Below are 288,358 nucleotides of genomic sequence, written 5' to 3'. Positions count from 1 at the left end.
TTGTATCAACTCCTAGGCTAGGTGCTTGGGGTACAAGGTCAGGTAAGCCACTAATCCTCCCTGCCCTTGACAACCTCCATCTAAGATGAACTCAGCGATATAAGGGGGAATGAAAACAATGAGCGTGGCAAGAGCTAGGGCGGAAGTGAAGGATGTCGGGAAGCCCCTCAGACAGGGGACATCTGAGCTGAAACCCATGGGTAGAGTGGGGGTTTATAAGAGGAACCAGGGGGCCCAGTTAAGGAAGCAACATGCACCAAGATCAAGAGCAGGAGAAATCAGGGTCTTGCAGAAAGTTTACTGAGAGAATTTCTGAGTGGATTAAGGAAACTGGCAGGAAGTGGGGATGGAGCTATTTGGCAAGAGTTAATTTAAATGGCTTCCCGGTCACGAGAAAAAACCCAGGCTTCATCCTGAAGGTTCCATAGAGTATGACAGTTCTTAAAAGAAGGACCCATAATCCCAGCACTTGGGAGGTGAGGTGGACGGAGGCATCTCAGCTAGCAGCTTTGAAATTGTTTCTCCTTCCTTCCTTTCTTATTTGACACAGGGTCTTTCTACATAGTGGGTTCCAGCTGGGACTACATAGAACAGTGGTTCTCAACCTTCCTAATGCTTTGGCCCTTTAATATAGTTCCTCACGTTATAGCAACCCCCAACCTTAATATTATTTTCACTGCTACTTCATAACTGTAATTTTGCTGCTGTTACAAATCCCAGTGTACACATCTGTGTTTTCTGACAGTCTTAGGAAAGCCCCATGAAAGGGTCATTCAAGCCCCCGAAGTGGTCCTGACCCACAGCATAGCCCTAGCTGTCTTAGAATTCACTTTGTAGACCAGGCTGGCCTTGAACTCACAGAGGTTGCCTGCTTCTGCCTCCCAAGCACTTGGGATTCAAAGCGTGTGCCAGCATGCCCAGTTGCTGACTTTTTTCTACAACCAAGACTGCAGTTAGCATACCCTACCTCTGGAGCCTGGAGACTGATCAGAAAATGCCCACAATAAACTAAGATCCCTACTGAGAAGAGCACCAAGGCTGAGTATCATTTGTTTCAGAACTGAAAATGGAGCATGAAAACACTAATTTGATTTACAAAGAACTCAAGAAATTGGTCATCGAAAGAACAAATAACCCAATAAACATAGGGTATAGACCTAAACACAGAACTCTCAATAGATGAACCAAAATGACTGAAAGACACTAAGGAATCAGAGAAATGCAACTCTGAGATTCCATCTTACATCTGTAAGAATGGCCAAGATAAAAACACTGATGACAACTTATGCAGGAGAGGTTGTGTGGTAAAGGGGTGGTAAAGGGAACATTCCTGCATTGCTGGTGGAAGTGCAGGCTGGTACAGCTCCTTTGGATATGGCGATTTCTCAGAAAAACAACCTTCCTCAAGACCCAGCAATACCACTTTTTGGTATATATCCAAAGGATGCTCAACCATACCACAAGGACATGTGTTCAACTATGTTCATATAAACATTATTTGTCATAGCCAGAACCTGGAAACAACCTAACTGCCCCTCAACTGAAGAATGGATAAGGAAAATGTGGTACATTTACACAATGGAGCACTACACAGCAGAAAAAAATAATGACATCTTGAAATTTGCAGGCAAATGGATGGGTCTAGAAAACATCATAATGAGTGAGGTAACCTAGACCCAGAAAGACAAATATCGTATGTACTCACTCAGAAGTGGCTTTTAGACGTAAAGCAAAGAAAAAGCAGCCCACAAATCACAATCCCAGACAACAATGAGGACCCTAAGGGAGACATACATGGATCTAATCTACATGGGAAGTAGAAAAAGACAAGATCTCCTGAGTAAATTGGGAGCATGGGGACCATGGGAGAGGGTTGAAGGGGAGGGGAGGGGAGAGGGAAGGAGGGGAGTGAAAAAAAAATTATAGCACAATAAAAACAATTTTTAAAAAGAGAACTATTGGGGGCTGGAGAGATGGCTCAGAGGTTAAGAGCACTGCATGCTCTTCCAGAGGTCCTGAGTTCAATTCCCAGCAACCACATGGTGGCTCACAGCCATCTGTAATGAGATCTGGTGCCCTCTTCTGGTTTGTGTGCAGGCACGCATGCTAAATAAATAAATATTTAAAAAAAATAAAAATAAAAAGAGAACTATTTAGAAATAAAGTAATAAAATTTGCTACTAAAAAAAGAAAGCACTAATTTAAAAGCTGTAACTGGAAAAAGAGGAAAAGAAATCACATTTTGAGAAAAAGATCTTTGATTCAGACAACTTCCAGGGGTTAATTATTTCCAACCCTACACTGCCTGCCCTTGGGGAAACATTGCCCTAAATATAAAGAGTCTGGAAGAATAACGATTTCTGTTTGGTCACATAAGTTGTTTTTATGGTTAAAATGAAAAGAAATGTAAAATAACTCGGGAGGCAGAGGCAGGTGGATCTCTGTGAGTTCAAAGCCAGTCTGATCTACAAAGCGAGTTCCAGGTCAGCTAGAGAATGAAGGGAAACCCTGGCTCAACAATCCCCCACTCCCAAGGAAACCGTTTAGATGTTCATCTAGATAGAGTCAAGAAATTGCAGGGCACGGCGGTGGCACGTGCCTTTAATCCCAGAAGTTGAGAGGCAGAGGCAGGCGGATCTCTGAGTTCCAGGATCTACAGAACAAGTTCCAGGACAATCAGGGCTACACAGAGGAACTCTGTCTCAAACAAACAGCAACAAAAAAATCAACAAAGCACCTTATCTATCGCTTAAAATCCTCGATGTTTAAACAATGAGGTCAGAAAGAAGTCAAAGCCAGAGGTTAAGCTGAAGTTAGGTCAATGCAATCCAAGTAGGAAATAACACAGACTGTGAAGTAATAGCAAAATGAAGACACACTGTGGCCAGAGCTCGGTGGGGGTGGGTGGCAAGGAATTCCCCTTCTTGAGACCCAAGTATTGCTGGGGTATGTGTCATGACTTTCATTCCATTTCTGCTGCTCCACCCTGCTCAACTAGCCCCCTAGAGATGCCTTTCTTCACAAGTTTCTCCAATCAAAGAGGGGATGGGCATCACCAAGGGGCAGAACCGGTTTTCAGCTCTGAAAACCCCATTCCTTTCTCTCCTGTGGAGAAAAACCTACCACATTAAGAAAAATCCCACCTCAAGGATAATACAGAAACTCTACCCTCATTGTGTGATGCGACTCACCAGGGATAGAGATGCAGTCACTCTGGGAATGGTGCCGGCTCACAAACTCACCGGCGTTGCCCCATTTCGATGGTCCACGGCACCCACGCCCCTGACCCTTTCTTTCTAAATTCTAAGCTCTCTTTCCAGGATAGCCCCCATGGGAATTTCTTATTTGGCAGCAGAAAGGAACTAACCATCGCATTTATTACACCTCATCTGATGAGCCAAGGAGATGACTTCAGAGTCCACCCATCGTATACGGTAATAAACTGGGTTTCAGAAAGATTAAGAAAGCTGGCCAGAGTCCCAGGGTCACCAAGAAGTCCACATAACCTCAGTTGGAAGCCCGTCTTCTCGGATTTTGTGTAAAAATATTTTATATGTATTGTGTTTTGCCTACATGCGTATCTGTGCTCAGAGGCCAGAAGAGGGACTTGAGTTACAAATGGTTGTGAACCAGCCACATGGATGCTGGGAATCAAACCCAGGTGCTCTGGGAGAGGAGCAAGGACTCCTAGTGGCTGCGCTCTCTCCAGCCCCTTCCTATTTATTTTATAAATAGCTTCCCAAGGTTCTGTCCTTTGCTGTCACCTGTTGACACTGTCATGCTCATCACCTGCCGACATCGGCGCTACCCAAATGAACCTAAGCTGCTTCCACTTGGTTTTTAAGTAGGATCTTAAGTAACACAGGCTGGGATCCCTGTTTCAGCCAAATGGGCATGGGCCATGCCCAGCCCAGTTCATCACCAAGTCTAACTCCATTCCTTCCCATGCTCCAGTGTCTGCATGTTTGAATCAACTAGACTCTCTTGACATGTTGTCTGTTGCTCTGGCTGTCTGACGTCACGCACGAGAAGGACTAACAGAAGTCACAGGATTGTGGAGCTGGGAAACAGGTCACATCACAATGGGAGGCATGCAGTCTTCAGGGGAGACTTCTGATACACAGACCCTCAGTCCTGTAATATCCCCAAATTGTTTAAGTTATGTAATTATAGCTTCATGCTATTAGCATGGAGGTCTTGATGACGAATATCTAAATAGCATAACCACATGAAAACATCCCCCAGACACCCAGACTCTGCCAGCCTCTCCCAGAACTGGGAAAAGGCCCCGTGAAGGCTTAGCACGTACTGATTCTTAGGTTGCTGCTCTACATTTAACTACTAAAAACCCATCTAGGGGACACAAATCAAGCCTGTAGAACAAGAACGTAAGGGTTCATGTTGTTTGGCATCAGCACAGATGGTGTGCCTGTATGTGTGTGTATCTGTTTATGTGTGGGTTCGTGTGCATATAGACCAAAGTTGAGGTGGTGCCTTCTTGACCCCTCTCCCCCACGATATGTCCTGAGGGGTCAGGTCTATCCCTGAACCTGGAGGTCAATTAGGCTTATCTAGCTAGCCAGCTTGCTGTGGGGAACACAATACACCCAGTGCTCAACATCAATCTTGGAGGATCCCCCCACCCAGATAACACCTCGTGTGTTAGTGGGGACAGGCAGAGAGGCTCACCTGGATAGTGTGTGAGATGCAGCTCACTCAGTACCTCAGGTGGCAAGACCAGCCCAGTCCTTTCCTGGGACTGATTGCCCTCTCTTAGCTGTGGAGGTGCCAGGACTGAACCGGCAGAGTTCAGGCCCACTCAGCCAGGGGAAGAGCTCCCAGTGGGGATTCTCCAAGTGCAGCCCCAGCAGAAGTCAGCCCCACCCACGATGATTAATGCAAGTGTGTGGACAGGGCACGTGTACTGTGTTCTCCGGCTCAGTGTAGCCCAAACGAAAGGAAGATTTGAGAATGAATGAGAACATGTCTGAGACAGATGCGTGAGATCGCTCATCAAGAGCAGAACGGAGCCGGGCGGTGGTGGCGCACGCCTTTAATCTAAGTACTCGGGAGGCAGAGGCAGGCGGATCTCTGTGAGTTCGAGGCCAGCCTGGTCTACAAGAGCTAGTTCCAGGACAGGAACCAAAAGCTACCGAGAAACCCTGTCTCGAAAAATCAAAAAAAAAAAAAATAAAAAATAAAAAAATAAAAAAAAAATAAAAAATAAAAAGAGCAGAACAGAAACGGAAAGGGAGTGAATCAAGCCACACTGCTGCTTATGTTGATTGTATTCAAATTTTTATTTTCTGAACAAAAAAAACTTAAGACAATGATTTTAAATAATAAAACATGATATATTCTAGACACTTAATTGTTTTTTTAAAAAGACAGTTTATTATAAATTTGGACTCCTACAGTTCTGCTGTGATACTTCAACATTTACAGTATTTCTTACTATTTTATCTTCACTCCAAACTTGCTAAACAAAGAGTTTCTCTCTGCGTACTGACGCCCCACTTAAGGAAATACTCCATGACCACAGAAAACATACATACAGAACATTTTTTTAAATATTTACAGAACACAAGAAGTTTGTCCAGCCATTTGGATTTTGTTTCTTTGCCCATACTGAGATCAACAAAAAAGCTAAGTAGTCAGCAAGATTTCACTTCAGCAGTGCAAAGGTGGCGTCTACCAAACTCCACTATTCTGACCGACAAACGGCAAACATGCTCAGCGAAACTCAACTCACGAAAGAGCGATAAAAAAATAATAAACACACAGTGGGTCATAACCAGACTTGTTTTCACCGCGCGACTTTCCTTGGGGGAATATACCCATTTCACAGAAGGAAAAAAAGAGAGGAATATGCATCCAAGCCTTTGTTCATAAAGAAAATGCCCTTCAAACAAATTCATCATAAGGCAAGAGAGAGAGGAGTGAGGCCAGGAGGAAGAGGGAAGGGAGGATAAGAGTTTGGCCCAGGAAGATGGAGGTGTGGTGTGAATTTATAGTACATACACACTTACAGATATATTGCAATTTAGACCGTGTGTATAGTCATTAGGCTCAGTAGGATGAAGTGTCTCTATAAAAAGGAAGTTATTGCTAACAGGCTACACGCTATGCGCGGACACGGAAGCCACTGTAACATAGGCCGTGAAGTTGCCACAATGCTGGTGTCAGCAGCAGCAGGCATCAGATGGACAACTTGCCACCAGATTCTGAGGGAGAATCAAAACACCACCTAAAAAAGACAGGGGAAAAGGCCGATGCACTGTCCCTTACATTTTTGCTTATTTTAAACAAAAGTCCAGTTCACCACAAGTTAAGCACAGGCTGACAAGCAAGTTTAGCTGAGTGACGGAGAGAGGAGAGTCAAGTCTGGCATGCATTTACAACTAGGATGACCTAGTCTATGGTCATACAAACTGAATACAAAAATTCAATTTAAATAAGACTAGACTATTATAGTAAAAAAAGGAAAAAAAAACACCAACCCCCCCCCCCCCCAAAAAAAAAAACAAACAACATACACACACACAGTAGACTCGGTTAGATACTACTGATTTTAAGAGAGAACCTCATCAAGTCCTCTTAATTCTCTACTGTAATTTATTTACTGATAGCTAGAATATCATCTACTGACTTAAAAAAGATATTAAATACCTGTATCATGAAATTACATTCTTATTAACAATACAGACATACTGGGTAAGAAAATAGCTCCTGTGAACCGTGTCTGAAATGCATTTCCTTACAACTATCAAAACATCCACTCACACTAAAACAAGAGCACCCCCCACCCCCCTACCCTGACAAAAGCTAAGGAAAGACGGGGCAGGCTGGGCGAGGAGCAGGGAAGGAAAGATTCAGCTCTCCTAATTACAGCACAGTGATTAACATGGTTCAAGACAGAGCCAACAACAGTTGGTCCGAAAGATGCCTTCAATTCATGGTTATGATTAAAAACCAATCTCAGCCACTTTTGGTTCATTGCAGTGAGACAAAAAAAAAAAAAATTCTCACAGATTCATATAAATACTAGACTCCAGCTCTTTTATTATTATTATTATTATTACTTTTTAAACTTTTCCATTCGTTTTCGCAAGGCCTAGCTACCGTGTTACAACTTCTAACGTCTATTTGCTCTGCAACAACTACAAGAGGTAGGCATAAAGCATGAAACAGCTTCTCAGTCGGCGCCTCCCTGTGAGACGTCCTTCACTCCACACGGGGAGGCTGTGACCTGTCCCCTTCTCTCAGAGCTGCTACTGTCCTGCCTGTACAGATCATGGAGTGAGTGCACTCAGCAAGAAACTTTCCCTATTGGAGGATACTGTCATCGTGTCTGCTGCAGAGCAGTCTTGTGTGTGTGTTTATATAGATATATATATGTAGATATATATATTCATGTTTAAAAAAAATAAACACAACGACAAAAAAAAAACAACAAACAAAAAAACAAACCCAGTTTCCTAGAACCAATTGTCTTGATTCTCTACTTTCACAAAATATCCTATTAGCCAAGACTACAGACCGGTTTTGTCGTTTTTCCTTTTCACAGATGCGAGTGCCATGCAAATAAATTAAAGAGCAGAGACCACAACATACATGTAATACAACTACTGAAGGTAGATCCTTAAAAGCATTTCTATAAACATAATTTATAATACTTCTGTTCCATCCTCTGTGCACAGTCACGAAGCTCTCGCTACACATCGAGGATTTCCTCTGCTGTTCCTCCACAACGCAACCTGTAGCGACCAGTTCTCCAGCTTATAGTAGGGTCCCATAATGCCGACAAGAAAATGTATATTGTCATGGACTCACGGATGAACCAAGCCACAGCATAATCAAGTTTTGAAAAACACAGTGTGCCACCCTAAGAATTAAAAATAAAAGTCGGTTTATTTACTGTCAAACTAAACACATTGAAAGACTAGAATTCGAGGCCAGTGAGGCGGCTCAGCAAAGAAAAACACTTGCTGCCAAAGCCCGATAGCCTGAATTCAATCCCCAAAACCTACCTGGTAGAAGGGAGGAAAAGCCGCACATGGGAGCAAGGATCACGCGCGTGTGTGCACTCACACAGACACACCCACACACAGAGACACACCCACACACACACACTCGTGTGCGCGCGCACACACACGTGCACTGAGAAAGAAGAATGAGAACCTAGTACCCCTCTCTTGGCATCACTGAACTTGAAGGAGTCTCCTTGGGTGACATAATTGCCTTGCAATATAGTCTAAAAAATGTTTATTATTAGTAAAAGCAGCATTAAAATAACTGCAGTCTTGGCTTGAATATTTGCTTAACATCATTTTTCTGAACTAACTGTAAGTTTCAAATTTTGCTTAATTTAATTTTTTTTTTGGTTTTTCGAGACAGGGTTTCTCTGTAGCTTTGAAGCCTGTCCTAGAACTAGCTCTTGTCGACCAGGCTGGCCTTGAACTCAGAGATCCAACTGCCTCTGCCTCCCAAGTGCTGGAATTAAAGGCATGCGCCACTACTGCCTGGCCCAAATTTTGCTTAATTTTATATCTACATTTTATTCTTTAGTGTTAAGCTAAAAAACGACTCAAACTTTCTCCAACCTTTTCTAAATTAAAATAGTTTTAGTTCCTCAGCAAATTACTGCAAGCCCTTTCTTGGTATATCTACATACCTGGACACCCCTGAGCTGAATGTAGTCAAATATAAACCATGCCAGGCAATGACACATGAAGAAGACCATGATATCCCATCTGAACACATGGTGGGCTGCCCACCCGATAATTAAACTGGCAACAAAGCATTCTGAAATTGGCTCACAAATTATCGTAGCAGGAAGCATGTTAATTCTCAATTTGGTCCACCTGAAAGAAAGAAACAAACAAAAACAGGATTTTCTTTAAGATATCAGCCTGGTTACAAAAGTTTACAAAAGTAACCAACTGACCCCCAAAACTGCAACCCCACTGCCCAGACCCCCCCAAACCACTCCCGCACAGATGATCAACTTCTAACCTTGTCACAGAAAGACAAAACACACAGAGACACACACTATTTCATTTTTACAATTGGGTCTCTCCCATAGCCCAGGTTGGCCTCAAATTCCCTAGTTAGTTAGGGATGACCTTCAGCTCCTGATCCTCTGCGCCTGTTACCCAAGTGTTGGGATTACAGGAACACTACCACTCCCAGTGTATGCCATGCTGGGGATGAAACCCAGGGCTTTCTGCATGCTAGGAAAGCAGTCTGTAAACTTAGCTACACCCCCCTGCCTTCCCTTTCCAGACTCTCTCTCTGCTGGAGAGACAGTCATGGGTGCTGGGAAACAAACTCACATTTTTGGTTGTGAGCTTGGCCTTTAACGGCTGAGCCATCTCTCCAGCCCTCAGATTTGCTTTTACGAGTCTCTTTTCTATTGGCCATTTATTCATTTACATGATCTATTCTCTGACAAATGCAGAGCTTAGTTTCAACATCTTTTGGTTTTTAAAAGAACATCTCAGTATTATTAAGAAAATATATTTAGGCATTCAGTTTCTCTTAATACAAACTCATAGAGATTCACCCGCCTCTGACTCCCAAGTGCTGGGATTAAAGGTGTGCACCACAATGCCTGGCCCTGGATGGGATTTTAAAGCATGTCATATACACCGCGTAGCATATCACACACACACATTCCTTTTAACAAAGTATAAAATGTTAGTTTACTGGTTTACCTGATCATTCTGGACTGAAATTGAGAAATGGAGTACGAACCAGAGTTTTGCATGGCAACTTGAGTAGACATTGCAAACCTCCAACCTCTGAAAATGAAGACAATGATAATATGATCTATGCTGATGGACACATTCAAGCCTGACTGGTTCTGCATTCATTAGTCACTGTCAGAGGAAGCAGCTGCTGGTATTCAGGACAAGCTCGGTCCCTAAAGACGAACAACCTGCCGCTAGGGCTGCTTCTGCACAACTGCAATACCCCACAATGGTATCACATTTTGGCCAGAAGGAACTACATTTCCTAGGTTTATAGTTCAAGAAACTTAAACGTGGCCGTTTTCAAAGTACTTGGTGAGAAGAGTTTGCACTCACGTTTTGTCTTCGATTACCCCCCTGTGTGTGTGCTCATTCAACAAGAAAAGTAACCAAGTGGCATTGTGTCTCAGCTGGAGACACTAGGTGATCGTGAACTTCATGAGGAAGAGCTTCAAGGAATATATTCATCAAAACAAGCAAACAAACTTTTTTTTTTTAAAACTAAGAGATCATACAAAGCATTGATCTCCTTTAAACCAAACACATTCTCTGTGACAGAGAAATGCTAAGTTGTGAGGAGGCTTATTGATGAAGCATGAAACAGTACGCTAAGAAATTTCAAAGTTTGGGTTGGTCTCTCTCTCTCTCTCTCTCTCTCTCTCTCTCTCTCTCTCTCTCTGTAGTCCAGGCTGGCCTTGAACTCACAGCAATTCACCTGCCTCTGCCTTCCGCGTTGGGCCACCACTGCCAAGCAGAAAGTTCATTTTCAAGTGATACCAAGAACTTTAACTTCTCTAAAACGCATAGGAATTCCTACCTGCATTCTCTCAAAAGCCTATGTTAGCCATTTCACAGGAAGCAGCTGGGGGAAATGCTCATTATTCTTACCTAAGAATACAGAATACAAACGCTCTACCAGAATGACTGGCTTTTGTATTCATTGAAAAATAATAAAATAGCTGGAATCCAGGGTTGGAACAGAAAGAACAGAAAGAATAAGCCAATACAATAAGCTAGCTACTAAAAGGAACTCAGTTATCTCACCGGTCAGCTATTGCTTTGGCCATGAAGTAATCCTCAGCGATGTACTGAGCAAAGGCGATCAGCCCTCCTGCCTGATCCAGCACGTCCTTCCTCATTAGACAAGACATTCCCGTCACACATTTGAAGCCAGTTACATTGGCAGAGATATAGGATCTTGGGTGTGAAGTTCCAAAATATACCTGCCCAAGAAAACACAGACATAATCGATGTATGGGTGCTTATAAACTTTTCCTAATGCTTTCTGCCAATATGACTGCATATCCTAAAATGCTCCCACCAGATCCCTGGATAAAAACGCACGACTGCACGACTGTTGTCCAGGCAGTTAGCCATTTATTCGGCTGACCGCTCACGTTGTCATCATTACCAAGGAACAGTTACCTCTAAAGTACACTTGGGTAAATATTATCTTTTCTAAATTTGATAGGTTAAAAATCCAAATAAAATGGAATTTGTATATAAAAATAAAAGTAAATATCAATCTATGTATAAAATATCAACAAATAATATCTCCTGATCTTATAATATTTAATGGCGCGTGTGTGTGTGAGAGCAAGCATATTATACATATACACAGATGATGTATAGGTGTATCAATGTTCATGATAATTCTATTTCTTCTTAAAGCTATTTTTAATTCTGTATATTCATGTAAGTCTGCAGGGGGTTATGTGCACCTGAATGCAGGTTCTGTGGAAGTTGGAGGATCACAACCCTCAGGGGATGGGAGTTCTAGGACACTGTGAGCTGCCTACCTTGGGTGCTAAGATCCCAATTCTGGTCATCTGCTAGAACAGTGCTTACTCTGAACTACTGAGCCATCTCTCCAGCCCCTAATCTCCGACTGCTCTTTCTCTATAACACTTGGAAGCCCTGAGATACACAAGTTGACATACCAACAGTGGAACTAACTGCCACCACCCTACTTGTGGGACATAAATCCCTATTTATTATTTATATATGCTGCCTTTTCTCATCGGCTCCAAGTGCAGAGCAGAAGGCTTTCTTTTTATTTTTTTCAAGACAGGGCTTCTCTGTATAGCCCTGGCTGTCCTGTCCTGGAACTTGCTCTCAAGTTGGCCTCACACTCAGAGCTCTGCCTGCCTCTGCCTCCCGAGCGCTGGGATGTGAACCCACCACCACCACAGTGGGCTTTCTTAATGGCGGTTTTTGAGTGCAGAACAACAGGATTTTACAAGGCAGCTAAGACTATGATTCCTGCTAGCTACGCCCAATTCAGACGCCCAAGGCCTTGAAGCAATGGTACTTCTGTGACTTCTAAGACCAAAAGTGTCCATCTTAACCCATACTTAGGCAGTTAACTGAGGTCAAATCAAGAGGGGAGACTAGAGGTTGGGTTTAAGATTTCTTTATCACCTAGGAAGAATCTTCCGGTTGGATCTCCATTCATTATAAGCATAGCAGACTCAGTGCGTTTCACTGACATAAACATCTATGTGGACATTTCTAAAGTAAAAGGACCAATAGTATTTTATTTTAAGACAGCTACCTGAAGTTCATTTTATCAGTCAAAAATCAAGATTTTAAGACAACAATTTCTGGCAGAAGGAGAAATATTTCCCAAGTCAGTTTTAAGAGAGAGACCATGGGACTTGGGAAATGGCTCATTTGGCAAAGTAAGGGCCACGTCAACATGATGACCTCAGTTACAGACCCAGCATACACATAAAAACAGCTAGATGTGGTATGCACCTATAATCCCAGTCTTGTGGGAACTGCTGCTGAGGGGGTCCCTGGGGCTTGTCGGCCACTCTGTTCAGTCAAACTGGGAAGCTCCAGGTTCAGTGAGAGACCATGTCTCAAAAAATCAGGTAGGAAGTATCTGAGGATGAAACCTGATATTGACCTTGAACACCCCCCCCCACACACACATACACACCTGAACATGCATGCAAATGCATAAGAGAGTCAGAAAGAGAGTTAGAGAGATCTAACTACCAAAGATCAAATCAAAGCTCTCATAAAGTGCCTTTCCCTTTTCAGACTTGTGGGGATTAGAAAAATCAAGCGAACGTTAAGATGTGCTGAAGAGGAAGTGGATAAACATCAAAACCGAAACCGGGAGTCTTCTCCCCGTGACACAAAGACAAGTCTTGCATTCTGTTTAATAGTGTAGGAAGAAGCAGATCCGGCAGATTAGGAGTCAGCCAATAAAAATGTCCTTTGTGAAGCTTTAACATGGGAAAAGCTCATGATGTGGAAAATAATACATAAACTGCGTCTAGAGTACACTCTCAACCACCGTTTTTAAAGGGCACACAAGAAAAACAAAACGAAAAACCACCACCAGTGCCCCAAATGACCAAATGAAACTAAACCTTAACTGCTGTAATTAGTGTGTGGAGGGTGTTTCTGTGTCTCCACAATTTATCATTCCCTACATGATGAAAGAAGAAAGGAGAAGGAGGAGGAGGAGGAGGAAAACATGCTTTTCAAGACATTTATTTTAAAAGGAAATCGAAGGGTTTTTCTTTTTTTAAAAAAACACAGACTTGCAAGAACAATGTTTTCTTTAGGGGGAAAACAGGACAGCCCGTCCTGTCAGGGTGAGGACAGCTCAGCAGCAGGTTCCCAGGGACCTGAGAACTTGCCCCACCTGACAGAGACCAATGAGCTGGCGTCACAACTTATACACTGTACTTACCTGCTCTAATGTGGCTGCAAAGCCCTGTCTGTCCGCTACGTACGGCAGCCCATGAACCAAGCCCACTTTCTCTGTCATCTGATTGACCATGTCAGTTAATGTGTCTGGAATGACTGAAATTTAGGGGGGAAAGGGTGGGGAGAGGGACGGGAACAAAATAAAACACAACTCTTTAGTAAAATGTCCATTAATGCAATATATTTTGAATTGCTAGTAAACTACAATAAAAATATGTTCATCTGACCATTTGAATTTAATAGATAGCAATCATTTATTCTGAGAACATAAAACTTCAAAAAGCTACACATTTTTAGCCTGAGCCGTTGAGATAATATGTGCCAGCGGCAGTCTTTGTTTTCTTTGAAAGAACATTACTAAGCTTAATCAGTGGAGTTTATGGAAATCAATAGTCTAGAACCACCATCCAAAACTCAAAATGAGGATGGTTCAGAGACAGAATGTAGTTCAGCTGGCAGTGACCTCAGAGGCCTGAGAACTTCCTCCCTAATGAGGTGCCAGCCTCTATGTCAGAACCTCCACACTGGAATAAAGACATTGTCCTATAGGCAAGAGCAGGCCAAAGGACCTCTGGTCTTCCACAGACTCTTCAACCACAGGAGTGAGCCTACCTTCTCAGTGGGAGTAATAAGCACCTGATTGAGTTGGGAAGGCATGACAAGTGTGAATTAAAATTAATATAACCTAAATTAACAAACATGAATATTGAACATGAATTTGGGCCATGAATCCCGATTTCTAACATTCCTCATTAATTTGTAAGGTTACTGAATGTTAATTTTTAAATTTATATCTTAAGACAATGAAAAATTTGAACTGATGTCTAACCTTCAAATGGCAAACACCTCAAATCCTACATACCTGTTTTTATTTCCTTCTATTTGTTAAGAACTAAACCTATGGTATAAAACAAACAAGTTGTGTCTGTGTCTTAAGGTACCCATATGGCAATAGAGTTTCGTGATGCAGGCCTGTAGTCCTGGCTGCTCAGGAGGCTGCAGCCAGACAAAGACCCCGACTTAGGGGTAGGCTGGGCTGTGGCTACAGTCTGGTGGGACAGAGCGCTTGCTGGTCATGAATGACATCTTGTGTTCAATCCACTGCACCTCAAGAAACAAAAATCCCTCCCTATTTTAGGTAATGGTTCTCAACCAGGACGATTCCTTACAAGTGACATTTGGAGAGTTGAGAAGGGGGAAGGGAGCTAGTGGCAGCCAGCGGGTGAAGGTCAGACATGTTGGCAACATTTCCTCCAGGACAGCCAGGATGACAAACTCTTTAGGCCACTAGATCACTATGAGGACAAGGAACTCAACCTAACAAAAATACCATAGAGTTTAATACAAATGTTCACACCTATAAGTCCTGCTCGGTATGTAAAAGGCTTTTTGCAACAGGTATGGCGGCTCATACCTGTAACTCCAGCAGTCTAAAGGGATAGGCAAAATAGCCACAGGTTCAAGGTCAGCCCGGTCTGTGTAGTGAATCCCAAGGCTGCATAATGAGACTCTGTCTCAACAGGTCTCAAAAATAACCATTTAAAAAAACCACACCAAACCAAACAAACAAAAAAAACCTTCTTGCTAAAGTTTAAATAAGTTTTCAAAAAGACACAAATGCCTTTAAATAAATTTATATATTTTTGGGAATATGAGCTCATTGATCTGACTCTTTGGGTAAAATAGTGTATTACAGAATAAAACAGAGTATTAGAGTGTCCACCAAAGAATAAATGTTACACCAGAGGAAGGCTGTAGACGGGATGACGGATCATCACGACTTTCTCAATGGGTGAAATTTTCGAAATGCAAATATTTTACTAATGTAGCATCTAGGTTAGGTTAATAAAAGTTAAAATCTGAGTGACTAAAACTTACATAATACCATAAATAATGACGTAAATTATTACGCAAACCAAAAATTGATAAATAATATATTTTCAAAATGTTTTTAGTATTTTACGATCAAGTAAACAGTTTTATAAAATAAGAAAATCTTACCTCTTATTCCACTATCACAAATCCATATGAGATCATATTTTGCAACTTCATATCCTGGCATCAAATTATTAATTTTAGGATTAATGCCAACCTTTTTGCCACCTAAAAATGCAAAGGTACAATAGCAACAGATTTATATAATGCTGAAAAGATACATGATGGAGAAAGAAAAAGTACTACCGTATTTCATAATTTAAACATTTTTAATTTTTAAATATTCCCAATTACTCATAATAAATCTGTAAAAATTACTTATTCACAAAAGGAGAACTGACTTTCTCTTTGACAATCCAGTCTGTTTTCTAAGTATTTTTTTTTTTTTTTTTTTTTTAGTTTTTTGAGACAGGGTTTCTCTGTGGCTTTGGAGCCTGTCCTGGAACTAGCTCTTGTAGACCAGGCTGGTCTCGAACTCACAGAGATCCGCCTGCCTCTGCCTCCCAAGTGCCCAAGTGCTGGGATTAAAGGCGTGCGCCACCACCGCCCAGCCCCAGTCTGTTTTCTATTTGCAAATTCTTCCACTGCCACCATGAGCTGACAACACTGCGGACAACATAATGATGCTGTAACAGCATGGGGGAGACTCCTCATCACACATCAGTGGTAAGAATACATGCTCACTAATTTGATCAAGCCATTCCACAGTATATACATATTTTGAAACTTCATGCTATACATTATTATAAACACATGCATTTTATCTAGTGGTAGGAAATAACTGAAAACAAAACAAACAAAAAACCCACAGGACTCATTTGAAGTTATAGTAGTTATGACGATGTAGAGAAATTGACCATCATTAGTACACCCCTAACCATTATATAAAGAAAAAGCTATCACTGAAAACACCTTAGAAACAAAAAGAATATGGGCAATACAGGAGGGACACCTAAAACTAAGGATCACGAGAAGTTGTATGGAAGAAATCGAAATGGGATCAGCAAATAACGGGAGAGAAAAAGCTCCAACTGGACATTTTTCTCTAGCAAATGAACCCTCCAGTGCTGGGAATAGGCTACAATTGATCAAGTTGTTGGCCAAAGGGGTCCCTTAAAATACTCCAGGGACCCCAGGCTATCACCGAGGCCATTGGTTGCTTCCCACTGCTGAAGACAACACCTACATAACTCACTAAACATGGAGAAATCGAGCTGGTGACCACTAGAGCCTTCACCCCTACTGGCTAGTGCTCATGGGACTGGAAGGCGCTCCACACACCTGCCTGTAGGACACGCTGGTACAACAGAGGCACACAAGTGTGAGCGTAACTGATTATATATGGATCTGATTATAACTAAGGTCCACTCCTGCCCGACACTGCTGGAATGGCCAGGAGCCCGAGACTAGATAGATACTGGACTGAGGGACAAGCCAAAATAGAAAAAAGGAAAAAAAGATTTCAGCAAAAAACAAAACAAAACAACAAATACTCACACCTGATTACTGAGCACGATATTATTTGTATGTCATTTGGTAACCAAGACTTTTTTCCCCATAACTCCCCTTGAATTAACAGAATTATCTTTCCCCTCCCCCAAGGAAACACACTTACAGCAAGCATGCTATCTACCTTACTGAGCGCCTAATCTAGAGTCTACTGCAGAGAAGATTCCTGACATTTAAAACTACCAAAGCAAAACATCTAGCATGAACCCTGGTACTTACCTATAAATAATCTAGCATCAACATTTGGGTATTTTCCAAGGAGTTTCTTACATACATCGATGGCTGGATCGTCATGATCTTGTACACAAAGGAGTACTTCATACTAGTCAAAAGAAGGAACTAACATTGATTAACCTCGTACAAAAAGCCCTCACTATGAACGTTTCTAGATTGATCAAAAACCGTGAAAAAAGAAACAACTGTGTACATCGAGTTTACAAGTTTAGGGAGGAATCCTAAGGGTGCAGATGCTCAGGGTGAGTGTCGCTTGGGTGGAGACGGTTTCTCCAGGCCAAGGAGCTGTCTGTCAGCAACAGGAAGAGCCTGGCAGTCCCGAGGTTGATGGTTGTCATTCCCTGACAGGCCCCACCCCAATGACAACCTGCATATCAAGCTTGTTCATGACCTGCACCACTGAACGTACACGCGGTGCTTGTAAGACGGCCGGGAGTGTAAACACCTACACTGAGAGGAAGCGAAGCCCAGAGCCCTCCCCATTCTCCAGAATCTGTGTCCTAGAATGCAGTTTCACTTCCTGAAGGTGCTACAAATTACAAATAAAGCCCCATAAAGGACAAAATGTCATTACATTTTTTTTTTAATTTATTTGGCTGTTTACATTTTTTTTTTTTTTAGATCAAATAGAATTTGACTGAACATTTACTCCCCGGAAAGGCGTACTTCACGGACCTCATAAGCATGAAAACGCCCAGAATTTCATTTTGCTCAGCGCTGTTTAGTTGGAGTGGCAACTGTGAAGGCTCGAATGGCCCAGCCACAGCTGTCCTGTCACAGAGAGCCACTCGAGCCACGGGAAAGCCCGTCCTGTTTACTTCTTTATAAGGATATAAATGCAGGGAGCGGAAACAAAATACTCATAATGCCTTCAGCATACACTTCACCTCACCAGAAACTGGCAGGAAAGCTTTGGCCAGGAAAGTGGGAGAAGATGGGGGAAGACAAGGAATGCATCCCTCATGATTTCCACTTCTTTCTACAAATTCTATCCAATAATATGTGCTTCATGATGATTGATCAAAGTGCTCCTCAAGAAGGGTTAACCCAACCATTAGTCATCTGGCCTCAAAAGGCCGGGTGAAAGTCTGAGAGCAAAGGCGGCCATTCCTACCACACCCCTGAAACTTCCCAGAGGGCCGAGTCTACAAGCTTCCTGCGCTCTGAACACACTCGGTGGAGAAAGACTGTGTCCTTAATAATGAAGATTAAAAGGCTACGTGACTTTTTAAAGGGCAAAACCCAACAGCTAGCTTTCTTCCTAACGAGCTGCTCAGACAGGCTCACCCGGAAGAATCCCTTGCTGTGCTCTCCCATCTGTGCAGCTCCACAGGTATGAATAAGCTGAGCGAAGAGAGTGCTTCAAGCAGCGACTCTACCAGGTGCTAAGTAATGGGAAAAGGCTTTCACCCTCAGTCCTAAATATGCTTTAATACGTGAATTGATTATGTTGTATATCAAGCAAAATAATATATTTTCCCTCCACCTGCTTCATATAGCCTACACTAGCCTCAAACTCCCTATGTACCAGGGACTATGGTTTATGCCCGTATCCACACCTAGTTTATGCAGCACTGCTGATGGAGCTTAGAGATTCAGACGATGGAGCCCAGAGCCAGGCAAGTGCTCTACTGAGGTACAGCCTACCCCTCAAGTGCATACATACATATATATGTGTGTGTGTACATACATACACACACATACACACAGACACACACATCTTGAGCAATTATTTTTAAGAATGCTATACTCGAGGGTTTACAGAAAATTTTATGTTTGGGTTACAAATATAGACTATACCCCTCCTGCACATGAACTCCGAGTCCCTAGAACAGCTGCTGGCACAGAACAGGAGACAAGTGCACTTGTGAACTCATTTGGGAAACTGAGGGAAACAGCTCAGACAAGAGAGGTTTTTAAAGAAACCACCTCTAAATTCAACACTTTGAAAGGCAATATCAAATATGCTATCTGTGCTCAAGAACTAGATGGCTTGTGCTACACTTAACCACACTGTTAATGTTTCCAAAGGAAAATACTGACAGAACACGCCTCCCTCAGATGCAGGCATCTTACCGATTCCTCTGACTTTCTACTTCAGAAAGTAAACTACATGAGACTAGAAACTGCCTCTGGTGTGTGCTGTTCCTCATTTCATACTGAAGATTACCACAGCTTCACCTTCCACCAAGTTAAATGACAAGGAGACTACAGAACATGAAAAGGGCCACATGGATAGCTCTGAGATGGGACAGTGGCAGAAAAGCCACAAGGTGAGGTTACATTCCACATCCAAAGCACGTGGATTCTAAGACAGATGCTAAGGTTTGCTTATAATCCACAAAATACATTTTTTTTCCATTCACAAGAATAAACTTCCCTTTGCATTCACTTAAAGAATATAGGCTTGAAAACCTTCCAACTTCCTTATTGCAAGCAAACCTTACTTTAATTTTACATACACTCAACATCAGTACTTCTGCCTTATATGCAGTGTTAAAATTCCCAACGTTTCCAATGAGGAAACTAAAAAAACCAAAAACTAAACCCACAGTCTAGACCATCTCTCATGGGGACAGCAAGCACCACACTTACTTTGGGATAATCCAGTTCGAAAAATGTCTCCAAGTTGTTGATTAGGTTAGGATCCACCCCCTTCAGCGGTTTCAGAAGAGAGACACCAGGGAGCTTGCTATACGGTTGTTTGTCTGTTGCCTTCTTGTTGAGGTGTAACCGGCTAAAAAGAACAAAAACAACACGAGTTATTCCTAGAGAATGTGTTGGTGTGAAATCAAAAGAAAGCACCCACAACACTGAGATCATTAAACAGGATTTTCCTCTCCTTTCTTTTTCTTTTGAAGCAGCATTAGGGTTAAATATTTTAATAAAGGCTTTAATAAAAGCACAAAGGCCAAGAGAAAGCGAGGCAGGCAGAACAAAGGAAGACACCTCCAGAAGGATTGATTGGTCTGGGCACCTCAAGGAGAGGTGATTTTGCTTCTAGGTTTTTGTCTATGTGCGTGTGTTTTAAAGACAGGGTCTCATATAGCCAAGGATACTCTTGAACCTCCCAGTTTATGGGCTCAAACCCAGGGCTTCATACAAGCTGGCCAAACCCTCTACAACTGTGCCACAGCCCAGGACCAAGAGGGGAATTTTCAAACTGACATCTTTCTGAGGAGACCTGAAAATGAAGAGAAGATGAACAAAATAAGCTTCCAGGGTAGGAAAATTAGCAGGAAGCAGAATGGATGATCCAATGAAGACCAGTACACAGATGCACCCTGCGTGTTTGCTACTCAGGGCTATGCCCCAGTGCTTAGCAACTGTGGGGTCCCAGAGAGGCATTCAGTGGATGCATACTGACTTGGAAGATAGCTTAGCGGGTGAGATGTCTGCTGTGCAAGCTCGAGGCCCTGAATTCAGATCCCCTCTAGACAACATGACTGCCCTACCTCTCAGACTGCCAGAAGTAACCAGAGAGCTACCGAAGTAGGGAAGGCTGTGGATGTGCCAGAAGGCTACGGAAGTGTGGTAAGCATACTCTGAGCATGTACTATAGAGCAGCAGCAGGCAGGCCGCACAGAAGCGAGAGAGCAAGGCGAACGAAACGAATGCCTAATGGCAAAAAGCTCAGGCTGGCAGGGCAGAAAAGAAAGTAGAAGGAAGGAAAAAGAAGAAAACAAAAAACAACTCAGGGGGGCTGGAGAGATGGCTCAGAGGTTAGGAGCACTGCCTGCTCTTCCAAAGGTCCTGAGTTCAATTCCCAGCAACCACATGGTGGCTCACAACCATCTGTAATGATATCTGGTGCCCTTTTCTGGCCTGCAGGCATACACACAGACAGAATATTGTATACATAATAAATAAATAAATAAATAAATAAATAAATAAATAAAACAACTCAGATAAAAAAACTTGTCTGAGAGACACCAGAAGATACACCAGAAGAGACACCAGAAGATACACCAGCACCACCAGTTCACAGAGAAGATACACCAGAAGATACACCAGCACCACCAGTTCACAGAGAAGATACACCAGAAGATACACCAGCACCACCAGTTCACAGAGAAGCTGGCTCTGTTCACATCACTGGGCCATGCCAAAGACAATACAGCTCCTCATGAGGGGCGCCCAGCCAAGTGGAGAAGAGGACATGCCCAGGTCTCCCTCTGCACTTCTCGGCCAGTCACCAGGCAGTTGGCAGTAATTAGATGTGGGAGCACTCATGGGTCCAGCTACAAGGTGTCCTGGGACCCGGATGTCTCCACGCTTTCATATCTCTGCAATCAATGGCATCTTAGAATTGTTCCAGCCAAACGGCAGTCCTGCCAGGAGCATGAAGACCAACTGAGACCTAGCAGACCACAGCCCCATTAAAACCATCACATCTTCAACTCAAAGAACTGTGCTACCGATACCACAAATGCACGGACGATGTGGGGTGCACCAGAGCCGTGCCCAGTGCACAACAGGCAGCTTGGGCTCACAGAGGAAGGCAGAGGGCACTGCAGCAAATGCCTACAGTTTTACAAACGATCACGGAAACATCTTTGAAGAAGAAACTAGGTTGCTGACAATAGGAAAATGAAAATCAACACGTTTCAGGAGTAGGAGTAGTGTCAGCCTCTGAGCCGCGACACCAAATGCTAGGAACCGTTGGAGCACCATCCAAGTGTGGACTGTTCACAGCAGCTGCTTTACTGCTTTGCCAGGAGAAGGAACTGAGAGAAGGTTTTCAGAAAACTTAAAATGTAGCTATCTGACACTACCATACACCTGGGCAGTAATCAGCTATTTCTTTTTCTTAATAGTTGGCAAGATGTCAAGCTAGAGCACACTGAAAACACGGGTCTTCAGGGTTCACCTGCAGCGTTAAAGGAAGCAAAACCAGGATCTAACACCAATGGCCACACACACACAAACACATCTTCCTATTTCTAACAAAACGGCAGACCAGACAGGTGTCTGCAAAAGCCCATCCTGGTGAAAGGGCGTCTGGATGGTGGTGTGAAAACAAAGTTCACCTTGCACACTTTAGCCACCTGAACCTGCAACGTGGTATCACAAACCTGCATCCCGAAAAATACTGAGGGTCTCATAAAAGTTTCCCTGTCACTCCCACCCATCCCATCCAGTCACACATGTCCACAGCTTGCCAGTCACTGACGGAGGCGAGCTGTGGAGCACAGCCTGGCCTGGAACTCCTGATCCTCCTGTTTCAGCCTCTAAACAGTAACCTCTGAACACCAGGCCTCAGTCACCTGTCTGGTCCTTCAAGAGATTGTGACGATGGAACCGACAGAGCCCGTGCAGAGAATGCAGGTGTGCAAACAGTAAGGGAAATTCCTCAGTTATTGCAGACTGGAGCCCAAGAACACCTTGGGGCTAACTACTGTACCTTGTAATCTGGAAATGTGACAAGCGTGCTTTGAGGAAGATAAAAAAAATCTGTCTGGACACTTTGTGTCAACGTCTGGAATCCTGGAAAGAAAAGGCAGTAAGAGAAAGCTGGAAACACTGCTTCTCTTAGAGCCAGTCACGGAGGAACGAGACACTGTCAAGAACCAAGTGCAAGGCATGCATCTATGCCAGTGGGTCTCAGTCTGTGGGGCGCGACCAATCTTCCACAGGGGTCACCTAAGACTACATTATAATTCATAACAGTAGCAAAACTACAGTTATGATCTAGCAGTGAAAATAATTTTACGGTTGGCGTCACCACAACATGAGGAACTAAAGGGTCACAGCGTTAGAAAGGTTGAGGACCACTGTCCTATGCCATGAGCAGCTCAAAAGTCAGATAAGAAAGAAAATTGCACACAGCAGTAGAAGACAGAACTGGACACTGGATTGGATGAAACTACCCAGAACACATTATAGAGAATAAAGGCAAACCAAAAACATAGCCAAAAATGATGAAAAACATAATTGATGGCGATAATAGGACAAAAGGCCTAAGACTAGCAATTTATTATTGGTCCATTTTCACTTATCAAAATAATTTATTTTGCCGGGCAGTGGTGGCGCACGCCTTTAATCCCAGCACTCGGGAGGCAGAGGCAGGCGGATCTCTGTGAGTTCGAGACCAGCCTGGTCTACAAGAGCTAGTTCCAGGACAGGCTCCAAAACCACAGAGAAACCCTGTCTCGAAAAAACCCAAAAAAAAAAAAAAACAAAAACAAAAAAAAAAAAACAAAATAATTTATTTTTTATTTTTTTATTTATTTTTTGTCTTTTAAGACAGGGTTTCTCTGTGTATCCCTGGCTGTCCTGGAACTTGCTCTGTCTATCCATCTGCCTCTGCCTCCCCCAGTGCTGGGATTAAGGGCATGCACCACCACCACCAGGCTAAAAGGACATTTTATTATGACATTTTTCTCACTACTTCCAATTACTTTCTTTTGTACCCCTTCTGTTCATATCTGTCCCTAGAGTCACCAACTCTGTTTTCATGCCTTCTTATTAGTGTTAGGTCTCAGAAAATCGTATATTTAGAAATGAGCTCATACTGAACTACAGAAGGATTTCTGGTGGTTAGCTAAAAGCCTGCATCCCTCACATGCTATGAAATGGGTTCCTGGTATAGCACAGTTAATAAAAACCCAGAGACTGATACTGGGGGTTCAACCTGAAGGTCAGAAAAGCTAAACAACCAGCCACTGACTCTTACCTCTACCTTAGCCAGAAATGGTGATCCTGCCTCCAGGAATCCTCAAAGTGAGACTGACCGAGAGCTGTCTCTGCCTGTTTCATATTCCTCTCTAGGGCTGGGATTAAAGGTGTGCACCACTGCTATCTGGTTTCTATGGCAAACCAGTGAGGGTACTGAGATTAAAGGTGTGTGTCACCCCTGCCTGGTCTACTAGGCTGATCAGTGCAGCTGTTTTGCTCTCTGAACTTCAGGCAAAGTTTATTTATTAAAATACAAATGAAATATCACTATATCCCGTGCCCCAAAGGGGTCATTCCCCTTGCCTCTGGCAGAAGAGGAATGCACCAGAGGTTACACATCAAAGCCCATGCTGGCCTCCAGGTTCCCTCAGTCTCTACCTGCCCCCCCCCCCATACCCATTTGTTGTCCATACAATGACAAAGTTTTCCCTTGCCTATCAGCTATCTTCACTATTCTCTCTGGCTTTTCTTGAAGATAGCTCTAGCCATGTCCAATCTGCTTTCTTTCTCTCTGCTCTGGACTCTTCCCGATGTCTCTGGATGCTCTTTATGTTCTGTCTTACAGTAAAAACTTTCCCCCTAATAATGGCGTGGTCACATGGGCAGTTTCTTTACCATGCCCCTTCATAAACACCCATTATTATTACTAATCTTGAGGCTTGTATGAGCAAAAACATGGTATTTGCTTGAGTCTGGCTAATTTCTCTTAACACAATGATCTCCAGTTCCACCCACTTCCTTGCAAATGACATCATTTTGTTGTTCTGTATGGCTGAATAAAATGTCTATCAGCTTTTCGTTATCTGTTGACAGGTAACTAGTCAGACCCTGTAGCTTGGCTATTGCAAATATGCCTCAATAAATATGAGTCTGTGGGTGTATCTACTACGTGCTGAAAGCCTTCTGCTATCCACCCAGAAGTTTAATGAATCAAACGGTAGTTATCTTTAGCTTGAGGAAGCCCCATACCAATAAAATCTAGTGATTCATACCTACAGATCCACTGAGTGCTAAGAAGGTGTCTCAAAACTCTGATGTCAATGTGCTGACCAATCAATCCATAGACGCATGCAGCCCTCTACTAAGCCCATTGGATCTGGCAGGTGGTAGCTAAGTGAGCAACAGCAACAGGGAGGGGTCTTATAAACCGAAGTGGTCTTGGAAGTTTGAGAGAGTAAGTCCTACCTCCTTCCCCTTTTTTATTAAGACGCCCACTGTAAGACTATTGACAGGCCTCTCCTTCCTCTTGAGCATTCCATACTGAGAAAGCAGAGCTGCTGTATAGACTCATTGTGGCTTCTAGGTTGATGGACGGAGAGAATGGGTAAGGACCACTTCTGAGATTTCTCGCAAATTAAAACCATACGACACTGTGCTGCTCCTCTTTACCTAACCGGCCCTTAGTATTTCCTTCCACATGTCAAGAGATCCATGTGGAGCTCACTCTCCCTAGAACACGCAGTCTCACTTTGGAGAACACTGTGTTGACTCTATGTAATACAGATGACAAAGCTCTATGGTTCAGCTTACTTGAAATATTTATCAAAACCATAAAAGAATGCCCATTTAATCAAAACCACGCATATTTAGCAGTCTGCGTAGCACACAGTGCTACTCCACACCTACATAGCATTCCTTTATTGGCCCTCAGACTCAATGCCCGTGTATGCTAGATGGTGCCCTATGTGTCTGAGATGACCCACTGCTACTGTCAATAACTTACGGTTTAAAAGGGGTTGTGCACATGCTACACAATGCAGATAGGTCAACAAAACTGTTCTGGAGCTAGGACAGCAACTGTGCCTGCCACATGCAGGAATAACTCCTCAGACTGTGACGAGTGTGTTATAAACCAAATCTGCAGTAACATTTTTCGAAATGATATAAACAGACCATTTGCTTGGTAGGCAAGCAGCGGGGATTTAGACCTACGGTGTCTGCACAATGCACGGGTCTTCTCGTAGGTGTCTACCCTAAACCTAGAACATGAGGCTTGCTTTCTGCTGGGATTCTAGACTGTACTTTCTCCTTCCGGGTTTCATACTGGGAATTTAGTTCTGCTAAACCACCATGGCATATGGCTTATGTCTTTGACTGTTCTGTCACAATGGGTACTTTTTAAAACTGGTACATAATGTAAGGCCATGTATAATATGCAATGCAAGGAATCTGCTAAGGTGAAACTTCCTACAACCTGTACCCAGGTCATAAAACAACAGCATTAGCAGACCCCACCCCCTATGTCCAACTGTCAAGTTACCTTTTATATCTGGCGTCCTTTGTTCACCATTATGTTAGCGTGAGATTCGCCCACATTGATAGTTTGGCTTTAGCTTATTCACCCTGGTTACAGAATTCTTCCTACTAACTTGCCTCACAGTTATCTATTTACCAGCTGCTGACACCTGGTTGTTTATGGTGCAGGGCTGTTACAAACAGCATGAAGTCTCATCCCATTTTAACAAAGAATCAAAAACCCAAGTCTCTCCACTGGACTTCAACTTTTGGACAAAATAAAGCAACAAAAAGCGGATTTGTTCTTCCACCCCAAAACAACCTGACAAAACAACTTCTAGGAAAGGCCAGCTACAGACACTGAGCACTAGGTTAAGGAGGATTCACAGACACAGGGACAGAGGAGGCAGGGCCAAGCTACTCCTTTGAGATCACCTCCTAGCCACATGCAGGACAGGGAGCCCCCAAGGACATTTTTGCAGACTCCTCTACATGCAGGAGACAGAGTTGAGACCAGAAAAATAGCCAGAACCCATGAGAGTGAAATTCAAAATGTCTGCATCTTGTAAAAACAGCCAGGCATGCTGTGGGAAAACACACCGAGCAGCAAAATCAAGAATCAAGAAGCCGAAACCAACCTGGAAATGCTACTGGGACTAGAGCTTTCCTTCTGCCTCACTTCCCTCTCTCGCCTTCAGGCTGCACACGCTTCCTTATCACAGCAGTTCTAAGTGCCCAGAACACAATGAGGTGTTTCTCACCTTGTTCAGATTAGAGCTATAACAGAGTACCAGCAAAGCAAGCCCCCACCTCTGTGGAGAAGGGAGAGGGAGAGGATCTTGCTAGAGTTGCCTGAGTGTGGCCCACTCCACTGCCCCACCCCTCCGCTAAAACAGAACCTGGGTTTTAGCACATCCAAGTTTGGCCAGTGCTGTCTCTTCCCCACTGTAAAATGCTTCCACTTCACAGGCAATGTTGAAGAGACAGCAAGGGGTAACCATGAAAGACCAAAACGAAACAGCACTAAGTGAAAAGAACCAAGTACAGGTCAGGGAGATGGAAGGCAGGGGAAGATATTACAATCGTCCAGAACAAAAAAGAAAACGCAAGCTGTACAGTTTGGAATGCTAGAAAAAGTGAGAGCGGGGAAGGAAGGGCCAAAGGGAACTGCAGGTGAAGAATCCACGGGGCTTGTCTGATGGTGGAGCGAGCACCTGGATGGCTCCAGGGATGAGCTCAAGGAACTAGTCATGACAGTCATAAAGCCTGAGCACGGAGCATAAACGGACAGGCAGGCACGTACAAACACATGAATAAAAAGAAACACAAAGGTCTCTGTAAAGAAAGAACGGCAATGGGTGCTGCCAGGAGGGCGGGCCAATAAAATGTGCACCGTGCTAGGGCTGTGCCTGTGACTTCTGAGCACTCTTAGCAGCAATGAAGCATCTGATGGAGCCCAGAAGCAGATTTAAAATGTTAAGTCCTTAGAGCTAATAAAATGGCTCAGCAAGTAAGGGGAAATTATTGCCAAGACTCACATCCCGAGTTCAGGGCCAGAAAGGTTTCAGACCCCTGAAAGCTGCCCTCTGACCGCCTCACGCTCACCGTGGCCTTCCCAATAAACACACATGGCAATGAATACATACATAATTAAAAAAATAAAAAGGAAAAGTAAATAAACCAGAGGTAAGGCATGATAATAGTGAAAATGTTGTGTTTCCCTAAAACAGCAGAATTGAGAGAAAGGGTCCAAGAGTGACCGGATGGAACAGGGGACTTCCCTGGAGGGAGTCTGTAAGAATATCTGCAGATACAGACAAGGCTAAAGGATCCACAGCACAGTCAAGGATCAGAGCAATCTGCCAAGAACGTAGTAGGATGGTGAAGACATGGTGCAACAGACACACTAAATACAGACACCAAGTGCTTCTGGACGGCGATCTGAGACCATGAATGTGTAGCAGTACTAATCCACATGGTCAGCCACGGCCTGCTGCAGGACCCTGAAAGCTGAGAAGCTAAAGCCACTGGATGGATCCAGGACAACTGGGCAAACTGATACATGACGCTGAGCAGGGTGAGGCAAGGCAAAGGGCGAGGGCAAACTGCGGCTTCTGGGCTATGTGGAGAAGTGAAGGAAGCCGAGAGGGGACAGTGCAGGACACACCTGTGGATGAACAGCCACCAGGGGCTGCACATCACAATCGCCCAGGAGCTAAAACCTCTAACCCTGAGACCAATTTAATCTAAAACTCCAGGGGTGAGACCCTTGCAGCTGAGGCTTGTTAAGTCCCCTTCCCCCTCCTAGTACAAAGCAGAAAACCACAGACCTAAGTGACAGGGTTCCTGAAAGGAGGGGGTAGCTTCTAGAAAGAGGAGCAAGATGGACAAAGGCAGTTCTATGAGACTGGGAGGAGAGTGTCACCAATTGTCGGGAACATCCCCTAGCCATTATGGGGCTCCCTCTCGTTCACTTCCGGGTTATTTTTAGGTTGCTTCTGGCGGTGTACAGCAGAGTGATTTAGAAGCCAGAGCTGGTGGCAGGCTGCCTGAGTTTCTATCTCAGAGCAGGAGCTGTGTGCCCTTGGGCAAGTTGTTTCTTTATGTGTGCATATTAGCATCTACCTTGCCGGGTAGGTCCAGAAATACAGGCCAAAAAGTAAACATCCAATGACAGCTTAATACTAAACACAGCCCAAAACAAACAGGAAAAAAAAAAGCTTAAAAAAGTACCAATGCTGTAATTCAAGGGTGTTTTTTGCTGTGTGTGACTTCTCCAAATTACCAAAGTTCAGATAAGAGATTTAGGGATGTTAAACAGTGGAAGAGAGGAACAGAGGTGAACTAGATGGTGTGTAAGTATGCGCATGTGTGGAGAGAGGGGGGGGCACCATGATCACGTGATGAAAACAGAGTAAGGAAAAATACGGTCTAGAACACACCTAAGACTTAGTTTAATCTTAATCCTACCCAAGAGTCAAAGAGGCATGTGCCTGAAATTCCAACACTCTGGAGGCTATGGTAGTGGGATCTCAAGTTAAAGGACATCAAGAGCCTAAACAAACAAAAGGAAAGCCAATATATAGGCTGATGTAATGTTTAAAGTGAAAAAATTATATCAAATATTTAGGAAATATCTAAAGCTTTAGGGGGGCAAAGCTCAGGGGTAGGTAGAGCATTTGCCCAGCACGTGTGAGGTCCTGGGTTCAATTCTCAGCACTGCAATGAACAAATGCTTTATGGACATCCAAAAGTTTAAAACAAAGATGAGACTAAGAGACATTACACATAGCAAGTTACTACGAGTTAAGAAGGACTGCTGGTGCCCTTTGGTTTGCATGGTGTAAGCCTGAGTTCTCCTTCCAAAGACAGATGGGTTCTCCAGCAGGCAGAGGCTCTGCAGAGCCCCGACTGTGTTGCCACCCTTTAAACCTGCCTCAGCATGTTGGTCCCCAACTACAAGAAGCCCCTTCACTTGACACTGGAAGGTTAGGAAGGAGCCAAGCTGGGACCCAGGCAGGATACACTATTCAAGGTAACTGTTGATTAGCATGCAATTCCAAGCTGATCAGACTTCGTGAAGGATCTAGGCAGTCTCCAGAGCAGAGGCTACCCCAGACTTCCATGCCGCTCGAGGTGAGAGTCCTCTCTGCGACCTAGTTTAATACCTGGAACACTAGATCTCACTTAGTGGCAGCATGAGCTGTAATTGGGATTTTTAACAATATTCTTAATTGTTTTTATTTTGTTTTATTGAGACAGGGTTTCTCTGTGTAGCCCTGGCTGTCCTGGAACTAGCTCTGTAGACCAGGCTGGCATCAAACTCACAGAGACAGAGACCCATCTCCTCTACCTCCAAGAGTGGTGGGATTGAAGGCGTGTGCCACCACGCTTTGACTTAATGAGCCCCGACTGTCTGAGGCTTCATGTCTGCTTCCTCCTAATATCAAGCTCTACAAAGCTGCTATGGTTTCCATGGTTTAACCCCTTGTTTCAGCCTTCCCATCTTTCAGGCTAATCCACCAACAGCTCAGGCTTGACTGTCCCCCCCCCCCCCCCCACTCCAGGCAGCTGGCAGCAATCTTAAATAGGGGTGAGGCTCCAGGACTTTGCCTAGGGCTTCCAAGAGAATACAGTATGCAAGGGCAAAGGTCACCTTGCTTCATAGCCCCAGGCTGTGCTCTTATTTTGTTTGTTCCATTTTACAAGTTCTGCTGTGTGATTCCATAAAGCAACTGCTCCACACCAGGAATTTCTCCCCTGTGCTCCACACCATGACTGCTAAAATTGTACATCAAACCAGGCTGAGTGTGCGATCAGCATGCCTGTCATAGCCATCCCCAGTGACTAGTGGCCTCTATCATCGCCACGTACACTTGGGCTCTGGAAGGCTGTTTATGATCAGTATGGGTTGGGTTGTGACTCATGTTATTGCCGCAGAGAACTTATCATTTAAAGATGGGCATCTAAATGGGCTTCAGCAGCTCAAGTCCACCTTCTTCGTGCAACTGTGACTTTGCTGACATAGGCTCCCATGAGAAAGAAATAACCAGGCGTTATCTAACCATACAGGACAGCATAAACTGTCCCCGCTGGACAATGGACTCACATATGGTGGAATATAAAGGAGTCATAGCACCACAGGAAGCCAGCAGATCTCAACAGACTCACAAACAAAAACAACCCACCTCACTAACTCTCTGGTGAGGCTACAATTAACTCTGGTCCATGGAAAACAGTATGTGTTTTGCTGAGAGCAACCAAGAAAGATGGCTCACAGAAGAAGGAGCCACCAGATAATGCTCAAAAACATACGGCTCTCTTGAGCATGCAATGAGCGGTCCCTATTCCTACACAATTCCCATTCAAAGCAGCCCCTAACCTTTAAACTACTCTGTGTTTGGAAGAAAACGTTGTGGATGGAGAGAGAATGGGACATTTGTGAGCCAACCCTGGCTACTTCTGGGCTCTACATTCCCCAAAGGACAGAAGTGAATGTAAAGATTATTTTTAGCAAGACAACTGGTCCCTCAGGAAAACCTTTTGAGGGAAAATTGAACACAGACTGATGTAAACAGATTGACAGGAATCTGTTCTATTTCACCTGCTGCTACTGGCTTAGACATAGTGAGAACATGATTTTACGTGGTCCGCTTTCATTAAAATCTATGTCCACTAAAAGCATCAAAAATTCTGACCATTGCCGGGCGATGGTGGCGCACGCCTTTAATCCCAGCACTCGGGAGGCAGAGGCAGGTGGATCTCTGTGAGTTCAAGACCAGCCTGGTGTACAGAGCTAGTTTCTAGACAGGCTCCAAAGCCACAGAGAAACCCTGTCTCAAAAAAGCAAAAAAAAAAAAAAAAAAAAAAATTCTGACCATTTGCATCAAAGCACAATTACCAACAGAGACTGAAATAATGAATATATTAACACACACATACACAGTACTGCTACTAGAAAAACTCAAAGATCATTCATTCAACAAGTAGTAATTTAATGTTTAGAGGATCTTGTGGATACAGTGGTAAATAAGTCAACTTCTGTACCCTCAATAACTTACAATGCATACATGAAATGGGAAAATCACTTTCTATTTCTACTTAAATGGGTAATTCCCCCAAACCACAGAAAGACAAAGGAAGTCCCACTCCAAGCCCCTTACAAAACCAAAGTCTAAAGAAAGAAGTAGTTATGCAAAAATTAAAGAAAAACAAGATGTTTTTAAAAGGGAGGAGAAAAGAGGAAGGGGTGATAATCTTGAAGACAGTACAGTGCATTGTCTTACAAAGCCAAAAATCAGAGGCTGTTGAAGAAAGGGGCGGGGCTATGTCCCCAATGAATTGTGGGACGTGTAAGAAGCCTACCTGAAGGCAGTGGGGAGTCCTGGCAAGAGCTAAAGCTTGGGACCCTAGATTGCAGAATGACAACAAGGTGACAATACAAAACGCTGAAGCAGAAAAGGAGCAAAACTCTAGAGACACTGATGAGCATCAACGTTTCCAACAATGCAGGGGAGCTGTGGGGATGGATGAGTCAATGTGTGGGGAAACAACCAATCAAGAGAACCATCAGTGAGTAGTAAAACTGAATTACAATTTTTATTTCGCTATTTAGAACCATCACAGGAGCCAGGCGGTGGTGGTACACGCCCTTAATCCCAGCACTTGGGAGGCGGAAGCAGACAGATCTTTTTGAGTTGGAGGCCAGCCTGGTCTACAGAGCAAGTTCCAGGAGAGTCAGGGCTACACAGAGAAACCTTATCTCGAAAAGAGCAAAAATACTTCTGAGTTTGGAGAGATGGCTCAGCAGCCATCTTACTGTTCTTGTAGAGGACCTGGGTTCAGCTCCCAGCACCTACACAGAGGCTCATGTTACAAGACTGTAACTCCTGTTCCTTCTTTCTGGCCTCTGTGGGTACCAGTGATAGACACTCACACCCATAAAATTAAATAGGTAAGTCTTTTTTTAAAGGGCAGCATTTCCAAGCTGGGCTGGCACTTACAATTAACAAAAACAGTAAGGTCTAATGTCAATCAGTAGAGCGCTATACACAGAGGGGAAAGGTATTCATTACAGGAGAAGGGACAATGGGGAAGAGAGAGCAAGAATGGAGGAGAGATACATCAACCATCCAAAAGGATGGCTCCGCTTCCGAAGAAAACAACTGCGTTCAGACTTTTGCATGCTTTCATCTCAGTTCCCAATTTGGAAACCAAACTCACTCTGACAAAGGAAAAACAAAATAACCCATAAAGAGCACTTAGCCTGCACTGACTGCTTGAGACTATAATCACCTGCTATTTTTAGAAGATCAAAATCTTGGGAATAAGACCCTTCCCATAAAAGTATCTGCCACCTAAAATAATACTATGAAACGACTGTGCCTCCGTTTGGTATTAAAGCTGAGGGGAACGAAGAGGGTGGCAGAGATATCCGTGAGTAGAAACAGATTCTTAACATGGGAATGGGAAACACCTGTTTGTATTTGATAGCCAACTTGTCTTTATTAAGCAGGGGGCAGAGGGGGGAATGAGGGTATGAGAATTGTGAGACTTGTGAAATCAGAACAAATAACTTCACCAAGGAGCTAGTCAATGTGTGAACCAGACGTCAGCAACACTGTTTAAAATGCAGGCCAGGACTTTTATCTAATTGTAAGATACAATAGAACAGATTCAGTGTGCCACTGATACACTGTAGCTAATAGTTTTCCTTACACTTTCAGTGCAATATCAGTGTTCTGCAAGCACCTGTAACATTTGGGAGCCCACCCCCATGCTGACCTGACACCTGACACAAGGGCTGTGCCAGTGTTTAGAAACCTGGGGTCTGCAAGTACAGGTTTTTGGGGTGGGGAGAGGCGCACCAACATATGCAAATTCACTTTTGTCAGATTTAAAAGGGCAGGAAGGATAAAGCTGAACATTCATTCAGAAAACACGTCCTTCATCATAACTGGAGTGTGAATTCCTCTCACGAGTCCATATGTGTTCATCAAGGCATTTGTGTTCCAGAACACCTACACTCAAATTTACCTTTGGATGGAATCCAAATGAAGATATGCTTACTCCACCAACCTTGATTCATTAAATATTAGTACATTCACTAAACAAAAACAAAAAACAAAAAAAAAAGAAAGAAAACACGTCCTTTCATTAAAATAAAGATGGTTCTCCCCCTCCCCACCAAAAAAGCCAGGTGGTTGGTGACTCATACCTCTAGTCCCAGCACTTGGGGGAGTCAGAAGAAGGCCAACCTGGTCTATAAGAGGGAGTTCCCGGATAGCCAGAGCAACGTAGGAAAACCTAAATCAACAAATAAATAACTAGGTCCCCATTCTGCACACAGTTTTAACCAAAATATTATTTACATAGTTTTTAACTTTGTTAAATGCTGAGATTCAACTGTGATTTTTACTTACACAGTAAGGAAAGGGCAAGGAAAAACAAAAAAGACTTTGTCCTCTTCTGGAAAACAATTCCTATCAAGCTGGGAAGTATCTTTCTTATATATTTATTTATTTATTATAAAAACATACATACAAAAAAGTGAACAATGATAGTCAGACCAGATCACAAAAAGATACTTGGTAAAAACCAGCCAAGCAAACAACAACAACAACAGAAAGAGAATGGGTGAATTTATGTACAAATTCTTCTGCTGGTTATTTGCTTTAGTTTCTGTGAGACAGGGTCTCACAGTCTACCTCAGGCTAGGCTTCACTGCACAGTCCGCCTGCTGAGAGGACAGGTGTGTGCCGAGGCCACTACTCTGCCTATTTGTTTTATATTCACTTATCCATTTCAAAAGAGCATTTACAAGGCCTGTAGTTAGCAAATGAAACCTGTTATAAGTTAATTATGTTTCCTTTGTTTGATCTGCACATCTCTGTTTAGGAATTCGGTTTGTTTTATTTTTGTTTCGCGACAGGGTCTCTCCTGGAACCCACCATCAACACAAGAGTGACTTTGAATTTAGACATCTACTTCCATGTATGCCACCACACCCAAGCCCAGAACATGTTCTTATCAGTAAAAAAAAAAAAAAAATAGTAATAAGGAGCTGGTAGGAGATATGGCTCAGCAGGTAAAGGTGCTTGTCACCAGGCCTGATAACCTGATCCCAGCCCCCACATGGCAGAAAGAACCAAACTAACTCTTGCAGGCTGTCATCGCATCTCCAAACCCATGTCTCTCTCTCTCTCTCTCTCTCTCTCTCTCTCTCTCTCTCTCTCTCTCACACACACACACACACACACACACACACACACACACTCTTTTTAAAAATCTAAAGGTAATGTCCTGGAGTATTTTTTTAAAAAAAATTATAAAGCCTTTTTACTTCAAGGAAGCTAAATGTTTATTTATACCATGCTCAAAACTGTAAAATTATAGCTGGGCGTGGTTGGCACAGGCCTTTGATCCCCGGCACTCTGGCAGAGGCAGGTGGATCTCTGTGAGTTCAAGGTCAGCCTGGTTTACAATAAGTACTGAAACACCCAGTGAGACCCTATCCCAAAAACAAACAAAAAAGTCAGAGTCAGATTATTTTGAGAAAAATCTGTTTATAACACATTAGTCACAAAAATAAACAAATAAATAAATTCAAAAATTTTGAAGGCAAGGAGCAAACACACTCTGGCTGGCTATTTGAAGTAGCGGATACATCGATCATGCTAATGTTCAGGAAGTGCGATGCTTACTGTGTGCACAGACTGGAGGGGGCAGGATTCCAGAAGGTTCAGTAAAAGGGTTTGCTTTAAGTTGAGCTATAAATTTAATATTTAAACTAATAAATTAAAGACTCTGAAACAAGATCTTAAAATTCATCACTAAATAAGAAATGTATTTATAAAAGTCAAGAAAGTCTGCAAAAGAATGAAAGGGCTGGCTATCTCGCTAGCTAATAAAACTGCATTAATTAAAGCAGAATAGATCGTGTACAAAAAAAACAATGGGACCATGATCCAGCACTAGAACCAAAGTGCAAAGAATTTAGTCTATGAAAAAGACTGTTATTTTTCTAAACAAAGGAATAATCAGACCACTTGGTAAATGACCTGGGAACAAGTTGGGTATATATTTAAGTGAAACTAAAATTAGAGTTCCAGGTCTCATTGTATAACAAAAAAAATGATGAAAGTGTAAAAGGTGAAAAAAATCAAAAGAAAATTCACAGCATTAGAAGAAAGCAGACTGAGATATATGACTAACATATATCATTGGGAATGCAGATGATGAAAGGAAAAATAAAACAGAAGACCTGTCCACTTAACACCCCAGTCTCAAGTTGAGACAATAAAATAGACTGGGGGAAAATTACAGCATGTGACAGACGGATGAACACAGGAGTTATCGTCAATTAAACAGATGAACTTGGCAACAGACTGCAGTACAGGCAAAAGAGTATGGCCATATAACTTATGACTAGCATAACTTATGAAACTAGCGTATAAATATCTGAAAAGCTACTCAATGGAACCAGTAACTAAATGGATGAAAATCAAAACAAAAGAAACAGTGAGGAATAAGGGATGCAGAGCTGGACGATAACCCCCCATCCAACAGGGCCAGGACTGCGAGTCACTATCACATCGTTTATAAGGCAACATCGTACCAAAGATGAAAAGATGTACCACTTTTAGTCCAACACTTCCTCCCTCTGAAATGTGAACTAAAGAGATGAATGGATAAGAATACATCCCAGGGACTGGTAACGTATCTCAGGAATAAAGCACCTACTTGCCCAACATGCAGGAAAAAGTTAAGAAATACAAATAAAATCACTAAAATGTTGCTTAGTAAACCGGAATCAACCGAATTGCCTACCAATAACAACAAATAAATATTAATAGCTCAGAATCCAAAATGCCTGAAACGATGGAAAGAGCTCACACAGTTGTTGATACAGAAGAAACAATAGGAAGTCACTTTTCAGGCCGCCCCCCATGGGCAGTAGTCTGGTGTGTCTAGATCTTTATGCTTGCTTCTAGCACCTACAACAGTGGCCTGTACTGCTGGTCAAAAATCATTTATCAAGTAGGTGAGATTTTAAAGCAGGCTATAGAACGAGAGTTGTGACGTGGTCTCCTCTTTCCTCCTCTGCCTATTAAATATAATTGGGGAGGTAGGCACAGAAGGTTAACAGCGTAATATTTTGGTATATGTATAACTATCTTCTTTAATTCTTCTTGTACTAAATTCCTTAAATAATAACTATTTTTTTAAAAGAGCCCATGTAGTTATAATGAATACAACTTAAAAATTCTAAAGTCAGCAATGCCATACTGACTGGAGTATGTTTTCTTTCACTTTCAAAGAAAAAAAAAGCCTACTAGTTTATCTTGTACAAGTGTCCTCTTTCTCAGTATCAAGAAACAGCATACCGAACGGAGAAAAGCACATCTTTTCTATAGTGGGAAAAAGCAACTAAAAGTAATTCCCTAACATCCTATTCTATCCTATTCTATTTGGTGGTAAAAATCTACCCTCCCCCCCCACACAACGGACTAAAATGCCAAATGAGTTCATCTCTACACATGTATTTCGTTTACTTACACAGACTTCATTTTAAAGACATTTTACTGAAGGATTAAAACTAGCCCCCTATATCATGTCTCTCTCCAGCCCTTTACCCTGTTCTGTTTTATTCCTAAGCTTTATAGGGAATAACCTTATTTGGATTTTTATCATGTTTCATTCTTCTAGAATGTAAGCTTCCCGAGGGCAGGAGTTTTGTCCTGCTCTCATCTGTGGCCCCGGCCCAATGCTAGGTGGTATCTAGTAGGCCTCGGGAAGTATCTGCCAAATCAAATTTTCTGTGTGGAGGGAGAAAGGATACAACTCCAAACAAGCCAATAAATGAAGAATTGGAAAAAATGAAAATGAAAAAGGAAAGAAAGGAAGAAAAATCATACTGAAACGCCACCCTGAGAGGACTGAAAACTGTACACAGGCTCGGAGACTGACGTTTTACAAAGCAGGCAGGTGCTCCACACCTATGTAAGCACACAGCTCTTCCAGGAAGGAGAAAACCCACAGGGAAGTCTCCCGGTGGTGCCAAACAGCTCCCGGAAGAATGTTAAGGACCATCACCATAACAGAGACGTGGCCCGCACGGAAGGAGGGGTAAGCCCACAATACACCATACATCCTGGCCCAGATGGAAAAAAAAAAATCATACGAATTCTCCATACAATCAGACCGAGCAGGGAACCATCCACCAGACACAGAAGCAGGCGCCTTCCCCAGGGCTGGCTCTGCAGTTGCCTGCAACCCAGGAGCCCGGTCGCGACACCAGCGCTATTGCCTCTCCAGGACCCCGCGCCGCACCGCCCCAAGGAGATCAAGGGGGGGACCGTTTGAGGATCAGCTTTCTCTACCCCCGGAGCCCGCGAGCCTCCACGACGCACACGCCTGCCAGCACAGCTGGTCCCCGAGGCCCCGACCCTCCGACTCACGTGTAGATGATGGACATGAAATGCATCAGCCACAGCACCACGAAGAGCACGAAGCCGAACAAGGCCATTCCCTCCTGGGCCAGGTCCAGCAGCGCCATCCCCCGGCCCGCTGGCCCGGCCCGGCCCGCTCCGGCCGCCGCGGACAGCGCTGCCGCGGGAGGAGGACGCGGGGCCGCCGGGTGGGGGGCGCGGGCCGCGAGTGGAAGGTGGGAGAGGAAGGGCCGGCGGGGCGGCGGGCGTGCGGACGGAAGGGGCGGGCAGGGCCTGCGCGCCCCCGGCCGCTCGGCGCGCGCTCGGCACCGCGCGCTCCTCAGCGTGCGCGCGCTAGGGGGGCTGCGGGCGCAGCGCTAATCGCTCTGCGCGCTCCAGGCGGCCGTTGCCGCGCGCTCGGGCTCCCGTGGTCCTGACCCTTCCGACTGCCGCCGCCGCCGCCGACCCGCTCGCTCGCTGCGACTCTGCGTTCTGCTCCGTACCCGCCGCCGGCGTCCGAGTCCCGGCACGGTGCGGTCCGCCCCGCCCCGCCCTCCGGAGTCCGCTGCCCGCCCCCCTGGGGCGGTGCCCTCGCGCCTAGGTGCCCGCCCGCCCGCGCGCCCACGGGCGGAGCTGCCCCCGCGTGCTCGCCGCCCTGCAGCCGCCAACCGCTGCCGCCGCCCGCGCCCGCGGGTTCAATCTCTGTGCGCCCCCTGCACCGTCTCTTAGCAGCGCGCGCCGCCTCTACACTTTCTCTTGGCTAAATCCGGAGGAGCCAAGAGTCTGTGTTATTTAAGGAATCCCCAGATTCAGAATTGGAATCACTGGATGCTGGATGCTGGAATCGCCCAAGATTGTTCGTCCACTAGGGCAGCTGAGTGTAACTTGGCTAAGATGTAGCCAAGAGAGTTATGGAAATGTAGCTAGTTCAAGCAGGGCTGGACTGTTAGTGTTGCCAGTACACCGCAGATGCTCACAAACCATCTCATTCATAAAACTTGTGTTATTTGCTGGAATGATAGATTTTGGACATGCTGGGTTAAATTACGTTACTTTTTTTTTTTTTTGCAAGGCTGTTAAAAATGTTGCTAGTGCTTAAACGTTTAATTACACGCGGGCACGTTACTGAAATGGAAGAAATAAAGGCTGGGCACTGTGTGGGAAGCGTGTACATAGCTCAATTACTTCTGGGACTGAGGCAGGAGGATTACCTGCACTTGAGCACACAAATTTCAGGCTAGACTGGGCAAATTCAGAGAACCCCTGCGGTGGAAAAACAAAACGGTATTCTAAAACCCAGTCCTGGGAGAGGCTGGTCGTAAATGTTTCCATTTGTTTCTTCAGCCTGGATACAGGATACATTTATATTGCTTACTATTGTTCTGTGTTTAAACTGTTTATTATTCCAGTTACTTAAAAAAAAAATAATCCACGGCCTTCTTCGAAGTATTTTGTAATTGATTCAGTTTAAAGATGTTTGTTTTTGCTATTGACTGTGGTTAATAATAATTGGGTAGCCTCAATCTATGATTTACATGATAAACTACAATTACAAGAATTTAAGGTTTGCAATGTCGTTTGCTCTACTGGTGTAAAATCAGTGAGAAAGAATCACGCTTAAAAACTAATTTCGCATTGTCAAGAGTTACTTGTTGGTAATTACAGCAGGATGGAATCCGTTCATGAAAACAGTAGCATGGGTTTTAAATGCCACAGTTGGTATTTAATCCATCAATCCTAAGACCCACTTTAAAGAATTATTAAAGCAGTTTCAAAATTCCAAAATGGAAATGCATCTCATATTCAATGGCATCTTACAAATAAAATAATAGGCCAGGTTTGTTTTCCTTAAAATGTGCTTGTTATGGGGTCTGGAGACATAGCTCAGTGGTTAAGAGCACTGGCTGCTCTTCTGGAGGACCTGGGTTCAACCCAGCACCCACATGGCAGCTCACAACTGTCGGTAGCTCCAGTTCCAGGGGATCTGACACCCTCACATAGACGTATATGCAAGCAAAACATCAATGCACATAAAATAAAAAAATCATTAAAAAAGTAAAATGTGCATGTTATTCATATACAAAACAATACTGGGTGTTAGCAGTACTCCCTTGGATGTGGCCAATGACATGAGTTGCTCAATTCGTGCATTTTGTTGCATTTTTTTTTCATTTTTCCAAATCTTTCCTGAACCCTTACAGCAAAGGATTCCATAGGGTACAATGGGCAACACAGAAAAGCCCAAAAAAATTCTTGTAATTGTGTAGTAAAGTCCAATAAAGATGAACTATGTTGCACTTCACCTTGGTTAAATTTAGTCTGCTCAAATCTGGCAGTGGAACAACAGCCCTTAGGGGCTGGAAAGACAGCTCAGCTGTTAAGAGCACTTGCTACTCTTTCAAAGGACTCGGGTAGGAGATGCATGCTGTGCCCATGGAGGACAGAAGAGGGCGTCTGGTCCCCCATCTGACCCCCAGAACTGAAGTTACAGATGTTTGTGAACAGCCAAGTAGGTGCCACTCAGGTCCTTTGGAAGAGCAGCCAGTGCTGTCAACATACTGAATGATTTCAACATTGATACTCTGAGAAAGGCAAAGTAAAAACAAAAAACACCTACCAATGTTTGCCAAGTGTTCTGTGTGATCCTGTGATGAAATATGACATATACTAACAACAGGCCAGAAAGTACGGCAAGAGTGGATGCTAGCATTAAGTGTGGACTTTGGGTGATAAGGATGTGTTGTTTCATCAGTTGTAATAAATGTATCACTCTAGTGTGAGATTTGGACACTAGAGAAGTCCTGGAGAGAGGGGGGCAGTAGGGTGTGTGGGAATGCCAGATTTTCTGCTCAGTTTGGCTGTGAGCTTAAAGCTACTCCAAAGTCATCTAAAAATAGTGACCGTATATATGTTATATAATATATTATATAAACCTATGTATTGAATATATTCAAATAGCTAAATGTGTTGTTTTGTTTACTAAATGTATCTTTTTGTTTGGGTTTTTTTTTGTTTTTGTTTTTTGTTAGTTTGTTTGGTTTTGGTTTTTCAAAACAGGTTTCTCTATATAGCATTGATATTTTGAGATAGGGTTTCTCTGTAGCTTTGGTGCCTGTCCTGGAACTAGCTCTGTAGACCAGGCTGGCCTCAAACTCACAGAGATCTGCCTCTGCCTCCTGAGTGCTGGGATTAAAGGCATGTGCCACTACCGCCAGGCTCAAATATGTTTTATTAATTATGTAAATGTATGTAACAGGAAATGCTGTAAGTCTGAACTAGTAAGATCAATGAGTGCTAATAACTTTACACCTTGTAAGCAATCATTAAAATATTTGTGGAGTACATGACTAAACTAACCAGCACTGGCAGAAGTCACTGGTAAATTTGCTCAGATTTCTTCTTTCTTCAATTTTAAAAAAGTTGTGTTTTAAAGAAAAAAATATACTGGCCACCATAGTTCTTCCTTCCCCTTACAAAGTTAATTCACGAAACTGAGTAAAGATATTTAGGCCCAGAAGTCTAGCCCTACGGCAGGTCACCTGCTTGGCAGTCTCAGGGCCTGAGTTTAATCCCAGCACCAAAACAGAGGATTGCCTGTTCACAGCTGGAAGGCCTCATAGAAAATCCATTCTCTGCATTAACAGCACTATTTTCATTTCAATATTGGCCAAATTTCTATCTTTGTCCACATTATTTTTTTAAATATTTCAAATAAACATCTTAAAAACCAGAGTTCAGAGCTGGGATGGTGGTACACACCGATCACCCTTGCATGTGAGAGGCAGAGGCAGAAAGATGGCGAGTTAGAGGGGGTGACCAAGTGACCCAGAGAGACCAGGTCTCCACAAACCAACCCACAGTAATATTGATCACAGCAATACAGTTCCCGAATGTTACTGTGTTAAGACATATATTGTAAGTTTATATTGTAAGTTTTTGTCCCTGTAAAAGCTTTTCAAATTTAAGTGCAGAAAAGTTATTTCCCAGGAATTGAGTAAACTTGAAGTTTCAAAGGTACACTTAATTCCTGATGCTAATTGACAAGAGAAATAATATTTCTCCTTTGTTCTAATTGGAATTAGGAAAACATGGTGTTTAGGTATAGCTGAGGTGATGAGAATTCTTTGTTTCCCATAAAATGTTTACTTTGTAGAGGCCTTTAGATCCTGGGGTACCTGTATTACTCTGAACAACCTTCAAGTGCTACAAAGGTTGCAAGCAAATTGATTGCTCAGGCCTTGGGTCTTGTTGATAAACTGTAGGTGTGGTATGTACCTTTATGTGGGTGTGATCCAGGGGAGTGCCCACAGGTCACTAGAGTTCAAATTCTCTTCGGCTGCTTTGCTCTTGTCTGAAAGCCCAGCTAAAATCTGCTTTATTATACACTTACTTTATTTTAATTTTTTTGTATTTGATTTTACAATGTATTTTGCTAAACCACAGTTTGCTTAGTCAAAACATCAATATGTGTTTATTATTTAACCATATTTCTCCTATTTCCAACAAGAAGAAACAGATGTTGCTGGTATTTTCCTAAATTGATTTGAGCAGAAAACACTTTCTAAAAAGGTGTGTGGGTGTGTGCGTGTGTATACACAAGAATGTACTTGCTTGTGTCAGTGCTTGTGGGGAGCCAGATGTCAACATCAGGTGTTTTCCTCAGTCACTTCTCCATCTTATCATTTATTTATTTATTTATTTATTTATTCATTCATTCATTCATTTCTTGAGACAGGGTCTCTCATTGAACCTGAAGGTTACAGTTTCAGATAGACTGACTTGTCACTGAGCTCCCAGGATCCTCCCGTGTTCAAACCCTTGGCGACTTCCACCCAGCACTAGGTTTATAGACACCCACTGCTGCTGCCAGATTGTCACATAAATTTTGAGGACCTGAACTCAGGTCCTCAAAGCGCTTCATCCACTGAACCATCATCTCCCAAGCTCCTGGCCTTAACCTTCTAAGTACTAGGATTACTACTCAGACGCTGCCACGCCCGGCTGGAAGAAAGCACGCCTGAAAGAGCACCCTCTTGATTCTTCTGCCTGCCCCTTGCTCTCCAAAGTGAGTGTTTTGGACTTCCTATTAATGGAAGTAACCAATATGCTAGAAGGAAAGACCAAGATGCTTAAATTGCCAATGTATTTTGGCATCTCTCACAGTCTATTTTGCTACATTTCAGAGGTTAAGACTAATATGTACATGATATTGCTCACTACATTAAATGATAACAGACAAAAATTGACTTTGCATATGGGTACTTTGAGGACTGAACATCTATTATGTGGTGTTTAACTCAGTAATGCCCTTGCTTAGTCATGTAATCAACACTGGCTTTAGGTCCAAACTCCATCTCCCTTACTTATCAGATCTATAAGGCAGTTACTTCACTTAATCTTTTTGGCCTCCAATTATATATCCCATGACTGCTATAAAAATTAAGTTAGTATTTTAAGATATCATCTGACACATAGCTTCCTCTTCTTATTTATTCATCTGTCCTGTCCCTTTAAGAGACAAGCCATGCCCACTCCCTCCCCTGTCGGCTGAGGCAAGCTGATCTTTAGCTTCCAGCCTGAGTCTCTTCCTTTCCCGTCTCCCTCTCAAAGAGGCAGCTTCTCTCTCTCTCTCTCTCTCTCTCTCTCTCTCTCTCCCTCCCTCCCTCCCTCTGATATTCTCCCCTTCTCCCTTTCCCCTCCATAACCCACTAAATAAATATCCAACCTCACTCAGCATGGCATGCCTGTCTATCTCTTGCCTGCAGTGTGGCTCCTTGCCTGGGACCAGTCACTTTTGGAGACCAAGTGGTGTGCCTCATGGCCTGCTGCAGCCACTAGGGGGAACTGTGCCAGTCACTGCCTAGGACTGGCTGCTCTCAGGACCACTGCCCACTGCTACTTGCTCAGTGACCTGCAGTGTTTCTGCCAGGGATACGCAGCATTTTTATTAATCCATTACAATTATTTAAAAAAATTACTAACAATATTATTAAAATGTAATTTTTTTTAAACCCAGGTCTCATGATGTGAAACTCACTATGTAGACCAGCTGTCCCCAAACTCACAGAGATCTACCTGCCTTTGCCTCCTGAGTGCTCCAATTGAAGGCCCAGGCCACCATGCTCAGCCAAATTTAACTTTCATGAAGGAACAAAGACTGTTGCGATAAGCTCAATTTGAGTCAAGGACTCTATCAATTAAGCACAGGCACCTTGAAAAGTCAGACGGGGTTTGACTTTCAGTTCTAACATTTATTTGCCTTGTGGCCTGAAAAAAATCAATTACCTCAGTGCTCCTGTCTGTAAAATAGGCTGTAGTGTATTACCAAACACACACATCATATTTGTGTGCAACAATTCCAGTTATATTAGATTCTATAAAGGTTTTTTTCCTTCATAAGGATGACTGACCCAATCAGTCTCATTTCATCTAGATTACTAGCTTTTGCTTTTGTTTTTTAACTGTTTTCTAATATAAAAAATATAAATGAAAAAATTAACTATAAAGCCAAGTGCAGTGACTCACGCCTTTAAGCCCAGCACTCGGGAGACAGAGGCAGGGGGATCTCTGCTAATTAGAGGTCATCCTGGCTACACTTCCACATCCAGAGAACCTGAGGGTCTGTGTGTGTGTGCGCGTGCATGGAGGTGGGTATAGGCTTGCATGCATATTTGCATGTTGAGGGACATTATATATGTACCTGTGTAAAATGCATGTGGAGTGGAGGCCTGTGGCTTATACCAGGATCTCCTTTGATTGCTCTTCTGTCTTAGTCATTGAAGCAATGTCTCACTCAAACCCAGAGCTCCCTGATATGGCTAGTCTTGCTTGCCAGCTTACATTGGGGATCCTGCCCCACTTCCCCGACCACCCCAAACCTGTCAGGCTGGAATCCTCAATTGACTACCCTGCCCACCCATTCATGTGGGTCCTGGGAATTTCAACGCCTGTCCTCATACTTATGCAGCAAGAGCCATAACTAGTAAGCAGTCTCCTTGGTCCTGGGGTTGTTGGCTTTTTAATGGCCATTTCATTATCATTTATCATGATACCTCTGTTTAGAAGTCCTGCTTCAGGGTCGCAACATCCGTGCTTCTCAACCTGTGGGTCGCACCACGTGTCAGATATTTTCCTTCTGATTCATAACAGTAGCAAATTTACAGTTACGAAGCAGCAACCAGAATAATTTTATGGTTGGGTCACCACGTAAGGAACTGTACTAAAGGGTCACAGCATGAGGAAGGTGGAGAACTACTGTCCTATACAGTTCTGGCTGTTCAGGAACTTACTCTGTCCACCAGGCTGCCTCAAGCACACAGAGGGGAATCCTACAGCAGTTTACAGCTACAAATTCCTCTCTCAAAATTTGCTTTTTTTAAGCCTACAGTCAGCTTTTTTCCCCCCCTCAAATAGTCTCCTCTGGCCATTGCAGCCCTTTTGGTACTTTCTGGAGTTCGGAAACAGTCCTTGTTAGCCGGTTTCGCAAGAGTTTGCATTGTCCTGGGGGAGAGGGTTTTCCAGCTGCTCTCATGGCTGTGCTAAGGCCCTCTCCTCTCATAGTTGTATCTGGACCAGAAAACTCAGAAGTCCTGTCAAACTAGGCACTTTCAATAGGGACAAGCCGTGGACAGAACAGTTTAAAATAGTCAAAATTGTTTATTGGTAAGAAATGATATTTTCTCTTTTCTGTCTTTAGAAAGCAACATCAATCAAGTTTAAAATGCATACTGTTTTCCTTTTTATTATTTATTAGAGAGAGAGAGAGAGAGAGAGAGAGAGAGAGAGAGAGACTGTGTGTCTGTGTGTGCTTAGGGCACAGATGTGGGTGTTCCAAAGAGGGCAGAAGAATCTTGCACTATGGGCAGTTGTGAGCATCTGACATGGTGCTGGGGACTGAACGTGGGTTCTCTACAAGAGCAAGCCCTCTTCACTACTGAGCCATCTCTCCAGCTCCCTATATTGTCTCTCTTATTCTTCTCAGCCCTTAGCTCTCTGCTTGCTGGCAAATCAGAAGGATTTAAAATGATCATCCTTTCTTCTTTTTTTTACCCAAGACCCCCATACTAAGGGGGAAAGGACAGCTCTCCATGACCTGGGTGCTTCTCCTCTGACACACACACCCTTCATCTCTGTACGTGTTTTCAGCATAAATAATAAACTTGCAGAGCAGTTTTCTATTTCAACTGCCTATCTCTAATTTTTTATTATGTTTTTATTTTATGTGTGTGGGTTTTTTGTTTGCTTGCCTGCATGTATGTCTGTGTAGCATGTGCATGCAGAATCCGGATCCCCTAGAACTGGAGTTGCAGGCAGTTGCGAGCTGCCATGTGGGTACTGAAAATTTAATCAGCGTCCTCTGGAAGAGATGCCAGCACTCTTAACCATTGAGCCATCATCTCTCCAGCCCCTCAACCGATGGTGGTCCACATGGAGACAAACCCTAGAGTGGAGCACTGTACCCCCGACTCAGAGCGACATTAGTCTCTGTTCATTCCACAGTAAGTTATTATCTTACAAGTGAGATAGCTCAAATGCATCAAAGTAGCCCTGTGACCACTTGATGGTGGAGTGTCAGAGGAGAGTAACAAAGCATTCTCAGAGGTAGCCATTCGCAGGTGTGGCCTGGATGCTGTGACAACAGACTATTAATGAGGCAAGGGGGAGTTAAATAACTTACCCAAGGCCACATTGCTGATAAACAGACCAGAGCGCTTGAAATTTGAATGTATGAAGTGAGCACTGTGACTTTTCTGCTTGGCCCCTGGGATCACGTGGGGTTCACTTTGACACCTGGTCCTCACGGCTTCTGTTCTGGGTCAGGTTCTCAGACTTTAATGTGTGCACACATCAGCCAGGCATCTTGGCAATTTGGTGAAACTGGGGTCAAGCCCAAGAGTCTGAATTCTTAAGAAGCACACAGGCTGTGCTCACAGCCTGCTATAGGTCCTGTTTGGAGTAGCCAGCGCTGATGAGCTGTGCCATCCACATGAGGGTTCACAGACATTATTCCTAGTGGTCTATCCTCAGATCCTAGGATAACGTTACAGTGTGTGTGTGTGTGTGTGTGTGTGTGTGTGTGTGTGTGTGTGTGCGCGCGCGCGCGCGCGTACAAACATGTTTGCTTGCTTGCTTTCTTCTTCCAAGCTCTTGGCTGTGTGAGCTCATTCCAGTTCATATTTCTGTCCATCCTCCAGTCTCCATCCCCCATAGTTATTGGGGAGATATTTCTCAATCCTGCCTTTTCCCCTCTCCTCCTTCCTTTTCTTTGTGGTTTGGTGACTGAACTCTGAGCCTTTGGCATGCCAAATATATGTTCCTCTGGCCTTCTGCCCTAGCCCCTAAAATCTATTACTTTGTTAACGAGATATTTTACTGGCTACTTGGCATGCATATTCACTGGAGATCAGGCTGTGTCCTAACAACACTGATGAGGGAAGGGAATTCTTCATAATGTTTATATACTCTTGTGCTGCCATAGCGTTCCCAATCTTTTATAACTTTCGTGGGTGTATCTGGATCATGGCTTTGACTTATTCTATTAACTATTTATTTATTTGTTGGATTTTTTTGAGAAAGGGTATTATAGAATATTATTTTAAGGTGTGTTGCTAGCCGGGCGGTGGTGGTACACGCCTTTAATCCCAGCACTCGGGAGGCAGAGGCAGGCGGATCTCTGTGAGTTCGAGACCAGCCTGGTCTACAAGAGCTAGTTCCAGGACAGGCCTCAAAACCACAGAGAAACCCTGTCTCGAAAAACCAAAAAAAGGGCGGTGGTGGTGCACGCCTTTAATCTCAGCACTCGGGAGGCAGAGGCAGGCGGATCTTTGTGAGTTCGAGACCAGCCTGGTCTACAGAGCTAGTTCCAGGATAGGCTCCAAAAACCACAGAGAAACCCTGTCTCGAAAAACCAAAAAAAAAAAAAAAAAAAAAAAAAAGGTGTGTTGCTTTTGTTTATGATGCATTTGTTTAATTCTGTTAAGTTATTTTTCCTTTTTCTTCTTCTTTTCTTTGTTTTTTGAGACAGGCTTTCTCAGTAACCATGGAGCTAGTCCTGGAACTCACTCTATAGACCAGGCTAGCCTCAAACTCACAGAGATACACCTGCCTCTGCCTCCCAAGTGCTGGGAAGCTGTGATTCTTTACCTGCCTAAAACACCTGAATATCTAATAAAGATATTAGAACAGCCATAATGAGGCAGGAGCAAGGATAGGTGGAGCTGGCAGGCAGAGGGGATAAATGGAAGGAGAAGGAACAAGAGAACAAGAAGAGGAGGATGCTAAGCCAGCTACAGAGTAAGAGGAAAAGTAAGATATACAGAAGTAAGAAAAGGAAAAAGCCCAGAGGCAAAAGGTAGACGGGATAATTTAAGTTAAGGACAGTTGGCTGAAATAAGTCAAGCTTAGGCTGGGCATTTATAACTAAGAATAAGCCTCCATGTATGATTTATTTAGGAGCTGGGTGGCGAGTCCCCAAAAAGCAAAGAGTAAAAAAAGTAAAAAGCAACAAGCTTCATTTTGGCGTCCAACTTGGGGCTAGAGTAAAAGAAAGTACAACAACGACAGGGTTTCTCTATGTAGCCCTGGCTGTCCTGGCACTCACTCTGTAGACTAGGCTGGCCTTGAACTCAGACATCCATCTGCCTCTGCCTCTGGAGTGTTGGGATTAAAGGTGTGCGCCACCACTGCCTGGCTACTTCATCACTTATCATACTAACTAGCATTTACTCAGTACATGCATTTCTCAGTGAAATTAGCTTCTTGCCAGAAGAATATAAAAAACACAAACATGTTCTGAAGCCAGCATTCCATGGTACTCTGCCCTATCCTTCAGGTCTTCCATCTGTTCTCCCCTTTCCCAAAGCTGTTTCCCGAGTCTGCGGTGGGACACGGGCTGACACAGATGTCTCATTTAGGACTCTCAGTCATTTATTTTCAGCACTCTGACCAATTAAAAGTCTCTGTGTTAACTCCTGACCATTCAAAGGCAAAAAGAAGTTTCTTTAAGCAAGGTTGAGAAAAGCTCAAGTCTATGAATATAAGCATAAATATTTAGAAGGCAGTTTGACTATATGACCATTTACAAAAAATTGTTACTCCTAGGGCTTATGACCTCTTACTTAAGCCATGGGCTTTGTCCAGGTTTATTGTACCAGGCATGAATTCCCTTGTATGGACAGGCCTTAAATGCAATCATAAAATGATTAGTTATCCCATAATATCATGTCACTTGACTTAGTTAGGGTTACTATTGCTGTGATAAAATACTGTGACCAAAGCAACATGAAGAGAAAAGGATTTATTCAGCTTACACTTCAACATGGCAGTTCATTATCAAAAGAAGTCAGGACAGGAAGTTACACAGGGCAAGAACCTGCAGGCAGGAGTTGATGCAGAGGCCATGGAGGGGTGCTGCTTACTGGCTTGCTCCTCATGGATTGTTCAGCCTGCTTTCTTATAGAACCTAGGACCGCCAATCCAGGATGTCACTATCCTCAATGGGCTGGGTCTTCTCTCACCAATCACTAGTTAAAAAAATACCCTACAAACTTGCCTAGATCCAGATCTTAAGAGGCATTTCCTTATTTGAGGCTCCCTCCTCTCTGATGACTCAGGTTTCTGTCAAGTTGACATAAAACCAGCCAGTACAACATTATTATGCCATCGAGCACATCCTGCCTGACAGATTGATATTGTAGCACACAGGCTCCATGCTGGATAAAATCATTGATATCTCTTCTCCCCCGGAAGATTGCATTGCACCTTCCAGCATTATGAAAGAGAGTCAACTGGGAGGTTGCGTATCCTGCAACCAAAGTGCACGGTTTCTTCAGCAATACAGTCTCTCCACCTAGTTCTTCAGACGACAAAGAGCAATGGCAGTAGATCTTTAGGACCTTCCTGACCATGGCTTTGCACTTAAGAACTCACGAACATCTGCTATTGCCTCCATCAATCAATGATATTTGAGCTGAGATGAACGAAGCGGAAGAATTGGTCGTGCAAATGTGTAAGGAAGGAGAGCTTGGTGTACAAGATCGAGCCAGTTAAAATTCCAGCATCAGTGAGAGACAGGTTCCCAAGACCCCAATCCAAGTTGGGAAGACACTGACTGCTGATGGCAGCTGAGAGACAGGTAGTTATTTTTCTTTGGGGTTGCAGTCACTGTAGGTTGCCCATGCTCTAGCGGATAGACCCACACCCATGCACACAAGCATGGCACTAATTGGTTGCAGTGGGTCATTACAAACAACAAGAAAAAAAAACATTAGGTTGGGAAGGAGGCACACTGGGTGCTCCAGATAGAGATGGAGGAAAGAAATGGAAGAGGATATGATAATACATTGTATGCACAGACGAATTCTCAAAGAACAAATAAAAATATTTCTAAGTTGTATATTCAAGAAAGAGATAGAAAATAAACTAATATTCTAAAGATGGAACAGAAAGAAAGCCTTTACATTATGTTTGGCAACTCATAGTTCTTCTGAGTGGTAAAATTATTAAAGCACTAAGAGAAAATGAGGGAAAGGCAGATTGAAAGATTGCATGCTTTTTTCTGGCTGTGGGATTGAATCACTTCATGATTAATGCTAGCAGAAGCGCTATTCTATCCCGAACAAAGCTACTCTGGAGCCGTTATTGAACATCTTCTGGAACTCTATGTGGATGTACCCCAGAAGCTAAGCACACTCATTCATTCATTCCACAAATACTTATCCAACACCTATTATGTCATAAGTACGGCTTCAAATGATGGGAACACAGCAGTAAGCTAAGTTCCAGCTGTCACAGAACTTAGTGGGACAAGCATGCGACACCACCAACAAAATGAACCATTAGGGTACATCTGAGAGGAGACAGAGAATCAATCAATGTGTGTCCTGATCTGACTGGTGGGGTTCCCTAAAGACAACATTTGAGCAAGATGCTGAATGAATGAGCAATTCAGCCATGACATTGTGTAAAGAAGGAACATGTTCTGAGAAGCTACATGTCTAAAGTACCCACAGAAGAGCCCTTGGCGGCTCTGAAGGTCATAGTTGTGATTTTGGATTTTACTTAGAGATATGAAGCACTGGAGTGTGGATACATGCGATGCCATGATTTGACTTACATTTTTAAGAGATCTTGGAGGAGCTGGGGATATGGCTCTGGGGTCAACAGCACTGGCTACTCCTCGAGGGGACCTGGGTTCAATTCCCAGAATCCATGTTGGGCAGCTCACAACAGGCTATACCTCCAGCTCCAGATGCCTTTGGCACCTGAGTATATACACAGATTTATACACAGACATATACTAAACATGTCATTAAAAATTAATTAAGAGTAAATTAATTGGGTGGTGGCAGTGCACGCCTTTAACTCCAGTACTGGGAGGCAGAGGCAAGCAGAGCTCTGTGAGTTTGAGGCTAATCTGGTCTACAGAGGGCGTTCCAGGACAGCCACGATCACACAGAGAAATCTTGCCTTGAAAAACAAAACCAAACAAACAAAAATTCCCCTTCTTTACCAAATATGTCCAAAACCTCTGTATAAATAAGCGGTGACCTTTTTTGGAATTCACTTACATCAGTTAATGTAACAATTAATTGAACGACTTGAATATGATAATAACCAGAGCTGGCAGACGCAGGCTTAGCATAAACAAGGCTGACTTGGAAACTCACCAGGGGAAAGCTGAACTGAGGAAGTTGAAGACATCCACTGCCCTTCCGAAAGAAAGTAAAGCTTGCTGGTTAATCTTCTGTCAGCTAAGTAGGGCTTTGCTCAGGAAAGCATCTATTTTGAGTAAAGGAGCATGTTCATCTGTACATAGATCTGTGAGAGTAGGGAAATTTTCTGGTTGGACAGCCAGGAAATTGCTAGCTATGGTTTGCCTGCAAGAAGGCTGACCAGAACATGACTTTGAAGGGATAATTGCTTCTCATTCTGTATTCTCTCACTATGTTCAAACGTTTCCCAGTGCCTATATGTGTACACACACACACACACACACACACACACACACATTCATACCCCCCATATCCACACATTTATACCCTCCCATGCACACATCCACACATTCGTGCACCTCCCCCGCCCCCCGAAACACATAAATAGTTTTAGAAAGCTGGTGTTGGTGGGATTTATCTGTAATCTAAACACTTGTGAAGAAGAAGCTGGTGTTTGAGGCAAGTCTTATCTACATAGGAAGTTTGAGGGCAACCTCGACAACACGAGTTCTTTTTCAAACAAACAGAAATAATGTCCCCCTAATTATCTAATCTAATCTAGTATCTATCCCACGAAGAAGCTATGCTATGATGGAAAATGAAAACCTTCAAAAGAACATTATTCCCACTATAACACAACAAAATGAACCAAGCCAGGCAACCTACAATATATCATGTTTTCTTGAGCCTTTTATATTCCCATGAGGCAATGGTTATGGTTTGTCACAAAATGCTCGTGTGTTAAAGGTTTGGTTTCCAATACAATTTTCACAGGTATTTGGGGAGGAGATTGGAGATGAGGGCTCCAAACTAACTGAAGGCTTAGTTTACTGATGAACTCATGATTGAATGGGCTACTAGGAGATTTTGAAATCTGTGGGAGTGGGGCCTGGCTGGAGGAGGTGTGTACTCGGGATGTGATTTTGAAGGGTATTTCTTGTCTCTGTCTCTCCTTTTCTTTGTTTCTCTGCTTCCTGGCTGCCATGAAATGAGCAGCTCTGTTCTCTTTTCTCCTCCCCAAGATATTCTACGTCTCTCAGACCGGAAGTGATTGAGCCACCTGACCATGGACGGAAACCTCTTCCAGCACAAGCTCCTTCCAATTGCGCTCTGGAATTTTGTCACAGGGATGAAAACCGAACAGCAAAGTAATTGCAACTCTCAGAGAAGATTAAGCTGCTCCCAACAGATGTGCGGCACACAAACTCTTCTACAACCTTTGGCAGACTGTGGGAAAAGGGGTTACTGCGATAAAAACAGTGTTCAGATTTCAAGGTGAAAGGCTCCCTGTAGGCTCGTGTGTATGAACACTTGATCCCCAGATTGTGAAGGGCAGTAGAAATAGAAATGAGGTTACTAAGCCAACTGTACTTGACGTGAGCTGTAAGCTGCAATATCCATCTCAGCTATGATGGACTGTATGTATCCCCTTCCCATAAGCCAAAATGAGTCCTTCTTCTCCAAGTTATCTCTACAAGGTAATCTGTCACAGGGGTGAGGTGAGTAACTGGTGCAAACACATAAGCGATTGGCTGGACCCAGCTGATCTCAGGACAACATGACCTAATATGTCATTTTGGAATGGCTAACAGCCACTGCCCTGAGGGGATCTTGTTCTTACTATATAGCTCCAGTTTATGGTCTCTTCCTATTGCTCAAAAGAATCATGAGGGCAGAGCAGGTTAACTCACTGGAGACTTTTGGGGTATCCTAGACAGGAAGAAAATGATTAGCCGCTATTAGGAGACACACATAGCACTGTTGTTTCCAGAGATCCTTCCCTCAAAGGAAACAAATGCCTTAAGCCACTGGGGAGGAGTAGTAAGTCTTTTACTTGATAAATACGAGGTACAATATGATGTCTGATATATATATATCGATTATAGCAACACCTACACAACCCCATATACCCATGAAAAAAATTTTCCTCTTTTAGCAAACTTTAAAAAGAATATAATTACCAGAGACATGGTTCTACTGCAACAGGCCACTAAGATTATTCCCCCTAACTGAAATGCTGTAGTCAGAGTTTCCCCCCAGCTCTGATAACCCCCAAGACCAAGAATACCACGCCACGGGAAGAAGAGTAGAGGCAGAATCTGTTTGTTTCCAAGTAGCACAAGGATGTCCTTCTAAGCACAAGGATGTCCTCTAAGACAAAGGCAAAGGGAGAGAGAGGAGAGAAGACTAACTCCTGAGGAAGGAACAGGACGACTCTGTCACCTGGATCCCTGCAATGAAATGAAACAGGGTTTGCTGCTGTGAAGCTGCGCAAGAAGCTCTCCCACACCTGGGACCAACCAAAGACACCAGGCAGAACTGGCACAGGAGGCTCAAGGCAGAAGGAGGGAGGAAATGGGGAGAGGAGTAACTGAGTAAACAGGAGTACAAGGCCTGGCCAAACCTAAGGCTGGGTTTGGAGAACAGAACCTCCCTGGTCCTGGGACCTAGCACCAAGCATCAAGCACCAGCCCATTGTTTAGGGAAGAGCACACAGAGAGATCTTTTCTGTGGCATAAAGAATAGTTATTGGCGTACAAGAACTATTAAAAGTTAAGCGCCAGGCTGGAGAGATGGCTGCTCTCACAGAGGATCTGGGTTTAATTCCCACAACCACATGGTGGCTGACAACTGCCCATCATTCCAGTTCCATGGGATCTGACATCTTCTTCTGGACTCTGTGGGCACCAGACACAGACATACGTGCAGGCAAAACATACATAAAGAACAAATCAACCTTTTTAAAAAAATAAAGGCAGACCAATGATCTTTCTCAAACAACCAAAAGCCAAAAAATTTATTATTAGAAGTGCTACCTGTGAAGAAACGCTGAAAGAATTTCACCAGGTGGAAGATGACATGGGATTGAAATTTAGATTGACACAAAGAATGAATATGAGAAACAAAGAAAATTATGTTAAATACAAAAGATATTTTTCTTATTTTTTAATTTTTTTCTGTGTATGAATGTTTTGTTTTCAGTGCCTGCAGTGTGGGTGCTGGGCACCTGTCTCTGGCTTTCTATTGCCACACGAAACACTATAACCAAAGCAGTTTGGGAGAAAGGCTTTGTTTTGTTTGTACTTCTGTATTACTGCTCATCACTGAAGGAAGCCAGGACAGGAATCCAAACACAGCAGGAACCTGGAGGCAGGCACTGGTGCAGAGGCCATGGAGGGGCATGTCTTACTGGCTTGCTACCCATGGATTGCTCAGCCTGCTTTCTTATAGAACCCAAGACCACCTGCCCAGAGATGGCACCACCCACCATAGGCTGGGCCTTCTCTCGTCAATAATTAATTAAGAAAATGCCTTACAGGTTTGCCTACAGCCCTATCTCCTGGAGGCATTTTCTCAATTGAGGCTCTCTCCTCTCAGATGACTTTAGCTTGTATCAAGTTGATAGAAAACTGTTCAGGACACAACTGAACCTTGGTTGTCTGGAAAAGCAGCCAATACTCTTAACTGCCGAGCCATCTCTCCAGCCATTTTTCTTATTTCTGTTAGGTCTCAAAGAAATTCAGGACTATTTAGATATAAAAGTGAATGCCAACAGCCAGGTTTCCCCAGCATCTCTCAGATTCATCCTGGCTGGCGTACTCTGCTCCCTACCCTAAACACCTCCAGCCGCTGAGCCTCACTTACCTTCCCCAGCTCCTCAAAGTCGTCTAGAATCCAGCATTTGGCTACGAGTCCTCTTGATTCTTCTCCTCTCTTGGTTCCCAGGTGCTCTCTCTGCCCCCCTCTCTTCTGTTCCTCACTCTCCCCACAACCCTCTCTCTCCTACTCAGGGCTCAACTCATTCTGCTGGCCTTGTTCGGTCTGGACCCTTCCATGCCTCTGGCTGTTTTCTCCCTCTTCTCTACCATAACCCTTCTCCCCAGCCTTGCCTTGGAGCCTCATGCCCTCATTTTTCCATTCACTAACCATAACTGTTCACTTTCATCAGGGAAGCTTGTAAGAGTCAAGTCAATAAAGAGTGCAAGCAGGAGGCAAGAGATGTGGGGGAGAGCACAGGGAATTGCTTTGCTTCCGTTCAGACGAGGGTGACTGTCTTTCCTCCGACTCTTCATATAAGCTTATGAATTTCTGTTATTGTGTAGGAATTAGTGCAAATCAGATTTCTCTTTTAAACACCCAAATTTTGTTCTGTTTCCTTTATATTTGTAACAATGTGAGTCTGAACCACAGGGTTTTAAATATTCAAAAAAGAAAGCCTGAAAGGAGCTATTCTAAGTTTTATATAGACTCAGAGGTGACACTAATGTCGAAACTACTGGGCTGCCAGACTTAACCTGAATATCAGTTCCCAAAATATAACCTTTTAAAGAAGAGAGAGGGGCCAGGCAAGATGACTCCGGAGCTACGGGCAATCCTCCAACAATTTTAAGAAAGGTAATCTTTTCCCTTTCTGGCTTTTCTCAAAGACAGGGTCTCATGTAGCTCAGACTAGTTTCAAGCCCCCTGGGTTTCCAAGGATAATCTTGAACTTCTGATCCCTCCCGTTTTCACCTCTGGAGTGCGAGAATTACAGCATGTATCCCCACACACGTCCGAGGGTCACACAAGCGTAAGGGTATCTGTGGACACAAGTCATCCTGGAGGGAGAGTTACAGGTGGTGATAAAGCGCCTGCCCTAGGTGCTGGGAACCAAACGTGGGTCCTGGGGAAGAGCAGCAAACGCTCTTCACTGCTGAGACCTCTCCAGCTCCCTATTCACTGTGCCCATTAGAATGTACAGACGAGTCTCCTAGTTTAAAAAAAAAAATCATACAATTTCCGAAGCGTTAGTTTAGCAAAGTGTCCCCTTCTCTTGAGGGCTGGTCTAAGGGTGGGAGTGTGATTTTGAAGAGGAGATTCTCAGCACCTGATGAGAGTTTTAGGTGGCTGAGCCTGCAGTGTAAAAAGTTCAGGAAGGCGAAAGACATGGTGATTCTATTCTTGAGGCCACACCGAAGCAGCAAGTTAAGCTCCCACTCACCCTAACCCACCCCTGTGAGAATTTATTCCAGACTCTCAGGAAATAGGGAAAAAGCCCTTTAACAGCATAAATTCAATTCTGGCTAAGAGAAACCAGCCACAGACAGGATGTAGCTTATATGTCTAGTATTTAACATTCTACATATCCTGTCATCTTTAAATTTCTTTTAGGTCCCAGGCCCACATTACACTTTGGGCAATTAAAAAGAGACGGGCGACTGCAATTCGGGCCGTTTTGGATAAGTGGGAGATTTACCTAGCAAAGATAATGTCACAAGTATTTGTGAAGTTGACCAGTGTTCCTTTCTAGTAACAGTCATCCTGCCCACTTGGAAGAAGTATGCTTTTCCTCCTAAGCCATGACTTAACGAGTGCATGTTACCCAGTGCTGACCCTTTGAGATGCCTGTTAGAGCATATTCTTTGATATGGGAATAGGGCCTAATCGTGAGCAATCAAACACAGTCTCAACAGGCTAAAACTTCATTTAGGTTAGTTACGAATTCCCCCCACAGTTTCTAACAATTATGGTTAGTCGCTGCTTATCTTCCAGTTATTATTAGAGATAGGGCTCCTTCACCTAGATCCTACTTTGTGCAACCTAGTATTTCCTAAGCAAGATTATGGGTAAATCCTGTATAACATCAGTGATACTCTGTATCAGTACCCTGGAGAATGCCCAAGAATTAATGAAAAGTAACTTTCTTTCACAGAATGCCTCTATATAATAGACTGAAGCTCCCCCCCCGTGTGTATGTGCGTGTATATGCATACATACATATATAATGTAAATATATATTATATATAGGGAACAAGAGGGAGAAAGCTGGCTAGAGGGAGATAGAGAAGGCTTATATCCATAGCAGAGTAAAATTTGTTTTTAAACTATTTGGGTTATTTCTCCTTCTTTTGCTTAGACCACTCTCCCATTGTCCAAGAGAAGACACACACACACACACACACACACACACACACACACACACGACTGATTAGCAGTAAAGGGAGGTGGTGTACATTGACCTCAGAGGTTCCCTAAAATAATGCCTGCTTGTAGCTGGGTCAGAGGAAACCCAGGGAAATAAAACCCCTAACCAGGTTAAAAGAACCCAGGAGCTGCAGAGAGATATAGGTAAGTCAAGAGTGCAGAGTGGACCCTAGATAGCAGTTGAGGCTAGAGGATGCAGCCCAGTGTAGGGCACTTGGAGGCCACAGGCTGAGTCTTGCCCAAGCATCTAAAGAAGGGAGACTCAGGGGGAGAGGAACTGGCATATGGTCAGCCTAACTTTCATCCCATTCTCTCCAGTGTATGCTGAGGAAATCAATTGATAAGTCCAAAGGGCTCAAGGCTGTGGCATGTGGAAGTGCTAGGTTTACTTCACTATTTCCAAAAAGGTTTTGAGTTAGCAGAGAGAGGCTTAAAAAAGCGTGATGATCTCACCAAGGCCATGCCCCTTTCCCCAGGCAACTGCCCAGTGCCAGCCAATATGGGATACAAAGGTCAGCTCTCGCGACCCAACTTAGGCAATTCTTCTGAGTCCCAATTTCAGATGGGCCACAACAGCAGCTGAGGTTTGTTTGATTTTCTTGTTGTTGTTGTTGTTTTTTCTTTTCTTCTTCTTTTTTTAAAGACTACATGACAACTGAACATCTCTCCAGTCCTTTTCCTTTCCTTCACCTTCACAGATACAAGAAACCCCCCTCCAAAGTCGCTCATTACTCTTCAGTCCGCCAGCTTCCTTTCAGAAGCTGGTCTGGAGCAGTCTTCAGCCTGCTTTAAGAATGAAAGACTTAGAGGGCCATACAAAGAGTCTAGGCTTCCAGTAAAGGATGGTGTGGAGTTGGTATCAGTGGGACACGATAAGATTAGGAGGGGTAGTAGATGACCTGGCTACAGAGGAAATGCTAAGACACAAAACGGCTTTATGACAAGACAGCCAGCCCAGCTTCTGAGGAGCAGCAAGAGAGGTGAATGCCATGGATTTGAGAATGTGAGCCAACAAAATCTAAAAATATTTAGGATGCTTAGTCAAAAGCACAAATTGATCATATGTGGGAGTGACAGAAGAGTCAGAGATGACATCTGGGTTTCTGTATTGAGCAACTAGTGATGTCATCATTGTCCCCAATTGAAGTTCCAGTTCCTAAAAGAGAAAGAGGGACACTTCCTACTTGTGAGGACATCCAAGCTTAATCATTTCTAGACATGTCTGTGACAGCTTCCCCTGCTCACGCCTGAGAGGATGGACATAGCCAGCCCCTCCCCAGTTCAACCACCTCTCAGCACCACCAGAGACAAGTGTAAGCACTAAGCCCCATGTCTAAGCCTCCAATATACCCATACAACTGTTAACCACAAAAGAAAAATGAACTAAGCATATGAAGAAATCAAGAAAGATCATTACAGTACAGAGGTTAAAAGGCATGCATGTTGGAGCAAGTTGGTCTATATTCAAATTATGCTTCTTATGCTAGTTTGAGAAATAAGATCCTCATTATAATAAAAAAAAAATCAAGAGACTGGTGAGCACAAAGCAGTTTTTAATAAGTCATTCTGCAGAGAGGGTTACCAACGCAGAGAAAAGGCAAAAAGAGCTGGTGTGCTGACAGCCTAAGACAGGGATTTTAAAATTCCCACCCAGAAGAAAACCCTGTCCTGCACCAGCTGGATCTTTAGTGATTCCCAATCTAGCAAAGTCCTCTTTCCAAATGCCCCATCGTATTAGAACCAAAATAGGTCATGTGTAATCAATGATTTGGTACTTGAGACGGCCTCCTCTTCTGATGATGGCCTCTGTCACATAGCTGGTGACTGGTGATAGTCTCAGGGTTTTTAAGACGAGCAGGCACCAACCACCAGCTATGCCTGAGGTGTCCCCTCTAACTCTGATGAACTTTACGCGTACTTCATATTGAAAACAGAACATAGTATCTCTTTTACTGGTGAGATGGGTTGGTGGGTAAAAGGCTCTCTGTGCAAGTATGAGGGCCTTGGTTGAAAACCCCAGAACCCACAAAGAGCCAGGAGCAGTAGCGAACATCTGTACTCCCAGGACTCCTATGGAGAGGTGCGAGGTGCAGACAAGGAAACCCCTGAAGCTCATGGGCCAGCTAGCCTGATTCCATAACAACAAACCACAAATCCATCTATCTTAATTCCAGTACTGTAGAGGCAGAGGTTGGAGGATCTCTGTGAGTTTGAGGTCAGTCTGGTCTACATAGTGAGTTCCAGCTAGGACAACATAGAGCAATGGTTATCAACCTTCCTAATGCTGTGACCTTTTAATACAGTTCCTCATATTGTGGTGATCCCAATCATAAAAATGTATTTTGGTTGCTACTTCATAACTGTAATTTCGTTACTGCTATGACTCATACTGTAAATATCTGGTATTTATCTGATAGTCTTAGATGACCCCTGTGAAAGGATCATTCAGCCCCAAAAGAGATTGCAACCCATAGGTTGAGAACCACTCAAGACATAGAGACCCCCCCATCTCAAAAAAGGACCACATCTAGCACATGGTAATCACCTCATATATTTATATATTAATATATAGTACATTTCGTATTGCTTCTGCAAATTCTATGAAGATAGGAATTGTTCCTTTTATTTTCCTTTGATATTAGGAGTAGTGTTTAACAAAGATCATATAATAAATACTGACAAAGGAAAATCCTTGAGAAAAGAATACTAGCTGTTTCTATCTCCCTAGTTCCAGAACTTAAATTGTATCTGGGCATCTCACCACCTGCTTTGTTTGGTCACTGAAACATGAACTAAAAGGTTTCTAGAACTTTCACAAAGGCCTTGTCTGGAAGCACCCTCTCCTTTTCTCTGCTTTCTGGCCTGGATCTGAAGCTGTCATCTTGAACCACAAGAACACTGCAGGTGAGTACACGGGCACTGAGATGGAAGATAGACATACAGTAGATGGAAGCCTTTTGTTCCTAGAGGGCTGCCAGGCCGTTCTGGGAATTTCTCCCTCTGGACTTGAGATGAGCGAGAGAAATCCATTTCTCTAATCAGAATCATTGTTCTTTTAAATCTTCTGGTTAAATGCTGTCCAAGTCATCCAACCCATACATTTCAAATTTATGCCTTGAAACTACAGCTATAAAGCTCTGAGACTTAGAAAACAATCTTTAATAGTATTTCAGTAAAAGATGAGTGATCACAAATGGAATGGACAGGAATAAAGAGAGCTTCCCTAACAAGTAGGGGTTACTCTTTTCAGACCGCATATACAAGGGGCATACTGAAACAAAAGCATTCTGAGGGCAGAGGATGTAGCTCAATGGTAAAACACTTGCTATGACACCAAAACAGGAAAAATATGTTTTGTAGGCGAGGGGTTCTGTTTGCAGCTAAGAGTGAGTTCCTGTTTTCCTATGTTTGAACCATCTGAACCAGATGTATTTGATCACATGCAGTGGGAGACATGTGGGCAGGAAATGCATCGGGATGTATGTGTGTCCTCTTGGATGCAGGCAGGAGGCATGTAGGCAGGAAATAAGTCAGGATGTATGCTTGCTCCTGACTGGACATGGCACTGGGTATTGGGGAATGTGACTTGTGGGGTTTATGTTTTTCAGGCCCTGACAAACGTTATTCATGCTCATTTTCTGAGAACCCAGAGATGGACCTGGCTGGAGTCTAACCTGCCTGGCCAATATTTAATCAAAACTTGCTTCAAATTGGTCTTTAAATTGTGGTAATGGCCTTATTCTCAACCCATGGGATAGCACTGCCCAGCATGTACAAGGCCCTGGGTTCAGCCCTCACTACTGAAAAAAAAAGTAGGAGGGGGGGTTGAAACCTACTATATCCAAAATACCACTGTATTTGAGAAGTGAGTCTAGAGAGACCAGTTTTACCCCTCAGGACGCGAAGATGGATCATATATCTCATCCATAACAAGAAAATAGAGAAACTATGCAAATTGGGCCACTACAATTGCTAAGCTTTTCCCACATATGGGAATTCTTTAAATATCACCTTTGGATACAGTATTGAGAAATTTTTACAAAAGAAAACATAACCAAAGAGAAAAATGCTGCTGTTATTATCTGACTGGCTTGCTCTCAGGAAGCATCCCAGTGCGTAGTAGAGATGAGATTAAACCTCTGTTTGCTCTGGAGTCCTCCTCCCCGTGTAGCCCTAACCCACACAAACACCTGAGTCCATTCTCAAAGGCCTCCTGAGCTGTGTCTCACCACACGGCTGTGCAGGTCTTACTCCTGTCATCGTGGCTTGCCCTCACCTGTTTGTTTCCTGGCACTTGAGAAATAGCTTGACTTAAATCAACTTCCCCTACAGTTCTTGTCAAGCTACAGGATCCCCATCCCTTTCACGAGGTGACAGCGAGCCCTTAAATCTTCTCTCAACTGCTCTGACTGGCCTGAGCCTGCTTTTCCACTGCCAGTAAAACATAGATGACTCAAATTAAGATTATAAACCTCTCATCGGATAGGCGGAGAGAGTGGCCGGCCTGTCTTGGCTACACCCGGTTTTTCTTCTCCCCAGAGTTTTTCTAGCTTGGCTAGATGACTTCAAGCTGTTCCACTCCCTGTGTGCTCTGTCTCAATGAATGCCACCAACATCCAGCAGCCTATTGTCTAAGCCAGGGCTCTCTGTCTCACCCCAAACACCTCTTCCCATCATCTACCGCATACAGGAAGTTCCCACCTCCTCTTTCCAACCTTTTCTACGATTATCTGCCTATCTCTATCACCTGATCCAGGCCCCATCATCATCCGGGATGACTGCCCACTTTCCTTCTCGCCTAGAGAGGACCTGCTTGGTCCTCGGGCATTGGCAGACAGTGTGTCTATTACAGTATTGCCCCTTTCATGTCTGTTGAGGTATAACTTGCATACAGAAAGGTACCCAAATGACTTGGTATGTTTTCAAACATGTACCCAGAACATTTCCAGCACTTCAGAAATCTCCCTCATGCCCCCATTGGAGTCATACCAATCCACAAGGTAACTACTACTTTCCTGACTTCTGTTAACATCAATTAGATTCACCTGTTTTAAAAATTAATATACATAGCTATAGAAGATTCATAATCTCTTCATTCCTCTTTTAAAAATAATCTGTTTATTGCTATTATCTTTTTTATTTTATGTTCATTGGTGTTTTACCTGCACGTATGTTTGTGTGAGGGTGTCAGAAGTCCTGTATACAGACAGGTGTGAGCTGCCATGTGGGTGCTGGGAATCAAACCAGGGTTCCCTAGAAGAGCAGCCAATGCTTTTAACTGCTGAGCCGTCTCTCCAGCCCTCTGTCCACTCCGCTCTTATCTCCAGTTCAGTGTGAGGATCTAGGCAAGTTCTCGGCCACTGAGCTGCATCTCCAGCTCCAACAGAGTCTCCTTTGCATGTGACCCTTTCTTTTGTGTTTGGTTGTTTGTGGAGACAGGGTCATACTGTCTCTGTAGCTCTGACCAGCCTGCACCTCACTCTGTAGACCAGGCTAGCCTTGAACTCAGAGATCTACCCGCCTCAAACTCCAGAGTGCTGGGATTAAAGGCAACTTCTTCAGGTAAATTCCTCTTTGACCAATGTTGTCAAGTTAGTTCCCACAAGCTGGTCACCAGTCTATATACACTTTTAGGGATCAGCTTCTCAGCTTCTTGTTTTCTGAGACAGTCTCATAGAACCCAGGCTGGCCTCAAACTCTGTACCCGAGGGACTGGACTTCTAATCGTTACCTTCCACGGGCTGGAATTACTGCATAGACCACCGTGCCAGGCCCACGAAGCACCAGTTTTTACTCTCAAACAGTTTGGAGGTTTTTCCTTCCCAAGTTTCCTCATGTAAAAATTTAATTGTTGCCAGGCGGTGGTGGCCCATGGCTTTAATCCCACCACTCCAGAGGCCAAGGCAGGTGGATCTCTGAGTTTGAGGCTAGCCTGGTTTACAGAGTAAGTTCGGGACAACCAGGGCCACACCGAGAAACCTTGTCTTGAAAAAACAAAACAAAACAAAAAACTAAAAAAAAAAGAAAAGAATTTAAGTGCTAATTAACAGTGTTTTTCATCTCCTCCTTACAAAGCCCTCCTCCATCTGAAACAAACGAAGAAGCCTTGCCTTCCACACTTACGGACAGCTCTTGTGAATGGGGAAGGAAGAGCCTGGAGGAAGCTGTTGAGAGGTCCTGGGAGGAAGCTGCTGTGTAGGCTTGGGAAATTAAACACAACACAGAGACAGGAAGTGCAAGTGTGATGGTCCTCCTGGCTATGCAAGGCCCCTTCCTTCCCCCTCGCATCTTGTAGCCCCAGCAATATGTGCTCTTGAGATGTAGAACTTGGTGCCTTCGGGAAAATTCTGATCCTTCTTTTTATTATAAATTTGATATTTGTCATATATATATGTCATATGTATGTCTTTCAAGACAGGGTTTCTTTCTGTAGTCCTGGCTAACCTGGAATTCAGTCTATAGATCAGGCTGGCCTTGAACTCACAGAGATCCACCTGCCACCTGCCTCTGCCTCTGCCTCCCAGGAGTGCTGGGATTAAAGGCATGTGCCACCATCATCTGGCTCAAACTCATCTTTTTTTAAAGTCCACAATTCTGTGGCTTTCAATTTATTCATAAAGTTGTACAATCATTGCCACAAGGTCAATTTATTGAAGGTCAGACTTGGTGGCACACGCTTTTAATCCCAGCACTCAGGAGACAGAGATAGGCAGATTTCTCTGAGTCCAAGGCCAGCCTGGTTTACAAAGAAGTTCTAGGCCAGTCGGAGCTCTGTAGTGAAACTTTGTCTCAAAACAAACAAACAAGCAAACAAAAAAAAAAGGTTAGAGCATGTTTATTCCTCCAGGATATTTATTTTCATTTGAAAAGCTGCATTAAATATTATTCATCTTCATTACTAAAATTGTGGCTATGTTTTAAAAACCGCTATGCCTGAGAAAGCACCCCACTCATTTTAGCCAAGACTAGGCCTCGCTGGGCTCCCAGAGAAGGTGAGGGTGCTTCCTGCCTTCAGTGGCTGAACTGGACAGACAGTAGTCAGCACAGCAGGTGGAAGATGAAACCTATCTGCAGATGAAAGGAGACCTCGTGTCTACTCCGTGCTTTGTCCGAACAGCACATTGTGTGTGTGTGTGTGTGTGTGTGTGTGTGTGTGTATCATTTACTTTTCATACAGTCGAAGTTACACATTTTGGAAATGCACGAAGAAGTGAGAGTCAGAACTTAATCAATTTGCTTGTTTCTTAAATTGTGTGTTCATTTCCATTGTTTGATGTTTTGGGCGGTAAAAAAAAAATAACCTTGGGATCAAAGAGAGCAGAAAGGAAATAATAGATAAATTTAAAAGGCTTGGAAAATTATTTCTAAATTCTAAGTGAAGGTCGTGCAAGGATGGAGGGCAGCTCTCGGGAGCAGGATGGCCCGTTCAAGGTCGCCCTTGACTGCATAGTGAGGACAGTTTGAGTTATGTGAGGTTCATGAGATGCCCTCCCCATTTTTTTTTAAGAGAGGGCAAATTGGAGAGGCAAAGATGATGTGCTGGCTAGTCTTATGTCAACTTGACACACAAACTAAAGTTATCTAAGAGGGAATAGAGAAAATGTCTCCATAAGATCTGACTGTAGGCATTTTCTTAATTAGTGATTGGTGGGGGAGCCTATTGTGGGAGATGGTGCTATAAGAAAGCAGACTGAGCAAGTCAGGGGAAGTAAGCCAGTAAGCAGCTTCCCCTCCCCTTCACGGCCTCTGCATCAGCTCTCGGCTCCAAGTTCCTATCCTGTTTGAGTTCCTGTCCTGATTGTTTCAGTGATGAACAGTGCTATGGAATTCTAAGTTGAATAAATCCTTTGCTCCCCAACTTGTTTTTTGGTTATGGTATTTCACCACGGCAATAGAAACCCTAACTAAGACAAGTTGGTACCAGCATGGTGATATATTGCTATGACAGACCGACCATGTTTTGAGGATGATGGATTTTGGAACTTTGGGGGAGAAAAGCCATTGAGAATTGACAGCTCTGTGGGCTGTTCTGTGGGAGCTTGGAAGATAAGGATGTGGAGGGCGGGGCAGAGGATGGGGGCCTGGCTTGGGACGTTTCAGAAGTAAGTTTAAAGACTCTCTCAGGGCCATTTGCTATTTTTAATTGAGATTCTGTTGTTCTGGTCAGGTGGGGCTGAAGAGTCAGCTGTGATAACAGGAGGCTGGCATCACTGAAGGGAAACCTTGATGTCACTGGGACAATTGCTGCTGGTTAGCTAGAGCTAAGAGATTAGTGGTGATTGAGGAGAGATCAGGATCACTGAGGCGTTATCTTCTGGGAAGTGCCTCCTCAGAGTCAGAACACACAAACTGTTCCAGAAGAGGCAAAGGTTGTACTTTGTGCTGGCAGCCAAACTTGGTAGTGTAAGAGTCACCCAGGCGATAGTGGTTTTAAAAGCATGAAGGGGTTGTGGAGAGCAGCTGAAGCTTGGCACCATAAGGTAGCCTATGGGAAAGTGCACCCCAACTGCAGCAGAAGACCCCAGCATTTGGAGATGCCAGTACCACCATGATGGAATGACCACCAGGACCAACAGCAGCAGTGGCGTGCAGGCAGCTAGAGCCTAGAAGACAAGCCGTGTGTGCTGTGAGGGCAGAGCCGGAGCTGTGAATGCCAGATAACTAGACATTGAGTTATTTCATTTATACATCGAAGTTCGGTTTTGCTTGGTTCAGATTGTGACTATGCCCTGGTTCTTTCCTCTTGAAGAAGGTATTTAATTTTGATTTTTAAAGAGCCCACGGTTGGAAAGAGATTTTAGGTTTTTAGAGAGACTGAATTCTTTTGTTTTTGTTTTTGGAGACTTGGTTTGGTTTCTCTATGTAGCCCTGGCTGTCCTGGAAGTCACTCTGTAGTCCAGGCTGGCCTCAGATTCACTACTACCCAGCGAGAGATTGGATATTTTAAAGAGACTGAAAAATTTAATGTGTTTGAATTAGTAGACTGTGGAACTTTTACAGTTATTTCTGTTTTAAATGAGATCTTGGGAATGAATAAGAAAGGCGCAGCTTACTAGTAACGTGTCTGTGTGTCAGGTTGGCAAGGATTCAGTTGGGCTGGCTAGTCTTCTGTCAACCTGACACACAGACTAGAGTTATCTGAAAGAAGGGAATCACAACTGAGAAAACACGAGAAATCCCATTTTCTATTTTCCCATTTCTTCTTGGGCCTTGGCTTCATGATGTGGGATGACCAAAGCCTCTTCCTAGGATGCGTGTGCTGCATGAAAGATTTTTTTCTGAGCCACTTGATACTCTTGTCCATTATGAACGGGTGTGCCCAAATCAGGACTGAGCATCCCTTGGTTTTTATTGAAACAGTTTCCACCCCTACTCCCTATTAAAGCTTCTACACTGCCACTGTCCTTTCCCTCGTCTATTGTATGAATGACTTGCCTCTCCTCTACATCATGCTGGGCTAGAGCACTATCTTTATCTAATTAGCCATACAGAGAATGCTTACTCAACTCTGATGCTATATTCACGGTTGGACAAACTAAACTGAAAAAAAGAAAAACTGTGTTGAGTAGCTCAGAAAACCTTAAATTGGCAAACAAACAACAACAACAACAACAACAAACCCTTACTGGTCATGATGTCATTTTATCCTAACTAGGATACTCACCCATTGTGGGTCTTGGCTTTGCATTGCCTGATAAGCAGGGTTCGGATTAGAGCAGTGTTTCTCAGAGAAGGAGTGGTATGGAAACACATGCCTTGAATCCCAGCACTCAGGAGGCAGAGGTGGAAGAAGGTGAATCTCTGTGAATTCTAGGCCAACCTGGTCTCCACAGAAGCCTCCAGACCAGCTAGGACTACATAGTAAGACCCTGTTTCAAAATCTAAAACAATACATGGTAAATAAAACTCCCAAACAAAACAACAGCAAAATACCAAAAATGTCCTTGTAAGCTTGGCCATCCTCCCATGCCTTCTCCTAGTCAAGATCAGAATATTATTGTAATTATCCCTTCTGCTGTATTCTCAGTGAGTCACTGACTAGAACCTCTCAGGGTCTCCCAGTCCCAGCCTCTACAAGAGAATGAAATAATGCTACACATTGTCATGGAGGATGTTTGTCACATGGCTCAGAACTAGATGCCAAGATGATGACAAAGCCTTTAGTGGTAACGTCATGACTTACCCTTTCACCTGGCTTTCAGCACAAGGAAATCCACATCCAGGACAAACTGAGGGCCACTGTGTTAGAGCCTGACTGGCCATTTGTCTTTCCGGCATGACTGAGCAGTACAATGGGAGCTAAAAGTCATTTTATTGACCATCACCAGGGCACATACCTTTAAGGACCTTAAAAACAGTGCACACAGGATACGAAGGTCAGAAGGGATATCTGTAGGCGGTGACTTCCCTGTCCTTCTTGTAGGGTCTTATTGTCACCCTTACTGTGGGGCCCACACAACACACACAATTGCCAAACAAACCCACTTGTCATAAACATGTGCATGTTGGTCTACTGTCACCAAAACACCAGGACTGTATCTAGCACATGTATACTCCATGCTAACACAGTACTCTGCCTCCCACACTTTTTGTATCTCATCTTTCCCAGATATGATCACATAACTAGGCATAGGTGATGGTTCACAGAGCCTTTCTATAAATAGGCAAGTATGTCTCAATGCTGTCTGCCAATGATTTACTTCTCTCTCTTTCTGTCTGTCCCTCTCTCTCCCCCCCCTCTCTTTCTCTCTCTCCACATATATATGCATATATTATATATATATCCATATACATACTACAACCAATTATCATGTCCCTGTCATGTTCATTTATATATTTGTCCCCATACTTTATTCATACCTCACACTTAGCTACTGCCAACAGTTTATTAACAAAAAAATCCACAAGCATACTCATACTTAATCCATTTACACCAACTTACTTCTATATTAGACACCCTATTTGTGTCCCCACTTATAAACTCAGACCATATACATCATTGTGTTCACAACCACTGTTGACTTTCTACCCAGCTGTGTACATCCATACATGCACATGCTCTTACCCATGTACCACACACACACACACACACACACACACACACACACACACACAGTCTCAGCCTCCATAACTTACATATGACATATTGGATCACCATACGTTCCCATCCCAGGCCTATGAATACCGTACTTGCTGCCTGTAAGGCATCTTGCCTATTGCCCCCACTTCCTGATCCTTTGGTTTCTGCCCACCACATACAGTGCTCTAATGTACATAAAAACTCTACACATCTCTTCCTGTCGTGTAAAACAACACTAAAAGAATAGCATGTGTATGAGAAGCCCAGGATTACTTGGGGAGGGATGCTCAGCACACCCACAATTCTGTCTTTCTGTGTTAAAGAACTAGCCTGAGCTGTCCACTGTAATGACATATAACATTTCCCCCCACAGTCACCACACATCTTAAATTGTTACACCATGTTCCTTCTGAAAAGGTCAAGGAAAGCTTGGCCACACACAGACAGAGAAACATATTAACTGAAGATAAACTGGAAAATTGAGACCTTTTACTTTACACAAACAAGAACCATTCCCTTGATTTTCAGCTCTATTGGGCCTGAATTGAGGAGAGTTGGCACATTGTCAATATATACACATATCAGTTTCAGACTTTGGAAGACTGGGTCTCAGTGACATGCGATGCTGAAGCAGAAGGAAGTCACAATCACACATTTCCTTGATTCCTAGGTTTAGGATCAATCTCACAGGGACATCTCACTGTTCCCAGTCTATTCAGTCAAAATGGTTTTCCAAACAAAAGCCACACAGGGGCTAGAGGAATGACTTAGTAAGGCACTGGTTTTGATCGTCAGAAGCCACATGAAATGCCAGACTTACTAGCATGCGCCATAGTTACAGTACTGGGAAGGCAGAGACAGGAGGATTCCTGGGACTCACTCGCCAGCCAGCTATCCTAACTGGCTAGCCAATGAGAGCCCCTGTTTCAGAGGAGTTGGCTGGCATTCTGAAGGTGACACCTGAACGTATCCTCTAGCTCCATCCACTTCATACACATGTGCCCCATCCCCTACACATGAGCATTCACACTCATGTGCATAAAAAATGGTTTTCTTAGAGTATTGATGCTAATGGGCCAAGGCCTTTTACCCCTTTCCTGTGGAACCAAGTAGAACTCTCTGATCCATCAATCCTGACAGTCTATAGGGTATTTATTCTTTGATTACCTCATCCAACAATTCAACTATTTATTGAACTATTTACCGGATGCCATCCACTGCAGGAGTTACTTTGGATATAATGGGGGAGAGAAAGACACCATCGCTATTGCAAAATCTAGTAGCCACCATGCCATGGTTATCAAAGCAAAATGACTTGAACCTAGGATTAGAATTATGACAAAGAAGCCAGACGCACACCTTTAATCCCTGCACTCGGGAGGCAGAGGCAGGCAGATCTCTGTGAGTTCGAGGCCCAGCCTGATCTACAGAGCTAGTTCCAGGACAGCCAGGACTATTACACAGAGAAAACCTGTCTTGAAAAACAAACAACAACAACAAAATTATGAAAGAGAAATTGAGTAAATGGGAAGGACTGATGATATGAATTGGAGAAGAAGATCGATAAACTCAGGGTCTGCCCGTCGTTCTGCTATCTTGTCAGAAGGGAAACTAGAGAGGTGGTACTAACAGCCAGAGTACAGGATTTGACATTGGGTGAGGCCACGAGGTTTGGTCTCAGAGAAAACTGAAAAGATGCTAGTGCGGTTATAAGGTAGGCATCTCCTGGGTCTTTGGGGTCTCTGTAATGCTGGGTAAACAAGATAAAACACATTCATTCAAAATTCATCCTGAATTCTAACCAGGCAAATAATTTTTATGTAAATATGCAAAACAAATATTTGTAATACATGCTTAAAACATTATCTAAATTGTTCATTCACAGTTTTCCCATAACATAATATTTTTATTGATTCTTTCGGGAATTTCACATCATATACCCTATCACATTGCTCCCCAATCCTCTGCTGTCCCTCCTACCCTTGTGACCTCCTCCCCAGAAAAAAAGGTTCAATCCGTGCTATCTATATACTCGCTGGAGTGTGATCCACCTCTCAATGGCCTGCCCCCAGAATAGGGCTGAGTCCTTCCCCTCCCGCACCACTACTGGAAGCCATCTATTGTGGAGACGGACGCTTCAGCACCCTGTCACAGTTTTTAAGAGTTCTCTTCGATATCTTCCTGTTTAAAAGTGGTTACTATTTTGGGGGGTGGGGGTAGGAGTTATCCCAGAAGTCTTCCATGTCCCTCTTTCTCAACAGTGCATCTGCAGTCACTAATATCACTGCCGAAGTTGCTTATTTGCTCTTTAAGGTCCGAGGGAGCTTCCACATGGTTTCTGGTGTCAGCACAGACCATAAACAGGACTCCTGGTTGCAGCAGGGTCCCAGGATCCAGACAAGGCCCTCCAATACAGATGGGATCAGGAACATCAACATGGCTTCAGGCCACAGCATAGACCACGGACATCCACCCAGCCTTTGGTGGCAACACTGGCCACAGACACCAACACAGACCCAGCCACAATAAGACCATGGGCCTATCACAGACTGGGACATCACCATGGCCTTAGGTGGCAGTGCAGTACCCAGTTGGTCAGCACAGACCACGGACATCAACATGGATTCAGGCCATGAACAGCCTCATGTCATTAGGCAATAACACGGTCGTCAAACCAGACCCCATTGAACCAGACCCCAGGCACATCAGGACCACTGACCCACACATGGTGCTAAGTGGCCTCACAGGACACAATGGTCCTTCAAGGAGGTCCAGTCTAGAAAGTGGACCATTTCTCATCTCTGGTCTCTATCATTGCCCAAAGCTAGGAGGATCCTGCCACTAGGCAGCTTGTTTGGGGCCTGAGTCTGTATCTGTTTAAGCAACCAGGCGGCTGCACACCAGCCTGTTGACCCTACTGGGCAATGACATGATCCACCATCGACGTTAGCCCTCTCTCACGCCTGTCACCAGGTCTTCCTTTCCACAGCAGACACCACTCCACTCCGCCATCACTCCCATCTCTCCATCACCTGATCCCTCTGGGGCCCAACAGGCTGGGGTGGGGCACTTCTCTGTTTATCCAAACTGTGTGTGTGTGTGTGTGTGTGTGTGTGTGTGTGTGTGTGTATCCTATTTGCCTAAATGTAGCAAGCTTTCAGGGTGACAGTATTAGGTGAGGAAGGCGGCAGTGTCCATCTTGTGTAATGTCCTTTTCAATCGTACAGAAAATAGATTTAAAGTAAGTGGAGTCACAGTGAAGAAACTGAGTAGAGAGAAATTGAAAGAGGCCAGAGATGGGAAATAAATGACCATGGCCCATTCCTTGCATGAATCTCATGCTACAGAACCTATGGCCAAACCAAAATCCATCTCAGATACTGTGTACATCCATTTTGGGGTGTGTGTGTGTGTGTATTGCAAGTAAAGACCAGAAGGCAACCTCGTATGTCATTTTTCAAGAGCTATCCATCTTATTTTCTCAGACAAAAGGTTTCTCCCTGGCCTGTCGCTCACCAAACAGGCTAAGTTGGCTGGCCAGTGAGTCCCAGGGATTCTGCCTGTCTCTGCCTCTCCAGCACTGGGATTATAGCACGTATCACTGTGGCTGTGGATACTGGGGATCGAACTCAGGTACTCCTGCTCGTACTGTTGTAAGCACTTTTACCCACTGATCAATCTTCTACCCCTTGTGTATATACTGTAATTTACTATTTAGAGAGGCTAAAAATGATGTGCAGGGCGGGGGAGATGGCTCAGTGAGGAAAGGTGCTTGCTCTAAATGTGTGAGGTCCTGAGTTTGAAACCCCAGAACCCATGTAAAATGTACACTGCAAGCATCTTCAGCAGCTGCTTCTTGCTTTGAAGCTTAATGTTAAGCTAATTATTAAAAAGCCACCACTCTGGTCCATATAGACACTGAGTTTCCTCTGGTTCTCGTCAAGTCAGACACATGTCTCTGGACAGGAGTGCTGGTTTCACAGCATCCCACCCAGCTGAAACCATCGAGAAAGCTGCTTCCATCATGTTATGTATCTTTACTGGCTTTGAGTCACCTGGAGATTTGGTAATTCTGCTACCTGTGTCTTCACACACACTCCCACTAAAAAATGTCAACCAGGGCAGGGCCAGTGACAGACCGGAATCTCCACAAGAGACTTCCAGCCTGATGACACAGTGATCCCATCATTCCAGGTACGGCTCTGGCAAGTACAGGAGTATGTGAGAAGTCAGAAAAGAAAGTCGTCTCGTTTCGTGTGAACAGAAAACCTGGAGAATTGTGTGAAGTTGGTTTTAGGGCATATGTTATAAACCCAAATATGACTAACAGAAGCATTCAAATGCTCCAGGAGTCACCGGGAGTCATGAGACATAATAAGTTAAGAAGAATAGGGGCGGGCACACACACACACACACACACACACACACACACACACAGACAGACATACACACAAAGATGGGCAGAGGAAGGAAGATGAAAAGGAAGTTCAGAGATCAAAAGAGATGAAGGAGGACTGATTTTGGCAAATGTTCTGAAAGTCATGTGACCTTGTTTTAAGATTTATCACTACCTGTCCTTGAACGCAAAATGAGGCTAACAGCCAGGCCTTAAAGAGCCCTTCTTCTGACAAAAATAAATGGGCTGAGGGGCCACATCAGATAAAAACCAAGTTTCCCAGAGGTTGGGCTGAGCTAAAGCAGCACTCTGAGGCTTGGAGTCTACTTGGCACAACTGACCATGCTTCCTACCTTATGAGGAGGGGAAATACGGAAATAACTTCATATTTGGATGAAACGCTACAAGAAAATCAGCTGAGAATAGTTGAGATGTGATTCTCTTGATTGTTCTACCAATAACAATTGCCCTCATCTAATCACAAAGGTATTGAAAGGAGCATGGATAAACAATTCCCTTGGCGTTTTTTTTTCTCTTCCCTGAATTTGGTACTAATGTGTTTTTGACTAAATGGTATAGATTCAGATTTTTGTCTTCTCAGTTTTTGAAAAATTCTAAGAGGATCTTTAGAATCAAGGGATAATTTCATTTTACTCAAATGTTTTCAGATTAAGTGACGCCGCTCTCTGTGCCTGTTCTCATACCGTGTCTTCCCACTGTGGAGTTCACTAACAGCTTTAGCAGACGCTCTCCACTGTGCAGTGTCCTGTGGACTGTTCCTACTGCTCCAATGCTCATTTGCCCTCCCCTGCTTCGCTAATTACTCAGGGTTGAAAGAATGAGTCAAGGATCCCCCTGTAGAGCTATATTGCCCGAGCACCCAGTTAGAGCTAAAGAAAGAACAAGAGGGGTGTACCTGGTTCCTAGTTCCAGAATGCCTAAATGTTTCTGTAGTAGGCAGAGCCCAAGGATGAAGTTAGTTCTTGTTACTTACTCTTTACAGGGCCTGGTACACTGTGGGCACTTAGAAAGGGTTTGTGTGGATGGGAGGAAAAGGGAAGAGAGAAGAAAGGGAAGGCGATGGGGATAGGTGAAGAGCTAGCCTATCTTTCTATTGATAGGTTTCCATCTACATAAGCTCTTTATGGCCTATGATTCAAGGAGAAGATAAATAACTAGCAAAATGTTTAAGTGCAGGGGAGTACAAGTGTCCTTATTAGTTCAAAAAACCATCCAAAGTTCTGATAAATGTTTAAGTATATTTTGCAATAATATTCACAACCATAGTATATTTGTATTCTCTCTCTCTCTCTCTCTCTCTCTCTCTCTCTCTCTCGTTTTTAAAGACAGGGTTTCACTGTCCTAGAACTCCTTTGTATGCCAGACTGGCTTCAAACTTACAGAGATCCTCCTGCCTCCGCGTCCTGGTAAAAGTGGCATGCATTCTGTGAGAAGGTGCCTCTCAGAGAGGGGAAGGAAGCATTGTTAAACAAGTGACTTTGACTGTGGAGAAATGGTAAAGTCATTCCCTAACAAGAGTTTAGAGAGCCTTTTAAAATACAACTATGGCTACACTTTAAAATGTCAACTCAATGTCGCAAAAACATGAACACTCCGGATAAGAAACCAATTGACACTGTCAAGCATAAGACCAGAGGTTTTTTCCTGAATTCTCAGTTCAGAGTCATAATACATTTGGTGTTAGTGTTACAGAAATGGCTATAAAGTAAATGCCTTTGACATATCAGAAGGCAACTGGATACTCAAGACTGATAAGGTCTGGATACTCAAGACTGATATGCTGCTAAAACAGTATATATCCTAGGACCTCCTTCTTGGCATTTCCACACATGTAGCCCTAGAAACCATGCATTTAAAAAAAAGGTCAAGTACTACTCTAAGAATCATTTCCCCCTATTTATTTATTTATTTGTTTGTTTATTTATTTATTTATTGTCAATGGTGCTCCTGAAGAAATTCTCCAAGATCATACTTCCCAGGTATGGGAAAGGCCTGGTGAGCAGGAAGTTACCCTGCACAGAAGCTCCTGAGATATAATAGACAGAGAGAAATCAATGAGAAAATAAACTAGCTAACATCACTGGACCCATGAGGAAGGATGTAGGCAAGGATAAAACTCAGACAATGGAGGCTTTAGACAAGTCTTTGACCAGGGGAAAGGAGTTGAATGTATTAGTATAATTTTATATATCACTCTAGACGCAAGGTAGAGACTTAGGATCTTTAATACGTTTTTCCTTTCCCTAGAAGTTAGCAATTGAAGCCATTTGTAATAGGAATTATGATAAGGCACTGAAGGGTGAAGTTGGAAGAGGATAGAAACGTTTTGATAGCTACCATCAAAGCTATCAAAGCATCAGGAGAGACACTCGCCAGTGAGATGCTTTACGAAATCCCAGAAATGTGTCCAAATGGGTTAGATAAAAAGCTAAGGAGATAAAGGGATGAACAATGTTTTGCCAATACTGTAATTGGTGTAAAGAGCTAGGAGCTCAGATCAGATCAGGGGGAAACAAGCAAAGTGGAAGAAAATGAGAAAAAGAAAAACCAAAAAACAAAACCCAAAGGTTGAAAAACATTAAGATAACAATCAGGTCTAGAAGGAGAAATGAGTGAGAGACATAGAAGGCTGAAGGTAGAGAATAGGAGACCAGCTTCTGGAGGTGGAGGCCATAGGGTTGAGAAGGTCTAGGAGCCATTGCCTGGACATTGTCATAGCTCCTGGCAAGGCAATGGGGTTAGAGGTGAATCAGGGATTGGAAGGACGCTGAGGAGTGGCCAGTAAGAGGGTAGTCAATCATGAAAGGTAGCAACAGCCTGGAGTATGAGCTAGTGGCCTGCAATTCAGTGGTTTGCAGAAGGAATTGGGACATTGGAAGAATGAATGCCTTTTTAATACATCTGTAGGGGATGGGCGATGGAAGGATTACTAGGAAAAGGGCTCAGGAAAGACTTGTGCCAGCTATGCAGGAAGAAAGGGCCCTAGGTATCATGGCCTGGGCAGCTCAGGAGAAAGGTCAAGGGAAAGGAGGAAGTTGCCCTTAGGTGTAGGAGGGTGTGGACCACTTAGGTCAGGGAATTTTTCCTACTCTATTGGTCCTTTCTTTAACCCTTTATTCTTTCTCTTTTTCTAATTGTAAAAATTAATAACTTCAAGTGCAAAAACTGAATGGCATCCTTGATATTCACATTGTCCAAGTCCTTGTAGTGTTGGGCCCTCCAGACATCCTCCTAAGTTCTGAAAATGTTACATAATACCCTGGCTTCAGACTTTGTGACAACCTCGACTGGTCCAGCAAGTCAGAAAAGAACAGGACTGGGCAGTGACTATATGCTTTGAGGCCACAAAGCTTCAGGAATCCTAACTCACCCTTGTTCTTGCCTCCCCCGTTTCTTTTTCTTTGAGCATGACAGGGTAACCAAAAATCCAAAGAAACCCTTGCCAACAGAGTCTCTGCTGTCCTCTCTGAGGAGTCAGGCATTAGGTGCCAAGAGTGTGTTCTTGAGGCTTCTCAAACCCACTGTAAGCATTACAGAGGAACATCTCCATTTCCATCTAGTGTTTCCTAGAGCAGTTATTTCAAACTTCTCTTTTGTGCTCTCACCTACCTGTTTTCTGTCAGAATGCTTTCTTAATATCACACAAAGAAAATAGATCATTTTAAAGGTAATAAGTCAGCTGGGCATGGTGGCACATGTGTTGAATCCCAGCACTCAGGAGGCAAAGGCAGGCAGGTCTTTTCTCTGTGAGTTCCAGACTGGCCTGGTCTACAAAAGGGTTTTAGGACAGCCAGAGCTGTTACACAGAGAAACCCTGTCTCAAAAAACCGAAAAGGAAAGAAAGAAAAAAAACCAAAGAAGTATTAAGTCACCGCCACTCATCTTCAGCACACGATCAATGTACTCAGGAAGAGAGGCCTGGGCCTTGTGACATGATGAGGCAGATTAGTAAGCAGAATGCTACCCCTCAACCCCAACTAGTTTTATCTTCCACCTGCTGTCTATAGTTTCCTTCCACTTATAATGGATGACAAGGATTTTAGGATCAATAGCTAGACATATCGCAGAGACGAGCGATTCTTGCTCTAGGTACTGGCTCCTCTCTATCTATCCTGTTCTACTGTAGTTAACTATATATAGTTATTCTTGCTCTAGGTACTAGCTCCTCTCTATCTATCCTGTTCTACTGTAGTTAACTATATATAGTTACTTAATCTTCACAACAAGCTCACCAAGTTGGTGCCATTCTTCTCAAAATAAGAAGACTGAGACATTCACTTCCTTCCTATCACAAGGCTAGTGAGCAGCGGAGCCAGCCTGGGTGTGCAGGTCTCACTCTTATGGTGTATTATACCCACACTGTTGCTTTATTCAGATATGGAATTTATATTACAGTGAACGAGAGCTTGCCACAGATGGAACAATGTAGTTGGGACTTGGAGAGCTGGTTGGCTTGTCAGAGAGCACTGGGGCTGAAACTGAAGGGGACTTCCTAATGCCCTTTAGGTGGGCCCTGGATATAGACCTCTTACCTGTATACTCATGTAGGGTTATCATATCCAGGATAGCTGAAGGCCTCACCACTGGAGGAAGAAAGACATTTTTTTTCCATTCTAATGAGACATCGTTTTAGATGAAATTCATAATGAAAGATGTCAGATGTTTCAAGCCAGCCAGCTACATTCATACTTCTGTCATGCCTGAGTTTGTCATCAGCCAGTTCATCCATCCCCGTGTGCAACATGAGCAGGCAAGGGAGGGGGCAGGAGGAAAGAAAGGGAATCAACACGATGAGCCAGCTCTGCCACTATGTGTCTTTCAAACAGAATCTCAATTAATCCCGAGCTCTATGACATACGCGCTACCCTAAGTGCTGTGAGCGCCTCTTTACTGATTGGGAAACCGAGAACAGCCTAATCACTATGAAGGCGGTGGAACCAGGACTTCAGCACTCCTGTTTTGTTTTTTTACTGCTGTGTCCTGCATATTCATGTATAAGTGGGAGGGATGACAGCTTCCATAAAGGACCAAAGCACAAAAGGAGAGGCTATCACAAAATACAATAATGTCTGCTATGCCAAGGCCAACAGTATTGTTGATAAACTTAGCAATAACTAAACAGAGTGGCTCTTAGCGCTCCACCCTGGTTAGCTCAGCCACGATCTTTCCAACTGCAGCTTCCTCCTAGATGCAGACTACATGCATGCTTCCCACCTCTGAAACCAAGTGGGTATAATCCTGCCCAGTCAGGATTATAGACAGCCTCAGTCCTCTGTTTGTGCAGCTCAAGGGAATGCAGCCCAGAGAGATGTGAGGACTTATTTAGAGCAGGGCATGTCGATACCAAACCAAGCCTAGCACCTGGGCCTGTTGTTCCCCAGGTTTTTCAGATGACAAGTGCTGGAGGCCAGCATCTCTGTGCCTCACCTCCTCAAGTGCTTCGTGGCTGGCTCCAGCCGTACCTTTCTTGAGATTCTCTAAACATTTTGCACATGGCAGATGAGGATGAAGAACATATATTTACATGTGTGAGATATTTGGAGGATAAAAATCAAATGTGAGAATGACTTTGAGAAAAAAAACCACAGATGTCTCATTATGAAGTCCGAATCCTCATTAGAAATGTTGTAGGGCCAGGTGTGGTGGCGCATGCCTTTAATCCCAGCACTCGGGAGTCAGAGGCAGGAGTATCTCTGTGAGTTCAAGGCCAGCCTGATTATATAGTGAGTTCCAGGACAGCCAGGGTTACCCAGAGAAACCCTATCTCAAATACAAGCAAAAAGTGTTGCAGGATCTTCAAATGTGATAGAAAACAGCAGCCAAACCCCGCCATCCTGATATAATTTGTCCCCAAGGGGAAGGCCTAACATTGGTGGCCATGCCTACCCTCTGCCTTTCTCTAACTCTTCACAGTGTGTTCTACTATGCTTTGTAAACTCCCTGATTTGCTCCGCAAGTACCATTATCAGAAAACAAGGTTATGCTTCCTGGAATAGAAAGCACCTTTGGAGAGATGAGAAAATGGTTTCTGTCCCCTGGCCCTAGCGTCCTGGCAGCGTATGTTCTAGGTTTTCACCGCGGCTCATCCCTTCATGTGGCCCACTTTGTACAATTGTACTACTAAGCGGTTACTCTTAGTAATTTTCTATCGAAGAGAACAGGTAAGCTATCTGCCATGCTGTAATTCCCCATAGAAATCCATCAACCAAACAAATCAGGTGCAGGAGATGTAGTTATTCAAGCATATGCAATTCTGATAGGCATTACTCAGTTTTAATTAGTATTTGTTCCACTTGCTCCTGTGGCAGAGTCTGACAAAAACTCACCTGATTGCCTGGTGCTGGAACCTTCCCTGAGTCTAAAACTGGCACAGGATTCATGACCTTATGTTGGGGCAGTGTCTGGCCACAGAGCCTCTAAAGGGTATCTGAGAGAGAAGATAATTGGAAGAAGAGAGAGAAGGACGGGAAGGTGGAGCAGGGATAGAGAGTCCTTTGTGACAAAGGTCATGTCTATGTCATGAAGTAGGGTGACACAGAATTAATTAGCTAAACGGTGTCTCAGTGCCATTGATTCTCATGTGTCAGTCCTCCACTGCAGGTCTGCAGTCACCAGGAAATGCTTCAGCGGATGTGTTTGGCATCTGAGAGATAAGATCACATCATTTAATAATAGGTTTTCAGCACATGATGCTTTGCTTGGCTGTTGAGCATTTATAACTTCCAGAGATGCAGGCTCCTCCCAAATACACGGGTCATTCAACCACAACACCTGAGACCAAGTGGGAGAACTGGATTGGACCACTAACTCCGAAAATAGGGTCTCTGCCTAACCCCCTTGGGGAGACTGAAAGAGGCTGGCACATAAAAGTCACATGAAGGATGGTACCTAGCCTTCATGGAAGTTGGCATCGTTCACCCGCCATTCTGTGGAAATCAGGGTGTGGGCTCCACAAGGCTTCAGTGCTGCTATTGGTGGGATGGCAGGATGGGCTGTTGCTCACGTCATCATCACCTTCACCATTGTAAACACCACCACCATCTGCAAATATGTACTGATATCCTTCCCTGCATATTTTTCAATGAGAACTTTAAGTTAGGCTCTGAAAATCTTACCAGTCTTTAAAATCCTTATCTGCAGCAGGGTGGTGGTGGCACATGCCTTTAATCTCAGCACTAGGCACAGGTAGGTGGTTTGAGGCCAGTCAAGTCTACAGAGTGAATTCTAGGACAGCCAGGGCTACACAGAGAAACCCTGTCTCAAAACACCAAAAACCAAACAAACAAAAAAATCCGTTTCTGCAATGACATCCACTTGCAAATGAAAAATTCATTTTCTCCAATAGAGTTTCACTGGATGTAATTGGTTTTTCTGTCCCTCCTGCCAGCTCCCAAATAGCCACACAAAGACTTATTAATTATAAAAGCTCAGCCAATAGCTTAGGCTTGTTATTAACTACCTCTTACAACTTAAATTAAGCCATTCTCACCAATCTACTACTTTATTACCTTTACTCTGTTCTGCGTAGCAACTCCCCCTCTCCTCTTTCCCAGCACCCTGTGTGCCTGAAAATCTGTCTATGCATTGGCTGTTCAGCTTTTTATTCAGCCAACCAGAGGAACATGTCTTCACAGTGTACAAAAAGATTATTCCACAATAACTGGGTATAGTGACCACACTTAAGGGCAAGTCCCAAGCCCCACAGGAGATGACCAACACAAAATTAACTCAATGATGTTTTTGCAGACTTTTTGTCTCACATTGCTTTGGGCATTTTTTTTGGTCTTACTGGGCTTTTGCTTATATGTTATGGTTTCTGATTTTGTATTTTTATGGGTATTGGTTTTTTGTGTTTGTTTCTTGTGGTCCCCCCCCCGATTCTGTTTTGTTTGTTTTCTAAATATAGAGGGAAATGGCATGGAGTTGGTTGGATGGGGAGGAGGGGAGGACCTGGGAAGAGTTGGAGGAGGAGGTGTGTGATCAGAATATACTATATGAAAGCTATTTTTTTTCTTCAATTGAAAAAAATCCTTAAAGAACCTTAAGCACTAGTGGCCCATCAATTTCTGACTCAGGGTCTAAAGCAGGTAGTTCTCCATGGACTTTGTGAATTAAAACAAAAACAAATCTGTGTCTCAAATTTGCAAGTACCAAAGAACACATAGAGAAAAGTGAATCCCCTGTGGGATTAAAGGTGCACATCACCATGTCTGGTTCATATGGTTTCTTTTTCTGATTTTTGTGTTTGTTGTTGTTGTTGTTGTTGTTTTTGAGACAGGGTTTCTCTGTGTAGCCCTGGCTGCCCTGGAACTCACTACGTAGACCAGGTTGGTCTTGAACTCACTGAGATCTGCCTGCCTCTGCCTCCTGAGTGCTGAAATTAAAGGCATGTGCTACCATCATCTGGTTCCCTCATATAGATTCTTATATACATGTGTTCTTTTTTTTTAACTTGATAATAGTTTGGAATAGTTCTCTGAGTCTATGAATTTTTTAATAGGTCTGACTGTACCCTTTGCTCCTTATTGGCGAACCGCCTTGCTGTATCGAGGACGCTCTGTGTACGTTATTTTTCATCAATATTGACATCTTCATTGTTGCTTTTGGACATGCACTATGTATTTGTCCCAGCCTAGATTTAATGAACAGTTCCTAGATTCTTCATTTTCTTGAACCATGGTCAAATGATTGAGGCCATAATGGAACTCAGGTTCAGAATATTTGCGTTATCTTCTATACCAGACAGAACTAGTCTGCTTCACTTGGGGCAGGATTGCTGTGATACCTTTAGGATGGGATAATAGGTAATAAAGATGGGTTTCTACTTTCATCTTCCTTGTTTGTAAATAAGGCCACAGCTGCCTGCCTGCCCAGCATTTGTAAGATAGAGAGAAAGAAGCCAGGCAAAATTGTACAATGAGAGGCAAGTTTCTAGGTTGATCTCAGTAGTTTTATCTTCTTCATGTATATAATGTGATCTTTAAAGCCTTAACTCTGACTCCTACATGAAATAATGTGGGGATCACAGTTACCTGGTGTCTGTATAAGAGGCTAGCCCCTAGACCAGTTAACCAACAAAGCTTCCAATGGGAAAGGCTAGGAGGATGGCATTTTACATACTTGAAGCTATAGAACGGAATGATAAAATTTTCACTTTTATGAGTTTGTTTAGACAGAACCAGATGAATTGCTCATAAGACTAGTAACCTCCAAAATATACTTAATGGGGCTGGGCATGGTGGGTCACGTTCTTAATCCCAGCATTTGGGAGGCTGAGGCAGGTGGATTTCTGTGACTTCGAGGCCAGCTTCAAATTACTCCAAAGGGACCAATAAGGACCATACACTGTGACACAGTCGTCCTTTGATTATCTAAATGTAGTTATTTGTAGTCTCAAATTCAAATTCAAATTGAAAAAATGAGAATGATTTCATTTGAGAGCGTAGGTACTTATGGAATGATTCCAAGCAAAGCAGAAATTGTATGGATCACAGACTGCTGAGAAGGAAGAGAAACTATATGATGGACAAAAATCGATAAACAATAGAAATATGCATGAAACAATGAATGCTCTCTAGATATGCATTTTGAACCTCTGGTAACAATATAATTGTCTGATTGTTCCAGTCATATTCTAGGTGCCTAAGGCCACAGTGTAAAGGCGGCCAAAGTTCATATTTCTGGATAGATGCTGAAATCATGCATAAGTCTTATTTCTATAATGATTTTTAACTTCACTTAGAGAAATGTTTTCATTAGTGTTTCTCATGTATTTTCACACCTCTATTCCCTTTTGATCTTGATCTCTTTCAGTGAAAAGCATTAATGGTCAATCTTTGAGCTGTATATTGGTTCTTCAGGTCTGGTTCCTTGGCACTAGAAAAGTCATTCCCAAAAATTCATTCATGTCCTACAGAAAAAAGGAAATGACTACTGATGGAGAATGTTACATTTAAGTAAGTAAAAGGTCAGAGGGCAGGAGAGATGGTTCAGTGGTTAAGAGAGCTGGCTGCTTTTCTAGAGGACCCAGTTTGGTTCCCAGTACCCACATGGTGGCGCACACCTACCTGTAACTCTACTTCCAGTGATCCCACTTCCTCTTCTGGATTATATTCACATGGTGTGCAGACATACAAGCTGGCAAACACTCATACATAAAGTAAAAATAAATATTTAAACAAGGAGGTCAGAGATTATCTGGGTATTTTTCATTGAAGGGTACCCTATAAACAAGGAGGTCAGAGATCAGGCTGTGGACAATATCTGGATATTTTTCATTGGTGCCCTATAAAGATGACTGCTCTTGGGCACTTTGCAGTCATTATTTTGGAAGGAGAAATGGTGATTTAAACAAAACGGCAGAAAGTGGGGGTTATAGTAAAAGTGCATTCAACATGTACCCATGCTTAGGGAAAACACAAAGTACAAGATTCTCTCCATCCTGGGGGGAGCCAGAATTCAGAGACGTTGGCTTCCATTAGATGTTGCTTAATGTTATATCATGGCTCCTGATTTGTTCAAACCAATCAGAGCTTTTAAAGTTATAGAGGTGAGACAAGAATTGGCAACACTCAAGGTTGTATTGCTTGGTTAATCCATTTTAGTGTAATTACATCACTTTCAACACAAGGGAGCCTTAACTTAAGGGGAAAAGTCCACCCTAGAACTGGGAATAGCTCATCCTGAGAAGTGGAAAAACCATACTTGGGGTTTGTCCAGTCCTAGTGGAGTTAAGAACAATATGGCTGCTGGGCTTAGTAACACACCTCCAGCACTTGGGGGGCAGAGGCAGGTGGATCTCTGTGGGTTTGAAGATGGCTTGGTTCACATGGTGAGTTCCAGGACAGTCAGTATTATAGAAAGACCCTGTCTTAAAATAACCAACCAAGCAACCATTCAAACAAACAAGAAAACCCCAACAACAACAACAACAAAAACAACATAAGGTTGTTTTCATTTCTCAGGATACTAGTAACCTTATTAGAAATTATCAAAGCTGTCTCCCTAGAGAGTTATCACAAAGATCAGGAAAGCCCCCACAGTATCTCAAGTAAGTATATTGGAAGTTTACCTTAAAAGATGCAATTGAGTGGGGTTGTTTATTAAATCCCTGACTACTGTTGTTACTGATGACACACTTTGGAGTCCTTTTAAAGTGCACAGTATTTTGCTGTTGTTGTTGTTATGATTACAAGTACTTTTTAAGAATTTTGTTTAATAGATAATTACTTTTTAAGAAGGTTCATAGGTTAAGTAACCTAGTTTTTATAGGCTGTAACTTTTATTCCAGTGTTTGAGCAAGCAGTTGGATTAGTTGTTCAGCCAGAATAGGTAACTCATACGGCCTTTTTCAGACAAGGTCAGGGAAAAAATGTTTAAACAGTGCTCAAAAGCTGGGATGGAATAGATTATTAAGTTCACCTATTAGATGTGTGAAAGTTATCTCAAGTCAGGCATAATAGTAATAAAGGCATTTATTTATCTAGCTGTTGAATGCAGTATTCAATGATGCGCTAGTTAAAATATATAAGACATAGAATATGGATTTGTTTATAAAATTTGGGGTAATTTTTGAGGTCCATTTTATAAGTAGACTCTGTGATCCATACTCTGCCCAAAACATCTCCAACAAACAGATTAATTTCTACTAATCTAAAAAGCCAGGCTGATGGATTTTAGTTAAGAGATCAAATTGCTTAGCAGAGTGTGATGGTACACACCTGCAATCCTAGCACTTAGGAGACAGAGGCAGGAGAGAAAAGGAGAGAGGAGAAGGGGAGGAAGAGGAGGAGATTGTTGGGGAAATTTAAGTTCTTTAACATTTTAACAGTAGTGTAGAATTTAGTCTTTGTCCAAAGAACATGGGTAAGTTTTAACATTATCCTCATTAGATTTGTTTCGAAGGTCTTAACACAGACAGGGTGCCATAATTAGGTTCTTGAGGGAGCAGAATTTTAGTATTATAAGAAAGAAGCCTAGGAAAGGAGAACAAAGTGGGAAGGGGCCGTTCAATGAGCAAGAAATAGGAAGTGACGAGGAAAAGATCTCTAAGATGTCACAAGATTTTACAATATGGAAATGCCATGGGATAACTAACTGCTAGTTTTCCATAATAGTGGAATTTTTACAGTTAGTGGCCTAATAAAACCAATTTAAAGTATGATTATCAGTTGAGTTGTTTAATTTTGTGAGCTTTTTCTCTAACTGCCCTGCAAATAAGACAGTTTTAAAGTATCAGGGGCTATTCAAATGGGCCAATATCATTTCAAATTATTAGTAATTTCAGTTCAACATGATAGAAATTTACAAGAGGACTCAAAGGTTTTATCTATAAGAAAATACAGACTTGTAGATGATGACTGCCTGCCAATCACATTGTAGAGAAAGAAATCTCCAAAGTTGTATGTGTTCAAAATGAAACTTGACTTTCCAAAACTTAAGTACTCATTGAAGTGAGGGAGTCTTCTCTGCAGCCAATAACAAAAGGATGCTTGACCAAAGGTTCAGAACCTGGATCAAATAGATAAGAGATTTAGAAACTGAAACTATCTCTGGCCCAGAATGTGGGGGAGATGAGGAGAGGTGGGGATAAGGGCACAAAAAAGTGTTCCTGTGGGATCAACAACAGGACAAAAAGTAGACATGACTTTGGATCCCACAGAGAGCACTTGCTAACATCCATTACCCCAGACTCAGAAAATGAAAAGGTAGGAAAAATGAACAGAGTTTGGAGAAGATATAATTGGATCAGTATACTGAAGACAGTAGGAAAAAATGAGCATATATATGAACTTTTGTTAAGAAAGAACAAGGCTATAAGTCTGTTAAGAGATTAAAAATACATAAGCAGAATCAAAATATCAATAAGCCAAGAGTCTGATAATCTCTTGACATATATCTTGAGTCTCTGAGTATAACTGTCCTGTGTTCTGATTGTATTACATGCCTTAAATCCAAAGGTTCATATTTCTAGGTAACAGCTGGAATTGTAAGTCTGGCTTCCAAAACAGCTCCCTGGCTCCAATTAAGAAGCTCTTTCAATGTTGCATTCATCGTAAATTGGTGTGGGAAGTCTTTCTGTATATGTGTTGTTTTTATTGATTAATGAATAAAGAAGCTTCTTGGGTCTATGACAGGGCAGAATAGAGCTAGGCAGGAAAACTAAACTGAATGCTGGGAGAAAGAAGGCAGAGTCAATGAGAAGCCATGGAGTCACTGCAGGAAACAGACACAGAAGAAAGATACCAGACAGAACCTTACCAGTAGGCCACAACCACATGGCAATACATAGATTAATAGAAATGGGTTAATTTAAGTTATAAGACCTAGCTAGCAATATGCTTAACCTATTGGCCAAACAGTACTGTAATTAATAGAGTTTCTCTGTGATTATTTTGGGTCAGGGCGGCTGGGAAATGAACGAGCAGCCTTCGCCAACAATGATTTTCATTTTATTTTCACAGTAGATCACTGTTTAATAAGAAATTTCTCAATAGGGGTATGTGTGTGTGTGTATAAATGTGTGCATGAGAATGTGTGTAATTTAAAAATACAATTTGCTTTTGTTAATCATATAATATCAAGGAAAAAGAGTAACAAAAACCCACTTCTGAACCTTACAATCACAGAAAAGAATCTTAAAATTACTAAAGATTGTCAAAATTTATTGAGCAATGTATTGTGACTTACTATTGGTTCTAGTCGTTAGCTCTGGCTTTCACTGGGTGCTTTTTCCTTCTCTAGCAAGATCAGGCTCCCAAGGGCCACACTCACTCTCAAATCAGTTTCCTGGTTGTTCACTAATTCGCTTTCCAGGACTTTTCATCATAATCCACATGTACTCCATTTCTGACGGGTTGATCTACACATTTGCATATCTGAAGTTTTTGGCAAAAGAAGCGCTTTAATCAGTCCTATTTCATAAGAAACAAAGACTTCTGATAGTGCAGCACAAGTGTTTAGATCCCCCTCCATGAATGCCTTTCTTAGAAAAAGTGAAATCTTAATTTCCAGGGCCCATAAATGAAAGGCAAATTAGCTCATGTTGGTTTTTTCATAGTACTTCTCCCTCTTCCCCCTCCCCTCCTCTCTTTCTTCCTCTTTTGTTTTTTTTTTCCCCAAGACAGTTTCTCTGTGTAGTCCCAGTTGCCCTAGAAATTGCTTGAAGACCAGTCTGACCTCAGACTCAGAAATCCAACTTCTTCTGCCTCCCAAGTGTTGGGATTAAAGGCATTTGCCCCTATGCTTGTAGGTTTATTTTGTTGTGTGTGCATTCATGTGAAATGTGACACAGCATGCTTGTGAAGTCAAGAACGATGTGCTGACATCAGTTTTCTCCTTACACCAAATAGTAACATCAGTTGTTACATCAGTGACAAGTGCCCCTATTAAGAGCCATCTCAATGGCCCAGGGATACACAACCATCATCATCTTCTCCTCTTTCTCTCTCCCTTCTCCTCTTTCTTGAGATGGGCTCTTTACTATAGAGCCTTGATTATCTTGAACTTCGCTATTTAGAGTAGAATGGCCTCAAACTCAGAGATCCACCAGTTTCTGCCTCCCTAGTACTGGGATTAAAGGGGTGCACTACCACCTGGTTCTCACAATAATCATCTTCATCCTCTTCTTCTCCTCCTCTTCCTTTTTTCAAGACAGGGTATTTCTGTGTAGCTTTGGCTGCCCTGCAACTTGCTCTGTAGGTCAGACTGACCTCTAACTCACAGAGATCTGCCTGCCTCTGCCTCGTGAATGCTGGGATTAAAGGCGTGTGACACCACCGCCAGGTCCTCACAATCTTCTTAAAGTGGCATCTTTGGGAATGTCTCATATCATTTAATGTCAGAATGACTGCACAGTGACCCTAAAACCATCTCTATCAAGTACCTGGTAATGTCCAACACAGAGGAAAAGTACAATTGTGTGCCCATAGCCTTCTAGTATCTGTGTACACCTAGTCCAATTTGTTTCTACAAAAGCTTTATAGGTATTTTACAATTGAAGGACTTTAAGAAATTAAGTTGCTTCTTCCTTGTTACTACAAAGTCATAAAGTGATGGAAGCAGTACTGACTCAGACCTTTAAGAGCTGGCATAGTAGCATCAATAAATCCACAGTGATTTTCATAATGTTGGTTATCCTTTAAATCATCACTACTCCCGTGTACTTTTCCCCAACAGTGACTCCTGTATAGCCTAAGCAAATTTGGCAATACTATTTAAGAATAACGAGGAGCCGGGTGTTGGTGGCACAAGCCTTTAATCCCAGCACTTGGAAGGCAGAGGCAGGAGGATCTCTGTGAGTTCAAGGCCACCCTGATTTACAAGAATTAGTTCCAGGACAGACTCCAAAGCCACAGAGAAACCCTGTCTCAGAAAAACAAAACAAAATAAACAAACAAAAAAGGATGACTTGGTTTATACCACTTCCACAGAAGCTGAGAAACAGGTCTTTGTCCAAATGGTAAGTAAAGACACACTCTATCTCACTGTCAAAATCACTTTTCAAACTTGCAAATCAAAACAACTTTGAGATACCATTTTACACCAGCCAGAATAGCTAAAATCAAAAACACCAATGATAGCCTATGCTGGAGAGGCTGTGGAGTAAGGGGAACACTCATCCATTGTTGGTGGGAATGCAAACTTGTGCAACCACTTTGGAAATCAGTGCGGCGGTTTCTCAGGAAACTGGGAGTCAACCTACCTCAGAATCCAGCAATTCCACTCTAGGGAATATACCCAAGAGATGCCCAATCATACTACAAAAGCATTTGTTCAACTATGTTCATAGCAGCACTATTTGTAATAGCCAGAACCTGGAAACAACCTAGGTGCCCCTCAATAGAAGAATGGATAAAGAAGGTGTGGCACATATAAACTTTAGAGTTCTACTCAGCAGTAGAAAACAATGACATCTTGAATTTTGCATGCAAATGAATGGAAATAGAAAACACTTTACTGAGTGAGGTAACCTAGACCCAAAAAGATGAATACAGTATGTACTCACTCATAAGTGGATTCTAGCCATAAACAAAGGTCATTGAGCCTATAATTTGTGATCCTAGAGAAGCTAAATAAGAAGGTGAACCCAAAGAAAAACATATATTTATCTTCCTGGATATTGGAAGTAGACAAGATCGCTGGCCAAAAGTTGGGAGCACAGGGGTGGGATGGGGGAAAGGAAGATGGGAAGAGAGAAGGGAGAAGGGGAGGATTGGGGAGAGCTTGGGGGAATGGGATGGTTGAGATGGAGGAAGGGTGGATATGGGAGCAGGGAAGAAGATATCTTAATTAAGGGAGCCACTTTAGGGTTGGCAAGAGACTTGGCTCTAGAGGGGTTCCCAGGTGTCCAAGAAGATGCCCCAGCTAGGTCCTTGGGTAGCAGAGAGGGTGCCTGAACTGGCCTTGTCCCATAGTCACACTGATGAATATATTGAATATCACCATGGAACCTTCATCCGGCAATGGATGGAGATAGAGACAGAGACCCACATTGGAGCACTGGACTGAGCTCCCAAGGTCCAAATGAGGAGCAGAAGGAGGGAGAACATGAGCAAAGAAGTCAGGACTGCAAGGGGTGCGTCCACGCATGGAGATGGTGGGACTGATCTAATGGGAGCTCACCAAGGCCAGCTGACTGGGACTGAACGAGCATGTGATCAGACCAGACTCTCTAAATGTGGCTGACAATGAGGGCTGACTGAGAAGCCAATGATAATGGCACTGGGTTTTGATTCTACTTCGTGTACTGGCTTTTGGGGAGCCTAGTCTGTTTGGATGCACACCTTCCTAGAGCTGGATAGAGAGGGGAAGGCTTTGGACTGCCCACAGGGCAAGGCACCCTGACTTCTCTTAGGACTGGAGAGGAAGGGGGAGGGGAAGGGGGTAGGGAAATGGGAGGAGAAGAGGAGGTGGAAAATTTTAATTAATAAATTAGAATAAAAAAGAATTAATAAAAAGAAAATGTAAAGTGAAAAAAAAACATTTAAAATCACATCTTTCTCTCACCACTTGCCCCCTTCCTGACCTTTCTGTGTTGACATTTTTTTGAGATCTATGAAGGGCACTGGGTCATCAGTTATGAGTGCCTCTTTCTTTAACCTTGGGAAGACATGACTATGCCTTGTGACATGCATAGTGCCTGCATCTCGGGCATTCAGAACAGATACACTAATTATTATATAAGGCAAACTTGTTCTTTTATTTGCTGGGGGCAGATGTGAGAAACCATGTGACTGCAACATAGAGAGAACCAGAACAGCCTTGTTGGTTTTCAAGCCTCTCTTCGTGAAACCCCACTCAATTTCCAATGAACAATATCAGAAAGATAACCTTTTAAATGGATTATTTTATTTTTGTTTTTTTGAGACAGGGTTTCTCTGTGAAACAGTCCTGGCTGTCCTGGAACTCGCTCTGTAAACCAGACCAGCTTTGAACTCACAGAGATCTGCCTGCCTCTGCCTCCTGAGTGCTGGGATTAAAGGCATGCGCCACCACTGCCAGCTTATACAATCCATTCTTAACCTGTGGGCCACATCAAAAAAGCAAACAAACAAACAAAATGAAAAATTTTTAAGGGTGGCAGATAAATGTAGCCTATAAATCACAGCTGACTGGCATCTTGATTAGATTGTTGTTAAAAGATCCAGTCTGGGACATTTATGTTAGTTACTAAGAGACCCCTTGCACTCAACAAAACTAACCCATTTGGAAAATATCCAAAGACTTTCTCACTAATGTCAGATACTTGATCCATGATGACCTGAAGAGAGTGACCAGCAGAGCTCCTGAATCCCAAGACATGTAATGTAACTTGCCTTCTCATGGCCTGGTGGCTCTGAGATAGTGGTTCAGAGCTGCCAGCATGCCCCAGACACTCCACAGCATCATTTTCTAGGATACTTTTGTTGGTTAGAGCAATAGTACATTTGCCTACACCCATAAGGAATAGACAGCTGAGCTGGGCGGTGGTGGCACACGCCTTTAATCCCAGCACTTGGGAGGCAGAGGCAGGCAGATGTCTGTGAGTTTGAGGCCAGCTGGTCTACAAGAGCTAGTTCTAAGACAGGCTCCAAAGCAACAGAAAAACCTTGTCTCAAAAAAAAAAATAAAAAACAAAAACAAAAAAAGGAATAGACAGCTTGCCAGAGTGGTGGTGGTGTGCACCTATAATCCCAGGACTCAGGAGACAGAGGCAAATGGGTGGTGAGTTCAAAGTCTGCCTGGGTGAGAGATACTGAAAACCTGTCCCCAAACCAGTAATAAGAGCAACAGCAAACAGGGATGAGATGAGGAGCAGACACTACCCGTGTGAGGAACAACAAAGCATCTGTGGGCAGGTTTTTAAACTGCTGTGCAGTATGCAGCTTTTGGAAAATCAATCCTTGCCTACTTTTTTAGATTTGGTGACCTTTGAAGCACCCCAGGCTTATTGGCGTTAGTCCATCGCTTTTACGACAGCTTTCCACATTGCTGTGACATGATACCTGACTGAAGCACTCACAGGAGGATTTAGTCTGACTCAGTCTCAGAGGGGACAGTCCATCATGGTAGGGACTGGAGTAGAAAGAGTTTGCAGTGTGGCTCATTCACATCTTGGCAGATCAGGAAAAAGAGTGCTCAGGTCATAATCAGAAGGAGATATGGCCTTTAATGGATTCCTCCAGTGACCCACTTCTGCTAGCTAAACCACAGTCCCGAAGGTTCCACAGCTTCCCCAAACAGCACAAATATCTGGGGACTAAATATTCAAGTACACAAGCCTGTGGGAAACATTTGACATTCAAATCACAACAACACTACTTGTTTTTTTTTTTTAATATCACTTAAACCCTTTGTAGGAGGTTTTTGCCTTGGCATGTGTCTACAGAATACACACCAGCTAGATTATGCTCTCAGCCATCTCCAAAGACAAGAATTGCACACAATGGAACTAGGACTAGAGATTGTTGGGTTCTTGGTTCACATACGCTGTGAGGATACCTAAAGATACTATCGCCAAGATAAGAAGACAACATTAATTAATTCTGTATTCCTGAATGACTCATCTGCTGCTAACTCAACTTACACGGAACTATTAGTTTTTAGGTTTGGTATATTATATTCCCACTATTGCTTGTCTCATGTTCTTGTTTCCCCTTTTGGTCTCTTTGATCTACTTGGCTGTTTAGGGTCAGATTGCTTGATTTGGACAGATTACTGAATTTTCCCAATTTCCTCTTGTTAATGATTTCTACTTTGATATGATTGGGGGGAGAAAAAAAGGCACAGGATTTCAATTTTCTTAAATTTGATAAGACTTGTTCTGTGACTTATCTATTCTGAGGCATGTTCCTTGATATTTGAGATGATTCTGTATTGTGCTGGCTAGTGTTTTGTCAATTTGGTACAATCTAAAGTCACATAAGAAGAAGGGACTTCAATTGAGAAAAATGACTCCATAAAATTGGCCTGTAAGCAAAGCTGCTGAGCCTTTTCCTGATTCAGGATTGATGTTAGCAATCCCAGCTCACTGCGGATGGTGCCACCCCGGGCACGTGGTCCTGAATAGTATAAGAGAGCAGTCTGAGCAAGCCATGGTAAGCAAGCCAGTAAACTCTTCCTCCCTGGCCTGTGTTTCAGTTTCTATCACCAGGTTCCTGCCCTAACGTCCTTTGACTGTATAGATTGTCATGTGAACTGAAAGCTGAAATAAACACTTGGTTTTGGTCATTGTGCTTTATCACAAAAGAAACCTCAGTGAAGACATCCTGCTGCTGACACAATGTTTAGTATACATTTGCTTTGCACATTAGAAGGTTGTCATTAAAGACTTCTGTTTCTTTGTTGATTTTCCTGTCTGAATTCATTGTTAAAAGTAAGGTACTGAGCCCCCTACTATGATTGCATCATAATACAGTTGTCTATTTCTCCCTTAAGTTCTGTGAATATTTAAGTGTTTTAGGTGCTGGGTGCATATATATCTATTATTGTTATATTTTCTGGATGATTGTTTCCCTTTAGCACTCCATACTGACTCTTTCACCTGTCAGATTTTGAGTGGTGGGTTTATTTTTCTGCTAGAATAAACACCAATTCTTGTTTGGTTGTCATTTGCCACTCTTATCCTTGATGATCTGCTAAATTTTGTGGTTGTGTGATTTAATTTCCATCTCTTTTGTGCAGTTTCTTGATACTTTTGTGATTATCGTAGGCTTACGTATAACATTTTAACAGCCTATTTTAGGCAAATAATACTAAAACTTCAGGCATATAAAGCTTTTACATTTGCTTCTCCATTCTTAGAGTTGTTGCTGCCCTTCCTGAAAGCTGCTCATCTTTCTTGTAGCCCACACGGTTTCAGGCTTACTTTACCCATCGTGGTGTAAGGTAATAAAAGGCGGCACGTGATCTTCTGTTTGTTATTGTTATTAACTGCAGTCCTGTTCCTAGACACCAATGGAGGCTCAGAAATCAAGTCAAGCTAACAGACTATTAAATATAATGTGTTCTGGCTTTCTATCTTTATAAATATATCGTTGTCAGGTGAAATTGTGGATTTTATCTAGTTAACAAATGATAACAAGATGACTGAATTTAATTAGTGTACATGTCTATTCTGATGATGGACATGTGACATTTTTATGAACACTAACATAAAGACTCATATAGGAGGAAATTATGTAATATTTACTCATCTTGTTTTCTATGAGAAAAATTGATCATTGCTAATATCCTATGTTATGCTGTGATCTATAGCAGGGGATGGTAACTTATGACCTATGGTTCAAATCTGTTTTTTTCCTGCTGCATCTTTTTTTTTATTTTATTGATTACTAAATCAGTTTTATAAGGGGAATTTTACTGGGACACAGCCACTGCCTTTTATTTATGTATTGTCTATGGCTACTTTTGTGGTACAATGGCATATTTGAATAGGTACATAAGATCATTTTTCTTATAAAGAAAATATGTTTACTGACATGTAGCAAAGTTTGTCAATCTTCTATCCAAACTACTTTTTAAAAGTAGTGTCCCACTTCCAGACGGGCAGTGTGAGTAGGGTCATGCACCTTTCTCCAGTGATACCCATAACTGCGGAATATTATTTTTAAATAAGCTGTTTTTAAATGTGTGGAAACTGTGATAAGAATTATAGAAAGTGAAAAAATTTGTGCAAAAATCTATGAAATTTTTTTAAAAAAAACAAGAACTAGGAAAGGGGAGCAAGAGTCTGTGGTACAATAACCATGGCCTGCTTCCTCCTAGCTCTTTCCCCAAACTCTTCAACAGATCCCCCACACAAACGGGGCTGCTTCTCCTCATATCTCATCATCAGAGTCTTGTCATGAGAATACAGCAGCCAGCTGTTGGCAGTCCACACCGCAGCTTTGAATTACAGATGGTTAAACCTGGCAGATGGTGCCACTAAAGACTAGTCACATGTGACAAGCCAAGAACACGGGGACCCTAGTCAATCTTGCCCTACTTTCTTCCTAGGGCAGAAGTTCCATTCGGGAAGATGAAAGACGAGAAGGTCAGAACTGCCGCCTCCCAGTGTCCTGGTCCATAAAGAAGAGGGACTCTCCATAGTCCAGTAGCTCAGATATTTTGCCCAAGAAGAGAACAAAGAATGAAACACTAAGCTCTCATCAGAGAAACTCATTTTGAAACAGAATATGGGAAGTTCAAGCTTAAGAATGCTCTTGGTGGGGGAGGCCATAAAAGGATTAAAAAGAATGTGCGGCTGATTCTGCTGTTATAATGGTGGCATATAAATCACTTTTAATTTTAGAATAAAGTTTAAAGGCAAAAATACTAAAACTAACTATAGCAAACATAAAACAGAATTTCTTAATGGATCCACAACACAAAAAGATGGAAAGATTAATATCAAAAATTTGCTATGAGCAGATTTACTTTCTATAAGAAATATTAATGGGACCTCTAGAGGATGAAGAGAAATAACCAACATGGTGAGAACTATACCTTCAGGGATGAGGGAAGAGTAAGAGGCATGGTAGAGACTCTCAGGGCAAAGCAGAAGTATCAGGAGTTCATAGTTAGCTTGGGCTACCTCGTGAGTTTGAGACCAGCATGACCAACATGAGACCCTGTCTCAAATAAATAAGTAAGTAAATAAATAAATAAAACCCAAAACAATCACAAAGAAAATGGTGGAGACGAGTGACTCTATACATCGTTTTTTCCTTTATTTCTTAAAATTTCTAGTGTTTCAAGTAAAATTATAACACTGCTTGATAATATTCCCAAGGAAAGTAAAATATATAATTACCATTTATAATTAATGAGATGGTAAAGTTTATAAAGTTATATTCTGCATTTTGCTTGGATTCATAAAGTTCTAAATAGGCTGTGAAAAGTTATTTATATATATCACACCCACTAAAAACTAAAAAATATTATGAAAAGAAATAGCCCAAGCTAATTAAAACGTTAAAAAAAATAGCCGTGCAGTGTGGCTCACACCTTTAACCCTTGCACTCAGTAGGCAGAGGCAGGCAGATCTCTGTGAATTTGGGACCAGCCTGGTCTTCAGAGTGAGTTCCAAGACGGCCAAGGCTGCCCAGTGAAACCCTATCTAAAAAACAACAAAAAAAACCCACAAAAAAAACAACACAACAGCAACAGAAGCATTAAAAATAGTCTCATAGAAGGCAGGACATAATAAGAAAGGAGCAAAAAAGCACAAATGAAAAATACAATAAAGTAATAGCCTTAAACTTAATCTTACCAATAATTATAATAAATGTTAATACCCCAATCATTCTAATTAAAAGACAAGATTGACAAAATGGATATTTAAATCTATATTTAATTAAATATTTAAATAAATAAATTAAATTCATTTAAAAAAAGCAGAATGGGAAGCTGGGGAGATGGTTGGTGTAAGAGTGTGGAAGCCTATGTTGTAAGAAAGCTGTGACCTTACTGTAAACTATGGATAGGGCAGTGTGCAGAATGTTGTTCCCATAAGGTGGCCTTCTACAAAGAATCGCATAAACTATGATGACTGAGTGCACTTGAAGGCAAGGACATAAAGAGAATGCTCTGTGGGAAAGGCAAAGGCCTGGGAGGATTATTCTAGGCTCTTCTCACATGCCCAAAGATTAGAAGATATAACACAAGTGTATTCATTGCTGTACTTATATTTGTTTAAGTTAATGGTAAGCATCACCTTATGTTTTGCTTGCTTTAATGATAAAAATAAAAAGTCCTTTGTTTGCACTACTCTTGAGCTCCAATGCCTAGAGTCCCTGGTTGTCCTGCATGCAGGTCTTTGCAATAGTCTTCGATCTTTGGAGTTTAGCCTTGCTGGTCGTGGGGCAGGTCAACATAGGAGTGTTTGCTTTGCAAGTGTGAGGAACTGAGTTTGAATCCCTGGCACTAAAAGGCTATGCACGCCTGTAACCCTACCACTGAGGGGCAGAGACAGGTGCATCCCAGGAACCGGCTGGCCAACCAGACGACCTGAAATGATGAGACTCTGTCTCAAGGCAGTAAGGCCAAGAATGATGAAGGGAGACAAAGACCGCCTTCCTCTGGCATGTGTGCACATGCACAAGAACAGGCATCTTCGCACTCGCACACAGCAAGGCCCTACTGTATCCCCACATACGAGAGACACTTTAAGAACACAGACGGGATGAAAGTAAACGAACACGGAAGCAAATAGTGGGTATCAGAAGACTAACGGCTAACACCAGAAAGATCAATTGTAGGACTGGAAGTATTATTAGAGTATTTATAGAGTAAAAAATTTAAAACTATTAAGTGAAAATATTACTCAGTTGATCTACAGATTCAATACAACTCCAGTTAAGGTTCTATTGGCTTCAAAATGGTACAATTACTGTGATTGTTTATGGGCTACACCAAGTCATTTCAATACTAGTATTCTGAGCATAATGGCTAAGTTGGGGTAACTAGACTATCTCAGCCACTTACCATTTTTGTGTGTGTTGTGAATATTCAAAATGCTTTCTTCTAGCTATTTTAAGATCTACAATAAATTAACTACAGCCATGCTACTGTGCTATCTATTATAATTTATTCCTTCTAACTCACTTCTGTATCCGACAGCTTTCCTCCCCATCGTCACCCTGACCTCTGGTAGTTACTATTCTACTGTTTACTTTTGTGAGATCAATTTTTTAAACTTCATATATAAGTGAAACATGTAATATTTGTCTTTCTGAACCTGGCTCATTTCACTTACCATAAGTTCTGCAACTCTATTGATGTGGGTCTTTTAGTGTAAATCTCACATGCTGATTTTAATATTTATATGGAATACAAAGGGCTTAACATAATTGATTTTGAGAAAAGAAAACCAAAGCTGTAATAATTACTCTGATAAAGTGTGAGCACACGTGTGTGTGCGCGTGTATATGTGTGCGTGTGTATGTGTGTGTGTGTGCGTGCGTGCGTGCGTGCGTGCGTGTGTGTACTAATGATCCTCCTTCTTCAGCCTCTGGAAGGCTGAGCAGAGTGGAATGTGGGGAATCTAGAGGCATTTGCCATCATGCTAACAATAAAATATTTTTTACATTTGTTTTTAAGGCTAACTATTAGTTAGCAGCCAGGACATTTTTTAAACAGAAGAGTAACATATTATATTATATTATATTATATTATATTATATTATATTATATTATCACATGAGATATTAAAACTTTCACAGTCCCAACAATTGTTTTATTTCAGAATTAAACCATCAGTAAACAAGTAAAAAAAAACTAGACACACACACAAATTTAGCATATGTAAGTATATGATAATGGCATAACTTAAAAATTAAAAGGGCACGGTGGTGGCGCACGCCTTTAATCCCAGCACTTGGGAGGCAGAGGCAGGCGGATCTCTGTGAGTTCGAAACCAGCCTGGTCTACAAGAGCTAGTTCCAGGACAGGCTCCAAAACCACAGAGAAACCCTGTCTCGAAAAACCAAAAAAAAAAAAAATTAAAAGGGCAAATAAATAGCTGAATAACATTAAATTATCCGACTATCAGAAGGTTAAATTAATAGTTAGATAACTTAATGTGTAAAACTATTAAATTAAGCTGGGCAGTGGTAGTGCACACCTTTAATCCCAGCACTCGGGAGGTAGAGGTAGATGGATCTCTGTGAATTTGAAGCCAGACCCTGTCTGAAAAAACAACAAAAAATTAATTATAAATATTTTTCACATCTTACACAATGTGCTGCACACAAGCTAGAACTCCTAAATGTAAAGGACGATGTAGTAAAACAAGAAAATATACTAGCCGGGCAGTGGTGGCGCACGCCTTTAATCCCAGCACTCGGGGGGCAGCGGCAGGCAGATCTCTGTGAGTTCGAGACCAGCCTGGTCTACAAGAGCTAGTTCTAGGACAGGCTCCAAAGCCACAGAGAAACCCTGTCTCGAAAAACCAAAAGAAAAAAAAAGAAAATATACTGATGTTGAAACAATCTTTTGTACTGCAGTGACCTTTCTAAACATGGCTTTTAAAGGAGAAAAAGCAAAGAAGAAAATGATAAATTTTACTACATGAAACTGATAGGAAATGAAAAATTAACCCCCAATTTTCTAACTACCTACTGATTTTAAATAACAGCAAAGCATTTGTTAAAGGTATATTCTCAAGTGTATAATGAAGACTTCAGCACATTGCAGCCTAAGATATTTTATCAGAATGGGAGGGATTGTTTTCCTTTTGCTTAAATGAATGATGAATGCTACACACGGAAGTGAGTCACTCTTCTTTTTATGACCACGACTCTCTCATGATTTTCTATCTGCAATAATATATTCTTAACACACATTTACTCATTGGCTCAACATGTGCTCATAGCTACTAAGAGGAAGGTGTGTGCTAGGACATACGGTGTAGGAGGGGCCAAACCCTGAAGTCACAGGTAGTGTCAAGCTTGAGTCATCCTGGAGCACCCGTACAATTGGGCAGGTCACTTAACTTCTATGAACCTCAGTTTCCTTATTTGTTAGTAAAAGATATCAATATCTTGGAGAATTGTTGTGAATATTGGAAGCAACCTAATTTATTGAGCATCTGCTTTAAGTTTTTTTTTTTTTTTTCGAGACAGGGTTTCTCCGTAGCTTTTGGTTCCTGTCCTGGAACTAGCTCTTGTAGACCAGGCTGGCCTCGAACTCACAGAGATCCGCCTGCCTCTGCCTCCCGAGTGCTGGGATTAAAGGTGTGCGCCACCACCGCCCGGCTTTTAAGTTCTTTTTTAAGGAATTATTTTATGTATGTGTTTTACCTGCATGAATGTCATATACTACATACATGTGTGGCTGAAGATGCCATCCGATGTCCTAGGACTCAAGTTACAGATGGTTGTTAGCTACCATATGGGTACTGGAAATTGAACTCGGATCCTCTGGAAGAACAACCAGTGTTCAGTGTTCCTAACTGTTGAGTCCTCTCTAGCATACACACACACACATCCACACACACCATATATGAAAGAGTATTTGCAAAGAGCTACATATATAGACATTAGAATGGGGTAACAGATATGCTGCTCTCAAACAGGAAGGAGTAAAGAAAGCAACCAAGCATACCTATGCTTGAAAATGAGGGAACCTGTAAGTGGGGGCTAGGGTCAGAGGAGACCAAGTAAAGCTGAGAGAGCTGAGTTGGGCCTTAGAAGATTGGTGGGTATTTGGACCTATAGAGTTGGGTGAGTAGGCTCATGTAGACAGAGATTATAATATAAGGCACCGATGGAAGAAAAACAAGCAAAGACGGTATATAATAAAGAATGGTTACTTTGGCAAGAGTGTGATCTGGATGAAGGCCAGACGTAGCTGAAAAAAGTTTAGAGACTGACTATCATCTCAAGGAATGACGTGTTATATAAAATGTATAGTTGTTGGCATGTGACAGACTTGAATTCTGGCTCCTCAGTCCCTGGATGCATAATTTTGAATCCATCACTTAACCCCTTTAACTTCATATTTTCTTCTCGCTAACTAACTTACATCATTTGCTGTTGTGGGTTGTTTTTTGCTCTTTCAGCTTTTTTGGGGAGGGTCACCATCCAGCTCCCAAATAAATCACACATGGAGGTTTATTCTTAGTTATAAATGCTCGGCCTTAGCTTGACTTCTTTCTTGCCAGCTTTTCTTAATTTGTATTATCACAATTACCTTTTGCCTCTGGGGTTTTTCCTTTTCTTACTTTTATATATCTTACTTTCCTTCTTACTCTGTGGCCGGCTATGTGGCTGGGTGGCTGGTCCCTGACATCCTCCTCTCCTTGTTCTCTTTTTTAAATCAATTAATTAATTATTTTTTAAAAAACTATCTTTTCTCATTCTGCACTCCCTCCCCTCCTCCTGCTCCATTTACCTTCCCCCTCACCTCCCATCTGTTCCTCAGAGAGGTGAGGCTTCCCATGGAAAGTCACCAAAATCTGGCTTATCACTCTGAGGCAGGACCAAGGCCCTCCCCACTATATCTAGGCTGAGCAAGGTATCCATGCAAAGAGAATGGGTTCCAAAAGGCCAGTACAAGCACAGTCCACCCAGCCATACACTGTCACCCACATTCATAGGGCCTAGTTTGGTCTTATGCTGGTTCCCCCACTGTCTCCTGTGCCTCCTCTTCTCGTTTCTCCTTCTATTTATCCTCTCTGCCTACCAGCACTGCCTATCCTTGCTCCTGCCCTTCTATTTACAGTTCAGCTCTTTATTAGACCATCAGGTGTTTTAGGCAAGGAATCATAGCTTCACAGAGTTAAATAAATACAGAATAAACAAGCAGCACACCTTAAAATAATATTTCCCAATGATATGCCAAGCTTAGAGCTTGTAAATTGATGGCATGTAACTATCAATAGTTATTATGTATAGGCACTGGCTCACTACTGGATGCTTTGGATAGCGGTGGTGGACATAACCCAAATTCTCTAGCACATGCAGACAAAAGACTGGAAGAACTGATCTAGGAAACAGGTGGGGACATCATAGGAGGTACTGGAAATTTTTAAAAGAACAAAAATAAAATAAGTTTTAGAGAGTATTTTAGGACAGAATATAATGAAGTACTTTTAGACACAAAAAAGTCATTACTATATGTGGGACAGAATAAAAATGTACATGGAAAGAAAAGCCTGTCAAACCATTGTGCAGATGAGAGGGGATAACAAAACCAAGGGGAATGAACTCTTTGCCTAATATTTTATCTTTGTCCTATGGTACAGAATGTGTTTTTGTTTGTGGTATACAGAATTTAAATATGAAAGGGGGATTAACTTAGAACAGGGAAAGAGGTACTCAGCCACAGAAAGATAAAGTCCAATGAGTCTACATAAATATTTTGAGAAAAGTGAAGAAATACATTTCCATTTTTCCCTTAAGTAGAATGTGAAGGCCATGCAGAGACGGAGGTAGGTGTCATGTATCTATGAGTAGCAGGGTTGGGGAGACATTCAGATCCAGATTTGAGTGTTGGCACTACGGATATCACAGGACAGACAATGCTTTGTGGAGCAGTGAGGAGAGAATGGAGCTGCTCATTTCAGCAGCATTTCTGTCATTTACATATTAGATGCCAGTCAGAGCCCCAAATTTAACAACAAAGTATTGTCTCCAAATGTTTTTTTGGGGGTGGGGGAGGTTTGAGATAAGGTTTCTCTGTGGCTTTGGAGCCTGTCCTAGAACTTGCTCTGTAGACCAGGCTGGCCTCGAACTCACAGAGATCCGCCTGCCTCTGCCTCCTGAGTGCTGGGATTAAAGGTGTGCACCACCACCACCCGGCTCCAAATGTTTTCTTAGGGAACAAAATTACTTCCAATTGAGAAACACTGATGTCAATTATTTGGTGTGTAAGGGGAACATATGCAGTGTCTTATTTGAGAGTATTTCTGGCCCACAACAATACTGGCATATATTAACATGATTTTTTCCTCTATACTAGATGAACTGATGAACTCTGATACTGACAGGGAAGGCCTTGCTAAAGCACATATACTGGTAGTGGAACAAATACAAATGGTCCTGACTGTATGGATTTACTGTTTTCCTGCACTTCCTGTTAGGACCAGTTGCCTAACTTCCTATTAAGTTTGTACATGAGGAATATACTGTGGATGTCGAACAATTATTTGTTAATTTATATTCTTAAGTACAAGGCTGGTCCTAAATTAAAAATATAATGGGATAAAAGCCAAGCTTGGTGACTTAACACTTGAAATCCCAGCATTCACAAGGCCGAGGCAGGAAGTTTGCCGTGAACTTGGAACCAAATCAGCCACACTATGATTTCTAGGCTAGCCTAGGCTCCAACATGAGCCATTACCACAAAAACAAACAATTATGTAAAGGGATAAAAATTGCTTTATAAGATCTTTTCATTCTTAGAGAAAGAACTATACTCTGCTTTTCACAAAATTATTTCTCATGCATATGGAATTATTAATGCAATGTCATCTTTCCAAGTTTGGCATAGTGTTTTATCACCTCCATTTTAAAACATAACAAAGCAGTCAAGGACACCTCAAACAAAATTAAGACTTCGGGGAGGAGAGAAAAAGTAATATGATAGGTTTCCCATATTTTACAGATATATATAGGCTACTCTGGATATTGGAGGCGTTTGCTATAATTTATTCTAGCTTAAACTTCCAAGTTAGGAGCTAAAGAGATGGCCTAGCACTTGCTACTCTTGAAGAGGATTAGGATTCAGTTCCTATCACATACATGGCAACTCACCACTGTAACTCCAGTTCCAGGGAATTGGACAGCTGGCCTCCTCTGCATGCACATGGTGCAGACATACCTGCAGGCAAAACAGCCATTCACATAAAATAAAAATAAATAATGTTTTCAGGATTCCAAGTTTAACTAGAGATAACTCTTGCTATTTTAAGAATATTTTCAATTTATTATTTTTGATACATATGAGTGTTTTTCTTACATCTAAGTATATATGTCACATATATGCTTGTTAATTGTGGAGGTCAGAGACCTCCATACTTGTTGCCTGTTGGATTCCCTGAAAGTGGAGTTACAGAGGACTGTAGTCACCATGTGGCTGCTGAGAACAGAACTTGGGTCCTCTGCAAGAATAACCACTGAACCATCTCTCCAGCCCCTTGATTATCTTTGAGACAGGCTCTTCTCTGCACACTCTGGGCTAACCTTGTACTTGCCGTCTTTCTGCCTCAGAAAATGGGATTACAGCTATGTCTCATCACATTCAGTTAAATTTAGAAATCTAACTGCTGGTGATGCATGACTTTAAACCCAGCACTAGGGAGGCAGGCAATATAGTTCATTTCAATATACCAAGTTCCAGGAGAGCCAGAGCTACAGAGACTTGTCTCAAAATAGATGGATAAGTAGATAGATAGATAGATAGACAGATAGATAGATGATAGACAGACAGATAGATAGATGTATAAGTCTAGCAATTTGTTTTATTTATAGCTGATTCACTTTTTATTGGGTATACAGTGGTACTGTTATAATTTTGTATTCTAAATGGCTAGAATCCTGAGAGGTATGGTTAATCTTATGCAATATTCGTCATTTAATCAATTATTCATTTGAGGCTTTACAGCTTATCTGTTGAGACAATACGTCACTATTTCCTTGCTATACTTCCATACTCTTGTGACACTAATTTCCTTAGGGAATGATAGGTCTTTATGTAAAGCTGCTAGTTCCCTAGACACTTGACAACTCTTGCCAATTAGCATAGTTCCTTGCTTAAAATAACATACAAGGGCCAAGAAGATGGCTCCATGAGTAAAGGCACTTGCTGCCAAGCCCGAGGACCTTCGTTCAATACCTGGGACACAGAGAGTGTAAGGAAAGAACGGCTCCCCTCAAGTTGTCTGCTGGCCTCCACACAAGTGCCCCCACACCCATACACCAAATGAATAAATAAATGTAATAAAAATAATCGATGAATGAAGACTTGTGTACTGTATCTATGGAAGTTTGGGGAAATCCTTAATTTTGTTAGGCAACAAAGTATGAGGCATTTTAGGGGAATGTTAATCAAGGAAGGAAATGTTAAATCACAGCCTTCCCATTGGTCCCAAGGAAATAGTGATCTGATTATTTTTATTGATTGCAGCCAATATTCTCTGGAGTTACACATTCAAGTCCAATATATGAGTAAAGATTCTATCCCCGTCATGGATTCTTCAGTGTATATAAAAGGTCCACATTATGTGGGATGGCTCATAATCCATAAACTGAGGAGTTGAACATGTGAGAGAAGGTATTCATGTATGCAGAGGTGAATGCTGCTTTCTTGCATTTGATGAAAAGGTAAGTACCCCCATGTAGAATGTTGTTTCTCTTCCGCACCTGCAGTTTCCTTTCTACTGATGTTGCTACAGTCCCAGCTCTCTTTCAGCAGTAATTATCTACGCTATGTTGTGCTGAAGTGTTTCTTCTCGGTCTACGGATGCAAAACAGTTCCTTCAGGATGATCAAAAGATAGTACGAGAGGCCACACCTATAAATTAGTTCTCACAAGACAATAAGTTATGTAACACATTTGTGAAACACTCTTTTCATTCCATATATCCAGATTTTCTGCATGATCTGGTTTGAGCTGATGGGCAATTCTGTCTCCAGATGACTAATTGCTACATTCATGCCATGCTCACTTAGCAAGCATGTGGTCATGCCTGTGGAGCGTTTTGTACATATTAAGATCCCTGCAAGAACACTGAGAACCTGCACTTAACAGAAATGCATACATGGTTTATTTGCTATTTCAAAAGGGTTTCCAGAAGAAATAAATTTTCATTTCAGGATCGCACTGGGTGATTATAAAGATAATTAAGGCATGGCCCATGAACCATGATCTAAGGAAGATTGTGGGCTGTGGGTGAGGCAGACACGAGCAAAACAATTATTATTGTGAAAAGAAAAGCACTGCTCAATAGACTGGAGAGGAGGAAAATATGAGAAATGTTCAGAGAATGGCCAGTGCTTTAAAGTTACATAGTAAACAGGGAGTTTCTAGGCTCAGGATTTCGGACTATATGCTGTAGGTGACTGAGATCTGAGAGCTCGAGTGTAGTGGTGGAATCCTGCATTAGTTATATTAAAATAGTATCCTGGCAGCGATGCTTAGACTTATCTGCAGGGTTGTTAAAAAGGCCACTTCAGTCAAGGATTTTTTTTTTAAATATTTATTTATTTATTTATTATGTATACAATGTTCTGTCTGTGTGTACGTCTGCAGGCCAGAAGAGGGCACCAGACCTCATTACAGATGGTTGTGAGCCACCATGTGGTTGCTGGGAATTGAACTCAGGACCTTTGGAAGAGCAGGCAATGCTCTTAACCACTGAGCCATCTCTCCAGCCCCCCAGTCAAGGATTTTTAACTGCTTTCTTTCTCGGCATCGTCAGTGCCTGATGCCAAATATGTTTTTAATAAACGTTAAACATTTCCGTCATGGCCACAGTACCAGAGTGAACAGATCAGTGAACCTGGTATCATCACAATTGATTTTCTCCCTTCCCCCTTTCAGGATGACTCTTCAGCTTAGTTTATTTATTTCAAGTATGTATTTCAACTTGTTTTATGGAATAATAATGGTATAAAAATGATGAACCAGCATTTACAGAGAACTATAATTGTCCGGGTTAGAGAGACAGTGCCATAGTTAAGATGTTCTTCCGGAAGACACGATTCAATTTCCAGCACCTACATCAGGCCTCTAACATCGAGAGGCACCTGCAGCACATAATGTGCATATGAACACACTTACAAAGTGAAAGAAAATTAATTGCTATAGCATTGCAAAATTTTAAAAATCATAAATTTTAAAAATGATTGAGTTATACCATTTACAGTAGAAGGAAAAGGTGATTTAGGTAAGGTAAATTTTCCTGGAGATAGATTAAGAAAATCATACACAGTAATTTATGAAATATAGAGAGAAAGTTATCTGTTGGACACACAACAGATTGAAAGCAAACATTCCTTTTTTTAATGAGTGGCTTAAGATGATGCTAGAGCCAGACTACTTGGGTTTAAAACTCGGTATCACACTTTCTAGCTAGTCTTGAGTAATATACTTAAGCATTCAATACCCCAGTTTTCTTATTTATGAACTGGGGCATATCATATCTTATCTAGTACTGAAGTGTGGCCAAGTGATTAGAATAGAATTTACAATATAACACGTCCTAAATAAAGCTCAGCATTTAAAAGCTTTTTATCATTAGTGTGGCAGAGATCTACTATATAATTTCCCAACACCTGGTCTCTCTTTCTTATAGTAATAGAATCACTAAGTTGTAACTATGCATGTAACTATCTGGCATAAACACTATAGATTCTAGTTTTTTTATTACAGACACATGTGGCCATGGGTCTAGGAGTTAACCAGTGCGATGTAGGCATTAGTACCATGTGGTAGCTGACGAAAACTTTCCTCAAAAGACAACTGGATGTTTACCAACTTCTCAAAGTTTTGTAAGCATGAAATTATTAAAGTTAGTGCAGGTACAGAGCAACAAGAACTGTCACTTCTGAAAACCTGCTGACATTTATGAACAAATTCAGAAAAAATTCCTAAATACATAGTCTAGAGAAAAGTACAAGTATACTAGGGTACAGGTACAAGGATATCAATGGGAATGTAATCTGTAACAGTCCTGGCTTACAATAAATGTGAAGGCTGAGGCGGGAGAGTCATGAGCTGAGGCAAGCCTGGGCTACATAGTAGAACTTTATCCTAAAGGTGAGGGTAGTGGCAGAAGAAAGAGGAAGAGAGGGGGGAGGGATAAGGGAGAGGATAGGAAAAGGGGAGGTTGGTCTGTCAATTTTGGCTTTTGTCTTAAATGTTGCTGCCCATGGTCAGTGGCACAGTGTAACTTAAACCTGTGGTGAAGCAGCAGCAATATCACAGCAGGAAGTCTGTGGTTAAAGTTTACATGTCATTGCTGGAAAAGGGAGAGATTGACAAGAGTCCCAACATTGCTACTAAGGTTATGACTATAATTTTCATCCATTAGGCCCCATTTCTAAAAGATTATACCTATCACCTTCCAGTGTTGCGAAGTGCTAGGGACCAATACATGGGCTTCTGAAGGACGTTCTGGATCCCAACTACAGTATCCATCGGTAGTGGATGGGTAAAGAAAATGAGGTATATTTGTAGAACATTATTCAGCAGTGAAAGTAAATCAACATGGGTACATTCAACAATACCCACTGCATAGGAGAATGAAGAACCAAAATAACACAAAGCAAGGTTTAAAAACAGGCAAGCTATCATTTAGACTCGGGCAGAACATTCTGAAGAAAAAGCAAGGCAATGATTAGTACCAAGTCAGGATTACAGTAATTTCTAGGTAGAGAGAGGCATCTTCTAGGGAAGAGCTGTGATTAAAAGGGAAACACGGGGCTTGTGAACGTCTTACCGTGTTCTGTGCTGTGACTGGTGCAGAGGTTTCATGGATGTTTCTTAACATAGTTTTTAAACTACATATTGTCTTATGTACTTTTGTATATGAATATCGTATTTCACAACCTAAACTGCAGACACACAAAGAAACAGGGATCCTTTAGCCTCTACTTCATTCTTTCCTCTATCGTGCTAACTCCTAAATACTGGCTGGGACCACGAGGATAGAGACCACAAAAGATCTATCAGAGTAATGAGACAGAACAATGTCACCAAGAGCTGGGGTGGGCAGAACTGTCCTATCAATCCAGAACTCCTATCTCTGGACTTTTAATATTATTTTAAATGCCCTGTTATTTATACCACAAGATCTTATTTTAACCAATATATTTATCTAGATATAACCTTAGTAGGGATGTTGGCTCTCCAGTCCAGTCCTTCCTCTCCTAGTTTCAGTGAAATGGAAAACTTTGCTGTAGCCACACACTCCTGCTGTGGTAGTCTGACTCACTACAGGCCCCAGATTTTTAAAAAAGACAACCTACCCAACAGAAAAATCACATAATATATACATACATACATACATAGGCAATGTGTATAAGAAGAACGCCAAAGGACTCATAAACACCTAAACAGTGGTCAATTATCAAATAGATATAAAGTACGTGGTATGTTATACTGTCAAATTTTTCTCAAGAGCAATATATTCAGTACTGCTGCGTACTCAGGAAAAGGATCCCCCTTGGCGTTGCTCATATAAAGTGCTATATACTTTGGGAAGATAAACAAGAAGTATCTATCACAGTTGAAACATTCTCATGACTTGAGACAGCAAATAAAAAAATTCCATAGAAATTACTCAAGAGCAGATATCTAAAAATTTCACTGTGACATTATTTGTTCAGGTGAAATCCTGGAAGCAATCATTAGTTTCGGGATATCTGAATAAATGATGACACAAAGCTATCGTGAGACATCTCATTATTTAACTGTTTTTGTTTTAAAGATGAGTTAGATGATCTGGAAGGCTCTTCATGAATTATTTAGTGACAAACGTCAACTGTCCATTTTCTTCTATTTCTGGTCAACCAACTTTGTATGTGCCCACCGGCTTAGATCTGTAAATGACGTGCAAAGAATCAACAGACAGAACCTAGATTTTCTTGAAGTTAATTTGTGTCTATGGGGAGCGGCATGCCTGCTCCAGCCAGTGTGTAGAGGTCAGAGGACAGACAGCTTGCGGGAGTCTGGTCTCTCCTTCCACACTGTGGGTTTCAGGGATTGAACTTGGGTCATCAACCTTGGTGGCAAGCACCTTAACTTGCTAAACCATTTCACTGGACCTGTAAACCGGATTTTAATAAATATTACCTTAACCTGGGAGTCAGGACAGAAATGACGGTGACTTCTTCTGCACATACATACATGTCTTTGAATGATTTTACTGGTTCTAGTAGAGTCTGTATACTTTTATAATTGCATAATTTTTGGGGGCTGGAGAGATGGCTCAGTGGTTAAGAGCATTGCCTGCTCTTCCAAAGGTCCTGAGTTCAATTCCCGGCAACCACATGGTGGCTCACAACCATCTGGAATGAGGTCTGGTGCCCTCTTCTGGCCTACAGACATACACACAGACAGAATATTGTATACATAATAAATAAAAAAAATTGCATAATTTTGGTTTTAATGAAATGTGTAGAAGAATGCAAAATAATGTATCCCCCTGGTAGGTGAACACCTATAAAACTGTTGCTAAATGATAACCCACACTATTGAAACATGCTGCACAAACCTGTACAAAATAGAATGATGTAAGTGACTTAAGGAAATGGCTTATCTCACTGATATTTCACAATAAGCGTTTCAAATATTAACTAGAAAGAGATGAATTAGTAAAATAACTAAATATACATTACTTCGTGCAATCTCCTGGGAAGAAGCTCAGTGCCAAGCTGTGCCACGAAAAAGAAAGCAGAAGTTAAGAAACACAAAGGAATGGGCTGTTCGTTGTCAGGGGAGGCCTAGTCATTCTACATTAGAACGTGCGAGGGAGTGGCCATTCATCAAGATACAAAATCCACACATTCCCATTCAAAGCGTATTTTCCGCCCCACCTCAGATGTACTTTCTCCAGTTCTGCACAACCACCTGGCCTCACACCTATGGTAGCCTCCTCCTGTTTGCCTTCTGTCTTTCCCTGCAGCCATCTGATTGCTAAATGCTCTTAAAAGTTACCTGCGAAAAAGCTACTGGCCATGCGTTGCTTCTGGAGACTTTAGCTAATAACATGGTAGCCCGGCTAAGAATAAATCCAGACTCCGCTCTTCCAGAGTTCCGGCCGCCAAGGCCTCTGTCACACCTCACCCAGGATACCACGGTGGGAACAGGCTTCGGCTCTGGGAACGACGTGCAGCACGCCCTAGGCTCTCACATCCGGGCAACTGTTGAACAGAGCCAGAGGGCGGAGTCTGGCCTGACCAATGGGAGTGTGGCCCATGGGCGGGGACATCGTCTCCGGTGAACTCCAGAGCAGGAGATGTTACCTCGTGTGAGAGAAGGAAGAGCCTGCTCCAGCTGAGGGTAAGGAACATTTCCACGAGGCTTGAAGTATGGCAGCTCAAAGTTCTCCAGAAAGCCGACTTCTGCGCTGTGGTTAATGTAGCCGAGCAGGGACGAAGTCTCGAACCCAGCTTCTGCCCCGACTCATTCGGGGTCACAGGGATTCCTGGGCCTGACAGGCCGGTGGGTTTCCACTCAGCTAGTTGCATAGGCTATGAGAAAGTAAACAAAATGAGCCTCTTTTACAAATTTTACAGCCCCCCCCCCCAGGGTGGAGGGAGGTTCTTACGAGGTTTATGTATGGAAAGGAATGGAAAGGAGTAGGAAGGGGAGAAAATTCAAGAATGCCTTCATGTACTGGGAGAAGATGTGTCTCAAAGATTCACACTCTTCTTACCTTGGATGCAATATTGGTAAAACTACCCCAGCTTTGCGTTCAAAATCCTGACCTAATTATTGTGTTTATGACCATTTTGAACCGTTCTGAGAGGAGGTGAAATCTTTAGAAGTAGATTTAAAAATAAACCTGGGAAATTACTACAATTTACAAGTGAATCTTTAAAAAAAAAAAATTACTCTGGCCAGTGTGATGACACACAGCTTTAATCCCCGCTCTCAGGCAGATTCCTTGTGAAATTGAGGCCCACTGAAGGGTGACCTTGTCTCAAAAATCAACAAAGCAAACCAGAAAAAAATAATCTTGACTGTGATTATGCTTGTGTATGTGTTTGATTGGCCTTTAAATATCAAGCCAACTTATATTTTCTTCCCATCCAATCAACAAACTAAGGTGGGTTCAGAGAGCTGTTATTCAGCGCAGTAGACTTGGCATATGCAATTCTGGTAGTGAAGGTCATGTGCCATATCGTAAGTAGTGTGAGTGTCAATGATTGATATCAATACAAAAACCACTTTCTCCCAAATAGTTGATGAGAATGATGAATCTAAAGCCGGGAGAGATGCTAGCTGTTAAAAGTAAGGACAGAAAATTGAAAATAAATGCAAACCACAAATTGAGTAGACAAACTAAGAGTTGTGGGGTTTTTTTTTCTTTTTTCTTTTAAGTCTTTCAGTTCACTTATATAATGATACACAGTCGTGATTTTCTGAGAAAACATAACTTTAAGACATGAAAATTTGAGACTAGAGCCATGATTCAGTGGCTAAGAGCACTGGCTGCTCTTTCGGAGGAATTGGGTTTGATTCACAGTCCTTAAATGGCAGCTCTCAGCATCGGTAGCCCCTGTCCCAGGACATGCAAGGGCACCAGGCACACACATTGTGGTATACAGACACACATACAGACAAAACACTAGTACACATAAATCAAATTTTAAAAAAGAAATGAAAATTCTAGAATCAATGTTTGCTTCAAAGACTATAATGTGTGGAAAGGCACAGAGTTGTAATGATTATAAATATTCTCAGAGATAATCAGCAGTTTAAATAATGTCATGTTGGCATTAAGAGTGGGTGTAGCACCTAGCTGGAACCATACTTACTGATATTTAAGATTCTGTCAATGTTAAAACTATTCTGGATTGTGCATCTGTTCAGATTAATTGAAAGACTGTAATATCTAAAAACTTCCCTGTTACTAATTAAAATAATTGTGTTGTGGGTTATGTTAGAAGTTTGTTTTTAAGTTTTTCAGCAAGTTGAATAGTTAAGGATGTTCTTTTTGGGGCAGTGAGAGGATCTGAGTTTGATGCCTAGGACCTTCATGGTAGAGGAGAGAATAGAATCCCACAAGTTGTCCCTTGATTTCCACACAGACAGTGACACAATTGTGCATGCACACACACACACAATAAATAAAAATGTACCAAAAAGTTTACAAGAAGAATAGTCACCTGATGATAACTGAAAACAGGGATATATTATAGCCCTCTCCTATAGATGGAATCTTCAGGGGTTTTCTTCTTGTTGTTTTTTTGTTTTGTTGTTGTTTTTTTGAGACAGGGTTTCTCTCTGTAGCCCTGGCTGTCCTGGAACTCACTCTATAGACCAGGCTTAAAACTCAGAGGTCTGTCTGCCTCTGCCTCCCAAGTGCTGGGATTAAATAGGCGTGTGCCACCACCACCCAGGCTATATCTTCAGCTCTTCAGACTTCAGAACATCACGTTACATAAGACAACAGGTAAATCACAAAAAAATGAAATAATAATAATTAAACCAGGTGTCTTAGTTAGATTTGTATTGCTGTGAAGAGACACTGTGGCCACAGCAGCTCTTATAAAGGAAACATTTAATTGTGGTGGCACACTTACAGTTCAGAGGTTCAGTCCATCGTGGCAGGGAGCATGGTGGCATGCAGGCAAGCATGGTGCTGGAGGAATAGCCAAGCATCCTACATCTTTCAGGCAGCAGGAAGTTGACTGACTATCACACTGAGTGAAGCTTGAGGAAAAGACCTCAAGGCCCATCCCCATAATGACACACATCCAGCAGAAGGTGGGACCTGGATTAAAGTGTGCCCTCCAGCCTCGAGGTCTGGATTAAAGGTGTGTGTCATTCAGCCTCCAACAAGACCACACCTCCTAATAGTGCAATTCCCTATGAGTTTATGGGGGCCCAAAACACTCAAGCTACCACACTAGGCCAAGAGCTTTTGTATTATAATATGTACTTAATTCAATAAAACGTTATTGATAAACTATTATGTAAAACATCTGGTTGACATCTGGATTTCTTGAGACTATTTTGTTGCTTTTTGCAAGGATAGGGCTTGAGCCCAGAGCCTCGAGCATGCTGGTCAAGTCCTTGACCACGGAGCTATCTCAGCATCCCACATACTTTATTCAGAGAAGGTGTCACTATGTAGCCCAAACTGGCTTTAACTCAAAATCCATCTTCTTCCTCCTTGGTGCTTAGATTAGAGGCATGCATCACAACATCCCACTCCTTCCAGATATTTTAGATGGCAAAAATATTAGCTATTTGATATACCAAGTAACTTCTGAGGCATAATTCCTTGAATTCTCAATGTAGGAACCATCTTGGCCTAATTAATTGTTCTAATTGCTTATTGTCTTATTCAGTAGATTTGTTGAATTTCCAATAGTCTGTGGCCCTGAGAGCTTTATCATGCCATAGTTGCTTTATTCCGGATGAACTAGCAATTAGAGAATTCTAGCTTCAGGCCTTTTATTTTCTAAGTAAGAGAACAGATATAATTTCCCAAGTCTTACTCTATTTCTTTTTTAAATAGGGTTTAAGAAAACTTTTAGTGCCTCCCACTATGTTACTACTTTTTAAAGATTTATTTATTTTCTCTTTATGCATATAGGTGTTTTGCCCAAGTGCCTGTCTGTGCACCAGCACCTTTGGAGGTCAAAAGAGGGCTTCAGGTCCTTTGGAATTGGAGTAACAGACAGTATTGACAGGTGGGTGCTGGTGCTCAAACCTGGGTCCTTGGCAAGAGCAGTCAGTGCCCTTAACTGTTGAGTCATCTTTCCAGCCCTCTACTTCTTCATGACAGAGTTTTGACCTTGGTTATTTAATTTCAAAATCATTTGCAAAGCATAATAACCCTAGATAAAATATCGTGTCAGTCTTTGCCACTGACTCCAGCTTCCTTTCAACTAAATTATCATATTAAACATATTTGAACCAGCTTGTATAAATTAAATTACAAGAGAAAATATAGAAAAATGTATAATAACATATTATTTTCATATTAGATTTTCAACCACAAAAATAAATGTTACTTTATACTTTACTTTTATAATTTAGGGCCTTTTGAAAAATAAGTGAACCAAAGATTTGTGGTTAAGAGAGATTTCCTTTATTCTCAGCTTTGCTATTTTTCCAACATTTATTTTATTTTATTTTTTTTATTTCTAGATAGTGAACTCTGTGTGTCTTTGAAGGGAAGAGCTATGTTTTCGGCATTCAAATATTATGCAATCGACTATTTACACGAGGTATGATGTTACTGCCTTCTATCCATTTACTAAGAAATATTCTTGAAAACATATTATGTGTATCTAGTATATGATAATTTTCGGTAATCCACAGGTTAATCTTTAGTTGCTTTCAGGGTCATTAAAATTACTTTAGGTTTTATAGCAATTAAATACTCATTGTGTGTATGTTTGTGCGTGTGTATACATATTCTTGCTGTAGTGTGTATTTGTGTGTGTCTGTCTGTGTGTATACATATTCTTGCCGTAGTGTGTATGTGTGTGTGTCTGTCTGTGTATATACATATTCTTGCCGTAGTGTGTATGTGTGTGCGTGTGTGTGTGTGTCTGTGTGTATACATATTCTTGCCGTAGTGTGTATGAACAGGTTGAGAGAACAACTTGCAAGAGTTGATTCTGTCTTTTTGTTGTGTGGGTCCTGGGGATCAAACTCAGCTCATCAGCATTGGTGATAAGTGCCTTCAATCTCTGAGCCATCTCACCCGCCCTAGTTCAACATTTTTATGTTGTTTTGTTTGTGTTTTTTAAGTCAGGGTCTCTTTTTGAAGTCCTCGCTGCCCTGGAACTCACTTTGTAGACCAGGCTAAACTCAAACTCACAGAGATCCACCCACCTCTGCCTCCCTAGTACTGGAATTAAAGGTGTACACCATCACACCAGGCCTTAGTTTCAACTTTTAATGTATCTTTAAAAGTCCACTTTTGTAAGGGACTTTTGAATTAAATAATTGAATAGCAAAGTAAGTATGAAACTACCTGAAGAAAATAACGAGACTTTTACAAGTTTTGAGGATGTTTACTAACATTCTGAAGTGGTCTTCCTTTAAGAGACATGGGAAATGGTGGCACATGCCTATAATCCCATTACTTGGAAAATTAAACAGCAAGATAAGTTTCAAACCACCCCGGGGCTGTACAGTGGTACCCCATCTCAAAAAAAGAAAAGAATACACACATAAAAAGAAAGAACGGGTACAAAAGTAATCCAAGTCATTGTTGTTGTGACAATAACAGTGTGTCTTGATGAAAAAGATACTTTGCCCATCTAGTGGATTATGTCATTTGATCAGTGTAAGTACCCACACATCAAATACAGGTTTTACAGCTTCACCAGTAGCAAAATAATGTCAAGGGAAGCTGAGTGTCTTGAAAAGATGTCAGAGAGGAATTTCAAGTCCAGGTATATTGTTAATAAATATATTGCAGGAGATCACGTAATAGTTTATTGTTCTTATGACCTTAAATGACAAGTTAAAATTTCATTTCCGTTATTACATTAACCTTCCCCATTGACCAGTACAAAAATATTGCAGTAAACTAAAACTCAGTTACACTTTATGAGATTAAAAAAAATATAGATATAGTCATCTTTAGGTTTTATTTATTCTCTCATAACTGAGAGACACAAATATGCAGTTATAACATATGCTTGGATTACTTGCAAAAATGCAGATACTTAAGAGTCGTCAAAGATATTTTCTTAACTCATGGTTACTTATTAATGCTGGTGTATTGCACTCCATGGTGGAGGCTGAGAAATGTCAGCTCTTGCAGAAGGTGTGAGACATTATAAAGCTGATTAAGGTGTATTAAGAGCCACTCAAATAACAATATGAAGATCTGGCAAAATAAAATTGCTTAGCAGACAATAGAAAAAAATGATCTGAATATCCAAGGAGTCAGAGATGTCTTACTAATTCATGTTTTCACAAATTAGCTCCTTTCTGACCAAAGAAGAAAAGTAATGCCTTCTGTGTTATCATATAGTTTATGAAAAACTTACCTCAGAAGTAATCGTAAACACAATTTATTAGATGTAAATTGTTTCTTATTACTTCCTTTTTAAATGAAGTACTAATCAAGGTTTTTTCCTGTTTCCGTGTATCTTTGATCCTCATTTTATGTAGATCAGTTTAAATGATCTTTTATTCCACTTATTCTGAGATAGTGAAAATCTATCTATTGCTAAGTGATGTAATACTTTTTTTTGGTCTAGCACACATATATTTTAGTGTATCATAGAAAAATATTTGTAAGACAACTTGCTTATATTATCCTCAATTACATGGTTCTTTAATTGGACATTTTATGACAAATGTATCAGTTTTAAAGAAATTATATCAGCTTATAACAATAATATTCTGATTATTAGTAAATAGTGTATGTTAAAATGATTTTACATTTTCATGCAGAACACAGTTAAAGAAAGGATTTGCAGAGATGCTTTATTGCTTCCGATCCCTCCGTGTTTAAATCAAGATAAAAACGTTATTGATGATGAATATAGAAGTCCATGGACAAGAGGTATGTTTTTATATCATACCAGTTACTTCAGTGTAGTAAACTAAGAAAATTAGGCCGTATGACTGAAGAAGGAAAAGGAGGAGATCGATGTGAACAAATTTTATGTGGTCTAAGACTCTGTAGAACAATAGCCTGAACGTTTGTGTGCCCTCGAGACCACACGACTCAATTTAAGCCCCATTGTGATTGTATCAGAGGAGAGGTCATGAAGCTTGAGATTAGTGCTCCTGTATAAAATATCCCAAAGGATCCACTTTTCCTTTTTGTCTTGAGGACATAGCAAGACGAAGTAGAAGAGACTCTCCTTCAGATACCTAATCTGCTGACGTCTTGTTCCTGCACTTCCTACCCTACCATGCTGAGTAAATGGTCTCAGCTTGTGTCACCTAGTCTCTAGGATGTGTGCTGTAGCAGCTCAGACTGGCTAAAAAATTGCAAATATGAGAAACCCTTGGACAGTTTTAAGAAAAGGAATAAGAGAAACCAAATTATATTTCAGAAAGACAATTCTGGTTTTCTAAAAAAATGGGAAGGGTTGGGGGCTGGGAGTCAAAAGTAGAGACTTGGGGCCTAGCAAGACTGCTCAGTGGGTAAGGATTCTTGCTGCCAAACCTCACAGCCTGAATTTGAACCTTGGAATCCATGTGATGGGATGTGAGAACTGATTCTGACCTCCACACACACATTGTATCCTTGGAGTATAGTAAGAGGAGAATGGATTTGGGCAACACTTAAGAAATGCTTGTATGATGTAAAACCTTTGTTTTTTTCCGTTGGAAATAAGTCTATTGAGTACCATGAAAAGAGCAATAGGATTTCCAGTAATAAAAGTGCTGCCTCTTTGAAGTAAAATTTAACAATGAAGCAGTCCTCAATTTAAGATGGTGGTGGCCACCAGCACTGGAGGGACCACAGAGCCACAGAGGCAGAGGAAGATGAGTCTGTAGAGCGTGCAATGTCTCCAGGACAACTAAAGCAGATCAGGTCTCATGGGAAGATGCTTTCAAAAAGTGGTCTCATGAAATTGGGAAAAAAAAAATGGTAGAGTGGGGCCACGCGTGGTGGAGAGAAGCTAAACTAGAGGCAGCAGCAGGGGAGGGTGGGGGAGCTCGTCTTGCTCAGTGGGGTCAGTCCTAGGCCCACAGCAGGGAGCCACCACCACTTCAGCTCTTGCGATTTGCCCTGGAGGGGAGCAGGAAGGACAGAGAGGTGTGCCAAGGTCTGGGGCTGGAGTGGGGGTGCTTCCAGCAGTGCTGCTCAACTTCAAGGTCACCCTGCCTCTGGGTAACCGCAGGAAGTCAGAGACAGGTCTCAGTGATGGCTGTGTTTACCCCAAACCTTGAACCAGACCAATGACCCCTTGCCGTAAGTATTTGCATGTAAAACTGTTTGGGCAAAAAAATTTTACTGTGTGACACACAACAGCTTGCAATGCCACTTTGATGGATGAATGTGCTACGGAGAGGCGGGAAAGGGTAGAATGAGTGGCGTGCACAAAGAGAGGCAGAACTAGAGATGCAGCAGTGACAGGTACGGGAAGTGGGGCCCACAGGGTGGCGTGCAGCGGCTTGGAGCTCATGCAGGCTCTGCCCCCAATGTGCTGCCGGGAATTGAACTCGGGACCTTTGGAAGAGCAGGCAATGCTCTTAACCACTCCAGCCCCCTAGTGTCCCTGTTTTTTGCTACTGTGGTCTGTGTTGCTGCCAGAGGCCATGTGAACATCTATGGCCTGTGCTCCCCCCAGAGGCCATGTGGATGTCTGTGGCCTGTGCTCCCCCAGAGGCCATGTGGATGTCTGTGGCCTGTGCTCCCCCAGAGGCCATGTGGATGTCTGTGGCCTGTGCTCCCCCCAGAGGCCATGTGGATGTCTGTGGCCTGTGCTCCCCCAGAGGCCATGTGGATGTCTGTGGCCTGTGCTCCCCCACAGAGGCCATGTTGGTGTCTGTGGCCTGTGTTCCCACCTAAGGCCACTGTTTTTCTCTGAGGCATGGATGAAGATGTAACATCTTCAAAGTAACAATGCTGGGAAGAAGACACTCGGACTGGGATATTACTCATGGTAGAATATACAGGTGCATAGTTGCATATTCTGGGGCAAGAATATGATGTCCTCTTCTTAAGGAATCAAGGATCTAATCTAAGAAGTAATCTATAGATGCATAAAATTTCAATATAGAGCTATGATTAAATACCAAAGCTATACTTGCCATATCATGGACCTTCAAGGAGAGAACATCAGAATGAACTGGAATGATTAATGAAGGCCTCATAAGGCAAAGCATGAACTGTTGAACAGGGTGATCTGGGCATAGTGGTGTCTAAGCAAAGAGAAGCTATGAAAAGGAGGGAGTTATTAGTATACTCAGACGATACTTTTGGGAGGAAGCAGATTATAATGATGAGAATCAGATACCACTTTGGAAAAGTAAGTGTATGTTTGAACAAGTAAAGGTAACTCCATAATGAAAATGATGGATGTTTGGCTTTCTTATGTTAAGAGTAAAAGGATGTTTTAGAAACTAATGTTGCCTGTTCATTTTGGCCTCAGCTGCTTCATATCCGGAGGTGACAGATGATTCAGTCTTGGAACAGTGGACAACAAGGTTCTGTGTGGAGGATTTTCCTGAGAAGTATGTGTCCCTAATCCCTTTATCTGTAGAAGATAAACAGTAAGTTCTCCAGACACCGGGAAAAGCCCATTGACCTTCTCACACATTTTTACTTTAGTCTGAAAAAATGCCCTCATTGCAAACACAAAGAAGAGGCTAGTTGGAAATTATTTATAGCCTCTTTGTGTCCTTCCCTCATTTACCATACGTTATTAGTCTCTTCATTGATGTTTCAAAAGATACACAGAAATGAAGTGGTATTATACTTTTAGTCAATATGTCAATCTTTTGAGCAAAACTCTTTATTTTATTATTAAACTTCCTTTATTAAAAATGCAGACTTAAGACTATTTTCTAGTATATTTATCAATATTGCTTATTGGTTTAGTCATCCTTCATATATTTGCATATTCATGTGCATATACAGGATACAAAACAAAAAAGGTGTAGTTATTCCTTCAAGAAACAAAACGGAGCAGAGACTTAGAAGTGAATCATCACAAGCCCTGTGCAGAGCACGCGGCAGAAGTAGGACATGGGGCAATCACAAAGGGAAGCTGCCTGTACAGTGTCAGCACAGAAACTATACTTCTCAGTTCTAATCCAGATCATTAATGGTTTAGTTCATGCGGAATGTGCATCAGACTTTTGTTATTACTCATATTTTCAAATTTTATAATGTAAATATTTAATTGCAATTAAAAGAAGAACAAAAACCCCACCACATTTAATTGTATCTAGACTCTTGATTAAGTGAGCCCAAATATTCTATTTGTATCACCTACGACTTTACTAGTCAAGTTAAGAATATGATGAATATGATAAAGGCCATGTTTACCCCTTGAGTAGCCCCTGAGCAACGAGGAAGCTAAAAGATGCATGTATCCAGTTCCCTGCACTGTGAATTCGAAGATGGAAGACTCAAGTGCTAGCAGCTTGGCTTCATTTTACCCTCACTCACTGCCGTCATTGGTGTGATGACAAGGGACTCATGTTCCCTGCATATGTGAATCTCCTGAGAATCTCAGCAAAATGTAACTTCGGATTCAGCCAGTATGAGTTGGGCCTGAGAGTCTCCATTTTAAAATCCTGTTCCTAGATGTCCTACTGCTGGTCTAAGGCTCTCTGAGATCTTTGTTCAGTTAACATGGTAGGCCTGTGTGTGTATAAGTAGGAGAGATCAGCTTCTCAAAAAGACAGGAGCTGAGCTTGGGCTTGGCATTGAGGCGATGCCTCCTTGACACAAAATATTTGGGTCAGAGAATAAAACATGCCTGAAAGTGTAATGGGATGGAACAGTCACCTACCTAGCGAGAGCTGCAGCTATAGGAAAAGGGCTGTCTAAGAAGAGACATAACTGTAGTTTTGATTTACATTTTCCTGGTGGCTAATTATCTTAAACATATTTTTATGTAGTTCGCCATGAGTCTACCTTTTAGAAATGTCTAGTTGAGGTTTTAGCTTATTTTTAAAAAACTGGGCCTTGATTGCAGAACAGAATATAGTAGTTTGGATAATGATGTTGAGAAGCAGACATTGAATATAAAGTACAAGGGCAGTTTGGCAGTGTGTGGTTTGTACCCATATTTCATTTATTTTTATTCTAACTAATAGTCTGCTGTATGGATAGATCACATTTCACTTACCCCATTCATTAGAAAGGACATGAAGGTTGTTTTTGCTTTTTGCAATTATGAGTAATTCTACTGTTAACATTCGTATACTTGTTTTTGCGTAAACAGTTATCTAGGATTGGAATTACTGGGTCACACAGTAACTCATGTTTAACTGAGGAACTGCCAGGTGCGATCCAATAGGCTGTACTATTTATACTCCTACAAAGTACTTTATCATCTGTCCTTTGTATTATAGCTGTTCTAGCGAGTTAGAGGACAACACAAAAATAACTATAGGGTTGGGATCACAGGAAGTCATCGCCTCTCCAGCTTAAAGAAACAAAACCTTTGGCGGATGTGTCCTGCCACTTCCAAACTGGTCCAGCAGGGAAGGGTTCCAAGCTATTACTCTTCTGCCTTTTACTTCCCACTAGAAACCAGAGGGGCAAAAGCCTGCTTGCTTTTGAGTGTTTGGTGTATATTCTTCCTTCAGGTGTGTGGTTTACAAATACGCTTTGTCCTCTGGCTTGTCTTTTCACTTTCCTGATGCTATCCTTTGGAGCACACTTTCAAACTTTGATATTGTTCAACTTGGGTGGTTTTTGTTGTCATGAGTGCACTTAATATTATAGGTAAGAAAAGTTTATATACTGTAATGTCATAAGAATTTACTCCTTTATTTTCTTCTATGAAGTTGTCCTACTCTTAGTCCCTCTTACTGACTTTCCAGTGCAGAGACACAGAAACAACAAAAATGGACACAGCATGTTACGTGTGTGTGTGTCTAACAAATATATTCAAAGAGAAGGAAGTGGACTGTTATATAGAGAAATCTTGTCTTGGAAAAAAAAAGAAAAGGGAAAGAAAGAAAGGGGGGCTATTAACCTAAGAGTTGGGAACATGAGAGGAACTGGTGGAAGGAAAAGGAGGGAAATTGATACACTTCTATTTCAATTAAAAATATTTTTAAAAAGACATAAACCTAACTATAACCCACAAATGGTGTCCCAACAAACAGAATACAATCCTGAGTACTTGCCATGTCTTACAAAGTCTTTAATGGTTTCTTCTCTGCCTGTCTGCCGCCTCTATTCCAGTTACTCAGACCTTCCTCTTTTTCCTAGAATCCACCAAGCTTGTTTCCTGCTTTAGGCTTTTATGGCTCACTTCCCATCATTTTGCAGGTAGCTCCCAAAATAGCTCCTCAGTGGGCCTTAGACTAGCTGCATTCTCTAAGTGCACCAGCATCATGGCTATTACTCGATGCCTGCATGGCTTGTGATATTAAGTATACTTCACTTTTCACTGCTGATGTTTACTTAGCTGTTCATCTGTCCTTGAGATGAACTTGTGAGAACAAGACTCTGTTTCCTAGTGCAGTGCGAGTTCCAAGAGTAGAGTCCGCACATTGTAGAGACTCATCGGCAGGAATTTTTAAGGAATTAATGCATCACAATGGGTAAAGTGATACCCCCCCCCATCAATGATAATGAAAGAAAGCAGAAACGGTGCTGATGGGACATCTCAAAAACTCCACTATTCAAGGGTTAGGCAAAGGAGGAGGTTCCAGCGGAAAGAAAACGATAATGCTGGAAAAGGAGAAGCAAGGAGGACCAGGAAAAATTGATCTTCATGCCATTTGTGTCAAGAGAGTTGTCTGGGTATTTTACCAAGCACCAATTGTGTCAATGATACTTTTTTCTTTAAACATACTAGCTAAAGGCCTAGCTTCAGAAGTCTATGAAGATCCACATATAAGCAATTACTCTCAATGATTAATACATACAGATCTGGGAGTGTTAAACTAGTTCTTCTTGTATCTTGTATTTTCTTCAAGAATAAGGGAGAAATTTTACAGAGGTTTTTCTATGATTTTCCCTTTTATTGAAAATGAATTTTTTTCACATAATATATTCTGATTATAGTTTTCCTTCCCTCTACCCTTCCGCATTCCACTCACTCTCCCCTCCCATCCATATCCACCTGCTTCTGTCTCTCAGTAGAAAACAAGCAGGCTTCTGAGGATGATAGTAAGATAAGGCAAACATAAATGAACATGTTGGAATTGAACAAAAGAAACAGAAGGATACAAGTTTGAGAGAAAGCACAAGAAACAGAGACTCACTTCTTCACACACTTAAGAATCCCATTAAAACACTAAAGGGGGTACTGGACTGGGACCTCTGGAAGAACAGTCAGTGCTCTTAACCTCTGAGCCATCTCTCCAGCCCCAAATAAATAAATGTATATGTGTGTGTGTGTGTGTGTGTGCTTGTGTGTGTTATATTATATATATGGGTAAATATATATGTAATATAAAAGGAAAGATTATATATATATATATATATATATAATGAAAATAAGATTAAAAAATCCTTTTTTAAAGGAGAAGTTCTGATATGATCCTCCAAAGAAACTAAATTTTCCTTTGGAAGTGGTTATCAACTGGAGATTACTTCTGGGTTAGGGATGAGGGCACGGTGTCTACTTCTCTCAGCTCTAGGACCCCATCTGTTCCAGAATGATACAGACCGTGTGAATGCTGCCTCAGTCTCTGCACCCATGCATGTTGATTTAGGAACTTGTTTTCTTGGTGTCTACCATCCTCTCTGGCTCCTCTAATACTCTTTCTGCCTTCTCTTCCACCGAGTTCCCTAAGCTTCGAGGGGAGGGATTTGATGCAGACATCCTGTTTAGTTTCAATATCCCTCTCTGCCTAATGTCTATCTGTGGGACTCTGTATTTGTTCCTATCTGCTGCAGGAGAAGGCTTCTCTAGTGATGGCTGAGCAAAGCACTGATCTATGAGCATAACAGAATGCCATTAGGAGGTACTTTATTGCTATGTTTTTGGTTTTGTTTTTAGAAATAGTATTTGGTTTTGTCTTGGGTCCCTGGGCTCTCTAGGTTCAGGCTCTTGATCCTCCAAGCAGTATCAGCTATGGGTTCCATCTTGTGAAGTGGGACCTGAGTCAAATCAGATATTGGTTGGTTACCCCATCAAGCGTGTACCACCATTGCCCTGGCACATGTTGCAGGCAGGGCACCATTGTAGATCAAAGAGTTGTGGCTGGGTTGGTATTTACATTTCTCCTTTGGTAGTGTGCAGACTGCCTTCCTGTACTAAAGACTTTGAGGTTGTATGTAGGAGCCAGCCCAACTTTCCATCTTCAATGGGTTGTGTAGGTGTTGTCTTCAAAAATGGGGCCTTGCTATCTGTTTGTGGAGAGCAACCTATAGTCTTAAAAACAGCCTGGGTTGTTTGGGGATTCACATGGGACCCCTTTGGCTAACAACTCAATTATAAGTAACCCCAATCCTGGAACTGGAAGCTTCATTTGGTGACAAGGGACAGCCATCTGGGGCTCTGTCTCCTCCATTAGTTGGCGATTTCATTTATATCGCATATATATATATATATATATATATATATATATATATATATATGAAAGCTTCTACTATATTGTTTCCAAACTACCCCTCAAATGGCCCTTAATTTTAGCTGTCTCTCCTTGTATTCCCTCCCTCATCCCTCTCTTTCCCTTTCCCACTCAATCCTCCCTTTGCAGCCCCCACCCCACCCAACCACAACTGTCTATTCTTTTCCGTTTCCTGAGGAGATCTATCTATCTCCCCAGTCCTTCACTCTAAAGCTAACCTCTGTGGTTCTACAGGCTGTAGCTTAGTTGTCATTGACTTAATATCTAATATTCATATATATGCGGTCTGGGTTACCTCACACAGAATGACTTTTTCTGCCCGTTTATCTGTGAATTTCATCTTCTATAAACAGCTGAGTAATAGTACTCCATTGTGTAAATGGGCTGCATTTTGTGTACCCATTCATCTGCCGAGGGACATCTAGGTGGTTTCCAGTTTCTGGCTGTTATGAATAGAGCAGCAATGAACATGATTGAGCAAGTGTTTCTGTGGGAGGATGAAGTGTCCTTTCGGTATATGCCCAAGAGTGACATAGCTGGGTCTTGAGGTAGATCAATTCAATTTTCCTGAAGAAACTGCTACACTGATTTCCAAAGTGACTGTACAAATTTGCACTCTTACCAGCAATGGATGAACGTTCCCCTTGCTCCACATCCTCACCAGCATGAGCTGTCACTTGTTTTATTGACCTTAGCCATTCTGATAGGTATAAGATGAAATCTCCAAATAGTTTCGATTTACATTGCAAGTATGTCCTTGTGGTTCTTTAAATCTCCTTGGTGTCTGTTGTTATGTCCCCCTTTTCATTTCTAATTTTGTTAATTTGGATATTCTCTCTTTGCCTTTTAATTAATTTGGATAAGGGTTTGTCAATATTAATGAATTTCTCAAAGCACCAACTCTTTGTTTCATTGATTCTTTGTATTTTTTTCTCTTGTTTGTTTCTATTTTCTTATTTTAAACCCAGAGTTTGACTATTTCTTGCTGTCTACTCCTTTGGGTGTGATTTCTTTTTGGTCTAGAGCTTCCAGACATGCTGTTAAGTTACTAGTATGAAATCTCTCCATTTTTTTATAATTAGGGGCTTAGTTCTTGCCTCTTAAACCTGCCTTCATTGTGTCCTTTAAGTTTTGGTATGTTGTGTATTTATTTTCATTCAATTCTAGAAAGCCTTTAATTTCATAATTTCTGTCTTGACCCATTGTTCATTCAGTTGTAAGTTGTTCATTTTCCATGACTTTGTAAGCATTCTCTTTCTGTTGTTGATATCCAGTATGTGCAGTCAATTTTGGAGAGAGTTCCATGAGGTGCTGAGAAGGTATATTCTTTTGTGTTTGGGTGAAATGTTCTGTAAATATTGGCTAGGTCCATTTGGTTTATGACATTGCCTGCTCCAACATTTCTCTGTTTAGTGTCTATCTGGATGACCTGTCTATTGGTGAGACAGGGGTATTGAAGTCTCCCACTATCAGTGTGTGAGGGTCAATATGTGATTTCAGTTATAGTAGTGTTTCTTTCATGAACTTTGGGGCCCTTGGGTTTGGAGCTTAGATGTTAAAAACTTTAATGTCCTATAATGAATATGTAGTGTCCTTCCCTATCTCTTCTGATTAGCTTTGATTTGAAGTCTGTTTTGTCAGATACTAACACAGCTACACCAGCTTGCTTTTTAGGTCCATTTGCTTACAATATCCTTTTCCATTCTTTTTTCCTGGGGTGATGTCTACTTTTTATATTAAGGTTTGTTTCTTGGTGCAGTAGAATGATGGATTCTGATTTTTGCATCCGTACTGCTAGTCTTTTTATTGAAGAATTAGGGCCTATGATGTTGAGAGCTATCGATGAGCAGTGTCTGTTGATTCCTCTGACTTTGCTCCTGTGGTGTGTGGACTTTCCAGCCAACCTCTGCAGATCTTGTCTGCAGAACCTGAGATCTGAGGACCCGAGAGAATGGGGCAGACTGCAGTCTCATGCTGCAGACAGCCTGACTTCATTTGCAGTCTGCTTTATACGCGGATAAAGCAAAGGAAGCAATGTTCTGAGGAAGGTTGTTTGAGTTCACAAAAACACGTAAATAAACGCCAGTAAGCATGTACTAAACATTGACAGAGCAGCCCTTTCATGGAATTTTCTCAGAACAGACCAATTTAAACACAATTGCCTGGCACAGACTATAGATTATATCTGGAAAGCATGAACACAAGGCAGAAGGCCGTATCCAGATTGAGGGCACATTGACCAGATTGGTTTCTATAGCTGTGCTCTGACATCCAAAAAGAAAAAGCATATCTTATGAATTAAATGTAAATGTTTGTCACAGAAGGCACGAACTCATATCCAAGACCAATCCAGGGAACAAAATGCACCTGAGGTAAAAGGCCCCCTGCCTTTTCCCTGGAGCCTCTCACAGTTCCCCAAGGCATTGTTCACCATGGCTCATCCTTGTGACCATGTTCAGACAGTGGAGTGTGTATGTGTGTGTTTTCTGTCTTGATTTTCTTGTCTGGGATTATTTATTTCTTACGTTGTTTTTTTTTTTTTTTGGTGTGGTTAACCTGTTTCGGTTGGAGTTTTTTCTTTGTAGCTCCTTCTGCATGGCTGGATTTGTAGATGATTCCTTAAGAACTCACTCATTTCCTCTTTAAGGAGCTCTGTCATAGTCATAAAGGCTGTTTTGTGATCCCTCTTGTGCTCAGCTACATTGCCATACTCGGGCCTGCTGTGGCAGTTGTTGGGCTCTCATGGAAACATACTGTCCTGGCTGTTATTGATTGTGTTTTTTATTCTGGTGCCTAGACATCTGGATTTGGGAAGATATTAATTCTTGGTGTTGATATCTGGTCTTGTCTATGTTGGGTAGATGTTTTGTTTTGTTCCTGGGTTTCTGATGCCCTCTCTTGTTCTTAGGAGAGTATGGTGGCTATGTGTTGCCTGATAGGAAATTCTTCTGGGTTCCTGATAGGTGAGGTCACTGGGGGTTCCAGGTAAAATGTGTTTCTAGGTATTGGGAGCTGACATTTAGGAATGTGGATGGGCTAGGAGGGAGGAAGGCAGAGTGTTCCACCAGAACCTGCTTAGCCCCTGAGAATAAGAGCAAAGAGTGAGGAGAGGCTACAGCAGGAAGTCAGCAGATGAGCTAAAGATGAAATTGGGATGGGGTGAGATTAGGGGACTGGACCTGTTGGAGCTGGGGGAGGGGTGAGGATATGTAGTTAACCTACTTGCTTCTTTGGCCTGAGCGACCCAAGGGCTCCAGGGAGTATCTGCTGGAGTTGGAGGTGGAAGGGGCAGGTGCTCTGCTACAGAGCCAGGGATAAGACTGGGGAGGGGGATTTGGACTTGAAGGAACTGAGAGAGGGGTAAAGATCTGCAGTTAGCCTACAGGTTTCCTGGGCTGGAGTGGCCTGAGGGTTCCCAGGGAATGGCTGCTTGGGCTTGGGGGCTGGGATAAAACAATGAGGTGGGGGTTAGGAGGGGAAGATCTGAGTGATATTGAATATAAAATAAAATGGAAGTCTGGTAATGAGTGGCAGAAGTTGCAAATAAATAAATAAAAATGAATCTATGTAACTTCTCCCAAACTTCTTCTGTTTTTCGGAAGTGCATTTTGGGGAAATGATTGGCTAAACATACAAAAATGGTCTTTGTATTATTGCTCCTAATAACAGTGACAAGAACCTTCAACTTCCAGGAAGGGAGAGCTGATGAAGTAACTGACAGTTACTATTAAGTGTGGTAGCTTTCATCACTTTAACAGAGCACTTGGAACAATTAACTTAGAGAGGATTTATTTTGGTTTGCAGTTTTAGAGTTTCTGAGCATGCTCCATTGGTCTGGGCCTGTGGTGAGCCAGTACAGTGGCAGGAGACCATGGCAGAGCAAGAGTGGACCAGAAGCGGGAGAGAAAAAGGAAGGGTCAGAGTCCCACTGTCTTGTTTAAGGACATCCCTCTAGGGCTCCACACTTCCCAGCTGGTTCTGTCTCTATAAGCTCTCCTGCCTCCCAGTAATGACACTCAGCACGCCAGGCCTTTAACACATGGACCTTCGAGAAGTTATACAAGATCCAAAATATAGCAATGATAAATGGATTTCTGCTCTTCACTCAAATAGAAGGACAGCTGGGTAGGAATAAACAGGTTATAGATTACTATATATGTAAATACTGTGTAATTAGAAATTTGTATAATTTTGCATTCCTTTCAAGTGGAGCTACAGATAATTTTTCTTAGTATCCATTGGAATTTGGCAAATTTTACATGGTGAACATGTACTACTTACTAATAAAAATGCCTTCAGATATATACATATACAATCAATAATTTTATGTCACAGAAAGACAGTTACAGGAATGATAATTAACGGTACGTTTGAGGAAATTGTTCCCAGTTCCAATCCAAACTCTCCAACTGGAATAGAGGATGTCAGCTCATCCCTCAGTAAGGACCACAGAGAAGACTTTACATCTATCAAGTGCTCCCCACACTACCCGGGAGTGAAAGCCGAGCACCAAGGTAGGAAGTGGTAAGACGTTTCCTATTAATGTACGTAGATCATTTCTATGTGCCGTTGTTCAGTTGTATTTTAAATCTACCTGCATGGTTCCAGGTCTGAGTTTTGCCATGCTAACAGTATTTTCTCTTTCATACTAATATACTTTTCGCAAATTGATTTCTTGTAGTTTAAGTTTGCTGAAACTCAAAATGTACAGATTTGAACATGGTGTGTTCCAGCATGTTCTGGAATGTCATTGGCTTTGAGTCCAGATCTCGTGATATGGAAGTGCAGTGGGACATTAAGTTTTGGATTCTGAAGTTATGCCTGTTTGTTATTTCTCAAAACATCTAATATATGTGAAAGCCAAGTTCAAGTCATAGATGGAGTTGTGGTCAGACTAGGCCAAGAAATGCACCAGGTTTTAAAAGGTTGTTGTCAGTACCAACTAAAATTATGTTTTATCCAAACTATTTTCCAATCTACACTCTAGCAAGTCGAGTTCTTCACAGCTTGCCAAGAACTGGCTTTCTTGTATTATAATGGCCTATTCTGTGTTTAGTGACAAAACTTGAAGGTCTTTTATATAATCACTCCTGCTATTTAAGAAATGCTATACCTAGGAGTGGTGGCACACACTACAGAGTAAGCTCCAGGGCAGCCAGGGCTACATAGAGACACCCTGTTTTGAAAAGTGTGTGGTGGGGGGGCGTATTTTGAGCATGAAAAAAATAGCTCAGATGTTTTGCTGTTGTTTTGATGTGATGCAGTTTGGGGAAAGCTGTTATTGAGGCTTAGGGGTGAATTATGGTTTATTTTCCCAATAATTTCTCTTGATTTATTAAAATAGTTCTTGTAAAATTTTGTGGAGATGAAAATATATTTATATTAAATTATATATGTAGAGAGATGATTTATAAAAACTATCAGGCTAAACACAAAGAGCTGTTATTATTCTTGTGGCAAACTATAAGCTATTGTTGGATAAAATCAATTAGCTAAGGGGAAATAATGTTTAACTTGTTTTCCTTTGGTGTCCTTGTCATAACATTACTTTATTATCTTCATAATCTAATATATTTTCTCTGTAGTTACATATGTTGCTCATGTCAAACACGTGCATAGATACCCATCATTTCACTGAGGTTAATCTTGGCGGTGGAAGTGTTTCCCATGATTTTGTTCCTAGCTTTAGCACCACTAGTATAATTTGAGAATACAAACCTTATTCATACCACCCTTATCATCATTGGATATGTTACTGCTGTTACCATGGTAATGCACATAAACCAGTGTGATGGGAAAATGTATATTTATTTAGATTTAAAAGTTATTAGTATGTATTGGCTATTTTTCTTTTGTGAAATGATTTCTCCTTTTTTTCTTGCATGTGTTTTTATATGTAAAGATACCAGTGTTTCCTAATGCATTTAACTTTAATATGATCAGTTCTGCTGGTGTTTTGTTTTATAGATTTTTGTATTGCATTTGTCTTGGAACAATTTTACTTTATTCTTATCTATTATATAACTTTTCTTTTGTTTAAGGTGTTTGCTTTGAGGCAGTGTCTTGCTATATAGTCCTGGCTGGTCTAGAACTCACTGTGTAGACCAGACTGCTTTAAACTCACAAAAATATACCTGCCTCTGCCTCCTGAGTACTGGGATTTTAGGTGTGTACCACAGCACCCACTAATTTTTAAATGTTTTATATAACTTTATTTCAAATATTTTTATGGCCGGGCAGTGGTGGCGCACGCCTTTAATCCCAGCACTCGGGAGGCAGAGGCAGGCAGATCTCTGTGAGTTCAAGGCCAGCCTGGTCTACAGAGCTAGTTCCAGGACAGGCTCCAAAACCACAGAGAAATCCTGTCTCGAAAAACCAAAAAAAAAAACAAAAACAAAAACAAAAACAAAACAAAACAAAAAAAAATCAAATATTTTTATGTTTAAAATAGGGATATTTTAAAAATATTTTGGCATTTGTCTCAATATTATTTAGCTAAGAGTCTTTCCCACCACCAGAAATTCTGCTTATATTAAGTGTTAAGTTCTTACCCATTTCCAGCTTTATTCTGGGTTTCGTATTGTTCTGTCTGGTGTGTTGGTATCACATAGTTTGAGTTCTTATAGACAGACCTGTGATGTGTGTTAGCAGTCTCTCTCTTGTTTTTTTCCAACTTCATGTGTTTATTTGTCTGGATTTACTTTGGAGTCACTTTCCCCAAATGTTCCCAGTCACGCCTCTGGAAATTTAATATCACGTCATTTAGGATATTTTCATTAGCTTTCCTAACTGGGGGTGGGTTGGGAGTGGGGGATTGTTTGTCTTGCCTTTTATTCAATTTTTTAAAAAAAATTCTCGGGCTGGAGAGATGGCTCAGAGGTTAAGAGCATTGCCTGCTCTTCCAAAGGTCCTGAGTTCAATTCCCAGCAACCACATGGTGGCTCACAATCATCTGTAATGAGATCTGGTGCCCTCTTCTGGCCTGCAGACATACACACAGACAGAATATTGTAAACATAATAAATAAATAAAATATTTATAAAAAAATTCTCAACGGTTACCCATTAGGAAATCATTATTTTAGTAATTTCTACACAAACATGGAATTCTTACTGTTTTAATCTAGCTAACTTGACTTTTCTATACAGACAGATGTTATTTTTTTCAAAAAATCGTCCTGTCTTCCTTCTTGTCACTGAGCCTCTTTTCCTGCTTCTTTCATAATTGACCAGATTTGTATTTCCTGCACGTCATTTTCTACAGCATAGTAAAACAGTGTGGAGCACACATAGTTGCTATGAAGTAAGAACTCTGGGAATAACAGTACAGCCTTAGTTGTATAAGGAAGCTACCATGCCTTGGTGAAATCAGCCTTTGTCTGGCTGTGGTGAGATGCTGACATCTAGTGGCTACATCAAAAATGGTAGTTGAATCTCGGGGACTGAAAGGGTCAAGGAAGGATGAATGCTTGGAAAACAAGACTCATCAGTGACATGAGATGGCCCCATGCAGTAAAATATCAGGATGTGGCTTTATCTGGTGTGACAGCCCCAGAGCTTGTGATCGGAGAATTAAAGAGGATATGGGCATATAAATAATGCTGTTTTCACCCTCAACATGACTTTATCAGTACTTTGCAGAATGGGTGAATTATATGAACAATCAGCCCCTATTTTTCTCAGATAAGCCCTGCTTTGATGTGGACTTGGTTGAGGATCTTTCAGCAGTATCACATTATGAGATTGGCAGGAACTTAAAGTATTTGGGTGGTCTCTTAGGAGGCTAGTTTATCACAAGTTCTTCGATTCTTACATTCAGCATGGGCAAGGGATGCTCCCTGACTGCTTCTCTTCTGTCACGTATCAACTAGGTACATACATATCACTTAGGTAGTTGGTCATGAGACATCACTACCTGAAAACTACATGCTATTCCTCTCCTGAGACCTGCTGCCACCACTTAACGGAAAGACTACTGCCCAGAACGAAAGATAATCCATTCTTCACACTCAAGGCATCTTTCATGCATTTTCCTTTCCCTTTCTGCTGAGAAACTTATTGAAGAAGGGGGCCAGTTTACTGTTCCCTTGCATAGCTCAGAAACGCTCACACAACCAACCAAGATTCTAAAGTAGCACAAGCATAGCAGGTTGGGATAGAAAAGGAGTTTCAGCTCATCAGTTAACTATTATCAGTGGTGTTTTAAATATGAAAAGTATGTCATCATTTCCAAGTAGATGCTTCAGGATATAGTTTTCATTCCTTTATAATGATGGACTCAGTGCTTTCAAGTGTAGGCTTTCTAGACCATATTCATTCATTGTATGTCCTCACAGATGAGATGATCCCGAAAACAGAAAACCAGACTCAGCCAGAGGCCAATACTTTTATTTCTTTACACTTTTGGTACTAGTTTCAAGTAGAAAATATTTTCCTCTATTAATTAAGCCAGTCTTTGTTGATAAAGTATATACCATTATACTACTACTCTTTCAGAACATTTGTCTCCATCTTCATGTACTAAATACGATATTTTATTGAGCTATTCCTTTTGTCTGGGTATTATATTCTGTGTTTTATATTCATAGTATAGAGGAGAACTAATTATTTCAATGTGTTTGAAAAACCCATTAATATTTAATTCTAGCTCTCTGGTATAACTATTAGATTTTTAATTCCTTATTTCTTTTCAGGATTACTTATTGATGAGGAATTGATTTTTATAAATAAGGCAGTGGACGATTATCTACCAACTGTGGATACTATCTTGAGCAGACTGAAGCTCTATCGGGTTAAGGATCCGCTTTTAGATTTCAAAGAACAGCTCCGTGGAAAGGATCAGTTCATGTATGTAACTGCCTGATAATGCTTTTATACATGAGGTCATTCTTTGAACAGCCATAGGTTTAGAGGCTGTTGGCAAGGGTTCCATCACTTCATCTCAGCTCACATGTTAAACTTAGTGTGTTTTGATTGGCAATATTTGTTAAATGATTTTAGTAAGCTTTAACTAATCTTGTTTTATTTTTTATTTAAGGGAGTGTTTCTCTGTTCAAGAACAGTTGGAACCTTCTGTAAGAGATTTCCATATGGCTGAGGAGACCTTTTGTAAGAAGAAACTAGTATGTTTCAATAGAATTGTAACATCTGTTTTCTGTAATGTATTTGTAGAAGGAAGGGAATACACCTTTATAAATTTTAGGAATTTATTTTGCGTGTTTACAACCTTATACTAAAATTTTTTGATATTAGGTTGAATATGTGTCAATTATGGAGCCAAATTAACTTCCAAATAATGATTCTCAGCCTTAGCTTGAGGTTGAAGTTGGATCTACCCAGTTATATTCTGATTTAATTGGTCTGGTGGGAAGTGCAGGTACAGAGAATTTTCAAACCTCTGTTAGTAATTTTAGTCACTATACTTGGCATAGAAATTTAAGTAGTTAAATTTAAAAGTTATAAACTTAACTATATGGGCATTCTAATTTAAACACACATATCTTGTTTTGTGGAAAACAGAATAATTTTAAACATTGGGCCTTTTCTTAATCCATTCAGAGGATACACATACACACACAGTGCATAAGGGCACTTCAAGGGCTTCATTACAGATAAAATGTGACAGGTTGGTGAGGACATTAGTTTGTTCATTGCCTTACTGACTCCAGCCCCCTCACTTGTTGATTCTAGTGGTTCAGTCTCGCTTGCTGGAGAATATTGTCTTTGGGGTGCAGTAGAAATGAACTCCATTCTATCAGCTATTCAGCTTATGCCATTTTCTATTATTTTCTGTAGTAATTCTTTTTAATTTAGAATATCAAAATATTTTATTAACCAAAAATATAACACACACATAATTAGAGATACTGTGTATTGATAAGGTGTTGGGATTATAGAAAATATTACTCAAAGAAAGAATTGCATGTAAGATGTATTTATTTTTGACTGCTAAACATCTGTGTAACATCTAAAATAGAATACTACTTAAGTTTAAATTTTGTGTGACTCTGTTTAAACAAACACACCCATTTAATATATTTATGTGGAACTATCCCTTAAGTTTTTTTAATGTTATATTATTTCAGCCATCAGTTTTTCCTTATGAGTTTGAATTCTTAATATCTACAATCCCCACACAAGAAATTCCCACTCTATTACTATCAGAACTGAAGGAATCATTAAACTCAATACCTGAAATAATGGATCATGAAGATGAAAATGAAAAACCTTTCAAAAGAGGTGAGAATTTATTTAGAAAAGTGTTTCATGTAAAAAACTACTTGTTATTGAGTTTTTATTTATTAAAATACTTTATAGAGATGTTCTGTAAGTTACATGTTGAAGTATCAGGATCATTACTGTTAGACTCTTTACATATTGATCACATTATTGCTATTTTTCTGGTGTTGGAGTTTGGATCAGGGCCTTCATATGCTAGACAAGAATTCTGCCATTGAGTTACATTCCCAACCCTGAGCACCCAACTTAGATTTGTTTATTCTAGACATTCAGTGAAAATACAGCCATGCAATGTGTGGTCTTCCTGTGTCTGGCCTCTTTCACGAACCATAATTTTTCAAACTTATATTATAGAATGTATCAGTACTTCATTGGTTTTTATAGCCAAATAATATCCCATTGTAGTGATGTTTTCTCACAATTTATTTACCTACACATCTTTTGATAGACATTTGAATTGTTTATATTCTTTAGCTATTATAAATAAACTTACTATGAATACTTATGTACATGTTTTTTCTGTATACATATATTGTCTTAGTTAGGGTTTCTATTGCTATGAAGAGACACCATGATCATGGCAACTCTTACAAAGGGAAAACATTTAATTGAGATGACTTATATTTTCAGAGGGTCAGTCCATTATTCATGGTGCAACATGATGGCACCTGAGAGTCCTACATCTTGACTTACAGGCAATAGGAAGTAGTCTATCTCATTGAAAGTAGCTTGAGCGTAGGAGACCTTAAAGCCCACCTCCACAATGACACACTTCTTCCAATAAGGCTACACCTTCCACTAGTGCCACTACTTTTTAATTTTTTTCAAACCACCACATTCTATTCCTGGCCCCCAAAGACTTGTATCCATATCATAATGCAACAATATATTCAGTCCAACTTCAGAAGTCCCCATAGTCTATAACATCCTTAAACTTAATGATGTCTAAAGTTCAACTGTTTAAAGCCTCTTCTGAGAGTCTTAACTCTAATCTGTAAAATAAAATTAAAAGGCAGATCACATACATCCAACCAAAAATGGCACAAGGTATACATTACCATTCTAAAATGTAGGGAAGGGAGCATAGTGAGAAAATACTGAACCAAAGCAAGACCAAAAACCAGCTGGGCAAACTCCAGACTCTGCATCTCTATGTCTGATGTCAGAGCAGTCTTCAGATCTCCAACTCCTTTCAGCTTTGTTGACTGAACACACTTCTTTCTTTTGGGCTGGTTCCACTCCCTGTTAGCAACTCTCCTTGGCAGGTGTCCCAAGGCTCTGGCATCTCCATCATCTTGGTGTTTCCAAGACAATCCAGGCTTCACCTTCACAACTTCATGCAGTGGCCTCTCTAGTTCTTCATTCAGGGACACTCCTGACATATTCCTGACCTCAACAGCTTTCCTTAGTCACAGAGGCAGCAGCCTGATGTAGTGGGGCCATTTGATGAAGTGGGTGAGCTTTTGGGCACTCCAGGTCCTGTCCAAAACAGGGCCACTACATTTTCAGCTTCGTCACGACGGTGGGGACCAGGACCCCCTATATCTTTGACTTTCTTTCCGTACTGCACTCTGTTTTGGCTGGAGGAGAGGAAAGAAAATTGTCTCCAGTTTCATATTAAGGTGTTTGGTCCATTTTGAATTGACTTTTATGATAGGTGAGAGAGAGGCCTGGCTTCATTCTTTTGCTTGCGGATATCCAGTTTCCCTAGCACCATTGTTAAAGAGGCTGGGTTTTCGTGGTTGTTGTTTTTAATGTGTTTTAATGTTTTTGTCAAATAATGAGGTGGCTGTAGTTGTGTAGGTTTACTTCTAACCACGCCCATCCCCCTAAGTACCCGTCTCTTCCACCAGCTGCGCTTCCTTTCTTCTTCTTTTTTTTCCAGAAGAGGAGTGTATCTGGGGAAAAGGGAAGGTCTGGGATGGGACTGGGAGGAGTGGAGGAACATTATAAAGAAAACCCTATGGTTTAGGAGGAAGCAATGCCATGCTAATGCAGTTATAATTTCTATTCTGGCAGAATACAAGCTTTTTAGAAGCCAGGATAGAGAAGAAAATTCCTGTGCATGGTGTTACATATGGCTGAGGCAGGAGGATTATGAGGTTTAGCCCAGCCTGGGCTAAGTAATTAAACCCTGCCTCAAAGTTAAAGGGATGGTGGTAGGGGAAAAGAGAAAAAATGTGTTATGGTCAAACTATATCCTATCCCTAGATTCTTATTAGCAGTATAAGTTAAGATGAACATGGCAACATCATATGGCTGTGTATTCATGAGGCATTGCAAAAGAGACCTGAGAGCATCTTCAGAACTCATATTATAAAATAAAGAGAAGAATTGTTGATTGCCATTTTTCAAAATGAGCATTAATAAAATTGAAAGACACAGTAAAGTAAGCAGGTAAGCTGTAAAGTGGAGAACCGAAGGGGTAAAGTCCTATCATCTTATATTGTCAAACTTTGATGTTAAGGCTTGATTTAAATAATTTGTTTTGGGTTAAATTTGCAAATTTCAAAATACATGATAAAGTAGTAAAAAGTGATATTTGAAATGTAAAACAAAATAAAGTTAGCTGTATTTTCCTTCTGTGATTTTTTTTTTAAATTCTGCTATGTCCTGCTAATGAGAGTGTTGTTTATTTCACACTAACTTGTCAGCTTGGCTCAAAAACTGCAGACCTTTTCACCCCTAGAGCAGTGATAAGTTGAAGTCTTTAAGTATTCTTTGGGCCTTAACTGATCTTCCTGGACACCACTTGAAGCCTGCAATTCAGGAGTCAGCTTAAGATTTAGGCAGAGAATATTTATGTCGAGTTGGGGACTTCTCTGTTGCTCTTTCCTTTCCTGACTTCACTTCCTAGCTTCTTTGTTAACCCGGAACTCTAGTGCAGATAGATCTGTCTTCAAATCTTTCAAGACAATGAGACTACATATTTTTATCCAAGTTCTGGTTGTCCCAGTCAGCACCCAGTAAAAAGCTGTAACTTGGAAAAGTACCTCGGGGCCAGTTTACCACCAGTTCTGCTAGGGCCTTCTGACAGTCATTTTTTTTTTATATTTTCTAATTCTAAGATCATAAAATATGCAGGCGGGAAAAGCCTAAATGTACATACCAGTATAAGATGACTAATAATTTCATTTAAAAAAACAGGAAAATCTGTGTTGCACTCAAGGAATTAATGTGTATAGTGTTTACAAGAGTTGTGTGCTACAAAGAAAGAAAGGATGACGTTAAAAATGAGGAACAGGGCTGGTAGAGGGCTACGTCAGTAAGGTGCTTGACACACAGACACGAAGACCTGAGTTTGCTCCTCAGCACCCACTCAAAGACAAACATGATCATGCATGCCTGTGACTCCAGCACCGGGAAGACTGAAACAGGAGGAGCCCTGGGACTTGCTGGCCAGTCTAGCAAATCAAACCAGCGAGCTCCGGGTTCAGTGAGAGACTGTGTCTGAAAAAAAATGTGGAAAGTGACTGAGGAAGATACCCAATGTCAACCTCTAGCTTCCGCATGCATGTAGTGCAGGTGCGCATGCATGTGCATACACACACACACAAACATGTAACATAATAACAATAATAAAGTACTAGGCACAGTATGCCAGTCAGCTGGGACTAACTAGTCAGTAACACAGACCAGTCCGGTAGGTGTGGTTCAGTGGCAGAGTGCCCAGCATACCCAAGGCTTGGTTTTAACCTCCAGAACCACAAGTAGAATTCAGGCTAAATAGAGCTTAGAAAGTCGCCATTTATGGGTGAAGATTAGGTTTTTCGAAGTGTTTGTTTTCTTTGATGTTCATGATATACAGGATTACCTGTCCTATTTTAGCTTCCAATCATTGTGCTGATTTTTGCATTTTTATATTCCTTTGGTGATTTTAATTGATATATGAGGAGTGAGAGGGAGCGTGCATTGAAGAATAGGAATTTATTTATTATGTCAGCATTTCCTTCAGAGTATCCAGTTCTCTCTAAAAGAAAAAAAAATCTACAGTAAAGTGATAAGGATAAGAAAGATGCCAGAGAATAGCATTACAATGGTAGGTGCTTTTGTTGATAAGTTTCTTCTATTTCAGATCTTTCTACCAAGCATGAGTCTGATGCTGAGGATATGGAATACAGCTCCACAGAGATCTTACCCACTGAAAGCCCATCTGAGCTGGAGGGCAGCGAAGCTGGTAGAGATTTTGCTTAAGTCATTGAGTTACCAAGAGTTTGCTATGTGATGGAGAAGAACACTAAACTCACTCTTGTAGTCTGCTGTGGATCGGTTTTCCTGTTCAGGAGCTTGGTCATTATGCTCCTTCCTGTTTTCTTTCCCTTTTCCTGCTCCTTCTTATTTGTCCTTTCAGGATCTTGTCACCAGCAGAAGGGGGTCACATACAGAGCAGAGTCACAAATATTGGGGAAGATGAACAGAGGAAATACGACTAAAATTAAAGTGCAAATCTCGGGGCTTGGGAGGTGGCTTAGTCAGTGAAGGGTTTGCCACACGCCACTGGTTCAGTGAGAGACCCCATACCAAAACAGTATGGCAGAGAGTGACTGACACACCCAGCACTGACTTCCGGTCTCCACACAGTGCATTCATGTGTACTCCCACACACACATAACTGTAAATTACATCCGACTAAATATTACTTTATTGTTTTAGTATTTTATGTATGTACCTGAGCGTATATATGTGTGCCGTGCGCATGCAGGCGCCATCTGAGGCCAAAAGAGGGCATCAGATGCCCTGAAACTGTAGTCACAGGTGATTGTAAGTCACCCAGTGTGGCTGCTGAGCCTCAAACCTGGGCTCTAGGAAGGGTGGCAAATGCTGTTAACTACTGAGCCACTACTTCAGCCCCAAAACTTTATATTTTGCTTCAGTATTAGAAATCTTGTTGATTTTTGTTATACTTAAAAACAAACCCTTTAAATTACATACTATCTAGTGGGGTGATGCGTGGTGCGTGTAGTGGTCAGCAGGCAGTTTGTGGGAGTCAGTTCTCTCCTTCCACCATTGCATTCCTGGGCTTGAACTTGGTCCTCAGGCTTGGTGGCAAGCACCTGTACCAACTAAGTCATCTTGCTCACCTGTGACACGTAAAAGGTGGACTTTTTAATCCCTTAGAGCAGTCACATCATTCTCTGCTCTGTCACTATTTTATCAAACTTGGAAACTCTGCATCATGTTTTGTTCCAGATAAAGCCAAATTGTGTTCTTTTGAAGCTATTTTGATGAGACTGTTAGTTACATTTACACTTGGAGCACATGAGTATCTGTTTGGGTGTTTATTGCTTTATACTATACTACTTTTCAATAAAGGCAGGTCGATTTTTCAGGCCAGTTCTATTAATTTATAACTCTGACATGGACACCTAGAGTCCTGACTCATTAAGGTGAAGAATTACTCCTATATTTCTGTAACATCACCAAAATTTACTGTGGAAATAAAATAATACTATCGCCTATGTGCTGACAACATAAGCTGTCAGAATGAAAACTCTTCTCATACACAAGCTCCTAGGATTTAACTTACGCGGCAAACTCAGTAAAGCTCAGCTGTCATTGTGGCTTTCTAAAGTCACCATAGTCATAATTGAGATACCAGGTGATAAATCTGCAGTTCTTTATATAGACAATAAGTTTAGGGCTGTTATTTTGTATCTCTAGGAATCTAAGTTTCTTGTATTGCGTGTGTGCGTGTGTGTGTGTGTGTGTGTGTGCGCGCGCGTGTGTGTGTGTGTAAGCCAGAGGTCAGCCTCGGGCGTCAGTCCTCAGGAACCATCCACTTTGTCTTTTGAGATAGGATCTGTCACTGGGACTTTAGGGATAGGCTGAGATTTCCAGTGCATGCTGTCATGCCCAGCTGTTGGCTGGCATGGGTGCTGGGATTGAACTAAGGCTCTGACGCTTTACCAGCTTAGCTATCTCGCTAGCCCTACCCCCAGATTTCTCTTGCTGACATACTTTGTTGTCGCAGCAAAAACTGTATGAGCAGCACAAACTGAATTTGATGGTTAAAAACAGTAATAGGATACAAAGCTGGATGGGAGGTATAGCTCTAGGAGGGTCTGAGGAAGAGAGGTGAGTATAGTAATATATTCTAGTAGAATATACACTATGCTCAGTTCCCAAAGAAATAATACAGGTATTTCTTTGCAACAAATTGATCAAACCAAATAATTATTTACAAGGGTTCTAAATTTTATTTTATACAGTATTATATAACTTTAATTTTCATATATTTCAGGAGAATTGGAAATGCCACTAACCAATTTAAGCTTACCAAGGCAACATTCTCCAGTGAGTTCACTATGTGCAGGATTTCAGACATTTCCATTTTCTGCTGTGTGCAAAATGTAAGTAAAGATTTTATCCAAAGCCCAAGCCGCAGTTCAAGACAAGCAATTGCTTTTTTATTTTATTTTGTTTCTTGTTTCTCCAGACAGGGTTTCTCTGTGTAGTCCTGGCTGTCTTGGAACTCAATCTGTAGACCAGACTGGTCTCAGCTTACAGAGATCTGCCTGTCTCTGCCTCCCAAGTGCTGGAATTAAAGGTGTGACCACCACTGCCCAGCTCAAGATAAGCAGTTTTTAATGAAATCTCTCTATTTAAAGCCACTTCCAAGATGCTGTTATGAAAAGATATGACACTGTATGTGTATTATAAACAGCGGGGGGAACGATATGAATATATATGCACACATCTGTTTTTTCCCAGAGAATATTGTTAGATGATGACCTAAGAAACACACGAGACTGACTTTGCCTAGAAGGAAACTGGGTAATATGACAATATGATAGGATATTTTCACAATATAATCTTTTATAATATTTTTTAGAATTTTGAATGTTAATGTATTAATATTAAAAGTAAATAACCTGAAAGTTTAAATTCTTCCATGGGAATAGAACGACTAGGAAATTGCCTCTGAACACTTGCCAGTGACACACACTGCCATGAAAGGTATTTCATAACAAATACCACATGTCTTATTCCCTCATAGTCCTGGAGGCTACTATTTTCTGGGTTGGTTTTGGTCATGTGGTAATGTCTTCATTTACCTAGTTACCTCTTTATTAAAAGGCCTCATCTCCAAACACAGTCATAGTCTGATATTTTGAGGATTAAGGTTTCACCGTATGACTTTGGAGAATCACAGTGAACTGTAGAATAAGTGGTTTGAAGCTCTGTATTATAGTTAAATTGCCTGACCCATCACTTGCTCTTAATAGCTCTTTGCCTCGGTCTCTTTCTCTATAGACTTGTTACAGTCTTCTAAAAGATGATACATCTGATCTGTGGCAGGAGTACGTAAGGTTATAGAATGGTGTCTGTCCACTGATTTCCCAGAGGAGTACCAGGGAATCCTATCCCATTTCCATCAGCATCTGTCCTTTGCCCTGCTTACCTCTGCTGTTATGATGTCAGTATTGAGAATACCAGATACATAGAACCCCGGGTTGATCGATAAACCTGTTCAGCACCCCATTGTAATTGCACATCATGGTCTGTGGTCTTAAAGAATTGATACTACAAAGCTAAATTATCATATTCTACTTGGACCCCAAATTGTATATCTCAGTATCCCAGCAAACATGACTCGGATAGAGTCTGAGGTAGCTTTGGATGCTGTCTTTTGTTTTGTGGCATACATAAATTTAGTGTTCTCCAGGGTAAGTTAGTTTATATTCTGGAATAAAATGTGGCATACATAAATTTAGTGTTCTCCAGGGTAAGTTAGTTTATATTCTGGAATAAAACCACTCAACTTCTTATTCAGGTCACAAAACTGGGAATATAAACAGGACAGTCATCTTCATTCCCATTGTAAACTGGAGCTTAACGCATCATAAATCCAGCACCTCCAGGAGAATTACAGGAACACCTGCAGGTTCCTTGTGAATGATTCCTAGGATGGCTGGAAGCAGTTGCAGCAAAGGTCCTAGCACTCATCACGAGTTCTGTAGGCTTCTTTACTGGTCTGTATGGTGCCTGACTGAGACATGGAGGAGCCAGCCTTGAGTGCCCTACGTATGTCTTCACGTTCTGCCTAGGGATTATTTGCACTTGTGGTGCAACTGTGCTGTATAGACCTCTGCCATGAGCTCGGCTTGTCTGTAGCCTGAGTGAGCTCTGGAACAGCATGGCGTCATCGTGCAATCACATATATAAACAAATATAAAAGTATTTGTTTAATACTTTAGTCCCTCTGCCAAGGTGAAAGGTGTTCATTTGCAGGACACAGTTAATCTTTATTAAGTTCTTTGTCTTATTTATTCTGTATATTCCAATCTGTCTGAGGCAGGTTGGCAGTCAGAAACCAGTATATATTAGTATAATCTTAAATTTCAGTTAGCGTTCTAATATTATATAATAGCTATAATAAATCTCTCATTACACATTTTCTATGTATTGTCAGAACTCGAATACCTAGTGAGATGTATGAGACAAGTCTTGCCTGATGAATTATGATCTGGCAAAGTTAGAACAAAATGGCTTTTAAAACAGTTAATGATTCTAGAATTATTTGAAACAATTGATAGTTACTCATCACAGCAAGAGAAAAGCCGCTTCCTCCTGGCTTAAACCTTTAAATTTCCATTTAAAAGGCATAAATCCAGTTATAGGGATTATTCTTATAATCCCAGTGTTTAGGGGCCTGAGCAGTAAGGTCATGATTTCAGACCAGTCTAGACTATGTGCTGATTACCTGTATTTTAAAAAGTACCTCAATTATAAAGCTTAAAAAAAAGTTAAAAAAATTTTAAAGCTGGCTGCCACTATTAACCTTTATTTTTTATTATTTATTTATTATGTATACAGTGTTCTGTCTGCATTTCTGCCTGCAATCCAGAAGAGGGCACCAGACTTCATTATAGATTGTTGTGAGCCACCATGTGGTTGCTGGGAATTGAACTCAGGACCTCTGGAATAACAGTCAATGTTGTTAGCCCTCTGAGCCATCTTCCCAGCTCAATTTCTGAGTGGGCATTGACTGTGGATAGAGTTGAAATTACTTTTTTTTTCTTTTGGCTTTTTTTTTTTTTTTGGTTTTATGGTTTTTTATTTGTTTGTTTGTCTTTGAGACAGGGTTTCTCTGTAGCTTTAGAGCCAGTCCTAGAGCTAGCTCTGTAGACCAGGCTGGTCTCAAACTCACAGAGATCTCCCTGCCTCTGCCTCCCGAGTGCTGGGATTAAAGGCGTGCACCACCACTACCCAACTAAAATAATTTTAAGTGAAATACTGAGTAATACTGTTGTACTTTTGGCTTAGTTGTAGTACCAACTACATGTAAGACCCACGTTAGATTTTAGAGAGATAAAAAGTAAAGTCGGGTTGAAAGAAGGTTGCATTTCCTTACTAACTGACATGGGAAACACATCTTCAAAATGCTTTATTAAAGGCAAAAATACTTGCTTTTCGTGGGCATGGCTGTCTGAAGCATTTCTTCCTATTTCCACTTCAGGATAAGTACCTATAATCTGAAGTGTATTATCAAAAAAAAAGCCTTGGTAAATTTCAAGAATTGTCCCAATTCTCATTTTGTATCAAATAACACATATATTTTTGGCTTGTGTGGGTGAATTGTGTGGTTTAGATCTAAAAATATTACTTTCAGTTATCCCATATTGTCAATTCAGTATCTAGAAATACTAGCCATTGCCATCCTCATTTATGTTCCATATGAACTGAGAAACAGAACCTAATCAATTCTCCATTTTACTGGAGATGGGAGGTTTGGGAATGAGGGCTTGTAGCTCAGTAGTCCTCCCCTACCAGGGCCCAGGCTTTATAGCTACTAATGAGCTGTAGTTGACATTAACTCTCATACACATTTCCTCCTTTCCCCTCTGCACTCCAAAAGTATCACACAGGTTTTACACATCTCCCCCAAAACCTACCAAAATTTAGGAGCTTGATCTAAATTTAGGGCCTTGTCACTTCTGGGGAAAGTACCGTCAATAGGATTTTTGTGTAGTTCTGATTCTTAGCAACAGAGAGCCTAGAATTTCTATATATAATGGACTCAAGAATAGAAATTTACATAAAAATAATATTAACCAGGTGGTAGTCGTGCACATCTTTAGTCCTGGCACTCAAGAGGCAGAGGCAAGCAGATCTCTGTGAGTTTGAGGCCAAACTGGTCTACAGAGTGAGTACCAGGACAGCCAGGCTACAAAGAGAAAACATGCCTCAAAAATCCAAATATATATACATACATGTTTGTTATAATTGCTCTGTGAATATTAAACACAGTCATCTTACAATCAACACTGAAGGAGATAAAAGTGATCGTAATGGTTACTCTTCCTGCTAAACTAGATGTAGAATCACCTCGGAGACAGATGAAGCTCACGCATGGGTGTGACTGAGAACATGGCCGGAGGGCAGTAACTGAGTGGGAGGAAGGCCCACCATGAGTATAGATGGTGCCACCAAGGGCTTGGGCTCCTGACAAAGCAAGAGGGGGAAAGAAGAGAGCAAAAAAGTACCAGAAAGTGCCTCTGCTTTCTGGTCACGAAGTGAGCAGCTGTCTTCTGCTCAGTGCTCCTGCCGCCATGATGTTTACCCAAGCTCATGGGACTAAGCTTAGGCTGAAGCCTCTGAGGCCATGAGCCAGGTTATACTGTTCACCCTTACTCTATTTCTATTCAGCATTTGGTTACAGTGATAGAGAAAATACCTAGTGTCAACTTCACACCTAGACATACCACTTTAAACCACACGTTCCATTCCTTGTCCCCCAAAGGCTCTTGTCCAAATGCATTCAGTCTGGCCTTTGAGTCCCAGAGTCTTAAAAGTTTTACATTGTCCAAAAGGCCAAATTAAGAATCTCAAGGAAATCTCTTACTTGAACTTCTGTAAAACCAAAAAGAAACTGACATATTGCCACTATGTACAGCGGGGCAGAGTGAGTACAGCAGGACCAAGAGAATATTCCCACTCTGAAATGGAGGGAGAAGAGGATAGGAAGGAAAGATGAAACCCAGAAGGAAACACAAAGTCCTGCAATTTTATGCCCAGCCTCTGAGCACGGAGCGTTCTGATGTGTGCTCCAAGGGGCTTGGACAGCCTGACCTGCGTAACATTGCCGTTTGCAGCTCACACGACCCTATCTTTATTAACTAGGATTTCTATTACTGAGATGAGACATCATGACCAAAAGCATCCCGGGAGGCTTACACTTCACTTTACCATCCGTCATAGAAAGCAGTTGGGACAGGAACCCAAACAGAGCACGGCAGGAACATGGGAGCAGGAGCAGAGGTCATGAGGGTGCTGCCCACTGGCTTGCTCATGGCTTGCTCAGACTGCTTTCTTATAGAACCCTGGACAACCAGTCCAGAGATGGCACCACCCACTGTGAGTAGGCTTCTCCCCCATCAATCACAAATTAAGAAAATGCCCATCTTCACACTGATCTTATGAGGTATTTTCTTAACTGAGGTTACTCCTCTCTGATGACTTGAGCTTGTGTCAGGTTGTCAGAAGATTAGCCAGGACACTCCCTCTTGGGCCTACTCCACTCATTGCCTCCAGTATCCTCAGCAGATGCTCCACATGCCCTGAGGTCTTCACTACAGCTTCAGCTTCACTAACAGCTTCATAGAGCTACTTGGAGGCTGACTGCAAGAAATCCAACCCTGTTTTTTATATTACCTGGCTTCCAGGTCTTCTTTTTAGAATGTGCCTGAAGCGTACATGACCCCATAGCGTTTCTATTCTGTATGCCTGAAAATCCAGCGTCATATAGCTGATGCCAGGGTCTGCTGCCAGTAAAGCAGTAGTCAGGCCTCCTCAGACTATGGCTATAGTAGTGCCTGAGTAACTAGGCACTTAACACTAAGGGAGCCATTTCCCTGATGGCCCTATTGGAGCAAGGTGCTTCATCACTCTCTTCTCAAATGAGTTTTACACCTTAGAGTCTGTGATGTCTGGCATTCGTCTAATACCTGAGATGCTGAGAGGATCGTGCTTATAGCTCCTATGCAGTGCCTAGCTTCTCTGTAGTGGCACTGATCTCTCTAACAGCCCCAACTTCATTATCTAGAAATTTATACCAACCCTTTTCTAGCCATATTGCATGTTTTTTGCATCTTCTCGCTCTACGTTTTTATCCCAACTAGTAGTTATCAGTAATCAATTTCTGCATTATTTATGTTTGTCCTCGCTATGTCCAAATATCTGTCAGAAACGGTTTAAATGAGGAAGGACTTACCTTGGTTCATGGTTTCAGAGGGTTTAATCCATAGTTGCTTGGCCCCATGTTCTTGGGCAACACATCGTTATAGAGGTAGGGGCATATGACAGGCAATAACTGTTCACCTCGTGGCTGACTGAGAAACAGAAACAGGAAATGTATTGCTCATTTGCTTTCTCCTTCCCTCCTTTTATCCTGCCATGGATTCCCAGCCATGGACGGTACCACCCAGCCAGCCCTCAGCTCACGGAATGCCTTCACAGATACACCCTTGAGGTGCCTCACCCCTCAGTCTCTGAGGTGGCTCTGAATCCAGTCACATTACCGATGAACACCAAGCATCACAACAATTTTTAGGCAAACAGGGCTAATTAAGGAATTTACTAATACCAAATCTTTCAGGGAAAGAAAGTATTAGAAATTTGGTTTAAACAGCTGTACTTTAGTTTTATACATTTACAAAATAGAGTTCCTTTTTACTTGCGTTTACATGTAAAAAACTTAGAAAAATACTCCTTTTAAAATTGTTATATAAACCGGGTGGTGGTGGCGTATGCCTTTAATCCCAGCACTCGGGAGGCAGAGGCAGGCGGATCTCTGTAAGTTCAAGGCCAGCCTGGTCTACAAGAGCTAGTTCCGGGACAGGCACCAAAGCTACAGAGAAACCCTGTCTCGAAAAACCAAAAATAAATAAATAAATAAAATAAAATTGTTATATAAAACAGCTAATACTATTGATGAGTTAAACTTTGACTCTTCTTTTACAGTGATTTGCTTAGTGCTGGAGAATCGGCTAATAAATACTGTATGCTGTGGCCCTTGGGAAGCTGCAGGAACTCTTGGGTCTCATTCATGCTTACAGGTACAGAGTGCTTGCTACTGAATGGCAGCTACAATGCATAGGCAGAGGCATGCAGATAGCATAAGTGTGACATAGTTTTCCTTGACTTCCGTAACATGAAAGCCAGTTATCTTTTAGACGCTCGTTAGAAAAACAAGGCCTCAATCTGGCTGGCTTTCTCATGGTCCTTATTTATGAAATAAAAGAAACCAGATAATCTAACACATATTTATGTGTATGTGTAAAGAATTTGTATTTTTGAGTCTGCAAATTGGTTGCAAAAGAAATTCTACATAGCTAATGTTAAAAGTAATGTTAAAGTTTTCCATTTTTCAAGCATTCCAAGAAGGATGGTTTAAAACCTTTAACAAAAGTTTGTAATGTAATAAAATAATTTTGAGTTGAATAATCCCCTCCAAGGCTATCTCTTTATACAATGAGAATAGCAATGATGGTGGTGTCTGTTTTCTAAAACCGCGGTTTTATATAAAGACGAATGCAGATGCTCACAGCAGCCTTAGTAAAAGTAGAAACCTGGAAACGGGGTCATGTGATCCATGCACGGGTAGTAATACCCAAGGCTCTGGGTTTAATCCTCAGAACTGAAAAATTCTCCACCAGGAAACATTTCATGTGTCCATTGAATAAAGGAGTGGATTGGCAAATTGTGGCATACATATAAAATGAAACATTACCAACTAATCCAAAGAAATGACCAGTGAGTACCAGGGACCAGCAATGACAGGAGAGAGGAGGATGTGGGTACTTGAAGGCAGGTAGGAGGATCCTGTGCTGTTGAACTGTTAAGTGTATTGAGTGTGATGAGAGATGCACAAATCCACATAGGTGGTAAAACTGCATAGAACTGGTTGCACAGATACACACACGCATGCGTGCACACACATACACACACACACACGGGCGGGGTGTAATAGAAAAAACTAAGACAATATGAACAAAATTGATGAACAAAAAAAATGCTAAAGTGCCATTCTCCTAGTTGTGCAATTGTATGCAAGTGTAGTGTGTAATTGTGGGAAATAGGAGAGGCCAGCCTGGTCTACGCAGTAAGTTTAAGGAGGAAGAAGAAGAAGAAACGGTATGATTTCTATTGTTAATCTAACTTGGACTTGTACAAATATTATCATTTTGAAAACAAAGTACAGATATAGCCTCAAATTTCACCGTTTCCCAATGTGTGAAAATGTATTTCATTGGGAATGTCCAATATGAATCTTTTTATTGTTTTTCATTTATTTTTCCCTGTGTTTGTTTTCAAGTTCCAAGATTTGAAGAGCCCAGCAGTCAATATTCTCTTGCAGATATGAGGAATATCTTTTCTATCAAAGGAGACAGCCTTGTGATTAACCCTGCAAAAACAAAGGGTTGGAGACAAGCAAGACGAAATCCAATAATGGCCGAAACTTTGGAGCATCTGAAGGCATATTTGTGTCACAGTGGTCTGTCTTCTAAGGAGGCTAAGCTGGAGATCTTTCTGCCTACAAAAGTGCTTCAGCTGGAGCGTAAGCACAGAATAGCACATACACTTGTGACCATTTCATAATGAGATGATGGTTACAATAGGCTTCAGTTCTGCCAGCTGATGAGTTTTGGCCTTCCTGGGCCCTTATGTCTGCTCAGAAAAATGTGGCAGTTTAACTAGCTAATCCTAAAATCCTATTCTGCCTAAATGCTTCTGTCTAGTCATTTCTCTCTTTCTTTCTTTCTTTTTTTTTTTTTTTTGACAAAGTTCTTCTGTGTAACCCTGACTATCCTGGAATTCACTCTGTAGACCAGACTGGCCTTGAACTCAGAGATTGGCCTGCCTCTGCCTCCAGAGTGCTGGGACTAAAGGTGTGTACCAACACTCCTGGCTTTGTGCCTAGATTCTTCAACTCAACATAGCACTGTGAGATTTGCCCATGCTATGTGTAGCACTAATTCATTTATTTTATTGATAAACAAGTAATCCCTAAAGGTCAAATTATGTTAATAGGAAACTCTAACTAAAAGTTATTTATTTAAGCATAGAAATCATTTTGGTGTCTTTCATCTTCTCGTTTCCAGCCTGGCTAGAACATCAGAGTTGCCCCTTGCCCATCATGCCTGTGAGTGAGAAGTCTGCTAGTGTCCGCAGATTACATCCTCAAAAGAGACCGTCTCCTGAGAATGAAGTGCTGCATCAGATGCAGTCTGAGGAATGCGTCTCTGCTAAAAAAACAAAAAAGGAAGAAAATCCCAAGAGTGACCAAGAGCTAGCTGCTAGAACAGTGCAGAAGACAGACAACAGCCACGTTGGACTTGCTGACTCTGGGCCCTCTGTTGAGTCAGCTTCCTCTTCACAGATCAAGGCATCTTACTATAAAAAGCAGCACGACTTGGACCTTTTGAGCGAGTTCATTACTCTGAGAAGTAAATACAAGCCTTTCACTTCAGATGCTGAAGTCACAGACCATGACCAAAACAGTGGTGGGTAACTCAGTACAATTTTGGCATAGACACGTAGCCTCTATGACTAGGCACTGTCTGTTATACAATGCAAGAAAATAAAAACTCTTCTAGAGAAATTGTGTAGTTTTTCATAGACAAGGGAAATGCCATTGACACTCCTTATAAATAGAGATTGATACGTAAATATAGACTTAGATATGGCTATAAATATGCTTTCAAAGATTAAAAGGCATGTTTTAATTTGCCACAAAGCTATGAATTAAAACTTGCTTTGTATAACTTGGGTATATAAGCTTAGTATCCCTAACTTGGTCATGCTCTCATGCTTTTTTTCTATTAACTTAAAACCCTTTGTCAGTATTTTTAAAGATAGCTTTATTAATTTTTCGAGAATTTCAAACGTTTTCTTTTTAACATTACCATTTCTTCCATCCCCATCTCCAGCCATATCCACCCTCCGTTTCATCCCCATCCAACTTTCTGTCCTCATTTTGAAAAGGTTTCTTTATTTCATTTTCTTTTATGTATGTGGGTGTTTTGCTTGCAAATATGCATTGCACTGCATGTGTGTGTGGTGCCCATGGGAGCTATAAGAGGATGTTGGAGCTCCTGGAACTGGAGTTAGAAACAGTTTTGAGCTGCCATTTGCATGCTGGCAACTGAACCTAGGTTAGCTCTGCAAGAGCAGTAAGTGCTCTTAATCTCTGAGCCACCTCTCCAGACCCATCGAGTCCCATTAGTGCTACCTGTATACGGTCAAGTAGTGGCCATCCACTGGAGAGTGTTAGACCTGCCACGGGCTGCGCTCTTCCAGCAGCTCTCAGCTCTTCAGCTAGGGGGTTAGCTACGTATTTTAACACATTTTAATATGTACTTACACATTTTCTCTTTTAATTGCTCATTAATCTTTCTGATATCAGAGTTTCTATTTGAGTTTATTGTCATTTATGTCCTGCTTCTAACCACATCAAAAGTGCATAATATATCATTTCACTTCTAGTTTAAAAAAAATGGAACTCTAGAATAATTTTTCTTATTCCAGACAGGGTCTCACTATGTAGCTCTGGATATTCCGAAACTCACTATGTAGTCCAGACTGACCTCAAACACACGAAGATCCTCCAACCTCTCCCTCCCAAGTGCTTTGATTAAAGGTGTACATCGCTACACCTTGTGCTTTGTAGAATAATTTTGATAGACTTTACCTTGATGAAATTGATTTAAAAAAAGTGTTTATGTTGCTTAGAGCATGATTGGGTCTTGCAGTCCTATGTTCCATCTATAGGGACAAGGTTTGGTTCTCGGTGTCATGGCAGTTATGTGTAGTTTTCCAAAAGTGTGACAGCCAAGGATAAATGTGCTGAAGCTCATTCCTGGGTGTACAGTAAGGGAATGAACTTCCCCAAGAAGGAAGTATTCTCAGCTTCTCTTATGTCATGACTCTTTCTCTTGATGAGTTTCTCCTGCCCAGCTTAGGTGAGGACTGGGTGGGTAGTTGCCTCATTCAGGTATTTACCTATCAAGCCCACTTGTCTCTCAAATAAAGCCCTATTCTCCAACTTAGCTTTTATTAGCAATAAAGGTAATATAATATTCTTGCTTTATTTTACGGTTGATCAGGGACAAGAAATGTTATTACTTATTAGCTTTCTCAAAAGTTTCAATAATTAATATGGCTTGACTGTATCTATTTAGATCACTTAAAATTAACTGGCAGTATTACTTCAAGATGACATAATCTAGTTTGAATATTCTCCAAATTACACTTGGGGTTCTTTGTTTTTATTTAAGGCAGGATCTTTCTGTGATGTCTGGCCTCAAATTTGTAATCCTCCTGCCTTAGCCCTCCAAGTGCAGGAATTATAGGCATAGTCACCATATCCAATTTAATTATCATACTTTTAACCTCACATATTCAAGTACTTCAGGTTGGTAATGCAGTTTTAAAAATATCCTATAATTATATTATCTGTGGGTGACATTAATATTTAGTTAAAATAGCTGTATGTACAGATATGAATCCTCTAAAATACCTAAAAAAAGAAAAAGCCTAGCATTTACTAAACACTGTATCAGGTACTGAGCTGCATATTAAAGGAGGGGTGGTTTTTTTGCCTGGAAGTAAGGTAGGCAGCTCTGGAAGACTTGGTGTGGACGATGGCAGAGCTGAAAGGTCAGTGGTAGAAAACTGGTGTGCATGAGAGAGGAGAGAGACGTTAGGCTTGAAACAAAGGAGACGGCTAAAGTAGAGAGACAACTCTGGAAAGACAGAGTGAGCTGGAGTGCTGCCGTCCTGTCTGTCAGGAACTGGACGGTGTTTGGCCCCTGTACCGAAGGTAGGCATTCTAGCCTGTATTTACATATGAGGACACCCAGGCTGCTGTCAGGACTGGGTTTGAGCTCCGTCCAGATGCCAAAGCTTTCCCACTTCCGTCATCCACCTCACTACTGAGCACGGTGGCAGGGTCACTATCTGGGCAATTTGTTTAACTTAGACTCCATGAAGAAATTTAGCAACTATGATACTGAACATTGTGTAAAAGTAAGGCAGCATAATTTATCCTGAACAATTTAATGTTTTTGCTAGAATTTCAAGATAAAGAAAAGTGTTCTTTAACTCTTCAAGAAGAAAGTCCCGTTGTTTCTAATAACAGAACTGCAGAGGAAAGAAGTCAGGAGAGAGCAGATGATGTCATTGAGATTCAAGCATCAGGTATGCAGCCTGCTTTCAAGATTGTTCTAGTTCGCTTGTTTTGGAAGTTTCCAAACCTAGATTTGTAGAATATACCTTATTCTCCATGTAATTGTCTTTGTTTGTTTCAGAAACTTTATTCTGTTTCTACTTCCAAGTTACTTCCAGACATGGATGCCTGTCCACTGCCTGTCTTTCTCCCATCATCGTACTCCAGCCCACTAACTACTGTTTCTTCCTTCACTGAAACCGGACCACTTCCTGCATCCATGTAAGAAGACCAAACTGCAGGAGTCCTCACTCTGTTCTTCCATGTTCGGGAAATGAGTTATTAATGATCTGTTTTCTCACCCATTGTCAGGGATGTAGGTGGTTATCAAAAACAGCACTGCGTCCTTTCCACAGACACTAATTTCGGCGCTGTTATTTTTCAGACACCCAGTGCCAAGCATACTGCCTCCTAGAAGCAGCAGCGACTCCTGTCTTAAAGAAGCTTGTTTGCCTCTGCACTTACCCTGCTGCTAATTGGAAATTTGCCACTGTCATTTTTGACCAAACAAGATTCTTCTTAAAGGAACAAGAAAAACTAGTAAATGATGCTGTTCACCAAGGTGAGCGCAAATCAGATTCAGACCACCTGGATGAATTTATACACAACTGTAGCTGCAGACTTCAGACCTGAACGAGACCGTGACTGTAATTTAGCATGGAGTACAAGATTCTCAGTGGATCTCCTAGTTGATGTGTATTACTTAATAGATCTCCATTGCAAAAAGAGAAGTTAACACCGTAAACATTCACATTGGAACTAGTACGTGGACCTGCTCAGACCATGCCCAAAGAAAATTGCAAAAGCAAAATCCAAAGGATAAAATTATTTCCAGTGATTTTAACTGCATCCCATAATGAAACACAAGATTTATATATGAAATATATAAATATACATTTTTTATAATGAAAATTGTTTGCCAGTAGGGGATGAGCTGGGTGGTTATCTGTCTGGGCTCAGTGCTATCTTGAGCATCACTTATCCTCACTAAATCTGTGCCCTCATCTGAAATGAGGCTCACAGTAGTCCTGATAGGATTATTAGAGAGTCAATGAACTAACCTGCTTATGCACAGCCTAACAACAGTAAGCACTTGCTAATAGATAATAGCTGTTATTATTAAGCAGATTGATACATATTCTAAAACTCTAATGTGTTAACTATGCTTTTGCTTATATAGGTGAAAATGCTGACAGAGAAATAACATTCAGGCATGCTGCTCTCTTACATCTCCTGGTGACAATGAGAGATGTCCTTTTAACATGCAGCTTGGATACAGCATTAGGTTGGTAGAGAATTTTTTATTTTTACTTTCTTCTTGTTGGATAATCTATCTGAAATAATTTACTTTTCCGAAAAAGATATACTTCTTGAAAAATTATGTCACCTTCTCACCTATCACACTGATCAACATTTTGTCATAATTATTAATGGGATATATATACATATATGGTGTATATTATAAACATTTCAGTGCTAAGGATCAAACTCAGGGCCCCTTAATACTTTAATACTAAATAAGTCTACCACTAGCAAGACTCTCAACCCAAACTATTACAATGCTGCTTGGACTGCTTCTTATTGGCTAGCTCTTACATCTTAAATCAACCCATTCCTATTATTTTATATTTTACCATGAGGCTTGTGGTTTACCAGTATTGGCATGAAGGCATCTTTCTCCTCTGGTGGCTACATGGTGTCTCATTGACTTGACCTACACTCTCCTCCTCTATCTGCTTGGAATTCCCGCCTTGCCCTATTCTGCACTGCAATAAGCCCAAAGTAGTTTCTTTATTAACCAATGGTATTCACAGCATACAGAGGGGAATCCCATGTCAGAAAAGAAAAAGAAAACAGTATTACCCAGCATGTGTATGTATCAAAATATAGTATTCCATAAGCATATACAGTTTTAATAGAATTTATGTATGGAGTATAAATTTAAATTAAAACACCAACAAATTTTATTAAAATAAGAATAGGACTAAATGAAAAATATTATCTGTCACTGTTTTGTTTTCATTTTGCTTATTTTGTTTTCGTTTTCTTTGTTTGGGTGTTTTGCATTGCTTGTGGAGACCAGAAGAGATGTCAGATCCTCTAAACTAAGCTAAAGTTACAGACAGTTGTCTGTCATGCAGGTGCTGAGAACTGAGCCTCCATTGTCTGGAAAAACAGCCTTTGCTCTTAACTTTTCTCCAGATCCATTAACTGCTTGCTTAAGTATATTGCTTAGCCAGGCATGGTGGTGCACACCTTTAATCCCAGCACTCAGTAGGCAGAGGCAGGAGGATCCTTGTGCATTCTAGGACAGCCTGGTCTCCATAGTGAGTTACCGGACAACTTGTTTTACGTGATGAGTTCCAGGACGGCCATGGCTACATAGAGAGTTCCTGTCTTTAAAAAAACAAAAAACAAAAATATTTATTTTCTTTTAGTGCTTTTTTGTCATGGAGTTATACTCAAAACATTAAAGAACTTAATATTCCCCCCCCCCAATTTTTCTTTAACAGGATATTTGTCAAATGCAAAGGATATCTACAAAAGCATGTTAGACTCCTGCTTGGATAACATTTGGAGACAGCTGAAAATTTTACAGTTTATTAAGGAGAAAAGGCCTAAAACCAACTATAAGATCAAAGAATTGCAATGTCAGATACTAAGCAGGTTGCAAAGTCAACAACAGATTAAGGTAGGGTATTGAGCTAAAGCAGATAAAGTAATTAGTATAAATAAGGGTGATGTAACATGATTTTATGCATTTAATTTTCAAGTTATAAATAGGCTATGTCTGGCCCTTGACAGTTCCCTCCTTAAGTAAGATAACGGTAGTCTCAGATGCGGAGAAAGGGGGATTCATGTCATTATTCATTGCCTTCCAATTTAAAATGCTTTAATTTCTGATATAAAGTGTTGTCATGGATTAGTTCTCAAGGGATTGGTTCTCCCTGCCTGATATTTGTATAAGATCATGGAAATCCACAACATAGCATAACAATAATCTATTTTGGGGTAGTGATCTAGAATTTCATCTGACATGATATTATAAAAACTTGACATGATATTGTAAAAACACTGATATAAAGTGTTGTCATGGATTGGTTCTCAAGGGATTGGTTCTCCCTGCCTGATATTTGTATAAGATCATGGAAATCCACAACATTACAATAATCTATTTTGGGGTAGTGATCTAGAATTTCATCTGACATGATATTATAAAAAATACCTTATGCCCGGGCAGTGGTGGCACACACCTTTAATCCCAGCATTTGGGAGGCAGAGGCAGGTGGATCTCTGAGTTTGAGGCCAGTCTGGTCTACAAGAGCTAGTTCAAGGACAGACTCCAAAGCTACACAGAAACCCTGTCTTGACAAACCTAAAAAAACAAACAAACAAAAAAACTTATGTATTTATTTTCTTACCCCCCTAAATCATTTATATGAGAACTGAATTAATGAAGGTTTAAGGCAAAATACCTCTCTAAACTTAATCTAGCAAAAAAGCATCCCAAGTGGTCAGAGTGAGTCTGAATACAAATTCATTTGGTTCCCTTTCCGCTCCGTAGTTGCTCCTTTACCCTTGACTTTACAGACTCTTGAATGACTTTCCTAAGTCCTTCAGTCAAATCAATACATGAGAAATTTACATTTGAATCTGAGGCACGCTCCCTTCCAGAAGGGAAACCAGAAGAGAAACCGCCTGCTGAGGAGGAGAGTGCAGCAACTCCTCCCTTTCTCCAATAATTTCAGACTTGTGGGGGTTGAAATTAACAGTAAAACAGCAGGCTGAGACAATTGTACATCAATATTATAGACAGGAATGCGAAGGCACTGCCCCAAACACTTCCCTCATTGATGTCTGATGCTACCAGAATTTAGAATAAGAGTGTTTTCTTTGTAAACTGTGTGTTCCCTTTTTGTTTGTAAGACGGGGTTTTCTGTGCCTCAGAGGCTGGCTGGCCTTGACCTCCAGGCCCTCCTGCCTAGGCCTCCTTAGTGCTGGGTTCACAGGCTACTGCACTGCAGGTGGTAACTCTGCTCTCAACGTCAAGACTTTTATCTGACCAGTTAAATTTGCTAGTTTATCACTGTAGCAAAACAGCAGTGAATACCTCAGAGTAGAGCACTTGCTAGCATGGGTGAGGCCCGAGGTTTGACCTCCAGTACTCCCCCCCCCCCAAAAAGGAGAAGAATAATTCAGCAGTACAGTGGAATTCTTGTTTTTGTCTAGGTACTTATTATAATAAGAATGGACTCAAATGGAGAAAAGCATTTGCTTATTAAGACCCTTAAGAAAATAGAAGGTAGGCACATTTCACTTATGCTTCATTTAGTAAGTGTTTTAAGTTATACAGATGTATTTATCTAACTGTTATTGACAGTGAAAATCATAAATTTATGTTCTCAAAGTCTAGGATTCAGTGGAGTTTCACCAATAGTTCAATCTCCAGTTGCCCAAACTTTCATCAGTTCTTGAACTAACAGTTCTTAAATCAGTGTAGTAAGTCGGCAATATATCTATAGTGTACTTATAATTTTATTAAGAATTGACCTGTTTTGTAGATTACTTCCTAGTTGCTACATTGATACTCAGTTTCATAAACAAAGAAAAAGTTCATAAAGATTATGTAGCATACTAGCTGTTATAGGTCATAGTTAAGGAGGTGGTAACTACCCATTTTTCTCATTCCAGTGTGGACTTCATCTCTGATACCCGCTCTGTCAGTCCTTCCTACTCTGAGCTTTGGAGCCCACTGCTTACATGCAGATTCTGTCACACTATAGCTGAAACATGGCTTTCTCCCTCAAGCCATTGCCTCCTCTGTAGCCCTCTGTTGAAATAGGAGCAGCGGGGCTGCGTCCCCGGCACCCGGCCGCCCACATGGCTAGCTTATGCCCCGAAATAATTACATGGAAACTGTATTCTTTTAAACACTGCCTGGCCCATTAGTTCCAGCCTCTTATTGGCTAGCTCTTACATATAGATCTAACCCATTTCTAATATCCCTGTAACACCACGAGGTGTCTTACCAGGGAAGATCTTAACCTGCATCTGTGTCCGGTAGGAGAATCATGGCGACTCCTTGACTCAGCTTCTTTCTCCCAGCATTCTGTTCTTTTTACTCCGCCTACCTAATTTTATGTCCTATTAAAGGGCCAAGGCAGTCTCTTTATTTAACCAATGAAATTAACACAAGCCAGAAGACTCTCCCCCATCAGCCCTCTCTTAGGGAAGCTGATTGTTTTCCTTTAACACTTTTTTATTTGTGTGTATGAATGTGAACTCCTACCTACATGGTGGAAGTAGAGAACTAACACATTCACGTTACTTTCCCTGACCTACACACACAAACACACACGCTATAAATAAATCAGGACAGGGCTACACAGTATTAGCACGTGATGTGGAGGTGAGCAGCTTCAGGCTGACCCAGCTGCCTTTGACACTTGCTGTCTTATTTCAGTGTTGTCTGCTGACACAAAAATCTTATTACACAACTGGAAATGTTTGAATCTTTCAGAGACAACTATCCTGAGCCAGGAGCTAGCTGAATATATTTCACAATGAAATAGATTCCCTTGCTGATTTTGTTATGTATTTACATTTTTGGCTAGAGAAAGAATAATATGATTTGGGCCAAAATAAGATTAAATACACAACTAATGAGTGTTTAATTAATATGGCTGTTTTAAAATTAAATGTTTGACTGTTTCTGTTGGCATAAAAAACTAAATGATCTTTATATATACACATCAGAAATATTGCTTATGTTACAAGCTTTCTAATAAACTAGACAGAAATGTAATCTGCAAAATTGTATTTCAAGTAATGTTCATGCCTATAGAATTTCAGTTCATTTTTATGGGAGTGAAAGTTGTGACACTGGACAAAGTATTTAAGCAAAACTAAAAAAAAAAAATTTTTTTTTGAAAGATAACTCCCTTTTTTCCTAACAGGTTTAACAGTGACTGTTTTACATTCAAATGAGAGAAAAAAATTTCTGAAAACTATCGGTGTTATCAAAGGGTAAGATTATGTGTTTCAATCTATGACATAGTTCCACAGGAAAGGGAGAGCTAGTTTGGGCTGTGCTGTAGCCCTCGGCCCAGGAGTGGCCTTGGGAATATGATCCTCCCAGAGTTCTGGTTAAGAAAAGCTGAGTCCATGGCTTTACTTTCCTCACGGAAAAGGCCATAGAACACTAACTCACAGCATAACCATGTCTGTTTAATAAAATTAGCATCCAAGAATTTAGTTCAGTCTTATTTTAATATTGCAAAATTATCATCATCATTGTTGTTGGACTAGAAATAGGCGTTGGTGGCACACACCTTTAATCCCAGCACTCAGGAAGCAGAGGCAGGCGGATCTCTGAGTTGGAGGCCACCTGGTCTACAGAGTGTGTTCCAGGACAGCCAGGGCTACCCAGAGAAATCCTGTCTCAAAAATATAAATAAAAAAGGAAGAAAGAAAAAAGAAATATTCTTTAAAACAACCTTGTTTTCTTCAGTTTCTCCATTTTCTTTCTTCCTGGGGAAGACTTGCTTATAATAGACCAAGCATTGGGTTCTTGAGTGCCTTTATTTTGTCTCGTTTTACATAGAAATTATTTCTAATATTGGAATACAAATAATGAAAGAAATATAAATACAATAGAAGCCCATAAGCACTAGGTACGAACACTTTAACCTTCTGGACTGATCTGGATGGAAAGGAGCAGCAGAGGGTTGGTTATGGTAGGCACTGGAGCACATAGGACGGGAGAAGACCACACTGGCACTGCTGTGCCCGTTGTTTATTGTGTTCATTAAACACTTAGGAAGCCCATGGAGAAGAGACAGCTCCATCCTACTAAATAGAGTCTTAGAATAAAGACTTGACATTGGTGAGGTGAGGCAAGTTTTCATGTTGATATCCATTATTGATGATACTCAGGTAATAAGATCAGAGTTACATTTGGGATATGACCATACAAAATTTACATTCTGGTATTTTTCTAAGTGTGATTATCTGAGAGAAAAATAAAATGAAAGCCAGGCATGGCGTGGTGGTGCACTCCTTTAGTCCCTACACAGGAGGCAGAGGAGGTTGGATCTCTGTGAATTCGAGGCCAGCCTGGTTCCAGACAGTCATGGCTACATAGAGAGACTCAAAAAGCATAAACAGAGCTGGAGGGATGGCTTCGCCATTAGACTAGGCACACACACACACACACACACACACACACACAGAGAGAGAGAGAGAGAGAGAGAGAGAGAGAGAGAGAGAGAGAGAGAGAAGCAAACCATAAACATCTGTACCCGTCTGTCCAGCTCCAGCTAAAGAATAACACGTGTGATTCCATTGTCCTCACCTGCTTTTGTCTTCAGCACGAGTTCCTGTGTGGTGGTGCATAACCACCATATCAGAGCAGATTTCCCCTGGAGCAGCTTCTCCCTTGTGCTGGAGTACAATCACGTGGGCCACTCTTGCTGGGCCAAGCACTGCCAGCAGTTGAATATACCGTTCCTGGCCTTTAAAGTCGTCCTTCCAGACACAGCGCTGAAGAGTAAGGAGACAAGCCGGGATCCTGGTCTCTGTTAGAGTAGAGTTGCTCTGTTTGAAGAAATAATTTGCTATTTATAAAATAAGTTTTGTACTTACATAGTTTATAATATACAGCTTATATAGTTTGTAAACTATATAATACAGTTTATATAGTTTCCTTAACATACACCTGCATTACTTCTGTTTAATAAAAGGAGGAAGCTGAGGTAGAAGAAAATGTAAACATTTACAATTCTCTTATTTAGGAGTCACCTTGCTGGATAGATTTGGAGGGTTTCTCTTGGACATTCAGGTGCCATACGTATTTTTTGCATCTGAAGGTCTGCTTAATATCCCAGAAATACTCCGGCTGCTGGAATCTGGGTAAGCCATGCTTTTTAGTTGTTGGTCTCAGCAACCTCAGCATGTGTACATGTGTTCTGATTAGTTAATAGTACATGCTATACCTTATCTTCCTGATCCAGACTAAAATATTACAAGATCATCTTTCCAAAGAGCATGTCAATTTATATTTCTAATTCCTAAACTATAACTATTGAAGAATATTTTTACGATACTTACTAATTTTATGTACAAAATGACATTTAATTTTTCCTTAATTTGCATTTTATTTAAATTTCTTTTGTTACCAGCACATACATTCATCTTGTAAGTTCTTTTTCTGTGAATTACATATTCAAACATTTGAGTCATTTGCAATATTCAAAAAAAGAACTTTTTCTAAAAATAAAAAAGGAACATGGAAAACAGGACTATGAAGTTCTAAATGAATGGTTGGGTTTTCAGGTTAGTAGTTTTAAGGTTATGCCTTCATTGAATGTTTTAAATTAAAAAATACTGTGTACACAGGAATGTTGAAGTGCACATCAATGTAGAAAAATTGAATTATTGCTTCAGATAAAATCCAAATCAACATTCTATGCTTTTGTTTTTGGATTGAAAGGCTATAGGGCACTCATAAAAACTGTTAGCTCATGAAAGTAGTTAAAGTGTAGGCAGAGACTTGGGTTGTAGCTCAGTCACGTGTACTTAGTATGTGTTGTGAGGTCACTGAGTATTCGTGAGGCCCAGAAACAGCTTGACCCCGAAGAGTGAGTCAGTATAAAAAAAGGAGAAAATTCTGATAAATGGGGAATCTTACAGTCTTTGGACATGATAGTTTAATTTATGAGTTCCTGCTAAAGAACTAGGATAGATGGGTGAAAACATGTGTATGGCAGTATATGTACTGATATCCAGCACGATTACTGAGACAACATATACTTTTTAAAAGATTGTCATTTAAAAAAAAAAAGGGAGGGAGAGATAAAAAAGAAATTAGCATGGACTGGACAGAGGGCTTATCCATTAGCAGTAGCTGCAGAGGACCAGTTTGGTTCCTGGCGCCCAGGTTGGGCAGCTCCTAACCACCTGTAACTCTAGCGATGCGCCAGGGGATCTGGTGCCCTGTTCTTGTCACCATGCACATGTACCACCCACACATGCACAAAAACTAAAACTAAGTCTTTAAATAAATAAATAAAAATTTGAAAAGAGAGTAACACAATTCAAGGTGAAGCCAATAGAGAACGCACCAGAGGCCTTCCAAGCTGAGCCGGTACAGATTAGAGGAGAAGTGTCTGGTTTCTCTTATAAGTAAATCACAATTTTATTCCCCAAATTTAAAAAGCTGATTTATGAGAAAAACAGTAATCCCCATAACTGACTATTCCAAAGGACAGCACAGTCAGTCCTCTGAGGTGTGTTCTCAGCCATGCATTATCTCCACTGAAGACTGTTGTCTCCCGCAGCTATAATATCACACTAGTGGAGAGAAGCTGCTGCGAGTCTCTGAAACTCTTCGGAAGCGCAGAGCGCTACGTGGTGATCACAGTTGACGAGCACACTGCTGTAGTCGTGCAGGTAAAACTATGTCACACAGGGTAGAAACTCCAGTGGGAAGTAAATCTGGGGGATTAGCATGAAGAGTAGGGAACAAATATGGACAAAATACATTCAAATGTATGAAATTATCACTTATTAATAAAATATTAAAATAGAAAGTCAAGCATGTTAAAATAATACATCTATGTTATTTTTTCCATATGGAGCTTATCTGTAATCTGTGATGTCTTCTAAATTTTGCAAATGGGCATAGTGATAAATTACCACCACGGAAAATGACTACCAGTCTTCCTGATGTCATATAAATTTTAACAAAATTAAGGAAGATAAAGACAAACATAATGATATCTGCAATCTTGGCATGTAGGATATTGAGACGGGATTGCAAGTTTGAGACCAACCTGAGTTATGTACAGCAAAACCCTAACTAAAAACAAACAAAATGAGTAAAGAATCTGGGGCTGGAGAGATGGCACAGGGGTTAATGGCACTGGCTGCTCTTCCAAAGGTTCTGAGTTCAATTCCCAGCCACCACATGGTGGCTCACAGCCACCTATACCAAGATCTGGTGCCCTCTTCTATTGTGCTGGCAGAACACTGTATACATAATAAATAAATCTTTAATAAAAGCATTTTTAGCAGTGTATATTTGTGTATATTAAAGTTATTTGTTGAAAAAATAGTATAGGAAGTTTCAAAAGTAATAAATTCCAAAGGCTGGGGATAACAGTGCTGGCTAGCATGCACACTGCCCTGAGTGTGAGCACCAGCTGTGCAAACAGAACAAGATAACGAAAACCAGGAACCTCTTTCATTTAAGAAAGTACAGTATAATCTTACATGGCTGTGTAGTTCATTCTTTATTTCTTCTTTATTTTGTGTGTGACTGGGTGAGTTCATGTGCACCACGTGTATTCAGGTGCTCAAGGATCCAGAGGGCATTGGATCCCCTGGAATTGGAATTATAGGTGATTGTAAACTCTGATGGGGTGCTGGGAATTGAATGAGTCTGGACTCTGTGTTAGACCTAGTGTCTTAACTGCTGAGCCATCTTTCTAGCCCCAAAAGAGTATAATATTAATTAATGGTTAGAAATGTACAATTTCCTGTAAGGCAAATAGGGATTACTTCAAATTGTTGTTTCTCAAAGAGAGAGAGTCCCCAAAACTACATGGAATTTAGACCTGTCTCCTCAACTGCAATGCTGCCACCCAACTGGGTACTCAAACCCCGGCTGCCGACACATTAACTTTATGACAGAGAGTCACAAATTTGTTAAAATACAATTTAGAACTTAAGATGTATACATTCTTGGAAGAGTCTTCTACGTTTGCTTGATTGATGTACCAGTTGTAAAGAAATGGAGATTGGAAATCAGGTTTGAATATCAATTATTGATAAATGTGGAAAGGTCTGATTTAATGAGAAAAATTATACTAAGAATGATATAATGGAAAAGCCAAGTCCTGGAGCTTTAAAGAGACAGTGTTTCTTGAATATTTTTTTAAAATATTTATTTATTTATTTATTATGTATACAATATTCTGTGTGTCTGCCTGCAGGCCAGAAGAGGGCATCAAATCTCATTTCAGATGGTTGTGAGCTACCATGTGGTTGCTGGGAATTGAACTCAGGACCTTTGGAAGAGCAGGCAATGCTCTTAACCGCTGAGCCATCTCTCCAGCCCCTGTTTCTTGAATATTTAAAGTTCTTAATTATTGGTTGACCTGGAAAAACTCTTAATCCACAGTTATAGAATTTCTGTTAGAAGAAGGACATGTCTTGAATGACAGATTTTATCAAATATCTTATTAAACCTTAATAATTAAATGAAAAGAAGATCCAGACTGTCGAGGGACCCGGGAAGTCTACCAAGCCCACCCTTTTAGGCTTGCTGTGCGGGGCTCCTGTGCTCGAGCTCTGGCCGCAGTGCTCGCAGGGCAAGTGCATTTACCAGCTGCACCATCAGCAGGTTATTCCATGGGCTTTTAAATGGACTTTCTGTTGTCCTGGGGTAGCCAGATCCCAGTTCACAAAGCACCTTTTCAGCACAGGAACATTGAATTGGTCATTTTATTCCCATTTGGACTGTGGAAGACTCATAAGAGTTCCTGGTTGATGCTGTCACTAGTTACCATTTTTATGTCTACTGCTTTAATTTTTACACTAAACTACACCCATGTGTCTTAAGTTTCCATTTCTATACCTCAGACTGTTGCAAGTTTTAAACAGTAGTCAACCTAATGTGTCTTTTCATTTTCTTTATTTTTATAGGACCTAGAAGAATTATATTATGAGAAGGCATCAGACAATATCATTATGAGATTAATGGTGTTGTCATTCCAGTATAGCTGTTGTTGGATAATACTGTATCCCAAGGAAACATTAAATTCAGAGTAGGTAAACACTTCTTCCTCCAAAGTCATGGTCATAGTCTTCCTCAGTCCTCCTTGCACACAGATGTTCATGCCAAGTCCACTTGGTCATCTAGTGTGCTTTAGGGGGGGGTCTGCGGATGGAGAGCCGAGAACTCTGCAGATGGCACATACTGTCCTGGACATTCTGTTCAGATCATCCCCTCAAACCCTGTCTCACTGAGAATTATTATTTTAACTGTTTTATTTCTTTGCAATCCTGGGCTTGTTTGCTAAAAGACAAATCATTTTAAACCACTTCTAAAATCCTGTTAATACACTAACTACGTAACTCCTTCCTGTACTTATGTCATTGGTGGGCTTAACGAAAACGTTAGAAAATGCCATGGCCAGACAGTGGCTTGAGTCATTGTATTTATCCTTTCCTTTACTGATAAGCATAATAATCATTTCTTCTTTATTCTCTGCCAGCTGGCTTTTCTCCTGGCCTCTGTACCAGTCTTTGTCTCTGGAGGTCCTGTCTCAGGACCGTCAGCAGTGCGTTTATATTCGCTGCTCTGAGGCATTTAGGACTGTTGCAGTGGTCTGTTGCTCCAAACTCCCCAGTTCTGTGACAGAACTCCAGTGCCTTTGATTGTCCAACTTTCTAAGTCCTTTCCCTACCTGTACAGCTTCTTTGTGTCAGTCTCTGAACATACTTATCTTTGGGTTCTCTCATTGTCCATCGTATCTACTACAACTTCTGTCAGGATCTATCAGGATATAATTACTACGTTTCTTTCTGCAGCCTTTCTTGGGAATTCCTGGAACAAATTTCTAAATCTTTACTAAACATTTCCACCCTTATATCCCACAACTCTCAAATTAACATGTTCAGATATGAACTGACTGTATAGTCTCTGTCCCCTCCAAGCCTGTATTTCTTCTTCCCTGCCCTTTAGCAGTTTTACGTTCTCTCTGTCTGCCCTGCATTTATGTTAGCTCAGATTCTCACTGTTCATGTGGATTGTTACACTACCTGTTGTTTTTGTAGCTCTACCTGTCTCTCCCTGTTCCTTTAAGTGGTGTGTCAAATACTTGGTTGATGACCCTAAAACCAAACTCTGATTATTCCATTCTTATGAAAAGCCTTTACTGAGAGGCTAGAAAAATAACTGTCGGTAAAGTGCTAGGCACAAGGAACTGAGTTTGAATCCAAGGACCAGAGTTCAGAATCCAGAACCCATGTTAAAGAAAACAACAATAACAAACAGGCACGGTGTGCATTTTAATCCCAGTGCTGGGGAGGAAAAGCCAGTGGGTCCCTGGTGCTCCCTGACCATTCAGCCTGGCCTGCTTGACTGGTTCTATAACAGCAGTGCAACAGCACCTGAGAAATGACGCTTGAGATGTAATCAGGGCACGGTACTGAAGACCTTTAATCCCAGCCTGCTACATAGCAAGCCCTGTCTCCAGAAGATGAAGACAGAGGAGAAGGAGGAGGAGGAAAGGTGTTAACTTCTGACTCTGTATGCATGTGTATACACACAAACATCACATGTGCGTGCACGCACGCACACACACACACACACACACACACAGTTCTTACTGAGTTCCTAGCTACCTACTCAACACAATACAAAATGTGACCCATATGCGTGAGGTGTCAGAATATGACGTACCTGCATTTCCAGGCTGTTTCTTCCCTGCCCTCCAGTTCAGCCAGGTGTTTTCTTCTGTCACCCATTTCCTTTCTGCTTCTTCAACTCTTTCCGCTACTGAAACTGCACTCAGGTTTGTTTGATCTTCCGGACCTGTCCCAGGTACTGTTTTCTGCTCCGTCTTTCTCAGAGCTCCCTCTTTACACTTTCCATCCTGAGAACCGCTTAGCTCTCTGTTTCTTCTTCTGTGTTTTGAGTCTTTGGAAGCACACTGCTTTCGGGTGATAGGTGCTCAGTAGTTCACTGAATGAGTCAGCCTTTCCTGCCAAATTGCTAACCAGTGTGGCTCGTTTTTATTCCTCTAGTACCACCTCCCACCTAACTCACAACAGGTATATATTCTTTAAACTGGTTGTTGAAAAAGGAATCGATATACACTGGCATTGCCTGTGATTTTTGTCCACTTTCTTGACACCATTCTTGCTTACTAGTTTACTGAACTCTTCCCGTGTAGTTATTATCTTGTGAGGACAGAAACGAACTGGAGTCTAAGAGTCTGAGCACCTTGGCTCTTAATTCCTCTTCTATTAGCAAGCAGCCCCAGCAGGTCATTTAACATAGTGAGCCCCTTCCACCTGGCTACAAAATAAAACCTGTGGTTTGTGCTTTAATGCCCTCACTTGGAAGATTAATAAGGCCTATAAAACAGTTCAAGTCTGGTGCCTGCTTATAAATCATTTTAAGCTTCATCCAAAGCTTGTAAATTTTTTAGATAAATTATTTACTTGGAAGTTTTCTAAGGCTGTTTTCAGATTATTGTTCATCTATAGTATTGTGGTTCAGTTGAAATGCAGGGGGAGAACAGCAAAAGATCCCGACCTATTTTTGCCTATCATGTAATATTCTGAGATAGCTTTATTTTTATCAGAATATACAGTGTGATAATTTATTTGTGATATTATCATAAATATAATTATTTCCAGAATTCCAAGTTTCATAGTTCTATTTTATTAGATAATTGTAACTTCTTTCTTTCTTTCTTTTTTCTTTCTTTTTTGGTTTGTTTTTTTGAGACAGGGCTTCTCTGTATAGCCCTGGCACTCTTTGTAGACCAGGCTGACCTTGAACTCACAGAGATCCCCCGGCCTCTGCCTCCCAAATGCAGGGATTAAACATGTGTACCATCATACCCATCTAATTGTAACCTTTAAGTAGTATCTCTATAAGATGACCAAATGAGAGAAATAGAAAATGAAGAGGAAATGGTTTGAATTATTTTAGTTATTCAGGCAGATAATTTCAAGAATGAGCATCAGCAACCTTTGAGAATATCCCATGTTTGGTGCTTGCCAGAAAGAGCCATTGTATATTTGCGCTCATGCTATGACTTAACAGTCTATAGCACAAAGTTAACAAGAGGAGGCAATCATAGGACAAAGCCCTGAGGAAACTTCCAAGAGTCTTCTGGTTCACACACAGAGGTGCTTGATTTTATCAGCAACAAGTTATGACAACACTCCAAACTTCAGCCATCCGGGAAGCTTATTAGAGACACAGTGACCAGGATTAGCACAGGTCAGAGCTTCTGGGGCTCAAAAGGTAGGGAAGTGCTCATCAGAATTCGTGGTGTTTGGAGAAACAGCTCAGGCACAGTAAGTTGCTCTGTCGACCTTTCACTCTGTGGAGAAAGTCTGTCTGGGCGTGTGTGACACCTTCATGGGGAGATGCAGACAAAGACTACTCATCATAAACAGGGGCCTAAGTCACAGCGAGGACACCACAGCAGTCCTTTTCTGTGAGCTAATGAGGTTATTGGGGTTACCTACAGCGGTGTGGGTGAAGGGCTAACTAGGAGAAATGACTCTGAGAAAGAGCATGACCAAAAGCCCACCCCAGTATGGGTGACGAGTCACCGCAGCTACAAGCCTGTAACTCACTGTGCAACTACAGGCAGCTTGGCAAGCTGCGGTTGAAGGGGCTCAAACCACCCAAGCTGCCTGGAGGAGGAAAATCAGCCAAGCTGTCTGAAAAGAGCAGAGACCAGGGGAGCTGTTTGGAGAGGCTCAGACCAGCTCAACTGTCTGGAAAAAAAGTGATCCAGTCTTATGAGCTGCCTGCCAGTTGTGCAGGGAGCTCCAGGTCCCCAGGTTCTGTGAGCTGTCGCCTATGCTGCGTGGGCTTTGGCGGTACAGCTGTCTTTGAGTTATTTCTGCTCCTGTAAGTAACTCCTCACCCATATTCCTGGAAGTAATCACAATAAAACACATGGTTCACCACGTTGGACTTCAGTAGTTTCCTTACTTTGGTCTGTCATTGATTCCCTATCTGAGACAAACAAACGCCTATTCACATCCCCCAGGAACAGTGTTAAACACCATGGAGGAAGACGCTAACACACAGGACAAAAAGAGCCAAGAAATGTCTAGATAGAAGACTACTAGCTTGAAGTTCTTAGTAATAGAATGGTACCCTCCTCATTGCTGCTGAGAATATATAAAATGAGTAGGAACCGTGGAAACACCCTCTCCCGGGTCAACGTTCACATCTGACCTGTCAGTAACTACAGAAAGGAGCAGAGTGTTTCTTCTAATGGAGCAGTTCGTGAAAGATGCCAGTACCTAGCTCTGGCCATGCTTTATCTGAACCTATCACTTTGACCCAGAGATGAAGCATTCTCTGTGTCTAACTTTAGGTCATACAGTCGTCCCTGGAGATGAGTCCGCACACACCCTCAGCATCCCTAGATTTAATAGGTGCTCAATGACAGGGGGTGGAAATGCCCTTTCCAGACAGGGGAAAGGAAGTGCAAGGAGGTGGGATGTGCCTGCAGCAAAATGTCTGATGTGGAAACATGTAATAATCTCGTTCTTAGGTACCATCTCACACCAAAGACACTCCATCACCTCGCGCAGATTTATGCAGCCTTGGTTTCCTCTGGTCTTAAATCTGAAGAATTGGATGTAAAGGTATTGTTTTCCTATGTATTCATAAATACTGTTCATAAACAAAAATTAGACTTGAACTCAAGTGCCCAGTGAGAAGAAACATTAAACAGACACAATTCCTTAAGAGCCGATAAAAAGCAAGGTCAAATTATTAAATATATTTATCACTACACTTTGTTTTAAAAGCTTTTATGCGTGTTACATGAACACACATATAAATTCACACAAAATAAATACGTGGCAAGAACTTTAAGCCTGGTATGGTGCACACAACTGTTATCTTGGCACCCAAGAGGCTGAGAAAGATCATAGTTCAAAGCCAGTTAGGGAGCTATATAGTGAGACTACCTCAAAAACCAAACAATAATGAATATTTCTAGTTACTTTAAAATCAAGCATAGTTAGAACTTAGTTTTGTTTTTTGTTTTTTAAAAGGATCTTTTAGAACTTTAAAAAAAACATGTCAGGATATGAATAAAAATAAATGTCCCTTGATCAAAACATGTTCTTTATGCAAGATGTACTGACATTTTCTCTGCTACAGAGTGGAAATCTCAAGACATTTTGATAGGGTAATGTGTACTGATGATCTATAATCTCCTTACTTGGCCCCCTTTTTAGGGTCCCACTCTAAAACTAAACCATTTGTCTGCATTTTCTGTTATTATTTCATGCTCTTTAAGAACTAAACGTTCCCACTTCCTTGCTGTAGTTTCTGAGTAGTTCTTAAAATCCTTCTGACGTGTAAGGTCTGCACCTATATTCTAGCAGCCAGTTGACAATCTCCACCCGAATATCCTGCAAATACCTCAGACTCTGTGTGTCCCTATGAAACTTCCCATCCTCCACCAGGCTTGATTTGGACATTTCTGTTCACTGGTGTGGGCCTCTTTGTGCAGCTGCAGTATCTCTGAATTCAGTCTCCTGCGCCCACCTCTGCTTCTCTGAGTTCAGGCATGCATCATTTATTCTGAAGATTTTTAAGATGCCTTCCTAACTAACCAGCTTTTCCCTACTGTTCCCTCCTCCATCACTTGCTGACACCCATGCCATTGCTAGGATGCCGCTGTGAACATCCGCTCACGGAAGTGTGCTTCTGGAGGTGAGGGGGCTTGTCTGATCACGTCTGTACTCTGGGCACCCAGCATGATGCCAAATAGACGGTTATTGAAAAATACTGTCAAGTGTTCTTGCTTCGAGACCTTCCATATCTTCCCTGCTTCATTCAGAACAGAGTCAAGTTCAGGTGGATTCAGAACTTAGTCCCTGGTAGTCATGTCCTCCATAAAGCCCTACAGTCATACTCCACCTATGACAAGACACTATCCAGTCTTTCTTCCCCCGGGATGCTGCTGTCCGTCTCCTGGAGCCAGGCTTCAAACACTGCTTCTGTACGGGACCCTGCCCAGGCACGCCCTCCCAGAGTAAACATGCCCTCCCCATTACACCTTTTACCTCTATTATGGGGTAAAGTGTTCATTGGTGGTGGTTTGGTTTTGTTCTGGAGACAGAATGTCACTGTGCAGTGTTGCCCTGGCTGGCCTTGAACTCACAGAGATCCAAGTACTGGGATTAAGGTGCGCACCACCCCTGGCACAGGTTTATTTATGTACTCTCCACTCTGAAAGGTAAGAACTAAATCCTCTGTAAACCCGGGGCAGCTAGCACAGTGCTTCACACCGAGCAAGTAAATTTAACAAACACCTGCTAAATAGAGTTAAGTCAAATCACAACCTGTTAAGAATAGGAAGAAATGATCCTCTTGAAAATTTAAATGTCATGATACATACTACCCACAAAAGTAAAATTCTTAGAAAAGTTACCTTTAAATAAGTGAATGACAGGTGCAAATGTGTCTTGTTTATTCAAATGAGGATTCCCTGCTTGGTTAGCCTTTTCCGAGCATGTGGTAAAGAATTATATGTAAATATGCTATCAGTAAAGTGGCACTGTTCAGAGACAGGGACACGGTCGGTCCAGAGACGCTGTGCCCTGAGGACGGCATTTGAGGATAAAAGAGGAGTGTGTGCAGGCGATCCACTCTGAACAAAAGTCTGCTTCTGATAGAAACACTCCAGGTGCTTTTCAAGTCCATCCTAAAAAGTCGTACAGGTTTTTTGTTGTTCTTACAGTGTTGGCATCGTTAATATGCATAGGTTTGCCGCTGATCTGACTTGATGTCGTTATTATACCAGGTCTGAGGAAAGGGTGTAGCTTGGCAGGTAGAGTCTGCAGAGCATTGACAAAACTGTGGGTTCAGTCTCCAGTACCACATGCCTGCAACGCCATGGCACTTGGGAGGTTAAGGCAGGAGGATCAGAAGTTCAAGGTTGCCTTTGGCTACATAAGGAATTCAAGGATAACTTGGACTACGTGAGACCCTGACTCAAAACTAGGAATAGCCAGGGGTTCCTGACCCCATATGTGTTATGTATGTATTAGAATGTATTGCTACTTTATTTAGTTATCATGACTTTTGTCTCTTAGAGAACATTAGTATATTATTAGCTCTCTTTTGTTTCCAGCCATCTTAGCCATAAAAGAATTACCTGGAAGTCTAAGGACATTCTCTTAACTTAAAAGAAGGTATTGGTAGTGCTATCTAATTTTTTGATATATTTCATTTGTTAATCTTTTTTTTTTTCTTGTGGTACTGGTGATCCAATTCAAAGCCTGGTGTGTAGTAGGCAAACAAGCATATAGCACTTAGTTATATCCCTAACCTTCTAATTTTAAAAGATTTCTATGAGTTTTTTATGAACTCTCCTTGCAGATGATATATACACATATACAAATTAAGAAATAAAGCTTTTTGAATCCTCTTGAATTCTTAGTCTGGGTATGAACCCCAGAACTCTCATTCTGATCAATTACTGCAATACTCATTACCGTCATCATAAAATTTTGTCTTTTAGAATAAATTTTTGTTTAAATGAAGGTGTCTTATCTTCCCCAAATCATCTAAAACTAACAATGAAATAAAGTTGTGATTAAACAGGATATCTCTATACGTTGTGTATATATTTGTGTAAACTTTAAAAAGTTCTCTTTTACAATATATGCACTCCACAAAGAGTATGCGCGGACATTTTATACTTACTGTCCTGAATCTAGCTCATAGCTATTTTGTGAAATTTGTATCCTTTTATTGTGTATAAGATTCAGCCCTGTCAGGCGATGGTGGCGCATGCCTTTAATCCCAGCACTCGGGAGGCAGAGGTAGGTGGATCTCTGTGAGTTCGAGACCAGCCTGGTCTACAGAGCTAGTTCCAGGACAGGCTCCAAAGCCACAGAGAAACCCTGTCTCGAAAAAGAAAAAAAAAAAAAGATTCAGCCCTAAGGAATTAGGTATCCCAGGTACAGGCTCTTCACCTAAGCTGTGTCTCCAGCCATTGTGCTGTCTTGAATCCCCTTTATATGCAGATTCTTATTTTATTTCCCTGTGTGGGCTCTGACTGTGACGAGTCTTTTTCTGTTTCTCCATCCAGCTCCCAAATAATGACACAGAGACTTACTAATTATGAAAGTTCAGCCTTAGCTCAGACTTGTTCCTAACTTGCTATTACAACTTAAATTAACCTATTTATTTAATTTATGTTCTATCATGTGGTATTACCTCTCTCCATCTTCTTACTCCTGTTTCCTCTTATGTCTCTGCCCTTCTTCTTCCCAGAGTCCTCTCTGTCCCCAGAAATCCTGCCTAACCTCTTTCTAGCTATTGACCATTCAACTTTTTATTACACAATCACAGCAATACATCTTCACACAGTGTACAAGTACCCACAGCACTCTCGCTCTGTTGCTAGGTTACTCCCAGGATTACAAATGCAGGAAATGAAATTACGGTTGGCTATAAGCTGTCATGTGGGTGCTGGGAACTATACCTGTCCTCTACAAGAACAGATGTTCTAAACCACTTAGCCATCCCTCCTGCTCAGAAGTTACACGCACATGTAAACATGAGCGCGCACACACACACAGACACACAATTTTGGCAAGAGTATCTTAGAATCAAATAAACTAAAATTTTAAATGAACAATTACCAACTAGAATGACTGCTTAAAATCAGAACATTTAAAATGCATTTAGTGATTCCTCTTTGAGAATTGTATGTATGCACAGAGCATATTTCGATTGTACTCATCTCCATTCTTCCCCCTAACTCCCTAGGTCCACTTCCTCATCCCTCCAAACGTCATGTCTTTTTTTAATAGCCCACCAAGTCTAATTTGTGTTGCACACATATTCGTGTGTGGCTGTCCACTGGCAGTGTGGTTGACCTAGTGGGGACTACATTCTTTAAAAAAAAAAACAAACAAACAATTCTCCCTCCCATGAAGCATGGGTTATCAGTAGCAGCTCAGCTAGGGTGGGCTTGTGAGCCCCTCTCTGCCCAGACTGGAATGTGGACTGACTGGATTGCTCAGGCAGCATCAGCTGCTGTGTTTGAGTGCAGCAGGCCTGTCGTGTCCAGGAGGTGCTGTGCTGCCTATTCCTGGCCTCTGGCCTTATGGTCCTTTTGCCCTCTCTTCTGCTATGAAACCCGAGCCTTGGGGCAGGGGTATGGTAGAGATGTCCCGTTTGTGATTGAGCACTCCATAGACACTTATTTTGTGCACTTTGACCAGTTGTGAGTTTCTTCATTAACCACTGTCTACTAATACAAAGAAACTTCTCTGAAGAGGTGTGAGAGCTGCGCTAATCGATGGGTAGAGAGACGTGATTACAGAGGGCAGTTTTATATTACATCCACTTAGCAAAATACAGTAGGTTCCCTGGAGCCTACGGTTTCCCCAGCCATGAACCCTTGTCCAGGTTTACAGTGCCAGGTATGCTCCTGTAAGCAGGGCTTATGTCTTATTTTTTAGCACAATATCAAATTAATTTATAAGTATCCTTCATGTTTAAGTTTGTTTTTGAAAACTATTGCACTGTATTTCTTATTCTTATTTTCAGTTGACAACTACTAGAAAAAGCAAAATATTAAATATTACCAGTGATTTTCAAGTTGCTCTTCTATAAGTGAAATATAGCACTAAATAAATTTTAAAACTTTGTAAGTAAATGCCAAATTAAAGTGAAGAAAAATTTATTCCAAAAATTAAAAAATAGGGCACAATATTGAAAGAAAGAAGGAGCTAGGTGTGGGGGTGCATGCCTTTAATCTTAAAATTCAGGAGGCAGAGACAGGGAGATCTCCATAGGTTTAAAGCCAACCTGGTCTACATAGCAAGTTTCAGGATAGCCAGGGCTACATGAAGAGACCCATCTCAGAAAGAGAGAGAGAGAGAGAGAGAGAGAGAGAGAGAGAGAGAGAGAATTGATTTGGTTATCCTCACAAATGAAAGCTCTTGGGTTTCAAATACACACGATAATAAATTATATACAAAATGATGATTAAAAATTCATTACTCAGATTTTTTCCTTTATCTCAAACTGTTTCTGAATGCTACATCTTACTTCCTTGTATTTTCCTACAATCTAACATATGAAATATTTTTTTAGCTTATAATCGCCCCAGGAGTAGAAGAGACTGCCTTAACAATTCGCCAGATTGCAGACCACAATCTAATGGCGTCCAAGAGAGATCCTCATGAGTGGTTGGATAAATCCTGGGTTGAAGTTTCACCATCTAAGGTTACTCTTTCTAAATGTATCCATTAGACATGTGCGAGGCAAACAGACACAAATACCTGAATTCCCTTCCCGATAGCATATTTTTCCATGCTTCCCAAATTGTTATAAATTCAATGACAAAATTTTCACCTGTAGACTGAAGTAGGTCCCTCTCACAAGCCCCCTGCCCGAGGAAACACCATACTGTCTTCCAGGAAGAAATGCACCTGCTTGATTTTCCGTGCATCAACCCCCTGGTGGCTCAGCTCATGCTGCATCGAGCGCCTTCGCTGCACTGGCTGTTGATAGCATCGCCCGCTGAGCTTCAGGAACTCCTGCCCCAGGTTCCAGTCAAAGTCCTGAAGGTGGGTTAGGAGAGCACAGGCTGTAATCTGTAATTCCCCTTCCCATCTCAGTTAGGGTTTGTATCACGGGCATTTCCAGGGATGGTGTCCTGCTTTGTTTGGGGCACCACACAGGAAAGAAACCATTTACCTGAACTAACTTACATATGAATTGTCATTAGCTATACATTTTAAAGCTATCAAAGATAATTCAGTACAGGTTAGCACATTTTAAAGCATTTTAAAAGTCATTGTATTCATAAATATTCAATTAATATGTATTTACATTATCCCTTCCAAAATTCCGGATGTCTTTTACCACAACAGGGGAGTTTTAGCTTTATTGATATTTTTAAATTCTTATCAAGGAATTTGCATATAATTTGTATAACTAAAATAAAATCCACTGTATTTGTTGCAAACCTAAAACATCTCTAAAAACAGTTTATTAAAATTCCATTGCAAGCTACTAGAAAATAGATGCAAATTACAATGATCTCTTTTAATGGTGTTTAGTTATTTTTTATGTTAATATGTGTCAGTGTAGTATCTATGAATTTAGCTAGGCATCATTTTATTTTCCAAACTGTTATATTAAACTATTATTTTTAATTTTCAGCATTTTTGTAGCATCACTTCCTTGTTCAAGATTAGTTCTTCCTCCATGACAAAGTCACCTCGAATTTCATCACTTCAGGAAGATATGAATCAAACTCGTCCCTTTATTTCTCAGAGCTCAGCTCCTGTCATTCAAGAACACGATGAATATTATTCCTACGAAGACCCGGAAGAGATGGTGCAGGAAGGCACAAGCGCTCCTTTTATGGAGCTAAGAGAGAGCATCTGCAGGCCGCCATCTGCAGCATCTCACAGGCAGGCCGGCTCCTGGAACACAGCGTGGAATAACCCTTTTCTAAGTCATAAGGACCCAAAAAAAGCATCTTGGCACTCCTTTCCAAACCAGGGTGATTCGGAATCAGGTGTCTTTTCTTTGGGCCTAACACACATAAATTATGAACCCGAAATGTTACCAACTGATACTCAGAGGAGAATTACTCATAATTTTGTGAATTATCCTAGAGCCAAAGGAAGCAGAAGTATGCAAGCGTCCAGCCCCATGTTTTTACCAGAGGACTCTCCCTCCCATCTTTATTGGGACTTTAAGAAAAATACTGATCAAAAACAGATGTATTCATTCAGGTCAAGCTGTGGAACAGAGCAGACCACCTACAACAAATGGTGCCCTCAAGAAGATGACTTAACCAGTGATCAGCCAGAGTGTCTGTCAGCTGAACTGGAAGATCTCACACACAGACATTCAAATGCTGGGACTGACCAGACTTTCTGGAGAGAACAGCCATCTGCTCCCAGCTGGGATTCAGTCTATGCTTCTGATTCTAATGTAAACCAAAGAGGATTCCATGGCCTTGATTTCTACCACAGAGCTGGGAACTACTCAGGACAGAGAAGGCTGCCTGTGTCCTCATCTAACTGGAAAGACTATGAAACACCAACAGGTAACACTAACAGTTGATAAAACTCCTGGTTTGTAAGCTAAAGCCAGGGTCTGAGCGATGGCTCCGTGGCTACCAGCACCCACCTTGGGTAGTTGATACCACCTGAAACCCCAGTTCCCAGGGATCTGACACCTCTGGCCTCCTGGACACCTGCATGCACATGCCCACATGCAGACAGACACACACACACACACAGAGAGATAACTAAAAATAACATTTAAAACGATAGTGCTAGGATCAAATTTCAATGTTTTGTTTTAGTTGCCACACTTAAAGTTCTCCATTAACTTTGGGCTTAAGAGAAAATCAAAGGTAGTGGTCTAACAAAATATTTCAAATTCTCGTAGTCTCAAATTAACCATACCTTCAACTTAAGTTTAAAACAGCACTCACTCAGGAAGATCTCTGAGTTTGAGGTCAGCCTGATCTACATAGTGAGTTCCGGAACAACCAGGGCTACATAGAGAGACCCTATTGCAAAACAAATAGACAAACAAAATAAGGGGGAAAAAGGAAATTTAAAATAAAAATAGCAAATTTAAGTAAAGCAGATGATCAGGATTAAACAAGAATCAGCCTGTCAGGTACAAATGTTGACAAATGTTGATTAGGGGTGGTGACAGCTCAGTCACTCAGGTGCTTACTGTGCAAGCATGAGGACCCATGTTCAGCACCCAGAACCCACACACAAAAACCTGGCATTGTGGCCATGGCGTGGATCCCCAGCGCTTGGGAGGCAGAGACAGGTGGACCCATGGGTTTGCTGCTAGCCAGCCTATTTGGCAAGCTGTAAGCCAGAGATTCTGTCTCACAAATATAAGGATGGATGGTACCTGAGGAGGAAGACCCGAGTTTGTCCTCCAGCCTTCACATGTACATGTGTAACACAAACACGCACACACACATGATGCTAAATCCTTTTCTATGCATTGTTTAACTTTACTAGGTAGGAACCCATCAGCTTCACGCTGATGGATGTTTTCGACTTATCTGAACATTTTATCGTTCACTTTTAGAAAGGATACTTTATTTTCTCAGTGCTTGTGCCCTTATTTTTGTATAATTTCTTATGGCATTGACCTGACTTCTAGAATAAAATGTTCAGATATCATAAGGCATATGAATGTGGCTTTGCCGTTCAGGTAGCCAGGAGTGAGAAGAAGAAAAAGTTAAACTTCAAAATTTCTCTTTTCATAGACTCCTTCAAAAGACCAGAGCAGGCCCGGAGGTGGGGAACCCTCACATTTTATATTTTATTAAAAGAAAGCCTCCAAAACCTCACTCTTGATCATCCTCCCCTACTCCCCTGCCCTGCCCCTCACCTCCTGATGGCCCCCTGTCCTCTCCCACCCAGCAGCCTTCCTTCTGCTCCCATATCACAGGTATTACTTCCTTTTAGCCCCACCCCTTAAAAGTTTCTCTTGGCCCTCATGGTTCCTTTCCTAGTCTGATGACCTATCCTAACCCTGAACATAAATATACAAATTACTATCCAAGCACCACATGAGAGAATAATATGCCTGGCTGTCTTTCAGTTCCTGACTGTTCACTTGACATACTTTACAGTTCTATCCATCGTTCTACAAATGTTATGATTTCATTTTTCTTTAAAGCTGAATAAAATCCTGTTGTGTATATGCATAGGGACACTGTTAGTATGGGTCCTCTGTTTAGTTCTGATCTTCATATCAAGAGTCATGCATTTAGCTGATGGTGGTTGTGTGTGTGTGTGTGCTTGTGCGTGTGCACGTGCTTTGTTACAGCAGCTTTATAAGTGAACCAGCTCAAACCCCATCCTACTCTACAACAGATTATACATGTGACTTCTATAGATTCTTGGACATGGAGCACTTCCCTATATCATCTTCCCATTCTCTCATGAGAAAAGTGAAGAAAGTGTTTCTAAATTCTGACATTTAAGCGTTTAGGCATATTGATGGAATCCTCAGATATCTATGTAAATTTTAATTAATGTAGTTTTGAATAACTAATTTTACTTTGCATGTGTATGCATGCAGCATGTGTGCATGTATGAATGTTCACATGTGGGTGCACATGTACTGATGCCTGCACATGTGTGTGGAAGTGAGTCATTCCTGGTCACTTCCTGTCATGTGTTAGGACTGAGGATAATTTTTATAGTGTAAATATAGGAGCAGGAATAGACTTGTAACTGACAAGAGTGTTTTATTTTTTTTTTTATTTATTTATTATGTATACAATATTCTGTCTGTATGCCTGAAGGCCAGAAGAGGGCACCAGACCTCTTTACAGATGGTTGTGAGCCACCATGTGGTTGCTGGGAATTGAACTCAGGACCTTTGGTAGAGCAGGCAATGCTCTTAACCACTGAGCCATCTCTCCAGCCCTGACAAGAGTGTTTTAAACATGGCGTGTTAACAATACTGTGGCGCTGGAGAGAAGGCTCAGCAGATGGAAGCACTTGCCACCAAGGCTGCTGGTCTCAGTTCATCCCTGGGACCCAAATAGTGATAGGGTGCTGACGCCAGTAAGTCATCCTCTGACCTCTATGTGTGCACACACACACACACACACACAGAGTTCACATGCAGAAATTAAATTTTTAAATAAAGATGTTGGAATGAAAGCTGAACAGCTAATGTGAGCATATTGATTGTGATATGAATAGTCTCAGTGGTGTACAGAGCCGAAGAACAGAGCATTGTGTGAGTTCAAAGTCAGTCCGAGTAAGCCTTGAACTTATTCCTGCTGAGTTGCTTCCTGAGCTATTTCCAATGGTTTTATTTAAAAATATCAGAGCAAGGAAAGACTTTAGAGATTGTACAGCTTCACAGAAGAGGATAATGAATGACTCGCATGATCTATGTGTGTACTGATTTTAAACACAGAGCCATTAGTGACAGGTGCATTCATGGTTTATTATTAAAGGAACAACCATTTTTCATAGTTACTTATCCCAATAAAGTGGTTTTCCTTTTCCTCCTTTTGACAGGCTTAATGTACTCACAAGTACCACAACCCAAAAAACGGCGTCTAATGTATGAAAAAGTCCCTGGAAGAATGGACGGGCAAACTCGGCTGAGGTTTTTATGAAGAACAGAAAGGACAGTGCCGCATACCAGAGTCTACTTTATGATAATCCAGTAACAGAATTATTTAGGTTTGATTATGCATAAAAAACTATCATTTTATATGTCCTCAGTGTTCTATCATATATCTATTTTCATAATATATAATTTGTCCTGTAACTTGCATCTAAATCTGATTATCTGATTTATCAATTAGCTTAATAAACATAAGACCCAAAAACTATTCAGATGTATGTGTACTTCACAAGCATTTTGTCTTTTCAGATTTGGCTTTTCACTTATATGTACATATGTGGATGCCAGAGCTACCCTAAGTTCCCAACACAGTCATTGTTAAGATTTAATTTTTCTTATTATTTAAATTGTGTGGCCTGCAAGGCCAGAGCAGATGTCAGTCTTTTTCCCAAGATGAAGCCTTATGTAGTACTATATTCTCCTTACCCAGCGTAGGGATATAAAAATGTGTTTTCACTTTTCTTAGATCTAGATTCCTATATTTTGGCCACTGATTAAATCTTTTAGTGTTAAACTCCTAACCCATTTTTTCTGTAGCTTTTTGTTTGTTTTTCAAGACAGGGTTTCTCTGTGTGGCCCTGGCTGTCCTGGAACTTGCTCTGTAGAGCAGACTGGCCTTAAACTCAAAGATCCGCCTTTAATCCGAGTGCTGGGATTAAAGGCATGCGTGCGCCACCACCGCCCGGCTCTGGAGCTTATTTTTAATGTGTAAATAATTTAATGCTACGTAACATTAGAAAAACATTTCCACATTATGTTTTGTAATGAATATAATATAATAAATACCAAAATCTAACACTGCAAAAAAGAAAATTATGGAACCGTACTTTTATCGGTGCAAAATTCTAATGGAAGATTACCATAGCAACAATGAAATCAAAATCCATCTGAGTTCAGTTCCTAGAGTGCAAAGATAGTTCCACGACAGGGTGTGTATTAATATAATTCCTCATTAATATAACTGATATTTAAGGAAAAATTAATATGAATATATCTAATTCCCCCTAAGATATTTAGCAAAGTTCAGCATTCGTTTTTTAGTTTACATACAAATAGGTTTCAGTATGCCATTTTCATATTTCATTTCAATTTTTAAAAATCGCATTGTTTAATTCAGCAGCTTCCAAGGCAGTCTCACTAATCCATTAAGACAGTCATTCTCCATGTCTGAGAGAAAGTGAGAACAAGAACTGGATTTCCTCAGGTTAACTCTCTGGCCCAGGGCCCCTTCTCTACACTCTCGTAATGACTTACACACTGCAGATTCCCTTGTGCTCAACCAGCTCCTTCTTCGGGGCATCTTCTCTTAATATACTGCTGGATCTGATCTGCCTACATACATTCGGGACATTTGTGCCTGTACGATGTCTGTAGTTTCACTCAACTATCTCATGGAGTGCTGCTGAAGGAAAAAGTGGATCCAAAGAGAATTTTGTTTTTAATGGAAATTTGGAGTGCTTATTAAAATTCTTATTAATCGAGATGGAGTGGAACATATATGCTATTAGGAAAGAAAAGATTGAAGAAAGAAATAGATAATATACAATTTCAGACAAGACTAAACAGATAATAGAAGCATCAAAAGGACACCCAAGTTATGATTAGTACGAATCCAATTCGCTGATATCTGCACGATGCTGAGAATTAAGGGGGGGCTCAGCTAACGGCTTCCATCCTCTCCACTGCAATCCGACCAGTGTTCTTGTTTTTCCACTTACTTATGCATGGGTGAGTGCCAGGCAGAGCTAGCCCAGGGAGCAGCTGTGGCTTGTACTTCTGGAGACATTCTACAGGATTGCAAAGCCACATTCCACCCTCTGCATGCAGCGCTCCCTCTCAGCAGCAGATAGAAACCCATGGCATCCCAAAAGACAAAAGCAAACACAGAATACCATTCTCGTGGAAAACAATGAATTAGGCAAAAACTTTATTTCCAAGTTCTTCAAAGATTATTATAAACACAGACTTTCCTTCTAAAGTGTCCCCAATTAAACCAAAGGCACATCACCCAAATAAGGTACTTGTGACATTAGTTCTTACAGGTTATAATATTTTCATATTTCGTTTTTAACCAGTTGCAGTGTTCTGAATGTAGTAGGCCACATTTAAATGTTTTTAAAGGTACAAGCACATTTTTAAGACCTACAAAAACAATTGTAAGTTGTAAACTAAAGGAAGTAAGGAAAGACCTAACCAGCCTCACCCAGGATGGGCAACCTGACGCTATATCAATTTTTTAGTTGGCTAAGAGCATCTCCCAAGTTTACTGTCAAAGTAAGACCATATTTCATTAAGAAATGAAAATGTTTTCCTTTTTTTTTTAAAAAAAAAAAATCAAGATATCAATTATTCCCCCAATTTTATACTTTGTCTTCATTTAGTAATAGTAAATTCTTATGAACAAATTTTATTAGAGTATAAAAATGTTAGGAAAATTACAAATCTCAGTTTTTGAAAACAAAACGTCTCCCTTCTAAAATGCAAACCCCCAGTAAGTAGGACATCCCCGTATCCCCGGCGGAGCAACACAGGTTCTATGGGGTGAGAGATGCAACTCAGTAAATTTGGAGATGAGGGTTACAAAAATGGATTTCTGTAGAGTTTGGCTCTAGGACCAGGCAACAGAGAATGGGATTTGGCTGTGGAAACTGTCTTCTTGCGACGTGGGCGGTCATTCTCCCCGTGTGCTTCCCAGAACTCCTTCCCTGTCGGAGAGAGTGTGGTCAGTTTTCACGTTAGTGAGGGTCACCCATCATTTCACAGGACACCCAATATTCACGAGGTAGAAAATAATACACGAATACAGTAAGATATGCAAACCACACCCTTGGACGAACAGCACGCACGGCGGTGCTTCGTGAAGGGAGACCCACAGTGTGGTGCAGGAGTTAACAGCGGTCCGAGGCACCGTTCCCTTTACTACAGAAATTGTGCCTGACAGCACAAGCAGCTCCTGATTCAATATAAACAATTTCCTTTTACAAGTATGTGAAAAAGATGATCATTTGTTGTGTAAATACAAAATCTGAAATATGTTGGTCTCAAGACTAATAATCTATGTTCTTGTCATCTTAAAAAAGGAAATATAGGGAGACGGCAGGCCTTGCGCACGCCAAGCTGCTAAGCTGCTCTCCCAACCATTTATTTATTTTGGGACAGTCTTGCTGAGTTAGCCAGGTTGGCCTTAAACTTGCCCGGCTTTCATTTCTTTAGAAAGTTTTTAGGTTGGTAGGCAGGTAAAAGTCAGAGACTGCAAGCCATACCAGGAAATATGGAGGCACGCGCTTTGGCAAGAGCTTCCTCTTGAAACAAAGCAGCTAAGGTGAGGTGTGGAGGACACTACCTGAGCATGCGCACATTAGCAGTGCCCCACCTGTCCTGCATGTTCTCATCGAGAACGGACAGGATCTATACTCTAAAACGGTTTTAAATTCAATTCTTATATTGAAGCAGCCCTGCGGTCTGCAGGAGGTGATGAAGGAACCACTGGGCTTGTCAGGAGCCGAACAGGGCACTTGATGACCGTGGGTAGAACTGCCCTTCCTCGGAACACCAGAGGCTGTGAGGTCGGTCATTTCAAGATCCACTCACTGAGAAAAGCCGGGATTCTGCAATCATTTGAAAACGGACCTTGCATAATCCCTCTTTTGACATGCCCCCTTTCCATGTTGACAGGATCTAAACAAAGTACTATTTCCCCACCGCTGGCCTCCAGGGTGAGCAGTTCTGAAACTGTTTGACCCACATTTTATTCTGAATCTGCTGGGGGTGCATCAGGGTGCGATATCGGGATTAAAATCTGGAGGTTTTGGTTTTTTATTCCAACTGAGTTGTTTCCTGTTGCACCCCGGGTCTCATTCTTGGTCAGGTTTGTGTCTGTTTCTTACTGTGAATTCCTGTTTCTAAAAATGCCTTTGAGAGCTCCTGTTCCTGTTTCAGTCTCTGGACTCAGCCCCCCTCTCACTTTTTTCCCTTTTCCCCACTAGTATACCAGTTCTAGCTCCAAATGCTGATTTCTTATGCAGGTGGTTCTTGGTAAGCTTTTAACGCTTGAGATTGCACTTCCTTCTCTAGAAATGCTTATAATTTTCATTTTCCCTTAATGGATTTAAACTTCGTTCTTATTTACCACAAATCAATAAATTTTTTAAAAAAATGTGGAAATATAAGACCTCAATGCAAAACATTCAAACTTATAATATGCCATTCTAATGAATAAACCTGTAAAAACTCCTTTAGCTCCATACACATACAGACGCGCACGCACGCACGCACAGCTACGAAAATCAAGGGAGGAAACCACAGCCCAAGGCAGACAAAGTCAGCTGGAAACACCAGATAGCAAATCACAACTCTGGGATGCTATATGGGCAGAGAGGGAATGAAGGTCAAGAAATACTGCATCAGCTCAGTTAAAGAGCTCGTGTCTACAAGTGACAGCATGTCAGAGTGGTGCCAAAGAGAGCAGGGCTTCTCTTAGCTAGACCTCCTCCATGTGCAGGGAAAGTACAGCCCAGAACCACCCATCAAAGTCTAGCATTTTAACAGGTTGGTTGGTTTAACCTCTGTTGCCCAAATACTTTGGGAAGCTCCCTCACAACGTTATGGCCCCGATCTGGCACTGTGCACCGTAACTCACCAGTCTTCAGAGTAAAGCACAGGACCTGGGCTCCCGGAAGGGATTGCTCCCGGCTGGCACGCCGAGCAGCAGGGCATCCTTGCAGGCATTCTGCATGCAGTACTGCTGGAGCTCCGCGGCTGCCTGCGAGACCTGCAGCAAAGCACAGGGACACCCTGCTCACACCAGGCCCAGCGGCGGGCACCAGGCAGCCCGAGGCGGCTGGACAGCGTTATCATCATCCACGGCTCTGCTGGTTTCAGTCACTCATTCCCAGGAAGACTGCAGTCTACGATTGAGTTCTAGGTACACGTGTTTTGCTTTAACAAAGGAAAGGCTGCAACTCTGATCCAGTTAGAATTCCAGTTTCAAGTTTGAACTGGTAAGGAAATGGCTCATTCCCAAGCTCCCTGTACAGCGGTCTATGACTTAAAACCTGTGCTGACAATCTGAGCTGGCCGTGTGAGCAAGGCTGGAGCTCTGTCCAGTCGTACCAAGCAAGTGAGAGAATTATTCTGCTGTGCTTTTCAGAAAATACAGCCTCCTGGTTAAGAATGAGGTCTCTGGGGCTGAGGGTGGGTCTCAGTGACGGGATGCTCACCTAGCACAAGCGAGGCTCTGGAGTCGGCCCCTAGCACAGTGCACAAGATTAATAATAGTACTACTGATAATTATAATAATCATAATAAATAAATAAGTAAATAAATCGTTTTAGCCATGGCTTGAGTATGTCCTCCAAAGGTGTGTATGTTGAAATGTAATTTTCACTATGAATGATAGAGGCTGTTTATGTATTTTATGTACATGGGTGTTTTGTCCACAGGTACATCTGCACACAGGAGAGAACATCAGATCCCAGGAGACTACAGTTACAGATGGTTGTGAGTCACCCTGTGGGTGCTGGGAAATGAACTCAGGACCTCAGGAAGAGCAGCCAGTGTTCTTAACCACTGAGCCATCTCTCCAGCTACAAGAGGATAGAAACTTAAACCATTACGTATTGTGTTCGCCTCAAGGCTCATCTTTGGGAGGAGATTGGGATTAGATAAAGTCATCAGGGCGGAACCCCCGTGACTAATAACTGGAGGTTCTATCTGAAGGAGGCCCGAGGGACAGACATAGGCATGCATGTCCCCTGCCTCCCATCATGAAAAGCCCAGTGCGGCCTTGGGAAGTGACCAGCTAAAAGCCGCCAGCCGGGGCAACCCCTGTAGACCTTGGACCCTCTAGAACCGTAAACTGAAATAAAAGCGTTTCGTTATGTTCCTCTGTATGTGGTGCCTGGCATCTGGCTACAGGAAGAGACTAATACAGTTGTTACAGCTGTTTGCCGTGGGCTTACAGTTGCTACCACGCTTCTGACGTGCCTTAGGGATTTGCTTTTCGTGCTAAAAATCTTAATTGTTAGTATTTAAAAATACAATATAACCAGACTAGCGTTTAAGCTAATTTTTCATCAACAGAAGCTCCGATATTTTCACATTGGAACTAATGGCTTTATGTAAGTTATTGATTTTCAAAGAAATGCAGAACAAATCATGTCCTGCTTACTGTGTTTCAGGGAAGCAGGTGAACTGCATATGTGGTAGGTAGGAGACTCTCCCAGGACACCTGGAGGAAGGGGACTAACCCGACCCCCACATAAAAGGGATGCTCAGAGAAAACAAGCTAAGAGAGGGGAGCACCTCTCAGTAGGGTCAAGGGAACCCCCAAGCCCTGCAAGCTGTCCCTGCCATGGAGGTTTGGTTGTCCCGCCTGGGTTATCTGACTCAGCAACTTCTCAGAGGCCGCTCCAGAGGAGGAGCCCTCGAGACAGCGGGCTTTCCAGACCCTGGGAAGGGACGCTAGAAGACTGGTGTCTGCCTTACGTGTGTCTAGGTGTGTCTACATGTGAGAAGAACACCCAAGGCTGAGCCCTGCAATGGCGCTGTCTAGATTCTGTAATGTGACTCCCTTACAGGGCTGCCCAGGTTCCCCTGAATGCCCGTGTGTGTCATCATCCAGTCCTTTCTCAAGTGTAGATCAGAGTCTCTTTCCCCGAGAATGTTCGCAAGCAGAGTGGGCATTTGGTTCAGTTTTCCTTCCAGGTTCAAAGCCCAATGATATTGAACACTCTGAACAACTCTAGTTTTCGCCCCCTATGTTCTCTCTCCAAACAACCTTCTCTGCCAATAGCAGCCCCACCCAACACCAGTAACTGCTCGGCTTTGGGAGGTGAGGGACCACAACTTCAACTATCTAGGGTGCCTTTGCTTCCTCTTGCATTGACTGCACAATGACCACTAGGTGTCGCTGCTCCTTGTGTCGTCACTATCACTAGAAGGCGGACTCTGCTCGCTCTCTCTGCAGTCTGGGTTCAGCCTTTTCCAGCCAGACCCTGAGGTTCCTTGGCTTCTGACCCCACCCCTACTTTCTGGCATACCTCTTACTAAACCCACCTTCTGAATCAACCTCCATTTGCTTTCTGCTCTCAGAATCCTTGGTCGTCAGATGCCAGTGATGGAAACGGAACCACAAGTGACAGGCCTGCTATTCCAGGTTTGTGACTGCTCAGGTCAGTGAGCCACTGTGGCCAGCACTTCCACCACCCTTGGCTAGTTCCCGTCCCACGGGCCTAGAAGTAAGCTCAGCTTCCTGTTTCACAAGACTGCCATCAGTCTTGCATGCAGTAACCCATAATCAGAGGAACTCTACACACAACTTCCCTTCCCTCCTATCCTGGAAGACACCACCCCAAACCCTCTACAGTCACCTTACCCCCATTGGTTTCTTCCCTTGACAAAATAAAACAGTGACAAAATAAATAAATCTTTCCCCTCAACCCCTAAACCCCTTCTATTTTTGAAGTAGTATATATAAATATATATGTATATACATAATACATATATATGTGTATATGTATATATATATACATTATATATATTTTTTTAGCCCACTATGTTCTCTCCCCAAACAACCTTCTCTGTCAATATATCTATCCTCTTTAAAACTAGATTTTTTTTTTAACCTGCTTGGCCTCTTGTAAAGTCCAGAGTTGGCTAAGCCTGTCCCTTTACCTTGTAAACCTGGTTATCTGAAATCATTCTAGTTAGTTTGCTTGTTTACCGTATCCACCCGAATCCCCTATTCCCTGGAGTAGCACCAAGTTGGGTTACTACACTACCACAGAAACTGACTACCAACACGGTTCACCCGTTCCTATCCACACTACACATCACATCAGCTGCCAATCACACTCCCAGCCAACTGAGGACACACTGCTGTGTTCAGGAGCCGCCATTCCTATTTTATGGATTTTTAAAATTCCTTTTATTTTTTAAAGAAATTAAACTATTTTTTTTTTTCATTTTACATACCAATCCCAGTTCCCATTCCCTCCCCTCCTCCCACCCCCTTCACCTACCCCCAACCCCTAGTCTTACAGATGTTTTGACTGCTTGTCTTATCTATCTGTGAGTCACGCACGTGCCTGGCCTGAGGAGGCCGGAAGAGGGCATCAGGCCCCTGAAACTGTATTTACAGATGGCTATGAGCTGCTGTGCGCGTGCTGGGAACTGAGCCTGGATCCTCCAAAACAGCAGCCAGTGCGCAACCACTGAACCATGCCTCTGGCTTGTTTTTGTTTTGTTTTTTCCTTCCCTCGCCTTCTCTGGACAATCTCTTTTGAATTGTGCTACAAATTCTGCTCTTTGTCTGTTTCATACTCAAATCTTTTTTTTTTTTTTGAGACAGGGTTTCTCTGTGGTTTTGGAGCCTGTCCTGGAACTAGCTCTTGTAGACCAGGGTCTCGAACTCACAGAGATCCGCCTGCCTCTGCCTCCCAAGTGCTGGGATTAAAGGCATGCGCCACCACCGCCCGGCAATACTCAAATCTTAATGACTTCTTTGGGCCTTGTGCTGTGGGCTTCTGTCCACGCGGCTAAATCTCTCCTAGATATCTCCATAAAAATCCACAGATCCAAAATGGAACTCATTTCCGCAAACTCTCCCTCCCGATCCCCCCAGTTTGAGCATCTTTCTTCCCTCTCGCTCTCATTCGCCCATTCAGGGACCTCCCTCCCCATCCCTAAACTGCATCCTCCGGCTGCCGCCGATCAGGCAGAGCCCAGGCCGCCAGCGTGTCACCGGCCGGTGTGGACACGCCCACGGGGCCCTCGGACTGGCTGCGTGGAGGGGCGCACCCGTGGGCCTCCGGCGCTACCCCGGGGGTCGCGCCCGGAGCCACCCCGCGTCCACGCGCGGCTCGCGAGCCCTCGAGGCCCCGGCGCGCGCCCGGCCCGGCAGCCGCCACTTGGGCCGGGCCGCGGCGTCCTGCAAGCGGCTCCCCGGGCGGCGGGGCTGGCACCGGGCTCCGGCTGCCACGCTCACCTTGATTCTTTCCACGCCGGCCTCCAGCTTGAGCTGCTCCACCAGGCGCTGCAGGGCGCTCACGCTGGCCCCGGCGGACATGGCGGCGAAGGCTGCGCGCGGCGGGCCGGACTGGGCGGAACCGCGGCCGAGCTGGGTGTCGCCCCGGGGCGGGGAAACCGCCGCGCCCGCCCCGCTGTCCTCGCGCTGGGGTCGCCTCAGCCTCAGAGCAAATCCAAGTGGAGCAGGGACGGGCAAGGTAGGGTTTCCCTGAAAACGCAAGTTCAAGGAAGTCCTGCTAGTTGGGGCAGAAAATCCAGCCTGGCATCTTTGAAACAGACCGAATAAAATTACACCAGCCCTCTCACTCCCAACGGGGACGTTGCTTCCCAGTCTCGTCCTGAGTTTCTTTTTTTAGTGTGCATATTTGTTTTACAAAACTGGGGTTAACCTGAGGTTTTGGTTTCGTTTTGTCTTTTTACACTTACTTTATGTCTATACCGCCATTCTTGTACACCATGGTATTTGTCAGTACACACTAAACTAACGGCGGGGGGGGGGGGGGCGGGGGAAGGCAATTATCCGTGGTCTTGCTAACCTTAAAAGCCCAGAGACTTAAGCAGTGGGTCTAATTACCTAAAAATACCTTCAAGACTCAATTCCTGCGTGTTGGGCTCATGAGCTTCACTGTGACTAGACTCAGCTGTGCAGTGAAGAACATCCATGTTGTCTTTTAACCCTGCCTAGACAACTCAGAACCAAAACCCCTCATTTCTTATGGATAACGAGGGAGGTGGGTAGAATTCCCCAAATGGGTCTTTCTGACTTGTATTGAGTATCAGCCTTCCTTTGAACTGGTAGTTCTCGGCCTTTCTAATGCTGCGACCCTTTCATACAATTCTTCATATGGTGACTCCACCAATCATGAAATTGTTTTTGTTGCTACTTCATAACTGCCATTTTGCTGCTGTTATGAACGTAATGTAAATATTTTTGGAGATAAATTTTTGCCAAGGGGTTGCGACCCACGGGTTGAGAACCACTTCCTTAAATCATTTGCTATTTAAAAAGGATTTGTTGCTGAAGTATCTAATTTTCTGGCTGCTGAGTCCTCCCTCACTGGACCTAAGAGCCATTTAGGAGAAGGTCACACAAAAATCTCACCTAATAGCCAGTCTCCAGTCAGTGAGGAATAATTTGAAGGTCTGGTCCCAGTAAACTCCAGCATTGCAAACCGCCATCTCAGGCTCTGTTTTCCAGAAGCATCCGAAACTAAGATATGCAGTCAGATAACACAGAGTGGAAAGTGATTTTTCCGAAGAAAAATCGAGATATTGTAAAAAGTGACAAAAGATAGTCTAGACAATTTTTAATTTAAAGTCCTTAAGGCAATTGTTCTTAGCATTGCACAACCGAATCATAATTTATCAAATATCCCATTGAGAGTTGATGTCCCATGCCACACTAAGTATACAACTCGTGCTTTCTGCCCTACTTCCTGCGCAGCATGCTAAAAGAAGAACTGGTGGGTCAAAGAGTATCAATATTTATGCCGAACGTGGGGGCACGTGCGTGTGATCCCATGACTTCATTGGCTGAGGCAGGAGTAACTGCTTCCTGAGTGACTGAGTGTTAGTTACAAACCTGGGGCAAATGGCTGACCTGTCTGCCAGGTCCTCCCAATATCCCCTCAGTCCCTACCTGTTACTGGATATGACGGGGCATATCCCTCCCCTGCCCTCTACCCTGACTCTCCAGCAGGGGCTGGGCTGCCCTTCCCCCAGAGGCTCTTCCCTACATAATCCAAACATTTGGTTACCAGCCCCTTTTGTACCTTTGGCCCCCTGGTGCTGGATTGGGTCCCCTCTTTCCTCTTCCCCTCTCCCGCATGGCCCTGCTCAGTCTGGACTGTCTACTCTGGACTCCCCCGAGATAACCCTGCCTCTGGCTATGCTCTTCCGCATCTGTACGATAAACCATCTCCTCCACCATACCTAGGAGCAGTCATGGCCTTCCTGGGCTTTTATTTCTTTTTTCATGATGATAAAAACTGAGTTCAGAAACAATATGTGTTAGAAAACTATCTTTCTTCTTTTTTCCAAGATAGTTTCTCTGTGTAGCCCTGGCTGTCCTGGAACTCGCTCTGTAGACAATGCTGGCCCTTAACTCAGAGATCCACCTGCCTCTGCCTTCCAAGTGCTAGGATTAAAAGCATGCACCACAACGCCCAGCAATCATCTTTCATTTTAAAAAAGTGAACATTTAAAACTTTTCTTAGTCTATCTTATGACACGAACTAAGGATTTTCTCAGTGAAAGATGCGTGTCTGTTTTTTTGCCACAATTATTATACAAGTTGCATTCTTGTTTATTTAGCTGGGGACTTCACCCCAGCTCCTGGCATAAATTTCATCCCCTGGGAGTTGCGTCAGTCCAAACTCCACTTCCAAGAAAGCCCGCCAAAAAGTGACCTCTTCCCAGGGAGGGTCAAAAAAGCCCTCCAAACGGTAACCTCTCCCCAGGGAAAGTCAAGACAACTCCCACAGACTATTTAAACTGCTCCCCAGAGAATGAACACTTGGTCTCCCCTTTGCCCTCTTCCCCTCTCCATGTTTTCCCGGGGTCACCCAGGAGTATTGCCATTCATTAAGCCTGGGTATCTTTTAATTCAATCTGATTTGGTCTGATTGGGATTATTTGCGTTTGGTGGAGAGGTTCGTTTAAAAAAATATTTAACAATTTCTCCCCATTTCCCAAGGTCACTCGGGAATGCTTTGCTCATTAACCCTGGACTTTTAACTCGGCCTGATCTGACTTATTTCATTGGCAGAGAAACCCACTACCGGGGACTCAACAATACTTAATCAATACCTACAGTCCTTTGACCGTCCATCTTTGCCGTTCTTTACCGTCTACCAATAAAAAAACAAGTGCCAAATAACGTTTCTCCATTCCCTGACCAAACAAGGAGGAATCTAAAGAAACATCGCATTATACTGAGTGGAGACCACACAATAGGAGAAGATATCCAAAACCTTTGCAAACTCAGGTGCTGGTTGAAGCTGATTAACTATGGATGCTTTAAAAATAACCACAGCACGTCTCATGCGCAAGTCCCCTCTCTCTCTGCTTCAGACCCCTTAAATTATGCATGCTCGCCCATCAGGGCTGGACGAGTTCAGCAGACTTATGTCATACAACTTTAAATCCCATGTATTTAAAAAGGTCCTGTCATCTCCAGGTGAGGAAACCAGGGAAGTTAATTAGGTTACTAACAACTAGGATCTAGGCGGGACTTTGTTCCAGACTTGAAGTCATCACATTTTGCCAATCATTAATTGTAATTCATCCACACATGGCTTGTCTCGGTATGTCAGATAGAGTCGATGTTACACGTAGCTAGATACGAATGAGTTTCACTTTGAATTTCCACAGAACTTTCAATGTGTCCACCTTGTCCTGTTTCAGCACCCAGCTGTTTGCTTGTTTTTGAGACAGGGTCTATTACGGAGCTCTGGTTGTCTCTGGAACTTGCTCTGTAGCCCAGGCTGACCTCAAACTCCTAAGAGATCTGCCTGCCTCTGCCTCCCGAATGCTGGGATTAATAGCACCTGGGGCTTCCATTCCATCAGTGTTTCCAAGGTTTAGGTGTTAAATGTGGGTTGTCCTTCTCACCCCTGCCCCAAATAAACCCAAAGGAAACAAACTGATGTTTCTAAACAGTAATGCGATAGAACTAAACTAAACTAGTTCATTCTCTAAGCTTGCTCTTTGTCGTGTAATGTTTAAAGTATCCTGTGTGCCAACCTCAGTGTTAGAATCCAGGCAGGAGATCTGACGGGTGTTAAAGGCTGCAATTTATTTACTCTTCTCACAAATTACATCCCAACTGCAGCCCTCCCTCCCCCCACTTCCCCCAGCCCTGCCTGTCCCACACCCCTCCTTTCCCCCAGATCCACTGCTCCTCTGTTTTCCTTTGGAAGACAGCAGGCCTCCCAGGGATATCAACTGAGCATGGCCTAACAAGATGCAATAAGACTACGCACAAACCCTCACATCAAGACTGGGTGAAGAAACCCACGAGGAGGAAAAGGGACCCAAGAGCAGACAGAAGACTCAGAGACGCCCTAAGCTCCAGCTGTTAGGAGTTCCACAAGAATGCCAAGCTAACAACCATAACGCACATGCAGAGGCCCTAATGCAGACCCATGCAGGCTGTGTTTGTCGCTCAGTTGATTCTATTTACTCCTTTGGCTCCTGCAATCCTTTCTCCTCTTTCATGGGACTTCCATACCCCTACACTAATGTAGCTGTAAGGACCTCTAGTCTTCTCTAGATGTTTCTAAAATGAAGAGATTTGGTTTTGTTGGAAGACCGGCAGAGTACAGTGAAGTATAGTTACTGTAGCAAGCAATGGGCTTTCCTTCATCCTGAGACTTAAAGCCCAGTAACTGAGGGAAGGGGGAAACCCAACATCTTTCTGAAGAGTCCACCTTGATTCCTGCCCCGACTCCCACATGAGCAGCCTTCGGTGGACAATTCTACAAATACAGAAATAAAGAACAGACGAAAGAACATCCAGGGGTACAGTTTTCATTTGCTGAACATCTTTCTTCCCATTTTCCTTATAAATAGGTGTGCTGGTTAGTTTTTATTATCAACGTGATACAACCTAAAGTTAACTGGAGACAGAGCCGCAATGAGGTTGGTCTCCATGTCTGGAGGATTGTCTTGATTGGTTAGTGAGGGAGAAGACTCAGCCAGCTTAGGCAGCACCATTCCCTAGCAAGGAAATGCTGAACAATTTAGAGGCAAAGATATATCCATTGTCTCCTTGCTCTTGACAAGGTGGGTATGAAATAAGTAGCTGTTTGTGTATCAGCCTTTCCCCAAAATGACTGACTGACCTGGAATTGCAAGCCAGATAAACCCTTTCCTCCTTATGTTGCTTTTTGTTAGGGCGCTTGTCACAGTAACAGAAATGAAACTGAAGAAACACAGGCGATCAGAGACCTTGGACAATGCTGAAGTACACTAGTAGTACTGGTATGTCTTTCTGGTCCTTATACGACACAAATTTGTCCACAGGTAATAACCAGCAATGTATGCTATTATATGATTCTCCACAGCCCTAAAGAAGAATGATGCATAAAACATTTCCAACTAAAGTTCATAGAACTCTAAATAACAGTATCATTTCAGAATTCCAGAGCTGCAAAGACCCCTACTGACAGCCTGACCAAATTCTCTTTTTGTAATTAGCAACTGAAATTGATTCACATTAAGTAACTGGCCTCAAGTCTTTTTCCTGCTGGCAAGGATGGCACTCTGTACTTGTCATTTATTTGGACTGAGCTTGTGTGCCAACGTGCATGTGTGTGCAGATGCACAAGTGTGTGGACGACAGGCTGGACTTTCATTTTCAGGTGCTGTCCACCTTGTCTTTTGAGACAGGTTTTCTTGTTTGAAGATGCCACTGTGCCTGTTTACATAAGATCGGCAGGTGTTGGGGGACACTAACGTTACTCCCCTCTGTACTTTACCAACGGAGCTACCCTAATTTACCTGACTTAGAAATAAATCCTGCACATCTACTATATTACATTAATCTTTTAAAACTGTATGTTAGAAAGGCAATGTTAATCTTGAAATAGCCTACCAAGCAGCATGATATATCACATCCATTTTATTAATATGAAGCAGTAAGGTAAACCTTTAACAGGAGCACTGCATATAAATAAGAGCAATACTTTGATATGGTATCAGGTTTGATTCAGTCAATTCTGTCATTTGCTTTCACGCCCACATGTATAAAAGCATTTATACTCTAACGGCAGAGAGAGTGGCACACAGCCATGTTTACCTTCTTTCTAGTTTCATGTGCGTTACATTTTCACCACACAAGGAATTCAGAATTAAGGAAGCAAGCGGCAAGCAGCAGGTGGTAGTACAAAAGACCTGTTCACAAGGTCCCTTCTGCAGAAATGTTTGAGAAAACAGTCCTATAATGAGACTGTAATTGAGCACATCCCACAAGGACGTGACGGTGGTCACTCTCCTGGAGAGTGTCTGATCTTAAGAGTAGTTAGTGGGGACTGCAGAGATTCTAGAGACTCTCCTAGAGATTACTGTGAGCATACTCAACCTGTAAGGACTACAGTAAGGGCAGGATGACACTGAATGGCTCTCCTGAAGAAACGTGTCCAGAAAGACACAATAATATGATCAAGTGCTGTTGCAATTTCTTTGTTGTTGTTTTGTAAAAGTATAGACCAGGAAAGCAGAAAAATGTAGCATTATGAAAACATAAGGAAATACCCTTGAAGAAGAAACACTTCACACAGAAGTTTTAAATGGTATCTAATAAATTTCATGTCAAATTTAACTAAACATATAAAAATTTTAAATGGCAACTAATAAATCCCCATGTCAAATCTTTTTTAACAAAATCCACAAATAGATTATAAAATTTAAACCATCATAAATGTCTTCTGTATAAAGTTTTATGGGAAAGTTGAGATTTCTACATCATTCTGTTTGATCATGTCCTCGTGAACTGCAGTTACTGCTGAGAGCAGCAGGCACCTCTCCAACAACTGCCATGAGAACAGTGTTGCAGTCAAGTCTGGGACAGCAGCATTCCATTAATCCTCAGTCATCCACAAACGTCAGCCGTCCAGGCCCTTCGTTCTTCATCCATCTCCGGTACCGCTTCCATCGAGGGTCATTCGCCAATTTTTTCTTTAATTCTTCATCTTGTTCCTGCTTGTAGACCTATGAGCATAAACAATACAAATGGCTTTAGTCATAAAGGCAGAGAGAAACCCATGTTGCTGTATTTATGGAGTGTCTAATTTTCCAATATAACTTTAGGTGAATGTGCCAATTTGCCTTCTGGAGACTGACTCAAATACTAAAGTACTTTAACATCCAATGTCAGAACAACCAACTGTACAAGAACTACAACTTCTCTGTCTGGTGTCTGTGATGGACTCTTGCAATGTAGCTCAGGTGGCCTGTGACGTGCTAAGTAATTCAGACTAATTTTGCAGTCACAATCCTCCTGCCTCAGTCTTTCTGATGTATAGGATTAAGAGAGGTATACAACACCATGCTTGACCTGGCTTGAATTAGTACTTTTTTCCCTTCAAATTTTTTACTTAACCAAGGAACAAAGTGGCTTTATGTATACATTTGCCTTGAAATTGAATTTACATCTACTTTTCAAAGATAATTAGTATTTTATTTAAAGTCACAAAAAAAGTTGCATAAATCACACAGGTTATGAACAAGAATTTCTAAACCCTGTCTCGAAAAACCAAAAAAAAAAAAAAAGAATTTCTAGTATTTCTTTAAGCTTTAGTCAACAAAAACTAAATGAGCAATTTCTTACAGTCAGTTTTACAGCCACAATAATTTTTAAAAAGTATTGTTTCCAAATAATAAAAGTAATGACTAAGAAAACCTCACGCAGTATAATTCAGCCCAATACAAGAATCTAAAAAGACAGGATTTAAAGCAAAAAACTTTCAAAAATCTGTGCATGTGTGTGTGGATGGCAACGTTGGTGTGTGTGCACACACCTGTGTGTATTTGTAAATATGGGTGTGCACATGTATATAAAATGCAGAGGCTCAGGGCTGAAGGAGACTGTCTTTTCTTCAGCATTCCCAGCCTTTATGTTTAAAACAGGGTCTCCCCCTGAACCAGAGCTCACAGATCTGGTTGGCTCGCTGGCCAATGAGCACAAGGGATCCACCTGTTTCCACCAAGCTCAGTTTTTCATGCATGTGTGGCAAGGGCTTTACCCACGGAGCCTCTCCATTCCCTCAAAAAGTTTTAAAAGCTAAAAAATAATAATAATAAATATTATCTCCTATTTTTAGGGGATACACACATGTTTACACACAGGAATATACTTACTTGTCAAACATCTGACAACTCCTAGTAATTTTACTTTCAATAAAGATCTATTTAGAATATTACATACAAAATGGAGTTGACTACAAAACAATGTAAGATCAAACATATCTTAAATCTCTGAAGAATGTTTCACTGTGCTCAGTATAATTATTTTCATTAGCTAATTATTGTATCAGAACCTGGGACAGTGCGACTGCTGGAGCCTTCAGCACTGTGACTAGACTGCTGAGCACATATGAGTATTTCTGGAGCTGACAACAGTGGAAATTAACGTTTGGTAAAATGCCCCAGCTTTAAAGGCAATACAGTAAGCTGATTTAAATAAAAAGCAAATAACAGTCCAAAATTTAGTAGTACTGTTCAGAAGAGTCTATGCTCAATAATCTTGAAATAAACAATTATTTCAACAGTTTTTTTCATTTTTTTCTGTCTTGCTGTTTTGGAAAGGAACAAATTTAATTAGTGCAAACAACAGAAAGCCATCTAGACAGCCTATGTACATCAGTCCACTGTAGTCTGACAAGCTAGACTACTCTTAACTTTTGCTAAGATTAGCTGATTAGATACTCTAAAGGAAAAGCCCATCATCCCACTGTAACATACAGTCATACTTTCTAGTAAAGTAGGCCCTCCATTCCTCATTGGACTCCTCACTGCCGTGGACCTGCAGCATGGGAGACACCACTCTCCACTGGCAGCAGCCATCACTCACCTCGTAATTCTCCTTTATCCACAGTTCCCGCTTAAGAAACGTCTCTTTCTGGTGGTCCTCCAGGCTGTCAAACTGAGACTGGGACATCTTCATAGACTTGCGTATGAGGTAGAGCCTCTCCTCCTCCCCATACTCCCTGCCTTTGATGTTGAAGTTATAGACCCACCGGCAGTACCACGCTATGTATGAGCACAGGTGAAAAGGAGCGAGGATGACTTGGAACAGGAGAAGGTCACGTACTTGGGGTTTCTGGTAGCCCCCCTTTATGTCTATCTTACTTTTTATAATATTCTTTATGATGCTCTCCTCCTCGTCACGGATTTCTTCTTTGGACTTCTTGTTTTTCCCTTTCTCTTTGGCTTTTTTGAGCAGTCCCTGCTCCTTGGCAATCTCTGTTGCCTGGATGCGGTATTTGGGTACTGTGGCTAAGTAGCTGATTGCTTTATTGTAGCTATTCCACCAGCTGAAATACTAGAACATAAAATAAAAATAAGTCATTTTACTAGCAAAATCCACCAAAAAGAAAGCAACAACAGTAATCCTTGTGAATGTCATCCCTCACAAAATCCCAGCTAACTAAAACTAAAGGCCTTAGCCAGGTGTGGCAACTCAGGCCTGCAGCCCCAGCACTTGGCTGGGGGAGGCTGAAGGATTTGAGTTGGAGATCACCCAGGGCCATGTAGAAAGAATCTATCTCAAAAAATCAGTTAACAACAGTGAGCTCAAAGATCTTCCTTTATTAGCAACACATCTCCCCTGCCCTTGGTTCAGCAGAGGAACAGCTAGTAAGACATTCGTGTTCAACCTTCACAGGCTGTAACCTCAGGCCACATGATTACTTTTGATCTCTTTCCTGAATATCCACATGTTCGACAGGAATGCTTACCATATTTGGAACACAAAGACTCAAGTATATTTTAATTCTACTCATTTGGTAATAGAAAATTCCCATAGTTCATAAATACACTCAACCTCAGAGGGTTTAACTCTCAGAAAAGGCTTTGCTGCTCATACAGCATATCCATGCTTCAGGTACTACACTAGTAACATCCTGGAATCTACCAGAAATGGAAAGGAAGAGGGTAATACTTCTACAAATGCTAAGAAGCTGAAATATACTATCTCAGCATTTAATAAGAATGTTTTGTTATTTAAACTGAATTGTTGCTAGAGAAGCAATTTTCAGGACTGGAGAGATGGCTCAAGGGTTAGGGACACATGTTGATTTTGAAGAGCACCTGGGGTTGGTTCAAAGCATGCTGAACCACCTTGAACTCAGCTTCAGGAAATCTGACATTCTCTTCTGGCCTCCAGACACGAGGCACACAGGTGGTTATACATACATACATACATGCAGGCAAACATCAATATACACAAAATAAAACACTTTAAGAAGAGAGAAGTCATTCACAGACTTGCTGGTTTCTTCCTAATCATTACTAAATGAACACATGAGAAGCATAGTTTAAGAATAACAGGGAAGATGTCACTCCAGGCTGAACTTAGACCCCTGTGGTGTTTTAAAACCACACATGGAGTTCATGCATCACTTTGAATCTGAACCATTGGTTTTCCAGCTGAGCAGCAGCCCCTTCTGGGCATGCAGAACTCTGTGGGGGTATTTGGGATTGCTAAAGAAGGCAAGCACTGCTGGCATCAGCCAATGGAATGCCAGCCTTATTAGGTCACAGGAAGGGTGTTCTTAACTTTTCCAAGTTTATGGGAAATCACTGAAAAGTCCTATGAAAGTACATATCATCCGGCTGTGTGGAACCAAGTACTATTGAGAGGGAGATGAGAAGAAATAGGGTTGAAAGGGTTTGTAGCTATGCAATGACAGTTTTGTGGTTTGAATGAGAACTGTCTCCTGTAACGCAGGTGTCTGGGATGTGGTGGAGCCTTGCTAGAGGAAATGCAGACCTGGGTGGGCCCTGAGAGTTTACAGCCTCGCTCTACTTCCACTTTGCTCCCTCTACTTTCTGCATGATGAAGATGGACACTTAAAAGAAATCCCACGCTAGCTCATAATTGAGAAATAGACGGTTATTTATTTAGGGGTAGACTCACAAATCAGAATCCTCTGCTGGAACAAATAACAGAAACCAAATCCCGCAGCCAGAAAAGAGGCAGAAGGCATGCTCTACAGCGGCATAAATAATATAAGAGGCCACGCCCCAGTGGGCAGGTAACCTCCCACCCACTGGCTGCAGGATTTCCAACAGCAGCGTGATGAAATGTGATCAGCTCCCTCCTCAGGCTACCTGCCACTGTGCCCTTCCTCGCCATTATGGACTCTCTCTGGAACTGTAATTTTTTTGTGTGTGTGTGTGGGGGGGGGGGGGGATACAGTTCCCCTGCGTAGCCCTGGATCTCACTCTGTAGATCGGGCTGACCTCGAATTCACAGAGATCCACCTGCCTCTGCCTCCACAGTGGTGGGATTAAAGATGTGTGCCACCACCGCCCGGCTTAATTCTTCCTCCTCTGAGTTGTTTCTGTCATGGTACTTTATCAGAGCAGTAGAAAGGTGACTGGTAGAATAGCCACTAGTTTCTTAGACTCCTTGACAACAAAGATTCCAGTGCTAGGAGTCTGGGGAGGAGGGTATGTATGCTCTACCTATAATATATATTTGTATATATATTATACAACTGGAAGAAAAATTTATAAAATATACTTATAATACGGACTTAATGGCTAGCACTCAGCAACATAAGTACGCAGAAATACATATACATATATATATATTCATGAATACACACCTGAAACATTGAAATGGCACACACAGTGACCAAAATCACCACCCTAACATCCACTTTGGGGGCTAGGCGTCTGCTGTAGTAGTGGTAGTAATGGCTATAGTATTCTTCTGGGTGATCCAGCATGTAGTCATAATCTCTCCGTGTTTCTTCATCCTGTAAAGTGAGGGATAGTCTACTTCATACACATTTCATTAAGAGCTGTTAACTGAGAATTTCAGAATTATAAAAGATGCAAATAAAATATCAAATCAAAAAACCTCCCAAGACCTTAAAGGCATGTATACACCTTTGTTCTCAGGACTTTTACATTAGGTATAAAGGCAGAATAAAAACACTCCCTAGTATTTTCAGTATTCTTGGAAAACCCAGTACTTGGAAAATAGCTAACCTTTAGCTAATGCTGCTCCTGATGAAGTTCCTGTTCATTCTGATACCTACTCAAGACCACTGGGAGGAAATGGGGTTTATCTCCTTTGTAGTCACAATCAGGTCCCAGCTTTGTCTAGGAAGGTTTTCTGTTGAAAGCAATGATTAAGACAGCAAAAGGCCAATGAAGCCAGTCTAAGCCCAATCATGCCGAAGGACACTGAGACATCACTAAACACAAGACAAATATCAGAGTCTAGCTTTGTGACCTGGGCAAAATACTAAGCTCCTCTGAGCTTCATTCTCTTTCTTTGTGAAAAGAAATACTACCTGTCCTAGTCTTTTCCATGGTTGCTCTGAATATCAAAAGACATACACTGTGCGGTCACAGGCTACAGAAGAGCAGTACTTTACTGCTGTACACACTGACAGAGCCCACTTCATGAATGATTAAACCTACCTTTCTTATTAATATAAATTCTGTCCAAAGACTTCTGAAAGTTTTAGGGCATGTTCTATATTTCAGTTGTTTAGATGTGTGGGTGTGCATGCGCACACATCTGTGTGAGTGTGTGAGTACGGGCATGTGTGTGCCACAGTGCAAGTGACAGTGTGAGATGTCAGCCCTCACTGTCGGGGACTCTCCTTGTGCACTGCTGTGTACATCCAGCTTGGTGACTTACAAGCTTCCAGGGAGGGACAGCACCACACCCATCTGCATGAGGGCTTGGGATCTTAACCCAGGTCACCATGCTGACACCAGCAAGCACTTTTCTCCCCTCCCCCAGCATCTGTCCATCATAATCAGCATTTCTCCAAAGTCTCTTTCATTTTTTTATGTAATCAGCTTCTAACAGATAAATGCCAACGTTTTATTGGGCTACCTAGGAACTACTGAAGTATATATGATACAGTTTTTTATCTCAAAAGATGAAAGAAATCTATTTTTCAACTAGTTCCATCTTATGAAAATGGTACACTAAGACCAAGACAAATTCTTTAATCTTTATATGCTGTGCAACAGAAAGCACTGCAGAAATAATAACAACCTAAGAGGATGTCCTTCTAGTTTAAACCAATCAACATTTATCAAGCTGCACCAGACATTTCAAAATCCAACCCAGTGCCTGTCACTGTGGGGGGATGCTACAAGGTCTGTTTAGAGCTTGCTGCCTTTTGAGTCCTTCAACATGTACCTTCTTACAGTTAAAATAAAAAGTTGGCTAATGATAAAATCTTTCCTATATTTATTAAAATCATCATGTATTTTCCATTAAAAACTGAACTTTAGAAAGAATGCTCAGTGAAAGTTCTCACTAGCATATGATAAGTCTCTGTAAACACTGTATGACAGACAGACTGTGTGGAGGGCTGAAGAACTGACTGTTATATAAGCAGGCGTGGGCTCAGGCTGATGCCGTCTTCAAATCCACTCCTTCTATGTTCTCTTTTGTCATTAAGGGGTTTTCTCATGGTGTCTCTACGCCATGAATCCACTACTCCTTATCAAGCCACCACCACACCCACAGCTTCTAGCCTAGGAAGTCATCTTTACAGCAGACACAGGCAGTTCTGGACACTAACACCCACATCTCCAGCCCACATCTCCAGGGGTGTCTCACTCAGTGCTTTAAGACATCCTTTTAGAATTTCCCTCTTCTTCCACCACGTTTTTGGTTTTGGTGGCTAGTTTTATAGAAACGTTCTAATAAGGCCTGAAACAGCTTTAGCCCAAGCTTCCAACCTTTTGAAATGTATTCAAACAGATTCTTTTTGCTCCAATCAGACTGCATATAATTTTGAACTAAATGCCACACTCAAGTCAGACTCCTACCACCCTCTACCATCAGCCCCCCACAGAGCCCTTTGTCCAGTTTGTCTGCTGCTCCCTAGTTGAGGGCACTGACACCTTATGTGCCTGTTCAGTCTTCTTTCTCCCCTTCTCTTAGTGAGGTCGCGTTCTATGAACACAGATGCTATTTCTGCTCAAGCATCATGTCCAGACCTTCCCCCAAGGTCACCATCTTCTCAGAGTTTCTGGACCTATGACGTCAGGTAATAGACTGCGCTAAGAGGGTGGTGGCTAAAGCTCCACCCTAGTATCTCCCTCCCCTCAGAGAATCCTACATCTATTCAGAGCTTTCTAAGTCCCAACGCTACACAACACTCTAAGAGGTCACGGGGTCAAATCTGACTCCTCTTAGGATGGTTTCTTTTTCTAAGAGACACCACAAATGTATGTGCCTATTTTGGTTTTTAGAGGGCAAAAAAAGTTGGCCACCTCCTTGTTATAGCATTTATTCATTTACTGAATTTTTACTGTAAAACCCTTTTTTCCCTCTATAAAATGAAAACAATCTTTGAGCTGAAGCATTCATGAAATTTAAAAGATATTCAAAGTTGGTACAAAGTGGAAAAGTAGTTCTCTCAACAGACTAAGGTCAAGATCCTATTTTTTGTTATTTTGGTTTGTCGGGACAGGGTTTCACTGTAGCTTTGGAGCCTGTCCTAGAACTAGCTCTTATAGACCAGACTGGCCTTAAACTCAGAGAGATCCACCTGCCGCTGCCTCCTAAGTGCTGGGATTAAAGGTGTGCGCCACCACCGCCCGGCTGAGATCCTATACTTTAGTAAGCTACAAAGTTTAAGACATACAGACACCAAGAATATGTAGCCAAAGACAGAATAAGAACGGCTATCTTCCTTTAGGGGCCATGTGAGAGAACTAAGGTGTATTATTACTGTAATAGTGTTTTCCCCTCTAAAACGTCTTAGAACAGAGGCTCACGGGTTTTTCATTTGATCTGGGATGCTTCCCCACAGCCAGAGTTTACATTTCCTTGGCATGCAACAAGACCCCACACTGGCCCAGACCCACCTGCCTAGCAATACCTCATCATTCCTCTCACAGACAATGCAATGTATTTTCTCGACAACATATAAACCTCTCTAATTTGAAGCATGTTCCCTTCTTCTAACCTTATGAGCTCCTAAAAGTCATGAATCCTACTGCTTCAAACAGCTTTTTGTGGTGATGGGGACCGAACCCAGGCCCTTGAGCATGCTAGCGAGACTCTACCACCACTGAACTACGATCCCTTACCCTGGAACACTCATATCACACTTAGTGCCTGTTTATTATAGCACTTATCACATCGTAATCATCACTTGAACGAGGATTTCTTAGAAGGTGGGTAGTAGGTTTTCATTAACCTCTATGTTCCCAGGGCCTAGCTCAGTGCCTGGCAGTCAGTATGTCACTTCAAAATGGTGTGAAATGTCTTAAGAGTTTCTTCTCCTCCGCATCTCTCTCCAGCCACACAGGTCTGCAGCTCACCAGCAAGGTTGGATGAGTGATTATGTCACAAAAACCTCAGCACGACAGAAATGGCTGCTTGAATTTACAGCTTATGAAGATATGCTAACGTGGATCTTACCTTTCAATAAGGTAGTACTTTTCCTTTCAGCAATACTGTGCATCTTAAGGTCCCAGGGTCAGGAGATTCCAACTTCTTTGCAAAATCAAAACCTTTATACTCGTTTCTTCCTCTCTGTCCTGAGCCTCGACAAGCAGGGCAATATACTCCTTGTTTCTAATTTCTACAGGAGTAAATGGTGCTTCTGCTGGTGTCCATCCATTCCCAATCCTCTTGGGCATATGCAGAAGGACTGGAACACAACCACCAATATCTAGATCAAAAGTGAACAAAGGAAACCCACAAGCAAAGCAGCCCTTGCTTCTCTTGTGAAAATGACCACCCCCTCCCCGAACAAAAACATTATGTTCTTGGCTTAAAATTAGCTATGCATTGTTTACTTTCAACAAACATGAATTGCAATATAAGATATTGCAGCCAATTTTACATCAAAACGTTCTATTATGCAGAATAAGGAAACCATTTTCTGATGGTAAAGGCCAGAAATCAAGACTATGTGAAAATGTAATCATATTTTGCTCATTCTTAAAAAGACATATTAATCTTATTAACACACACACACACACACACATAAATGATGATGTTTCAAAAATAAAACCTGTCCCTTCACATTTTTCTCCGGGTCATTACATTAAGGAAAATTAACTGCTATCAGTTCTTGTTCTTTCTTGTTCCCTGACCCCTAGTTAATCACAAGTGCAACTATCTTATGTGTCTTCTCAAGGCCCCTAATCCAACTATCTATGCCCTGTGACACCTTTACTTTCCCTGGCTCTTCCTCCTTTCAACTATGTCCTGAACATTTTTAAATGTACCATAAATATCTCCAATTCAACAAGCTCAAAAGCAGGTTTGCTCTTCTGTGTCTCAGCTAATGGTATCAATGTGTACTTATCACCTCCGTTTTTAAAATCTTCCTCTTTTTCTATTCAGCAAGAAATCAGTCCCATGTTAAACACAGGGGAAGCTAAAAACAGTAAGACAAGGTCTTAGTAACAAGAGCCCTCCTTTCCAGAAGAAGCTAGCAAACAAAAAGCACAATTTCATGTGCTAACAAAGGACTGAGTAACTATGCCCAGGCCCACAGTAATGGGGTTCACAGAAGAGATGAAGTGAAAAGAGGGCTGGGTCTTAGAAAGCAAGTAGGAAATGCTGGACCCTGGTACAAGCATTAGAATCGAGTGTTAAGATACAGAAGCACTGAACAGCAGAAGAGACTCAGCTTAAATAATGTGGACAATTAGAAAGCAATAGTAAAAGTATAGAAAAGTAATCCTGAGTGAAGAGTCTTATATGTGGCAGGCATGGTGGCACACACTTTTAATCCCAGCTCTTGGGAGCAGAGGCAGATGGATCTCTGTAAGTTTGAGGTCAGCCTGGTTTACAGAATAATCTTATATGCTTTGTCACAGAGTTAGTATTGCTGTCTCTGATGTTCAAAAGTGAAAAGCTTCAAAGTTTGAGGAAAACTGCATTAAGTATAATTGTTTATTTTGAAGACATTTTTATCATATTATTTTGAAAAAAGCAAAGATTAAAAAAAGATCAATTGAGTAATAGCTTTTAGTGATTAAATGGAATATGGAGTGTTGTGGGATACGTGTACACTGTGTGAAGATGTATTGCTGTAATTGATGTAAAAGGCTGAATGGTCAATAGCTAGACAGGAGGTATAGGCAGGGCTTCTGGGCAGGGTGAGAACTCTGGGAAGAAAGGCAGAGTCACCAGTCAGACACAGAGGAAGCAGGATGGGCAGTATGGAGATAGGGTAAGGAGCTACATGTCAAAACACAGATTTAAACATATGGGTTAATTTAAGTTATAAGAACTAGTTAGGAACAAGCCTAAGTGAAGGCCAAGCATTCATAATTAATAAGTCTCCACGTCATTATTTGTGAGCTGGTGGTCCCAGTGAGAAAGTACTGATATTTTGGGGGCCTAATGTCTGGCTAAATGTATTCACATAAGGCTGAGAAAGCAAAAAAAGAAGAAAGAAAGAAAGAAAGAAAGAAAGAAAGAAAGAGCTGGAGAGAAAGAAAGAGCTGGAGAGAAAGAAAGAAAGAAAGAAAGAGCTGGAGAGAAAGAAAGAAAGAAAGAAAGACAGAAAGAAAGAAAGAAAGAAAGAAAGAAAAAAAAAAGTCCAAACAAGCTGCTTCCCAGAACTCACGGTGTCTTGGTTAGGCTCTGGGTATAAATACCTGCCACAAGCAGATATTACAAATTCCCAGAGCTGCAGCGGGAAAATGCAGCTCCAGGGCTGGTACCAGCCAGCATGAAGCTAGGCTTTCATGGAACCAAGGGGGATGAAGCCAACCGTGGAGGAGCCAGGGTAGAGTAGGATAGGTAGCTTGGCTCATACAGTCAGGGAATGCTACAAATGGGCAAAAAAATACAAAAGAAACAGAAAGGAAGGAATGAGGGAGGAGGGAGGAAGAGGGAGAAAGAACCTCTGAACACGTTATAATGTGTTTAAAACTGTGCTTAGTGGCTAAAGAAATAAAAGGAAGTTGGTATAAACAGTCACACAAAAAAGTAAGTAGTTTAAAAACAATAGTACAGTTTTTAAAGAAAGAGTAAAGTAATAAAAATAATAAGCCACATAAGGACAAAAAATATTACAACACAGGGAGTTTAGACCTTATATAGTGCTTGGTTAATTTTGAATTTTTAAAATGCTAATGAACAGAGAACAACAGCTGTTGAGAGACACTGGATTATGGAAGGGAGTGCTGAATTAAATCAGTCTATATATTTCAGGCATGTCTTGGCTTCAGAACGGAAGTTGGGAAATACGTTGAGTTAGGGGAGAGATTGTGCTTTTGTTTCCACAGGGAATGAAAAGCTATGGATTCCTTCAAAACTAAAAGAGATCTGATTTGACCTGGGGAGAACCCTGAAGATCTTGGCTACAGACAGGGAAGGAAGCCAGGAAAGACTACAGGGCAAGTGACGTGTCTGCTGATCCCTCTGCATGGAAACAGCTGAGACTGGATGAGACATGATAAATCATGTTAATTAGAGTCCTCATCATTTATTGTATTACAGGTTGGATATTCAGACAAATGGACTTATAAAGTTGACAGATGCCTCTTATCTCCTCACACATAGAACAAAAAAAAGTATCTTTAGCTGACTTATGCACACTGCACATTACATACTTGTGTATTTACAGATAAGTATATTACCTTTAAATGTTTGGGTGTTTTCAGAGAAAAAAGGACCAGACACTAATGAGGACACTCTAGCTTCTCAGAGTGCCTCTGTTACAGGTTCCTCAAAAATCTACATCCAGAACAACTTTAAAGTTACTAGCTGAGATGCTCAGTCTCACAGACTACTCCAGCAGAACTTCAGATAAGTTCTACAGTGCCCCATCACACAGTGACTAAACAAAAATAATACAGCTACCTCTCCTAGGACTTGATCATTATCACAATTTTCTCAGGATCCCCTGAATATGCCACTGCCCCCAGACAACAGGCAGCAATCTACAGAACATGATGTCCACATTTCCAAGAGTTGGGGTGGGTGGTTTTGGGTCATTCAGTAAGTTATAAATATTTGTCATTATGTTTTGGGGGTTGGTTGCAAGTTGTTACTGGTCATGGTCAGAAAAAAAAAAACATGGTTAGGAACAAGCCTAAGCTAAGGCTGAGCATTCGTAATTAATAATAAGTTTCTGTGTCATTATTTGTGGGCTAGCGGTCCTGGTGAGAAAGCACTATTACAATGGAGGACCTGGTAATTAAAAGGATACACAACAATCAAAGGCGCTCAGGCGTGATGGCACACATCTGTAATCCCAGCACTCAGGAAGTAGAGGCAGGTGGATCTCTGTGAGTCTGAGGCCAGCCTGGTCTACATGGCGAATTTCAGAACAGCCAGGGCTTTGAATAGAGACCCTGTCTCAAAAAAAAAACCAAACAAACAAAAAGAATCAAAGAAGACACTGAACATGATACTGAAGTTTCTAATTATATATAATATGTCACTTATGTAAGCATGAAGGATGAGGAAGCAAGTCTGGTGAGCAGAGGGAAATGGAAGGACAAAATTTTTTTAAAATATTTATTTATTTATTTATTTATTTATTAATTATGTATACAATATTCTGTCTGTGTGTATGTCTGCAAGCCAGAAGAGGGCACCAGACCTCATTACAGATGGTTGTGAGCCACCATGTGGTTGCTGGGAATTGAACTCAGGACCTTTGGAAGAGTAGGCAATGCTCTTAACCACTGAGCCATCTCTCCAGCCCCGGAAGGACAAAAATTACTGGCTATGTCTGCACGCTCTGGAGCCTCCAAGGATTATCCACTACTATTCGAGATGTGCTTTATAACTTGAGAAAACTTAGTAGTAAAGCCAGCGATTTGTGCTCACAGCAAGGCAGACTGCATCCAGTGGAATGGAACTATTACTAACTTATCAGCACTTCAGCAATCCCTATCAGACTTGGAATAGGCAACAACTTTTCTCCTTTGAATGAACTGTCATTATCACATTGGTTTTCTTAATTAGTCAGTTAGGCCAAAGTTTCTGACATACATTCTTTTTGTTCTTGTGTGAAAAGCATCATTATATTCTCTTTTAAAGTTTAGTCTTTAACAAAGATAGCAAGACTGTACCTGTGCTATGTGTAAGAGGGTGTTGAAAAACCAAGCCTACAAAACAGGCAGGTTTGGGAGCTATCAGCTTAAAAACAGAGGCTGAAGTCAAAGATGTAGCTGAGTTTTATCAAAGAGAGTTTGGAGGTCTGGGGAGATGGCTTATGAATAAAACCAAAATCAAGATCTCTAGGATCTACATAAGAGGTGGGTGCATGGTGAACCTCTAGAATATGATGCTCAGGAGGTGGAGACAAGGGAAGCTCCAAGCAAGTTTGCTAAACCAACTGGCTGAATCAATTTTGCTTCTGGCTAGGTAAGAGACAGTCTTAGTAAATTAAGGCAAAGAGTGTATCAGGCCGTGGTGCACCTAATCTAATATCAATATCAATCCTTGACTTCCACCTCCCCCCCCCTCTCTCTCTCTCTCTCTCTCTCTCTCTCTCTCTCTCTCTCACACACACACACACACACACACACACACACACACACACACCAAAGACCTTAGAAAATAGAAAAGACTGCATAAAGACAGCAGCTTAAGGAAAAGTAGTTTCCAGCATAAGCATGAAGAAAAGACTTCAAAGCTTACAAGGAAGGAAGGTTAGGTCTGTAGTTTCCAGGTAGATTCCTTTACTCTCCAGCGCCACAAAATAATTAATAATAATAATAAAAACAAATTGAAAAAAACTAAGTAGCAACAGGAAAAAAACTGGCTAGAAAGAGCAAAGCAGCAGCAGCATCCATAATCCCAGCTACTCTGGAGACTGAGACTGGAGAATTACAGATTTGAAGCCAGCCATAGAAAATTTTGCAAGACTCTCCCTTTGAAAGGGGTGTGAGGCAGAAGAGATTAATTGAGCATCACAAGAAATTAGGAGCATAAGACCAAGCCAGTCTCTGCTGTAAATATACTTTCTAATTTCACAAACATACAAAGAGACACCTAAATAATGCCCAATTCCTGGAGGATATTTTCCATAACAGTAAAAGTCACAAGCCAAGGGTCAGAAGATCCGAGCCTTGTGCAGTAGGAACAGCGAAGCTGGACAGTTAGTCCCAGTCCTTTGATCCCACAGTGTGCTGTGTGCTACCAGCTCCAGGCTGATAAGTGGGTCACAGATCAGAGGAGCTGTTTCTATTATAAATGTCCTGGTCATATAAGTCCTATGCCTGCAGGCTCCTATTCCTTCACACCCTTCTGCCCTCCCTAACTCATCTTTTCCTTGAGCTGCTCTCTGAAACAAACAAGATTGTGTTATTTTTCCATCTCAAAACCTGTTGTAACTATTCAAAATATAAAGTTCAAACATTTAAAAAAACTTAAGAGTTGAGTTGAAGGCATGGTTCAATTGGCAGAGTGCTTGCCTAGAATGCTCAAAACACAGGGTTTGATCCGTAGCAGTGCACAAAAACTAGGAATAGGGCCTGTGGAGGTGACTCTGGGTAAAGTGCAACACACAAACACTACGCACACAATCATCACATCATTGAAGAAGAAGCAGGCATAGTAGAGCAGCACTAGAATACTAAGACTCCTGAGGTAGAAGCAGATCGAGTTCAAGGCCATCCTCTCCAGCTACATGAGTTTGAGAGTAGCCCAGGACTATCTCAAAAGGGGAGAGGGGAACAGGTCATTCATAACCATCTAATCCCAAACTTAGTCTTCTGAAGTAGTTTCCTTCCTGTGTATTCTACAGGCTTCCAAACTAGAAACAGATCTACGAAAAGAAGTTTACAAAGTGACTCAGGAAAGATGTCTTCATTCTCATTTCTCAAAACTTCCTTATCCTTATCTGCAGGAGCTACGTTAAAGTGTCAACTGCTAGGGCTAGGAATGGAGATCAGTGGTGGAGTACTCACCTAGTGTGTATGAGATCCTGGATTCAAGCCCAAGCAATGGGGGTTACTGTGTCAACTAGTCGGTTTTTTACTAAATTATATCACATCAGGAGTTTGGGGTTGATCAAATGCTCTGATTAGCTGCTGACATATCATATACTAGGTAATCACAGCATCAGAATTAAGCATATGTTATAAAAATCAGCCTTATATCAGCAATAACAACCCAAATTCAGGGATCAGAAAAAAAGTTTTATTGTGGTTTCATAAGTGAAAGTAAATGAGGTAGGAGTGCTACCATACCACTCTGAATGCATAGGAAAAATCAACCACATCACACACCACAGCTAATCACAGAAAAGGCCTCAGAACCCTTACAAGTACTGCAGGTAGTCATACTCAATCAGAGTAGACATGAAATTAAAACCAACTTCAGTCTATAATCTACAGCAGCAGTTTTCAACCTGGGGGTCAAGACCCCACTGGGGTTGCATATAAGATATCCTACTTAGCAGATACTTACACTGCTAACAGTAGCAAAATTACAGTTACGAAATAACAATGAAATCATTTTATGTTTGGTAGCCACTACAATATGAGAACGGTATTAAAGGATCAAGCGTTAGGAGGGTTAGGACCACTGATCTCTAGGATTATGTAATATGGCTGTTTATTACCATCATAACTGTGATGGATCATTTACCTATTTTCAGGATAGTCATCCTTCAGTATGACTGGGGGAGGGATGATTCCAGGACCAAAGTAGATACTTAAATCCTGGGATGCTGAACCCCTTATATAAAATAACACAACATTTATATTTTACCTATATCCTCCTTTAGTCATACCTGATACAATGGAAATGCTAAGCAGTAATCGTCACACTATACTATCTAGAAAACAAAGAAAAAGCATGTGCAATACAAGCACTTTTTTTTTTTTTGAGGCAGAGCCCCGGGTAGCACAGGCTAGCTTGAAAGTTCTTGTGTAGTCAAGGAAGACCTTGAACTGCTGATCCCAAGTGCTAGGATTATAGGCACGTGTTACCACACGAAGTATATGCTGGACTAGAGATCAAATCCAGGGCCTCATGCATGCTAAGAAGGCTCTCTACCAACTGAGCTACAACTCCAGACATTTTCCCCTCCAGATATTTTCCATCTAAATTTGGCTGAATCCCTGAATGCAGAACACATGGGCACAGACAGTTAACTGTACCCACTTACCATGAACAGCTGATTAAAATCTTCATGGCTGAAAAGATCTGGAATGTTAAGAAGTGAAGTCAACTTCTCCTTAAAACAAAGAGTATCTGGAAAGAATACAGTACCTGACTGCTAGAACAAACCTTGACCACTACCAACTGTGCTTCTGTTCTATCAGAAATGCCTCTGCACCTTCAACCATGCAGCTTTCTTCCAGATCTAGCTAAAAGAGTTACATTTATTTGTCACTAATCCCAAGAATAGTTGCTTCATTTTCACAATGAAATATGAACTGTAGTATATAACTTAAGTAAATTATGACCAAACAATAAGTATCTGTCTCTCTAGTTTTAATAAAAGCTTAAAGTCAACCTGACCCTGTGAGCTCAAACCTGTAATCCCAGCTACGTGAAAGACTGGCTGCTATACAGTGAGTTCTAGGTCAACCTGAGTAACTTAGATGAGAATTGCAGTAAAATTAAAATTGAAAAACAGAGATGGAGCCGGGCGGTGGTGGCGCACGCCTTTAATCCCAGCACTCGGGAGGCAGAGGCAGGCAGATCTCTGTGAGTTCGAGACCAGCCTGATCTACAAGAGCTAGTTCCAGGACAGGCTCCAAAGCTACAGAGAAACCCTGTCTCAAAAAAACCAAAAAAAAAAAAAAAAAAGAAAAAGAAAAACAGAGATGGGTATGTGTGGCGAACAAGCCTGCACCCAACTCTTGGAGGCAGAATAAAAGAATAGAGTTCAAGATCATCCTCAGCCAAGAGGGTTTGCAGCCAGCCAGCCAGGGCTATAAGACCCTATTCAAAACCAACCACACCAAAATAAACAAATAAAAGACCAGCATGGTGGTACTCCCTTTAATCCCAGTGCTCAGGAGACACTGTTTGTTCAAGGCCAGTCTGGTCTACACAGTGAGTTCCAGGATAGTCAGAGCTACATTGTAAGACCCTGTCTCAAAAAAAAAAAAAAAGTAGGTTGGGGATATAGGTCAGAACCTGCCTAGCATATACAAAATTCAATTTTTGGTTTAAAAACAAAATAAACAAAAACCCGGGAGAGAGAGTTGTACTTACTTTCCATTATCTTCCTCTCCTAATCCCCTCCCTAGCACCTGATGTCAGAGCATAGGAAAGGGGAAAGAAAAAAGCTAGGAAACAACAGCAAGTTCTATCACAGGCCAGGGAATGCAAAGTCCTCCTTTCGCCAAATTCTCTTTAAGTACTAGAGATCCTGCCATCTCAGTAACTGATAAAAAGAAAAACAAGCATTGTTCTTCTCTGGGAAGTCTTGCTTCTGAGACAGATCTAATCTCCTTACACACTCTTTAACTTATCAGATAACCTTTATGCCAGCAATATTCCTATGACCTTTTCTATGTTCTTGTGATCTTGTGAAATGTCAAAATCTACTTTTTCATTTCTTACCAATCATAATTTTCTATGTCTGCATCTGCTTATTCTGTGCTAATTCTGTATTTCATCTAATTTTTACCTACATTCATAAGTTATTTTTGCTCTCATTTGAAAACCATCAAAACACTAAAGTAGACAGGACAATTTCTCCCCTGCAGGAGTGTTTCATTCACAGCGTCCCACTGCCATGACCCACACACGGCACTCTAAAACCACCACTGGAGTAAGACAGCAGAGCAGGCTGCACAGAACCATGGCAAATGCCAGAAACCCACTTCCAATTTCCATTTCTACCGCAATCGTCTCCAAACGTGAGCTTAATTAATATTCAGTATCTGATGTGCCAGACATTGTGCTAGGTCCTACGGATACACAGATGATAAAGAAGGGGCAGGGCTTAGTGGCAAAGAGAAGAACTACTTAAATTTACAGTGTGGTGTGATAAGTGCTATAGCCACATAAGGCCACAAGGTCAGACTAGAGTGTTCCACCTCAGGAGATTCAGGGCAGACTAAGCCAGTGAGTTTGCTTCCTTCCAAAGCCTATGATTTCCCTCAAGGCCCAATAGTCAAATAATCAAAACACCTTTGCATTAGCTTAACCATACAGCACCGTGTGAAATCATACCAGTCTGAAGTCATGGTGTGACCCAAATCATAAATTACTTCTAGCAAGAACTAAGTATAACTTTGCATAAGCACCTGGGCACAGCCTTCGCCCTCCACTACCCATCCTTTTTCTGGGTTTTCTCACTGTCTGTATGCACAGGCATAATCTTTTGTTGCTAAATTAGTACTGACCAACTATCTTACCTTCTTGTCTCATTAACTGTATTTAAATCCTGTTACCGTACTTATTTTTTAACTACCACCATCTTAAAATAAAATACTCCCCAAAAAACATCCCACCTTACTCTCAAAAGGACATTTATATGAGAAAACAACCCCAGAATGACAATCCACTGATGCCTTATACAAATCCAGACCCCATACTGAAGATGCACCTATTATCAACTTTCAGGGATCGGCTCCTGTGTCATTTCTATCCCAGAGGCCCTGCAACTCATGCTCTCCTGCCACCCTCCCTGACCAGTTCTCCGCAAAATTCATAGATCTCTTCTCCCTCCCAAATCCTTGTTCCAGACTAAGACTATAATACAAACAGAACACTTATTACACCGCCATTGCTTCAGTGAAATAATATGAAGCCAGCTGGCCCTCCAAAATTGGATGGCATCCTTCATTAAATCATTGCATTACCCAGAAATGGTAATTCTCGGGCAACTTTCTCAGATCTCCGTTATGAGAGAAAAACAAATCAGTTGTCTTCAATAGCACAGCAATTCAAAGTCCTTTTCCAGGTGAAGGCAATACAATGAGCAGAGCAGATCCTACCAGGCTCTATTGAGAAGCTAAACCTATATTCACCCCTAAATTCCAAATAGGACATTTCAGAGTCCTGCTTGGTCTCATCAGCAGTGCAGCTTGGGAGTGGTGCATAACTCCCCTGGTTCCTTCCCCACAAGTGCCACTCTATTTCCAGTCCCTGCTGCCAGGTGTTTGGGGCTACTAGAAACATACGTCAGAATCAAGTAAAATGTTACTCTAGACACAATAAGTTGTTGTTTGGCTTTTAATTTTACTATCATCCATCTATCTCTCTACATCTATCTATCTATCCATTCATCCATCTATCTCTCTATATCTATCTATCTATCTATCTATCTATCTGTGTTTTTGAGACAAGGTTTCCCTGTGTTTGTGCTTTTGACACAGGGTTTCCCCACATAGCTCCAGCTGTGCTGGAACTTGCTTTATTGACCATCTGCCTCAAACTCTGCCTTTGCCTCCTGAGCGCTGGGATTAAAGGCTCATGCCACTACACCCAGCTTAACACACTAGTTTTTAACTGCCTACAAGTCCCTTGTTATTGATTAGTCACATTATTTACCTAGCTTTTTATTTACTGATAAATCAATTCTAAACTTTAGGGTCTAAAGGTTTAGAAACAATCACATGGAACAAGCAGATAAGGCCTCTGAAACAGTCTCTCCAAGAAAAAGGGCAACACAATTTTGAGTTCTGGGGTCCTCCCAGTAAGAATGCTATCTGCTGTCACTACTTCTACACGTTAGTTCTGGCACTTGTTTTTAAAGTTCTTAAGAACATGCTCACCATTCCCACACCAAGCCTACCCACCTACCTCCAGCCCCACAAAACCCAGGAGACACAACAGCTGCCAGCACTGCTCTCTCAGCAGGGTCCCTTGTGCCCCAGCAGCCTTGGGAACATCACCCACACAGGCACAGGCTGAGTGTCGAATACCCACTTTTCCTCAGCAAACAGCGTGGGTCTTCAGGTGCTGGGCTGATGTGCGTGGGGCACGTTCTTTCTGGTTTCTGTGGAGTCCCCTCTCACTCTTTGCTCCAATAACGGGACTAAACCCTGTATGTCAGCATTTTGCCAGCTTCTCACCCATAATACCTCAGCCAGGTGCCAATAAAAACTGTAGTCTCACCGGCTAGTGAAAACTTCGGAAGTGAGGCACACGCTTTTCATAGCTCCAAATTTCAAAATGCCCTAGGCCTGAAAGGAAAAGGAACCTGACCGTATTTTCAGCTCTTTAAAGCTAATCTGGAGGGTGAATCCACCCTTAAATGATAGCACAGCTACTCAAAGCAGTCATTAAAAGCAGACAGAAAAGACTACCCCCCCCACAAAAAAAAAAACCCTAAGAAATACAGTTACAATGGCTGTTGCATTCTCATGACGGGGCTCTTGAAGCAGTAATACCTCCATGAAGCATGGCTTTGAACAGGTAATTTCTTACATATATTACGGTAACTGAAGGAAAAGGTGTCAGGCTAACTCTCACCACACCCGCAGAACACAATAAAACCTTGCTAAATCACTAAACACATCAAAAACAATCCCTACTAATAGTTTTCAATCTTCTGCCCCAAGTCTATTAAACGGATATAAAGAAACAGCTATCCAAGGTCACTCGGGGGTGTCAGAGCCAAGAGTCAAACGTCCAGTCTTTGGACTGAGAGTTCACTGTTTTTTGTAGTTTTTTTTCTAGTTCTTTTGACCTAAGCTAAATGTCATCATTGACATCATCCTAGAAGCCAAACTTCTGTCCTATCAAATTGGCACGGATCAGCTCAGCATTCCGTATCTTTCCTTCCTCTGTCCTATCCCAGACCCTAGCACTAACAATCCCCGCTTTCCGAGCATGCACCGAATTATCAGAATGCTTCTACACCAAAAATAAAATGCAAAGCTTTGCATAACAACCGTCCAAAAAGAGAACTGGCTGTCCTCCAAGACTCGAGGAGGTGGCCATGGGCCGAGGTGGCTCTTTCTCGCGGCCACGTGGGGGAAACGCGGACCTCCGAGAGATCCAGGAGGCGGCCGCCCGGTGCCGGGGTCGTGGAGGACCTGGTCACCCAGGTGGGAGACCCAAATCCCCGGTCCCCCGAACCGCGCCCGCGAGCCTCACCTTGAGCGTCTCGTAGGCGGTGGCCACCAGCAGGAAAGCCTCGGCGCTCGGCGGCGCGCCCCCGGGGCCATCGCCCGGCTCGGGCCGGTAGCGGTCGGGGTGGTAGCGCCGGGCCAGCTGGCGGTAGGCCCGCGCGATCTCTGCCTTGCTGGCCGAGCGGCTCACGCCCAGCACCTCGTAGCAGTCGCGGGTGCCGCAGTACAGCCCCTCCACCAGGGCCTCGGCGGGACGCGCCAGCAGCGGCGCCAGCAGCAGCGGCGCCAGCAGCAGCAGCCATGGGCACCGCCCGGCAGCCTCCGGTCCCCCGCTCGCAGCGAGCCGCGCCGCCATCCCCCTCCGCCCGCCTCGCTCGCCACTCTTCCACCGCAGCGGCCGCTGCTCTCCTCAGCGCTGGGCTCGGCCCAGCGGCCCGGTCCACGTCAGCAGGCCGCGCTTGTGCGCAGGCGCAGGGGGCGTGGCGCCGCAGCCACTTCCTTTCCCCGGGCGTTGCTAGGTGAGAAGGACGCCTTAGCGGCTTCGGGCCGCTTCCGGTGGGCTGCGGAGCCTTGGCGGCCAGATGTTCGGTCTGTTCTGAGGTGGCGGCAGAAGTCTGTCAGAGGCGCGCCTAGCCGCCCCGTGTGGTACAGCTCACACGCAGGAATAGTCACACGCCACCTCCTTGGTCTCGGGACTTCATTCGCTGCCGTAGGAATTCCGGGCTCTGGCATCCTGTCTCCAGGCCTGGACGCCGCCCTCCCTTCCCCAAACTGAAGATGAAGTTTGACAATCCCGTGTGCTGCCTTGTCTCCCTGGAACTCTGAAAGTCGATGGCCTTTTAGTTTCCTGTTTCTCAGCTTATTTATATCTTGGAAAAAAATTATCATTTGCCTGAAGGATGTAAAATATTTAGCAGTATCCCTGTACTGTCCACAATAGGTGTCAGTAGCAATCAAAAAACAGCACGAAATCTTGCAAATGCCTCCAGAGGGAGGGGAGATGCTTTATTAAATTTGAAATTCAGATATTAATTTCTTTGTTGCTGTGGCCAAATACCTGCAGGCAGCAATGTGGGAGCAAGGGTTTATCTGGGCTTACAGTTCTAGGGCATACAGCCAGCACGGTTGGCGAGGCTTGGTGAAAAAGCGCTAGCCACTCTGTATCCGCAATCAGCATGGAGAAATGAATGTTGCCAAATTTGTTTTCTCTTTATTTGAGCCAATGGCCCACTGCATACGATGGGGCTGTCCATATTCTCACCTCAGTTAAACTCTTCTGGAAAGCAGCCTCACGCACTCAGTCAGAGGTGTGTTTCCATGGAGAGTCTAAATCCAGTCAAGTTGATGGTGAAGATTAACTGTGACAAGTATATCCCATGTGACTGACTCTATAGCAACAGTTATGATTGGCAACTTGTTAGCAACTATATTTGGAATCTAGCAATCAGGGATTGGTCTGTACTCTGTTAAGATTTGATAGACAGTGTTAAATACACAGAGGGAACGCAATTAAAATTTTTAGTATCCACATGGATTTTAGCTCTCTCTAAACTTCAATTGTTTCATTTCAAATCAATACCAAATGAGCCAAATACGAGTATTTTTCCCAAGGTGGGAAGTGTCTACTAATAGTCGTGTTTTCAGATCTGAAGTACCCTCACACTGTGGTTGTTGGAATAGGAATGGCTCCCATCGGTTCGTAGCTTTGAACGCTTAGTTGCTGGGGGAATGCGATTCTTTGGTAAGATTAGAAGAATTAAGAGGTGGCCTTGTTGGAAGAAGTCTGTCGCTGGAATGGACTTTGAAGTTTTCAAAAGCCCACACCCGGCCTGGTATTTCCCCCTTTCTCTTCCTTTCAGCCTGTGGATCAGGATGTAGCATTCAAATTCTCCGGCACCATGCCCGCCATGCCTGCTGCCGTGATAAGGAACTAAATCTCTGAAACTGTAAGCCAGGCCCCAATTAAATGCCTTTTTAAAAATGAATTGCCTTGGTCATGGTGTCTCTTCACAGCATCAGAACAAAGACACACAGCTAATTCACACACACACACACACACACACACACCACACACACTCAGGGAGTCTCAAGATTAAACAAAATTTCAAAGTGCAGCCAGGTGGTGGTGTTGCTCACCTTTAATCCTAGCGCTCAGGAAGCAGAGGCAGGCGGACCTCCTTGAGTTCCAGAGCAGCTAGGACTACACAGAAAAACTCTATCTCAAAAAACAAAACAAAAAAACTCAAAGTGGAGAAAAAAGTTTTGATGTACATATATTTTCATTGTTTGGGTGTACTTCTTGTTTTGGTTTAGGATTCTGTGTTGTTTTTGTTTTTGAGACAGTTCTCACTCTGTAGCCCTAGCTGACCTAGAGTTACTGTGTAGACCAAGCTGACCTTAAACTTTTGACAATCTTGTTGCCTCTGCATCCTTAGTGTTAGGGTTAAGGCATGAGCCACCATGCCTGACTTTTTTTAAAACTATGTTTAAAAAATCTAATTTGAGCATTGCTCTTGAACCTCCTTTTGGTCATATTAGAATGTGTACGTCACTGCAGGTAGACTGATGATAACGCAGTGGCTGAATGATGGGAGGGATGTGACATCAGATTCATAGTTAGCCCCATCTTTTAATTGAGCCAAACTTGTATGAATACAATCTCCCTTTGGCCTTCTCAATATATGCCTACTTTTTAGTAGTGGTGTGCGTGCCTGTAATCCTAGCATTCAATATATAGAAATAGAGGATCCAGATAGTGGACTACATGGTACAATCTTGACTAAAAAAGATTAAAAAAAAACAGTTAATATGTATTTTCCCTTATTGTTCCTGAGCCCCACCCACTTAAGGAGAAACTTCCCCCAGTGTTAGCTGCAGTTTTCCTCATGCCCACCATTTGGTGCTGCTCAACTCACGTGTCACCACCTTAAGAAAGGGATTCTTCTAATGCCCCCACTCTTCTGTCATTCCTAAGCAGAAAAATAATAGTTCACACAACCCACCCGGTTGTGTCTATATCCTGTACCCGCTAGGATTTGACTTCTTGCTCGCTGCCACCAGAAAGCCGCAGAGAAATACTGCTGGCCAAGGATTTTGGAAGATTCTGTCTCTCCAGTTTGTGCCAATGCTCCCAGAGAGCATGCTGGTCCCGAAACTGTCCACTAGAGGGTGCTACACACTCCTGCAAATCTTGCACTTCTCTTTTGCCTAAAATCCATAGCTTTAATGGTTTATACTTGCCCTACCCTTCCTCAGAATTCATGAATGTAGTTCTTTTCTAATGCTAAAAGAGTTTAATGGATCAAAGGAGAAATTTAAAGCTGAATCCAATGCCCACTCCTGGAAAATTTTCTATCAGGTTGAGGTAATAATTGATTGATTATTATAACTATACCATTTAAACTCCGGCAGTTGACTTCAGGTACCTAGAGAAAGGATATTTGCAAAGAAAGATCTCCTAGTCTCAAGTCATCTTTGGTGATTGCTCCCTAAATTCTGCCCTGGTTGTGAACCACAGTACCCTTCTGAAACAAAACAAGCTCAAAACGTGAAGAGACGTGAGTCCTTAGCTAAAAAGATATGCAAAAGATACCGAGAGGGATTTTGGGGGTGGGGGGGGTTTTGAGACAGGGTTTCTCTGTGTGACTTTGGCACCTGTTCTGGAACTTGCTTTGTAGACCAGGCTGGCCTCGAACTCACAGGGATCCACCTGTCTCTGCGTCCCAAGTGCTGGGATTTAAGGCACCTAGAGGGTTTTTCAGATGACAGATTAAATGATTCTTTTTAAAATTATTACATGAAATTTAAGAGTATGTGATAAAAACCACAGGCCTAAAGAACAAATGATTCTGCTCTCTGGCCATTCTGTCTGCTTCATCATTGCCAAGACCCTGGTTTATTCTTAACAAGAAAATATTATTGAGCTGGTGCGAGGGCTCAGTGTGTAAAGACACTTGCTGCCTAGCCTAACAACCTCTCTAATCCCTGGAACTCACACATGGTAGGCAGAAAGACCTCCACAGGCATGTTGTGGAATACATATTGCATGCACGTATACCTAAGCACATGCATGCACACACACACACACAAAACATGAAAAACTTTTTCTGTAAGATCCTGTGCCCTCAAAGTCTTTGGCTCTGACCGCATGTCTAATTGAATGTAGACATGGTCCACAGAAGTAAAGAATGAACTGCCACCACTGTCAAAATGAAAGCGTCTGGGGGACAAGCGAAAGGCAGTTCCAAGGTTGAGAATGTGAAGGGAAGCTGTGCAGTCAAGGCCGGGTGCTGTGCAGCTCAAGCTGGAAAGGAAGCTTCACAGAAACTGTTCAGTGCATTCTGTCACTAAATAAAGCAAAATAAAGGGGAAAGTGAAACCACCAGAAATATCAGCAGATAATAAAACATATCTTCTGAGGTGAAGATTTTAAACGGCTTGTATACTTGAAAACACTGAATATGGATGGAAAGACTCAGGTTAGAAGCACTTCAAGGCCAAGCAGGTAACTGGGAGGAGTTAGGATGGATGGAGCTGGGTGCCTGGACACCACATTGTGTGTATGTGTGTGTGTGTGCACATGTGCCCAAGGAGGCCCAAAAGAGTGTATCAGACCCCCTGAAGCTGAAGTGACAGGTGGTTATGAGCCATCCCACCTGGGTCTGGGCACTGAATTCAGTTCCTCTGTAAGAGCAGACAGTGTTCTTAACTGATGAACAATTAATTTACAAAACAATAAATTCAATCAACGATCTGACTTCTGGAGTGCAAGCCCCAAAGCAAAAACATAAATAGCATGAAAAAAAATCATGGTAACATAACTTCCCCTTGAGGTACTAACCCCACAAGTCATGGCCACCTCGCATACAGACCTTCCTACTTGGAGGGTACAGAGATAAAATTGTGTTCGTGGATTAAATATTTTGATAATAGTACAAAAATTCTTGTTTGTTTTCCACATAAGAGATTAGTCTGTTGTTTTTGTTGCTCTTTTGAGATAAAGTCTATGTAGCCCTGATTGGTCAGGAACTTGCTACGTAGACCAGGCTGGCCTTGAACTCACAGAAATCCTCCTGCCTCTGCCTCCCCAGTGCTGGGACTAAAGGCCTGTATCACCACACTCAGCTAAATTTGTCTTTCTTAAAAGCTATGAAAAGAAACTTCTAAAACCTACTGTTGCATTTACAAAGTGAACTCCAAGTATTCCAGGCATGGGGTACCAGGAAGCCTGGTGGCAGCAATTTTGTCCAGTGCTTGGCTCCCTATTGCTCTCCAGTTAGCGCAGGAGCTATGGCTTTCTCTTTTGTCTCTTTTTGTTCTCAAAATAGGGAAGCCATCTGGCCCGAAGCTGAGCAGACAGATGCCACTTTCTCTCCGAACTGCAAGAGAAAACTAAAGCTGGGAAATATCAAAAAAGGAGTGTGAGGTAATTGAGACTTGGGTTGTACAGTCTTCCAGCTTTCTGAATATTCTGGGCTCAGAACGATGGAGCTGGAGACAGAACATGATGGATGACTTCATGGGGTTCAGTCATTTCTGGGGGTAGGGGGATTCAAGTTCAGATCAAGGTTTTTCCATAGTTCCTGAACACCCTGCCGAAACTTGGTACAAGAGTCAGTGCTCGGGCTTCCACTCCACACGGCCCCGCCAATACAGTCCTTGTTCTCATTCCAGGCTACCAACGGGCGGAGCAAGCACCTGTAGCTCAGGTTCTTTCTTTCCAAGGCTCTCCTGTATATTGCTAGTTTGATACCTGGTGATCTGGAGCCCAAGATGTCTTGTTCTGTGTATGAGGCCCGTGTCCTCTTCCTCTCATCTGCTATGGTGCTGCTGCTTTTTCTGGAAACAAACCTTAAAATAAACAAATAAAATGGAGTTAAGAACTCAGTTATGAGATACCTTCCTTGTGTTTCCCCGCATTGATAGATATATATTGAAGAAGGACCTCCCAGATTCCTGCCTCCTGCCTGAAATCTCTGACTCAAGCCTTCCACTGGTCCACAGTTCTAGTTCCACAACCCTTGTTGGACCCTAAAGTCCAATTACTGAGGAGGAGGAGTCGCCCCAAGAGACCACTCTCACACCGCAGTTGATGTAAAAGCAAGAGGATTTTAATTCTGTCGCGACAGGGTCACTCAGCATTCGAGAAGCAAAGGACCCCGAATGGCTGTTACAGGCTAGTTTTAAAGAGAAAGACCACAGAACCAAAGGGGTGTATGGAAGTCGTTTGTCAACTATTGTGACTAGCTCGTTTAATGATCAGCTAACTATGATTGTCCATTGCCATGATGGTTGCTGGGTTGTTTGAGCAAGGAGAAACATCTGCCGGTCCTCTGCAGGTCGTTTTGCTCCAGTGCCTGGGTCTATTGAAGAAAAACTACAGAGGGGTTAGAAAGTTCCTGGGAAAGCACTCAAAGCTCCAGTGCACGAGTGGGTGATTATCAGGTTCCTGGTTCCCAGGGGAGGGGGGAAGCACTAAGGCTGAGAGGCCTCAGAAATGGCCTCAGAGTTATTCTAGAGTTTTACACCCTGTCTGTTTCTGCTCCACATCCCTCCACTTTGGGCAAGTGGCTCGCCCCTGACTCTTTTCTGCTCAGGTTACTTCCTCCATCTAGATCTATTCTGCTGCGGGTTTAGAGACCACGGTGGGCATTCCTGGCGATGCTGAGCGAGATTCACCACCCATCTTCAGTTCCCGTCATCTTGTCTGTCTACACACCTCAAAGCCACACTGTGTGCAGTCCACCTGGATCCCAGCTGTCCTTTGAGCTGAGCAACGTGATGGGAAGGGCTGATCTTCCACAGTAAGAGTAGGGACGAATGGCAGAAAGCCTAATTACCTTCTTGTTTGTAATGGGCTGTAGTCTTTTTCATGGCCCTGACTTAAATACTCCCCTTTCTCTTTGGAAGACTGGGTTTACTGTGTGCCGTCCTGATTGTCCTGGAACTCTGTAAACCAGGATGGGCTCAAACTCAGAGATCCCCCTGCCTCTGTCTCCCAAGTGCTGGGATTAAGGTGTGTGACACTATACCAGGCAATATAATGTTTAAGAGGAGGAATCACTAGAGTAGGCGGGTGAGCTGGAGGAAACGTGAAGGTTAAGACACAGTCCTTCCAGGACAGCTGAGTCCACTCTTATCTCTGGCAGAAAGATGAACCCACAGATGCAGAGAAGTTTGTGACCCCAGTCATTAAAAGATGAGGCCTCAGACCAACGGCTCTGGTGCGCTCATGAGGCAGAAGATCAGATCAACCACTGGTCGGGAGGCCTGAGAGCACAAGGAAAAGGGTACAGTCAGGGCAGCCTAGTGTGGAAAAGCACGTTAAGGAATTCTTCAGGTTACTAGGTGTGCCGCTGTGTTGTTACGCTGTGTTGTTACGATGAGAGAAACACCCGTCAGCCTAGCTGGATGATTTGCTCAAAAAAATCCTCAGCTGCCCATAGGAAGCTGTGGAGAAGGTAGAAGCAGCTCCCTTCATGTTTAGGGCTATGTCAGAGGATGACTGACAGGGAAAAGGAAACCATAGAAGCTGAAATCATCCGCCAGGGACTAATTACATCTGAACTAAAGCCAAGTATGCATTTCACCCACTCTTAAAATACTAATATAGACAGAAAGGAAAACACCTCATAAACTGTAACAAATTAAGCCGGGCAGTGGTGGCGCACGCCTTTAATCCCAGCGCTCGGGAGGCAGAGGCAGGCAGATCTCTGTGAGTTCGAGGCCAGCCTGGTCTACAAGAGCTAGTTCCAGGACAGGCTCCAAAGCCACAGAGAAACCCTGTCTCAAAAAACCAAAAAAAAAAAAACAAACAAACAAAAACAAAAACCTGTAACAAATTAGCTTTACCATGCCAGTGAGGCCGACCCCCGACAGCTGCTGCTTTTCTGGCAAGAAGCTTTCTCCAAAGCCTGGTAGGTGAGGGGAGTGAGCTTGTATAAACCTTGCTGGAGCAAGCCTGCTGCAAGGCCCAGCCTCTGCTAGGGAGACTCACACAAGCATCGTTTCTTCTTTATAGTCTTCCAGACAGATCCAAGAATATTGTCTAATACTGATTCACTTCCTAACCAAAGCTTTTAGCGGGGTGTGTAGTTCACTATCAGGAAATCCCACTTGTACCCTTTACAAGCAGAACCTGGGGGGGGGGGCAACACAAAAGGGCGTGTGTGGCACGGGACAGATAAGATTGTCTCGTGGCTAGTACAGGTGAGAGGATGCAGACTTGAGCGCGTGGTGAGGTTTGCCATCAGTGACAGCCCAGGAGACGACGCCGGAGGGCAAGCAGCATCCCCTGATGTGGGTTCAGATGTAGTACGGTAATTTAGGTTCATCTGTCGTCAGGTGTCTTTTGTCCTCTCATTCCTAAGTCCGTCTCCCATGACCATTATACTTTGAAAGACGAAAACACACACTGGGTTATTTTCTAGGTTTCTCAACATGACTTTGTCTGCTTTCTCCTCAAGTTCCAACCTAGGCTGTGATTTCTGTCAGGATACGGTGAATGGTTGGACCGTGTACCCTCTTAAGATAGTCTATCAGATAAATGCAAGCTAATGGCTGTTTCATATCACTAGCTGGACTTGAACCTCTCTCCTCTGCCAAGACTTCCGCATTGTGAAGCTACCTTTGTCCCTTAATAAATACTCTGTGACAATAAGTCAATATGTACTGTACAAACACACCGCACCTCACCAAACTTTCACCTACATGTTCCAGCCTGCGTGGCTCTTGCCTGAGTCAATTATTAGTATAAGCATTGCAAAATTGTGCCGTTCCAATTCCACCCAGTTGGCTACTGTTAGTGACTGACATTCGATGTTTTGGGGAGATCGTTTCCTTACCTCTGGATTTATGAAATTGTAATTTATGGATAAACATTCTTATTGTTGGGTTATGTGGGTGTTAATTATTTGACTTGATATTCACACTGTTTTATATTCGGTCAACGGAAGCTCCTTCTGACAGGACCCCGTTCCTTTTCTTTCTCTGGACCACAGGTTTTTCACACACTTTACTTGGTACACTCTCCCTTATTGATAAAGGTGTTTCAGGTTCCGTTGGCCTTTTTTGGGCCCCAGCCCAAGTGGGACAGAAAGAATCTTTGTTGCAGAATCAGAGAAGTGCTGGGGAGGGCAGGTAGGGTGGTGGGAAAAGGAGCTGGGAGGGGAACCAGGAGAGACAGTCTTCCAACACTCAGCAAACTCTCGCTCTAGAAATAACACTGCTCACAGTAACTTCCAGAAATTCCACAAGTATAACCCTCGTTCAGGGTACTCCTTCCCAGGAGAGGAGTCTGCTTCACCCTTTGTTGAGAGGAAGAATGCACAGGGGTGGTGTCAGCCCCAGAAAGAACTGAGCCACTGACCAGCTACCCTGTCTCTGGTCTATGGTAATTTGCCTCTTGGTTTCCCCCAGGCTCTGAGGACGATAACTATGCCCCATAGGCTACTCTTGTGCAAGATTCACAGTTGATGCGATACCATCTGACTCTCCCTGCAGCGAGGGGCAGTGAGCATTCTCTCTCCAGATGTGGTGCCCCTCATGCATTATGACAACAGTCTCACAAACTGGATTTTTAAAGGTTCAATTGTGCGTGTGCATGTGTGTGTGTGTGCGCGCACTTGAGTACACACGCCCAAGGAGGCCAGAAGAGGGTCAGGGATCCCCTGGAGCTGGATTACAGCGGGCTGTGAGCTATCTGACAGTGGACACTGGGAACCAAACTTTGGTTCTCTGAAAGAGCAGTGCAACCTCTGAACTGCTGAGTCATCTCTCCGGCTCCGTGAATTGGTTACACAATGGTTTCACAGCTTCTCACCAGACTAACAAAATATGGAGGTTGTAAGGAAGCAAGGGGATGCACTTGTCAAGTTTCTAAATATGTTGCCACAGAAAAATATTCACAAGGAATTTTCCTACCACATCAATAATAATTCTTACCATGTGGGCTCTACACATTGTATTATTAGTGTTTTTTGGTGAGAAACATTCTGTTATTAATTACACAACTTTATCGTTTTAAGTGTCTTGCTCCCTTGGGTCAGTAGATCAGAGCTCAGTGAAAAACCTACAAGCAGATGACTGGATTGAAAAGGCTTTTTCATAGAGCAAAGCAAAGGAAACTTTCTCCTTTGCCCCATATTCTAACTCTAGATCATTTACTGCGATTTTGCAAAATCACCATGACTTTACTGATTACAGTTATCCAGACTTGCTAAGTCAAAGTTATTGCCAAAGGTATCTTATTTGACTTGGCACAGTCCATGGCCACGCCTTTCTTTCTATGATTGGAAATTAAACCCAGGTTCTCATGTGCGCGAGTTCAGTACTCCACCACTGAGCTACATCCCTGGCTCCATCTCATCCCTATGTTCCATTAGTTCCAGTCTCGTGAATATCTGAGACACCTTGTGTTATGGGCACTTTGCTCCTGAGATTTCTGTTTGGCAAAGATTTTTCACACCGGCTGTTTTATTAGCTCTTTCAATACCCCAGCTGTTAGTATTCAGGCATCTGTACTGGACTGCCCTTGGGGTCCTAACAGGATAGGATACATTAGGTGGAGCCACTAGGAGCACCCCGCTGTTCTGTTCACAGTCGCTAGGTTTCCCCACCTCTCTCTGTCTGTCTGTTCCTCTCTCTCTCTCTCTCTCTCTCTCTCTCTCTCTCTCTCTGTTTCTCTGCCTTTCTATCTCGCTCCAGAGGCTGGCCTCCTCACCTTCTCTCTTTTTATATTCCCTTTCCTCTAATAAAAACCCCTCCACGTGAACTCTGTTGCACAGCGTCTTTGTCTCGCGTGCTACTTTTTTAAAGATTACACCACCAGCCATACGGTGTTTTTCTCATCTTAATCTTCGGAAGCCCTGACTATACTCAAATGTATTGAGCTTGATAGCTTCCCTTAAAAACTTTTATAATTACATTTATTGACTTATTTATTGTGTGGGGTGGGTACAGGCATGTCACAATATATAGACAGAGGACAAGTTGAAGGTGTCAGTTTTCTCTTCATACCCTGTTGTAGTGAGCCAGACAGGATCGCCATTACAAGATGGCACCGACATCCTGTCTTGTTGGAAATAAACAACTCCATATTTGGCTATGCCTTTGAGAGCTGCTTGTCACCCGCTTCCCGCGTGCGCGGTGGATGAGGATCCTTGAGCCTATCCCGATGCGGTCTGATGTCAGCTGTTGGTGGCAGCCAATCACAGGGCGACCCATGTGCCATTTCCCTATTTAAGCGGCTTCCTAAGAGCCCTTCTTCCCTTCGCTTCATGCTGTCTCTCCCCTTAGCTCCCTGCCCCTTCGCTCCCTGCCCCTCTTCTTTCATGCTCCCCATCAATCAAGGACACTCCAGTAAAGCGTCTTCTGAGTAGAATCCTGGTGTGGTGGTTGTTCTTTCTCGCCGGTCGAGAGGTCCGCCACACCCTATAAGTTGTGGGGGTCAAACTCAGGCTATCAGGGTTAGCGACAAATGCCATGTGAGACATTTCATTTGATTTAGCTTACTAGCTTCAAGGTATGCTTTTTAAAACACCACACACACACACACACACACACACACACACACACGAAGAAAACAGAAGTGAGGGTCTTGCTACTGGCCAGTACTATACATTCCATGATACACTCGGTTCTTGATCTTCAACAGCTGAGCAGGCGCTGCAGGTCTGTGGGTGTCTCCCTTGTGGTCTCTGCACATGTGCCAGGGAAGCTTTAGTCACTCTCAGCCCCCAGGGCAAAGGGGCCTTCTTGATCAGTTGTCAAGCCCTCCCCTCAAATGGAGGAAAGATGGGCATGGATGCTCACCAGGGACCAGTGTACAGGTGTGATGGTTTGGGTGAGACTGGCCTTCATGGCACCTAAGTTTGAATGCTTGGTTCCCAGTTGTTGGCACTGTAAAGGATTAGGAGGTGTGTGTGGCCTTGCTGAAGGAGCTTTGTTACTGGAAGCGAGCTTTGACGTTTCAAAAGCCCACGTCCAGTCTCTGCTTGCTCCCTGAAGATCAGGATGTAAGCTCTAAGTGACTGCTCCAGCATTGTGCCTGCCTGCCTGCTGCCACATTCCTTGTACAGTGGTCAAGATACTGACTCTCTGAAACAGTGAGCAAGTTCCCAGTATAATGCTTTTTTTTTTTTTTTTAAGTTCCTGGTGTCTCCTCATAGCAACAGAAGAGTAACAAAGACAACGGCTTAGCCTGGTTCTTTTCCAGGTCAAGTCTGCATTCTAGAGTTCAGAAACCAAACCCACAGTGACTTGAAAAACACGCACCCATTTCCCACTGAACAAGGAGTCCAAAGTAGGAATCCCAGAGCTGACCAAATGCTCAGTGATCCAGATAGATAGATGCCTTGTATTTTCCTCTGCTGTCGACAGTGAGATCCACCTACCTCTGCCTCCTGAGTGTGGGGATTAAAGGTGTGTGCCACTACCACTATGCCTGGCCTTTAAAATTGTTTTTAATATAGATTTTAAAAATCAAACTCAGGTCCCCCAGTCCCCACCGCAAACACTTTTCTTTCTTTCTTTCTTTTTTCTTTTTTTTTTTTTTTTTTTGATTTTCGAGACAGGGTTTCTCCGTAGCTTTTTTGGTTCCTATCCTGGAACCAGCTCTTGTAGACCAGGCTGGTCTCGAACTCACAGAGATCCGCCTGCCTCTGCCTCCCGAGTGCTGGGATTAAAGGCGTGCTACACCACCGCCTGGCTCACCGCAAGCACTTTTCCCACTAAGCCATTTCCCCAGCATCTTGCCAGTCCACCTGCATTCGTGAATTGAAACTTTTGCTTCTGAAATCCTCTAACCCATGGGTTTTGTTGTGGCAGCCCTAGCCAGCTGCCACACACTCTCTCCATTACACCCACATTCTCACTTTTGAAAGGTTCGGAGGTCAACAGAGCACTCTTGCTAGGAAGCTGATAAACCTGCACAGCTGACCCGAGCTCTGGTTCACCCAGCCTTCCTGCGGGGTTTGGAGTCTTCCACTTTGAGCTTTGGTAGCTGAAAGCCTGGCAGGCAGGGGAGGAAACATAACAATTGGTTGGAGGATCCAAGGCGTGAGCCGGTTTCACTGCTGGGACTGACAGAAGGTGAAACACCACCACTGAGCCTGGTGTGCGCTTTAGTTTTGACAGGAACTCTCAGACGCGCCAAGGAATACAGATTGCCATGACATTTTTTGGAAGGCAGTGCGGCAACCTCAAAGGGTTAACCTTAGGAAAGTGTTATTTCTTAAGGTCGAAATGGTTGACTACAACATTGTCACTCTATCCAAGCGTTATATCAAAAGTCTATTCTTAAGGTGCTTGAGAGATGAATGGTTCAGTGGTTAGGACCACTAGCCGCTCTTCCAGGGAACCTGGGTTTAGTTCCCAGCACCCCACATGGTAGCTCACCCGACTCCAGCTCCAGGAGATTCAAACACGCTCCTCTGACCGCTTGCGGGTACTAGGCACACATGCGTTATACATACTTTCAGGTAGGTTAAAGCATATATATATATATATATATATATATATATATATATATATATATAATATATATATATATTATATAATAAAAATAAATAAATGCCGCATTTTGAAATTAGCCTATGGAGAGATAAAGGCATTAGAATAGAATGTAGTTCCTAAGGGGGAGGAGAGCTAAGGGCGCGGGCGCTGTGGCCCCCGGTTGTGTTGCGCTGGAGGTGAGCGACGGTGCAAAGGCAGATGGCATGGTGGGCGGGGAGAAAGAGCTCTCTATTCACTTCGTTCCCCGGAGCTGCCGGCAGGTGGAGGAGGAAGTAAACATCCCTACCCGGCGGGTTCTACTTACAAGGCCACAGGGCTTCTTGGCAGAGTAGTTTACGAAGAATTTCAACACAGCAACTGGCACACTGTTGACTGTGGCTTTCGAAGAGCAAGACCAAAATTTGAACAGTTCATCACCTCATTCGTGATTTTCGGCTGCTCTTGGAGCAGTTCTCATCTACACTAGCTCAGATTATGTGTTTGATGGCACAAATCCCCCTTACACAGAAGAAGATAGACCAAATCCCTTGAATCGTCTCTATGGCCAAACAAAATTAGATGGAGAAAAAGCAGTCCTGGAGAACAATTTCGGGGCTGCTGTTTTGAGAATTCCTGTTCTGTATGGGGAAGAGGAGAAGCTGGAAGAAAGTGCTGTGACTGTTATGTTCGACACGGTGCAGTTCAGCAACAAGTCAGCCAACCTGGACCACTGGCAGCAGAGCTTCCCCACACACGTAAAGGATGTAGCCAGTGTGTCCCGGCAGCTGGCAGAGAAGAGGATGCTGGTTCCATCCATTTAGGGAACCTTTCGCTGGTCTGGCAATGAGCAGATGACCAACTACGAAACCTCCCGAGCAGTCACTTAAGACCTATTACTGACAGCCCCGTCATAGGAGCACAACGCTCCAAAAATGCTCAGCTCCACTGCTCCAAATTGGAGACTTTGGGCATTGGCCAGCAGATGCCATTTCGAATTGGAATCAAAGACTCGCCCTGGCCTTTCCTGGTCGACAAGAGATGGAGACAGACTGTCTTTCATTAGTTTGTGTGCTGTGTATTTTTTTTTAAATGAAAAGTCTAGTATGTGGCACTTTTCAAGAATAAAGGAAATAGTTTTGTATGAGTACTCCTTAATTGTGACTCATGATCCTTCAGGTAAATGATGCTGTTGCTCAAGGGGAACGTTGGAGAGACTGAGGGCAGCCATGCCTTGTTTGCAGTCATGACTTTGAGTTGATCGTTTCATTCTGGTTCACCTTGTTCTTCAAGTAATGTAAATTATGATTCTTAATGTTCGAGAGCTGGGATGAAACAGACTGTTAGACTCTGGACGAAACGCATTATCCATTCCTGTAGCTCCGTTTTTGTTTTGTTTGTGGACCTTTGTATATTGATAGTTTCAGCGCGTGTAGGATCCTATGAAAATCATCGCTCCTCATTGCTTGCTTTGCTTGAGCCCAGATCAAAATGCTTGAAGAAAAGGAAACTTTATTTTTGCAACTTTAAGTATGGTTTTTACGCTTGATTCTTAATGTGTTGTGTATATCAGAACTGTATAGCCTGACACCTCACCTGCATAGCACCGTGTGGCAGACACTTGAGAGAGTGCGTGTGTGTGTATTTTTAATATAAATACATATCTGTCTCTTTCACTTTGTCACCAAGTGATATAATAATGAGCCTTGTTTGTCTTTTGATCACTTATGAATAACAATAAATACTGCTGGTATGAAAAAAGAATATAATGTAGTTCTTTATAAAAGGGTATATTACTGTATTACAGATAAAAGGGTATGGCTGGGCTGGAGAGATGGCTCAGAGGTTAAGAGCATTGACTGTTCTTCCAAAGGTCCTGAGTTCAATTCCCAGCAACCACATGATGGCTCACAACCATCTGTAATGGGGTCTGGTGCCCTCTTCTGGCCTGCAGGCATACACACAGACAAAATATTGTATATGTAATAAATAAATAAATAAATATAAAAAAAAGGGTATGGTTATAGCACTGTAGATAGGCATGGAGCAGAACTCCAGTAGAAACAACCCCAACACTGAGTAATTATGGACTATTGCCAAAAAATATTAAACTACATCTGAATCGGTCTATTTGGAAGATGACTGAGATGTTACATCAGAAAAAGGCACAGATTATCACCTTTATAAAGACCCTGAGGCTGGGGGCCCAGCTCGGAGGCAGAGAGCAAGTTTAACACGAGTGAGGTCTGGGGCTCAGTCCTCAGCCGGAAGGAACAAATAAGTAAACAAAGAAACAGAGTGAGTCTAATTTAATTAAAAAGAGGAAAATCCAGCCGAGCGGTGACGTCATGCCTTTTACCCCGGCACTGGAGGAGGAGAGGAGATTACAAAGTTAAAACATCTCTGTCCTCTTTATCTCTATCACACGGTTTATGGAGATTAGATTAAGGTTTGGTGATCCAGTGTGGCTTGCCAGGAAAGAGGTCAAACGACTTGCTGAGAGCTAGCCCTCACTGTACTAACATAAGAGCCAAAGATGGGAACTAAGAGGGACAGGAGAATGGAAAGAAGCTGCTCACTCAAACATCCTGGGGATCAGAAACCTCAACATAAAATGTCAGGATTGCCTATGGAGATGATGGGTGTTCTAAACCATCTCCAACAAGATTGTATAGAGAATGTGACTGAGTTTTACAAAAGAATGATCTGAGCACTCCCCTCTGCCCTAGACCTGAACAATGTTCCTCAGGAAGCCTCCTTAAAATTTCATTTACAAAGGACTGTCTTTAGGATAAAGTAAGCCAGCTTGCAATCTCACGCCCTCCTCCCCCCCATCTTTTAAGTTTAGGTGTAAATTACATTCTCTGAGCAATGTGGTTTAGGGATTGTAAAATCACCCAAGGGCATAGTTTTCTAAATGTCCCACTTAAATCTAAAGCAGGTAAGCTATCTGACTTTCTCCACTGATTCCTCTGAGCCTTCTGCCTTCTAGTCAAGGAAGGGACTTTACCTTACTGAGGTTCCCAAGCTGGGAACTCCTCCCGCTGCTGGCAGCGAGTAGTGACGACTGTATCTCGTCGCTGCCATAACTCCATCTTAACTCATTCTTTACAAAACAGTTTTAGATGCCATGACTGCTCACCTTCTCTGTTAAGGCTTCAAAGAACCTAGCACCTGCCTCTCCCAGAGACGGGAAATAGTGACAGCAGCAGCAGTTAGTTGGCCCGAGGTGGCAGGATATCGCCTGAAGTAACTGGGTAATTTATCGATTTCTTTGATTCTGATCTTGTGAACGTAAATTGAGTTCTTCAGGAAAAAATATTTTTATTATTTAGAACACAGGGAGACACCTACTCACACAAACCCCTCCTTATGTTCCTCCCCTAGCTCTTGGCCGAAGCTGCTCCTCCCTGGAGAAGCCCCGCCCCCTCCGACCGTCCTGCAAAAGTCAACTGTTGGGCGCTAAACTGAGCATTCAGAGCGGCCTTCCAGGAAAGGAGTTTCTGCGAGCTTCTGTAAGTAGACACATTTTTTTGATCCCTCTTCTTTTCCTCTTCCCTCGCCCAACCGGTTCTTTCTTCCCGCTGAGCATATAGATCCTCGTTGAGTAAGTGAGCGCGGGAGGTCTCCCCGACCCGGACGTCCATAGACCGATGATGCATAGTGACCCTGGGTTTTGCGCTCTGGAAGTTAGGGAGTCCAGAATCGCCTCGCGGTCCTTGCAGCTTCTAGGAGAGACTGAGACCTGAGTTAGGGAAACGGCAAAGTCGGCCTGCAGTCCGACTGTACGTGCATTCGTGCATGCGGCGGAAACGCCTGCACCCAGGAAGATCTGGGCTAGGAGTTTGCTGGATTGCTAAACTGAAGCAAATGAGAAAGATTGGGGTGGGGATTCGCGCATGCGAGGTAGAAAGCCAGTCGAGCAGGCCGGGTCACGCACCAAGGCACTGTACCAGGACCCTTTTCAAAGGGGTCCTTCTAGACTTGTGGCAAGTTCAGAAGGAAGAGGTGCTACTGCTTCGAAGAGAGACGGAAATATGAAGAGGTTTTTTTTTTTTTTTTTTTGGTTTTTCGAGACAGGGTTTCTCTGTAGCTTTGGTGCCTGTCCTGGAATTAGCTCTTGTAGACCAGGCTGGCAATATGAAGAGTTTTAAAAACAAAACAAAATGGAAATCCTCCAGTAAGATGGCTCTGCGGGTGAAGGTGCTTGCCCCGCAAGTCCTACAACCTGAGTTCGGTCCCTGGAACCCAAGGTTGGAAGACTTGAACCCACTCCTGAAGGCGGTCTTCCGACCTCTACAAGCCCTCGGTGACACGCACGCCCCCCCCCCCCAGGGTCATGCACACACAATATAACGATAACAATAAACCAGACTCAAGCTGAGTGTGGTGGAGTGTGCCTTTGTTCCAGCTTGTGAAAGCAAGAGAATGAAGGGTTCCAAAACAGCCTCTGTTACCTAGGGAGTTCAAGCCAGCCTGGGCTACACAGCCATGCCCTGTCTCAGAAAAACAACAAATTGGACTCGGAAATGTGGAGTAGAACGATAGTTATCAGAGACCGAGAAGGGTTGAAGTATTGGTCAAAGGGCACCGAGTCAGAGAGAGTGACTCTTGGTAACAATGATTAGTTCAAAACGAAGCAGATTTCAAGTGTTTCATCACAAAGTGTTAGGTAAAGAAGGTGACGGGCTTGTTAAACACTCTCCATCGCTTACACTGTGTCCTCTCAATGTAAGCAGTGAGCTGTCAGTTGGGGGAGGGGTGGGAGTGATTGGAAAGAGGATGACTCAGCAGTTCTCGCAGAGGCTCGTCATCAGCACCTTATGATGGTTCACTGCAGGATCGGGTTGCGAGCTCGCTCAGGCCTGCCTGGGCTATGGGAATCCCTTGTCGAACCCAGAGACAAGTAGATGGGAAGAGTTGGGTTTTGGATTTCCCTGCTCACCGTCCTCCAGTCGGGCTGTTTCCCAGGGATTGAGGAACGTAGTGAACAAACTGGTCAGTCCTGAGTGCTTATCTGGAGAATTCACTGAGGTCCCACGTGATGATGTGTAGTTCTGTGCCCCGAACCCTCCCTTTAAAGCACAGTGCAGCTTAGATTATCTGTTGGTTTTACCTGGAAGCAAGTTTAAGTCAGTTTCCATTTTGGAGCGGAAACCAGAGACAATGAGATGGAGCAGCGGCGCCCCCCAGTGGCTATGAAGTCCTTGCTTCTGTAGAAAAAAAAAAAAAAGACGTGACTTTGGTTCCTGTATTTCAGGCTTTTCCTGAAGAGTCACAGCAGGAGAGGCGAGAAATTGCTGGACTTTGCAGGTCCGCTAGTTGTCTAATGTCCTAGAGAAACTCCAGCATGAATTTGTCAGTTTACGTTTTTCTTTTTGCCTTGTTAGCCTGTTTCCGCATCTGCGCACCTGAAGAGATTGGTAACAATGACTCTTACAGAAAAGCCATGGGAATAAAATGAGATCAAACATAGGAAGTGCTTAGTATAATCCCAGAAAGCTGTAAATGGATGTGATTATGTGGTAATAGGGTTTTCCTGCTGGCCTCAGGGCTATGAGATGATCGTTGACCACGGGTTTACCGTGTTCTAGGTACATCACGATGGTGCGAGCCAAGAGCTGGACCCTGAAGAAGCACTTTGAAGGCTTCCCCACTGACAGTGACTTCGAGCTGAAGACAACTGAGCTCCCACCCTTAAATAATGGAGGTAAGTCGGAGCTGGCAGAGGCTGTAACCATTAGCTTCTGCCGCCGCCTAACGGAGAATCCATCCCCAAGTTTGACTTCAGACAATTTTTCTTATTAGTTTACAAAAGTTCTGAGTGTTCATAGCTTAGGCTAGTTTAAGCTGGGTGCTTCTTTGTAGGTCTCACCTGGGCTAAATGGTTAGTTACTTTAGGATAAGTCTCATTCATCTGCCTAATAATAGAAGGCTTTCTACTGGGGTCAGGTTGCAGCCCCCCCCCCCTTTTTTTTCTGAACAGCCAGATTGGGTTCTTTCCTTGTAGTGGTCTTGTGGGTTGGTGAGCTCCAGTGTTCAAGAATTTTTCAAGTTTCTACTTGTATTACTTTTCTTAAAATCCCATGGATCAAAACAAGTTGCCCAGATTCACAGGCTGGCAAATTTCTTTCTTTCTATTTTTTCGTTTTCTTTCTTTCTTTCTTTTTTCTTTTTTGCTGCCACCTCTTCTCCTCCTCTTCATGATTTTAGGTAACCACTGGGTTTCACACTCAACCCACCGAACCAGATTTCTTGATCGGAAGCACACAGTATTGGGAGGCATTTATGTCTGTTTTGCAACCCACCATCACCTTTTTAGGGTTTCTTTCCTATGCAGCTTGAATGTCATCATGGGTCCCCCTCCCCAGTATCTTTGATGAAGCTCATGTCTGGGTGCCTTACCCTTCATGGCTTTGACAAAGATGGCTGTCTCCTTTGTCCTGATGAGCCTGATGATGACAGAGAGGCCAGCAGGTCTCAGGAGTTCTACCCGGAGCCCAGCCCGTGAGCTGTGTCCCTAGGGTGCTGCAGTGAATTAGCTCCTGAGATCCGGGTGCAGTCCCTTGCCATGACAGGGTCACTCACTGAGGTTAAGTTGCAGTGGGCAAAACTTGGATACAAAGTTCCAGAAAATATACAGAGGAGGTCACTTTAGCAAACTATGTCTTCTTTTGTATCGATCAAAGAAGTTAGTAAAATGTTACACATTCTGGTTAGTTTTGTCAAATTGGCACAAGCTAAAGTTATCTGAGAAGAAGGACCTCAAGTGAGAAAAATGTCTCTATGGAATTGTGGGCAGGCAAGTCCATAGACGTTTTCCTGGTCAATGATTTACATAGGCGGGATCAGCCCAGTGTGGGCTCTGCCACCCTTGGTGGTCCTAGATTGTATTAAGAAAGCAGATGAGAGTGAGCCAGGAAGCGGAGTTCCTTCATGGCCTCTGCTTCAATTCCTCCCTTCAGGTGCCTCCCTGGAGCTCCTGCCCCTGTGTCCCTTTGTATTAGCCTGTGATTGGGGCAGATTTGGTCATGGTCTTTATCACAACAGTAGGAAGCAAAGGTGTTACATGACCACCGTATCACGGCGGCTGCAAAAGTGACCCTGTTAAGTTATTTAACTTGACCTTAAGTAGGATGGGACAATAATTGAAAATGTCACATGAATTGATCCCCCTAAAATAGTACAGGTAGCAGTATCATCATCATCATCGTCATCTTCATCATCATCAGCTGGGCTGGGTCAAACATGAAAGTCTTTCTTCTCTCCAGTGGGAAGCACAGGTGGGGAGCTGGAGGTGAAACTCACCATAAGAGAGTTTTCCTTATGTTTTAAAAGGTTTTAAAATCAATCCCCAGCATGGTAAAATTAATCACTAATAGCACGGATGGGCTGGGGTCCCTAAACAGAAAGACTAGGCTTGTTTATTCAGAATGCCAGGCAGCCATCCTGGCTTGCATCACTAACTGCATCTCAATTTTTTTTTTTTTTTTTTTGTAGAGGTCCTGCTGGAAGCCCTGTTCCTCTCTGTGGATCCTTACATGAGGTACTCTCTCCCTCCTCAGTTTTCATGTTTGAAGAACTGCAGCTCGTCTTTTAGGATAGCCCATGATCAAAACAGCAGGCTTTCCTCGTTCTCCCTATACTGTAACAATGGTGAGATTCGAGGGTCTCATCTTTTGTAGCCCAAGGTTGGCTCTGCGCAGTTTTCCCTTCCATTGCTCAGTGGAGCTGCTTCCAGGAGAGACGGGGAGAGGTGCAGGAGCTGGCCTCCATTTACCCATTCCCTATGGGCAACAGTGGAGCAGAAGCTGCTAAGATGAAAATCAGGTCTTGCTGCCTTCTCTTCCCCAGTATTTTGTGTTTTGTGATTCATAGTTGACTCAGACTTATAACTTCAAAAGCACTGGAGGGCAGAGAGGGAACAAATGCTCTTCCATGGCACTTCAGTGATTTCTTTTAACCTAAATAAGTAATACAGCTGATTGGCAAAGATTCAACTCTCTGTGGAAAGATACCATTTAAAGATGTTAACTAGCAACCGGGCATGGTGGCTCATACCTTGAGAAGCTGATGCAGGAAGACTGCAATTTTAAGACCAGTCATAGGGAGACCCTGGTAAATAAAACAAAGTGGTAATTAGCATTCTTTTGGGGGTGCTTAGTGTTGGGGTAGCAGATACCAGCAGGGCCCATGCTGTATTTTGAGTATGATTGACAGAAACTCACCTCCAACTGAGCAGAATGGTAAGACTCTCACATCATTCATAGAATGCATATTTTGGGGTTCAAGGCAGAGCCACCTCATGTTACATCTCACCTGGTTGCACTGCCCTGGTATATTGGATGTTGTTTTGACCCAATATTTTGCCATTTAGCTTGATACTCAAGATATCAGATAGTCTCACACACTAAGAATGAATTCTGAATGAATTCTGGTTTTTTTTTCCTTTTTTTTTTTTTTTTTTTTTTTTTAGAATTGCATCGAAAAGACTGAAGGAGGGTGATAAGATGATGGGTGAGCAAGTGGCCAGGTAAGTATTTACATCTGCTTTGCCGTTCAGATAAATGTCCTCCAGCTCCTGCAGGGTCTGTGTTCACTGCTCCCGCAGCTCCTTCTCCAGCCTCTGTGGTTCTCTAGGAAACAGTTTGGGAAGGCCCGCCTCCTTCTTGACTGAGAAGGTCGGAAGGATGCTGTAGCTGTGCCAAATACCTTAGCGAAGTGACTGAAAGGGAGGAATGGCTCGTTTTGATTCATCGTTTCATAGGATTCAGTGTGTAGCCCTTGCCTCTGTTGGTCCTGGGCCTGAGGTGAGAAGGATCATGGCAGAAACACAAAAAATATAAATTATATAAAACTAATCTAAAGTTGAGAGAGAATTAGGTTGCAAAACTTTACTTCAGTTATGTAAGTTAATATATATATATCTTTATGTTGTAGGATTATAGCTGATATTTTTGTTTGTTTTTTTAAGCATTTTTTTAAATTTTGCTTTAAAAAATTGTGGTGCTTGTGATTCAGCCCAGGCCTTCATGCATCCCAGGCAAGTACTATACGACTGAGCTAAGTTTTCAGTCTGATATTTTCATTTTATTTAAACTTTCTAAAATAAATGTGATATTTAGCTGTAACTTGGGGGGGGCGCATTCAAGAAGTAAGGTTTGTGTAAGAGGAGCTGCAAGAATCAGTAGATGAGGCAGAAAAGAAAAGAGGCAGCTTAGGAAGGAAAGGCCAAAGGCCAGAGGTCAGAGGTCAGTGTCTTGGGACCTGCAAGGGTGGAGTAGAGAGGTGGAGTCAGGTATTAAAGAAGAGAAGACTGTTGGCCTGAGTCCCGTCCCTAGAACCCATGGTGGACAGTTGACCTCTGACCTCGATAGACATGCCATGGTACCTGTCTCCTCCTCCTCCACACACATGAATAACAAATAAATAATTCAGAGATGTTAAAACAGAGTAGCCACTATGTTTCACACTCAGAAGGTTATGAACTCAGTGGGCTGGTGAAGGGGGAAAGCATATTGTTCTGGTTTATCATGTGGATGGAGAATGAGGAAATTTGAGTATAAAATAGGGAAGATGGGGGAAAAGATGAGATTATAAAATGGCCGAGTTGTGCCTTCTTACTGCTGAGAGAAAGGACGACAGAGAAGAAAATGCTAACAATGGCAGAAAGGGTCCCCAAGGGAGGGGGGAGGCTGATGTGTAGAGGATGGAGGAGAGAGGCCCCTGGATCCAGGGGACAGAGGACCCTTGCTAAGAAAGGAGAGAAATGGGCAGAGAAAGAGATTGGTACGGGACCAGTTGAGAATTTTCTTTGATGCTCCCACATGACTAAGAACTAAGGAGAGATTCCTCAGAGTCAGTCATGGATGACTTAGCTCAATGCCCTCTGCTGAACATTCCCTACAAAGCATCCTGACCCCACGAATGGGAAAAGATATCACGTTTCTTACTGTCTTTTTATCTTCCAGAGTTGTGGAAAGCAAAAACCCAGCCTTTCCCACGGGAACTGTTGTGGTGGCTTTATTAGGCTGGACATCACATTCCATTTCTGATGGCAATGGACTGAGAAAACTGCCTGCAGAGTGGCCAGACAAGTTACCACTGTCTTTGGCTTTGGGGACAGTTGGCATGCCAGGGTAAGTGTTGTCATGGCATGTTTTGTTCATCAGAATGTCTAATGTTATAACTTAACCAGCAAGGAGACACTTAAGGCACAAGGGTTGATTGGAGAAAAACTGTTAGGAATGAAAAATGAAGGAGCTTAAACAGAGAAGAATCTGTTAAGTAAATGAATGTAGAGAATGTTATACATAAAAGAATACAATATAATCTTTAGAAAGAAAGAAACCTTGGCTTTTATGATAACATAGACAAAACCAGAGGACATTAAATAAAGTAAGTCAGACAAATTCCACATGTTCTCATCTTCATCTTGTGTCAGCTTCTATTTATGTGAGAAATACCCAAGAGCAACAATTTAAATGGAGGAAAGTTTTCTCCCAGATCATGGTTTCAGTTCATTAACACATTTGTTTTAAGCTTGGGACAAGGTCAGTTATCATGGTGTAAGGGGAATGATGGGGCAGAATTGTCTATCTGATGGCACCCAGGAAGAGAAGAAAAACAAGGAGCCAGAAATGAGATGTATCTTTCTAGGGCATTGTCCTCAGTGACCCGCTTCCTCTGACTAGGCCCCAGCTCCTAACAATGCCATCATATTTTGAATCCATCAAGGGATTAATGCATTGCTTACAGCAGTGCTCTCATGATTTAATCACTTTGTCAAACCCCATCTCTGAACACTGGTGTACTGGAAACCAAACCTTAATCACAAGAGGCTTGGGGAAGACACAGCTCATCTCCAGACTGGGATTTAGAAAGTTGAACCAATAGATGTTGAGAATATAATGATGGGGTTTGAGAGATATGTGGTTTAAAGATACAAAAATTTTTAATTTTTGTTTTGGGGGGGTCTCCTAAGTGCTGAGTGGTGTGCACCACCACTGTCTGAGGGGGAAAGTATGGAGGGGAAAGAGATGAGAAAGAGTCTGAATCTATTCCCACATCCGTATGTATTCCCGTAGCCTTACTGCCTACTTTGGCCTGCTTGACATCTGTGGCGTGAAGGGTGGAGAGACAGTGATGGTCAACGCAGCAGCAGGAGCAGTGGGCTCAGTAGTGGGGCAGATAGCCAAGCTCAAGGTAAGTGTCTTCCTCTAGCCACACCTCTGCAGGACCCACTGCGCATGCTGGGAATGCAGCCGTGAATCCAGAGGACTTTCTGCACTCAAGGGGGTGTACGATCAACTTGCTGGGACTTGTTTAGAAGACAGAGGCTGAGAAAGGGGACGATGAGGAAACGAGAACAATAAAGATGAGCTGACCAGTGTTAACTGATAACACAGCAGATATCAAGTCAGGCATGAACCCATCTGGTTTACTGAGTATACACACACACACACACACACACACACACACAAACATATTTTTGTGTGTGTGTGTGTATATATTATATTTTATTACACACATATGTTTTGTTTTTACTGTGTCTTCTCTTGCTCAGTTTAATTGCCTTCCTTCATGACTCCAGAAATACAAAGAGGGACTTGAGGTCAGCCGAGCCAGGAGTCATCACCCACATGGCTCTATTGCAAAGGCTGTTGCATCAGGAAGAAGCGAGCAATCAGTATAGGTGGTGGGGCCATTGTTTGGGAATGAGCTCCTGGAACAGAAATGGAAGCAGAGTGTAGACTCTGATTTGGGCAGCTCTCTGCTCAAGGGATCCAGTCTGACGGCGAGTGTACAGGATAGCAGGCAGCTCAGACCTGGTTAGAATTTGTTTTCTCATATTGGGGATGTTCTCAGGTGACCTAGCAGAGTGATGTAGCTTTGTCAAAGGCTTCTGTAGAGGACTTAGGACATGTTCTTATAGGGCAAGGTCAGTGGAATAGAGTTGAATGTAGAGCTGTACCTGATAGCCAAGGGCTGGCCTCTGTTACTAACAGGCGCTTGGACACAACTGAGGCTGTAGGAAACACTTAGATGAGTAAGTCCATGCATGGGGAAAGAAGCTGAATCTCATAAACTGTCTCAGCTTTTGTTATTTAACCTTACAACCAGCGAGTTACATTTATCTTCCAACGTCGTTTTGGCATTCCAGAAATTCAAGAAATATTGGTACACTATAGATTGAAACCTTTGGAACTGATGGCTTTGGGGCAAGGCTGGTAACTGAACCAGGGTCTAGGACATGTTAAGCACAGACTCTACCACTGAGCTGATAGGATTTAAGGAGAATTTTGCCTGTATCGTTCCACGGGAGTTTGATTGGTAGGCTTTGTTTTTCTCTTTTTCTGAACTCAGAAGTTCTAGCTATATGTAGCATAGGCTATATTTACAATATTAAATTAGAAGTATTTTCAATATTCAAACTGCAAATGTTTTATTAAAAATATGGAGGACTATAGAGATGACTCCATGGGTAAAGGGGCTTGCTGTACCTACCTGATGACCTGAGTTAAGCCTCTGATATAAAGGTGCAAGGAAAAGGGGAGAACCAGCTCTCCAAAGTTGTCTTCTGACCTCTACATATGTGCTGTTACATGCATGTACCCATACCTACATATCATAAGTGCATGAACATGGTTAGTAATAAATATAAAATTTTAAAACTAGCTGAGAGCAAGGGGAAATGATGTTCCAAAGAAGCATTGCACTGTGCTGGAGAGATGGCTCAGTAGTTCTGAGCACTGCTGCTCTTCCAGAGGGTCCAAGTTCAGCTCTCAGCACCCGCATAGTGGCTCCCAATCACCTGTTTATCTAGATGGAGAGGATCTGATGCTGTCTTCTGGCCTTTCTACACACCTGCACATGCACATGTGTGTCTACACAGACACACACACACACACAATTAACACAGCGACAACAAAGATGAAACACCACACCGAGATAAGATTTATGTCATTGGAGGAAAAGAGATGCCCCAGAGTGAAGAGACCAGGAGGCCAAGTGACCAGGTTGTTAAAGCAGCAGGTTGAAATGAACTGCAAACCAAATAGATCTACTGAGTGGTCAGGCTAGCTGTAGTTGAGTTCCAGGCTGGGGACCAGTTTCACCCGCAGGGTCTGTTGACTTCCTGTGGAATTCCTTGTGTTTGGTGTGTGCTGTGGTTTGGATGGGAATTGTGTTCCTATAGGTTGAAGGCTGGTTCCCACTTCAGAAGTGATTGGATTTGGAAAGTTCTGACCTCATCAATGGATCAGCCTACGGATAGGCTCATCGGATGGTTTGATGGCATTGTTGGTAGATGAGACAAACTAGGAGAGCTTAGCTAGGAGAAGTAGGTCACTGGAATTGTCTTTGAAGGTTGTTTTAGATTCTTCTTATCCGTCTCTGTCTCTTTCTGCTGGCTGCCATAGTTGCGTGGCTTTTCTAATGTCATGCCCTTCTGCTGTGATAAACATATCACACACCCCAGAAACATGGAGTCAAAACTGTGAGCCAATTGTCTCTTTCCTCCTTTACACTGTTTTCTCAGCTGTTTTTGTCATAGTGTGGAAAAGTTGACCCGCGCAAGGTGTGCTCTTGAGTAACAACATGATTGTGTAAGACTGGGAACGTGGAATTGGGCCCTGCTTCATTAATAGTCTGCATTGTCCCTCATTTAGGGCTGCAAAGTTGTTGGTGCCGCAGGGTCTGATGAGAAGGTTAACTATCTTAAGAAGCTCGGATTCGATGTTGCCTTTAACTACAAGACAGTAAAGTCTTTGGAAGAAGCATTGAGAACGGCTTCTCCTGATGGTTATGATTGCTATTTTGACAATGTAAGTACAATCTGAGCTTACCTGATTTACCAATAATGTATTACATAAAGGAGCATCTTTCTAAAGTTTCCATCTAGAATATATGAATCAAGTACACTCTTTATGGGGAAAGATTTGTTAAGGTATACAGACCATGGAATTCATTCATTTTAAACTGCATAGCCAGACATAGTAGCTATGCCTATAATGCCAACACTCATGAGGCTGATAAAGGAGGATAGCAGGCTCAAGGCAAGCCTGGGCTTTCTAATGTTACCTTGGCCCCATGTCGAGCACTGAATAAATAAATAAACAAACAAACAAATAAACCCACTGTAAAATTTTAGCCTAAGGATGTAACTCAACAATAGGGCTTGTTGCCTGCCATGTACACAGCCCTGCATCCAGTCCCTGCACTGTAAATGAAAGAAAGTTCAGATCTTAACCATTTTTAGTATCAAACTGTCTTTGTGACCACAGTTGTTGAATATTTATCACTTCCCAAAGAAACATTAATCCTCAGTTACGTCTTCTCTCCTCAAAAATGTGTTCTTTTTGTGACTGGCTTTTTTCACTTAGCAAAAACGATTCCAGATCATCCGTGTTATAGTAGATATTCATACTTGGTTTTTTTCTAATGAGTGAATGATATTTCATTGTATGGATATACTACAGTTTGCACCTGTTTATCAGTCGACGGGTGTCTGATTTTTCACTGTGTAATGCTACTGTGAACATTCACACACAAATTTTTGTTTGAATTCATTTTCATTTCTCTTGGATATTCATCTATGAGTAGAATTGCTAGGTCATATGGAAACTTCATGTTTACATTTTGTGGAATTGCCAATGTATTTCTGCAAAATAACTACACTGTCATACATTCCTACCAGTAGTCTCAAAGGGCTAGAATTTTTCCATAGCTTTAATGTTACCTGGAATGACTGGCTTTCTTCTTCTTCTTCTTCTTCTTCTTCTTCTTCTTCTTCTTCTTCTTCTTCTTCCTCCTCCTCCTCCTCCTCCTCCTCCTCCTCCGCCTCCTCCTCCTCCTCTTCTTCTTCCTCCTCCTCCTCCTCCTCCTCCTCCTCCTCTTCTTCTTCTTCTCCTTCTCCTCCTCCCTTTCTTTCTTTCTTTCTTTCTTTCTTTCTTTCTTTCTTTCTTTCTTTTGCCATGATAGGGTTTCTCTGTGTAGCTTTGGAGCCTGTCCTGGAACTCAACCTGTAGACCAGGCTGACCTCGAACTCACAGAGATCCACCTGCCTCTGCTTCCTGAGGGTTGGAATTAAAGGCATGCGCCACCACTGCCTGCCTTGTGACTGGTTTTCTTATATCCACCTTACTCTGGTTGAAGTGATTTCAGTATGATTTTGATTTACATTTCCTTGTGACAAATGACACTGAAGACATACTCATGGACATACATGTATCATGTTTGGGGACATGTGTATAGAACTTTGGCCTAGTTCTCAACTAGATTATCAGTTCTTTATATATGAGTACGCGTCTCTTCATTGCAGTTAAATTTCATTATTGCAGTAGCTGTGTTCTGTAAAGTAACCAGGAACATTGAGCTATGGCTCCTAGGCAAAATGTCTACACGTGAACATTTCTCGTGTGGATTATAATCTTTAATCCTAATCCCCCTTCTTTGTTGTTTATTTACTTTATTTTACAAAGGAGAAATGAGGTTTGGATTGTTATACTAAACTGAAGTCTTAAGTAACTTGCCCTCATTATGTAGCTGGGAATAACCTCAATTTTCTGATCCTTTTGCCTCTACCTCTTAGAAATGTTCCTTTCTGATATGTATTTCAGCCGCAATCACTGCAACTACTGTATTGATTTAATCAATTTTGTTGATTCTCCTTAGTGGATTTTTACCATTATTTAACGTGTTATGTTTTTTGTTTGTTTTCTGGCCGTCTGTTTAGGTAGGCGGAGAGTTTTCAAACACAGTTATAGCCCAGATGAAGACGTTTGGGAGAATTGCCATCTGTGGGGCCATCTCTCAGTACAACCTCACCGGTCCACGTTCACAAGGTATTATGCTCCTGCATGTAGGAGGACTGGACAGATTCATAGACACGGGGATGAGGCGGGGGTCGTTGTCATGTCTTCACAGGTGTGGGTGGGCCTTGCCTTCTAGAGCAGCAGGACATCTGTGCTTGATGGGGTCTGGCAATTTCCCCTTAAAGAGAAAAAGGCCTGGCTGTTCCCGCCTTCCGGGCACACACGCTCTTTGATTGGCTTCTTTCATTTCTCTTGTGCTCTCCATCTCACTCTTCCTCACTTTTCTATACTGAAATCCCTCCCTCCCTCTCCTTCATACTCCCAGGGGTCCAAAAGCAGTGTGAGGTGAGAGCCCTATGCTCTTTGCTTCTGTGTTGTGTGATCCTGTGTGAGCCTCTGTTACAAGATGAATGGCTGACACACGACAGAGCCCAGTGCTTCGACTCCTCACATCTGGTCTTCTCTCTGTTATCGGGATGATAGATTTAGTTGAGGCTCCTGAGGAAGAAGAAGAAGAAGAAAAAGGAATCTTTGGGTCTCTAATCAGGATATGGGTGACCATAGAACAACTGCTTACTTCTTCAATCCTGGGCTTGATTTGTGAATAAAATCCCATAGTACTGATTGCCAGCAGAACTGCCTAGAGATGGGGGAGCTTAGAACAGTGGGGCTGAAGACAGACTGATTGCAGATTCCCTCATGAGTTATGGAAAATCAAAACACTACCTTCTCCAGCCAGGAAACTCCAGATTTGCTTGGCAATCTCATTGATAGGGACACCCTCATCCCACACATCTTCTTTTGCAATTGATGCTAAGATGGAATCTTGGGAAAGCATCTGACCGTCAACCATTTTAATCAGATGGGATTCTGCCTTGCTTCTGAGGCCAGGAATTCTAGCACATTCCAGTGTCAGTATAGCTCAGAGACAAGTCAGTATTTCTACCAACTTACAACCATACTTGCTTTGTTGCACCCAAAAGAAACCAATGTTCCTGTTGGGGAACTGAGCTCAGCAACAGTATTTCAGTCTCTTCCAAGATGAGAAAATGAAAGTTCTATGTGGGTGGTGTGTGCACATACGTGTGGGTATGTATGGAGGTCAGAGGTCAACCTTACTTCCCAGTTGCTCTCCATTTTGACCTTTTGAGACTATTGTCTCTCACTGAAGCTGGAACCCATCAATTCATCTAGATGGCTGGCCGATGACTTCAAGGGATCCTTCTACTTGGTGTTATAAATTCGCATTGCTGTGCCTAGCTTTTACATGGGTGCCAGGGATCTGAACTCTTATTCTCGTGTCGAATGGCAATCATTTTACTGACTGAGCCAAATCTCCCTAGCCCAGGCTGGACCTTTAACTCTAAGGGAAATAAGGTTGCTGTGGGCCTGTTGAATAAGCGCCATGCTGCGGGACGGTCTGAGCATGGGCAGCGTTATGACTTAAAGCATTTGTTCTGAGGCACATCCCAGCATTTATATATGTCCCGCATCATGTGCCAATTTCTATTGGTTCAAGACAAGGCTCCAGTGAGTGGAGACTTCAGCCTTAAGTTGCACCAGTCGTCCAAGACACCAAAGATGCCTTGCTTCCGTTCTCCTGACCTTGCCATTCCATTAGCCCACTTCCACTGACTCTCGGAGAGTGTGTAACTCCAACCCTGCACCATGCCTCAGCTGCTGGCTCCCAGGCAGCCAGTGTGACTTCTCTCTTCCTGCTCTCTGTTTCCCTGTGGAGCGTATATACTCATGGGCTCTGGGGCTTGGCGTGCGGATGTCTCTGGGGCCATTCTTCTCCCCACCACTTGGTTAGTGCTGGCCCTGTGGATCAGGAAGGAGCGGAGGAAACAGAATGGGGAGGGGGTGCTTGGAGAGCCGAGAGAGTGTGTCTCACTGTGGACATGTCCCGGGACCCTGTGACTATGAATGAATCCTCCTTTTCCAGGCCCACCCCCAGAGGCTGTGATTTATCAGCAACTCCGCATGGAGGGGTTCCTCGTTACCCGCTGGCAGGGAGATGTCCGCCAGAAGGCTCTGATAGACCTGATGAATTGGGTCTCAGAGGTAAGGGGACCCAGCCACTCCCACTGCCCACCAGCTCCCACAGACTTTTGCAACTCACAACCCTCAGTCCTTCAATCCCCCCCTTTTAAGATTTATTAGTCATGTATTTTATATATCTGAGTGCTCTGTCTTCACGCATGTCAGAAGAAGGAATCTGATCCCACTACAGATGGTTGTTGGCAGCGACCATGTGGTGGCTGGGAATTGAACTCAGGACCTCTGGAAGAGCAGCCAAGTGCTCTTAACCGCTGAGCCATCTCTCCAGCCCCCAGTTCTTCACTTTTTTGTTTCTTCTTGTCTTTTGGATCAGTGTTTTCAGTTATAAACATTCTTTCCTAATCTTACAAAGGAAAATAAATTTCTTTAAATTTTTGTTTGGGGGTTGAGGGTGAAGGCTGTAATGGAATAAGTGTGTTATTAAAATTTCACTAGTATTTGCGTTAGTTTCTAGGGCTGCCGTCACAAAGCACCACAGGATGGGTGGCTCAGGCAACAGAAATTCGTTCTAGAGGCTGCTCACCTGAGAGCAAAGTACCAGCGGGTTCTCGCTTTTTCAGAGGTTTTTCTTCCTATATCGTCTTACGGTCTTCTCTGGGTGTGTCTGCCTTAGTTTCAAAAGGGACACCAGTTCTGCTTGCTCATGACATGCTCATATGACCTCATTATGTTTTAATTATGTCTTTACACTGTCTCTCTTCTAAGTAACTGGTAACGCGCAGGGTGAACCTTGGTTAGAAGGGAGAACGAAGTGTAATTTCCATGGTATTTATGTTTCTGAACAAGCCCCACCTCCTCCAGTCTTACTTGAGGTGTGGTGTTTCCCATCATTGGGCTACTAGATATGAGAAAAACGGCATCTGTTGAGGGTGTACCTTTCTTTTTCTCTCTCTTCTGAGATCATCACATTGTTAAACCTTTCTGTGCAGGGTACACAGGAATCGCTTTATTGTTGCCTGTTTGTTAACATTTACCCTGAGAGTGCGCTGTGATTGTGTTGTGTGTAACCTGTCCATAGATCTTGTTGTCCATAGATAAGAGGGCCGTCATCTCAGAATTCCAAGATTCTTCTTGTATACCTGATAAAATTGTTGCTAGGATGGGAAGAGGACATCATTTGGAAAATGAAATCAACCCATGATTGTTGTTTTGATGCAGGGTAAAATCCAGTACCACGAATACATCCACGAAGGATTTGAGAAGATGCCAGCGACGTTCATGGGAATGTTGAAAGGAGAAAATTTGGGGAAGGCAATAGTGAAAGCATGAAGAAAAAAATGACATAAGCATCATCACTGGAGGGTTAGGTTGTTTTTAATCATTTGGTACAAATGTACACTGCCTTATGTAAGAAATAACTGCAAGGAATTTGACCTATCTAATAAAATACCTGTGTGATTTTTTAAAAATCTATGATAGAGAATGAAAATCTCCTGACAAACAAAAAGAAGGCATGTTTCTGCCTAGTTCATCTCCTCCTAGGTGATTGTAAGAAATAATGGCTTTGGTGTCTGTTCTAATTTTCTTTTCTGTTGCTGCAACAAAAGCAATTTAAGTGAGGAAAAGGTTTACTTGGCTTACTCTTTCTGGTTACTGCCTGTCAGTGAGAGAAATTAGGGGAGGAAGCTGTAAGTAGGCCTGCTTTGTATTCCGTTAGCTTTGTTTCTAACCAGGGAACTCACAGCCAGGGCCACTTGCTAGCTAGCGCATGCAGGCTGGTGCTCAGCTAACTTTCCTGTACAGTCCACCATCCACTGCCTAGGAGATGGCACCTCCCACAGTGGGCTTAGCCTAGGAGATGGTACCTCCCACAGTGGGCTTAGCCTAGGAGATGGTACCTCCCACAGTGGGCTTAGCCTACTACATCAATGAGTAATAAAGAGGCTTCCACAGACCTGTCTACAGGCCAGTTTGATTGAAGCAGTTGTCAAGATCAACATTCAAGCTAACTGGAGCAGTGTCCAAAAGCTTAAAGTGACCTAACTGCATGCAGAAATTGATGAATTTGATGGTGTAAGATTTCTACCCCAATTGCATATAATACTCGATACTTATGAAACCAGAAGGAAAACAAAACCGAACACACTGCTGCTATCTGGAGGTCTCGGTGCCAGCCTACGCTGGTGTGCTGTGTAGTGAGGCTAATGCCACTTACCATACCAAGGAAGGAACTGAGAAGTGTTAGACTGGGCAAGAGACAAACCTTATATTGTACACTGGTGCTTTTTGAATCCTGAACATTCTGGAAAAACTTGGTTGACAAATAAAATTAAAAACTGGAATTCCCTGCTTTTGTCTCTCTCACTCTGAAGTTTTGAGACAGAGCTTCTCTGTACAGCCCTGGATATCCTAGAACTCTGTAGACAAGACTGGCCTCAAACTCAGATACCTGCCCGCCTCTGCCACCCAAGTGCTGGGAATAAAGGCATACGCTACCACACCTGGCTGCATCTTCTCTTATCAAGCCATTTGGTCCTAAAGACAACAGTTGGGACAAGAGGTGCCTGCCTTTGGGGGTTGGAGTAGAGAAGCCCCATGTGCCAGAGCACACTGAACTTATTGATGGAGGTCAGCTGCCTGGCATACGGAGTCAAAGAGTAGAGTGGGATGGGCTGGGAGTGAACTGTGGCTTAGTGAAGAAACCTGGAATCCTAAGTCAAGTGATTGAACAAAATGCAGAGGTCTTCTTGGGTCAGTGCGGCTCTCAGTGTCTAAGCAGGGTTGCAGTTGGGGAGCATGGCGTCATGAAGGTTGCCAGAGTCAAAGCAGAGTGAGGATGGCATTTGAACAAGAGGGTGGCCTAGTGTGAGGACTCAGAGACAGTAGTACAAGGAGAGTGCCATACACAAAAGCAGCCGAGTTAAAGAATTCAGGCAGCCTATGCAGAGTGTCACCCTTGGGGTGTCCCAGCAGGAGATGTGTGGTCCCAAGGAGGATGAGGAGAGTGTCCACAGGAAAATGAAGGACCTGGTATAGGCAGCTGATATTAGGTCGTGCATGAGACAGCTGACGTGGAGGGCATATCCAGAGTGGAGCCACTGTGTGGCTTCGGGGCCTAATGGGAGCTGTAGACGCCAGCAAGGCAAGGAAGACTGCACTATAGAGTAGTGGACGTCCTGACGGCAGAGGGAGAGTTGGATGGCGTGGAGGGAGGGGCGCCTGCACGAGAGGGAGTAGTAGCGACGCGAGATGGTTCCATATAGGGCTGGTCAAATAAGGACAATGGATACTAGACTGTCGCATAAGGGCTTTATGAGCTGGGGAGATGCTCAGGGGGTAAACTGTGCTTAGAGCAAGTGTGAGAACTTGGAGCCCCAGAACCTACTTAAAAGCCAGGTAAGCGTGTTGGCCCATGTGTAACCCCAACATTGCAAGAGGTAGAGAAATGGGATCCCCAGAGCAAGCCCTCAGTCCCCTCAAATGTTAAAAATATCCCAGGACACCCCTCTGTAGTGCCCTGGAGCACCTCATCACCCTGGTATGACCAGTGGCTCTAAGTTGTTTCTAGGCTGTTGGGAGCCAAGGAAGATTTGATTGAATGTAGAAAGTTCAGATGGAGTCTTGTATGTGTATTGTCTGACGTGGGCATGGCCACGTCAAGGACCAAGGTGCCTCAGACCCAGAGGGGTAGTGAAGCTTTCCCTGGCGAGGTCCAGAGGTATGGCAAAGCCTTTCTCCAGTCCACATGTGAACGGTGGCAGTCTGTGCAGGTACGAGTATCTATGATTTATTAACCAGTGTGTCCAAACCCTAGCAATTGCTGCTTCTTCCTGCCAGATGAGGGCAACCAGAAACTGGTGGCCTAGAGACTAGCTAACCTCTCCCCTCTCTGCTGCACAGTATAAGCATGCCGAGATTCTCGGGTGTTGGGGTGGCTGGCGGTGCTCCAGCAGAGCCATCATGGCCAGCTGAATCCAGCTTTTCTGTACCCATCTATTCATTCTTCAGTCTCCCCCTCCCCCCATACAGGTTTCCAGGACTATGGTGAGCAGGACGCAGCACTAAGTCAGAGTTGAAAAGCACTGGCCATTAGTATGTCTCCTTTTCCTTGCCTCTTGGAACTTAGTGGTCTTGTGGTCCAGACGGAAATGGTGGCAAAACGTTGCAACGCAGCAACGTACAGAAGGTTGGCCTGGGAAATCATCCTCTACTGAACCAAGCGGCTGGCTGCCTTCTCTGGCTAACATACACGAATGGGAAAAAAATAAATAAATAAAGTCAGTGAAATAATTCCTAATGAAATTCTGCTATACTCATAGATTGGTGCCTAGCCCAAACATCATCGGGGAGGCGCATCATCCAGCAACTGATGGGCACAGATGCTGAGACCCATAGCCAAGCATTGGGCAGATCTCAGGGAATCCTGTGGAGGAGGGGGAGGAAGGATTGTAGGACCAGTGGTCTCAAGAGCACCATAATAGAACTCACAGAACCAACTAGCCTGGGCTCACTGGGGCTCACAGAGATTGAACCGACAAACAGGGAACCTGCATGGGACTGGCCAAGGCCTTCTGCATATGTTACAGTTGTGCAGCTTAGTCTTCTTATGGGACTCCTAACAGTGAGCAGGGGCTGTCTCTGACTCTGTTGCCTGCTTTGAGACCCATTCCTCCTATCAGATTGATTGCCTTATCCAGCCTTAATAGAAGAGATGCCTAGTCTCGCTGCAACTTGATATACCATGGCTGTCTTATATCCATAGGAGGCCTGCCTGTATCTGAAGAGAAACAGTGGAGGAGTGGACATTGTGGGGGGAGGAGAGGTGGAGGGAGGAACTGGGAAGAGGGAAAATTTTTCTCCAACTTTACTGTCCAATTTGGTAACTAGTGGAGGCTACTGAGAACTAGAAATATGCATGGTACTTCTTTCAAAAATTAAAATCTAGGGCTATTGAGATGGCTTAGCAGATAAGGGGACCTATTCCCAAGACTGACAACCTATGTTTGATCCCTGGAAAGCACATGGTAGAGGGAGAAAATCAAATATCATAATTGCCTTCTTACTTCCACACAACATGACAGGTATGTTCATGTATACACAAAAATAAATTATTTTTAATTTTTCAAGACAGGGTTTCTCTGTAGCTTTGGAGCCTGTCCTGGAGCTAGCTCTTGTAGACCAGGCTGTCCTCAAACTCACAGAGATCCTCCTGCCTCTGCCTCCCGAGTGCTGGGATTAAAGGTTCCACACAAGTAAATTTTAAGAGTTTAAAAAAGTTAAAAACCAAACCAGGGCCAGGCGGTGGTGGCAGATGCCTTTGATCCCAGCACTTGGGAGACAGAGGCAGTCGGATCTCTGTGAGTTTGAGGACAGCCTAGTCTACAGAGAAAGTTCCCACACAACCAGGGCAGTTATTCAGAGAAACTCTGTCTCAGGGAAAAAAAAAACAAAACCAATCAACCAACCAACCAACTAAGCAAACAAACAGACAAACAAAACCCAAAGCAGGATTATTCTGTATTAAATACAACTTTATTTAGTAGAACTATGATTCACTTTACTGCACCGTACAGGATGCTGTTAGCAGGGCAGAGGAGCATGCGTTTTTCAGTGACACACAAGTACGTCACCAACCTAGGCAGCATTGATAAAACAGATGATAGCTGTCTCTGTACAGATGGACTATCATAATGCATTATGCAGATAGCACGAGTTTGAGCATTACGTGTATAATTCATAGCCACAAACCAAGGTGCTTCTCACTGGAATTGTGATTACTCTCTAGGTAAAAATACATGGAAAAATAGCTCAAGTCTAGTTAAAGGCAAATTTCTAAGGCAGAATTCAGTGCAGACACAGAAGCTCTTACTGTAAGTGGCACAGGAGGGAAAGGGGACTAAAAGAAGGCCCAGTGCGTGGTCACTGGCAAAGGTCAGTCGCATTTACAGCGGCAGCAGCAGACACAAAAGCTAGCGAGTTCAAGTATTAAAGATAACACAGTAGGCAATACTGAAGACGATATTCCAGATCTATATCTCTTTTCAACTTAGTAAAAAACAATTCACAAAACCAGCTAAATAAACTAAATTTCTAACCAAAATCCCTTTAACAACATTTTAACACGTTTCAGATTCTAAGTGTGTCAGTTATAAAGTAGCTTGGCTCTTGCACATGCACACACGTGCAAAAACTAGAACTATGGGTAGATAAAAGTAAAGCCAACTACTATAATTCACTCAAAAACTTTGGGGAAAAAAATGACAGCTTGAAAAAAAGTAAAGCCAACTACTATAATTCACTCAAAAACTTTGGAAAAAAAAAAGACAGCTTGAAAAATATCCACAGAAACAGAAAACACTACACCATTTAACAATTTTGCTCAGGGTAAACATGAGCAAATTACATATTTCTCACAGAATATATACATTTCTATTATCAAAAATCAAGTGACTGAAAATTTGAAAAATTTCAAGTATTTTTTCGTTTTAAATGATCCGTGTAAGACACTGACCAAGGAAAACTTTGATTGTATTGTCTCAAAGAACACCAAAATTTTCAAAGAGAAGCCAATTCATTGCCTCAGATCTCAAACTTCTGATTTATTAAACATGTTTTTTTTTTCATCTGTTAGGGAATGTCAGCTAAGCAGAAAGATTAGTTTCTCTCAAGAAGATGAAATTGTAGCTGAGTTGAAAGACCAGGTAGGTCATCATTTTCAGGCAAGAGATAGCTTCTGCCTCGTTGCTTCATTTCCGGGTCTGATTTGAGCTGTAAGTGTTCTTACTCAGCTTTTGAAAGCAGACATCTGCTCAAGTGTTTCAGTACGCACATGCAGGTGACTAGGTTATGGAGCCAACGAGACCGAGCACATGTAACGACATTGTGTTCTTTTTTATCAATAGTAACTGGATGATGTAAGAGTTTAAGATATTCTGTGCTAGCAAATCAAGCGGAAAATTTCCTTGAATGCCTGCAAATATGACATGCCGAGTGAGATAACGCAGACACACAAAAACACACACTGCGTCATTACTTATGTCAGGGACTAACAAGAGCCAGATGTGTAAAGGAAGTAGAATTGTGAGGACCAGGAGCTTGGGAGAAAAGCAGACAGACAATACACGCTCAGTGAGTTGAGTGTGGGAGGATGCAAAAGCGCTGGGGATGAAGGTCAACTGCAAATGTGCAACACAGATCACTCAACCGGAAACATCAGGATGGTTCACTTTACGGTATGCCTAGTTTACATCAGAAGCAATTCTAAAGTAAAAAGAATAAAGCAAATTTACGGACAGGGGCTTTGCCCTATCCTGTGCTCAAAAGAAATTTCTATATAGAAACTCACTATAAGTCGTTCTAAAGAACAAGGACTTTGTTTTAAAATGTGTCATGGAGTTGATGAAAATACTTATCTCTATAAACAGAAATGCCAAGTAAAGCTTTAAAAAGCAATGCTATGAGGAGTCATAATTATCAACTTAAAGCCTTTAGATGACCTGACCATCTAAAAACAGATTTGAGTATGTGGGTGCTAGGCCAGATTGAATGCCTTTCAGGCTAAAATATTAGTTGTTGATAAACATTCTGCAGTGGGGTTTATAGTTTCCTTCTAGTACACGGTGATAGAAAGTTCATGCTGGAGAAGGGACCGTATGTAGATGAAGGTCATGCTGGAAAAGGGATGTATGTCGATGAAGAACTTGTTATAACTCAACCATCCTGACTTTTGAATAGCTAAGGCATTTGAAGAACTCAGAGACACGTGAAAGGCTGAGGAATGGGCACATGGTGACATTAGTCGTCAGGAAATGCAAGCTAAAAGCATATGGAAATGCCACTTCACCAGGATGATGAAGAGTTTTTAAAGATTGAGCACAGAAGGAAAGAAAACGGAACATTCACATATGACTGGCCAGAATTTAAAATGACGCAGTCACACTGGAAAACAATTTGGTAATTTCCTAAGAAGTTAAACAGAAATTTACATTTTTAAAGTTTTTACAGAAACTCTACCTATAGATGTCTACCAAGAAAAACAATCAACATTAATGTCTACACCAACTTTCACCCTATGTTCACAGTGTTGTTCCTAGCAGCCAGCTGCCTAAGGAGAAAGAAGAGAATATGTTCTCACAGGTAATGGATGAAGTATCCACGTGATAGACTATCAAATCTAACAACAAACAACCAGCAAATAACATTTTAACAGAAAGAAATCACATAGGCTATAACATGCATAAACTTAAAAATGCGATGTCAACGGGAAACAAAGACCAATCAATATAAAATGACTAGAAAAGGCCATCCGTAAATACACACACTAAATAAAGGCAGCTTAGTAGTTACCTGGGGTCCGAGATGAGAGTGGGAATTATGTATAAATGGATGGATCCAACAGGTACTCTTATTAGCGTGATGTTCTGAACAATGGATTATGGTAACAAATGTGCACTTCAGTAGAACTGAAGAAAGCTCACTGGATTGCACATCTTGATTTTAAGCATATGTGTTCCATATTTTAATGAAGTTGTAAAAAAAAAGTTTTGTTTCTAATCCCCAACTGAGGTTGGGATAAAAATAGCTTCTTGTGAAATTCCCTAGAACACACTGGAAGAGATCTCTTTCTCAAGAGTTGTTTTTATGTATTAATTTTTTTCAATAAAATGTATCATTTCTGAAAATTGTTAAGCGCATATCTTATATGGTTCTTAAAAGCCAAATTCCTTTGATGTCAGGAATGTGTTTACTTGGTCCATTTGGTAACAGCTATACTGATCAATTTATCACAAAATAATGTCTGATTTTCTTTTCGACTTGGGATAAGGAGGGAGGAGCCACCCACAAGAAACCAAAAACCTTACACGCAGAGGTAGCACTTCAAACCTAAGCACATCGCAGATATCCCTGAGTCTCGGATCAGCACTGCAGATCCTTTTACCCGAAAAACCAGAGCTCTGGTTTAGTTCTCGCTCTAGGAATTGCCTCAAATTTCAACTTCTATACCACAATCAAGTCCCAAGACCCAAACTAACTCATTCAGAGTCTTGATTTCCTTCCTCAGAAGTTAAGATTCCATCGGCTCATCAATACTCATATAGTCCCTTCCATGAAGTCTCACTTTACAAAAAAAAGTGTCAAGTAGAACTTACTTCTGAGTTCTTTTCCTGACTTTTACTTGTTCTCAATTGGGGGGGGTCTCCCTTGAGATTTTAGTGTATGTATTATCTAAATGACAGAGTAAAAAAATACCACAAGGCTGCAGTAGGAAAGCCAGGTATAAGAGAAACCTGGCATTTCAACTGGCAACCACACCTGGGACAGCTGAGTAGTCCATGGACATAGGCTAATGTGGTCAGCTCCTATGCATTTTGAAAGACAAACTCTGCTTCCCTTAAAATGCAAAACTCCTTATTTCTAAAGAGTAAAATCTGTGTATGTACATACATGCCCCATCCTACAAACCAACTAAAACATGTCTAAGGACCCAACCTGATCCAATCTACCATCTTGTGACTTTTGCGTACAGAATTCTTAAACACTGTGGTGCAGGAGGCTGTGCTCGCTGCAGGGGGAAATATCCAACCAAAACAATTGTTTCTGGTTTTTCTCTTCAGACCATTACTTTCATGGTGGAGCTGGCTCAGGTGCAAGCTCTCTGAATTTCCAATCCACCGAGGCAAAACTCAAAAGATAAGCAGACTGGGGTGATTTGTGCAAATTCGAACATTCCCTGAAAGCAAACTTCGCTGAGCTTCCCTGAATCGTTCTATCACATTCGAGGGACCCTACATCAAACACTCCACATTCTCACCAATCTAGAAGTACACCACCCTGTGAGAGAGTGTCTACCAGACATGATGAGTCCAATGAACCAAACATGTTCAAGTTATTTTCTGCAGTATCAGAATATCAGATAAAAAGAAAACTTAGCCATCATTAATACCATCTCTTCACTCTACTGGTAAAGAAACGAAGACTCAGAAGGTCTAAGTGACTTCTTTAGGCAACACAGTGGCTGGTTGGCAAACTGGGATAGAGCCTAGGTTGTTAAGTTCTTTTCCATTCTACTGTATGCTGTGGAAGGAAGCCAAGGAGAGACATCCGTGAAGAAAAGAGTCTTTCGAAGTTTGCCTTGTCAGAATTAGTTCAGTTCACATGCTTTCTTCAGGTCAATATAATTTTATCAGCTCTAATCAAAACTGGCCACCCTCAAGAAGAGGGACCAAAGGGGAAGAAGGCTACTCCTAGTTGTGAACCAACCCACTGAAGCTGAAGCTTCTAATCAATGCTGTGGGCAGTTTACATGACAAGGTTTTAAATAAGATCACAACCGGAACTAGCCTCCCCCCTCCCCCCACATACTACATTCCCAGAATTACTCAGTACAGCAATGTTTAAGACTGGCTGCCCGACTTTTACATTTCTTACCACATTTTTTACATTCATGTTTTGTATGTGTTTTCAGATGTTCAACGAGGATTGTGCTCCTAGTAAAGGCGGCGCCACAGAAATCACATTTGTAGGGCTTCTCTCCGGTATGACTTCGGAGATGCAAATTAAGAGATGAGCTCTGTCTGAATGTCTTCCCACACTCTTTACATTTGTATGGCTTTTCACCGGTGTGACATCTCAAATGGCGGCCGAGGCGGGAGTGAGTAGGGAAGGCCTTATCGCAGTGGGTACATTTGTAGGGTTTTTCTCCTGCGTGAAGTCTTTGATGATAGAGGATAGTACTAAAAAGGCTAAAGGATGAGCCGCAATCCTTGCACACATATGGTTTCTCGCCAGTGTGGATTCTCTGATGTCGAGTAAGGCAAGAATTCTGTCTGAAGGCTTTTCCACACTCCTTACATTTGTAGGGCTTCTCTCCGGTGTGTATCCTCTGATGTTTTGAAAGAGAGGAGCTAAGCGTGAAGGATTTCCCGCACTCCTTACACGTGTATGGTTTCTCTCCGGTGTGGATTCTCTGGTGTTGAAAAAATGACGAGTTGTCATTGAAGGATCTCCCACAGTGTTTACATACATAGGGCTTTTCTCCTGTGTGGATCCTTTGATGAATCTCGAGAACTTGTAAACCAACAAAGTATTTTCCACATTCATCACACTTGTACCGCTTTCCTTTCTCGTCTCGTTTTTTATGGGATTTAGATGGCCGAGGTTTGTGAGCTTCTCTACATTCAGTGCACATGGAGCGTTGTGAACTATTGCCAAGGGCTTTCCCACATTTCCTGCACTTACTGGGCTCTTCAGGTGCAGGCCCTTTGTCTTTATTTGACGTTTCCCCTTGAAATAAATTCTTCTGGCATTTTTCACATTGTGAGCTTTTACTATGATACCATGAGTTTGGAGTGAAGGCTACGCCACACTTACTACACTTGTAGGTCTTGCTCAACGAGCCAATTCTCGGCTGTCTCTTATGTTTGGTATGAGATGAAGAGTAAACCAAGCCTTTCTCGCTTCCGCTGCATTTCCGTGACTTTTCTGTACCGTGTTCTTTGCGGGTCACAAGATCTGAGTGGAAGGTGAAGGACTTCTTCCCTTCCTTGGACCCATGAGACTTCTTTGTTAAGTAGGTTCCTCGATGTTTAGCTGCGTCTGAAGCTTGTTTCAAATTCTTTCCAGAGGGAGTCTTTTTTGAGTCAGAATCTTTACTCTGATGGCTACTCTGCTTGCTATGATCTTTTTTGGACTTGCCATATCGTTTCTGGAATTCTGCCTTCAAGCCATAACCATTATCACTAAAGCAGTAGTCTATTGTCTTCTCTAAAGTGAGGTCTTCCAGAAAAGCATCCAATTCACGTCTAGACTCACCCTCTAAAAGAGATAACAAAGCAAGTATTTCCATTTGCAATAAAGGTAGCTGCTATATTTAGGGCTGACCTAGGAACACAGTAATACTTTTAAGAGACGAGCTAAACACCAAACAGTTTATAGTAAAAAAGAGATATGGCTTAGATAGCTATCAATTACAGCTTTATAAAATAGGCAAGAGATAAGCGATACAGGAAAGCAAGATGAACATAGAGGCCAGGGAAAATACTGTGGGAAAAGAAAAGCTTGTGCTTCATGTGAGGAAGGTTGCAGGTTTTCACTCTTCTTTCCAATTTCTGTACCACAGTCGAATCTATTTCTACTTATTCTCCATACCCAAACTTTATCTTCATGTCCTTCCCAAATGTCCGGCTCCACAATAAGGACCTCACTTGCATGGTTTTACTGTCTCGTCACAACAACCCAATGAAGTACATCTTGTATTGTACTTTATGGACATTCGCAATGGGGCACACAGTGTCAGAAGTTTGCTCAGAGTCACATACATTGTAAGCAGTAGAAGCTAGATTTTAAATTCTTTTTATTTTTATTTTGTACGAGTGTTCTGCCTGCATGTATGTCTGTGCACTACACGCATGCTGTGTTTGTGAAGGCCAGAAAACTGAGCTACAGGTCAAACAATTTGTAATTAATAGAAGCTTTTGTGTGAATATTTGGGACTCGGTGGTTGGGACAGAAAAGCTCTGCCTTCATTTACAAGGCTGATTAAAATAAATTCTTCAGAAAATTCAAATTTTTTAAAACTAAAGGTACTAATATATGTAATGGCATCTTTATATTCAACATATTAGATAGTTATTTTTAAATTTTAGGAAGATACAGAGAAAGATAAAGGAAAAACCTAATCCCTTGAAGAGTAACTTAATAAAAACTAATATATATATTAACATTAATGTTTCTAGATGTTAAAAATCCATAAATATTTAAGCTGTACATTTAGACATATGAGCATTTTACTCACAAAAAATGGAATTATTAGCCGGGCGGTGGTGGCACACGCCTTTAATCCCAGCACTCGGGAGGCAGAGGGAGGCGGATCTCTGTGAGTTCGAGGCCAGCCTGGTCTACAAGAGCTAGTTCCAGGACAGGCACCAAAAACTACAGAGAAACCCTGTCTCGAAAATCAAAAAAAAAAAAAAAATGGAATTATTATACATGTTGACTGCTTGAATTCCCACTTACCTTTCAAGATTAAGTTCAAATACTAATTAAGTTATTGTTCCCTTATATAGATGCTCCTTGATTTACAATCGAATTATGTCTTAGTAAAGCCATGGTAAGCTGAAAACACCCTACGTAAAAATGTATTCAACACACCCAACATGCTCTGGGGCTTTTAAGCATGAGGTTACATAATCACGACTGTGCTGAGCGATGCTGCTACTCAGCCTTGCAAAAGAGTGATCAGATCACACACTGTGAGTCAAGTATAATTCCTACTGGATATGCCTCATTCTGCATCATTAAAGTAAAAAATGAATTCTAAAATGCGCATTGTGAGTCTGGTCTGTAATCCCAGAAACTCCCACAATTCTTTTTATATGCCATTCTTATGGCCTACACTATGTGACTAATGCCCTTGTATGCTAATTGGTCTTTTAAGTGTCCATAGTAATGAGCTTCTCAGATCTGCTGCAGGGAGACTGCCTGCTGCCCCGTCACACACCTCTCACTGTCAATGATGATGCACACAGCCACTCCAGGACCATTTCCGTGAGGTACGGAACCCTCTCATGCTACTGTTGCCCAGGGCCTCCTCTTTGGCCTTGCCTAAATTTGCAAACCATCTTCAGCTTCAAATCCTTTCTCCCCACCTCCTTCCGTTCTCCTCACTCAGAGGTTACACCTGCACTGCGCTCTCACGGTAATCCAAATTCCTTTTCCATTTTTCTTCACTTGATTTCTCTCAAACATCTCCACTTTGGGGAGTCACATCTTTTTGGAGGACCCAAACCAACAGTGTCCCCACTAAAATGAGCATTCCAGGAAGATGAAGGCTCTCTTCTAATCAGTCAGCTTGGTATTCTAGCCTGAGATCCACCCAGCATTTCAAAGGTTTTTTTTGTTCCCCATGGTTTTTATTTCTTTCTTACCTTTTACGAACTCACCTGGTCTGGGGTCTTTTGAGATTTCTTTTTCCAGTACCCTTGGCAACTTAACCCACTTCAGCTGGGAAATCAAATCAAAGTTGGAAACTGGAGAGCCTGCTCAGAGAAAAGGCCAGAAAATGATTGTTTACACATAGAACAAAGATGACCCAGTGTTGCACAGATTCTAATTGTTATTAATAATAAAAACCCAGAGGCAGATAAAGGGGTTAGTGCTAAAGATCAGAGAAGCAGAGGGGCCAGCCACTAGAGAGTTCTTACCTCTACCAATACTCAGTCGGAATGGGCGAGCCTATCTTCAGACTGCATCTCCAGACTGCATTTGTCTCCATCAAGCCTCAGACAGCAGTGCTCCTCAGACCTGTCCCGCCTTGTATTCCTCTCTCTGCCCAGTCACAACACTCCTGTCTGCACCTCCCTAGTGCTGGGATCACCTTTGTGTGGGCTCTGTTTCTCTTTTAGACAGATTCAATCTTGTGTAGCCCAGGGTGGCCTTGAACTCACAGAGATTCCTCTGCCTCTGTCTCTCGAGGCCTAGGATTAAAGGTGTGAGCCACCACTGCCTAACCTCTAGTGGCTTAGCTCTGCACTCTGATCTTCAAGCAAGCTTTATTTGTTAAAACACAAACAAAGTGTAACTACAACCCAGCATTCATATTTAATCTGTTTCTCTAAGGAAGATAAAGATGCCATCAAACACATCAAATACAGAGGAGGAATCCAACGAGGAAGGAGGGGAAGGCATAACACTGAGGACAACAAAATGATGTTGCAACATTTCCAATGCAATGAAGCAACAACTTATTTTAGGAGGAAATATCACATAAAGTACACTTTCAGGCTCCTTTTTTTAGGAATAGTAATGCCAGGTCCTGGATGCCCAGCAGATACAGTTAAAACAGTCATGTGGCATTTATCTTTCAGATAGGTTAACAGGGGCTGAAGAAGCTACCCTCTTAGAAGCTAGATTGCGAAGAGAAGATGTCTTACCCAAAAATTCTAGGTTCCTTAAGTTTTCCAGCAGCATTTCCTTATATAGCTCCCTCTGAGACGGCTCCAGCATCTTCCACTCCCCTCTGGTAAAGTTCACAGACACATCCTCAAATGTTACTGCTTCCTAGAAGATCGAACACAGCAGCTTTGCATTGTATTAGTTCCCAACAGACCTTAAGGATTCAGAGAAGTGGTTAGGATATCAGTGGTCTGAATGCATCCACGTTGTCTCTGTGTGTATGTGTTTTGCTGGGAACCGAACTCAGGGCTTGGTGCATGCTAGGTACGTGCTCTGTCACTGAGCTACACCCTCAACCTTTTTTACTTTGTATTTTGAGATAGTTTCTCACTAAGTTACTTAAATTCTGAACTAGAGTTCCTCCTGCCTCGGCTTCCAGAGTAGCTGGAATTATAGGCCTATGCCCAACCAGGCCTGGTAAATTTTTAATTTTTTTCAAAGAATTTATTCTTTTATGAACATGCATGTTCTGCCTATATGTATGTATGCTGCGTGCATGACTTGTGCTTCTAGAGGTCAGGAGAGGGTGCTGAATCTCTGAAATTGGAATGGAAGACAGATGTAACCTGACATGTTGGAGCTAGGAACTGAATTGGAGTCCTTTGCAAATACAGTCAGTGCTCTTAACCGCTAAGCTCTTAACCACTAAGCAATCCCTCCAGGGCAGGCTTGGAAATTTTTTTAAAGCTTCAAAGCAAGGTTCAGAGTTCATACAAGCATTATAAGAAACACCGAACAAGGGTACTGTACAGTCCTGACCGTTCCCACTTGAGAATCTAAGTATTGACGGTGCAAGACTTCTCTACACTGTTAACTCTGATCAAGTTAACCCTAAAACATTCATTCCTAAGAGTAAAAGGAAAATCATACACTAGGGTCTGAACTGCCATCCCCCATCCTCAAAACTGTAGACTATGAGCTAAGTACAGGTAATAGTTAAATACTCAACAGCAGCTGTTACAGGCTTCAGTCACGTGAAGCAGTGATGCTTGCTATTACTCAGAGCCTGCGCTGGCCTCAAACTCAACAGGATCCGCCTGCTTAGGCATCTCTAGGACTGGATTACAGGTGTGCGCCGGCAAACCAGCCTGAAGCAATATTTCAAAATATATAATCGAAAAGAATCTGGTTTGGTACTATACTCATGCCTACAAGTATGTCACATTCACAAACAAGGATACTAACTCGTGAAAATCACTTTTTTTCCCTTTCTTTCTTTTTTTCCTTTCAGACTGGCTTGGAAACCACACTGGCTTCAAAGCAGCCATCCTGACTTAGTGCTCTGAGTTCTGGGATACAGACGCACCCTACCTATCTTCTATGCGATAGATGCATAGCATCCTCTGTGGGAGGGGAGCAGACAACAGGCTCTCTTTGTACTTGGATTATCAGCTTAGCAGCTTGCCAATGTCCTATCCTGTAACGAATACCAAGGCCCTGTGACTTCAAACAACAGAAACACATTCTCTCTTAGTTTCAGAGGCCAGAAATAGAAGATCAAGGAGCTGCATTCTCTTGAGCCTCTGGGGGAAGAGTCCATTTGCCTCTTCCAGTGTCCCATGGCTGCTAGCATTCCTTGACCTTCCCTGGCTTGTGGCCCAGTCACTCCTAATTGCCTTCCTCTCTCTATAATCAACTCTGTGTTCACATTTCCTCTGCTTCTCTAATAAGGGCATTTGTGACAGTTGTTAGGACCTACCCATAAGATCTGGGATCAACTCTCCATCTTTCTGTTTCTATATTATTTATTATTACTACTTGTACATTTCAAAACAGGGTTTCCCTGGCTGCCTTGAACTCAGACATCTGCCTGTCTCTGCCTCCTGAGTGCTGGTCTGGTTAAATGTGTGCACTGCCCCTGCCCAGCCATCTTTCCAATTTTAGTAGCACCCATTCTTCATCTTAAAACCTGTATCTTAATGACACTTGCAATGACTGCTTTGTCCTCAAGCAAATATTCACACGTTCCAGGCACCAGGAAGCAAACCTACTCTTAACCTCATTTCTGCTCTACTGTAGAACTATTACTTGTTACTATAATTTTTTTCCTAACTGGTAATTACTAGTACTGGAAACTTACTGACCCATAACCAGTTGCTTTTCCCAGCTGCTCCATGAGTTCTAGTCTTAATTGGTTGACCCCCAAGGCTTTGCAAATGGACAGTAACATTGTCTGTTGTAAAATGACTTTGTCTCTCACACTTTAGCACTGACTTCACTTGGTTGACTGCAGTGTTCAGGAAATACCGATCCTTTTGCTTACGGTGTTTTGCTTTTACTTCTATTTTTTAAATCTCCTGATCTACCCAGGTGAAGATGTTCTTTATTATGTTAGGGAAATAAAATTCTGTTTCTACCTGACTCCTTTTGCCAAGAGTTAACATTTGAGTTTTAGTAAATGCTTTCCCCCTCCCCCACAAAATAATTTTGGGATGATGGTGGCACATAAGCATGCTACAGAATGTCTGTGGGGATCAGAGAATAACCTGCTGGAGCTGGTTATCTCCTTCTACCATACAGACACTGGGACAGAATTTAGGTCCATCAGTCTCGGCTACAGGAGCCTTCACACACCCAGCCATCTCACTGGCCTTAAATAATTTTGTCTAGCATCAAAATTATAAACAGCAAGTAAACAGTGACCTACAAGTTCTTTTGGTTGATTCTGTACCATTATGTCCCTCAGTAATAGCTCAGTTTCCACTGAAGAATGAAAACTTACACGTGGCTCCACATTCGGAGGAACAGCCACCATCTCCTCTTCTCCCAAATCCTCCACTTTGCACACGGCAGAATCTTGAGTGCTAAGATCTGGGGAAGGGAAAAGTCAATCTGGTCTTTCAGCTCCATTCTCTGTTCCCAATCTGAACTCACCACAACCCCGTAGCTTGGGTTGGACTAATTTGCTAACATGGCTCACAGAAGAGTTTATTTGCTTATTTTTTTTTAACAAAGATATTAGAAAGAACAGAAATGAATAACCAGATGAAAAAGCTTCATAGGGCAAAGCCTATCGAAAAACGTTCAGAGCTCCTAAACTTGGTCCCAGCCTGGAAACACCCAGATAGAAACTCCCTGCATGCCTTCTTCAGGTATCGCACCCTCCAGGAATCCCCGTATGTTCAGATTTCTGTAAGACAGTATCATCACAGAGGCATGACTAATACCATCACTAGTGAACATCTCGGCTCTCTGGAGGTGGGGGCTGTGAACTCCCATCCCTCTACAGCTGCCCTGGAAATCAGCCTCCATGTGTGGTCACTTCTGGACACTGCGAATATCATCCATTAAGTTCAGGCATGGCTACAAGTTGTCTATGGTAAACGGCAAGGTGACTGCCTTTGACCTTGACATCAGGAACCAAGGAGGAAAGGACAACTATTTTAATAAGAAGGCATTTAATGCTCTAGTCACTTGGGAAATGGCAGGGTTATAGGGGCTGCAGGCCAAGGAGGAGATGAAAACTCAAATATCTATTTCATAATATCACAGTGTTTTCATGGACCCCTGGAGGAGAGTTCAGAAATCAATTTTTCCTTCTCTTTAAAACACAGAACCACCAGAGGTAGATTTTTTTTTATATAAAAATAGGCTTTCCCCCACTATTTCATCACAAAAACCTAGTTCCTTCCTTCCACAAGCCCTTAGCTGTAAAACACTTTGTGTAATAATTTGAAATATTTCTAATGTATAAGGTGGATCAAGGTAAACCAGCCTTGCTCAAACGTTGCTTACAGCCGTTTATTGAACTTACATTTCTTACTTACAGCTTAGGTTATTGAACAAAGGCACTAATCTAGTTAAAAAGACCAACTGTGCCTCTGGGATTTCCAGTTGATTCATAAGGATCATAGTTAAGAAGCAAGAGAACTCCACTAAAGGGGAAAGAGCAGAGGGTGGGGTTCTGGGTAAGCTCATTGAGATCTTAGGGGTGGGACACTGGGTCAAGACCCCATGAGGAGCCTGAAGTGACAAAACACACTGAGCATCCCTAGATGATGACTCACGTCCAAATAGGAGAAAGACTTTCTCCCAATCATACTCTACCACCTTATAACAAGAACTATAGGTGGTTTTATTGACCAGACAGTTGGGGGGAGATTAAGAATTATATAAAACCATATAAGAGGATCAGTTTAAGAAAATTGTTCTTCCTTGCAAATGGCTGCTCGCAATAGATTTCACTGCAGGAGACTCCACACAGAGGTCAAGATTTTGGAGAAGCAGTGAGGGACAGAATGGATTCTACCATGAGCTCTAACTAGCTAGGAGGAAGGACTGTTTGCTGCCACCAATTTAATTTGTGGCCACACAGGTAACTGGGATGCCTAAATGTGGGCTGCCTGACTCCTCTCTGATTTATCACCGCAGCATGCTAAGCTAATTTTTCAATCTTAGAGCCTCTAAGAACTCAAATGCAGACCTGATTGCCAGTCATCTGTAAAATAGAATGTCTCCCTTTAATCAGTGGTTCTCAATCTTCCGAACACCGCAACTCCTTAATACAGTTCTTTTGTGATGACCTCTAACCATACAATTATTTCTGTTGCTACTTCATAACTGTAATGTTGCTACTGTTATGAATCATAATGTAAATATCTGATATGCAGTCCCTATGGAAGAGTTGTAACCCACAAAGGGGTCTCGACCCACAGGTTGAGAACCACTGCCTTAAATGCTCCCTTATCTTTGAATATATAATTTTAATTCTTCATTTTCAATCTTAACAGTTTTGCTTCCTTTGAGAGGTTTAGTTCAAACCTTAGGGGATTCCTCTTGTCCCACCACCCCACCCACTTCTAGTTGCAACTCTCACCTTCCCTTTCTTCAAGTGTTTGGTTCAAATCTTCTACCAGGGTCACCACCTCCACACTACTCTTGGGATGCTGAGAATTCACCCAAATCCTCATCTCTCCAGGCAAAACCCTCAGGAACTGCTCAAACACGAGCCGCTCTAAGATCTGCTCTTTGGTGTGAACGTCTGGTCTCAGCCACTGCTTGCAGAGGTCCCAGAGCTGGTTCAGGGTTTTCCTGGGCCCTTCTTCTTGTGAGTAACAAAACCACCTGAACTTCTGCCTGAAAGAATCTAGGTCATCAGCATATCCTCTTAAGAGCCTTTCTTGGGCCCTAGAAGTATCCATTCCAGAGACCCTGCTTTGTTCAAGTGAAGCCAGAGCTGGAGGGCCTGGGGAGGCAGCTGCCAGCATGTTCGAGGCCACTGAAGCCTGCATTGTGTCACCAGCGGGAATCCAGTCCCGTGTAGACTATCTGAGTATGTACGATCTGCCAACAGGTACTATTTACCCACAGCAAACTACCAATGTCTCCAGAATCCAATTTAGAGTCTTGAAGGAACTGTCAAGAAGAAACAAAAGACATTAAATGCATAAACAGATTGTTAATTCTGAAAAGACTGACTTTTATCACCAATGCATGCGCCCGCCCCCCATACCTAGTCACTTAAGAGACACAAGAGTCTCTAAGTGTCCAACCAACCAGTCTATTAACAGGAGAATTTTTTTTAAGATTTATTTTGTTAACAGCATTCTTCTCCCTGCACGTATGCCTGCTTGCCGGGAGAGAGCACCAGATCTCACTATAGATGGTTGCGAGACATCATGTGGTTGCTGGGAATTGAACTCAGGATGTCTGGGAGGGCAGCAGGTGCTCTCAACCTCTGACCCAACTCTCTAGCCCCAGAGAAGGAGAATCTTTACAGACTAAAAACTGAAGGGTTTAATAAAGATAATTAAACATCCTCTGCAAGCAGACAGGTACTTCAAACCTAATACAACTCCTGCAAACAAAATGAATGGAAGATCCCCTGGTTCCAAGAGATTGAGTCACAAACACAGGTTAAATACAGGTCCTGCCCTTTCAACAAACACTAATTTCCTAGCAGCTGCTCAACTCAGAAGCCTGATTTCATATATGACTATCAAATTTCCTCCCCCGTCTTACTTTCCACATAATAAATAACCAAGCTCAGACCCTCTTCATCTTAACATTTATTTTTAGATATACTTATATATGTATGAGTGCTTTTCCTGCCTGCATGTATGTGTACCACGCATGTGTCTGGTGCCCATAGAGGTCAAAAGCAAGCCTTGGATCCCCTGGAGTTGGAGTTACAAAAGGTTGTGAGCTGCCACGTGGCTGTTGGGAACAGAACTTGGGTCCTCTGAAGAGCGACAAATGCTCTTGGCTTGGGGCCCACTTTCCTACGTATGTTTGTCTTCAGTCAACTCTCACACTGCAGCCAGAGAATTTCCCTGATACTCAGAAGCTGACCCTGTTATTTTCCTGCTTGGAAGCCCTCATGGGTTCACTAAGACCAAGCTCAATGCAGAAGGCACACAGAAACATCTAGAGATTTGCCTAGATACCTTACAGACCGACCCAACTTGCAGCTACACAGAAATACTCCAATACCAACACTCTCTTATCCTTAACACCAGAGCTTTCCACCCCCTCTTCCCTTGGAATGCTGCCTTCTCCGTCTTACTAATCCTTTACTCATTCTTCAAAATATGACTCTTGGGATTCAGGGCTGAACAGCAGTTTCTGTTTCGCAGAGGAACCAGGTTCAATTCTATTCCTGGCAGCTACATAGCAGCCCACAACCATCTGTAACTCCAGCGTCAGGGGATCCCACACTCTCTTCTGACATGCACGCTGGGCATTCATACATGCAGGCAAAACAGCCACAAACACACAATAAAACTAGGGCTGGAGATATTGCTCAGTGGTAGGATACTTGCCTAGCATGTGGAGGTCCTGGTTTCAACCCTCAGGAAAACAGACACACACACACACACACACACACACACACACGACCCCCATCACCAAAAGGGGGGGAAATTCCACAAAAAAACATATAAAAAAACAAAACCTCTGATTCTTCTCAGTTGACCCATAACCACCATCCCCAACTCCCACCTCTACTCCTCCATCCCCCCACCCCACCACCTTGTGACGCTTCCCTTTGATTCCCAAATGGTCTTTGCACACAGCCTGGCCTGTGCTGCATGCATGCACGCATTTATTCATTCATTCCATAAAAGACTGTGCATTTACAGATATGGGAATAGACACCGTGAGGACAGGAGTGTACAGATCACTTATATCAAGGAAAGATGGCCTGAGATGTGCCACTATTTGGCAAGATTACGAGCCTCTTATTGCAATTAGCATAGCGTTAACTAACTACCCACCTCAGGACCCGCCACACAGTGATGTCATTTACTTCTTTGCTAACCATCTGGCGCCCACCATGTTACCTGACGTCCCTTTGGACACCTGGGTCTCCGCAGTGACTGAGACATGCGCAGCTGCTTCACTAGAAGCTCCGTGAAAATGTGACGCAGGTTAAGATTCTCAACTCAAGAGAGAAAAGCAGCGGCAATTTGCCCCACAGGTGTCAGCTGGCAAAGCCTGGAGACGCTCTGGTTTATTAAGATCCAGGAGGAAGGATGATCCGGGGTTTCTTAAGGGATACAGCCAGGGACGCTGCTAAACATCTAGCAAAAGGATCACACACAAACACACGCACGCGCGAGGAAACAAACCAAGGAATTATCCAGTTCAAAATACCAACGGTAACGAAGTTTTCAAGCCCTGAGCAAGGGAGGAATGAATGGAAGGATGGGATGGCGCGGTGCTGCAGAAGAGCACGCCTCCGCAGCGGTAGCTGCAGCGCAGCGCCAGGTCCGTGGGATGCTCTGGGTCCTAACCCGCCCAAGATGTGCGCGCTCGGAGCCCGCAACCCGCGCAGCTTCAAAAACCAACGGCGGAAACCGATACCTGTACCAGCACCCGCAGCCAGCTGCACCGCAACAAGCTTTCAGAACCTTGTCCGCAGCAGCTGCGCACGCAAGCCCGCGGGAGCCACTGCGCCTGCGCAGAAGCTATGAACTACGAATCCCGGGGTCCGCTGGCGTTGATTTCAGAAACTTCTGTGCGTTCCATAGGCTCTTATCTGGCCTGTTGCGCATGGTTACTGAGAAGCGGCTGGGGGGTTGGCTGCTAAATTATTGCTGCGCCAGAGGCTTAGAGGCCTAGAACCCGCTTAGATTTTTAGATCACGGCCCAGTATCACGGCAACCTTAAATCTTCCTCAGCTTCTCCCGTCACCACCTTTCACTAAAATAAATCCAAAGTGAAAAAATCCACAGAGGAAGCATTAGCAAGGCATTCAATGCGAGCTGTAAGTAACGCTGCAAATAAATTCCACAAATGCAGTCTTCTGACTGCCACAGCTGCCACCATGATCCGAGGCAAAGCACCAAGCATGCTTTGCCCGCACTGTTGCGATAGCATCTTGGTTTTTCCCTTCATCCCCTGTCCATCACCTACACCATGGTTAGACAGATTATGTCCCTCCTTAGGAAGAACTGCTCAAAACTCTGGTTACTTTTTCTCTGGCTGTGATAAAATACCTTGACAAAAGCAACTAAGGAGGAAAAGGGTTTCTATCAGCTCACAGTTAAGGTATGGTCCTCACGGCCCGGAAGTCAAGGCATTACGAGCTAGTCACATAGCAACACAACCAGGAAGCGGAGAGCATTGGATGCACGCTGCTCCTCAGGTTCCTTTCTCCGTTTAAACAATCTAGGATCCCTGTCCAGGGAATGGTGCCACCCTCAGCACCTGGTCTTCCCATCTCAAATACGGCCATCGGCGATGGAGGTAATCCCACAGAGGCACGCCCAAAGACTGGTTTCCCAAGTCATTCTAGGGGTGGTTTCACTGATAATGGAAGACAGATCTGTTCAATAATAGTATCAAGAAATGATAAAAATTCTGGAGTTTGGAGATGTACATCAGCTAGTGATGGGCGTGAACAAGATAACACAAGTGTGGCCGATCACAGTGAAGATGACCACACCAATGTCTATCTATGTACTTAAGACATTCCTCCTACAAGTGCAAGGTTGATGTAGCTCCTCTGAGAGAAGTTTCTAGTTTTTTGAAACTAGGGTGATCTCTCTTAGTCCCACAGAATCCAGAAATGGGGAGAGGGGTACAGTCCAGGGGCACTGCGGGTGCAAAGGACTGTGAAGTGTGGTCCTGGGTTTGCTTCAGATGGTGTGTGTGTGTGTGTGTGTGTGTGTGTGTGTGTGTTTAAAAGCAGAATTCACTCATATAGCCCAAGTTTTTTTTTTAAACATATAATAAAATGGAGTCGGTCTCGTCTCTATAGCCTGGGATTTAGATTCTAACTGGAATCAGACGGTGTTTGCTCTAGAGATGGCTTCTTTCACTCTGTAGTGAATGCACGAGATTTGTCAACACTGTTGCACATGGTTGTTTGTTGTTTTCATTGCTGCACAGCCTTCTTCTGTGACCTGCTGTTTACATCACTTTTCTGTTTACACAGCATCTGGTCCACTATTGTGGATAGGGAAGGAAATACACATGTGTGCATGTGAGTACGTGTCTGGAAAGGGCTGCCTGGTTTTCCTGATTCCCTTCTAGAACAGAGGTTCTCAGCCTGGGGGTTGAATGACCCTTTCACAGGGGTCACCGAAGACCATTGGGAAACACAGATATCCACATTATGATTCATAACAGTAGCAATATTATAGTTATGAGGTGGCAACAAAAATAATCTTATGATTGGGGTCACCACATGAGGAACTGTATTAAAGGGTCACAGCAAGCTGTGCCATGAGTCCAATATAGCCACAGCCTTTATTTACTTTTAACTTTTCACTGACACATAAAATGTACACATATTTATGGGGTACAGTGTGATGTTTCACTTACGTATTTAGTTTGATATTACACTATTTAGTCATGCTATGCCATGGTATGCATTTAGAGTTCAGAGGATAACTTGTCGAAATAGATTTTCTCCTTCCACCATGGAGCTTCCTGCAATCAATTCTGGCAGGAAGGATGGTTGCTGACTGAACCATTTGGCTGGTTCCAGTGCAATGTTTTGAATCATGTGCATGTTGTGTGATATTCAGATTGGAGTGAGCCTATCTCCTTTTACATATCTGCCGTGTCTTCACATAAACATTCAAATTTTGTTCTTCTAGTTTCCTGAAAGGTACCTTATGCCATCATCACCTCTAGTCCCCCTGCTGTGCAGCAGAACACAGAACACTACTGCATCTCTTAATAAATTATCTTCACTGGAACAGCTGTGCTCCTCTGCCAAGGACTTATCTGTAGTGGTTCCCACAAAACAGAGGCAGAGAAGAGTAGTTGTGAGAGACTATGAGGTCCAAAGAGCCTAAATTAATTACAGTCTAGCCCTTCATAGAAAATGTTTATGATGGCTGATGTGTGTAGCTCAGTAGCCGAGAGTCTGTCTAGCATTCAGAGTCAGATTAAAATCTAATCTACTGGAGCAGAGGGACAGAAAGTTCCAGGAATATCCTTTCTGAAAGAGAAAAATGCAAGAAGGAAGGAAAGACGGAGGAAAAAAAGAAAAAAAAGAAACAGCTGTGTCTGTTGTTACTGAGAAGTGTTGGGGGCTTTGGCTGAAGGTAAGGATGGATAGGAAGAAAGGGAAGCGAAGCAAAAGCGGAGGAACAATTGCAGATGGATAGGAAGCAGCTTTGGGTTGGAGCAGACTGAATGAGGAAAACAGCGTTGACCTGAGAAACTGCCAAAGAGCCAATGAAAGACTCTAAATGCATTTGTAAGCCCCCTCAACTCTAAGACATTTTTCTAAAACCTTACACTCACTCTATCTTGGAAAAGGGACAGTCGCCCACACACACATGCTAGACTGCTCTTCCCCCTGTGTCCTTGTGAATAATCTTCAAACATAACTCCATTCTGGGAATTGAGGCAAAGACAACCCACAGATGTTGACTCAGTTCCTGATGTGTTAATTTAGTCACTAGAACAAGGTCAGGAAGACCACAGAGATGCTCTCCCTTATCACCTGACCACGCAGCTATTCTCCTGCCCTGGAATAGACCAATCACTGCTAGTAACCCTTTGAATAAGCCAGTCCAATAAGTTGGAAAACAACCTACAGGTTCCCCCCTTGTGTCTGTGGCTTTTTGCTTTAAAAGATGGACTGTAACAGCTATCGATGTCCTTCATATCCCGAACCTGAAGGGCCCTGTCATGACAGAATAAAAATCCTCTTGCTTTTGCATCAATTGCGCCTGTGTGAATGGTGTCGGAGCAACTCCTCCCTGATGTTTGGACATCTAGTCCAACACCAAGACTGGTGGCAAATGCTTGTGAGCACAGCCCTCAGGAGTCTGAGGCAGGAGCATCATACATTTGAGGCCAGTCTGGACTACATCGTGAGATTCTGTCTCGAAGTGTGCACCCACACAAAGCTGCAAAGCTAAATGGTGGCTAGGTCATATAGGACTTTTGACATCGTCATGATGGAAAACGTCAATATGAAAGTGAAGATTGTAATGACATGAAAAGGTGGAAAATTGACGATGAGGGCTGTCATAGTTAGCTGCAGTCTTCAGGCTATGACGCAATTCAGAGGTTGTAGAATCCTTTTTATTTTCTTAAAGATTTATTTATTTATTTATCAGGTATAAAGTGTTCTGCCGGCATGTATCCTTGCAAGTCAGAAGAGGGCACCAGAACTCATTACATGTGGTTGCTGGGACTTGAACGCAGGACCTCTGAAAGAGCAGCCAGTGCTCTCTACCACTGACCAGCTCTCCAGCTTCTGGGTTGTAGAATCTTTAAGAGGTTATAGTTAGGGGAGAAAAGTCGCATGAAGAATGCCTTTGAATGTTGGGACTCTGCCCCAACCTGTTCCTAGCTGCTGTTAGGTGAGCAGCTTCCTTGAAGCACACACTTCCACCTTGAGACAGGCAGCCAACTTGGCTAAAATGTGAGCTACACCAATGCTTTTCTCCATATAAACTGATGACCTTAGGCTTTGTTACATGAGTGGAAATTGGCCCGCACAACCACTTCCTCTCCCCCATTTCTCTATCATCCAACTAAAGTAACAGCAATTCGTGTTAGGGTCCAGATTCACAAAGACATGAGAAATGAAAAGGCTGTAACAGTAAGAAGATTTTGTGAGGAGAAAACACAGATGATGAATGGGCGGAAATTTACCACATCCCAGAAAATGGACTTTTACTTCAAGGAGTCTGGAGCAGGGGTGGCAAAGGCAAAGGACTTGGTGGCATTGCATAGATTTTTTGAGCAGTAAAATTGAAAGAGGTCAGTGATACAATAAATACATTTGATTTTAATTCTCTTAAAAAAACAGTCACAGCCGGCTTTGTAACTTGGTGATACACTGGTTAGCATCCATGGGCCTTGGGTTCAATTCCCTAAACCATTAAAAAAAATAAATGAAAACAAGGAGATTAAAGGATCAAATACACATATTGTAAATAGAGATTCTTACAATTCCAGAATATGAGTATGATTATGACCATTTCTCCTTCTGTTTTGTTTATATGTGCTCGCAAGTATGTGCACGTGTAGAAAGACTTTGAGGTCTCTCTTTGAACCTAGAGCTCACAGATGTGGCTATACTTGCTTGTTTGAAAGTACTAGATCTTCCTGTGCACTGACAAGTTTGTGTATGTGTGTGTGTGTATGTATGTGTGTGCATGTGTGTGCGTGTGTGTGCATGTGTGTATGTGTGTATATGTGTGTGCATGTGTGTGTATGTGTGTATGTGTGTGCATGTGTGTGCGTGTGTATGTGTGTATATGTGTGTGCATGTGTGTGTATGTGTGTATGTGTGTATGTGTGTGCATGTGTGTACGTGTGTATGTGTGTGCATTTGTGTATGTGTGTGCATTTGTGTATGTGTGTATATGTGTATATGTGTGTGCATGTGTGTGTATGTGTGTATGTGTATATGTGTGTATATGTATGTGTGCAGGTTAAACTTGGGTTCTAATGTTTGCAGGGCAAGCCTTTTACCGACTGATCTTTATGCCCCATGACCTTTATGTTTTCTTTTGCAATGATAGAGCACAGACACAGGGCCTCATGAATGGTAGGCAGTGCTGTGCTGCAGAATGTCCTCTACCGAGTCCCACAGCTTATATTTAACAAATATGGAAAGCCAGCTCCAGAGAAGTTGTGTAACTTTCCCACAGCCACCCACTTTGTAAGCAGATGGGATGGTATTGAAGCTCAGGCACTCTGGTTCCAAAGTTGGCCGCCTCATAAACACCATGAGAGCAAATATTCACTCAGGTTCCCTGTCGCATACATTCTCACTGTGATTTCAGATTACATCCATGTCTTCTCAGTGACAGACAGTGGTGCCAAGGGCAGTCCTGGATGACCCTAGAGGCTAAGTCATGATCAGTACCTACCTCACATTTATAAAATTGTACCTAGAAAACACAAACAAATTAACCACATCACCTCATTATTAACAAGCAGCGGGACTGAAGATACAACAAAGGATCTCCTGAAAAAGAGAGCCTGTAATCAGGCCGAGTCATTGCTGAATACTAACAGGCTTTAAAGGATCAACACTAAGGAAATTATTCCATGAAACAGAAAGCAAGGGAATGCCTCCAAACCCATGCTATTAAGCTAGTAGTACTCAGATGCTCAAACCAGATAAGAACGCAACAACAACAAATTACAGAGAAATTTTCTTGATGAACTGAGATGCTAAAATTCTTGCAAATCAGATTCAACAACCTACTGAAAACCATAATTGACTTGGGTTTCATTCTAGGGATGCAAGGATAGTTCTACATATGGCAATCAACAGACATGAATTTCATATCATGCAATTGTTTGAATAGATATAAAATATCGTAGAAGAAGTCTAATATCCCCGAGGAATCTAGGAATAGAAAGATCATATTTTAACATGATGAAGTTTATGTAGTCATATAGTAAAACTGTACCCAACGTTATATAGAAAGAAGAAAACCTGAAAGCAGGTCCTCTAAGATCAGAAACAACATTAGGGTGTGTGGCAATTTGAATGTAATTGTCTCCCATAGTCTCATAGGGAGTGGCACTATTAGCAGGTGTGGCCTTGTTGGAGGTGGTGTGTCACTGTGGGGGTGGGCTTTGAGGTTTTCCTATGCGGAAACCAGTGTGTCAGTTGAGTTCTTATTGCCTGTAAGACGTCAGACTCTCAGCTTCTCCAGCACCATGTCTTCCTGCATGCTGTCAAGTTCCCAGTCATGATGATAATGGACTGAACCTCTGAAACTGTAAGCTGCCACCTCAATTAAATGTTTTCCTTTATAAAAGTTGCTGTGGTCATGGTGTTTCTTCACGGCAATAAAAGCCCTAAGACAGAAAACTAGGGTAGTGTGATAGGTGTGGCCATATTTTTGTTTGGAGTAACATGAACTTTGGGAGTTTGGGTTAGGAAAACAGTGGATGCGTTACTCGCTGTTTTATGGGCCATACTAGCAGGAGCATGGAAGACAGTGGTGCTGAATGTGATTTGATGAACTGTGGAGATCAAAAGGTTTCAGAGGAGAAGAATGCTAGTATGTGGCCAAGAGACTGGTCTTATGACATTTTGTTGGAGAAAGTGGCTGCCTTTTGCCCTTGTTTGAAGAGTCTGCCTGAAGCTAAATTGAAGAGTTTTAGATTAATTCTGTTGGCAGAGGAAATCTCAAAACACTATAGTATAGACTCTGTCGTGTGGCTACTAGTGTTAACTTTCAAGAAGATATAAAATGAAAAGGAACAAGCTGAGCAAGGAAGAATATTTGAGGAGTAAAAGAGCACCAGAAAGTGGGTGGAGCTAAACTCTGTGTTCAAGGGGATAAACAGATTAAGAAATGGAATAAAGGGAGTGAGGACCTCAGGGCAAGATCTCACCCAGCTAAATTTCCAACTTGTAAAAAGGAATCAAAAGTTTAGAAGTGTGGTGGCATACGCCTTTAATCCCTGCACTAGAAAGGGGAATCTGAGGCCAGCCTAGTCTAGAGATCCAGTTTCAGACCAGCTAAGCTTAGGCAGTGAAGGACAGAAACTGATGATGATGTAATTGAACAAGGTGGCCATGTTCCAGCCCCAGTACACAGCAGAACTTACTAGCTTCAACCATGTGGTCCGGAAGTTAAGGATAGAAGAAATGGGCTATGGAACTGCCTCCAGAACTAAGGACAGCGGCCAAGGCCAGAAATGTGCAGGGTGTCCCTGCGTGGGGAGGCCTAGAGAGGCCATTGTTTGTAGCTGTGATGTTGAAGCCTGGATTGCCTTGGAGACCCCAAGATGTTAAAGATGCCAGAGCTGTGAGACACCTGCCAAGAAGAGCTGCTAACAGGGAGTGGAACCAAACCAAAAGAAAGAAGTGTGTTCAGTCAAAAAAGCTGAAAGGACTTGGAGATCTGAAGAGATTTTGTCATCAGATATGGAGATACAGAGTTTGGAGTTCACCCAGCTGGATATCAGTCTTATGTTGTTGTTCGCTTTCTATTCTTTCCTCTTGGCTCTTTTACTTTGGGAGGGGCCCACCACCCAGTTCCCAAATAAATAAACACACACAAAGACTTATTCTTATTTATAAATGCCCAGCCTTAGCTTTGCTTGTTTCTAGTCAGTTATTCTTGACTTAAATTATCCTGTCTACCTTTTGCCTCTGGGCTTTTATCTTCCTCTGTTTTGTATACCTTTCCTTACTTCTTACTCCACAGCTGGCTGTGTAGCTGGGAGGCTGGCCCCTTGTGTCCTCCCTCCTCTGTTGCCCACTCCTCCTTCCCTCTAATTTTCTTCTCTTCCTATTTATTCTCTTTGCCTGTCAGCACCACTCATTCCTCTCTCCTGCCTCGCTATTGGCCATTCAGCTCTTAGACCAATCAGGTGTTTTAGACAGGCAAATAAAATAAAATAAACAAAAAAACAAAAAACAAACAAAAGACCAATCCCTTTCACAATCAACTCAAACAAACCAACAAGCTAGTTAGTGTTGCCCACATTTGATCACACTGTGAACCCAGAGATTGTATGAATTAAAAAAAAAAAATCCCGAGTTCAAGAGGCAAAGCCATCAACTAGTTGATAAAAAGTAGCCATAGAGAATAAAGAGGTATCAGGAAGATGGATAGAGAAACACACAGGAAGTATAAGGGAGGTACTTAGAGTTTGCCTGTCCATGTTGATTTGGAATGGCAGAAAAAGAGCTGTCTTTTTCGGATGCTGGTGAAGGAGAAAGATCAGCCAGTTAGTTGTTCCTCAACCTCTCTGAACTCACAGGATTTCATTCCAGTCTCTGATTTTTGAGTCCTTATTGGTAAAACTGTAAGATAAAAATTTAGATAAAAACAGCAATTGGCACTCCAACATGTGGCGCAAGGTCACACCAGCTGGAGCTGTGGCTTCTGCGTCCTCCACTCCTCCTCATGTGCACACAGAACACTCTGTTCCCAAGCATTTCTGTCACCAGTGCTGTGGACAAACTGGGAAGTCAGCAGATTTGTTGAGACACCTAGGAAGTCCTTAAGGAAAGAGTTAAGTACTATTGAAATCTTTCCCATGTTGAAGATGGGAAATATCATATTGTAGGGAGTAAGGACCCTGTATAGTGCTACTGTGAATGGCTTGCAAATAGAAGCAGTAAATGGGGGATAAATGATGTAACTTGAATAAACATAATGCAGATTGTAATTATTATCAGTCTGGCGATTTATATTTCATCCTTAATAGTTACAGTGGTATCTTGTGCCAAATATAAAAATTGATCTGATAATTGTGCCAAACATGAAAAGTTGACTGGTAAGATACAAGCCTTAGAAAGACTTATTAATGGAACTAAGAAACATACTCAGTCACAGACAGAGGAATTAAGACAAGAACCTACTGCGGTACTGCATGGTGGATTTGACGAGGGATAGCTCAAGGTTATTAGAAAACCAACATTAGTTTATCCTGTTACTATACAAGAATGACCTAGAGGGCTGGAGAGATGGCTCAGGGGTTAAGAGCACTGGCTGCTCTTCCAGAGGTCCTGAGTTCAATTCCCAGCAACCACATGGTGGCTCACAACCATCTATAATGAGATCTGGTGCCCTCTTCTGGCACCTGCATGGAGGCTGAACACTGTGTACATAATAAATAAATAAATCTTTAAAATAAAAAAAAGATTGACCTAGAGACAAGACACCCTCAAGGTTATCAGGAAGTTAAATAGAATCCTATAGAAATGCTAAACATGAGGAAACTTAAGGAAGTGGTCATTTAATATGGTATGCATTCACCCTATCTGATGCAGTATTAAATTCATGAGCAACTCAGAACAGAATTATCCCTCAAGACTGGAAAGATTTAGTTACAGCAATATTGGAAACTGGTTTATTGATATATTCTTTGTGTTTTAATAAACCAAGCTTGCCTGAAGATCAGAGTGCAGAGTTAAGCCACCAGGGGCCAAGGAGTGGTGGCACACACCTTTATTCCCAGGTCTTAAGGCCACCTTGGGTTACCTGAGAGTCAACCAGTCTAAAAGAGAAGCAGAGCTCACAGCTTCAATCCAGGATTTTGGGATGATGTGTCTTTAATTCCAGCACTAAAGAGGAATGTAAATCAGGAGTGTGTGCAGTCTTGGTGCCATCTGAGGTTTGGTGGAGAGCTTTGCAGCCTATAGTTGTGATGGGACAGGCTCGCCCCTTTGTCTGAGCCTTGGTGGAAGTAGGAACTCTATAGTAACTTAGTTGCTTTTCTTTCTTTTCTTCTTCTTCTTCTTCTTCTTCTTCTTCTTCTTCTTCTTCTTCTTCTTCTTCTTCTCTTTTTATTTTTTTCTAATTTTTGTTGTTGTTGTTTGTTTTTTCAAGACAGGGTTTCTCTGTGTAACAGCCCTGACTATGCTGAAACTCACTCTGTAGACCAGGCTGGCCTCAAACTCACAGAGATCCACCTGCTTCTGTCTCCTGAGTGCTGGGATTAAAGGTGTGTACCACCACTGCCTGGCTGCTTTTCTGATTTTCATCTTGAACCCCAATATCTGTTTCTGAGTTTTTATTATTCATGCTACACCAGTTCTCAGTTGCCATGGAAAATATGGTGGAGAGAAGAAGGTTGGGCCATAGAATACTGAAATAGGTTAGAGTTATTGATATTTCCACATTTCTATATGAAGGGGATGCTGGATTGCAAAGGAACATTGATTTTCATTGTCATCCCTTGAATCTATATTGTTAGCAGTGTTGAATGAACAAGATTGAAGAATCAGGAAGGAGGTTTGAGTCATTTGCTAAAATTATCAATGCCCAAAAGAAGCCTTCACTGACTTTTTGTTTGTTTATTTATTTATTTACAAAGATTGACTTCAGCTGTAAATAGAATAGTATCAGATCTGGAAGTCAAATATTAATTAATTATTAATCAAATCTTTGGCTTTTGAAAATGCTAATTCAGAATGCAAAGGGGTGATTTGGTCTTTAAAGACAAGATCAACACCAAAAGATGAATAGATTAGAAATATGGCTGATATTGGGCCTCACATTTATAATGCTGCTCTGCTAGAAGAAGTAATTCCTAAACGTTTTAAGAAAAATCAAAATGTCAGATGTTTTAATTGTGGTAAGCAAGGTCATCTGAAAGGGGTTTGAAGGCAACGTGTTCCTAGAAATAATAATGTTTTTTTTCGTGAGACAATCTAAACAGAAGGCCCTGGCCTTCTGGAGTATGCAGATGGCATAGCAAAGGCTGTCATTAGAATAATGAATGCCGATCAACAAGGGACAGGCAAGATAACCCTTGCCATTGTGGTGAGAGCCTTAGGGGACTCCTGTAGGCCCCAATGTCAAATGTGGTTCAATCATTCCCTGTCAACATTGGAGAAACTCATCCACAGAGCAATTAGAACTGTTAATGACTGTTGTTAAAAACAACACTGCTCTGGATGTGATGAAGGATAGAACAGTTTCAGGAGATAGGAGAGACCAAAAACAAGCATTTTGGCAAACTAAAGACCAAAGCTAAAAATACAAATAAATGGCACTGTAATTAAAGGATTATTGGATACAGGTACGGATGTAACAATAATTTCACCAAAATCTTGGCATCTGGATTGGTTCTTTAGGATGCAAATATACAGCTTTTAGGGATTGGAATTTTATCTCAGGTAAAACAAAGTACAAGATAGGTCGAGTGTACAGGGCTAGAATGACAGACAGGAAAATTAAAGTCATATGTGGCTAACATAGCCAAAAATTTACAAGGACATTATTTGTTACAACAGTGGAAAACACAGATTAAAATTCCTCCAATCTCAAAAGCAAACCATAAAATAAAGAACACTTTTGAGAAAAACATTAAAAGGTGTTATCAAGAACAATCCCAGACTTTTCAGGTTGTGCATAAACAGAGCATAACAACTGATCTTTCAAAGATCAGCTTCAGACTGCAAATCACTAAGGACATTCAAATAGCCGGGTTCCTATGAGACTAACATGAACATTTTACAGAACATTGAACTCAGAAATACTTCATCCCAAGCCTGCCAAACACAACCAAGCTGGGCATTAGAGAAAGGTTGGCCAAAATAGCTTCATTATACTAAATAGTTTTACTGTGTTAGAGTTAAAACCTTTCCTTTATTTAGACAAAAAAAAAAAAAGAGAGAGAGAGAAAGAAATGTTGTGGGATATTTGATCACACTGTGAGCTCTCAGAGACTGCATTATTTAAATCAAATCAACCATTGATCAAGAGGCAGAGCAAACATAGAGACCACAGAGAGTGAGAGGAAGTTGGGGGTTCAGAGAGAGAGATGCACAGGAAGTAGAAGACAGGGACATCAGGTTAAAAGAATTTTAATTTTAGTCCAGAGAAGAGAAAAGTTTCTTTCTGAGACAACAGTGGAGGAGGAAGGTCAGCTGGCTGTTTTCTCTTCCTCTCTGAGCTAGCAGGTTTTCACCCCAGCATCTAGCTCCCAAGTCTTTCTTGGTAAAGCAAAAAGATAGAGACTTAGTCAAAAACAATGTTTGCCTTTCTACATGAAGGAGTTTGAGTCAGTGGCAGCAGAGGGTTGGGTGTAATCATCAGCTAAGACAGTGATCGGATTAAACATAGCTACTGTGCCACAGGTAAAATAAAACAGATATAATTCTTTGATAATTCAAAACCCTTTTCTGTTCCTCACATTTCTCAACAACAAAGAGAAGCAATGAGAGAATTTACATCCTGGTGACTACAGGAGAGCAATACATAAAAGATTAAATCTCAAGAGCAAAGACTATATTAACATTTCTCAGTCATGCATTGCTATGACTTTAATAAAGGATTACAGAGGAATTGTTTTTTAATAATTGTATTTCTCATTCCTGCTATGAGTGATTTTTCCAGTCTTGTGTAGTACATGTAAAATCAGAATGAGGCTGTCTTATGGGCACTGGAGAGATGACTCAGCTGCTTAGAGCCCAAATTCAGTCACCAGAACCTACCTCAGGTAGCCGTAACTCTAGCCCCAGGAAGTATGATGCCCTCTTCTGGCCTCTGCGGGACTCACGTAACATATATGGCTCATACTGGTTCACACAAACACACATATACATACATACACATAAATAAAAATAACACTGATCTAAAATTTTTAATTAAAAGACAACTCTGTTGACTATCATCCCATAGTATTAAGGTAACTGGATACATCCAAATAACATAAAGTTGGTTTCTTTAAAACTGATCAAAGTCCTAAGAGCAAGGAGTTAGTTCACTTAGCTTTGATATCATGTGTATCCCTTGATGCAAAATTGGGCCGTAGTGATATTTCATTTGTATTTTAATAAATAAAGCTTTCCTGAAGATCAGAACGCAAAGCAGCCACACTAGTCAGCCATACAGGCCAGGCAGGGGCGGCACACACCTTTAATGCCAGCAGTTATACTAGTTAGCCATAGAGGCTGGGAAGTGTTGGTGCACACCTTTAATCCTAGCACTAGAGAGAAATACAAGGTGAGATGAAATAGGAACTCGCTCTCTTTCAGTCTGAAGATTTCATAGAGGTAAGAGCTCTCTAGTGGCTCGGATGCTTTGCCTTTCTGATCTTTAGGTCGAACCCCAATATCTGTCTCTGAGTTTGTGCTACCTTTGGCACTCAACGTTTGGGGTATGACTTCACAAAAAGTCGCTGTGACTTTTTAGCCACCTGCACAACCCGGAGCTGTACATGGGTCTCCAGCCCCACCTGGATAGACTTTCTTTTCTTTTTCTCCCAAGCCTCTGAGTGAGTTTGAGATTTTCCTGTTGTAGCCTCTTTTAAACAGTCTCCATCTGCCAATCAAGTCGAGAAGCATCTGGGCTCCAGGACTTACTTGCCATAGACTGGCTGGTTCTGCCTTCAGGTAGCCCCCACCCCCCCCCCCCTCTCTCTCTCTCTCTCTCTCTCTCATGGGTTGCAGACTTTCCCTGAATCCCTTCTCAGTCCAAACTAGGTAGCTGCCTTGAAATCCAGTAAGGCTTTTACTGTTCTACACAGCAGCAATAAACATCACATCTTCATCAACATCATTGGCTGATTGGTAAGATAGCTGGGAATTCTTTTTTTTTTTTTTTTGGTTTTTTCGAGACAGGGTTTCTCTGTGGTTTTGGAGCCTGTCCTGGAACTAGCTCTTGTAGACCAGGCTGGTCTCGAACTCACAGAGATCCGCCTGCCTCTGCCTCCCGAGGGCTGGGATTAAAGGCGTAAGCCACCACCGCCCGGCGATAGCTGGGAATTCTTAAAGAGAGGAATTAGAAGAGAGAGTTTAAAAAATGGGAAAAATCATTACAGTGGAGGTATTGTATGATAATATGCTAGACAGTTTTTAACTGGAATGATTAGAAGAGAGAAAACAGATCACAGAGATATTAAAATCTAGACAGGGGAATTTAATGAAAAACCAATTTCAGCATTCCACTGTGAAAATATAAAGGTACAGCCTAAGGTTTTCAAACATATAGGACTTGCCAAATGACAGAGTAAGAGCTGAATGAACTTCTGTTCCAATGATGTTCATAGAGTGATTAAACATCCCGCAACATATGTGAACAAGATTTTTTTTTTGAGAAAGGGTTTCTCTGTGTAGTCTTGATGGTCCTAGAACTCACTCTGTAGACCAGGTGTAGACCAGGCTATCCTCGAACTCAGAAATCCACCTGCCTCCGCCTCTTGAGTGCTAGGCATGTGTGACCAACAACACTGGGCTGTCAATGAGATTCTTTAAATCTTATTCAATATCATTTCAATCTATGGTTTCTTTACATTGTTGTAAGCAGAAGTTTCAGACTGTCCAATCCAAAATAACCACTCTGAGACTTAATATTAATCACAAATGATCGGCCAATAGCTCAGGCTTATTACTAACTAGCTCTTACATTTTCAGTTAACTCCTATTATGTATTAATACGCTCTGACAGATAATGGTACCTTTATTAGCATGGCATGTTCATCTTCTGTTCCCTCTGTATCTGGCTGGTGACTCCACCCTTCCTCATCTCATTACAGAGCTGAGTTTGTCGCCCTGTGACAGAGTGTTCTTGGAGTGCTACCTTATCAGCCAGACTCTGAATCATGTAAGGAAAACAAAATGGATTTGGGGGCACTGACCATATCATTCAGTGATAGAAGCCTGTTTAATATGCACTTAGGGGCTATTCCCAACATAGTACAGCATGATAGAACACAAAACGACAGAAAAGAACCCCACCAGACGAAACCAAACCAGAACGCATGCTCTAATCCACTCTGGACTCAGCTCTCCACTCCGCATTTACTTCCTAGTTTGTGATGCTGTGGTTGTATACCTGCATCACCCCGTGCAACAAAAAAACCCACTTTATAAAACTGTTGAGAGGACTATGTGAATCCAGTACCTAATTTCATTAGGAAGAATTAATATTTTATTACTATCATTATCTTCAGTGATAGAGAAGGGGTACTTGTGGTATAGTATTTGGAGCAATTATAATACAAAGTTATATGTGTAATAAGAGTCCACTTTTTTGGTTAAAACAAAAATCTCTGTGTATACACATGCAGGTGGTTTGTACACATTGATGCTGGTATTTCTACATACAATGACAAAGCTGCTGGTTTTGTCTAAAGGCTATGATTACCCCACTCACTGTCTTTTACTTACACTCAGTTTTTATTTGGGATGGCTCTAGAAGGGTCCACTTGAAATTATGGAAAGTCATTTTCCCTAACCAGTTATTGCGAGACGGACCCAAGGGACTCAAATCTCTTTAAGGTCACTTTTACTAGGTGTTGAATACTGTTAAACACTGTGGTAAGCACTGGTTCCTGATCGGTCTTTAATGTAAAGACTCTTTGATGTCTTTCCTTTGAAATGATCAAAGCTGTCGTGACTGAACTACTTACCATTCGACAGACAACTGTCAGACTCTTCCCACGTATTGGACTGCTTTGACTCGGAAACGTCAATCAAACCGTTCAGGGACTGCCGCATGAGTGTTATCACGGTGGCCTGGCTGCTCTGAATACTGCGTGGAAACCGAGGAAATTCAAAAGCAACTTTGAGGACCATTGGCATTATAGCTGCTCAAGGGGTCTCATTTGAGTTAAGTCTGTCTTAGACAGCTTGCACCAGCTCTTGGCAACTTCACTTTCATCACGACAAACCTCAGCGACATCTTGATGACTCCACCTATCTTGCTGCTATGCCTGCTTAGGACAAGGGTGGGGGGAGCATTTCCCTGATGGCTTAGCAAAAAGCTCATAATTGACACACACAAACCAGGCAAACAAATCATGAACACGCAAAGCGGTGACTGGTGGAGCTCGAAGCCGCTTCTAAACCTGTCATGCCCCCTTCAGCCTGCTTGTTAGGCTCTTGGGGTCCGTTTGAAGGCTTCTTTTCTATGTATTATCCCTGTATATTGTGGTAGGCCCCAATAATGGGCTCTTTTGAGTGGCCTTTTACTTGACCACATATAGTCTTTACCGTGGGCTGAACTTGCTGCATGGAGAGAGGACGAAGCAGGAGCATGCTCAAGCACAGCAGTGGCACTGGTTGAAGTGGTGGTCGCAGCAGCAGAAGTGAGAAAGCAATGGGAGAGCTCCACAGAAGGAAACCTTAGCGAGTAGAGCCTGAAGGTAAGAGACTGTGAAAAGCAAGCTGCAAGCCCTGATCCCCGGAAGACTTCCAGAGCGCTGGCTGGCGAGGGTTAAGAGTCAAAGGGTCCTGATAATTGAAGCTTTGGTGCTGTCACACCAGCTGCTAGTTCTGTGCCTAGAGCAATACATAGCCTCTGACCCGAGTTCCTAAGGTTCTAAGTCTCTACTGGCAACACTGGAGCAAGAAGCCTCTGGCTTTAAAAGCTGCAGCATGCTTTGGCCTGAGTACTTACCTTATAATATAAGCCTCTGGCTTTTAGTGCCTAGAGCAACAGGTCTCTAGTTCTCAGGGACCAGAGCTACATGCCTCTGGGTTTTGTAGGCTCTAATGTTCAAGAACTCAGAGATAGGATCACTAAAGCCTCTATCCTTGCCATTCTTTTCTTTTTATGTGTATGAGGGTTTGGTCTGCACTTATGTCTGTGCAGCACATGCGTACAGTACTCAGAGGTCAGAGGAAGGTGTCAGGTCTTGTGGAACTTGAGTTCACAGACGATTGTTAGATACTATGTGGATCCTGGGAACTGAACAGGGTCCTCTGGGAGAGCAAACATTGAGTCATTTCTCTAGCTCCTATTCTTGCCAGTCTTCAATATTCAAATAGATAAAAAAGACCCTCGGCCAGCCTTTCACGACATTTGGAACACTTTAATACAGTCCAGAAATAGGGAAGTTTCCATGCATCAAGCTGTTGACATGGATTCTTTCTAGGGAGTGAAATGAGGAGACCGTGGTATGGGAAGAGTAGCGAGACATTTCTGTACTTCAATATTGTTTGTAAATAGTTCGCTGCACACTTATTTTGGAAGAAACACCAAACCAAAGAGCAAGAATGACCACTAAAAAGGACTGAGGCTCAGTGCCGCAGTACAAAACTACACTCAGTTTTGTGTCCCCAGAGGCAGAGGCTGGAGTCAGGGACTTAGGACATCAGTCTGGATAGCATGCTAAGATTGGAGAGGATGGGATGGTGTGGTTTAATACATTAAGTCATCAGCAAGAATGATTGTCGGGTAATACAAAGTTCTTTAAACTAACATTGAACAATGTTTACAAGGGCTGAGAAAATTGACCCAGAACCGTGATCCATTTGTGTTTGTTCTTCTGACACCTGTGATCATCTAAAACCAGTGAACATTTATTTGGTTCGCAGTTTTAGAGGTTTGGCTCACGGTCGCTTTGTTCCATTGCTGTGCGCTGCTCGAGGTGAGGTTGGCCATCATAGCAGGGAGTGTTGGTGGAATAAAGCAGCTCCTCTCAAGGCAAACAGGAAGCAGAGAGAGCAGTGACCCAAGAGACCATGCCACACAGTCTCTAAGGACACACCTCTAGTGATGCACTTCCTTCTGTTAGCTCCACCCTCCTGCTTTCCACTGGCAATGAAGCTGTGAGAACACGATCTTGCTGATTAGGTCTATCCCAGGGTCCAATTATTGTCCCAGAGTCCATCAGCTGGCAAGCCAAGTCCCAGGGCAGGAGCATGTATGGGACAGTCCGTATTCAAGCCTTATCCTTATCAACCAAGCTGTAGATGGGGCTGTACGTGTGTGCAGAGAGAAGGTCCTGAAGCACCAACACAATCCAACATTACATAAATTTTCTTTTGGGTGTGAGATGGATGAGCTAAACTAGGAGGAAGGACTCTTATTTTTTTATGGTATTTCTTTACAAAGACAATGTAATTTTCTTTGTAAATGCAAAATAAATACAGGAAGTAATACTGTTAGTGTTTAACATCTTTACTTGCCAATGTCACATCCGGAACGACATGTATTCAAATTTCAAGGCATTATTTAGGGCCCTAGGGATTCCATTTTGGGGAATAGGTGCAATTTCAATTCATTTAGGGCGTCAATATTCCATCCCCTGCCCACCAAGAAAGGTATCTGATCTGGCACCTAATTTCTTATAGTGGAGTAATCACGTCATCCCTGAATTTGG

General features: G+C 42.3%; 6 protein-coding genes and 1 pseudogene across 8 annotated transcripts; 3 read left to right on the top strand and 4 right to left on the bottom strand.

The window, feature by feature from the left end:
• Window positions 1-5,284: 5,284 nt before the first annotated feature.
• Window positions 5,285-39,080, bottom strand: Ugcg (UDP-glucose ceramide glucosyltransferase). Its single transcript, XM_041657266.1, has 9 exons — window positions 38,030-39,080; window positions 19,752-19,893; window positions 17,142-17,244; window positions 15,480-15,581; window positions 13,462-13,574; window positions 10,797-10,975; window positions 9,717-9,803; window positions 8,675-8,864; window positions 5,285-7,885 (listed from the first exon to the last, which is right to left on the bottom strand). The coding sequence occupies exons 1-9, from the start codon at window positions 38,125-38,127 to the stop codon at window positions 7,715-7,717; spliced, it is 1,185 nt and encodes a 394-aa protein (XP_041513200.1). The 5' UTR covers window positions 38,128-39,080; the 3' UTR covers window positions 5,285-7,714.
• A 74,905-nt stretch (window positions 39,081-113,985) lies between these two features.
• Window positions 113,986-179,424, top strand: Shoc1 (shortage in chiasmata 1). Its single transcript, XM_041657170.1, has 27 exons — window positions 113,986-114,045; window positions 116,237-116,348; window positions 118,897-118,978; window positions 128,348-128,526; window positions 132,705-132,858; window positions 133,049-133,133; window positions 134,097-134,250; window positions 138,326-138,427; window positions 140,492-140,600; window positions 147,214-147,308; window positions 148,568-148,810; window positions 149,355-149,756; window positions 152,326-152,451; window positions 152,865-153,041; window positions 153,660-153,764; window positions 154,993-155,171; window positions 156,710-156,782; window positions 158,437-158,506; window positions 159,850-160,028; window positions 160,273-160,390; window positions 161,818-161,929; window positions 164,186-164,307; window positions 168,799-168,892; window positions 174,378-174,509; window positions 174,704-174,853; window positions 175,452-176,349; window positions 179,324-179,424. Exons 1-27 carry the CDS (start codon window positions 114,001-114,003, stop codon window positions 179,422-179,424), a joined length of 4,398 nt encoding a protein of 1,465 aa, XP_041513104.1. The 5' UTR covers window positions 113,986-114,000.
• A 2,337-nt stretch (window positions 179,425-181,761) lies between these two features.
• Window positions 181,762-188,569, bottom strand: Gng10 (G protein subunit gamma 10). The gene is made up of 3 exons (XM_041657172.1): window positions 188,422-188,569; window positions 184,075-184,206; window positions 181,762-182,140 (listed from the first exon to the last, which is right to left on the bottom strand). The coding sequence occupies exons 1-2, from the start codon at window positions 188,500-188,502 to the stop codon at window positions 184,081-184,083; spliced, it is 207 nt and encodes a 68-aa protein (XP_041513106.1). The 5' UTR covers window positions 188,503-188,569; the 3' UTR covers window positions 181,762-182,140; window positions 184,075-184,080.
• A 6,173-nt stretch (window positions 188,570-194,742) lies between these two features.
• On the bottom strand, window positions 194,743-216,570 carry Dnajc25 (DnaJ heat shock protein family (Hsp40) member C25). Its single transcript, XM_041657171.1, has 4 exons — window positions 216,172-216,570; window positions 199,796-199,948; window positions 197,035-197,505; window positions 194,743-195,173 (listed from the first exon to the last, which is right to left on the bottom strand). Exons 1-4 carry the CDS (start codon window positions 216,499-216,501, stop codon window positions 195,051-195,053), a joined length of 1,077 nt encoding a protein of 358 aa, XP_041513105.1. The 5' UTR covers window positions 216,502-216,570; the 3' UTR covers window positions 194,743-195,050.
• Window positions 216,571-229,861: 13,291 nt separating this feature from the next.
• LOC121452008 lies at window positions 229,862-230,700 on the top strand (annotated as a pseudogene).
• Window positions 230,701-233,051: 2,351 nt separating this feature from the next.
• Window positions 233,052-249,792, top strand: Ptgr1 (prostaglandin reductase 1). 2 transcript variants are annotated; one of them, XR_005974742.1, is made up of 11 exons: window positions 233,052-233,149; window positions 235,229-235,344; window positions 237,135-237,180; window positions 238,111-238,167; window positions 239,606-239,773; window positions 240,722-240,839; window positions 243,305-243,460; window positions 245,371-245,479; window positions 247,395-247,513; window positions 248,669-249,290; window positions 249,325-249,792. XR_005974742.1 is itself a non-coding variant. In XM_041657274.1 (10 exons), exons 2-10 carry the CDS (start codon window positions 235,239-235,241, stop codon window positions 248,777-248,779), a joined length of 990 nt encoding a protein of 329 aa, XP_041513208.1. In that variant the 5' UTR covers window positions 233,052-233,149; window positions 235,229-235,238; the 3' UTR covers window positions 248,780-249,792. The 2 variants fall into 2 exon arrangements, 1 of the variants encoding a protein (XP_041513208.1); XM_041657274.1 differs by having other exon boundaries at window positions 248,669-249,792.
• Window positions 249,793-252,963: 3,171 nt separating this feature from the next.
• Window positions 252,964-270,266, bottom strand: Znf483 (zinc finger protein 483). Of its 2 annotated transcripts, none has more exons than XM_041657180.1 (6): window positions 270,206-270,266; window positions 267,219-267,757; window positions 265,125-265,213; window positions 262,381-262,507; window positions 261,391-261,486; window positions 252,964-259,264 (listed from the first exon to the last, which is right to left on the bottom strand). In XM_041657180.1, the coding sequence occupies exons 2-6, from the start codon at window positions 267,631-267,633 to the stop codon at window positions 257,826-257,828; spliced, it is 2,166 nt and encodes a 721-aa protein (XP_041513114.1). In that variant the 5' UTR covers window positions 267,634-267,757; window positions 270,206-270,266; the 3' UTR covers window positions 252,964-257,825. The 2 variants fall into 2 exon arrangements, with proteins under 2 accessions (XP_041513114.1, XP_041513115.1); XM_041657181.1 differs by having other exon boundaries at window positions 269,683-270,206.
• Between the last annotated feature and the right edge of the window lie 18,092 nt (window positions 270,267-288,358).

The sequence above is a fragment of the Microtus oregoni genome, unplaced genomic scaffold, assembly GCF_018167655.1.
Source record: "Microtus oregoni isolate MIOR12 unplaced genomic scaffold, Mior012 000008F_ref0000371, whole genome shotgun sequence".
Taxonomy (NCBI): Eukaryota; Metazoa; Chordata; class Mammalia; order Rodentia; family Cricetidae; genus Microtus; species Microtus oregoni.
Note: the sequence above shows the minus strand (reverse complement) of the source record. Positions and strands in the feature narration are given on the sequence as shown.

Bases quoted from the DNA above. Each gene is read 5' to 3' on its own strand.
- Dnajc25 (XM_041657171.1), bottom strand. From the start codon at position 216,501: ATGGCGGCGCGGCTCGCTGCGAGCGGGGGACCGGAGGCTGCCGGGCGG. The intron at 197,506-199,795 runs GTGTGTATTCAT...TTTATGTTCTAG, and splicing joins GTGCCATTTCAATGTTTCAG to TATTTCAGCTGGTGGAATAG. The intron at 195,174-197,034 runs GTGAGTGATGGC...TTATGCTCATAG, and splicing joins GGATAAAGGAGAATTACGAG to GTCTACAAGCAGGAACAAGA.
- Ptgr1 (XM_041657274.1), top strand. From the start codon at position 235,239: ATGGTGCGAGCCAAGAGCTGGACCCTGAAGAAGCACTTTGAAGGCTTC. The intron at 238,168-239,605 runs GTAAGTATTTAC...TTTATCTTCCAG, and splicing joins ATGGGTGAGCAAGTGGCCAG to AGTTGTGGAAAGCAAAAACC. The intron at 245,480-247,394 runs GTATTATGCTCC...CTCCTTTTCCAG, and splicing joins CACCGGTCCACGTTCACAAG to GCCCACCCCCAGAGGCTGTG.
- Ugcg (XM_041657266.1), bottom strand. From the start codon at position 38,127: ATGGCGCTGCTGGACCTGGCCCAGGAGGGAATGGCCTTGTTCGGCTTC. The intron at 17,245-19,751 runs GTAAGTGTGGTG...TCTTTTGACTAG, and splicing joins TCGAACTGGATTATCCCAAA to TATGAAGTACTCCTTTGTGT. The intron at 8,865-9,716 runs GTAAACCAGTAA...TCTTTCTTTCAG, and splicing joins TTTCAGTCCAGAATGATCAG to GTGGACCAAATTGAGAATTA.
- Gng10 (XM_041657172.1), bottom strand. From the start codon at position 188,502: ATGTCCGCCGGGGCCAGCGTGAGCGCCCTGCAGCGCCTGGTGGAGCAG. The intron at 184,207-188,421 runs GTGAGCGTGGCA...GCTTTGCTGCAG, and splicing joins CCGGCGTGGAAAGAATCAAG to GTCTCGCAGGCAGCCGCGGA.
- Znf483 (XM_041657180.1), bottom strand. From the start codon at position 267,633: ATGCAGGCTTCAGTGGCCTCGAACATGCTGGCAGCTGCCTCCCCAGGC. The intron at 265,214-267,218 runs GTGAGAGTTGCA...TCCCTTCCCCAG, and splicing joins AACACTTGAAGAAAGGGAAG to ATCTTAGCACTCAAGATTCT. The intron at 262,508-265,124 runs GTAAGTTTTCAT...TCGATCTTCTAG, and splicing joins CTCCGAATGTGGAGCCACGT to GAAGCAGTAACATTTGAGGA.
- Shoc1 (XM_041657170.1), top strand. From the start codon at position 114,001: ATGTTTTCGGCATTCAAATATTATGCAATCGACTATTTACACGAG. The intron at 148,811-149,354 runs GTAAGCACAGAA...TCTCGTTTCCAG, and splicing joins AAAAGTGCTTCAGCTGGAGC to CCTGGCTAGAACATCAGAGT. The intron at 155,172-156,709 runs GTAGGGTATTGA...GTTTTTGTCTAG, and splicing joins AAAGTCAACAACAGATTAAG to GTACTTATTATAATAAGAAT.